The sequence below is a fragment of the Vicugna pacos genome, chromosome 23, assembly GCF_048564905.1.
Source record: "Vicugna pacos chromosome 23, VicPac4, whole genome shotgun sequence".
Taxonomy (NCBI): domain Eukaryota; kingdom Metazoa; phylum Chordata; class Mammalia; order Artiodactyla; family Camelidae; genus Vicugna; species Vicugna pacos.
The window spans coordinates 14478615-14735789 of record NC_133009.1 but is presented as its reverse complement, the minus strand read 5'-3'; the positions used below and the strand labels follow the sequence as shown (position 1 = coordinate 14735789).

Sequence of the window (257175 nt, the reverse complement as noted above, 5' to 3'; positions counted from 1 at the left end):
ATCTACTTATTTATTAAATATATAATTTAGGACATAGATTTTAGGTACTATTCTGTCATGCATTCTTCAGCCAGTGTCACTCTTAACAATTCTTTGAGGAAAGTATTCTTGTTTTTATTTAAAAGTTGACTGAGCCACATAGAAAGCTAAGTCATTTGAAATTGAATCTAGAACATACAGAATCTCACTCAAACTGCTGTTCTCTATTGATCATCTTCTAAAGAGGTGATTCTGAATATTTGTTAGCTGGAATTCCAGCGGAGAACATTGTAGCCAGAAAAAATCTTTGAAATGGATGTCCTCTCTCTCTCTCTCTCCACTCATGAAGCTCACTAGTATCGTGTGTATTTATGTACTCGTTTTAATTGGAAATAGACTCGTCTCAGCTATAATAGTTAAGTTAGAGGAAGTCATTATGTTGGGCCCTAATCCAACAAGACTATGTTCTTATAAAAAAGGAGATATTTGGACATAGAGACAGAGACACAGGGAGAACACCATGTAAAGAATGGAGTAAAGTAGGGAGTGGGGAACACTATTCCTAGTGACACAAAAAGGTTCCACAAAATTTGAAACTACAACTGATCTCTGGTTTCGTTATGTGGATGGAACAGCAGGCAAAGAAAGGAGTTACAATATAGTGAGGTCACTCAACTCTGATTATCATGAGAAGCCAGGCTTGCTGCTACATAACGGGGGCAGGAAAAAATATGTCTGGAATTCAGCATCTTCCCTGGGGTACCCTTATGTGTGTTTGTATCTGATAGTAGCAGTGAACAGGCAATTACAGCTACCGCAGCCCAACAAGACCAAGGCAGTCTAAGCCTGACCACTCAGATGAAGTTTGAGAATCCCCTACCAGGCAAACAAATGAGACCAGCCAATGCTGGCCAAGGATGAGGTAATTTAGAATGGGTGAGGAGAGAGTTGATGAATATCAGTCATGACCTTGGGTCCCACAGGCATCATTAGCTTCTTCCACATCTTCTCCTGCACAAAGTCCTTTCTAGAGATTGTGGCCACCACTTTGAAGCTATAATGACAAAGTGAACTTAAGAAGGGGACAAGTGGATCTGAGTAGGGTAAGATGTGGTCTACAGCAAGTAATTTCATGGCATCCTTTTGACCCACTCTGGTTTCAGCCACAGTTGTGGTAGCCAGTTCTCTGTGGGCTCTGACTCTTTCCACCTCAACAAGCCGTGGGTTGCTCCACTTCTCTGCTCCAGAGCTTTCTCTGAAGCTGAGGGGGGCTGCTTAGCCACCACATAACAGAGCTTGGAGATGTGGGGACAGTTATAGTACCCAGGAGCAATCCTTAATAAATGGGGTCAGGAATCAGCAGATAAATAGCCCAGGGTTCCATCTTTCCTGTGGGTGATTCCAAGAGATCCTGGGAGATTCAAACCAGTGGCTTCTACTACGACAACTGCAATATGGTGCCCTTCTCTTGGCTTCTCCACCTTCCCTGTCTCACTCTCCCTGCTCCCCACTTCACTTCCTGGAATCATCACCCAAATAGACTACTTCCATCCAAGTCTTTAACTCAGTCTCTGCTTTTGGGAGAACCCAAACTAAAGATAAATTGCCATATACGTATTATTTTTATCAAGTGAAAAATCCATCTTGGTCTCCCAAATGTTTTGAATCTTTTATTATGTAAATAGAACCTTATCTCGCTCATCTGTGAAATGAGAAGTGTAAGTGTAAGCATGATGGATTTACCAGGTGCTGATGGTTGTAGACCAGGGATTTCTGGTAGGTAAGGGTCATGCTTTCATGCTTGTTTTGTACATATCTAGACTTCTTTTGACCGTAGAATCATGAATTTAACACATTATTTGGGGCAAGAATTAATTTTCAAGGCCTAATATTAGGGGACTTTTGATCCTCATAGGAGAGGCCTGGGGGTAAATATTACATAGTCAACATATTATGATTTAAATAAAGTTAACAACAAAAAAAATATTTAATGTCTTCCTTTGTTTGAAGTAAATTGATTGCAAACCATATGGACACTATTTAGTATTATGTACTGAAGCACTAGAAAAAGGATCTTAAACTTTTAAAAAGCTTTTTCTATTCCCACCACTAGGTGATCCCCTATACCTTAGAAAGTCTAAAAATTACTGCTGTCCCACATGCCCTGGCTTAACTACATTCTTCTACCTCCCTCACTCCCTTCCCTGAGTGTACCTAATGTTCTTGTTTACTTTCTTTTTAAAATAACATTTGCTTGTTCAAAGTAGAGGAAAATAAAAGGAAAAAAACTAGCTCATAAGCCTACTGTTTATATAATCTTTCTTTTCATTTATTTATTTTTAATTGAAGTATAGTTGATTTACAATGCTGTGTTCGTTTCTGGTATACAGCATAGTGATTCAGTTCTATATATATGTATGTATATATAATTATTTTTAATGTTATTTTTCATTATAGGTTATTATAAGCTATTGGATATAGTTCCCTATATGCTATACAATAAGACCTTGTTGCTTATCTATTTTCTACATAGTAGTTTGTATCTGCCGATCCCCAAACTCCCAATTTATAGAATCTTTCTTATTAACAAAATAATAAAATAATAAAGTGTGCGCATGATAAGAAATTCCAAACATTCAAAAAAGATATTAAAAATAAATTCAGGAAAATAGAATGAACATTGGCCATACACTAGACTAAAATCTTCATCTTGTAGTTGAGGTCAGTGAGATCGAGATATTTCTAAAAATTCATACAACCAGCTACTGGCCAAAAAAAACCCACAAAATGCAAATTAAGAAAATAGTTTAAACAGATAAAACATCATCATTCTGGAATCAGTTACCTTATAGAAACTCAAAACACATTCTCATGACTCTTGCATAGTAGTTTTTATAAGTGAAGTGAAGTTATTTATATAGTTTAAATTTTTCCATAGCATTTTTAGGGGGAAAAGGGGCTCACCTAGTGCTTGTCTCTTCCAAAATAGTAAAATCAATGTTCATTATATTTTCTGTTTTTTAGTGGGAAATCTGATCCTCAAAGAAAGAAAAGGGCTGGTACAGGTCCAAGTTCCCCAAAAGGCAATGATACAGCCAAAAATAAATCTCTCAACTTGCTAGACAAGTTTGCTCAAGGAGATGACAGTGTTTATATCATGTGGCTGAATTTAAGTTCAATTTGTCTCTAGCTCCTTTTCAATAATAGTTTTGATCCAGGCATTAGATTAGTCACTGAGTAAAGTGCTTGATTCTCCCGGCCTCTCTGACTAGGGGGCTTGACACTTTGGAGTAAAAGGTGAAGGAATTCCCTGAATCAGGAATAAGACTTCAGTGTCCCTAAGAATACCACGGAAAACTTTTTTTCAATGAAAATTTTGAGGCTATCCCTTGTTCTGGTTTAATAGGTTTGGAATAGCGTACAGAAAACCATTTTATGAAGCACCCCTGTGGTCAACAGATAAATTGGATATACTTCCTAATTTACTTCTATTGTCCTGACATCCCTCCGGTTTAACATGGGTCCCAGAGCTGTTGTGGTGGTGATTTTTAACAAAACATTATTAAAAATAGTTGTATTAAAATAATCCAGATTGGGTTTGTACTTCCATGTTCTACCATAGCCTTCTCTGATGGTGTGTGAAATACGTGTGGTAAGCAGAGTTCAACATTTAACAAGTGGTTAAAGATGAACCATCAGTGATAACCCCTCTCACTTTTTCGAAGCTCGTCTTGACACAGGTAACTAACTCCTCCACTTTAAGGATAGCACACAGGATGCTGGCTGACACAGTGTGGTGGCATACAGGAGGCTTGAGGCCACTCACTTCTGGTCCTTGGTGATGCGGGAGAAGTGTTTGCCGCTGCCCCTGGTGGCCATCTGGTGTGTGAGTCAGTTGTGCCTTGGTCCAGAGTGAGGCCTGGGAGTGGCTGCCAGTCTGCCAGTGGGTGGGATCACTTTGAAATGTGGGAAATCAGACATTTGGTGCATGTGAAGTAAATGTGGGAAGTGAGGGTGAAGCATGCCTACCTTAGAGTTTATACCAAGAGATGTGAACAATCCTGCTGAAATGGTTTTGTCTTATACTAGATAGTATAAATTTACAGCTGTTTACAGCTGTCCCCAACTTTTCCAAAGTTCAGTTTATGTCACTTCTAGTACCTGTTGTCGCTAACTGAAACACATTCACAGAAAAGGGCAAAAAACAAAAATAGCACGTGTTGTTTGTTTTGCAGGAGCTCTTAACAGAGGCAGAGCAAACTAAGAGCGTTGAAAGTGGTGCCACCAAACTCCTTCCCCAGGAGCTACACTCAACATCTCAGCATCAAGCTACTGTAGCTTTGAACTGTGTCTGTGAGCATCTGTGCTTTATCTTGATTTATTTTGTGCATCCATTAGCAAGATGTGTCCTAAGGTAACTGCTTCTCTTTATACCATTTCAGCTTACGAAAAGTTTCATATTAACACTCTACTTTCCTAAACCTGGGGAAGCCTGTATTTACTTATTGTTGTAACAATTTTTAAAGATTTTGCAATAAACCCTCTTAGCAGCAATGAACTCAAAAAAAAAGCTAAACAAAACAAAAACACATGCTTAGTAAAAATTAGGTACAAATTTTTTTATTATTCACTAAAGTTGATGATAAATGTACAATGTGCACAAAATGTTTGCCAACATTTACCATCTACCCTGGGACCAGTAGTATTGGAAACTGGAAGACATAAATATGCTATAAAGACCCCAGAATTTACTTTAAATCTTATTTTAAGGTTTCTTTGGACAAGTATGAACCATAAAGCAATAGCTGTTAATGTGTTTGGTTTAATTAACAGAAGTACTCTGCAGACAGCTAAATGACTCATTTTTTTATGTATCATCAGTTGCATCAAATTAAAAAATTAATTCCAATAATTATTCAATTTTTTTCATGAAATTCATGGAATCAGAGTTAAAAGAAAGTTTGACCTTATTGTGAATACTATTGTAAATTCAGTTTAAACATTTAATTTTGAAGATAGAGTTATTCGTTTTATGAGGATCATCTGAGGACAAATTCTGCAGACAGCCTATCTCTTGTCAATAAATTTCTTGCTAAATAAGAAATATAGAGAGCAGAAATGTTCTATGTAGCTTTTAAGAGAATTGCAGTTATTAGAAACAAAATTTGGAAACAGGGAGATATTGAAATTTATCCTATAAAAGCAAGGAAAGAATTGAGTAAATTAAACAAGAGAGTTTAATCAATTTACAAGTTTTACCTTTTTGAAATTCTATCATTACACCTTGGAATATCCTGGCTTGTGGAATAATCTTTTGATAGAGTCCCTTGTTTTCATTTTATAAATGTACATCTATCCCAGAGAAAATGAAATGGCAAAACCTAACAATATTGAAGCATCTAAACTACACAGAATGTTTTAAAGAAGCATAAAGAGAGACAACTTACTGACAAGTTTTGTCTCATAAGTGTATTTGTAAAAACAAACAAACAAAAATCTACTGTGGATGGAGGCAAACATAAGGAACCTGTGAAAATACCTTGGCTGAAATATTTACACATTTCAAAATAAATAGGATGGAAATGAGAATCTTCTCCATTTAGCAAAATTTGTTCTGAGCTTACCATGAGTCTCACCCCAGAAGAATAATTTCTCACCTGAAAATATTGTGGGCTCCAGAGAAGAGTCCATTGGAAAAGATTGTGTCAATTTAATGGAAAAAAAAAGATTATATTGAAAAACAATATATTCTTTAGAAATATCTCAGTAACAGAGTATTAACAAATGATACAGCTAAGGAAATGGATAAAGTATATAAATATATACCAACAATAATTATTCTGCTTATATTATTTTTGATGTTCAGATAATCATATAAATGTTTCAAAATGTTTGCTTTATTAGACATGAGTATATATATATGTTTTTTAGAAATAATTTTTTTAATGATTTTTAGTGGAACTGTTTTATAGATTCAACAATATAAAAAAATTGTTGGTCAATAAATGAATATGTTAAAAATGACACGTTAAATAATTTTAGTCCCCCCTTTTATTGTTGAAATGTCTTAATTTGACAATTAAATTGTATGCTCACTCTGTTTTTAAATGGTTAAATCATTCCTGCCCTACATTGGTAAGAATGGTTCTAGAATATTTTTAAATGGATTTGGATGGAGTTTCTTTTGTCGTTATTTTAGGGTATAAGACATTGAAAAAAGATCAGAGGATGTAACATTTTAAAACTCTCCCTGATCCGAAGCAAAATATAATCCTACATATTGAGGTTGTAGGTTTCGCTTGTTGAATTTCAAAGAGCCATTGAATGACCCATGTGACCATTTAAATGCCCAGGAGTGAGTGGTTTCCTGGGACATGGGACTTTCAGTGCTAAAACTGTGATAGTCTCAGACAAGCCAAAATTGATTGTCTACCTACATCTGCTACAGGAATTCAGGCCCCAGTGTGTTTAGGAGGCCTGGCTGTCATGTGAGGAAACGAAATCATGAATACTGGGGGACCCTGAGACATGATTTCAGAAAAGGTACTCTCTACCTTTACTACATCTCAAAATAGACAGCAACTTTTATGGCTCCTTAGATTCCAGTCCTCACTTCCCAAACCAAAAAATCCTGAGACAGAGATCTCTGATGATTCACTTCCTTTTCCGTCTCCCCAGGGGAGCCTGGACTTCTTCGCTCTCTCAACCTTAAAACTACTCCTGCCTTTGAGAGTAGATGCAATATTTGAACAGCACCTGGAGAGTGCCTGAATTTATGGGAATCCAGTTCCCTGCGTAGCCACCAAAAAACTGACCATTGAGTCCTAATGCCTACTTCAATGCTGGGCACATAGTCAGTTTCAATGAATATACATAGAACATGTGAAGAATAGATCAGAGGGCCCCCAAATGTGGAAAGTCATGCAGTTGTACTCGCCCAGCTATGTGGTGAAAGAAACTCCGTGAGAGAGGAGGGGAGAAAAAAGCTGGGAATAACTGTTTTCCTTTTTGCCCCAAGCTCAGTGGATGAGTTGAAGTGCAAGTGAACCACGCATGAACTGAGGACAACTGTTTATTCCTGTCTCCTGCCTCTTGGAAATTAAAGGAGAAGCAGCTGAAGGAACGAACCTATCCTCTCTTGGCTGGTATCGGCTGGCCAGATACCTGAGAGATAAAAGGTACCAAATTACCCTTTGTATTTTCCCTTCCAGATTTTGCTTCTGGGATTCTAGAACCAGAAAATAGGAACATTAACTATTTAAAAAACAGGTAACCAACACTTCGGGGATTTGGGTGTGATTCTTTAATTACCAAGAGAAAAAGGTATTATTTCACAACAAAAAGTCAAAGATGACAATATGTATTCAGGGTGTATAAAGGTAACCTGCTGACCACAGCAACGAAGAGTGTTCTCCTTGCTTTCTAGAACTCTCCCCTGTCTGGTGACCAGGAGGCAGCACGGTTCAGGGCTGTGGGCATCAAACTGAAGGTTACCTCCCAGGACTACCACCTACCAGCTGTGAGACGTTGGGCAAATTACTCAACCTCGCTTCACCTTTATCCACTTAATAGGGTTGTTATGAGGATTAAGTGAGATCATCTGTGTAAAGCTCTTAGCGCCAGGCCACATGGTAAGTACTCAGAAGGTACCATTGGTACTCACTGTTCTGGGGAGGCTGTGTCATCTAATCACCTGTGATTTCTCCTCGAAGAACTTACGTGATTTTTGCACCTCACAGTAAGTTTTTAAGGTATATTAATCACAGGAAAGGCTATATACTGAGTTGGTGGTTGCCTAATTTGATGAGTCAGGCTGGTGTGGTTTTTTTTTTTTCACTTCTGTGTTGAAAATAGAAATATAGGTCAAATTTTTGCTTGAGGGGGGAAAAGCCTTTTTATTGGGTTACCTGTCTGAAATGAGAAAGTAAGACCTTTTTAGTGCCTGGCCACCGACACAGCCCCAAGGCTGATATTAATAGATTTCCTTTGGGAACCTTAAGCAGGAGTCTTAGGACAGAGACTCTTAAGCTAGGAAGCATAAATCAAAATTTAGTTTAGAGTCTTTTATCTCCAAGCTCACCCGAATTGAAACATTCAAAAACTCAGAACATCAGAATTCTTTGGTTGAATTGAGTTGAATTGAATAGACAATGTATGCTTGTGAACAGCTACGCCGGATCAGAGCTCATTACTTCCGTTGCCGCAGGGTGCAGTGTCAGAGAAGGCTACACAGCAGAGGATGCATTTGATGAGAATCTTGAGGATGCCTTGGGACCCCCAGGGTGGTCTTCTGACTAAGAGCTCATATGACGAATTGCTCTAATAGGTTTCTAGGTTGCTAATAATCATACGGCCCTAATCAGCAGTAAATGAGCACCTACTTAATCAACCCAAAGTCCTAAAGTAGAGTGATCTCACAAGAAAGGCGAACTGCCTATGTCCTTACCACTAACAGGCATAACTTTAAAAAAACTGGCAGATTTTCATTTTCCCAGTGTTCTCCTTGGTGCATGAAACTGGGTGCTGGCTTAATAACCCTCAGCTATAAAGTACTGTAACATGTTAGTTCATGCTGGGTGGCAACAGGTTTGTTTTTCATAATTATGTAATCTGAATTCTTTCTCCAAGAAAGGATTTGGAAACGAACCATCACATTGGATTGCCAGCGAGCATTTGGTCTAAATGCACATCTTATATGAACTGCAGCATACTCAGACACTTTCTCTCAAACTGCCCCCTACCTCTACACAAATCTGTAAACTGTAAATCAAGTGTGACCCATGAGAAATGTTGTCCAGTAGCTGGCTGAAGTTTACATAAAGCATTGAAATGCCTACTGAGGTCTTTTAGGGAGGATATTTGATCTCCCTCAGTCTTAAATAGCAACCTAATGAGCCAGGCGATCTGGGCACTCTGTACACTAGTACCCATATTAGATTGGCTTTAAAAACTAATATGGCGTTAAAGTATTGTGTAAAGGGTACATACTAGAGTAGGTTCAAAGACTTCAGGTGCTAGGTTGGTATTTATTGACTAGAATGCTACTTAGAAAAGCATTCACAGTGTTCTTAACTTCCAGGGCAAAGCTTAAAACCACAGCAAATAATTGCTTGGGGGTTTGCATTCCATAGTCCTGGGCTCAGAGGCGAGCTTCCTGTTCCCTCTTGGCTGGCAGACCTGACCCGAAGGCCAGATGCTGAATGGTTTGATTCTTATAGTTGGAGAATCTGCTCTGGCTCTCAGCCCTGAAGGTACTGGATGCCAGACCAGGTGTTTTGTTTTGTTTTGTTTTTTAAAGTTCGTCCTAGAGATTTGGATTTCACTTGAAGATAACAGAAGGAGAACGGACTGAGCTAGTAGGCATTTGGGCAAAGATCATATCTAATAAAGATCCGCATACCCATGTCGATCTCCAAGAGGAGTGTTTCAGGATAACTGAGAACCAAACTGGGAAAACTCTAATCATTCCCTGGGATTTTCTTGGTAGGTTTCAGGAATTAACAATGGCGGGGGAAGAAGAATACAAGATTCTTGGGCCAACATGTTTTTTTTCCTTCTGGGGGAAATGGCAGATTTTTCTTCAAGAGGTAATCCTGTACTTTCCTATGCAACTTGTCTTATGGTTATTATGAGCTGAAAGTCAAATGCTTAGATTTCTTCCACTGCTTTAACCGGCTAGTGCTATTAAATGGGCCCCAGTCAGAATGTATGGGAAACTCTGAGGGAGATATTGTTAACTCTGACAGTGTGTGCGTGCGCACATAACGAAGAGAAAGAGACAGAGACATATATAGGGAAACACATGTACAGAGAGAGAATCCCAGAACTTGTCCTTGTATGGAGTGGTTATTAGTCTGCTTTGAATTTTTAGTGGAAAATAAATTAAAAGTAGACTAGAGCACTAGTTATTCAAATATCATGCCCAAATTAATTGCTTAGAAAAAACCATTAACCTTTTTTTCTCTGACCCATTATTTCAGCAATTTTAAAGGTCTTATGGTCAAAGGACAGGATCTTGAAGGATTGGCAGTGGGGTGGAAGAGAGTTGAATTTTTAAAAAAATGTTTATTGAAGTGCAGTTGATTTACAATGTTACTTTCAGGCATACAGCCAGGACATTCAGTTATACACATACAAACATGTGCTTTTTCTTTTCAGATTCTTTTCCATTATACGTTATCACAAGAAATTGTGTATAGTTCCCCGTGCTATACAGTAGGTGGGGAGAGTTGAATTTTAACTCAGCAGAACTGGGGACTAATTTCCTCGGCAGTTCAAAAGCTCTTGGTGAAGGCTTTCTGCCAAGCAGAAGCAGCACCCAGTCACGCTGAGGCCTGTCCCTGACCCTCCTTCACAGAAGAGGAGGCTTGTGTCCTACTTCTCTTAGGCAGCCCCTCCCTTAGGTAGGACAAACAACCTTCCTCAACCCCTGCACCAACCACAGTGCTCATTCTGACCTTTGTGCCCCCTTTCAAACTCTGCTTGGAATTCTCTCTCCCCACCTCTTGAACCCAATCTTTCACCTCCTTCCAGGTCCAACTCCAGGTTCTCAAAACAGCCTGACCAATAAAGAACTTCAACCCAACGGCACTCTCTTTTCTCTAAGCCATCATCAGACTGCTACAGTTTTCACTATATCTGGTAGAATCTTTGAGCTAGCTGGTCAACTAGAGATAAAAGCCCTTCTCTTTTCTTTCCTGGCTTTGCTGTTCTTTATTTTCTTTAACTAAAATAGTTTTATGATCTCCCTGCCTGATTTTTATTATTGTTTACTCTGTCCACAGAGGTGGAACTTAACCGACTTTTCACTGCTGTTGCATCCCGGCATGATGTTAATTCAACTTAATCCACTGCCATTGACCCAAGCTCATATTTGGTTTTTGCAAAGGTTCTCTGATATTAGAATTTAAAGGCATTCCAAAAGAATGGTAGCTATTTCTCCAACAAGGACAGGAGGAACTGAGGGGAAAAAATGAATATATGGAAGGTTTACTGTGTTACTTACATTTCTCTGCTCTGGGAACCATATGCAGAGAGGTAACCTAGAGGGAATTTTCAGAAATATGGTCCAAAGATAATAGGGAGAACCCTTTCTCTATTACCAAAGATGTCTCAAAGACTTTTTCTAAGAAACAAAAAGTAGAATTTTTTTTTATTTAGGTCTCTGTAAGTTTTTAAATTCCCCTTAAAAATAATAGAGGCGGATGCAGGGAATAGAGCTTCCATCAGAGAGAAGTGATTCTTTCTCAAGAGCCTAGACTTCCCCACCTAGGGAAGCCTAAAGGAAATTGAGTGCAGTCAACCTGCAAGGGTGAGCAGAGATACTTGAAATGCACCGATAATTCAGAACCTCATTTCCACCTCATTGATTTCAACCTCTATTCCCTTCTATTGTTGCTTCTACAGAAAAGCAAGGCAGATTAAATTGAAGATAATATTCTGTCCCTGACTCCTGTCAGTTGGGTGGAAGATCATTATCAGGAGAAGGATGTGAAACCAGTGGCCCACGTGATCCACAACCCAGCTGGCCTCCTCTTCACCACTTAATTGTGCAGAGATGGCAGCTGAGGGTCACTTGTTTAATACTGATGCAATTTAATATGAAAATCACTTCTGGCCTTGATCTGTTTCAAATTTGTCAATACCCAAGATTCTGCCAAGTGTGAGAACCTTAGCACAATTGTGACTAAAGTAACTTGACTACAGTTAGTGAACGTCTCTGTTTTCACTCTCCCTCCCATCCTTTGGGAAGGGGGGAGTTTTGCATTGTTTTCAATAGGACATGCTTATTAATTATTGCCTATACTAGGAAGCAGCTGAGGCTCTGTCTCCCCCAAATACCTTCCTCTGTTGTTTTACAAGGTGTACTCATCCTAATATTATATAAGAAGATGTATTATTGTATATTCACAATTATAAGTCCTTATAAGGAAAAAAAAATTTTTCTTGCAAGGAAAATTTTAGGATTCACAAATGTTAGATAGCATATCTGGATGATAATCTGAGCATCATCAGACATTAATTTAATATCCTAGAATAATCAGGTTTAACTGCAAATGAGAATATTTAGAGTCATAGGAAGCCATTGTAGAGAGAGAGGAGGAAATTAAAGCAAAGATGTAAACAGGAGGGGCTAGATGGAAAAGGGTCAGGAAAGGTGGTTTCCTGTGAGAGCCAGCATGAGCCCTACTCAAAGCTGTGCAGTATACAAACTTCACTTTCCCCTTTCCCTTTCCTTACCAAGACTAGCTTGGAATTTCCAATACCAGGATAATTATTACTACTACTTTTTGAGTTTACATCTTGACAATGTTTGACACTTAAATGACCTCTACCTGGCAAAATTTTAGACTGGAAAAATATGGGTGAGAGGAAATTTGAGGAAGCAATTTCCTAGCCCAGAAATTCTATTGCCCACCAAGACTTCTTCCATCTAACCTTGAATAGGAAGGAGGAAAAAACCCTAGACCCTTATCAAGGTACCTGGTGTGAGGAAATAAGATGTACATGCCAACCACATAAAAAAAAAGATTAAAAAGAGTCCAATACTTCTAGCAGGGTGTGATGGTTAGCTTTATGTGTCAACTTGGCTAGGCTATATTATCCAGTTTTTTAATCAAATACTAATCTGGATGTTTCTCTAGAGGCATTTTGCAGATATGCTTAATATCTACAATAAGTTGACTTTATTTTTTTAGTTGACTTTAAATAAAGGACCTAATTCTACATAATGAGGTGGGCCTCATCCAATCAGTTGAAAGGCCTTACAAGTAAAACTGAGATTTCCCTGAGGAAGATAAGAAATTCTGCAGCATCAGCTCCTGCCTGCGAGTTTCCATCCTGCTGAGCTAACCTACAGATTTCACACTTGTAAAACCACCCACTCTCCCCATCCCCACCAGCCCCATCTACCTATCTATCTTACTGGTTCTGCTTCTCAGGAGAACTTTGATACAGAGTGTTATCAGGGAAGGCCCGAGGAAGTGATATTAAACTGACCCTCAATGAATAAGGAACCAACTATTTGAAAAGTAGAGGTTAATTATGTTCCTTTTGGAGGGAAGAGCATGCCCAAAGGCCCTGAGATAGGAAATAGCTTGGGATAAATAAAGATGTGAAAAAGAAATCAGGATGTCTTAGGCACAGTGAGCGAAAGAGAGATGGCCCAAGGTGAAGTTGGTCAAATCACACAGGACTTCTGGTAAAACACTTGAACTTATTTTTCAAAACACTGTAGAAGCCATGGAAGGTTTTTAACCTGGAGAAAGATGGCTGCTTTGTAGAGGAGAGAATGGAGGTTAGAAGGTTATTGTAGTGGTCCAGCTGGGAAATGACAATAGCCTGGCCTAGTGTATTTGCAGAGGAGGTGGGAAAACGGGGGTTAGCTCACGGTTAAATGATGGAATGATGAAGAAGATGGGAGGTGAGGGCATCACAGATGCTCCTGTGTTTCTGGTTTATACAGTTGGGCGGATGGTGGTGTTACTATATAAATAGGGTAGGGTGAGAGAGGAACACGATTAAAGAATGTGAATTAAGGGGGAGGGTATAGCTCAGTTGTAGAGTGCATGCTTAGCATGCATGGGGTCCTAGGTTCACTCCCCCGTACTTCCATTAAAATAAATAAATAAACCTAATTACCCTCCCTCAAAAATATGAATTAAGAATTTAGTTTTGATACTGGAGCTCAGAAGAAAGATTTCAGCATTAGATAGAAATTTGGGAGACATCTCTTACAGATGGCATTTGAAGCCATGTGAATGGACATGATTAATCAAAAAAAAAAAAAAAAGGAGCTTAATCAAGGGTGGAGAGTGCCCAGGACTGAACCCTGAGTAATTCCAACATTAGAGATAGGGTAGAGAAGGGTGGCTCGAGAGTAGGGGGTAGAGGCAGGTAAGAGTGTGCCAAGAGGCATTGTATTTCAAGAAAGAGGTCACAGTCAACCCAGTGAAACAATGCCAAGGAGGCAAGCCAAAGGAGAACAGAGAAATGAACACAGGGCTTGATACCGTGGCCTCGTACTGCGAGTTCTGGTGTCTGGTGTATCTGCTTATTTGCTACTGCTTTCTCATTTACCATTCACCATTTATCATGGTGACCACTCTCACGACTGATTGCAGGCAATTACTGGATCTCCTAGGTGTTGGTTTTCAGAATGGAATGTACATGGGGCCTACTTGTTTGTCTGTTTATTCCAAAGGAGAAGGAAGGAAAAGAGTTGGTACCTGGGGATGAAACAGGAAGAGAAGAGAGATGGGTAGAGAAAGGAAGGATGTTCTGCATCCCTCAACCAGACCTCAGAGATCACATCTGACCTATAGGAAGCACCTTATATAAAAGATGAATTGTTTTGAAGATTCAAATATCCCACGTTCTAGGTTAGAAGTCTTTCTCTCTTAATACTGTTTTTTGTTTGTTTGTTTGTTTTTAGTTTTCTTCTTCTTGATAATATTTGAAAGTTAATTTTATGTGTCGACTTGACTTGGCTAAGGGATGCCCAGATAGTTGGTGAAACATTATTTCTGAGTGTATCTGTGAGGGGGTTTCTAGAAGAGATTAGCATTTGAATTAGTAGACTGAGTAAAGAACAGCCCCCCTCCCCAACGTGGATGGGCATTTTCCAAACTGTTGAGGTCATGAATAGAACAAGAAGGCAGAGGAAGAGTGAAGTTGCTCCTTCCGCCTAAGTTAGGACATCCATTTTCTCCTGCCCTGGGACGTCAGCACTCCTAGTTCTCCAGCCTTCGGGCTTGACCTGGACTTAGCATCATCGGTTCCCCTATCCTTGGGCCCTTGGACTTGGACTGAACTACATTCCCAGCTTTCTTGGTTCTCCAGCTTGCAAAAGGCAAATCATGAGACTTTTTGGCCTCCATAATCATGTAAGTCAACTCCTAGGATAAATCTCTTCCCCTCTCTCTCTCTCTGTATATATATATGTATATACATATATATGTATTCTGTTGATTTTGTTTCTCTGGAAAACCCCAACTAAACACTCAGCCTGGCCTTAGAGATCACATCTGATTTATAGGAGGCACTTAACATAAAAGATAAATTGTTTTGAAGATTCAGGTATCCCAAATTCTGGGTTAGGAGACTTATTCTCTCTATCTTAATATTGGGTTTTTCCCCCTTCATTACATTTAGCACAATTTATAGTTATAAATGTATTAGCTGTAACAATTTGTTTAGCATTTACATCCACACTAGCTGTAACTTTCAAGAGGCAAAGAACCATCTGGTTCCATCTACTTGTATCTAGTGTCCATCACAAGGCCTGGCTCACGGTAAGAGTTCAAGACATAGTTGTTAAATTAATAAATGATGATAGTTTATGTAGGAATAGGAAATTGCAGCCATAAGTTTATAGGCATAAATAAATTAGTGAACCAAAAATCAGTAGTCTCCTATTCCTCCATATGCATTAATTTGCTACCTGTTTATTCTGTTCTCCTCCATTAATAGATAAGTGAGCAGCCACTGGAAATGTAAGACACTATTTGGAGAAACACAGAAAATTGAGAACATTTTATGAATTGATTTACTTTTCCACAGATTTTAGAAAAGACAGACTTTAGAAAAGATATTTTAGAATATCTCAGTACTTGTGGAGAAATCTGTACTGGTATTTGGGGATTAAAAGGTTATTTTTTATTGACACGTCCAGGAAGGGCCAGATGTGCAGTGGCCATAGTTCTAGAACTGCGGGAAGTCCGCTACTTGTGTGGTTCCCCGAGCACTGGCCCAAACCACGACTCTTCAGAATAGGAAGTCTGGGGACAAGACACATGAAGGAACTATGAACTTATGCCACCAATACAGTAGAAGATTTATCTTAGAGAAAGCAGAGAATCATACAATTTTAGAGTTAAAAGAGGCTTTAGGCCAGTTCTCCTTACTGTATAGTTTGGGTAACAAGGGCCCATAAGTGAATTGTAGAGTCACATGGACAGTTGTTACAACTTGTAATAATCTCATGTCTGACCTCATGTCCAAATACTACATTTTGTGTGTGTGTGTGTGATTTGTGTAAATATTTAATTCTGACGTATAATTAATGCCGGTGCACATAATATAAATGAGCCTATGGTTGGAGCCTTGGTTATTTATCTTGAATGAGAAACAATCCCCTAGTATATTTATTTCATAAGCTTGGAATTTTTATATGAAGTTTTCTCCAAGGTGAGGCACTGCTGAACCACTCTGATGAAATCTCAATTTTAGTATGAGTGAAAATGTCACTTTCTTCCCTTTCAAACTCTTTCTGAGATGCCAGTGAGCTCAGCATTGTGTCACAGAGTGAGGCTGTGTGCTCCGCCGGTCCAGCTGTGGCTATCAACACCTCGAGTGAGGGTCTCATACATGAATCATAACCTCATCCTGCCAGTTTTTTTTTTTTTATAACTGGACTAATTTCTGCACATTTTTGAGGAAATTGATAATTTTGTATGGTCATATATTAATGTTTACTTTCTTGGTTATAGGATTTGGTCAAGAAATGACTAGTCCTCCACAAATATAGGGCATTTTCTCAAATGTTTTTTCTAAAGTACTTGCGTTCTACACTAAAATTGGTACCAATGGCTTTGCTGGTTGCAAATCAGTAAAAAAAGGAGTATTCAGACACATATAAAACACACATAAAGATGTAACTCACTCTGCAGACCAGCTATCATTTGGACTAAAATTTTTTGTTTCTTATTTTAACATTGGTTTATTCTTTTGTATGATTTTCAAATATTAGGAATTCTGAACTTAGACTCCTTTTAGATCCTTCATGTACAGTTCTTAGAGCAAGATGTTATTTTAGCCAGAAACGGTGTTCTCATGTTCCTAAATCTTAATCCTGTTTTTATGATTTGGTAATGTCAGAAGCACTTTTCTATTTAAAAAATATTTTTTAAAGTTTTATGTCAAATATCATTTAATTTGATCCTTTTTTTAACATTTTTTATTGATTTATAATCATTTTACAATGTTGTGTCAAATTCCAGTGTTCAGCACAATTTTTCAGTCATTCATGGACATATACACACTCATTGTCACATTTTTTTCTCTGTGATTTAATCATAACATTTTGTGTATATTTCCCTGTGCTATACAGTGTAATCTTGTTTATCTATTCTACAATTTTGAAATCCCAGTCTATCCCTTCCCACCCTCTACCCCCCTGGTAACCACAAGTCTGTATTCTCTGTCCATGAGTCTTTAGATTCCACATATGAGCAATCTCATATGGTATTTTTCTTTCTCTTTCTGGCTTACTTCACTTAGAATGACATTCTCTAGGAGCATCCATGTTGCTGCAAATGGCGTTATGTTGTCGGTTTTTATGGCTGAGTAGTATTCCATTGTATAAATATACCACACCTTCTTTATTCAGTCACCTATTGATGGACATTTAGGCTGTTTCCATGTTTTGGCTATTGTAAATAGTGCTGCTGTGAACATTGGAGTGCAGGTGTCATCCTGAAGTAGATTTCCTTCTGGATACAAGCCCAGGAGTGGGATTCCTGGGTCATATGGTAAGTCTATTCCTAGTCTTTTGAGGAATCTCCACACTGTTTTCCATAGTGGCTGCACCAAACTGCATTCCCACCAGCAGTGTAGGAGGGTTCCCCTTTCTCCACAGCCTCTCCAGCATTTGTCATTTTTGGATTTTTGAATGACGGCCATTCTGACTGGTGTGAGGTGATACCTCATTGTAGTTTTGATTTGCATTTCTCTGATAATTAGTGATATTGAGCATTTTTTCATGTGCTTTTTGATCATTTGTATGTCTTCCTTGGAGAATTGCTTGTTTAGGTCTTCTGCCCATTTTGGATTGGGTTGTTTATTTTTTTCTTATTGAGTCGTATGAGCTGCTTATATATTTTGGAGATCAAGCCTTTGTCGGTTTCTAATTTGATCCTTTTTAAAATTGAAGAATACAGAAAAATGTGGTAATAATGTTCTTTCAAGAAAAGTAGCTATTGAGCATTTTCCCCAAATTCTATTACTTAAAAAAAAGTACCCTTCATCTTTATCTAAAAGCATGTATTCATTCATATTTCTGTATTAAGTATAGGAAGTTATCAAAAGATGACGGCAAAGACCTATTTTAGTCTAAATATGGAAGATATTTAAAAAGTTCCCCCAAAACATATCTTACTCAGCTGCAGATTATCAATGCTTTGCAAACAGTCAGGGCTTATTAAATGCTTTTGAATTAATGTTAATATCACCTGTGTACACAGAAAAGCATAATTAACATTAGTTAATGTTAATCTATATAGATTGTCTATAATAAATAGATTAAACTTTACACAGATACAATCTTATAAGTGTTTATAAGGAGTTTGCAGAAAAATTGGTTAGAAAAGATGCTCTCCTTAATTGGAAAAAATCTCACAAAGAGACTGCATTGATTTTAGAGAACATATGGGGCTGGCTCGGCAGATGGGCAGGAGTAGGTGGTTCCTGGCATGCAGACGGGCCCTCAAGTCCGTCTTACTGCTTCTTGTCAGAAGAGAGATGGTAAGAACGATGCACACACTAAGTGTTTCTCCCCTTGTTTTTAAATTAGGTTCATGTAGTAATGATATTTGTTCTTTATCTATATTTTTTAGTTGGATGAGCTTTCTTTTCTTTTCTTTACTGGACAGGTCTACTGTGATTAATTTATCAGCTATTTTAATGGAATAATTCTACCTGAAACACATAGTTTTAAAAACTGAACTGACAGGATTTACTGGTTATTTTGGTGCCCTACACAGAGGTTACCTAATGACTCAGTGCTCCTGGCTTCAAATCCATATCGTAGACCACGGGGTATGTGCATGTCTGTGCATTTGAAAAGTTATCTATAAATTTCATAAAATTTAAAAATCAGAATTGGAAGTGGAGTTCACTACTGAGTTTGGATTTAAAGGAGCCCCAGGTTGTATTTCTGTTTCCTTGTTTTTAGTGAAGACTCCTTCTATCCAACTCAAAACCAATTTTTCCTAAGTTTGGAATGTTTATACTGTGTTTTCTTCAAAGTGAGGTAATTTTGAACGTATTCTGACAAATTCAAGTCTCAAATTTAGCACAAATGAAAATGTCATTTTCTCCTCTATATTGTTAACAGTTTGGTAATTTTCAGACTTAAAAAAACATCTTGTATATGTCCCCCACAAAATGTAGGATGGCTGACAGCATTTTGTAATGGCTAATGCTTCACTTCAGCTTTTTCTTGTACTTAAAATATGTATCTATAAAGTAACACATAAAACCTTTGTCTGAATCGGTATAGAATTAAAATGATTACCTCCAGGGAATGTTAAAATGGAAATGGGAAGTGAAAACAGGCAACCTACCTTTTAATTTTGTACTTCGGTGTTGTTGGAAATGAGGACACACTGTCTTTGTATTATAGTTTTCTTTTTTAAACCTTCTATTATTATTAGGCTTTTAATTTTATTATTTCATACTTATACTAAATTAGCCAGAATAGTCTAATGAACTCCCATATATCCATCAGCCAGCTTCAGCAATCATAAACTCCTTGCCAATCTTGCCTTATCTGTACACCCATCCATTTCCCGCTTCCAATCTTATTTGGAAGCAAAACCCAGATGTAACATTTCAACTATAAATAAGTAAATAAATATATGTGTATGTATATATATATACCTATATATATATATACATACACATATATATATGTTTAAAAGAGGACTGTTTATTTTGTACATAAAAACAGTATCAGTTATCACATCTAAAATATTTTATAATTCCTTAATATCTAATCATTGTTCAAAGGGTCTCATAAGTGACACCGACAGCTTTTTTGGTTTTAGACTTTGTTTATTTGAATCAGGATACAAATAAGGTCACATGTTGTGATAGCTGAATATGTCTTCTAAGTCTCTTTTAATCTATAGATTACCCCTAATTCTTCCCCCATCATTGAAATGCATTTGTTTAAAAAAAAGTTTTCTTTTAGACTTTCCCACAGCCTACATTTTGCTGATTGCTCATTGGCTGATCTCTGAGGTCTGTTTGAGCATATTCCTCTAACTTGTATTTTTTCTAAGTAGGTAGCTGCATGTATTCTAGAGGCTTGATCAGGTTCAGATTATCTTTCTCAAAGCAAAACAGTGATTGTCTGATTATCTCGTTTTGTGATGTTAGCAATCACTGAAGCTCATGCCTAGATTCATTACTTTATTAGGGGTTGCAAAATGGTGATATTCTAATTGTATCATCCTTCTAATTTGTTATCTAGGATACTTCCATAACATAAACCCCTCCTCATCTACTACTTGATTACCAGTTGTATAATTTCTTAGGAAAGACAAGATGAATGATTTATTTCTATGCCTTCATTTATCATTTTTCAAAATAATAAGTTGGTTCCAATGGTGACTAATTAGACTTTTTTTCTTGTACCATTAGGAACTTACAGATTTCAATGTAGTTGAAATGTTATAACTAATTGCTGTTATTATTCTTTTTGGTGCAAAATTGGTCCATCTGTAGCCACTGAGAATCTCTTCAAGGTAATTTCTGATTCCTTTGGTTACGACCCTAGTGTTCTTTTAATACCTTTCTTGTACATTTCTTTCCTCAGACTTAGAGTTTGGCATTTCTCTAAGGAGCCCAGTTTCTGTTTAGTGGGAAATATTTGGAATGAAATAACTTTTTAGTTGGATGGATAATTTGACCCAATCACCTTTCAGCAAACCCTGAGCGTATTGTAGGCATTAAAATCACAAGGGTTGGAGTCAGAAAGATCAAGGGTTGAATGACCGAATGAGGGCATCCTGGGGGAAGAGAGAGCCGGGGAAGAGTAGGTGGAAATCAGATTAGAAAACCAGTGTCTGGATCATTTGGGTCTTCATCTGTCACTAAAAATTAAGTTTCTCTTTTACCATTGAAAAACCTTGTGTATTCTACGAAATCAAGGGTGCTGATCATGGCGGGAAGCCCAACATGTGCCTTCCTGCATTAGTAAATGCTAGCTTCTAAGATTTTATGTCAGAAGGTACCTCTGTCTCCTAGTTGTAGCAGAAGACACCTCGCAGTTGAGCTTCCTGGGCAGTCTGCTTTGCCCTGCTGGCCACAGAAAGAATCTTTCACTCCACAGTGGTCATTCCAAACCAGTCATCTAATTGTCCTCTTCTATGTCCTTGGGAATTACTCAGAAATGTTTGAAGTCACAGAGCCAGTCACACTCTGAGTCACCCCTCATTCTAGAGGAGGCAGCCAGGAAGCAGCCGGGTCTTAGGGGAGGTTTTGATTTATGCTGTTGGATTCTCTTACACAGCCCTGCCCATACTCAGGGGTAACCCTATCTCACCCCTGCAGGCTGGGTTGTCCGTGTTCTTTAGAAAGGCATCCCAACACGACCTGACCCTTCCCTCCCCCATCGAAGGTTGTTCCTTGTCGCTAATCACAGTAGAAGATTCCTTTCATGTCCCATACCTCTCAGAGGGGTGTTCTGGCTCTAGCGGCCGATGTTAGAAACAAATGTGTCCTTTTCTTGTTTTATTTTCCAGTCCTGTCTGAGTTTGCAGTCCACCTGGAAGTCTATGTAGTTTTTACCTCCATAAACCTGAGAGAACAATTTGCAGTATTATGTAGTGACAACTTCATCTGGGCATTTAAATTACATTAAAAAAAATAATAAGCCCAGGACCAAAGAGGTGAGGGGAAAGCAAACGAATGAATTGCCACCTCTTTGGGCTTATTTAATGGTGGCATCCAGGACACTGGAAGGAGAAGAGGCAGTGGCCCATAAGATTGGAACCCAGCTTTCTCAGGCTGGATATATTTTCAGAGGTTTAGTGCAGCTACGTATACTAGCAAACAGACACTGTCAGAAAGAGGACCATATCTGGGCTGGTCCCTTTATTCCAAACACCATTATTATGAGAAGGTAAAGATAGACCCCACCCCACCCCCACCCCCGGCTCCAAATCTTTTTCTTCTAAGGTTGATGGGAAAGGACTGAAAAATGTATACAAACAACGAAGAGGGGGAATCTATTGACTGTTTACTCAGAAATGTCCTGGTCACTAGACTTTTTATAATAGTGTGCCTAGCCATCACTTCCTTTATCTGCCATTAACAATGATTTTAAGATTCCACTCAGAATTTCCCTATCCCAGTTATTCTCAGCAACCTGACACCTTTTCCCACTATCAAGCCACAGTATGGCAACAGGCAGATATTTCGGAGAAGATTAATCAGGGACCATTACAGCTATCATTTACCTGCCCTCACGCAACTCCATGGAAGTGTTGATGGCTCCTTGGCCAGCCATGGTTTACGCTGTAGCTGGGTACCTTCCTAAGAGCTAGCCCAGGTAGGGATACAAACAGGATGAAGAACTAGTTAGCTCAGTCCATGGATTCATGAGAGATTCACAACTAACTTTTTTTTTAATAAACAAAACAAATACAAAAGGTCATTTTATTTGCATTCATCTGTAAGTTCACATCTATAATTTTATATCCTATTAAATGATATTTAGGATGAGATGTTTTGATGACACACATCAGAAATCTGAGGTTAGAGATGGCAGCTGCAAACATTGCAACTTCAGCACTTAATTCTGCCTCTTGCTTTGATGGCACAGAACCAATAAAATTCCTATTCACACTGAAAATAGTATCTTAAACACTGCTCATGATCTTCATGATTAATGTAGGGCAATACACACCTAAGAACCTAGTCTTAGAAATTAGGGTATTTCTGACCTTTTGAGATTGACATTATGAGCAGAAGTGACTCCACAGTCCAGAAACTATGACTTCATGCCAGTTGAAGGCAACCTCTTGTGCACTAGAAGGACCATGGACTCATGGACCCAAACTGCCACTTCTTGGACCTCACACAGCTAATAAGTGAGGGCATTAACTCATAGGAATCTCAGGAACTAATGAAATAAATATCAGTGAGGAATTAGAGTTCTTTGAAGGGATTTATTCCTTCATCATATAGCAGCAGCTTCCCTTCCCCTTTTGTACTGGGTGCATTTAGAAAAACATGGGAAAAGACGGATTTAAAATCAATGGAGACATGTGGCTATGTGTCTTCTCATTAGAAAAATTTAACATCAGCGAAGTAGAGCTGTCCCCTGGTAAACTACTGTGAAGGGGAGTTTTGGTGACACTCTACCCTGTTGAAGTTTTGTTTTCCTCTGTTTTTACCATACAAGTACAGCCGCCACCCTGCCCTATTCCTGACATGCAATGGTGCTCAGTAAACACTGCAGTAACATGCTGGTTCAGAAAGAAGATGAACTTTGGAATTAGAGAGCTCCATGTTTGACTCTTGGTTCTACCATTTACTGAGATACTTAGGTACTCATCTAAGCACAGGTATGTAACGCCCTGATGCCTCATTTTATTTCTCTGTTAAACAACAAAAACACAAACCTCAATGTACGAATCCACTTGGGCCGCCATAACAAAATACTACAGACTGTGTGGCTTAAACAACAGAAATGTATTTTCTCAGTTCTGGAACTGGAAGTCCAGATTAAGTGCTGTCGGGCTTGGTTTCTGCAGAGACCGCTCTCCTTGGCTTGCAAAGTTGCCTCCTTCTTGTTGTGTCCTCACAAGGCCCTTCCTCTGTGCACTCGTGGAGAGAAAGAGCTCTGGTGTCTCTTCCTCTTCTTATAAGGACACCAGTCCTGTTGGATTAGGGTCCCACCCTTATGACCTCATTTGACCCTAATTATCTCCATAAAGTCCTTATCTCCTACTATAGCCATATTGGGGGTTAGGACTTCAACATATGAATTTGGAGGGACACAATTCAGCCTATAACACTCAACACCATCACTTTGTGTGCATACAGGACCCAGCCTCGCTCCTAGAGCACAGCAAGTGTTCAGTGAATATCGGTCCCCTTGCCTTCCTCCCTGAGTCACTCACCTCCTTAGTGGGTCACTTTCTTCTCTACACATGAGAAGCCAGGTTTGGCCCTTGACATAGATGGTGTAGATGGTTACAGAGAGTGAACAGAGGGATTCTCAAGACTTTACTTCTGTAAAAAAAAAAAAAAAAGCCTCCTCTTATTGTTGTGGTTTCAGGTGCCTCCCTGGCCACTCTCTCCTTTCTGAGAACTATCTTCCCTACCTAAAGTGCTGAGCCCAGGCACGGCACCCTGTTCCTTCTCTAAAATCCTAGATTGACAACTCAAGCCATACTCTTTCTCTTGGGAATTTTGATTTGAGATTCAGTCCTTGCAGAAGGCAAGTCCAGTCTACAGAGGCAGAATGAAGTTGATGATAATATTAATAGGTAACATTTAGAGCTCAGTGAGTACCAGCTACCACTCTAAGGGCTTCTTACATATTGACTCACTTACCATATCCCTGTGAGATAGAAGCGGTCATCATTCCCCTTTTTACAGGGGAGGAAATTCAGGTGTGAGAGCTTTAGCACTTTGCCCAGGGTCATGTATATATTAAGCCTGGATACAAGCAAAAGTGGAGGAGAGCATCCCCAGCCACAGGGAGCAAAAGCAGGGCACCGTCCTGGTTCTCTAGTCCCACCTTCCTTTCACAGAGAAACCAGGACATGTTCCAGTATCCTATTGATGTATTCCTTTTGTGCTTGAACAATTTGAAGTGGGGTTTTGTTCTTTGTACATAGAAGGAACTTTACTAAGACAACTGGCCCTAAGTACCAGATCTGTTGCACCCAACATTAGAAGATGTTTTTGAGTTTAACAACCACATGAAAATGACTATGGAGAGTCCCTCTTTCCTTCCTTCTTTCTTTCTTTTAATTCAAGTATAGTTAATTTACAATGTGTCAATTTCTCGTGTACAGCGTATTTCAGTCATACATATACATACATATATTTATTTTAATATTCTTTTTCATTTTAGGTTATTACAAGATACTGAATACAGTTCCCTGTGCTATACAGAAAAAAACTGAGTTTATCTATTTTATATATACTAGTTATTTGCAAATCTTGAACTCCCAATTTATCCCTTTACATCCCCCTTTCTTTCTCCTTTCCTTTCCTTTGCTTCCCTTTTCTTTTCTTCTCTTTCTCTCTCCTTTCTTTCTTTCATGCTTTCTTTCTTTCTCTCCTCCCTCCTTCCCTCCCTCCTTCACTTCCCTTCGTTTCCCCTCCCTTCCCTTCCCCTCCTTCCCTTCCTTCCTTTCTCTCTTTTTTCCATGGCAAAGTTTAAAAGGTTTAAATCAAAATGAAGAAGCCCTCCAGAAGAAATTTTAGAGGTAGTAAAAGTCCTCTTTTCTGCGTAAAGGATAATGGATGGTTTTCAGCAGTAAAGAGTGGGTGAACTCTTCACTGGCAGCAAGCCCCACAGAGGACATGGTGATGACTGGATGTGTGTGTGCATATGCCAGTGTGGGAGATAAGTTGTGTGTTCCTGTCAAGCCTGGAAAAGCTGGAAGGCAAGGTGGGGGCTGAGGAAGGCGGGAAAGTCAGCAAACTGAGCCAGGTGAATGTGATTGGGAAGTCTGTCCCTTTAAAACACGATTCAAAGTGTGTTGGTGACCTAAGGTGAAATTAGTAGAGAATGATACTGAATACATTGAAATCAGCAAGATATTGAATAGTGCCCAGGTTTTATTTCTTTTAAATCTTGCTGAAAGTAGTGATAATGTGTGTGAATTACCCTTTCTAGAGTGTACCTGATTAATATATATTGCTGTCATGTGGAATTTTTAGAGTAAATTGTTGGCTGCGTCTTGTACATTTCCCTTGGAAAAGCTAGTGATCTGCCGAGAGTGACTCTGTCTGCCTGATGTACGTGACTCTAACTGATACCATTGCCCATGTGGTCACCTGCACTTGCCAGAGGAGTTGGCACGGTGTCCCAGAGGACAAATTTATCTTTCTCCTCCCAGCTTGAAAAAACGCAACCCAAAAATCTTTGGCATTCTTTCCAGAAGGAAGTAACAAGGCAATAATTCATTTGTGGTCTAGGTTGACAGGCAAGGATCTGGGGGCCATCTCTTTTTTGACTGGTTCAAGGGATTGTCCCTTTGGAAGGCAGGGAGCCTTTTCCTGAGAGATGGATAAAGGAAAGAGAAGTGAAGTGGAGAGGTAAAATGGTACCCAGCAGTCTTGGTGGCCAAAGCTGAGGGTGCATCCGGCATGACAGCTGAGACATTAGGAAAGATGATGAAAGGGAGACAGTACAGGGCATAGAAGGGTGTAGGAGACTGGAGAACAAGCCCAGACAGATATTTTGCCCTTTCATCTCATCCATGCCTCCATAAAAGCCTCCTATTATTTTATCAATATTTGAGAATAGTGTGACTTCCTGGCCTTGGTCAACTTGGAAGGCCACTTCTCTTCCCAAAACTGAACCATTTCAAAAATGCAGTAAGGAGGGAAGAGCTCCATCTTCTGTGTCAGAAATGATTCTTCCAAAGCAGATACCATGAAGTTATCCCTAAAACAAGGACTCATAATATCACGGTCACCACAAGGCACAACTCCAGGCACACCTTTCACACTGCAGACTATTTGAGCTTATGGGGTTTTGGGCACTGTGTGTGTGGCTGTACGTGACAGGTCCGTATAATCACATAGCTTTTAAGGAAGTCACTAGATAACAAGAAGTTCATATTCCAGTTAATTTCCTAATTTGTTTTTATTTATTTTGTCATCAGAAGCTCTGAATGTGTACCACCATTAAAACACTCTTACATTTCATTGTTCTAAAATGTTCTCTTTTCTTTCTCTGCTACCGAAGATTTTTTATCTGTGTTAATAATCTCCGCTTATTTTATGATTACTTTTGTTGTAAGTCAATGGTTCTGAATTGGTGGGGTCAGGCATAACAGAATTATTTGGGAAATGTTTTCAAAATATATTTCCCCAATATATCTATAGAAAAATGGACAAGCAAATTGTGACATGTACACACACACACAGACACATTCTGTACTTCTATTTATAGAAGTTTGAGAACTAGCGAAACGATGCTATGGTAGTTGAAGTTAGCCTAGAGAGGTGACACTAACTGAAAAGTCACATAAGGGAAATTTTTGTGGTGATGGACATTTTCCATATCCTAATTTCAGTGGTGGTCACATGGATGTATTCATATGAAAAAGTCATCAAGTAGTATATACACTTTATTAAGTGTGAATTATATATAAATAGAATACTGTCTAAAAATATTATATAAACATAAATATATACACCAAGCCAAGTCTCTCTACTCTAGACTCAGGGAATAAGACATGGGGAGCAGGGGTTACAGAGAGGATGTGTATTTTGAAAAAGCTCTACAATTCTCTTTCCCTCTGTTACTATTAAACTGCCAGGTATCCTCTTAGGAATGGAAATTAGCCTGAGGATAAAACAAACCACCCTTCTCACTCCCTCTCTCTATAACTTTAAATTTTGTAGAAGGCCCCTAGAGGGCTGCTAATTTTCCAGTTTTCTTTGGGGAAATTATTTCATTTTGCTTTTCGATAGTTTTGAAGGTATAAAGTTAATAAATTGATGGGAGGAACACACTGGAGGTGGGAGGGATCATGGAGGCCCCCTGTCTCCTGCAGCCCTCCATGAGGCTGTATTTGTAGTAGAAATTGGGCTTAGAACCAGTTGAAAGATTTGGGAGGATATTTAGTATTGACAATTCCCTAACATTACAAAGCTTTCAAGGAAAGGCATCGTGATGTGTTTGGGGCCTATTCCATCAACCAAGCTCCTCTTCACTCTGATGTATATTGAGGAGGCTCAAGTGTGATGCAGACCTAGGAAATGAGTTGTTTTTCTCTCTTTTGAAAGAAGCTTGTGACTAGCTTTTATACATTTATCCAGAGAATGAAAGGCCTTTTAGATGTTAAGCTAGACTTCCTATTTAAAACAACGGTCTTACTTATATTGCCTTTCTTTGATCTAAAGAAAATGTGGCTGGTGAGATACCCTTTATGGGCTTTTAAATTAATAATGTGTTTTTTTTTTAAAGAAGTAAAACTATTTAAAATAAAAATGAGTCCACAGGAGTAGTGCTAAATCTTAGCTGATGGTTGTTTTTATTTCTTATTTTTATTTTTTTGCCATTGAACACTGAGCAGCATTCTCAACATTCATTTCAATTGTGAAGCCAATGTGGAAACAGTCCTCTCCCCAAGACATCCCAGCTTTATTGCTTAGCTTCCTCCATAGGCCACAGACATGCCACCGTCTGCCTGGAGGAGCATCCGTTCACCCTGATTCAGACTGGGAAAGACCTCAGAGATAAACTCAGTCAACCATTCTGACCTTCATGTCACACTCCACTTAAAAAACAGACTCAGACCTAGAGGTGAAGTGGCTTGCTCAGGGTCACAGAGCTGGTCAGAGGCAGAACCAGAACCCTGTGCCTGCATATAGGTCCTTTCTCTTCTACACAGCTGTCTCAGCTTGCTCTGCTGAGTTTGGTATCACAGTGACTTTAATGCAACAATATACAAATGCCACTTCCTTTCTTCAAAGACCCCAGGAGGCCTTTCTTTCATCTCTCCTACCTTGAGAGCCTGCAGATATTTCCTTATCTTTAATCTTAATCCTGTTTTGGTTAAATTTTGAAGGGTTTATAAGTCAAACTTTAGGGTCCATTATCATATTTTACTTGCTGTGTGACCCTTGGTAAGACAGGTAATTGCTTCACACCTCACTTTTCTCATCAAGGAAATGGGGATAATAATACAAGAGCACATAAAGTGCTTCCACACTCCCTGGAGCTCAGTAAGGCTCATTTTCTATGGAAATCCAGAAAGTCCATATTGAAACTATCCAGCTATTTCCTTGAAAGTTGGAGAAACTGATCTTGATTCCCATCAGCCTTCCCCTTCCACCTCTTTAAGGTCTTCTCTGCTTCTTCATAGTTCTGGAGATTGGCAAATGCTCAGAGAAATCAGAGTTTGTACATACATGATGGGTACAAGAGGCTCTGTGTTGTGGTTTCCAGTTCTCTTCCCCAAGAGACTAGGAATGTTAGTATGAGTTCTGGGGCACCGAAGGAATTTGGAACAACACCCTCAGTGACAATGACTTCGAGGACCATATTCAACCTAAGGAAGGTTTAAAGGACTGGGCTTCAGTCCTGTAAAATGTCAGATCCTCTAAGACATGATTTTAGCAATGCAAAGGATCACAGAAAAACAGGCAAATCCTTTAATTTTACAGCTACAGAGGCCAAGGCTTTCAGGGACTGGGAGACTCCTCAGTGGGTCACTGGCAGGGCAGGTCCTAAAGCCCGGGATCCCTCGCCTGGCTCCGTGCCTTTTCCATCTTACCAGCTGCATGTCATTAATTCCACCTCCGAAAATGCTAAGGAAGTTCCCTCCCAGTGCCTACCCAGGCAGGGTGGGGCGATTCTGTGGCATGGAAAGAACCGGGAAAACGACCTATTCTAACTCCTATTGTACCTTAACTGCTTTTGCGTTGCCGGGAGGAGGTGGGAGGTGAGGGTTTGTTAAGACGCCAGGTCCGGTACCCAGATGTTTCGGATGTTCTGGAGAGAGAACTCTGAGATTGCCCGCTCGGTGAAGCCACCTTCCTTTCTCTTGGTCTGTCTTCCCCTGTGCAGTGGCTGCAAGGGACATCCTGCTTGGAGGGTTCCCACAAATAAGGCAGACTGTCCTTGCTCTAGGGCGGAGTGGGCAAGTTCCTGCCTCTGCCCCGCTTCCGCAGGTTCTGGATGTCTAGGTGGGATTTTTCCTGCTTCCCAATGTCGCCCCCGCCGGGAGCGGGGCTTAGTGGGGTCGCTGTGGTCATTCTGCCTTCCCGACTCCCACGTCTCTTACTCCGAGGAGTTTCATGCCGTCCTCCCTACACAACCCTCACCTTGGAAAACCATCTCCAAAGCCACCACCACATTAAAAGTGCGCGACTTCCCCTGGGCCTGCAGAAGGAGCTCCTGCAGCCCGGCATTCTTCGGATTCCAGCGCTGTGACGTCCCCAAGGACGCGGGCCTCGGGCTGGGGAGCTGGGGCTCCACTTTCCGCGCCGCCCCCCGCGCCCCCGCGCCCCCGCGCGCGCCCGCCCGGCCGCATTCCTCCCCGCCCCCGGCGCGCGCCCGCGCTCCCCCCGCGCCCGCCCCCAGCGCCGCGGAGCCCGGCCCGGGGGTGGGGGAACCGCGGCCGCCGGCGCCTGCTCCGTCCCCTCCCACTCGCACGGCCCCTTCCTCCCTCCTCTCCCGGCCGCTCGCATTTCCTGCCGCTCTGGCTCTCTCGGCCCCTGAAAGTTCGTCCCAACTTTTTTTTCCCCGGGCGGGCGCAGTCCGGGGGCAGGTTGCCGCGCTCCTCTCCACTCCGCTGCCTGCCCTCCCGGCTCTGGTCCTCGGGGAACGGCCGCCACTAAGTGGCCCCTGGCGGTCCTTCCTTTCCCACTTCGCCCATCTTCCACGGCCTCCTCGTCCCGGCCCCCCTCCGGCGGGACAGCCGCGAGCCGAGGTGGTTCTTTTCCCCTTCTCCGGGCGCCCCTGCGCCGACTCTCGAGCCGGGATCGCGGCGGAAACCTCCCTCCCCTTTCGCCTCCTCCGGCTCCTTCCCTCCGCCCCTCCTCCGCCAGCCCCTGGAATCAGTTCCTTGGGGAACTTGGGGCTCCGCCGACGCGGAGAACAGCTTTTCCGCGCGGGACTCCGGGGCACCGACGGGGCCATGTAATCAGGTAAGCCGCGCCTGGGCTGGGGAGTTGGGACGGAGGTCGGGGGCCGCCTGCGCGCTCCGGGCGCCTTGCCGTTGACTTGGGAAAACGCTGGCAACGCCAACTTGGGAACCGCGGCCCGGGACGCCTGGCAGGGCAGCGGGGGCGCGAGGTGGCCGGGCCGCAGGAGTTTTAAGTCGTGGTGGGAGCCGCCTGCTGTAAGGCGCACAGCCCATTTGAGGAGTCAAGGTGAGCGCTGTCTGGAGAGTTTGTGGTTAAACCCCCCAACTCTCGCCCCCTCCTCCCCATTCCCTTCTGCTTTTTGGGAACCGGAGAGGGCCTGGCGAGGGCAGGTGGAGATACGCAGACGGTGGGGGCAGGAGGATGAACGCCAAAGGCGTTGCTGTCTCCTGAGCTGGAGAGGGACGCCCCTCGCGACCCTTCAGTGCCCCCCAAGGGGCCAGGATTTTGAGAGGGAGAGGAGTTTCCATGCCCTCCCACTAGGCCCCAGCCTTGCCACCAAATTTCTGGGCTTGGCCGCTACTTGGGTGGTCGGGCCGGCTCATAGGGAAAACCTGTGGCCGCCTAATTTAAGAACAGGTCTCCACCCTAAACTCTGAAAGTTCTGAAGGTGTTGTGAATACACTGTCTCCCCTTGCTCCCGGCATGACCCCTAAATCTGGGGTTCGAGTACTTGTAAGGGGCTTTCCACGTCTTTCAGGGAGCAGTGAGGTAGCGCGGCCTCTACCTCCTTTTCCCTTCCACTTCCTCCAGTTCCCCTCTTTCCCACTCCAACCTCACCTACGATTTAAGGAGATTGTGGGCTTTCGTCTGTCCAGGGACTGGCTGTTGCAAGGCTCTTTGTGAAGGTGAGGAATCTCTAGACTGCCGGCTGCTGATAGGTTACAGGATTTCCACCAATGTGTTAATTTCTTAAAATGAGTTAGTTTACGCATTCATTCAACAAACCTAGTATTGCGTTTCTGCTCCCGGCTAGAAACAGGGGATACAAAGATGCTAAAACAAGATCTAACTGCAGCCTCCTGGAGGAAACCCACAGGCTGATGGGGAAGTACAGTATAGTCAGAGAGCCTAGGAAGGCTTGGTCCTGGAGGTGAGGGGGCGAAGTGTGCGCTGAGTTTAGAGAGTTGAGGCGATGTTCACCTGGAGGACTGATTAGGAGAATGCATTCCAGGTGGAGGAAACAGCTTGTGCAAAGTGAGAGTACAAAAAGGTCATACCTAGGAGCTGTCTGGGGGCTGGAGGGGAATTTATAACCACGCTGGTTCAGGGATATCTTTTTTTTTTTTTTAACATCAGAGATTAAACTGGAAGCACTTGTGAGAACCATGTACCTTCCAGAGGAGCACAAGTCTTTCTTTTTGGACACACCTCCATGCCTGTTTCTACAACAAGCAGTGGTTGTACGACCATCTAATTTTAATTGGCACTAATTGGCCTATGCCAGGTTTTATCATGGTATTGATTCTCTTGAAAAGCCACTTGACAGCAATAGGTGATAATGCTGCAGCGTTACGGAACCTTGTATGAAGTTACCTTCTCTTTTGGTGCTGGTGTTAAAGCTTGTGCCTTAGAAATAAGTGATCGCCTTAACCTGTGGGGGCCGAACAGCACGATGCTCTTTGACCTGATCTGAATGGGGGCCGTGGTGTGCAGAGTGAGTTCGTGTCCGTGTCACTGTGTTTGTCGTAGTATCCTACACTTTTAAAAGTCATCAGTGCCTCAGCCCAGTTGTAGGGATGACTTTTCCTTCCTCTGAAACTTTATGAAAAACTGGATGTGTTCTAGGAGGTTGTTGTAGCCGAATTGTCTAGGATCCTGCCTGGAAAAGTTCCTTATAGTGCTGGAGCCCTCTGTACATGGTTTGCCTTTCAAGGGGGCCTCTTCACTGGGCTGAAGTGGCATTGTAGTATTACTCATAGTGGCTGAGTCCTGGAGGAGGTGGCAGGAGTCCAGCTTTGGGTGACAGCAGGCCAGTACATCAGAGTGGGAAAAGCACACTGACTTCTTCCAGTTTCGGGTGTTTACCCAAGTCCCTCCACAAACACCTTATCTCAAAAACAGCCCCTCGACAAGGGTTCTTCTGAAGGTAGAGGACCTGCATGAGAGAAATGGCTGAAGAGAAGCTCCTTCTTGCTAATCCAAGGTGCCTGCCCAGCCTCCATCATTGACTGAAACACGTAGTTCTTATTAACACTTTAGTGTTTCAAATTTGTACATAGTGTGTGGCCCTGACAGTTGTAATAGAAAGAGCAGTTAGACTATTTTAATGTGGAAGAACCTCAAGAATTAAGGGGAGAATCACAAGTTTTAGAATTCTTACTTGTCCTGAATGGATGAGCCAGAAGTCAAGAACTATGAGATTTTTTTTTTTTCCCCTAGTGCCTTCTCTCCTTATTAAAGGTTTCTGTTTTTTTGCTCCAGGGAAGCAAACAGAAACCCTTTGGTTGTATATTGTCCCCCACCTGGGTACCTTATTGTTGTCCTTTTTCACCTCTGATCTTGCCTTCAAACTTCTTCAGTTAGTCACCAGAAATGCTGTGCATTTTTGGAACTCATTCTAAGCCTCAGAACAGCTCTACAAACTTTGTTAGAGATAAGGCTTCGGAAAGAGATAAGATGAAATCTTTAGCCCATTCGGTTATTGCTGCTTGTGCTGATTAAAAAAGAACGAGGTAAAACAAAACACATTTTGGTAGAGAAGAGGTTAAAGTTAACGTCTAAAATAAGATCTGTGATCTCCTCTTACTGATTTACCTTACCTTTCTCCTGTCTGAGTCCCCGGGAGGGCTTATTGAGTGGTCCAAGGGGTGTGTGTAGCAAATTGTGCAGCTTTTCCTGACTGTCGGTGCACTGGAGCTGGGTTGAGAGTTCGAAATATGGCTAGGTTTGTATTCCAGCTCTGCCGTGTTTTAGCTCCGTGATGTTGGATGAATTTCACAGCCCTTCCGAGTCTCCATTTTTCCATCTATAAGATGGGGCCAAGTAGTATTTAACTTGCCAGGATATTTATGGAGAATTCTGTGTAATGCCGTCTGTCCCTCTGCTAACAGTGCCTCCCTCACACAGTAGGTGTTGGGTCAAGGATGGCTATTTATATGTTCCAGGAGTTATATGTGGCCATGAATGTGCCCTTTGTGTGTGTCATTTTTTCCCCAGCAGCCTGAGTTTACATGCGTGCCAACATACACATAAAGCTTTGTCTTTGACTTTTTTTTTCCCCTTGGTCTATTGGCTCAAAGCAAATGTGTTGGCTGGCAGCTGCTGGCCCCTCATATAGAAAGAGGTTGAGAGTTGCAGGACCAGGTGGTAGTGTAGTTTGGGGAGGGAAAGCCATATAGACGAGGGGCAGAGAAAAGCCTCCTTTTCCCTGTGTATTTCTTAACTCTAACAAGGGTCCAGTGCTAATACAAGGATCGTTGTATTTCTAATGTTGAAATCCAATTAATTAAATATTAGAACAAATCTGCCTGCAAAAGCCAGCTGACCTGCACAAATGAGTGTCTCTGCAGACTTGGTTTCCCTCTTGGAAGCCCAGCTGGAGTCAACTGGAATACCTCTAGGGTTCTGTCAGCCTCAGGTCCCTTGAAGTTTAATGCTGCCTTTCATCCAAGAAGCCTAAGGTATTTGGCAAACATTAACTCATCTTCATATCAACCTCCCAGCAGGAGGGAATGTTAGAAGAAAAGAACCACTCCTAAAACGTCAGTAGGGCAGGTGTGTGCTGGCTGTTCTGGAAGCTGAGTGGATTGTTACAGCCAAGAATTGGGTAAATCCTCACGCAGGATTGCAAGCAGACCCCCTGGTCAGAGAGGACCCCTTTGAGGGGTTGAGGGAGAAAGTCTAGGAAAATACAGATCAAGCTGGGATTTTTGCAATGGGAGGGGAGAGGAAATCACATTGCTCAGGCCAGCCATTGCCTTTGCCGAGCATTGCATGCACGCTGATTGTGAAAATAAATAATCTCTGAATTATTTATAATTCTGAATGAAAGGATATGATGCAATGCTTATGGATAAGGATTTAGAGTATTTGAGGGTAAAAGGTAATAGTGACTAAGTACCTTTTTGTGGGATAGGGGTGGTTATGTGTCTAAGTTGGATTATAAATGGCGTATTGATATTGTTTTAATTTCCTTTCCCTTTTTCCTGTTGGTTCTATATTCCTGGCTTGGTTTCACTCTCCAGTCAAGCTTTTGTTGGATTTGCTTTATGGTCCTTGCTACTGGAAAAAACAGAATGTGACCATGGTATTGTGATCAGTCTTGAGTGTAAAATTTGATATGTGGGTGATTTAGCTTAGTTCCTTAAGGAACTCTATTAGGCCCAGCTCAAGGGTTCATCCTGAGCCTGGTCAGTTAGCTTGACCCAGAGGTCTGCTGCGTATCCAGAGATCCTGTAACCCTAGGCGGCCATCCCATAAATGCTTGATGGTGGTCAGCTGGGAGGTGTCTGGTGGGAAAATGAGAAAGGGTCCTCTGGTGGTGTGGCATCCTCTGAGAAGTGGAGTCTCCTTTTCACATTTGTGCTGTTCGAGGTTTTAGCACTGAACGGTGTCTCTGAATTAGGAAGCTTTTCACTGAGGGCCACTGACTTAATCTTCTCGGCTTATTGTTGAAAATTAGCAAAATTCCTGATGCTTGTCTGTGCAAAATACATCCTTTTCTAACATTTAGTTTCTCAAGTCTTTGGAAATCATTTCCCAGGAGTTCTTTCTTCCACACTCCATTCGCCTCAAGTAATAGGGGCATTAGCTAAGGTGGTAGATCTCAAACACTAGTGAGCCTCAGAATCACCTAGAAGTCTTGTTAAGACACAGATTGCTGCTATTCCCCACGCCCACCCCTGATTCTGTAGGTGTGGGGTGGGGCCTGAGACTTTGCCCTTCTTAGGAACTCCCAGGTGATGCTTATGCTCCTGGTCTTTGACCATCTGCATTTTGAGAACTGCTGAGCCAAGGGATCTTTTTGGTCCACCTACCTCTGTCAGTCTTAGTGTGCTAGCCATTTAAGTTTTTCACTACATTGATTTGAATGATTCTATTTCTGGTTGTTTCAGAGCTCTGGAGAGCCTGGGAGTCACTTAATGGCCACTTATCCCTAGCCAGGCCCGTACAGAGCAGAAATTAGATGTTTCCATTTTAGTGGATCTGCTTGGCCACCATCTCCAGTCCAGACCCCTCTGCTTGGTGCAAACGGTTTGATTTATCTGATACTTCTCTCCATCTGGTTATCTGATACACATGGCAAAGTCTACCTGTCTCAGATTGAACTCATTAATTGTCTTGCCATAAAATCTACTACCTCTGTATTTCCTGTTTTAGTGACACTGCCATCCATTGAGTTAGCTGCTGAAGCCAGGCACTCGGAGTTCCCTTCAACGTGTCCCTCTTTCTTAGTATCCCCCCCAACCCCTACCCTCAAACCCCAAAACAAATGCAATCAGTCCCTAGATCCTTTGAGTCTGTGTCTCTAAAATATCTTCAGTGTATTTCCTTCCTGCCATCTCCACGGCCTCTTGGGATAGTTCTAGAGCTTCAAAGGCTGTCTTTCATATATTCTTCATTTGCTCTTTCAAAGAGCTTTTTAAAACATTGATCTTTTGTACTATTTAAGTTCATGTTTTGCTTCTTATTACTTGCATGATAAAGCTTCTGTACCCTGACTGCCCACCTTTCCTTTCCCATCTGCTTCTCATCTGCTCTGGATGTTAGGGCCCGAAGACTTGGTGGTGTTTAATCCCTTCTCCTTTGTTACTTGCATTCCGACCCAGAGTGACCTCTCCCCCTTGCTGCCTGCTTAGCCCCTGTGCCTTCAGCTAAAGCGTTCCCGTCTCTGACCCTCCTCCCCGTGACCAGTTAGACATTCCTCTCTCTGGAGCTCCATAGTACTTTGCACTTAGCTGTATTGGTAGGTTTTGTTTCACTGTATTGTATGTTTACCTCCCTGTCTCCTCTAGTAAGTTGTAAGCGTCTCCTGGCAGGATTCCCGGTTTATTTGGTTCAGAATCAGAATCTCCACCCTGTATGGATATACGTTGGCTAGCAATAGCCACGGCTTACGTGTGTTGGTGATGACTCTGCCCCAGTGTTCTCAGCGCTTTAGATGGTTTTATTATATCTTTCAACAACCCTGTGATGTAGGCACTATTATTATTGCCACTTTGCTGAGAATGAAATAGAGTTGGTTTTTCAAAAAATTGTTTAATGAATCAATGAATGCACCAGATACTTACACAACATTATAAACCAACTAAACTTTAATAACAAGAACAACAACAAAAATTGTTCATTGCCTTTCTACTAAAAAAAATAAAAAGTCTCAGTGAATGAATGCATTTCTGAAATGCTGACCTAAGGGTCTAGAGCCCAACTTGTTGTGGAATTTATTATTCATTCTTTAACAGGAGGTGCGGTGCTCAGGGAAGATTATATCGTGTTAATGACTATGTGCGATTTAAAATGTTAAAGAGATATCAGTGCTATTTATTATACACACCTTATTTGTTCTTTTGAAGAGATGAATCACATCCCTAAGTGGTCTTTTGAAGTTACTGGTTCTTCATGTTGTTTTGCTTTACTTGGATCTTTTCAAAAACATAATTTTATTCCTCATTTTTCAACCGTAGGAAACCTTGCAGATCAAGGGAGTGTAAATATCACTGAAAGGTTAATAAGTAGGAACATTTGGGGGTTAAGGCATAACACAAGCTTGTTTCTGCAAGTTTGGATATACTATTGATTTGAATATGCTTCATTTTTCCTTTCTTGTGCCTTATATTAAAGAAGAAAAGGCAATATCAATCATTATTCAACCTCTGAGTTACTGGTTTTTAAAATGAGTGGCGGGGGTATAGCTCAGTGGTAGAGTGTGTGCTTAGCATGTATGATGTCCTGGGTTCAGTCCCCAGTACCTCCATTTAAAAAAATTAAACAAATAAATTTAAAAAGTTAAATGAGAAAGAGAGAAAGGGACCCTCCATGACCCCATGTCACAGCAGATACCAACCTGCCCTTAACCAAGATGGCCTTTTCTACACAGAGAACTATAATAAGCAGCAGTGACACCACTCTGTTGTCCCCCAGATCACAAGATGGGCTCCAGCCAGGATGTCGGTTCTCAAGGAAAAGGCATTAAGGCAGATTTCATGGTCATGAAAGTGAATTTGTTATGAATTGCATGTATACACTGTACATACCTCAGCTTGGTGTTTAAGGTTCTCTGCAAATATTCCCCAAATGGTCCTCTGATTTCTTCAAATTTATGTCCCACTGTTCTCCAGGAATCTGCCAAGTTGGAGCTGTTTCCTGGACAGGCCCAATAATCTGTCACCTATGGGGAAGCTGTTTCCTTGCCCAGGGGTCCCAATACTCAGTGTTACCCGTCAAAAGCGTCACTCAAGGCCCACCTGAAATACCACTTCTCAGGACAACCTTCTCTGATCTCACCCCGTGGCCAGGCCCCTGCCACTTTACTCCTGGCATTTACCTCTTTGTGACCTGGTTAACCTGCCTCATCCCAGCCACCCAGGAGCTGCCACCTGCCTCACTTCTCTCCGCATCCTTCCTTGTGCTCAGCATGGACTGTCCCAGACTATTGCTTCTCTTCTGCTGCTGGTCACCTGTCGCTGTTCATTGAGGTCTGCCTCCTGCTGGCCCCAGAAATGCCCTCCGAGGCCAAGGCTGGCCCTTCTCTCTCTGTTTTGACAGTCCTTTAGCAGAGACAGCTATCTCAACATCTCTTTGTCACCTGTCCCACTGCTGCCAGTGCGGAGACCAGTCCACCCCCTACGCGACAGAGCCTTGTTGTAAACATGTCTTATATTTTTACTCTCTTGCTTGAAATCCTTCTTGCCACTTTATATTGTTTAGTCATACATATGTCTGTCTTAAAAGTACAGTTGAACAGCTCATGGGTTAAGGGCACCAACCCTCCTTGCAGTTGAAAATTCTCGTATAACTTAGTTGTGGCTCCCCTCCCCTTCTTTGTGGCTCTGCATCCACAGATTCAACAAATCACAGATCATGTAGTACTGGAGTTATTTACTACGGAAAAAAATTGAGTGTAAGTGGACCCACGTGGTTCAAACCATGTTTTTCAAGGATCACTCATATAAATCAAATGCCGGAAAGAAAAACACCAAATACAGGGGATGAGATGGTGGTGGAGGTGAGGAGAGATGTAGTATTGTTTTATTTCCTAAGCTGGGTGGTAGGAACAGGTATGTTTACTATATTCTGTATGTCTAAAATATTTAATTTTAACAACACACAAAACTGCCCACTGTCAAATGCAGACGTCCTAGCAGAGCATTTTCCTTGAATTCCTTTTCACATCTGGTCACATCCTAATTTCGTCTGTTCTTTAATGTCTAGTATGAGTTTTACATCTTAGATGTTTTATCTGACATTACTTCTTTATCATTTGGAAGACTTCGTTGTCACCTGACCTGTCTTCCTTTGGTACTTGACTCATTTTTTACTAGTAATCATCGCATTGGATCATAGCTGTTTGTTCATCTGTCTCCCCAAAGTTCTGAGCTCTTCTGAGATACGTTTGGTGATTTCTTTATCTTTGGATTCTTGGTGCCTGTGCAGAGTAGATGTTCAATAAATGCTTTGAATTGTTGAGTACTAGAGGTAAGATTAATGTTTTTACTTGAAGTGATTTTTTTTTTAAACAGTGTGTCTGGAATAACTCAAAACAAATTGAAGGGAGAATATTTTGTGGGCTCAATATCTGACTTGTAGACTCTAAATTGAGTTGATTTACACATGGATTTCCTAATTCAAACCCCTGATTAGTTTTAGAAGCCATTTCTTCTGCTTTTCCCATTTACTCTAGGTGTTGGATAATGGTGTAGTGGTTTTGTTTGCTGCTTGTTCAGCCCTTTTCCCCCATTGCCATGGAGTGTGTTGTTGGTTTCTGTAGCAGTGTCTGAGTGTGTGTGTGAGTCTAGGTTTGGAAGTAGACCTGGGCTATGAAGTGGTACCGCTTGTTGTAAGGGTGACTTCTGCTGTCAGCACTACTTGCTGTGGGATGGAGAAGTGACATCCTTGTAGAACAGAGGCAGCAGAGTTTATATTTGTGGCAGACGTGTCCCACTACAGAGCTATAATAACCATAATGAAGGAGGATTATGCTGTATTAGGTTTATGAAGGGTGTACTGGTCTGTTACCAGGGTCAGTGGTGACAGCTCAAGCTGGCAATTAGGTTTCATTAAAGACTCCAGCAGGCAATTAGCATTTGTTTCTGCCAATGAAATCCTGTGATCTATTAAGCATATTCTTTTTCATTAGATGTTTTATAAAATGTGCTTTACACGACGAAGGTACTTTTTTTTTTTAATATATACAAGTCTCCAGATTAGCATCTGAAAAATGAGGCTGACTTTTAGACTCCTTTTAGACAGCCTGTGGATTGTACTAACATTATAGGTGGATTGTGCTGTTTTAAAATCTGTACATTAAAAAAAAAAGAGCTTATAAATTCTTTTACTCAAAGGCAAGGAATTTGTTATGGAATATTATATAATGATGTGATTTCAGGGGAAGAAAGTGTGACTGATGTGAAATGAATTAAAACTCCCAAATAATGAAATGACACCTACCAGTTTTAATTATATTCTTTAGAAAATTACTGTTTTACTTAAGAGGCATCTGAAAATAAACTCTGGGAAGGATGATTTGTGCTGTGCTTCTGCTGAGCAGCTGTTTGGTTGTTTTCAAAATGAGGCTTATTTTCCAAGTGCTAGGTTCAGTACAAGTGTGTCTTTCACGTCCCTTCAGCCTTATGCACGTGTTCAGGCATTTTAGCTTTGCCTGTGAATATGAAGTGATGTTTACACTTACTAAGTTGTTCCAAGAAATTTCTTTCCTCCTCCCATCCTCCCTACTCCAGTCCTTTTCCCTCTCTCCCTCCCTCCCTTTATAATAAATTGTTTTCATTTGGAGGATTCTGATAGGTTAATTACTGTATACATATCAGGGATGATAAAAGGGAGAATGCACAGTGCACAGCTCATCAGGCCAGAAGCTCAGTGCAGAGGTCTCCAAAGATGTTTATTTCTGTGGGATAATTAGGCTCTCTCCCTGGTGTTTGATTGTCTCAATTCACATTATTATTTTTCTCATTTGTAGACTGGTAAAATGGTAATAATGACTGGGCATAGCAGTTTGAAATCTGTGTATATGAGTGTATTAAAGACTCTAAGAAGTCTTGCAGGAAACTGTGTTGAGGTTGAATTTATTTTAGTAAGTACCTTTAAAAAAAAAAAGGTTGATTTTATGGAACACATATAGCCACAAGGGACATGAATATTATATAGAACACTTTCTAGAAAAAACTTGGTTTAGGAGATCCCTGAAATAGAGAAGTCTTGTTTGTTGTCTTTAAGAAACAACATCTAAGTTAGAGAGTGTAGTGACTTGGATTTTTAAGATGAGTCAACGTTTAAAGTCCTTGTTAGCAGACCAAACTAACTTTATATTTTTCACTAACTGAAAATTTTTTTGGCTGGGGGAGTACAGACCAACAGTAAATTTAAAATAAAATATCAGGAATTTAATCACAAAACCAACTTTCAGGAAAAGATTTAGGGACAGCAAATCGTCTAATTTTATGTATTTATAATACAGAGAAGAGTGATAATTCAGATTGAATTTGAGACACTACAGGAACCTTATCCTTCCAAGAAAGATCTAGAGAGATTCAGTAATTCATTTTATTGAGGCCCGAAGCTGTGATTAATGTATACCCTACTGAAAAATCTTAATTCTCCAAATTCTAGCAGTCAGCCCGTCTCCTCCCCCTTTACTTATCACATGGCCAAGCAGAAAGCATGCAGGCTAAGGAGGTATAAACCATTAAGGGCTTTAGAAATGTCACTGCAATTATTTTATTAACAGCTGCTACCGTTGCAGTTGTTTGTGTAACTGGACATTTAACAAAGGCATTGTGACCATCACATGACCGGTTTCTCTCTACCACCGCCTCCTTATTATCTCAAGCTAATTTACTCAGTATTTCCTTCATCGGTTTTCCCCACTCCCACTTGTGACCTTTTACAAAGCAGAGCTTTATGTATGGAAACTCCTTTTCCTCTACAACCTTTAAACTCATAACAATCTTATGAAAGAGAGGTTATTTTTATCCATCATTTATCCTTGAGAAATACAAGAGTTAAAGAGGTTATTTGCTAAAGTCTCGCAGCTTGGAAGTGGAAGAAGTGGGATTTGAACTCATTCCCTCTGGCACCGCAGCCCAAGTTCTTAACCACAACCTTAGGCCCAGGAGTCTGTGCGGGTCCGGAACATCTGTTCTTTCTCCCTCCTTCTTTCCTTTCATCCATCCATCCGTTTGTTTACTAAATGCATTTTGATGTTTTTGAAAGTGGGGATGTTTCTCTGTGGTCATAATCTTTAAAAGACTATAGCAAGTAATCAGGTAGCCACTGGGCAGTTGTGACCGTCTGGCATTTGAATGTGACCAGTTGGACTTGAGATGTGCTGTAAGTATCAAGTACACATCAGGCCTTGCACACTGACTACAAAAAAAGAAAGTAAACTGTCTCGTAGTTTTTGAAATTGATTACACGTTGAAATAACATTTTGGATACATGGAGTTGAATAAAATCTATTAGGAAAGTTAATTTCTTGTGTTCTGTTTGCTTTAAATGTGACCACTGGGAAATTTTAAATTACCTATGTTGCTTGCATCTGTGGTCCACATTGTATTCCCTTGGGGCAGGACAGTTATAGAGGGTTATCAAACTATTTCTGGGAGCCCTGGCCCCTGAGTGATGCCTGAGGACTGAGGGAAGAGTGGATAGAGACAGAAATTAGAAATAGTTTTTGGTGATGATGATAAGCAAGCTTGATGACTCCTTAGATGACCAGCAGAGAGAGACTAATATTAGCTGGCATTTGTTTACTACTTACCATGTGCAAGTACTTTGTCAAGCACTTTAAGTGGATTATCTTTTTGATCCTTATAACAACTCTGTGAAGTAAGCACTCTTGTTGGCTTATTTTATAGATGAGAAACCTAGGGCTTAAAAAGGCTAAGGCACAAGATCCTGCACTAGTAAATACTAGTTTACTGTGTAACACCATTGGCATGCAAATACAAGTACACAAATAATGGAGCTCAGTGTCGAATCTGGGCATGCATCCAGAACGTGTGCTTGTAACCACTCTGCATCACTGCCTCTGAAAGGCGAAAGAGAAAACTTTACCTAGAACTGGTCAGTGGTTCTTCTGTTCATTCAGTGCCTATGAAGAGTGCACACTTGTCCCCAGCACAGATAGAATCTTTGAATTAGGGAATATAGGACAACAATTGATGTTCTTAAAAATGATGTCAAGTTACCAAGAAATGATGAAATTAAGCTTAATATACCCCATTTACTAATCCAAGGTTGCCTTATCTAGAAAGATACTTACCAGAAATTGATTTTAGAAATTTGAAGCATACTTCCGGTTACTTTTTAACTGAGACATTGATGTATTTCATAGCAAGTACAGATTTTGTGAATAGAAGCATTAGGTCTGTCTCCTCAATATACTTATAATTTAAAAATATTGGTAAGGAATATTTTACAAGTCTATTTAAATTTTTTTCCTATTTTTCTGGTCCTTGTTCATATGTAGACGTGTTTTTGTAGTGTTATAAACTCCCTCACATATACATGAATACTTTTCAAATTTCTTATGCCTTAATAATTAATATTTTATGTCTACATATAATTGATATACTGTGAATCCCTTTATTTTTATTATGGACAATACATAAATTTTCATTCTTGCTATCCTGTAGAAGGTGATAGCTAGAATCTCTACATTAATAGTTCTTTTTTGTGTGTCATTGAATTTATTTCTGTGAGTGAGATTGCTTGTTATAATAAATATTTTTATGATTCTTGAATCATGCGAATTAGTGGAATTTCAGACAAAGTTCATAAAGATAAATTCAAAGGAAGTAAAACTTTATTTTCAGATGGGTGATTTTTTTTAGATCTTGTTTTCGCACAGTGATGACTAAGAAGTGGATTATCCCAGCAAGTATCTCTTGCTTTTGTCTGTTTTTTTTTTTTTAACAGTTCCCTTCCTTGTAGTCTGATAAAAAAAATTTGATGAACCCTAAATTCATACCTTCAAAAACTGGATAATATTTTGCACTAGATTCACTTTGAGCCTAAGTGTTCACTAATCCTTATCTCATTTAACGCAGGAAAAAACTGTATTGGTTAGAACTGTTTCTGTTATGACTGTGATCTGTATAGAATTATTGAAAATATATTGATACAAAGGTAGTGTTTAAAAAGGTATTAAAGATGTATATGAGTACATACTTCCTTGATAAATAATTGTAAACTGTTACATCATTCTAATTTTTGGTGCTTTTGGCTTCTCTTATTTTACATAGATGTCGTTGGTAAATGCCTCTTAGTTTTGCCTTCTACTTTTTCACGAGGTTTTTTCAAAAGCTTTTTTTTTTTCAAAAATATGTTTTTCTATATCAACTACTCTGTAACTCGCCGTATTTTTATGACCATTGTATTAGCTTTTGCACTGGTAACAAAAAAGGTTCCAGGATCTCAGTGGCTTATGACAACAAACATTTATTCCTTGTCTATGCGATGTGGGTGCTGCCGTGCACCGCTGCTCTTAGTGGCTTGACTGGCTTGGCACTACTGCACGTCTCTTCTCATTCGGGAAGGTTAAAGGACAGCCCCTCTCTGGGGCGTGTTGTTCCCATGGCTGAGGACAGGACTGTAGTGAGTGCAATCTCATTTAAAGCTGCAACATGAAGGTGGCAAATATACTGTCTGCTCACATCCCATTGGCCAAAGTGTATCACATGGCTGAGCCAAAAATCAATGAGTTGGGGACCTACACCCACCTCACAAGATTCCCAGGCAAGTCACAGGGACATGGATAGGATATATTACAGGAGGGGAGCAAAGAGAGTTGGGATCAATAATCTCATCTTCTGTACCATCATTGACTTAACTATTCCCTTGCAGTTTGGTATTTGAATTGTTTCCAGTTTTAACAGCTATCAATAGCATTGCTATAAAGATTGTTGAACAAATTGCATTTATTTGGAGAGTATTTTCATGGGATACAGTTTCCAAAGGAGGCTATCTGGGTCAAAGGGCATGACTTGCTTGTAGATCTTGTTACACATGGCCCGGAAGCTGTCTACAAAGGCTGTCAGTTTATAGTGCTATCATCAATATTTAGGTATACAACTTTCATCATTGCTTACAGTTTAATTTTTGAAATTACTAAGGATGGTATTTTAAAACAAAAACTTTTGGAACAAATTGTACTGTTATTTTTCAATTAAATTGAATAAAACAAGGGCCACATATCATTTCCTTCCCCGGTTCCTGAAAATCATTGTAAAAAATACTCATTTTTGCCTTTGCTTTGTTTTCTTGGTCCCATGTTTTTCTTAGTACATTTTTTCTTGAATACATCTTTATCCTTCCATTAAAACAAAACAGTGAAAAAAGTAAAAAGAAAACATATATTTGATCTGGGATTTTATAACTATTATCCAAATCAAATCATAGTAATTATTACCATGGAACTAGGTAAAAGGCTGAACCTATTCAAATTGCTAAATTTTGTTCCATATTTCGGAGCCTTAGGCAAGGGGGTTTACTGTTGTGTTTCCTGACATGAGATGGCTTTAATTCCATGATTTTCAGATTCCTCTATGGCCATATGGTTTATATAGCAGAAAATACCAAGTGAAACTTAAGAACCAGTCTTTCCTACAGTTTTCCCCCCTCAAACTGTAAACTAAAACTTTTTATTACCAATTGTATCCTGTCGCTTGGTTTACTTTACAAGTGTCATGTTGCCTGCTGCTGCACTTGTCTTTGGTTTCTGATGAGAAATACCGTAGTAGCTAGACTGCTATATCAATATCCTTGGTTATATTTCCTCATGTGAGGCTCTGAAACCTCACAGCAAAGGCAACAAGGCTGGCAGGGTAGATAAGAGAAACCCTCAAGCCACTCAGTCCAGAGTCCATAGGCAGAATAAGCAGGTAGGGGTGTGTGTGTGTGTGTCTGTGTGTTTTGGGATAGGGAGTGGTGCTGGGACTTGGGAATGATAGGCTGGATTTTGCAGCTACCATTTGGGTGCAAATGCCGCTCACCTCGTTTAGTGAAGGAATGTCAAAAATCCTCAGAACAGAAACCCATTCTCTGTGTTTTGAGATACAGCCTGGTAGGTAAAGTGTGTAAGAAATATTACAACTCAGTGGGAAGCAAGTTGATGCGTGAACCAGACATCAGTGTGTGAACCAGAGTTTATTTGAACAGTAGTAGGTGCTGATTGCAGGATGTTAAAAGTGTGAGTATTTAGAGAATTAATATTGTGAATAGTAAGACTCAGATTAATGTTAACAAAATATGAATTTGAATAAATCTTCCATGAAAATCTTTGGATTTGGGTTCCTGCATTGCAAATTTCTTTGGAAGGTGAAGACTCATTTTTTTTTAATGAAGTTTTGATTTTGTAATAAGTAAATCTTTGGGGAAAACTGGATTCTGAGGCTCAAAGTAAGTGAGAATGAGGAGGCTTTATGTTAATATAGAAGAAACTGTGTGATTATGGAACAGAAGCTCTTAAAAAATCAGTGCAGTAAAATAGACTGCTTGTTTACATTGAACAATTGCATATTTAGGTTGAATTTACAAGCTGAAGGTTACTACTGAACTCTTTCTCAAAGGTTGTCATGCTCACCATAAATGTTTTCTTAAGCTGCTAAGAGTTTTAAAGACAAAAGAAGTGCTAATCTTTGCGGTGCATTCCTCTTCATCCATGTCTGTGTTTTGGGAGACATGTGTAGACTGTATTACGTGTATATGTAGCTTTTAGGTCTGAAGTTGGTGGGCTCACCTGTGGTCCCACCTGTGCAGTGTTGTCCCAGATTACTTAGTGTTACCTGTCTGCTCCCCAGTACATTTTCCTTCCTCTTCCATTTTCTTTCTCTCCTAGCCTGTGTGTTGGCCTAAAAGTGGAATCCACTTATATCGTGCTATGGTCTAAATGTGTCACACCCAAGATTCCTACGTTGAAGCCATAACCCTCAAAGGTGATGCTGTTAGGAGGTGTGGACTTCGGGAGGTGCTTAGGTCACGAGAGTGGAGCCCTCAGGAATGGGCTTGGTGCCCTTAATAAAAGAGACTCTGGGCAGTTCCCTGGCCCCGTCTACCCCGGGAGGATACACTGAAAAATCCGGAGACTTGGAAGAGGGCGCTCACCTGACCGTGTTGACACCCTAATCTCAGACTTCCAGCCACCAGAACTGTGAGCAATAAACCTCTATTGTTTATAAACTACCCAGTCTGTGGTATTTGTTCTAGCACCCTGAACGGGCCAAGACATGTGGCTTAACCTGGTGGGTGATTGTCAGACAAAACTTTATAGTTGTTTACCTAAGACGACCTATGACTACTAGACAGTTTTAACATACCTACATCCATCTGACTCTGTCTTTCACCAACACTGACTACTCAGTGCTTTTTAGATTTCAGACAGATTTGGGGTTCTTATAACCCATTGTTTGTCATACAGTCATTAGCGCATGTTTGTTGATGTCCAGGAGTTGCTTGAGGTTGTTCATAAGGAGACAGAAACCGTGTTAATTTCCCTCATGTCTTCTTGCCGCAGATCCCCAAGGGAAGCACAGCAACACACCCTGTGATGCTGGTGTGCTCAGCTGTCAAATACACGTGCATTTTGGAGGGCGGGGGCGTGGCTACCTTGAGAGTGACCCATCTTCTCTTTGCTGCTTTGAGGACCTTGGTCTCACAAGCACACACTTTGCTTGTGATCAGGTATCCATGACATCTGGATTAGGACGTACCATCCTTGACATCTATCTTGTGGGTAACACCCTGAGGCCCATTTTTTAAAGCAACTATACTTCGGTTCTTAAATGTCTCAAAAATCTTCACACCCATTGTGCTATCACTGAAACGTAGCCACGGTGTTTTTTATAGTCTCTCTAAATTTCTGTTAACTGTATAACTGTACTCATGTCCCATATATAGAATAATATTCAAATAGATAATATATTGAAAGAATACTTTTTATTCAGTTTTGTTCCCCACTAATCTTTTTTGGTGTACTTTCCCTTGCTTCTGTACAGTCTTAATGTCTGTATAAATTTAATGAGTGTGTAATTAATTCATTGAATTTATATTTTAATTAGCAATTTCAGTTCATTGATTATTTGGGTTATTTCTAGGGTTTTTAGTTACTATAAATAAAGTGCCATTAACATCTTTTTACTTGTAATGGCTTTCTTCATTCAGATTATTCCTTTGGGTTGAATTCCCAGGAGAATAATTAATACATTGCAGAAGATAATGTTCATATTTTTATGTTTTTTGTTGGCAAAACCACCCTTCCAAGGATGGCCCAATTTACATGCTGGTAGATTTTATAATTTATAAGACACATATTTAGTCATTGTTTTGTTACATAGATTAATATTAAATATTTATTATTAGGGTATTAAATATTTACTATTAGGTTGGCTTGATGTGAAGGTCTTTTACTCCATCATTAGAATAATGGAGGTGCTCTGTAAATTTTGATTAATTGAGAAGAAGTGCTTATCCCTGGTCGCGTTTCCAGTATTGTAGTCGTTCATCTCTACATGTCCTTTATTGATTTTTAAACCTTGTTTACAGATTTTGTGGGTGTTTGTTGGGAGGGGAAGCAATGAAGAGAAAACATTTTTAAAACCATCAGTCAGCATTTGGCTCAAAGACTCCAGGTTCTGCTGAGCTATTTTCCACAGCTACTTTTTAGATTTTTCTACTTGATAGGTTGTGGTTGGTTAGGCATATTTCAGCATGCTTTTCTGTACTATTATGAAATCCAGTCCATTTTTAAACTACATGACTATTCAGAATCTTCGATGTGCCTGTTAGAAGGAAATATTGTTATACTAACAGGAGTTTCTCGTTAATGAAAGGGAATACTGAAAAAAGAAGAATTACAAGTGTAATTAGTGCTTAAGGGACACCCTGAAAAGCAACGGAAGTGTCAGTGCCTGTAATAGGCTGTGCTTGCTTCACAACAATTTAGTGATTTAAGTCTCTTTATTTAGACGTTTTGAGCACGAAACTGATTCACCCAGACATTGGTACTTTTGAGTTGAGAGTGAGCAGCGTCCCTTTGACAATTCGGCTTCTCTGTATAATTTCTGAGTTGGCATTGATCTCTCCTGTTTGAACTCGAAATCCTTAACAGACAAAGCAAAAGACCGGACCTGATATGTGGACAGAAGCCTTTATTAGAACGCAGACAGAAATCTCCAGATATCCTGAACTAAATAATACATAAAAAAACAAACAAAATCCCCTAGATTTTCAAGTGTCTTGCCAATCAGAATACCCCTTCTCTGCTATGTCTGGGCCAGCCAGTGCTGAATTAAGATCTTTGGGTACCTTTCACTGCTGTATTTTGTTCCTGGGAGCTGTGCTCGGAGAATTGCTTCTCTACTGAAGTTAGCTCTCTCTCAAATTATACATATATATATATATTTTGTTTGAGTGTCTGGGTACCTACTAAACTGAGTCCTTACTAAACAGATTCTAATGGTAGTCTTCTTATAGTGCATATTTTACTGGTGATTGAATTAAAATGATACTTTCCCATATATTACTATTTAACCTAGAAAACCAAATAGTGACTTCTTTGAATGATAGCTGGAGTTGCTGGTGGTATGTGTGCACTTTAATTCCAGCCTGATTTTTAATCACTTTGATCACTCAGATGTCTGAAAAAGCCACTCCTCTTTAAAAAGGCAGCACCGTTATGAAGTGACGCTAGCTTGTTACATGAGAGCCCCTTCGGCCATGTAAGATGAAACCGCTCTGGGTAGATGGGTAATGGGCCAAGTTCATTTTGAATTTTTGCAAACTCTCCAGCCGTCCCCCCTCATCACCCATGTGGACTAGTGGAAAGTGCACTCCTGTGGAATTTCAGAAACCCGAGTCCTACTTCTGCCACTAATTAGCTATTTTGGTTTTTGGCAGGTTACTTAGCCACTCATGACTCAGTTTCCTTGTCTTCATCATGAGTTAGTTGGTCTAGAACAACATGATTCCTCAGATTTCTAGCTTCACACTTTGAAAATTCAGTAGTTCTGGAAAACTTGTTTCAACTCTGGTTGAATTTGTGGTCAGAGCAAAGAAGGGAAGCCTCTGTGCTGTTACTCTTAGGAGAAACTATTAGCTGCCTGTTTTACTTCTGTCCAGGAAAAGATTCACGTAGCATAGTGAAATGCTAGATTAAACATCTTTTTGCAGTGATAGTTAATTTTATTTGAATGAATCTGTGGCATTTAGCTCTGATCCTTCCCATGAAAAATGGGGCTAATATGTATGCTATGTATGGACTTACTATTGTATTCATTTAAATTAATACTAATTTTGTTTAGATATATTTTCAGAGTTTCACCCTGGTCACTGAGGCCATTTTAAATAGCTTTTGCCTGTCAAAGCTTGAAAGTCACCGGGGTGAGAGGCTGAGTAGAATTTAGCAGAAGTGTCTTTGTATTATGGAAAAGGATTCCGAGTCTCTTCTCAGAGATATAGTGGCGGGTATTGTTATTACTGTGTAGGTCTTTAAAGTGTTTGTGGGTTGCTGTATGTTACATGTTTGCCTCCTTGGCATCTCCTGAGCTGTGATTTGTATCCTTTTGGGAATTGCAACATCATCTCCCAGGGTTTTAGGTTTCCTGATGCCCTCCAGGGCAGACTTCTTTATAGCATACACTTATTACATTGACTTGTTTTCAGAATTTCATCACTTATTTTGAAATACTTTGACACACTCAGGGTGTTTCAAATTCTTGGCTGGGAATCTCATCTAGAAACCAGTAGGTGATAGATAAGAGAGGAAAGAGAAGATTGGGAGTTGGGTCACTGATTTCCGGAGAGCTGTAGCTGATGTGTAGAAGTTGCTGGCTAGGGGGCGTAGTCTGAAAAAAATTAACTTCAAAGTATGTCTGATCTTTACTTTGATCCTTTTATGTTTTGATTCCTTTCATATTTTTAAAAGCACATCTTACGTTGCTTACTTTCCACTCTAAGTAATTGGATTTTAATGTAACCGAAGTCTTTTTTTTTTCATTTTACACATAGTTTTTTTTTTAAATCTCAACATGTATCACTTAATCAAATTCAAGGAAAATGACTGAGAAAGATAGTTTGTTTTTATTGATAAAAATTACCATTCTTTCACTTTTACTGCTTTGAAACAGGCATAACTGTTTCCACTTTTAGGCCTATTTTATCAAGGATTGATTTCCAAAAGTTTGATTGTAAATCAGTTAGCATGGAACCAGGAATTGATTTTCCTGCAAAGATGTTAAAATTGGTGCTTAGGTTCTCAGTGATCTAGGGGAAAGTGCATCACCTCTTATGTAGAACATTGCAGAATAAAACCCTTCTTTTAAAAACCAATTCAGTGCAAAAAAAGATTTCTAGCTCTTTGCTTAGTAACAAGAGCCAGGAGGCTCCTGGGCAGCCCCAACATGAGGAGGGGCTCCAGACTTTGTAGCATGGCCAGTGTTCCTGGGGCCAGTTCCCTGGGGAATACTGCTGGAGCCCTGGGGTTCTCTTCCCCTGGGCACCTTCACAGAAACTGCCCTCAGGGCTCCCACTTGTCAAATCCATGAAGCCAGTTAAAGTAATTACTCTGGGTTCATTCTTGGTTAGGAAAGACTACCCATGGGGATGTGCAGGGAAAATAGGAGAGGAGCGTGCAGCAGATGTGCTCCTTTGAGAGATTATATTGACCTTTGAATGCAAGGTCAAGGTCACTGCCTCTGTAAGGATGGGTTATGCCTGTCCTTGTGGATCCTGCACTGTGAAAATGTCAGGATCACTCAAGGATTAATAGTGTATTAGTCTCCTACATGCTTAGATGCCTCATAACTATGATTGAGTCAAATCAGAATAATTTTGATACTTAGCTCCTGCTCACCATTGCAATAAAAAAAATCTTGCATTGGTATTTCTCTGCTTCTTAATAGTTCTAGCAGTTACCTCTTTTTACCCTCTGCCTTACCTTACCAGCATTTTATTTTTTTATGTTCTTTCTATCTATCTGTCTATCTATTTTTGCTCTAATACTATTCTTTTTTTTAACTGACATATAGTTGGTTTACAATGTTGTGTTAATTTCTGATGTAAAGCATAGTGATTCAGTCATTCATATATATATTCCTTTTCATATTCGTTTTCATTATAGGCCATTACAAGGTATTATGGCAGGACCCTGTTGTTTTTCATCTATTTTATGTATAGTAGTTCATGTCTGCAAATCTCAAACTCCCAGTTTATCCCTTCAACCCGCCCCCCCATTTCCTCCTGGTAACCATAAATTTGTTTTCTACGTCTATGAGTCTGTTTTGTAAATAAGTTCATCTCTGTCATTTTTTTCAGATTCCACATGTAAGTGATATCATATGGTATTTTTATTTCTCTTTCTGGCTTACTTCATTTAATATGACAATCTCCAGGTATATCCATGTTGCTGCAAATGGCATTATTTTATTATTTCTTTATGGCTGAGTAGTATGCCACTGTGTATGCCACAGTGGCATACACATTTTCTTTATCCAGTCATCTGCTGATGGACATTGAGGTTGCTTCCATGTCTAGGCTCTTACCAGCATTTTAAATATAATTGATATCACTTGCAGTTTTATTAAGTATTAAACATGCCAAATCATTAAAAACACCATGACATTTATTTTCACACCTGATTATCTTTTGTTTCGAAGTAACATTTTTACAGCTTTCTTGCTATTTTTTCTTCTGGTGGTCTTAATTTTTACTTTTCATGTCCTTTATTTAGAATAGCCTGGAGTCTGCTCACTGCACTTCTAGGCAGCCTCCTCCTTTTAGCATCACTTGGTTTAGACTCAAGGAATGTTAGCTATTTTTTATGCTGGTTTAAGCCACAAGTAATTAGGAAAGTGAGTTTGTTTCAGAACCTGATATAAATATTCATTACATATGCATTCTTTGGTTACATTCTACTGGTCTGGGTGTTTGTACTTGCTTTACTTGCTAACTGTTGGCCCGTCATTTTGCAAGTTATCATTTTTGAAAGAAGGTACTCATTTAACCTAAAGCTTGCCTTAGTAGTGATTTTGTCATCACCACCACCGCCACCTCACACCCACCCCTGCCATTGGCCATTCCATATTCAATTAAAACTACTTTTGAATTTTTAAGTTGCTATAATAGTAATATGAAATCTCTCATACTTCTGGGAAAAAAAGATTTAAGAAGCTTATGATATATATTTTCTTGTAAATATAAATAAAGCAAACATCTCATAAAGCTTGATTTTAAGTGCCTTTGACAAAGAATTGGGGGAACACAACTGGGGGATCAGTGTTGCCCATACTTTTCCTAACTGCTTATTTTGCCTCTTTTAATAGATTTCTTTTTGACCTCTTTTTGCTCTCTCTTGTTTCTGTTTATTTATACTGTCATGAATTTAGTACTCGTATTTGTTTTTCTTACATGGCAAAGATCTGCTGCTTTAATTGTATTAGTTTTTTTCTTTTAAAGGTTCTTTTCTGTACCTGGGCTAAAGTAGGTGGCTAAGAAGGCCTTTTTGCTACTAACTAAGGGATTGTCAAATACTTTATGAAAACAGCATACATGCGTATGCATTTATACGAGAGGTCTTTTTATTTATGCTATTAACATACCGTGTGTGCCATGGACCTTGCCCTGATACATGCCTTTTCAACAAAACTTTTTTTAAAATTGTGTTTAGCTGCTTTTTTTTTTTAACCGCCCCTTACAAAGATAAATTTTTTTCTCTACTTAGGAAAACAAATGACTCTCTTTCCCTAAAATTCCTTCTGTAAAATGACATGTAGACCTGGCAGCTGTTGTGAATCTGTTTTCTTTTCCCCTTGTGTTACATAAAGCCAGGAAGGCATTTTAGCCCCTTTAAGGGGACACTAGCCTGGGGTAAATAGCCATTTAGTCCAGGTGGGTAGAAAAGAATGCATATGACATTCTTTTCATCAGCTCCATGTGTAACCTCCAAGCAGGAGGTCAGGCAGTAAAACATTTGAGTGAACTGCTGAAATGTTTTGTATTTATTTACAAGGCTCTTAATCACAAGACTGATCCCAATAAACTCAACAAGTCAAAGTGATGGAGGGGAGTATATGAGGCACGAAGAACAGTAAAAGTGGGGACTTGAAGGGGCCTTTAGATGGCATGTAGCCTGCTCTTCTGTTCCCACTGTGGAATGATGACCGTCAGAGTCTGGCGCAGTGGTCACGGGTGGGTTTGATGAAGACTATAATTATGCCCATTCTCTTCCCACCTGCTGCTGAACTACTTGCCATTTTGCTTTTGGGGTTCCAGGCACCCCAAAGTATTTGAATTCTGTTTTTTTCTTTAACCTTCTCTACCCCAAACTTGTCTTTCACTGGTCCTGTTCTGTGTTTTCTGTGATGCTGGAGTTGATGACTTGATTTCATTGCTTATTACAGTCTGCTTTATGGCAGAAACGTTCAAATATCTTCTAAGTTTTGTCATTTTTATTGTTACTGTATTTTTAAAAATTTGTTTAGATATAGCTTGTAGAAAATCAGAAAAAGGGAAGTGGATAGTGCCTGGAGAGAAGCACTTCCCAACATTTTCTACCAGGAGGTGAGTTGCATGGTATACAGATCTTCCCCCTTGTCTTTCCTCCAATCATTGCAGGTCCACCAAATGATGGGCAGGGGTTTCATTCATACCTGACAGCTCTGTTTTTTGTGTGTGTTTTTCATTTGTTTGTTTGTTTTTTTTTTAAACATTTGACAAATATTTATTATATATTTTTTGAAGTATAGTTGATTTATAAAACTTTGTGTTAATTTCTGGTTTTCAGCATAGGCTCTGCTTTTTTATGCTACAGATTTGATGGGGTAGGAGGATTAACTCTGTGAAGATTGATAATCCAGATTAATTTGAAGAAACTTTCATTTCATATGCTACTAGAAAAACAGTTAAAACAAGCAGTTATCTCCATCACCCGGGAGAAGTCTAGGTAGAATAGACTTAATGAGTAAATAAGAATAATTTAGCGTTAGTCTGTTAGACAGATAAGATTGTTTCGGTATCTGGAATAAGATTTTGTTATTACTTGGACATATCTTTTTTCAAACTGACTCTGGAAATTATTAATGAATATTAGGAAGTAACTTCAGTTTATTATGGACCAGCAAACATTGCTGAGAAATGGCTGTGTTGTGGGTGTGGAGCAGGGACTATGAAAATGAATGAGGTGCTCCTACCTGGGGTGGGGGTGGGGAAGGGGAAGAGATTCAGAAGCGGATAATTTTACTAGAATGGTGAGGGCTTGATACAGGAATGCAATTGATCCTGCTCTGGGAACATGTTTCCTGCTTGCTTCTTGAGGGTTTGTTTGTTTGTTTTAATTAAGGGCACTGATACATTTATCTAGGCAAGCAGCTTACAACCAACATTTCTGGAATATAAAACAAAACACAGGGCAGGCATTCTTACAATATTTTCGTCCAGTTACCGTTTATTTATTTTATTTTGTTATTTGAATGTAAAGACTATACATTTTGTAGTTTAGCTTTTAAATTTCACTTCTGTTTTGTTTCAGCTCAGTTGAATCAAACTTTACTTGAAATAGAATGCGTAGGTATTGTCTTCAGAGGTAAAGCAGACAACAGACAACTGTTTCCCTCTCTTGTTCTCTCCCACTTGGACCCGGCTGACCTGTCTGTGCAACGGGATTTGGGATGATTTCGTTGGTTTCTCTTTAGTCCTTGGCTCAAGAGAACCCGTAGGAATTCATTTTGAAGATTTATCCTCTCTGTGAATAAATACCTGATCACTATCTGCTGTGTTTCGTTCTTTGTGAAATGTATCACCTACCATCATGGGTGATGGAGAACAACAGTGTTCTAGATAAAAACAGCTTATATTTGGAATGGTTAGTGTCGCACACCATTCATTTCACTTAATGAACAAAGAAGTGAAATAAAATATTGTTGTTCTGGCAAATAATGTATCAAATTCTAAAGAAGAGTGTCCTGAATCTACCTGGGAAGTCTCTTATTGGTTCTGGTGAATAGAGATTACTGGCTTTGATATGCTGGAGTCATGTTTTCATTGGGCTGAAGTCTCTCTACCATTTTTACATCATTTGATGTGTCTGCATTTCCCCCCAAGACAATAATTTCATCCATGGGAAAAGAAGCCCACCATGGCTGAATTTCCAGTTACAAGTACCCTGGTCAGTCTTTTGACAGACATTTGTTGTTTACTGTGTGCTAGATGAAGTCAAGGTGGTAATTCAGGGTTTCTGAGACGATAACAAAGTATGATTCTGTCTTTAGAGGATTTTATTATAAGCTCTTTGAATTTTAAGTCCCTTCTTCAGAGGACTTTGTGACTTACGTATTTTAAGTCTCTTTTCCTTTTTACCTCTCCCTACTTTCAGGGTTTTTGTTTGTTTGTTTCTTCTTTCTGTTTTATCTCAGAAGAAATGTTTCACTCTACTGGTGTGTTCTTGCATCTTTTCATTTCTGGCTCCTGGTTAGTGCTAAGATTTTTGGTTAGGTGGTTGTGGGTGGTTGAGTGACATTTCTTTCTTGAGCTCTTTTTACTACATTATCCTTAAGAAGTTTGGTGAGTTGACCCAGCAGCAGTATCTCAAGTATCTTGAGATCCAGTATATGAACCAACTTTATCATTAACTGGTTTTAATCTTGATGGTTGGTGTTCCAATGAGATATACGTGAAGGGTTCTTCTCCGTTTAGGTTCCTTAAGTGCAGTAGTTCCTTTTCGTGCGATAGTGATTTCAGAAAGGGAGGAATACCATGCTTTTTGTAATGCATACATAAAAGTTGCTTTTGGGGAAAACTTTTACAGTGCACTTACCACCCTTTCACAGAAACAGAGGCAGCAGCGTCTGAGGCAGGAAGAAGAAGTACGCAGGGTTGATTATTGCTCTGTAAATGACATGAATAAAATATTGTAAAGGCTTAGAGGTGGGAATGATTGCATTTGCCTGGGCAGCATGAAACAACCCCAGCAGAAGAAGCAATAGCTGGGTCTGGAAGGATGAGTGGGACATATCTGCTGGGGAGATGAGGAAGAATATCACTGGAAGAGAGAGCTAACCAGAGTCAAGACAGTGGTGGGGAGCGGATGCCTTAAAGCACAGGGCATTCTCAGGAAGCTACGAGTCCAGTATGTTTGGTTCCTAGGGTGGGGTGGGGTGAGTAAGGGGAATTGCTTTCAAGCTGGGTTATGATGGTAACAAAAGAATGTGTGTGACTTTTCTCTTTGGAAAGATAAGAATTTTCCTGGATGGAATACTTTGTAACTGCCTGTCTCACTGAGTTGTTTTTTGTTGTTTTTTTTTTTTTTTTAGTATCCAAGTTAATCCTGTGTTTTCAAATACAAGCTGCCTTTCCATTTCCATTTGGTTCTGTCCCCAGAGAAAATAAATATTTACAGCCCTGGTAGCAATGAGGACTGCCTGGGTAAGCTTTTAGTAGTAGGTAACTTCAGACACACTTTCCCAAACCACATTTGTGTTTGTTTTGCTCTGGTGATAATCTGGCAAGAATGATGTCCAGCAGGAAAGTCAACATATCTTAATAAACCATCTGTTTTACAGGAATGTTCTGTTTCTGGCAAATGTAGTATCTGCCTGGCATACATTTTATAGTGATGACTCTTAAGCTTGCTTCAGTGGGGACAGCAGCGTATTTCACTGGTCACTGTCGTCCTTGCTAAGGATAGTCTGAAGTGCTGTGAGTTACTTTTCAATTTGTATATGTACCCCAGCCTCTTACGTGGTCAGCAGGAAGAACAAAAACAAAACAAAAAACATCACACACACGAGTTATTTCTGCTGCCTCAGCACTGTGTCTTCACCTGTCAGAAGTGGGCGGTGGGGAAGAGGGAAGAGACTGCGGAGGGAAATGATGTGTCCTTATTTTGTGACTGGACTTGTCAGCTCTGCATGTGCTGATGCAGGGAGACTTTTCTTGGGAATCCGGGGGTGGGGCGAGTCCAGCTCTTCTGGGGTGACGTGGAGGTATACTTCCTCCTTTTATGGTTTGGCAAGAGGGCTTCAGGAGAATTATACCCAGATACTAGGAGTTTCTTTGCCAAGTGGGATGCAGCCCTCTTTATCAGATGTAGGACAAGGCCTAAGTGAGAACATCAGCCCAACTGCAGTTTGACCAGAAAAGTGATATTTTGCCAAACGTTACTTTTCCAAGCGCAGTGATGTAGCAAGACGTTTCCTGAAGAGAGGGAAATAAAGAGGAAAAACCACCTATGGGATAAAACATACAAAGAGCATCCTGAAAGCAGTTTTAAAAAATTCAAATAGTGAGTGAGTTGTTCATAGTCTTTTAATCCCTGAGATGAGGCTTTTTCTGCTTATGGAGGGATCTTTCTGCAGAATCTTCGAGAGCTGACTGGTCAGAAGGCACTGAGGAGACGTCTTCCCCTGGGCCACGCTGCCATTTTGATAAGGCAGAAGACGTGCTGGGGAAGAGTTTCTTTTCTTGCTGTTAATTCTACTCGATCACTGCCGCGGATGGTGGAGGGAGACGGATGCTTGCTTATTGCTGGCTGGAGGAGAGGCGTTGCCAGGAGACTGAACAGTGTTAAGAGGGCTTCTGCTTAGTATGTGACTTACACCAGTGCCTCCAGTGCTTGCTTTGGTCCTCACGCAGAGCTTGGGATGCTGTTGTATGTGGATCTGGAGGACACACAGCACATCTCTTTCGGAGTCCTAAGTGTGTTATCTTGTGCGCATTACAGCAGTTGGTTTGAGCTGGGGTGATGGGGTGGTGAAGGTGGAGCTGATGATGGAGGAGCTGGCACCATTCACCCTTCAGTGTTTCATAGTAGTCCCAGCTCTGCCTGCCTAGGAGCTCATTAAAACTAGGCTTCTCTTTCTACACTGTTGGTGGGAATGTAAATTGGTGCAGCCACTATGGAGAATAGTATGGAGGCTTCTCCAAAAACTAAAAATAGAGCTACCATGTGATCTAGCAGTCTCACTCCTGGGCATATATCTGGACAAAACTCTAAATAAAAAAGATACATACACCCCAGTGTTTATAGCAGCACTATTTACAATAGCCAAGACATGGAAGCAACCTAAATGTCCGTTGACAGATGACTGGATAAAGAAGAACACATTTATAGTTGAATACTACTCAGCCATAAAAAAGAATGAAATAATGCCATTTGCAGCAACATGGATGGACCTAGAGATTATTATACTAAGGGACGTAAGAAAGATGAAGACAAATACCATATGTCACTTATATGTGGAATCTAAACAATGATACAAATGAATTTATTTACAAAACAGAGAAAGCAAATTTATAGTTACCAAAGGAAAAAGTAGAGGGAGGGATAAATTATGAATTTGGGATTAACAAATACACATAATGTATATAAAAATAGATAAACAACTGTATAGCACAAGGAACTATATTCAATATCTTGTAACCTATAATGGAAAAGAATCTGAAGAAGAAAAGATACATATACATGTATGTATAGCTGAATCACTTTGCTGTACACCTGAAACATTGTAAATCAACTATACTTTAGTAAAAAAAAAAAAAAACCACACACACACACACACACACACAGAAAAATTAGGTCCCTGCCGGGGACCCTGGGCTATGGGGGATCACACCCTCTCGGGGGAGAGCCTTGGAATCCGCCTACCAAATTCCCTGGGTGGCTTTTCACTTGGGAAATTGCTGGTTCATATCCCTATCCGCAGCTGCTCTAAACCCATTTTACAGTTTTGAAAACTCTTTCCCCCAGTGATCCAGCTGTGGGAGAGATGTGTGAGTGGGGTGTGAGCGGCGCAGACTGGTTCTTTTGCCCTGACGGGGCTCGTCTGTGCAGCACGTCCTACACTCATGGTCACTTTATGATCTCTTTGCAGAGAGCTTGGGAGTCTCTTTTAAGCACTAGGTTTATTGCCTTTTAAAATGTGATGTTTTATCCTGTTTAAGGGCAACTTGAGACTATTAATTTTGCTCCCTGGGGCTCTATGTTGAATATGCTGGCTGCTCTGGAATTTGTAGCCTGGGAGCGGCCAGATGGTAAAAGACCACCTGGGTTTCTTAAAATCGACTCCCCAAATTATCCTGGATTAAAAAAAAAGAACAAAACAGAAATGGTTGGGGTGGGGGTGGTGCAAGGAGGGAGCCTTTCGCAACTGGTTGGGTCCTGGAATTCCTTCCATATTTTCATTGTTTTTCTTGCTATTATGATGATGAGGGTAATTACCGACACACACAAATAATAAAAGCAGCACATATTTAATGAGGACTCATTCTGTGCCAAGCACTGTGCTAAAGCCTTTGCATACATTGTCTCATTTAAGTTTCGTGACAACCCTAGGAAATAAGTCCCATTTTTATCACTTCACTTTACACGTGAGGAAACTGAGGCAGAGAGTTTAGCTCCAGTCACATAGCGAGTCGTGGCAGATGTGACATTCAAACTTTGTGATATCTGGCTTGGAACCCTGGGCACAAAATACAGCGCAAATTAAAGATTCAAATGCCCATGAGACTAGGCAGGAAGAATTAGCCAACGGAGCATGCCTGTCATCACACAGGGAGGGGTGGGGACTACAGCCAAACCAGAGAGTGCGTCCCCTGTCAACGTGGGGGCCCTTCTGGCACCAGCCCCTTGTTGCTAGGCTGAGAGTCAGGCCATTGCTGTCAGTTTCTTTTTTTTTTTCCCCAAGGGTTAATGGAAATCTGTATTTTTGGGTGAGACATCTTGGTTTTTAAATAGGGGTGACAAATTCAGATTTTAAAATAAAACTCTCATTTCCATATTCTTTTTCACCATAAGTTACTGCAAGATATTGAATATAGTTCCTTGTGCTACACAGTACAAACTTGTTTATCTATTTTATATATAGTAGTTAGTATCTGCAAATCTCGAACTCCCAGTTTATCCCTTCCCATCCCCTTCCCTCTCTGGTAACCATAAGTTTGTTCTCTGTCTGTGAGTCTGTTTCTGTTTTGTGAGTAAGTTCATTTGTCTTTTTTTTTTTTTTTTAGATTCCACATATGAGCGATATCATATAGTATTTTTCTTCCTCTTTCTGGCTTACTTCACTTAGAATGACATTCTCCAGGTCCATTCATGTTGCTGTAAATGGCATTATTTTATCATTTTCTACGACTGAGTAGTACGCCATTGTATAAATATACCACAACTTCTTTATCCAGTCATCTGTCGATGGACATTTAGGTTGTTTCCATGTCTTGGCTATTGTACATAGTGCTGCTGTGAACATTGGGGTGCATGGATCTTTTTGAATTAAGATTCCCTCTGAATATATGTGCAGGAGTGGGATTGCTGGATCATATGGTAAGGCTATTTTTAGTCTTTTGAGGACTCTCCATACTGTTTTCCATAGTGGCTGCACCAAACTGCATTCCCACCAACAGTGTAGGAGGGTTCCTTTTTCTCCACATCCTCACCAGCATTTATTGAATATATGTATGTTCATGTATAACTGAAGTATTGTGCTGTACACCAGAAATTGACACAACATTGTAAATTGACTCTACTTCAATATAAAATAAAATAAAATAAAATAAAATAAAATAAAATAAAATAAAATAAAAAAACAAAACTCTGGATCAAATGAAACAACAGAATGTAAGCAGGGTCTTTAATCCATTTTGTTTCCTGCCATATTCACAGCATCCAGAACAGTGCCTGGCATCTGGCATCTAATAGGTTCTCAGTAAGTGCTCGTTGAACAGATGAATGAATGAACATTGGTGGACTGCGTATCAGTTTTCAACCTTTACTGTACTGCCTTTTCCAACTCCCTTTTAAGTTTTTCTGCTGCTTCCTATCCCAGACTGGATTTTTTTTAGTTAAATACGTAGATCAAATGTACTTCAAAGGTTAAAATCCCTTTAGTTTGAATTGGTGTTTGGACCAGCATTTGTGTGTGTGTGTGTGTGTATATGTGTGTATTTATATATATATATGTATTTTTTTTTAAATTGAAGTGTAGTCAGTTTATAATGTGTCAATTTCTGGTGGACCAGCATTCTTGGTGTTTATGGGATTTTTGGTTTTTTTGGGGGGGTGGTTAGGTTTGTTTTTAAAACTCTTTAAAAAAATTTGTGGTATAAAACAAAATTTACCATTTTAACCATTTCCCAGTTTACAGTTCAATAGTGTCAAGTATACTCACATTATGGTGCAAGAGATCTCTGGAACTTTTTCATCTTGCAAAACTGAAACTCTCTACTCACTAAACAGCTCTTCTTCCCCCAGCTCCTGGTAACCAGCTGTTTCTATGAATTTGACTCTGTTTCCATGAATTTGACTCTTTTAGATACCTCATATAAGTGGAATCATGTAGTTTTTGGCTTTTTGGTGACTGGCTTATTTCACTTAGCATAATGTCCTCCAGGTTCATCCCTGTTGTAGCCTTATCAGCATTTCCTTCCTTTTTAAGGCTGGATCCTATTTCATTGTATGTTTAGGCTATATTTTGTTTATCTATTCATCTGTTGATGAACACTTGGGTCGCTTATATCTCTTGGCTTTGTGAATAGGCTGCTATGAATATGGGTGTGCAAATATCTCTTTGAGCTTCTGCTTTCAATTCTGTGGGGTGTGTACCCAGAAGTGGGATTGCTGAATCATATGGTAGTTCTCTTTTTAATTTTGGGGGGAACCTCGGTACTGTTTTCCTTAAAAGCTGTACCATTTTACATTCCCATCATCAGTTTACAAGAGTTCCCAATTTCTCCCCATCCTTGCCAATCCTTATTTTCTGGGTTTTCTTTGATAGTGCTGTCCTAATGGGTAGGAGGTGGTGTCTCATTGTGGTTCTGTTTTTCATTTCTCCAATGACAAGTACTGTAGAGGGTCTTTTCATGTGTTTGTTGGCCACTGTTTTGCATTTGGCTATTTAGTAGCTCTAAATCTGTGAGCTTGCCTTGGTGTAGCATGGGAGAATTTTCTCAAGGTGATTGTGTGTTCGCTTCTGCACAGAGATGCAAAAGTTTATCCAACCAGCCTAACTCCAGGAGCCATTAAAGCATCAGAAGCTAAAGCTCGAAAACCCTGGTTTTCACTGCTTGGAAAACATACCATTCATTCTCGGAGTACCTACTGTGTCCTGGCCGAGGTTTAAAATCCAGAAGAAGCGCAAACAAATTGAGAGGATCTCTAGCTGTTTGCCTAAAGTTGAGTGGTCATTTTTCACTGGGACAGCACTCTTCTGTGGAATCTGATTAAACTTTTCAAGGTGATTTTGTGGAGGGTAACGGAGGTAGAGGAGGAAAAGGTGAAGTAACTCTGAGCTTTTTTTTTTTCCCCCCGGAAAGCTGAACCATCTCCTAGTGGCAGAGCTGAGTATGCTTAGAAAGGATGGATAAACTAAAGCAGTTGTATAAGAAAAGTAAATAAGTGATCTTTCCTCCTGCTGTGTTCCGTTGGTACTGAATGGAACAGAAAAAGTTGGTGTAATCAATGTGGTAATGTCCAAACCCCCCTAAATCCCAGAGAAGAGTAAATTTAACTCTGTGGCAGCTAATTTGTAGTTTCAGGGTTAAAAGGTGTTATGTAGACCTCTTGAGATTGTCACTCTAGAATCTAATATTCTCGGGTGAACCTCTCCTGACTCAGGATTAATTGAAAAAGGGACATATGCTGAGGTCTTGACTTGTGGGATGTTCTTTATTGGTAGAGCATTGATGTGGGATTAACCGTATCTGCAGCATTAGAAACAGGAGGCATTCCTGCCTCTTCACTGTCTGGTTTGCAGACGTGAGGGCTGGGGAGGATTGTCAGGGCTTTTGTTAGGCAGTAGGTTAATGGTTAACTCCTGCAACATGCCAGACATAACACCTAATCTTTGATGAGACCTACTGCTCAGAATGAATAATGGTTAACCATTCCTTACCTTTGACTCAGACCATATGCCTTGCATAGTTTGTTGCCTTAAATATGTGAGACTGTGAAGATTTTTTTTTTCTTTTGCAAATAAAATTGACATAGCACAGAAGTTTTATGACTCATTCTTTGCAAAGAAAGCAGGTGGTGCCCATGAATAGTTTGGTATTTTTTTGGGACTCGTCGAATGACTGCTACTGAATTTTCATTTAACTTGATCACAACTGTGTAGCTAGAGACCCACGGAAAACAGGCCTTTCCTCAGTGCAAAACGTGAAAAAAAAATAGTGCTCTTGTTAGCAGATGTGTCTGTTTAGGCTGCTCTGCTGCATGTGAGAGTGGGATGTTCTTATTTACCTAACCAGTCATCTGGCCTGAAAAAGATGAAAAAATAAAAACAGACAAAGGGAGTCCAGCAAAGTTTGAGGCCTCCTTCCCCTCGTAGGGGCTGCTTTGGGCTGGGTGCCTCCTAGTGACCCCATGGCTGTGTTCGAGGAGTCAGCCGCCTCCCTCCTGGTTGATGAACAGTGATCACCCAGTGAAATGCAGTCACCCCAAAAATACAACTTCAGATTTACTGTTTATTATGTCCAGCTGAAGCTTTTGACGCTCTTGCCTACTTAAGAACATTCTACAAACATTAGAAATAGCCTTTATTTAAAAAAAAAGGGGGACGGAGAGGGTATAGCTCAGTGGTAGAGCACATGCTTAGCGTGCACGAGGTCCTGGGTTCGATCTCCAGTACTGCCGTTAAAATAAATAAATAAATGAACCCCCCCCAAAGCATGGCTGAAAATTGTGGTTTTAGCTTGTTCTGAGAACCAGGGTCCGGTTTCCTTTCTTGGTGATCTTTCCGAGCAGTTGTTCTTAGTTTCCTTTCTTCATAGTAATCTGTCTATCATCTGAGCCAAGGACGCATGGCTGGCATGGCCAGTGTCTGTCTGGCTTGGATCTACCCCTGTGAGTTCATTGTGAGTCTGTTCTGCACTGACAGTGCAGTCCAGGTTGGAATATATTTTGCTTATTACAAACTCTTAAGTTAAAAAAAAATAAAGAGAGAGAACGAGAGAGAATAGGCTTGTTCCTTTGTACCTAAGGTCTTCGAGAAAGTTCTGAGAGCTGGCTGCATCTCCCATTCAGACTTTGGCTCCATGCATCTGGCTGGCAGCCCCACCTCTCCTCAGACACTACTTTTGCAGAGGAGCCAGCCGTCCCCTGACGGTCACAGTGCATGTTTTTCAGCCTCTTTCTGATTTGACCTTCCTTCGGAATTTGACATTGACCATGGCTGCCTCCCTGAAGCATTACCTTCTTGTGCCTACCCCCCCCCCCCGCCACGGTGTTCCTCCTCTCCTTGCCTTTTGCTGTACTTTGAGGGTTCTCCTCTGCTGGGCACCTGTTGAATGTGGGTGTGGTCTACCTCTGATCCTCTGCCCTCCTGATACTCTTTCCTGAGCTCATTGGCAGCTTAGACCCCTCTCTCTTCAGGGCAGCCACATTCCAGCTGTCCACTGGATTTTCCGTGTGATTGACTGCAAATATCTTAAACTCAGAATATCACACACAGCATTCATCGGCTTTCTCCTCAAACCTGTTCCTTTTCCTCTATTCCCAGCCTTGGGGATGGTGTCAGTTCCTATCAAGTTAAACACACCAGGGACTTGAGTCAGCCTGACCCCCTGATCCTTTCACCCTCTGTGCATAAACATCAGCCCTTTTCCTTACTCTAAGGTAGTTATTTTCTCCTCCACTGAGCCAATTTTGCTGTCCTTCAGAGTCAGTAAGTACCTTACCTCGTGCAGAAAGAGTTCTCAGAATTCTGGACCCTTTTCCTGGGGTGCAATAAGTCTTGTTTACCTGCTGGTCTCCTCTCGATGGAACTCAGCCTTGGCTGGGGCTGTGCCTCATTTGCCATAAATTGCCGGGCCCAGCAGTGCAGTACCTTGGAAATAAGGAATTCAGTGGAGGCATGTGAGGACTACTCCATGGCTGATGGGTGTGCTGCCCTTTAGGGTCAGAGATGGGGCTGGGACGTCAGTCTACGGACTTCCTGTTTCTGTGGTGCCTGTCATTTGGTTACTTTAAGTTGGATGTGACAGCTGTGGGAAGGTGATAGAAGGCAGGAGGCGGTTTTGGTTCAGTGGGAAGAACATAGACTTCCCAGACCGTTGCTGTAAGGATTAGGGAAGATGAATGCATCAGGAGCTCCCGATGAGGAGGTGGTTCTCCATCATGATGGGTTTGGGGCAGCTGCCCATTGCCAGGGCTCGAGGAGGTGCTCGGATGCAAAAGTGAGAGGAAGGCTCCCTGTCTGGCTAAATGATGTTGGACAAGGGTCACCTTCCTCAGGTATTTTTCTCCCTCCTCCAGTGCAGTGTGCGGGTCTTCTCAGAGGGAGGCAGGGGCAGTGCTTATGTTCCGTAATGTTAGTTAAAAGACTTTAGTCTTTTTTTTTTCATTAAAAAAAAGATTATTGAAGTATAGTTGATTTGCAGTATTTCAGGTGTATAGCAAAGTGATTCAGTTATACATATCCATAGATATGTGTTTTCTTTTCAGATTCTTTTCTGTTATATTTTAGTACAAGAATTGAATATAGTTCCCTGTACTATAGGTCCTTGTTGTTTTATCTATTTTATAAATAGTAATATGTGTCTATTAGTCCCCAACAACTAATTTATCTCTCCCTTCCCTTTCCCCTTTGGTAACCATAGTTTGTTTTCTATGTCCATGAGTCGTCTGTTTTTGGTTTATAAATAGAATTTGTGTCTTTTTTTTAAGATTCCACTTATAAGTAATATAATGTGATATTTCTCTTTCTCTATCTTACTTGCTTCACTTAGGATAATCTCCAGGTCTGTTCATGTTGCTGCAAATGGCATTATTTCCTTCTTTTTTATGGCTGAGTAGTATTCCACTGTATCAATATACCACAGATTCTTTATCCAGTCAATTGCTGATGGACATTTAGGTTGTTCCCATGTCTTAGCTATTGTAAATAATGCTGCTGTGAACATTGGGTTGCATGAAAATCAACACTTTTTTTTTTTTGGGTAAGGGGAGGTAATTAGGCTTATTGATTGATTGATTGATTGATTGATTGATTGAACTTTAGTGTTGAGTTGACTTTTCCTCATTTCCAGAGCTAGTAGGGAGGAACTGGGAAGTGGTGACATCATTGGAAGCATTCTAATCACCATTTCCTAGTTTTGCTGTTGGAATAAGTTACCTGAATTTCCCAGCTATTTTTCACATTTCCCAAGAATGAGAAAGCTCTGTTCAAAATGAGTAGAGTTCCAGAAACCAGCCTTTGCTCTAGGCCTGTCCTTCCTGGGGGAAGCTCAGAGACTCAACTGTGAACTAAGATTAACAAGTGAGAAGACATAAGGCAAACCTGATTGGGATAGGTGAAGTCAGGTATGTTTACTCTTGAGCAGATAGAAATATTTTATATGTAGATTAAAACCAAACGACTCGTAATTATTGCTGATGTTAGTCTGTGGTCTTCCTGCAGCTCAGTATGTCATATGATTTTTGCTGATTGCCCCACTGGTGTTTCCTAGACCGACATGTTAAGGTGCTACACTTTGAGAGGCAAGGATGAGCCCCAGGGCAGTTGGCAGAAATGTAACAACCCTGAACCGAAATTTGAAGTGAAAATGCAATGCTGGTTTTGATTTTTCTGCTTCTTAAACTCTATTTTTTAAAGTTTATCTTGTCTTGCAAATTTACACTTGCCTATTGGAGATAAGAGTGGAAGAGGGGCAGCTGATGATAAACTTATGACTGTGTTTAAATAAGGCTCAGTTCTTCTGATTACTGGGCTATGTCAATGATACCGTGTCTGTAGAAAACAGACTTATGGTTACCAGAGGGGGAGAGATAAATTAGGAGCTTGGGATTAACAGATAGACACTACTATATATAAAATAGATAAACAACAAGGCCCTACTATATAGCACAGGGAGCTACATTCAATTGTAATATCTTGTAATAACCTATAATGGAACAGAATCTGAAATCTTGTAATAACCTATAATGGAAAAGAATCTGAAAAATATCATTTTCTCTATATTTGTATAACTGAATCACTTAGCTGTACACCAGAAACTAACACAACGCCATGAACCAACTATACTTCAATGAAAAAAAAATGGCATGTCTAAAATGTCTTTTCCCATTCCAACCTCAATACTCAACGTATGTTTAGGTAAAATTACTTCTTATATGTGATTAAAGATTATTTTGAAGATGTAATGAATTAGTTCTTATGAAGTACTTAGAATAGTGTCATAGTAAACACTAAATAGTGTTTGCCATCTCATTTTTATATTGCTGTTTATTTTTAACAAAACTATATTTAAATTTTACTTTCACTTGTGTATTTCTCTATAAGCGAATACAATTATTTTTCACAGTTTGAACTTAAAACTTAGAATCCTTCCATTGATTAGATTTTGGTTATTTTTGGTTGGAATTTTCTTATGAGATATTTTGTTTACTTTTGTAGGGTTAGGTTGCTAATATAGATTATCAATAGTCTCGATTATATTAGTAGATTTTTTAAATTAAACATTTCAACAACTTATTTAATTTTTCTACTGTCTTGTTAAAAAAACTTTGAGGGAAATCTGGTTATATACTATGTAAGTGATTGATATAAGAATGATAGCACTGTTTCCTTTATATTTTCCACATAGATATTTTCTGTGATATTGTTATTTTTAACATTACTGGGCTATGTTTCATTATGGAACATTTTTTCACATAATCAAATAACTCTGCCTTTGTTTTTGATGAATTCTTCTAATTCCTAGACCTTCAGATGCTATATTTCCCTCAAAGCTTATATGAAAATGCCTGTTATTTTCCTTGGCTTTTCAATGATAAAAATGTTTAATTAAGATTACAGATATTTTTCAAGACCTATGATGTGTTGGGCGCTGTTTGCAAATATTTTTCTTATTTAAGCCTTGCCACTCTGTGAGTTATATTGTAGCCAGATGAGGCTTATCTTGTACCTGGGAAAACAGGCTTATAAAGTGCACATTATTTGCCTGGCTAGCCAGGAGCAGAACTAAATTTAACCCAGATCTCTATCTCTGAAGCCCAGACTCAGCCAATGCAATAAAAAAAAAATGGTAAAACAATTGCTCTTAGAATCGAGTATATGGCATGAAAAATAGGTTTAATTTTTCTCTGGCCTACACCTGGTAATCTCGATTCATTTCCTTAACATGTACTTGTTGGGGGAGGGGTGAGTATAGCTCAGTGGTAGAGCACGTACCCAGCATGCACAAGGTCCTGGGTTCTATCCCAGCACCCCCATTAAAAAAAAACTACAAAATAAACAAACCTGAGGGGAGGATGTACCTCAGTGTTAGAGCACATGCCAAGCATGTATGAGGTCCTGGGTTCCATCCCCAGTACTTCCAATTAAAAAAACAAACCTAATTACCTCCTCCCTCCCAAAAGATATTTATTAAGCTCCTAATATGTTCTAACCGTGGTGCTAGGTAGAAATTTAGCAGGAATAAACATGAATAAGTTTCCTTCTTAAAGAGTTTATAGCTATTTGTTCATAGAATTCTTACTATGTTTTCATCAACTAAGTTTTCTGTGTTTAACCAGCTCTCTCATGGCTTATGAGAGTGGAATATTATAGCCACACTGTCATCTTATGAAAATATGAAAAGAAAATTCACCCTTTTTGCCCAGTTCTGCCAGGTCAATCTCACTATTTGCCACAATATTCCTTCAACTTTGGCGTTGACTTAAAACTGCTCAGCCTACCCATTAGAATGCATTTTAATCTTTACTATATTTAGTTTTCAGCTACTCTTGAGCATGGTGAGCCCTTCACTGTTAGTGTTTCACATAGTTTCTCACAGTAATGAATAATTACCAAGTACCAGATGTCTTTTAATCTTGACTAATGCTCACAGCCGTCCTCCGGAATAGATCTGTGTTTTCTTCCTATTAATGATGCAGGGACCCAAGGCACCACGTGCCCCACAGATGGGGTAGTTCCTGGCCAGGGCAGGACTTGCTGGCTTCAGGTTTCTTTCACACTTTCTTACGAAGACCTTATTAGATATGCTGTAACAAATTATCCTTATTCCCTTCTGTGATAGCCAAGGTTCCTTAGAGACACTGAAATTTGACTAGACCCTTGGTGAATTGACTGCTAAACACTCATTTCTGTCTGCCCCTCGGTGGGGGTCTGACACCTTAGGGTGCTGTACTTCTCAAGAGAGTTGTTCAGTAAGTGCTTTATTCAGTGCCGGTTGTCTTCGAGCCATTTGTGTTAGGGACTGAAAAAGGGTTGTCACTGACTGAGTTCAGGGAGGAAGGTATCTCTGCGAGGGTGCACTGATTCCAAGAAGCCTCAGGTAGAGAGCGCTCAGGAGAGGTGGGAAGCCGTGTCGTATGGAAGAGCTTGGGAAGCTGGAGCGTTTGAACAAAATCTGAGCTGACTTGGGGATGTTGTCCAGGAGTTGCAGATTTGAATGGCAAGGGAGTGAGGTGGGTCTATGGCCCCTTCTAACTGGGAAGCTGGGACCCGACTACACCTTTTGTCCCAGGCTGCTAAAAGGCTGTTTTTCAGGTATCTTTCATAATGGCCACAAATATATCAGCAACATGGACACATGTGGGTATGTGGGAGAATATTCTGCAGAGGACTTTTATTCTTGAACACATCCTCATGGATGTCTTAGAATTAAATATGAAACCCAAATGCCATAACCTGGAATTGTGACTCATTGCTTACAGTGAGGAAATGTCACACAGGAGCTGCAGGCAGACACACTCACAGCTAGGACTCTTTGTCCTTTCCCTCCGGTGGCTGGTACAGATGTGTCCCCAGGAGCAAGAGTTCCTGTAGGAAAGGTAGTGGCTTTTGAAGTTGAGTTTCCTGTAATATGAAGTGTTCCCTGCATTAGAAGACATCAAACAAAACTGAGTATTATTTTCTTTTTAGGAGTTGTCTCTTAGGCACTTCTAGAGATTTTATACTTAAATTAGAAATCATGTAACGACTTTTCAGAGAGTTTGACATATGAACCACTGAAACAATTACAGTTAATGTGGACTTTGGCAGACTTTCTGAATTCACACAAATGGATCATTTTACTGTGTCAAATGTTGGCTTTGAAGTTTTCTTTTCAGAGCAGAGATAAAATGTACTAAATAAAAATGTAAAACATATCACTTGTTGTTTGGGCAAAAGATGAACATAATGCAGGATTGTAAAGATATCCTTGATCTCGACCCTTCCACTCTCAGATGCCCTTCTTAGGGGCCACCTGTTAATAGTTTTTACTGTACTCTTCCGGAGATAATTTGTATACATGCAAACGTGTATGTCCCTCCCCACCAGTGTTTCCAAAAACCTAGTACCTCACTCCTGTTCTGTTATCAGTACTGTCTCTTATCCTGGGAGCCATTCATTTCATCATATACAGGGCCTCCTCATTCATTTATCCGTTTTATGTACACACCATTATTTACCTTGTCCTCTGTGATGGGGTTTTTAGGTTGTTTCCAGATTTTGCAATTACAAAGAATGTTTTCACACATATCTGAAGTGTGATTTTTTTCACACACTTTTTAGAAGTGGAATTGCTGAGTCTCAGAGCGTTTATACACTTGTAGCTTTAATAGATTCTGCCAAATTGCTTGCCACAGAAATTGCACCACCAGCAATGAATGTATCAGGGTACTTTGTAGACGGTTGGCCTTGAAGTCTTTCTGTTGGAGTAGGAATTTGAGAAATTAAAAATACGCACAATTAAATATGTGTCCATATTTAAATGGTTTCAATATATAATTATTACGTAGCCATATGAATCTCTTTTGGGAAGGTAGATGTTTAAGTGACCATTTTCAAGCATTGAGAGCTATCAGATAGAGAAAAAATGAATTGTAAGGTAATTTGAGGGACTTTTGGGTCCATGTCCTCTCTCGCTTATGCTCCTCTGAATTCTGTAAGATTCGGCCCAGTGTTGCCTTCTAAAATTTTTCTAGGTTCTTGGTGACCTAGACAGTGTTTAGAGCCTGTACTTAATTAAGGCTTTTATTAAAATCTATTATCATGGTTGTGAGCCATATCGGGAGAATCAGAGCTAGAATAGAAGGAGCAAGGAGGACTTTGTGTCTAGTTCTTGGGACGGACTCCAAATACTATTATAGTTATTATATTGTTCTTGGGGCAGAAAGTAAATACTGTTTTTTCAAGGCTTTTAAAGCCTTCTCAAACACTTCTTCATCACATTTTAAGCATAACATTTAGTATTTTTCTGAAAATAAAAGCAATAACCATCATTGTAGAAAATGTAAGAAATACAGAAAATTTTATAATTTTATAAAGCAAAAAATAGAAAATCACCCAGAATCCTACCACCCATGAATAATCACTACAGCAGCTCTTTTTTCCATTCCTGTGTTGTGTGTGCATGGATACGTGCATGTGTGCGCGTGTGTTTTTTTAATTAAATTGGGAACAACGTGCTGATAACAGTTTTATATTCTCTTTTCACCCTTTCAACGGCTGACAGTTTTGCGGGGGGTGGGGTGGGTGGGTAACGTCCTCCCAGAACTGTTTCTGCGCACACGCATACACAACATGAAATGTGAAGAAAGTTTAAAAAAAAAATGAGAAATAAAATTAGGCTTTTGTCACTCAGAGATGTGTGGTAATAGCTCCCTGTTCTGTGCGTATGGACAGATCCTTGTTTTTTTAAATGTTTGCACCATGTTCCATACAAAATTTCAATGGTATCAAGTTTTCCCTATTGTAAATAATGCTAAGGCTAGCATCCTTTTACATAAATCCTTATAAGATAGATTCCTAGAAGTAGAATTACTGGGTTAAAGGTCATGCGCACTTAAGGTTTTATAGGTAATGCCACATTTCCCTTATAAAGGTCTTACCTGTGTCTTTTCCAGTTAAAAGTACCAGATCTGCATCAGCACTGGGAATGATCAGTCTTTAATTTTTTTTCAATTTGAGAGAGAAAAAAAAATGGCCTCTTACACATGTTTAATTCACATTTTCCTGGCAGTTAGTGAGTTTGAATGTTTTCGTACGCTCTCTGGCCCTGTGTGTTTCAGTTGTAAATTGTCTGTTTTTCTAGTTTCTTCTTGGTTAATAGGGTATCTTTGATACTGACTTTTTGTCTTACAGGTATATTCTCCAAGTTCCTGTCTTCTAACCTGCTTTATGTTGTCTTTAGCCATATAGGAATTTTAGAGTATGTAATAAAATCTGACATGGTTTCTGAGTTCGGGATCTTATTTAGGAAAGACTTCCATACCTTCATATTTATAATGTATTTTCTAATCAAAGTTCTGTAATTTTTCTTTTTTATGCTTAGATAGAGCTAGATTGATTGAATTATACTATTCCTTTTCCCCTGTAGTTTAATCATGAAAATTGGTATATTTTTATAATGAATTTTTGATTTACCAAAGCGATTCCATATAATAATAGACCAAGATAAACATGTACATTTCCATCATTCAGTTTTCAGATAAATTTTTCTTGAGAATCCTCAGATCTTTCTTCAGCTCCCATTTAGTTTTTCTTTTCAAATAGTGTTTTCTGGTCACTTTGGGGGTCTTGGGACCTGGGACTAGATGTGTGTGTTGTGTCATAGAGGATATACAGGTGTCAGCAAGTCAGTTCTGCTTATATCAGTAATGTTTCACTTGAAAATAAAGGTGTTGCTTAAAAAAAGAAACAGCCAGTGATTTGCAGATCCATTTGATGTTTTGGGAGCTGGGCAGGTAATAGGAACCCATTTTTCCCTGGGGGGTTCCAGTGGGCTGGTGTTGGTTGTGCCTATGGTGAGTGTGCGCTCGAGCTGGAGTTCCTTGCCTTGAGGACCTGGGCTGAGCTCCCCAGGTGGGGCTGGGCTGAGCTGAGCCTCACTCTGTGTCCAGCCCTATCCTGTTACAGTTATAAAGTATGTTCCACTGCTTGACCTTCTGCTCTAGAACACTTTGCACACTATTATTCCACATTTCCTCTTGAATACCTTTCTCATCTGTACACTGGGGTAGTTAAGCAGAAGCAATAAATACTTCAGAGCATAAATATTTTTGTTAAGAACTGAAGTACGTTGCTAAATCTGTGAGCCCAAAAGTGAAATGGAAAATTACTGAGCACATTCTAAGCTCAGGACCAAGAATGCCAGGAGACTTTTATTTTTATGTTTAGAAAAGAAACATGAAGTGTTGTTTATCTGTGGGTGTGAAAAAATACTAAAATAACATTTGATAACTATGTCATAAAGCTTTTTTCCTACCCTATCTTACAGTTGGATAACTTCAGTCTTGTTTAAATAAGTCTTCTCTGGAGTAGATGAATGGTACTCTCTTATTTGGATTCCTTTGAGTCACTGCTAACTTTTTGACTGTTTAATTCCTATTCCTCACCTTAATGTTATTTAATTGTTTTTTGGGCAATATCAGATAAATTTTAGTTCTTAGTGTCACCTTTCAGATCTTTTTATTTCTTGAGTGCCAATTTTTTAACCACCTTTCCTCCAGTTGTAATAGCTATATTAATAAGAAACTCATTAGGGTCTATTTGTGGTCCAAACACTCTTCTTTACATGCATTGTCTTCTTTAATCCTCCCAGTAACCCTGTGAAATGTAGTGACTGTTATTTTCATCTTACAGATGAGAAAACTGAGGCTCAGAGAGGTTAAATAGTTTGCCCAAGGTTTTACAATTAGTTAAAACTCAAACTTAGTATTCAAATTTAAGACTTTCTTTCTTCAAAACCCTGGCCCTTAACTATACTATTAATGCTTTTAGATTTTTTTCGCTTTGGTGAGTAACTGGCTGTGTCTCCGTCCTTTTCCGGGATGAGGCTAAAGAGAGAGAAAACATCTCACCACCAGTGCTGGTCCCAGTTCTCAGATAGTTGCTGCTTGATCCGAAGCAAGTTGTTAAGTAATCCCCAAGACCTGTTTAGTTTCATGAGTCGGACACGAGGAATTCCACGTCTTGCAGGCATCTCTTTCCTTAAGTTCACTGGTGGTGATGGTGACACATGGTCATTGCTGCTAATTATATTTCACTCCTTCTCTTCCTTGAATCTTGTCAAGGGACCCAGTCACCTGCCCTCACTCCCTCTCTTCCATCCAATAGTGTAGTAGTGACTCTTGGCCTTAGAAATGTCAGGGGAGGACACTCGTCCTTTAGTCACCCAAGTATTTTGTCAGCTTTGATTCTCTCTGCCTTGTTTGTGTTCAGGTAAGGGCTTCCTCTGTATGGCCAGTTTCCTAGCATCTTCTCTTTCTACTCCTTCAGAAAAAAGAGCAGCTCTAACTTCTAGAAGTTAGATAATGGAAAACACAACTGAGTATACTGTGTGTTGGTTAACTCAGCAGGTAAAGAAAATTATATCCAGGACTTGCTCCTATTTTGACCAGAGAGCATTCAGGCATGCTTGCATGGCAAGAATCTCCAGTCTCTGTTAACCCTGGGGGCTAAGAAGGGGAGGGGAGGGGAAGGAAGGGAAGGGCAGGAAGGAAATGGAAAAGCAGTATAGAGTACATGCTTAGCCTGCATGAAGTCGTGGGTTCAATCCCCAGTATTGCTATTAAAAAAAAAAAAAAGAACCTTCGGGGATGCTAGCCCATGCAGTAGGGCTGCCAAGATCACTGGCATATCATGTAAGTTAAGGAAGAGAGAAGAAAAGGAAAACACTAAAGATGGGAGAGAGGACACAGTTTATTTAGTTGTCTTCACGTGCCACTACTTTAGAAATTGTTCTTACCTTCTTTGATACGTGCCTATAAGAGTATGTTCTGTAAAAGCTCCTCTTGGTATAATCATCCTGCCAGTATTTCCGATTTGAGCAGCTTTTCATCATATATCTGTGGTGCTCTTGTACATAAAATGGATCTAACATGTGGGCCAGCACATCAACTTATGTCATCTTCCCTGATCTCACTGTGCCTCTGAGTAGATTAAAATTGTGTATAAAAGATAAATTTCTTGCTGAATGTTCTGGGTTTTTAGACTAAGATCTACAGTGGTAAATAAGCCTTTTGTTGGAGGGAGGAGGCATGTACAAGAACAAGGAAGCAGGGCAGGAAAAAGGTGGAAGTTGGCTCTGGCAGGCTACACAGATGAGGACCCCGTCTCATCCGGTGGTCTGTTTCCAAAACCAACTTTCCATGTTCCAAAGTTTTCATTGTAAGCCGAGAGGGGGATGCAGTAGTGCTTTCTCAGGGCTGGTGAATAAAAGCTGGAATACTCCAGCCCGAATGACCATCTGCAGCCACTGTAAAGCTCTCATACTGCAGTTTTATCCATGAACTAATATGACATCACAGCATCATGAGATAAATGAGGCTTGATTTTAGAATTTTCCCAGGCCATTCTTGGTCCTATGAAATTATTATAATGAAATCTAGAGAGTTTAAAAACCTATACAGAAAATGTAATTTTAAAAACAAATTGTACCCATGACACTGAATATGAGGTTAGACCATATTAAGCAAATTGTATTTCTTAAAGTAGCGTAAATATAACTATGAATTCTGATATCTTGAATGGTATTGTCACTTATAGATGCAAAATGGGGAACACTTTTATTGCCTAATTTATAGCCAAGGATGTTTTGACCAGTATGGTATGAAATGACTAAGATGTTAAACTTTGACCTAGTGAGCAGTGTGGTACCGTTAACTAATAGTGCTCTGTCAAAGGTAAATGTTACAGTAGCAACTGCCCTCTTCTGAGCTAGGGCATCAGTTCCCAGGGAAATGCTTGTCTGGGGAGAAAAGGTTAAGTTCCAGATTATCTGTGAAATCTTTTTTCCCCTAAAAGCTCTATTGAAAAACCTAAATGGTCTTTAAATGTTTAGCTCTGGAAGGGAACTGGATTGGTTGTGGAAGAGATCCCTCCCACCCACCGGATACATTGTAGGAGGAATAACTTTGTATCTGCTCAAGCTTGAGATTGGAGGGGAGAAAAACCTGGATACCAAGGGCGAAGTCCTTTACTGCTAGAGGGTTGGTTTCTGACCTGTACTTTACTACTAATAGCTGACATTTATTGAGCACATACTATGTGCCACTTACTGAGCTCAGCTACTAAATCTAAATCTTCAAACAGAACAGCCTTTTGAGCTATATGCTCCTGTTAGCCTTCATTTTATAAATAAGACTGAGACTTAGAAAAGTTAAGTTGGTCAGATTGGTAAGAAATCAAGTTAGGACTTGAGCTTGGGTATCTCTGACCCCAAAGAATGTCCTGGAATAAGCCCTTCGCTTTCGTTCTCTTTCCTTAATCATTTTTTCAAGCAGCCAGCACAGTTGATTTGATGCCTGCTATGCATAAGCGCTCTTTGAAGCTCTGGAGCTCCAAAATTGACTATGAAATGGCTCATGATCTTGAGCAGCTCATGACTGAATGGCAGGTTGGGGTAAGTATGGTAAGGGAGAGGGCCCATGCCTGGGGCGGGGAAAATCCAGAGAAGAATCATCAAACCTTAGAGAGGGGCAGTCTAGAAAGTTTCCTGGAAACATGTCACCAAACGAGTTCTGAAAGACGAGTAGAGGTTGACTGGGTGAAGACTGGAAAGCGGAACCGCTCAGAGGCAACAGCACTTAAGGGCTTGGAGGTTAGCAATGGCCTGGTAGGCTCCTTGCCGGTAGCTGATGCACTGAGTGAAAGGGCAGCTAAGGGGCTTAGGACACTAGGCAACCGTCTGGGCTTGGCGCTGCCACTTCCTAGCTTTGTCTCCTTGAACAAAGTCTCCATCTCTTCAGTCTTCAATTTTCTCACCTGTGAAATGGGAATAAATAACAGACCTGTCCCAAAGAGGTGTTATAGGCATTAAATAATGATGAACTGAGGCTGCTTAGTACAATGCTCGGCACACAGTAAATGCTCAGGCCACTGAAGCTGCAATCAGTCACCATCGTTATTATCACAGAGCCCTTCCTTCTCAGTATTTAGGAAGGCAAGGGCCAGATCTTAAAGGGCCTTCTTCGTAACACCATATTTAATCTTTGAGAGCAGCCTTTAAGCCACACCATGGACTAGAGAAAATTCAGATATCTTTGAATGCCATAGTGGGAGGGGAGAGTAAATTTCGTATTTTGAGAAGTGACAGCAAGTGTATTTGTATGAAATACATTTCAAAGTAGCAGAGAGATTGAGAGCCTGCTCTGATGTCAGTGCATGATAGGGGGAAATTTGTAAGGAGAAGGCGGCAATAATATTACTTAGTGTCAGTTTCGCAGAAGTCTTGAACACAGCTCTCAAAAGCCTTTCCAGAGAATGCTGTTGGCCCTCGTTGCTTCTTAAGAATTCATTGTATTCACTGGATCATGAGCTTCCTGAAGACAAGAAGCAGGTTGTACCCATCTTTGTACCTGTCCCCTTGCCTTTGCACCTGCAGTGTCTGCACTGTTGCTCAGTGGATCTGAGCTGAACGAGTGAAGGTCAGTGGTATTCCTTAGTGTTCTGGTATTTGACATCTAAAGAAGGGCAGATAATGTTAAGAAAAAAAAATAAGATTTATGCCAGTGTGTTATTTGGTGATTTTTATGTACTCAGCTCTGATGCTACCCTGCTTTAGTGATTTTGATCTCCGGCGTGCCCGAACAGACAGTTGTTTTAGAAATTAAGTTGTTTTATCGTAGGTGGGCTTCTTGAGGACAGTGCAGCGGTGTCTGTTTTAAATAGTTTTATCCCCTCTGTCTAGCATGGTGCCTGGCACATCATAGGTCCTTGCTAAATATTTGCAATAATGAGTTTCTTTTAAAAATGTGGGTTAGGCCATTGTCTTGAAATAGAATCTTAATAGAGACCACAAATTTGACCCTTATTTACTGCTCTTGGCTCGTAAGTCAGAGGATTGTCTGTGGTCGGTACAAAATTCAACTTTGGGTAGAAACGTTCTTCTGTTGAAAAGGTTGGCTTAAATGCCATTGCTGTATACAGAGCCTTCACTTTCTCCTCTGTGTCACCTATTAGCATCCTGTAGTAAAGGTAAAGTCTTTGGGCTGAATGGGTTCAGGGTCGTCAGGTGTGGACTTGGGTCCCAGCTCTGTTTCCTATCCATTTGCTCTTGTTACTAGGACCGGACTACTGGGATATGTTGTGGCAGAGCGGGAAAGCCATCCTATAATGCTGTCCCCTCACCTCCAAAGATCTCACCCCCAGCCTCCTCTTCCCAGGCGTGGCAGAGACACGCCTCCCCCCAAAGCCGCCTTCTCTTTCAGTCACTGTTGAGCACCTCACCTCCCAGCACAGCGCGTTCCTACCTTTTTCCTGCGTAATTGGCGGAGTGCGGGTTGATTTAGCTATTTTCTCTGTTGCTTTCATAACTGGATTTCGCAGCCCTGGATCCACCTTCCTTAATTCTAGTCTGGCTATTTTTTGAGACCTCTCAGTAAGTTGTTTCCTGCCTGCTTCTTACTTCACTTTCCTTTCCTTTCTCTAGTCCTATGTGAACCACCCTCAAATCTGTGACTTTAGGATGTGCCTTAGGAAATAAGCATCATTTACTTGAATTGGTTTTAATACTGGCTTAGGCTTAAGGGGAATGGGTGCAGTGCAATCTGTGTTCACTTCTGCACTTACCCATGAGAATATAAAAGCATATAGTTCTTTCTGGTATTATTAATTTTGTTTAGTTTCAGCTTTATTGGAGAATAACAGACATAAAATTGTAAGATATTTAAAATGAACGTCATGGTGATTGATATACGTATATAGTGAAAGGATCCCCCATCTAGTTAATTAACACATCCATCACCTCACATATTTCCCTTATGTTTATTATTCTGTTGGTAGAATGGAAAGATACTCTGGAGAGTTTGACCAAAGTGTGCAAATTAACATGAGCAGGTGGAAGCTTGCTGTCTCTGGGTGACAGGGGCTCAGCTTTTCCAGATTTCCTGAGAAGTACCAAAGCTAAAACTTGGGATATGCCAGTTTGTCACGTAAACGTCTCAGAACTTTCCCACCTTTTGGTTTATTTTTTCAGCCCAACAGTATCAAGACTGGCCTCTGTTCTTTAGTGAGAGGAGTATCAGGATCCAGGGAGGTTGATTCTGTTTTTGAATCAGAGGAGGAACAGTACTGGTAAATGCCAGGCATGTGTCTAGAGCACACGCCAGGCCGCATGGAGTAAAGGCACTGGCTTCTAGCCCTTCACTGCCTCTAATCTCCTTTTCTTGCTTTTCTTCCTGACCCTGGGTCATCTAGCAACTTTGTTCCTACTGTCCTAACTCTAGGAACTCCAAGAGTGCGTTTCTCTAAGATGGTAACTAATTGCATACAACAGTGTCAGGAGGTCTGTCAGGAGGTCATGAGCTCTGAGTTGTATTTCCATTGGTAGAGATGGACTTCACTGTATCCCTCCAGACTCTACAGAAAGGTCATAATAAAGGCTTACACTAAGATATTACAGAAGAGGGAGACCATGTGGCCTAATGGAGACTCTGTGAACTCCATTGCTAGCTCTTGTGTGGTCTTAGGTAAGTTACTTAAACGCTGTCAGTTTCAGTTTATTTATCTGTAAAATGGGTATGATGCCTACTCCAGGGTCAGTGATGTGAGTACTAGAAATAATATATGTACAGACTTTAGTGTGGAAGAAATGCTCTATAAATTATAACTATAATTTCTGGTAAAATTAGGAGTTTTGCTTTGACCATGAATACTTAGTGACCAGAACTCATTGATCTTCACTTGTTGACCCATAGTGATGCCAGCATCTGTGGATGTCTGTGCTCAAGGAATCACCACTTACACATAAAAGCTGGTTTTGTCTACAGCCCCGTGGTAATCCCTCTTCATGGGTTAGGCTCAGTGCAAAAGCCATCTGCGTTTAGATTAAGCTCTGTCATTTGAGTAGTGGAGGTCGGAAATTGCCGGTCTCAGGCAGCTGTATTTTAGATTTCTCTTAGGTCCACTTCTTCCAGCTCAATGTCCACCAGCCCTCCTCTGTTCACCTACTGTCCTCTGTTGAGGCCTTGTTCCTGGCAGTATTACAGACTTCCTGAAATTGAGCGGGATGCTCCTCTTTTGTGAAGGAATCCCAAAGACTGACTTCAGGGCATTCAAGGGAAGCTTTCTTTCCGATAGAGACATCCCTCTTTTCTTAGTCTGGGAGGCTTCGTGATGCCTTTTGTCCTGTGACAGCCCATTGACTCCTAGGAGAGACAGGAGGCTGACTAGTAAGTGCTCAGAATGAAAAATAATAAAACAGGAAGGATTCAATAATGTTAGCAAGGATGCTGCTGCTGGTCATGGTGGTGCTGGTGGTGGCGGTGGTGGCAGTGGTGGTGACGGTGGTGGTAGGTAAGGACTTGAGTTCATTTATACTCCATCTTCCTTGCCACCACCTTTCCGGTATGATTAGCAGCATGAATACTCTGGTAGTCTCAGCTCAGTGCTTTCTATTTAATATAAATATGTAAGTAACATTTATAGCTAAGCCAAGTGTAGGGTTGATACTGTGTTTTCTTTTTTTTAATAATTAAAATAAAATTTATTTTATTTTTATTTATTCATTTTATTTGGTTTATTTATTTTTTAAAATTTTGTTGGGGGGGGCAATTAGATTTATTTATTTATTTTTAATGGCAGTACTGGGGATTGAACCCAGGACCTCGTGCATGCTAGACATGCCCTCTACCACTGAGCTATACCTTCCCCCAGCGTTTTCTCTTTTGAACACCATTTTTTTTCCCTTGAATTGGTAAATACTTCACCTTTTCCTTTGCTTGGTTTTCTTTAAACACCTGACAAAGTCTTCCCACACACCTCTAACTGCTTTATGAAACTCCTCTTATACAACTTTCCACATGATCTAGGCTTGTCAGGTAATTTCACCCCTCTCCCTTCTCTCTTCCCTCCTGGAGACACCCCCCCCCCTTGGAGCCCTCTGACTTCCATTCCATCTGGACTGGGGGAAGTACCACTTCCTTATAAAGGCATTCAAACAGGTCCCCCTACTTTCAAATCTTTCCCTGCTCAAAACCTACACACCTCACAAGACCAAGCATCTGGTACCTGGTGCCTCTCACAGTTAGGCTAGCAGCAGGCCAATTTAACCTGCTCTCCTGGGTTTTTTCCTTTTTGCATTTTTTTGTTGTTGAGAGGTTGTGGTTTACAGAAATCCCCTAGTTTCCTAAAACTTGGAGCTTTTAGCAGGTGTGTCGTTCCCCTCCTTGAATGTAAGTGATTTTTCTATTGGAAAAAGAATCCAAACATCTTCATTTTGTCACTTAAACTCAGCAGTGTCCTAGCCTCTTGTTCCAAATTTCTAATTATTGACTGGATTGAAGACCGAGCCAGGAATTAAAACTAGGTATTCCAGACCCATTTTATACTTTTTTTCCCTTTGTCCTATTTCTCTGCATCATCTAATACAGATGAGAGCAGGGTTAGTTTAGTGTGTTTGTTTTGGTTTGTTTGTATCTTCCTCTAGTGAGAGATTTCTGTAAGTGAAGATGTGGGAAAATCCCACTGTGTGCTGTGCTTTCTTTTGACTAAGAAGCTCATCTCAGTGAGATAGGTTGTAAAGATAACTTGTCTCTTTTTAATTCTGCAATGAACTAAAAATCAAGGAGAATTTTGAGTTAATAGAGAAGAACAGAGATAATTAAAGGGCAATGAACTAGCACCTAAAAAGAGAAGGTAAGAAAAGTAGGATTATTTAAGTTGGAGAATCTGACGCAGTGAATGAGAGTGTTAAATATTTGAAGATACAGAGATGATGGTTCCCAGTTGCCTTTTTTAAGATGAAAGACTGTAAGAGGGAATAGATAAAATTAGAAGGAAAGATTTAAGTCTATTTTACAAAGACGAAATTTCAACACAGAGAAGATTGTTCCTGGAATGAGTTGCTGCAATATGGTCACCTTGGGTAATTTTTCTTTGATGTGGTTAGCCACCGTCATAAAAGTTCTAACTTAGTACATAAGTGACTAAATGCCTTTACATTTTTTCCAAATCAGTTCACGCTCCTTTGAGAGTGTCCAGGAACCGCAGTAGAATGGAATCTTCATGCTACACTGTTGCCTGTTTTAGTGGCTACATGAGGATCTTCATTTACCAGTCGTTCTCAAGTGCGGCAGTGCTCTTGAGAGCTAATGACTATGGCTCCGGTGTTTGATTAATTGGAACAGTTTCAAACTATCACGTGCTAGTAAGATCACTAGAATGTTTAAATTCTGATTCCTATCTTGTGCTGTATTTGTTCGCTCCTTGCATTGCTTCTGTCTCAAATATTGTGTTTATGTGAAATAAGGTTGATCTTGGAGATAACCTTCAGCTGAAACCTCGCCATACTGGAAGCTCTTCTTTTTTTTTTTTTTTTTAAACATTTTTTATTGATTTATAATCATTTTACAATGTTGTGTCAAGTTCCAGTGTTCACAATTTTTCAGTCATTCATGGACATATACACACTCATTGTCACATTTATTTCTCTGCTGGAGTGTCTTCTTGAGCCACGAGCCTTTGTCATTTTCCTTTCTACCTTTTATAGGTTATCTTGAACCCTGGAACCGTCTCCAGATGGTCAGTGTACATTTTCATCTACTCCTTGTTTCCCTCTTGCCCTTGCTCTGTCTGGATGAATCTCTTCCCGGCCGCCTGGCGTATCTTCTGCTCTTGGTTTTTACCCTGACCTAGCATTTTCTACAACTCGGGAGGCAGAGAGGGTGTCTTTACTTATTCTTTGGGATTTCCCACAATCAGTAGTCTGTGCTGAGTGAATAATAGTTTTTGAGGAAATGATATATAAATATAAGGAAGTACAGTCATTTGATGTTCAGGCCAAGTAATTTCCATAGTTACCACTTGATGGAGGGCAACGTATTCTGTTTCTCAAAAGCTGTCCTTAGAACTGCTGCCTCTGAAGTTGTAGTAGGTGGCAGAGGATGGCAGCTTTGGAGAAAAGGGATCCCATTTACTGCAGACTGGATACTGGGAGGCGTTCTGCTGCCCAGACCTCCAGTCACGTGGGGGCTTTGGGGCTTTGATGTCTCCCTTTTGGGTTGAAATTTTCCTTCACTGAAACTTTTCTGCCTTTTTGGGAGTCATGCTGAAGGGAACCCAGTAAAAGAAAAAGCTTTAACCTTAGTTCCCTTGACTCCAGGTTTGATTCCTTTCTGTTTTGTACTATGCAGCTTTTTACTAAAGTATTTAAGAAAACGCAGTATTTCAGTCATTTTACTGATAAAGAATTGGAAGTCATGGCCATCTGTCATGGCGCCTGCATTTGACAGTCCTTTGGGAATCAATTTAAGAATATGCAATGAGACTTCTAAAAAGTATAGATTTTTACTTGATAACACTTGTTCTTTAGAATCTACCCTCAAGAAAGGATCAGAGATCTAGGCAGATCTTTTTGAACAATGGCGAAAAATCAGAACCAACCTAACATTTCAGCAATGAAGAATGGTTACACAAACATTGATCTATATATCATAGAATATTATGCAACTGTTTAAACTTGTTTTAAAAATTTTTTCAATAATATGGGAAAACAATAAGTAGAAATCAGGAAGAATGAATGTCAATGTTGTACAACCCCAACTATGTAAACAAATTTAAAATATAGGTAATTAAAGAAATGGGATAAAATATACAAAAATGTTAAATTTATCTCTGGGTGATGACATTATAAGTGATTTTTCTTTTTCTTTTTAGTTTTCTGTAATTTCCAATTTTCTTATAATGAATTTGTAATCAAAGTATTGAAGATTATTAACATTTTTAAAGTAGAAAAAGAATGACATTTCTAACCCTAATAATTCAAAAGAATGAAACCTCACACAAGTTCCAGGATTTAAGCGGTTTTAATCACTTCCAAGTTTGAAAAGGAATGCTTGATCCCAAGTGATTTTTGTTTTTCTTTTGCTTTTAGTCAAGGTATGGTTCTATATGATGCTGAAAGCCATGTGGTGAATGAGAAAGCATTCTGAATACTGATAATTATGAAGGGGGCATATGTGGTATATACGCACCTTAGAGTATCATCTAACAGTGAAAGGCTGGGCTTTGGAGGGAGCCTCTGCCACCACTGGCCAGGTATATCGTCTCAGTTTTCTTACCTGTAAATTGGGATGTGATGATATGATACCTGCACAAGTCTTCAGCACAATTTTGGCAAATAGTAATCACTCAGATGATATTACAGATGAAATGATGAGTGATAGCTGATACAATACTACTTCTGAAGGAAGACGTCTTCCAAATTTCCTTGTATATAGTATACATTTCCTTATATGCAGTATAATAGTATTTAGGAAAGGCAGAGGCTAAATGATTTAAAGTAATTTTTTTGTCTAATACAATATTAATAACTCCAAAGACAGTAAAGACAAAGTAGATGTTCTCCTGCCCCTGTCTTCCCTCTGAGGATAGAAATATTCTGCACCTTTCTTCAAACTGATATAAGCATAAATGCACCCAAGATGACTGGCTTGGCTTTGTTTTTCCCTTACGTATTATTCTGCAACTTTTCCAACAAGCCAATAGTTAGAGAATTTTTAACAGGTATTGCCCTGAGTTCATGGGTTCAGATTTTACTAATTTTAGATAACTGCATAATACCCTAAATAAAGTGGCTATGCCAGAATTTATTTGGACATAACTCTACTGTGGGTTGTTCTTAGTCCCCCCCCCCTTCTCCACTTCATATGATGTTTGCTATAGCAGCTTTATGCATAATCCTTAAGATTCGTTGCTTTTAGTTCCAATTAGTTTCCCCACAGTGGCATGCTGAATCAGAGTATGTGTTACTTATACAGCAGAAGAATTTGGGCTTCCAAAAGTTGGTTCCTGCCCTCTTACAATCTAGTGGAAGAACAGATACGCATTTTCTCCCCGCAGGGATTTCTTGTCCCCCCCCCCATATACAAAGATTTCAGTAAACAGTATTTAATTCCAGGGAAGTTTGAAATCCTTCACATTTTGAAACAGAAGTATAAATCAAGAGAGCAGAGGGAGCCTCTGGAATGAGGTTTACTCTGTGTAGTCTTTGCTGCATTGATTAGACATGAATTTGTTAGAAATTGTGCATGTGTAAGTTGTTCAGTTTTTGAGAGCTAGGAGTCCCACTTGAGAACTGAAGCACTTGACATCTGCCCTCCTGGCCCTCACTGGGCTCACCCCCCGCAGGGCGTAGACACCCCACCACGCAGGGGAAGAGCCACCCCCCGTGTGCAGCAACTTGTCTCCCCAGCTCAGACTTGCTCCACACTGATGCAGGCAGCTGCCAAAATCTTCAGAGTTGAGGTCACTGATGGTAACAGGAATCGTAGTATGATAACAGATTGTTTTTACAGCAGTCAAGTTACTGTGTTAGAGGTACATAGATGCCTTTAAAGAAAAGGCAGTGACATTACCAAGAGTGATGTCACTGAGAACTACCTAGTACAACATGAGTTTTGCCAAGTACCCACTTAGGGTGTGCATGTGTGCGTGCGTGCGTGTGTCTACCAGGCAGGGGACAAAGAGAAGAAAAGGTGGTTATGGGGGGTTTGCCGCGCGCGTGTGCACGCGGTATATGTAGTTCTTTCCACACGAAGGGAGGTGTGTGTCGCATGATCTTCTGTTTAGAAGCTTTGTTTTCTCTCATTAGTAATCAACATCTGATTACATCAGTCAGGATTATGCAACGCTTTAACAGCTGACACTAGTTCAAGTTCATACCTGTTTTCATTCTTTCTATCCCCTGATTCAGCATCTTGGCTCTGGAGAGGTAGTTGCATTCTAACACTAGAACCCGCTTGACTGTATCCCTGCCCACAGGAGTGGTCACACATCTGAAACCCACTGGGCACCCTGTCACGGTTCCCAACCAGCCGACCTGTGGTTGCTTGTTCTGCATTCACAGTTTGCCTCCTTATGATGAAATGCCTTAACCTTAAGCATTCTGTAACTATCAGCTTGTTGGAAAGTGGCTTAACTCTCATGGGACATAGCAGGTAGTCTGTGTTTCGCTGGGCTTCCTGCAATATTCAGTGAAATAGCAACAGTACTGAGGGCAGCGAGAGCAAACACAGACGCAGTCCCGGCCACGTGCCAGGAGCTGGGCCAGCACTTTCTACGGAACCGACGCCTGTAATTCCTCACAACAACTCTTTTCACCGCCATGTTATAATTGCAGAAAGTGAGGCAGCTCGGAGCCACGGCGATACAGCTTATAAGTGGTTCACTAGTGGAAATGACCACACACTGGGGCGAGGCTTGCTGGTGGGGCTGGAGAAGCCAGGCAACCGGCTGGGCACTGGAGGCACAGACCCTGGGGAGAGAGTTGGGGATGCTTGGCTGCTCTGCTTCTGTTTGGAGAGGAAGCGGCACAGATGAGTCCTCCCACCCGAAAGCCCTGGACTTGTGAGGGAAGTCGGGGGAACTCAGGAAGGAAGGAAGCGGGGGAAAGGGAGGTGTGGAAACTTGGCTGAGGGGGAGTCACTTGCAACAGCCTCTCACGAAGAGCCCCTCTCCTTCAGCTTTGTCCCTTCAGGGTGCACATCCCAGAGGAGGGTGAAGCAAGTTGAAGGTGTGTTTACCTTCAGCCAGTTTCTTTTGTTTCGACAAGTGAGTCATATGACCAGGGTGGAAAACCTCTTGGGTTGCTCTTGCGATTGTTTCTGAAATTGGTTTTTGAAGAGGTTGTACGTGTCGTGCTAGGATTACCCCACCGCGCGGCAGAGACCGCGGGCCAGGACCCTAGGAGGTAAGAGGCACTGGGGCTGGGAGGTGCAGTGGCCCCGGACAGGACCCCGCTCCTGCTGCTGTGCCCCTGGGATGGGGGCTGAAAAGGGGTTAGCAGCCTCAGGGTCCACCTCCACCATATCTGAGTCAAGTCCATGGTGGGTGAGCAGGGACAGACTGCAGATGGCATCTCGCCATCTTCCTTATGGAATGTGGTAGCTTGCTTTTGTCATTGTTATTTTTATATCACCAGGTCAGTGTTTCCAACCCGCTTTCTGGGTGTTATTAAAAGGGTTCACTGAGTAAGAATATGGTGGTTCAGATAGTGTCATTAGTAACTATATGATCTTGGGTGGCAAGTTCTTAATCCCTGCAGCCTCAGTGCCCTAGTCTGTGTAATGGGGCACTAGGAGCAGCCCTCTCAGAGGGCTGCTGGAGATACTGCTCAGCATCGTCGCCTTTAAACGTGGAAGTGACCATTACTGCCTCCTTGGTGTTCTGGCACTTGCAGGAATCTCCCGTTCCGGTTCCTGGCTGTGATTATCTCTGACATTCCAGGACGCACATCACCATGGGTGTAGACACTGACAGCAGAAAGAACTGGAATTGAGAGTTGCAGAGTCTACGGTCTCTTAAAGAAGGGTGGAGTCTCTTAGTACAAAGCATTCCTGGTGTGAATAGACAGTGTAAGCTCATTTGAGAAGTAAGCCAGAGTCAGGTACTTTGATACAGCTGATTATGCAGGTGGGACGGAGGAGAGTCCCTTATCTTATGCCTGGTTGAGTGCTCTCTGCATTTTATCCAACTTATCACTTTACGTGTAAAAAGAACTTTTCCTGCCATCTTTTAAAAATGAAATGAAAAATTCTTACTGCCGATTTGATCTAGTTAAATGCAACTTTCATTTTGGAAGGGCAAGAGGGGTTTGGATGAAGAGGAAAATACCCTTTTTTTCTGTAAAACATTCTGTAAAGTGGGCACTGTTACCTGTTTTACCAGGTTACTTTACACAGTACCATTTAAGAAACACTTCTTCATTAAAAAAAAAACCTTTTTAATATGGAACATTTCAAGCACACACAAACCTGCAGTGCGACGTGGGCCTTGACATAACCGTCTCCCACCAGCAGCAGCTGTCAGCTCACGGCCGCCCTCCACCTCCACGCGGCTCCCCCACGCCGCTGCTTTTAAGCAAATCTCAGGCGACATATTAATTTTATTTATAAATATTCAAGGTGTGCTTTGAATGCCTTGAAAGTTTCACGAAAGTGAAAAATGGAAATGTTCACATTTTAAGGCCCTTCTCGTGGGCAGATCACGTCTCTCTAGAAACCTCAGGGCAGTGATCCTCGAAGCAGGGGGGTGGGGAAATGATTTTTTTAAACATTTACTTGGGGAAGGGGTTTCAACTGTTTGTTTTCCCAGACTTGCCTTCTGCAGGGCCCCTCCCCTGTAAAAAATAGCAGCCTTTGATGTTTCATAGAACTGGTTTGCTTCCGAGTGTTGAAGAAGGAGTGAAAGATAGGGAACCCCTTGCTGAGGGAAAAAAGTGATTCCAGGGGATGGAAGTGTTCCTTCTCAAGAACCGTTGTTGTTGTTCTTATTTTTAACCGCCATGAATGGGACTGCTTAAGAATATATGTATTTTTCTGCTTCTTCACCCGAGTACGCTGGGTGTTATTTCATCGTTCCCATCCACTCCTGGGCGTTCTTGACACAGCCTTCCGTGCTGTGGAGGGCTTACTTGCATGGCTGACCTGCCACCTCCCTCACTGCCATTTTATGCCCAGTCAAGGCGCTTTTCCTTATCTCTTTTAAATCTGCGAAGGGCTAAAAGCAAGCTATATAAAGGTATACATATAAAGTCACAGTAAATGAACTGTGAGGGTTCTTTTTATTTCTCGAGCAAAAGTGTATGTTGCTGGACGTAGGGCTTTGTGACATTTGATGACTCAAAAGATGTTTTGGCTCCATTCGCAAATTTTCAGCAACATTTTGCATAGATGTGGTTGCTATGTAGCTACCTGTGATGGGGTCCTGGAGCAAGAAGCTCTCTTCTTACTTTAAATACAGCTTAAGAAAGATTTGAAAGGTCAAGTACATGGTTGATGCACGGAAATGTTGGAAAATGTGTTTTTTTGGACACATCTCACTGCTGAAGTTTTGAAGAGTTAGCAGGAGAGAAATGGGAGAATTTTAAAAGGTGACCATTCTGCTTTTGTTGTTGTAGTTACTTGGTAATGAAAAGTTAGAGCTTTGGGTTTTAAACCTTGCACAGAATTTTTACTTGGCTAAAAATGATTTGCTAAATGGATGTACATCAAATTTAAAGTAGAAGATGATGGTATGATTTTTTTCACTGAACAGAATGGACCTCCTTTTCTGCTATTCTGTAAGAGGGAACTTTTCAATCCTCTTTTCTTTCCCATCCCCTCTCACCCCATCCTTTTTTTAAACTCTCCTTAGGAAAATGGCAGAGTACTTTTCAAAACCGAGCTGTGCCTTCTGCAGGTTTATACACAGGATGGGCGAGTCACATCAGTTTTTCCTTTCTCACACCCAGACCAGGGTTACATAGTTCTGTGAGGTGTGCTTGGGAGTTGTAATAATTTGGAATGCTGGAAAAATTCCAGGGACTGTTGGTAAATAAAGAATGCGGCTGAACAGCAGTTAGCTTCTGCTCGTGATTTCAGAACTTACCTTTAGGGGGAAAATAAAAAGGCAAGTGTATGTAATACAGCATGGGAAATCGAGAGAAAGTATGCCAATCATGTTGAAGATTTGGATTTTTAAAGTTCTGTCTTTTGTTTTTCTAAAGACTGTTCAGGTCATTCACGAAAGAAGATTAAGCTGTATTTCGTTGAGATTATGAAAGATCTCTCTGCTTTTTACTCATTGTATTTAAAGAAGTCAAACAACTTTTTCTATATTATGAGAAAGCTGTTTTTGCTTTGTGTTTTCAGCATGAAGGTTTTTCATTAAGATGTTTAGAAAAAAAAGTGCAAGGTACTGGAGATTAACAGCTGATGGTTAAGGATGGATACGTGCATATTAGAGATTTGAGGAACCTGATGGCCTCTTCAGGAGTGGCTTTAGAAGTGACTTTGAAGCTTCCTGTATGTTCTCTCTCACTGTTGCCTATTCAATAAAAGACCTTTAAAGTGTGGTATTTACAGAGCGAATATCCCAACAAATTGCTTTCGGCCGTCATGGGCACTCTGGAGCACTAGCTCGGCCGTAGTTCCACTGTAGGTTTTGTAAGGAACTTCCAGAGGATGTGGCATCTCTCTGGTCTTCAAGACCACGTGGTCCCCAGCATGAGGCACCTCAAGGGCTGGAGAAGGGAAACCTGAGTGGTGGGAATGTTCTTACAGAAATCTGGGTACCATTTTTTTTTCCCAAAAAGCATCAGTCCCCCAAAGTCAGTCCTGTCTGAGGCTCCAAATTCCTCACGTGTCTCTGAGGTCACCTGGAGGCCCCTACCCTACCTTGGTGTCAAAAACTCAACTATTTTCAGGATTCATTCTTTCATTCATCACAATGACAACTATTTATTTAGCTTTCTGCCATGTACAGAGCTCCACTTTAGGGTTATAGGAGATGACAGGGCTGAATCTGACACAGATCTTTCCCTTTAAGATTCTAACTGGGAGCCAGGATGCCTCTGGGGGTTTCTCCAGTGTGGGAGAGACCAGGATGCTCCAGCAGCTGTAGAGATACAGCCAAGTGCATGATAAGACCAAAGGCAGCTGAGGATTAATTTTCTACCAAAAAACCCCAAAACAAAAACAGTTGCTGACACCAGATACATGTTCTTGACTGAGATGAGGAGAAGGTGACAGTTTGCTAACCCACTGAGGATGGGCTTATAACAGGAAATTTCCTCTAATAATTGGTTCCTTTCTGCTCCAGATGTCAGAGATTGGGAGATGACAAGGTGGTGGTGCTGGGAGAATGCATGGTTCAGTTTTCCTCTTGGTCAAGTTTCCCTGTGGAATTGTCATTGCTTCATGTTAAATTCTACCTTCTTTGTTTTGCCTTTTTTCTTTTTGAAAGGCTTTGCCCACAGAAGGTGGTGAGGTACCCAAGTCCTTTTCACACCTGCTCTGCTGTCCTTTGAGCAAACCCAGCTGCTGCAGGGAGTTGGGGTGGGCAGAGGAAGGGAACACGCCTACCCTTACTAAGATCACCAGGGACGTGTTTCTCATTGACTCCTTACACACACCTGGGGTAGGGATTATCTTTGTAGATGAGGAAACTGAGGCTGGGAGGGGATAAGTAACTTGGCACCCACTGCAGGTCTCCCTGGGTGACTCTGGTTCCTGCACCAAGGTTTGCCCACGTTCTGTTCCCTAAAATTAAACTTTGGCTCTTAGAACCACACAGCTCAATTGTAATTGTCCCTCCTTCCGCCACGTGCATGTGCCTTTACCCCTACCACTGGCATCTCCTAGAGAAATTTTCTTACATAACCACAATTCCACTATTAAAAAAACCAAGAAAATTAAGGATAGTACATTAATATCATCTTATTTCTACTCTCTATTTCAGATTTCCCTAATGATCTCATATCTTTTATAATTTTTTTCCAACCTGGGTTTAATTAAGGTTCACACATTGCATTTGGTTTTTGTAACTCCTGACTTTTTCTTACTATAGAGCAACGCATCTCCAATCCCCCCTGTTCAATTTTTGTTTCATGACGTTGACTTTTAGAGAGACCAGGCCAGTTTTCTTACAGCCTTTTTGTCAATACCTTACCTGGCAAGTGTCTTGCAAAGTGAAGATTTTAAAAGTTCTTTAAAACTTGAAATAGGTATTTCCCAGGTGATATATTGCCAGACTGTCAGATGAAGCACCTGATATACCATTTTCTGTAGCTAATATATTTTAAATTAATCTTTATTTACAAAAATAAGGCAGTTGCAAAATGTTAAGAACATTCACAAATACAACTGGCCCTTTGTATCGATGGGTTTCACTTCCGCAGATTCAACCAACAACTTTGGATCGAAAATATTTTTGAAGAAACAAATTCCAGAAAGTTCTAAAAAGCAAAACTTGAAGTTGCCATGCTAGCAACTATTTACATAGCATTTACATTGTATTAGGTATTATAAGTAATCCAGAGATAATAAAGTATATGGGGTAGGTTCTTTGCAAACGCCACAGCATTTTATGTGAGGGAATTGAGCATCCTTGAATTATGTTATCTGCGGGGGTCCTGGAACCAATTCCCTGCATATACCGAGGGATGACTATATATAAAATATCAAGTAAGAGTTTTATTTCCTACCACCACTATGTAGCCCTGAGATTATAGTCATTTTGGTGAACTTACATTCTTTCCCATTTATTTGTGTGTTTTTGTTTATTTGTCATAAAAACTGTGATCATCCTTACACGTTGTCATGCAGTTTGCTTTTTCTCACTGTGTTGTGAATTGTGTCCTGTCGAGTATGCAGCAGGGATTGTTTTCAGTGGTGGCCGGGATAAATGTGCACCCAGCCAACCACATTCTTTCCTAGGTGTTCAAGGTGAGACACACCCAGATGTAAGTGCCCGGCCCAGGATGAGAAATGTGACTTGTGCCCACAGAGCAGATATTTTTTTTCTGTTTGAGGCTCCCTCAATATGGGAATTGAATCTCAGGGTCTTCTGCCCTGTGCTTCTGCAAGTTGAGGGAACGTGTGAGCAGTAAACTCTGGAGTGCTGTGCATTTGAACTCTGATACTCCTTTCTTTTCTGGGTGTGTCCCTCCATATTTTGTTTCTGCAGAGATCAGGAGATCACCAGGTTGGCCTGCCTTGGAGGTAAGCATGATACCCTGCCAACCTAAAGTGATTTGGAAATGTTAATCCATTTTACCAAGCCAGAGTCTCCAGCATATGTATTTCAAGCCATCATAAAACACGTACCTGTCATGCTGAGGAATGTGCCGAGGGCAGGCGTCAAAGACCGGCCGAGGGAGTCGAGGGAGTGAGTTTTGCTGTGTTGTAGGGTTGTGTCCTGACAACCTCCGTGAGACCTGGGGTACTGCCAGGGAGTGGCTTTTAAATATTGAAGCCATTTTATTTATTAATTCAGGAATTCAGGCAAGTAGGGATTCCTGTTTGCCCATCCAAGTGTCAGGGGGCTCGGAGGTGATTCTGTGGATGAAGGGTGTAGAGGCTGCCAGGCTTAGGAAATTGAGATAACAGAACAGTCATATGAGCAAGAGATGGTTTCTCTGCGCTTCATGAACAGAAAGTTGAACAGAGAGGCTATGTGGACATTTTGGGCTTCTTCGGAAGATAAGTTTAACGAGCCTCGCAGTGAAAGCATCGCTGGCACAGGGCGAATGGCAAAGCCGCTTTTGTTGCTGTTATTTTATTCTTGTGTTCTCCATGGCAGTAATGTCATCGCTGGCATTCGGTAGGACACCAGGGTATCAGCAAATTTCGTTATTAGTAAGTGAAATTATCTAATTTGGTGATGGCCTTTTGCATCAAGCGTTTTGTAAAGAAACAAAATGATAGTAGGATGTTTCCCCACATCTGTCTAAATATTTGGTGAAAAAAAGAATTGTGAGGCGGGGTGGGTATAGCTCAGTGGTAGAGCACATGCCCAGCATACACAAGGTCCTGGGTTCAATTCCCAGGACCTCCATTAAAAAGATAGATAAATAAATAAAAATCTAATTATCCCCCCCAATTTTTTTCATTAAAAAAAGTTGTGATTTTAAGTGCATTAAAGCACTCATGTATTAAATTTTTTAAGTAGAAAATTGTTGACTAGTTCATTAATTACTAATTTACAATTAATTACTAATTTATAATTAATAATTAAATGCATGTTTACTGCATTGTCCATTATCCATTCTAAGTAAATGAGGTAAATAAGAAAAAATTAATAAGGAAATAATTACAAATATTAAAAATAAAGGCAAATAACATTAATGAAAGTAAAGAGGCAGTATTGCAAAGAGGGAGGAACAAGATAAGGTTTTAATTTCAGGATGAGTGAGTTGCTTAAATCATGGAACCCCACTTTTTTCATCTGTAAAATAGAGATCATACCATCTACACTAGAGGGTTGTTAATGAGGTTGAAATGAGATAATATATTTAGAAGTTAAAAAATGTTGAAATTCCACTCATGCTTTCTTGAACAGACAGGATTGTACAGTGAAAAAAGCATGTGACTTGTAGTTGTGTAGACATCGGTTGGAATTCTGGCTTTCCCACGTGCATTGCTAGGTGAGTTCTTTAAATGTCTCTGAATCTCAGTTTCCTTAGCTGTAAAGTGGGCCTTATCATATCTCCCTTGTAAGATAAGATAAGGTCAAGTGCACGGGCTCAGCCAAGGTGCTTGGGAGCAACAGAGTTTGCTGTTTCTTAAATCTAGAAGTTCATCTATCAGGCGTGTGTGTGTGTGTGTGCGCGCGTGCACGCACACGGAGTCTGTCATACCTGTGGCTTCCCCTCCGGCTGATGACCTTGTTGCTGCTTTTCTGTTTGCAGCGACCCTCCGGAGTGCCACGCCGGGCATGGACGCCTTTTTCTGCACCTGGAGGATCAGGGGTGGTAGTGTCATCGCCCAGTCACGAAGCTGCTAAGGCCATCTCAGGGGCGTGGGCGCCAGGACAGGAAGGCAGCGTCCGAGGGCCACAGAGCCATGCCTTTCGGCCTGAAGCTCCGCCGGACACGGCGCTACAACGTCCTGAGCAAGAACTGCTTTGTCACCCGCATCCGCCTGTTGGACAGCAACGTTATTGAGTGCACGCTGTCCGTGGAGAGCACAGGGCAGGAGTGCCTGGAGGCGGTGGCCCAGAGGCTGGAATTGCGGGAGGTAAGCGAGCGTGCGTGGTGGGTGGATGGGCCAGAGCTCACCTGCGGGACCAGCCACCTTCTCTTGGCACTTGCCATGTCTTTTCAGCCTCCACTGGGTTTAGAAGCATCTTGTTATCCTTAGCGTGGCCTCGATCTTAACAGCTTCTGGTGGAAGCTGAGACCTACTCTGATGTTGAGGGAAACAGTTTCACCTCTAGAGCTTGCATGGTGGGTGGCGGCTGCCCTGTTCTTTTAGCCGAAGAGGAGGCTGTATTGAGACTCGCCTCGCTAATGTCGTTTTCTCTCTTCAGCACAACCGAGTGGGAGGCTAGGGCTTTGGCATTCCGGGCTCAGCAAGGAGAAAACTCCCACGCGTGGGGTGGAAGCAGCTGCTTCTATTTTATGTTTCTGTCTTTTCCTCTTCAAAGAGGGAAAAGAAAAAAAGAAGGAGAATTTAAAGCAAACATGGCTGGCAAGGCTTTTTTTGTGGGAGCTTGTGAAATGGGGATTTTATTCCTTTTAAGATTCCTCATGACCCTGGTTTTCTTTGGGCTTGAAGCAAACCCAGGGTTGACCATTAGGGCAGTCACGTTCTCTCTCCTTAGAAGAGACTCTTAGTGCAATGTGCCCTTTGTTACAAGCAAGCCCTGCTTTTTTTTTCAGTCCTCCAGACATTCAGAAGAAGGGGTTTTTGAAAGAAACCCACTCAAGCATTTGTGTCTTGAGAGCTGTGGGCCTTGTTGGCTGATAGTCAGGGAGGCATGGTTGACCAGTTGCCAGAGCTGAAATGCCTGCAGAGTCCTGGAGTTCAAGCCTTCCTGAGGGCAAGGAGGAGCTCTGTGTTGTCCTGGGCCCTGTGACACCATTGCCCAGTCCTCGGGGTGATGGAGAAGAGGGGCTGTGTCCCTGTTGGAAGTGATCATGTTTGGTCTCCTTCCCTCACCCCTTGTGGTCCACCCTATTTCCACCTGCGCTGAGGAAATGGGGTCAGGAAAGGGCTTCCTCTCCCCTTGGCGTCTTCCGCAGGCTTCCTCTTACCCTCTGGGGGACCATTTCACCTGAAAACTTCTGTCTCCTACTGGTTTTCGTGATTATACCTGGGTCTCCATGTTCAGGTCTTCCTTTGAAGTTAATTTTCCCCTGGAGGAGATCGTCCTGTTCAACAGATACATGTAGCTTGGTTGGTAGCTGACGCAGTAGAATAAGTGTGTGAAATGTCCTGACCTGACTGGTTGATAGTTGACTCTTTTTTTTTTTTTTTTGCTTATTCATAGCACTTTAGGATGCACATATTTAAACATACATGTGTATTGGCATAAAGGAAAACCCTTAATACTATAGTCAGTTGGGCAGGAGGCTGGTCTAAATTCTTAAAATTTTAATTATAGATCATTTGAAAATATATGCAGAGGTGTTACTTTTGAGTGCTCCCTGCCACTCACATGAGGATAACCAAGTGTTCTTTGCATGCATTGGAAGCAGTATAGTGTGTAGTTAAGTAGTGTTAAGTGCAGGGTTTGGAGTCTTGGACTTAGATTCAAGTTATGGTTCTGTCACTGATTAGGTAACCTTGGAGAGGTTATTGAACGTCTCTGGACATCAGTTTTCTCACCCATAAAATGGGAATAATGATATTCACCTTATTTACCTTATAGGGCTGTTGTAAATATTCAGAGACATAGTATGTCAAATATATAGTGCTATGTCTAATAATTTATAATTGTTCCAGTTTCAGAGTTTTAAAAAACATTTTTTCATTGAAGAAAATATGGAACAACTGCAATGTTCCAAACATGTTTTAGGACTCGGTGAAACTAAGGTAAATAACTTCTAATTTTGCCTTCAAGAGATGCACAGACTAGTAGGGGAATCCAGCAAGTAAAAACCAGCTAAGATGAGTGTGATCCACACTCAAATGCAATGCAGGGGCAGGCTTGAAAGGCAGGGGCTCTCTTTAGAGTTGTGCAGTGCCCAGCCTGCCCCACTGAACACTGCAGCCCTAGCCAGGGGAGAGGGAGCCTCAGTGAAAGATGAACAGAGACCACACTTTGAACAGGAACTTGAATGATACACAGGAATTCAGCAGGTGGAAAAGAAGACAGGTCATTCTGAGCATAGAGAACTGGATTTTTGAAGATCCAAGGGGGTCCAAGAATCAGGCACCATTGTGGGGGGCTGCGAACCGATCTCTGGGAATCCCCAGGTAGAGCAAGAGTGCAAGGTACAAGGTGAGGGGCGTCTGGAGATGTGTGTGACAATACTTAACTTTCATCAGACTATTGTTTCTCCCAGTGAGAGGGCAGAGATCAGCCCGGGATCATCCCAAACTGCTTTGTCACGAAGGATAAAGCCGCGAAGTCCAGATTCTGCTGTCAAGTGTGTGTGGCAGGGTGATTGATCTTCTAATGCTAAGGCGGGGTTTGCGTTTAATGCTGGCTTTATTTTGACATGCTCTTAAACAGGTGCATCCACATTAGAGCAAATCACCTTTTTTTTTTTTTTTTTTGGTTTTACGCTTTCATTCTGTGACAGATCACATGGAAGGTACGGCCTTTTGTGAAACAATCCTATAGAAACTTTTGAATTGAAGGATGAGATAGAGCAGTCTAACACTTTGTTCTTCGCCCACACACACCTTGAGGAGGAATGAGATCTCCACCCAAGAGCACAAGTGGGAGGGGTGACCGCAGGGTCTGCCTCACTCACTTGACTTTGTAAGTGGGTCATTTTTCCAGACAGGGCTGATGGTGCTTTAAAGGAGAAAGTAAAACTCCATCTGAAATAAAACAAAACATTTAGTCTTTTGTGAAGGCTTGGAAGACAGTATGGTGAGTCTTTTGCTTTGCCATTAGAAGTGTTCAGGTGGCAGAGTGGGGTGGGTATAGTGATAGCGCGCATGCTTAGCTTGCACGCGGCCCTGGGTTCAATCCCCAGTACCTCCATTAAAATACACATTTATTTATACATATATATGTAAATATGTGTGTAGAAAAAAATAAACAACATTATGTTGGTGGCCCATTCTTGTCCAAGAAGGCTGGCCAGGTAGTTGAGTCTCAGTAAATAGCTCAGGAATGAATGAAAAGAAAAAAAAAGTTTTTTCTAGTTTAAGTGTATCCTAAACCTGATCATAGCTTTATATTAGGAAAGGAAAATTAATTTTGATTTAGGTTCTAACCTACATTAATGACAGTTTCTGTTTTGTTAGCTAACTTAAAAATAGATTTTATTTTTTAAAGCAGTTTTAGGTTTACAGCAGACTTGAACGGAAAGCACAGGGGGTCCGCATACCTCCTGCCCCGCTGTCAGCACCCCCCCAAGAGTGTTACACTTGTTACAGTTGATGAACACTCACTGACACTCGTCATTCAAAGTGCACAGTTTACAGTAGGGCCCACCCTTGGTGTTGTACACTCTGTGGCTTTTGACAAATGTGTATTGACATGTATCCATATGGAAGACTTCTTGAGATTCAAATCTGGTTTTGAATGCACTGATGTACTACCACTTCAGAGAGTATCCAGAGCACCCAGGCCTGTCTCACACGGTCAGCAGACAGCCATCCCCTGGGGAAGCTGAATATGACAGGGTCCCTGCTCCTAGAAACCCTGGAGAATAGGAAAAACAAGAAACAAAGCAAAGGGAACAACCCGTGCTGAGGCACAGAAACGGGAAGGAACATGGAATTTTCAGAGAAGGGCAGAGTTCATTTTGCATTGGGGGCTGTGTGTGCGTGTGTCTGTGTGTGCTGGGGTTGTGGCGGAGAGGGGAGGAATGTGGATGGGTAGGCAGAGCCTGTATTTGAAGGGTCTGAAGTAGCTGGCTAAGGAGTTTTAACTAGCTTCTGTAGATTTGTTTCTAAAATGTATCACAAAAATAGTTAAAATAATCTCCACCTTTAAATGTACCACATATTGTGCTGAGCACTTTTCATGTATCAACTCATTTAATGTTTATAAGACTGTAAGGTGGCGACTCTTGCTGTCAGCGTTGTATGGACGGGGGAGCACAGTGCGTTCCCTGGGCTGGCTCAAACCCAGGTAGCTTGACTCCCCCATTCTAATTCCCGGGGATGTGTAATGGCAGACAGAGGGGCTGTGGTGAGATGCTTTGGGAAACACTCCCATAAGTTCTGCAGTTAAAAAAGAAATGTGTTGAACACTGGAATTTGACACAACATTGTAAAATGATTATAAATCAATAAAAAAAGTTAAAAAAAAAAGAAAAAAAAAGAAATGTGTTGAGTTCAGTGTTTCACAATTATTTTAGCCTTCAGGTGAATCCCCTTTGAATCGTTTGGGGAATAAAACACTGCCTTGAGATGGAAAGCCATCAAAGGATTTCAGGGTGAAGCAGGACATGATCACCTTGGGTTTTAGGAAAAGAACTAAATAGCTGAAGAAGGGTGGGGGTTGGGGTGACAGGAGGAACAGAGATGCTAATTAAGTATACATAACAATAACCTGAAGAGAGGGAAAAAATAATTGTTTTTAAAAAGTTCAGAGCATTTCTCACTGGGAACTCTGTTAAGGAAGAGACCCAGGAGATGCAGAAGGCTCAGAGAATTAGAACTCTGATATAGTTACAATATATTTGGATCAGTGAGTTTCACTCTTTTCCTTCTCCCCAAATGAAATCTTAAGTGGAACATCAATATATAAAATGTCACTGTTCTATTTGCTGAGAGGGGATGAGTATCTGGAGCCCCATCTTCCTGTGCCCTCCCCACCCACCCCCAACATGATTTGAAAAATCACTGACCTAGATTAAGAGACAAATTGTGCTCTACACTGGAATTTGACACAACATTGTAAAATGGCTATAACGCAATAAAAAAAAGTTTTTTAAAAAAGAGCCAAATAGCTAAAACAATGTAATTATGGCTAATTCTTATATTTAAAAAATAAGCACATGGAGAAACAGCCGAGTTTAGTTGCTAGGCGTGTGAGCTGCCCGAGTTCGAATGCTGGCTCTGCCACCGCTGAGCTGTGTAATCTTGGGCAGCCTCCTGTTTCTTCATCTGTGAGTGGAGATGCTGATAGCGGCGACCTCCAAGAGCTGCTGGGAGGATTGAACGAGTTCGTTTTTGCAGAGTTGCCCCAGTACCACAGTGCCGGTCGCAGAGGAACCACACTCATTGTAGCGTCTCCTCTGCAAGACAGCAGTCAGGCTATCTAGACCCGCGCCAGCCCTTCCGGAGACTAGGCTCTCATCCTTTCATAAGTCTGCTTGTTCCGTTTTCAGATGGCTTTCATCATTAGAAACTGGGATCTCACACTGAGCCAACATCTTTCAATTCCCTGAACAGTTGTTAATTGCAGCTTGTGCTCTGCAGTATGTTAGTCACTGGCTACCTGTGGCTGTTGAGCACTTGAAGTGTGGCTCGCTTGAACTGAGATATGCGGTAAGTGTGAAACACACATAGGATTTTGAAGACCTAGTGGGGAAAAAAACTTAATATCTCTCGTTAGTCATTTTTATATTAGTTGCATGTTGACAGCGTAATATTTTAAATATACCATTTTAAATAAAATTTATTAAAATCAGTTTTCCTCCTTTGTACTTGTTAAATGTAGCTACTAGAAAATTTTAAATTAAATGTGGCTCGTGTTATATTTCTGCTAAACACTGCTGTTCTAAGAAAAGCAAGAAGGCCATGTTAATAGTAATAAGGAATATAAAGAATTCCAATAAAATGTAAAAATATGCTAGCATTATTTCCTTTAGGGATAATCTTGACTCTACCTTTAAATTAAAAAATAATAAATGGAGGAGGGATGAATAATTTAACAAAGGTTCCTGAGAATACTCTTCATGGCTACACTCTATTCAAGATAGAGAACTGTTGTCTTCTAGGAAGCCCTGCACTCTTGGGAAGGCTGAATTTGGTAATTCTTGGGCCTCTCCTAAGGCTAGTCTAAGAGCCCTGGTTTTTAAAGGAGCCTAAAAAAATCCGTAACTGTTTCATAGAGTGGCTGATTATCCTCTAATTTGTCCCCCTTTTCTTTTACAAATTTATGTTTTCATCTTACTGAAAGCTGATTTATCTGAAGCTATCAGCTATGGTAGAAATATCTCCCATTTTACAATTTTCTTAATAGCTGGAGTTTATAAAGATACAGAATCTTAACCTATGTTTCCTACCATCAAAGAAAAGTTAATGTTATTTCTATGGCTTGATTTTGTGTTAATCTTTTGGGAACTGGAAATTGATCTGTGGTAATAGGAGTGCTCAACTAAATGGAACACTTCATCCCCCGGCCCTGTCAGATAATAGTGGAATTTACTGTATTTTATAGCCTGCTTAAGCACATCTCTTTGTATGTTTGTATTTGAAGAGGACTAAAATAATCAACATGATCAAGAAGCTATTGAAGAGTAGTCCGCCGCGGAGATTTCTGAATTTCATATTGGTTTTTGTCTTTGTAAAGATTATGCTATGAAATCTTACCAGCTTAATGTCAATTCTGTAAGGTAAATTGGCACCAGTGTCTTATTTCTAGATATGGAGATTGTGGGTGAAAAAATTTCCCCAGTCTTCATCTTTCTTGTATATTCCTAGTGAGCTGTACAGCCTCAGAAGAGTGATTTTTTTTCTTTGGGTCTCTGTTACTCTGCAGTTTTTTCTCCTGTACTTTTATGAAGAGATTGGCTAGGAAAATGAAGATGGAGCAGTTGTTAATTATAGACGTGTCAGTTATGGAAATCCCAGACCTACCCAGGGTAGAGGTTGATTGCACACAAGTTGTTTTTTGCAGTTATCCAACTGATGTGTGGCGGTTTATTTTCCAAACCCATTGGAATGTAATTGCAATGAAGTGCTGTTTCAGAGTATGCATGTAGTCATCTTCTGAAGTATTTTCCATGCCTCTGTGAAAGTTTTAATGCTTGTATATAATTCTTGTGTATTTTATGTGGAGGCATATCAACCTCTGTGTTTCTTAGTTTATAACTGAAGTATACTGGATGCTTCAGGGACCCTATTACAACCTAATGCAAGATTTAAACTTTTGCTTCTGGTTGATGAACTCTTCACAATGCTTGAAATAAGATCATGGACTTTAAGACACAAGACTGTGTCTGCAACCCTTACAAATAGCATTTAAGCATTTAGCATACAAACTGGGTGGGGCAAAAAAACCCTCAAAAAAAAAATCTTTCCCTATTAATAGCTAATGTGGAGAATAACACCATATTTACAGATATATGAACAAATGAATCAAAAATGTCCCAAATTGTTTTTAAAGGCCTTTACTCACTACACTCTTTTCATGATATGGAAAGAGGGATCTTACTTTGACACTGAAGTATACACACACCAACCTGCGTTTGAAGAAACCAGCGTAGTTTTGAGGGCATGCATATATTTATACCTCCTCTGTTAAAATGCAAAACTCCAAACCAGCCAGGAAACTACTCCTATGAAAACGACAATTTAGTGGCTCTTCCGACATTGGTTTTTTTTTTTTTCAGGAGTGCATTTTTAGCAGTTGATTCAGGGATGTGGTTCCTCTCCCTGGCAACCAGTTCTCCTGTCGTTTTTGTTTTTGTTTCCTTATCATTGCAGTGAACTCCTTGCAGAATTCATGGCACCAGAGAGCTGTTTTCTACAGAAAAGTAGAGAAATAGGATTTAGCGCACACACTAAGGCATCATGAGGATTAGATGGACCTGGCTTACATTTGGTGCCTCAGAGGTAAACCAAACAAGTGTCTCAGGCATTTACTTGGGCAATAAGATGGGATCCTTTTTATCATGGAGGAGGTGGCTTCTCTGTGGAATTGTCCCTCACATTTCCCTTGACCGTGTGGCAGCTTTTTAGCAGTGAGGCTCAGCTTTCAGAATCCAGCTGGAGTTGAAATTGGCAAGTCACTTATGAACAGGCCTGGTGTGGTCTCAGCTGGGCCTGGTGGGATTAATGGTCCCTTGGCCAGTACACAGGAAGTTGATTGGTGCACATGTTAGCTTAAGTGAGAGGTTAGGTTCTGACTGCATTTCCCATGAGGCGCTGTGTAGACGTGGCTGAATAAACGTGCTGCATCGTGAACTTGAATAGGGCAGGGTAAGAACTTTGAGATGGTCTTTCTCCTCTGTTGAGTACTCCAGAACAGGGCTATGGCTAGGGGAAGAACTGGGGTTAAGGCGAGGGGTGGTGGGCGATGGAGAAGGTTACTTGGGGCAGAGTTTCACAAAACTGTGTGGATCTCTTAAATGGACTTTCCTAGCAGATACAAACTACTATATATATATATATGTATAAACAACAAGAACCCACTGTTTTGCCCAGGGAACTATATTTAATAGCTTGCAATAACCTATAATGAAAAAGAATATGAAAAGGCATATATATATATATATATATATATATATACACACACACACATATAGAGAGAGAGATATGTGTGTGTAACTGAGTCATTGTGCTGTACACCAGAAATTAACGTAACATTGTAAATCAACTATACTTCAATTAAAAAAAGACTTTCCTTCTAATCCTGGGTCACTGAATTCAGCAGTTCCAAAAGTAGCTTATTCTGGCCATAGTAGGTAGAGACTGTATCTTCCAGGTTACCTGCCTTCCCCTGCACTGGAACCCCATTTTGTGAATAGCAAAATAATTATTTTATTGGTTAAGTGCACGGCGAGTCACCCAGAAATACACATGTCCTCTAGAAAAGGCTGTATTGCAGCAACAGAAAAGTCTTACGCTGTGAATTAGGTTTTGGCATTAGAAGTGGTTTACCTTGTTATTCGGAGTTCTGTACTTTTAATTATGGCTCAAGATTATTATTGTACCATAATTTCCCTTGTACTTCATCCTCCTCCTTTTCTATGTGTGCGCATGTGTGTGCATGTATCTGTGTACATGCATGTGCACGTGTGTATATGTGTGTTCTGAGGAATAGTCTTTCTCAGGGTGTTTTTGTGGGGTGCAGGGGTGGAGATCAGTCCTGATTTAATGATAGAATGGGTGGGACTGAGAAAAAGAAATTTAAAATACTGGTCTTCAAAGCATAGGAGCAGTAAAAATTAACTTTTTCTTTCTTTCTTTTTTTTTTTTTTTACAAAATTGTAGAATGTTTATGCAGTTATTATAGATCCTTTATACTGTGAATGTTACTGATTTGAGTGAATGTTATAATGTGAATGAAGTATAGACCATAAAATCATACCTCCAAATGCCAAGACTCCTTTTAGTGAAAGATAATAAATCATGGTTGGCCTGTCGAGTAGTCACGAAGTTTGCCCTCCCTTTCTCCACCCATGCTTATAAAAGGGCTCTTTTCTAACTAAAATAATTATTACATAGCCCATCACTGTTTACATATGTTACCTCATTTATTATATGCTAAACACACTCCTAGCCATCCAGAATACGACGGAATACCCTTGGACAGCACTGTGCTCCATAAAGGAGTTCAGTATAATGCAGAACTGCCTTGGACCCTTTTCAGACAGTTTATTAAGTTAAGTACCCAGGCTGCCTCATTTTAAGGTTAGCCTAAGCCTACATCATAGATCCCCTAGGAAAGGAGCAGAGTGCTGTTCCAGCGCCCCATAAACACCTATAATGAGACTCCAAAGAAAATCTTCGGGGAGGCATTGCCTGGTGATTTTATTTTTCTCATACCTTTTAGGTTTTTATGTTATTTATAGGCCTTCCAGCTCCTGCTTTTGCCTGCTTTTTCTCGTTTATTTCCAGATAACTTCTGTGTTCTGATTCTGTAGTTGATAGGGATGCTGGTAGTGCTGATGAAAAAGATTCTTGAGGCTTACCTGCTTTCATTTGGCGAGGACGACAGTAGTAGGAGCAGCAACAGAAAGCACTGCTCACAGTACTCAACGTGGGCCAGGCGCACGGTGAACAGGCGTTATTTCATTTACGCCCCTAACAGCCCGTGGGTGGTCGTTGTTATCATCGTCCCCATTTTACGGAGGAGGGAGCTCTGAGACTCTGGGAGGCTCAGTTACTTGTGCAAAGTTATTGGGACAGCGAGTGTAAAAGCTGGGAGATGAACTGACTTCACAGCCTGTTTTCCTGCTGGTCAGCCACATTTCGTTTCCTGTACGTCATCGGTCACATTGGAACAACTAATGGGCTCACTGGAGCTGGGAAACAAACAATGGGGTCAGAATTCACTCAAGCGAGTTGGCCTGTGTTGATAGAAATATAACCTTGGCCCTGTGTGTTGGCATTTTGTTGCTTGAGAAATGCATCGATGTCTGGTGTGGACTTGCCCTTTGGAACGTCATGGAGGAAATGCTCCTATCTGGAAGTCCAGCCACTGGAAGTGTCCTTCAGCCTATTTGGGTCTGCAGCTTTATGTCGGCAAGGACAGATCTGGTTTTCTAGTAAAGTCAGAGTCAGAACTTTATTACAGATTTCGGTGGGGTTGTGGCAGGGATTGATCTGTGATATCACTGAAGGGGCAGCCAGCTGGAGTGGGAACGTCGGCACAAAAATGCCTTTGGAAATTAAACAGTGTAACGAAATCATTCCTTTGAAGGCAGATTTCCAGGTGTGTGCTGTAAACCATCCTAGGCTGTAATTGAAGCAGAAAAGAATGTTTCAAAAGCAGTGATCTATTTTTTTGGTGACTGTTGTGCTAATCCTGAAATCCTAGGGTGAATTAATATAAAGACAGGATTGGATGCATAAAAGTACCTGTTTTAATCATTTAGCACGTTGTTCAAAACGAAATGGATTGAGGCTTCAAGTCGAAGGGTGAACACCTCACTTTCATCTATCAAATCCCCCCATAATCTGCCAAGAACAGCCACCAGGGGCTCCTGTGGCAGCTGTGATGAGGGGCTCCTTCCACTCTCCATGCTTAATGTGGGGGAGAGATTTGCTGCAGTACATACATGTATAATGAAGTGGTCAAGGCCTATATATATATTTTTAAATACTTCATTAAAGCTCAAAAAGAGTGTGAATCATTCTTCTGTTGAAATCTAGTACTGTATGAAAATATTCTACACTGTGGAAGCTTAATGTTGGCAGGAGGTTTCATCTTAGGTGCTGAGCGGTGAGTTACTTTACAGGAGGTGTGAGAACCCTACTTGCCTCTGCCAGCGTGCTCCATGTGAGATCACGAGGCATTCAGGAAGCCTGGGAAAGTCAGCCTGGAGCTCTCAGAATAAATCTGCACTGTCCCCACTCTGCACCCACCCGCCCTTACCTAACAGAGGCGCAGCAGTACTCACGTGTACACACAGCAGGGGGTAGGAACGCGCATCTGGACGCTCAGTGTACGTTACAGTACTGTGTGTCTGTGGCTTCTTTTAGTTTGCCCCAAAGTTACAAAGTAAAAGCTGGAACCTTGTGTGGGCTGGGAAGCCAAATTTGAGGGAAGGTGCTGGAGTCTTGTCTCCTGTGTGGTCTTTGAGATGCCTCTGCTGAGCATGAACTGATACTCTTTTATCCTTTTATCTAGACGCACTACTTTGGCCTTTGGTTTCTCAGCAAGAGCCAGCAAGCACGATGGGTGGAGCTGGAGAAACCGCTCAAGAAACATCTGGACAAATTCGCTAATGAGCCTCTGCTTTTCTTTGGAGTCATGTTCTATGTGCCAAATGTGTCATGGCTTCAGCAAGAGGCCACAAGGTAGGTGCATTTTTTTTTTTCCATGTCCCATAAAAGGATGTGGATTAACTGTGAGGCTTCAGAGGAAGTAGATGAGCTGGTTGATTTAGGGTGTGTGTGTGTAGGGGGGAAGTGGGGTAGTTGGGGATTATTTACCAGTTCCTTTGCAACTTTAGAATTTTTGTCTGAATCCATGTAGCTAACCCAGTGATCCTTTATACTGCTAATAAGGTAGCAGCGATCTGGAGGCGGGTCATATTTTGTGTCTAGCGGCATAGAAGTATTAGTTGGAGACTGTGGGTAAAATAAATATAAATTAATAAATTAATAAATTAATATAAATAAATATAAATTAATAAAAATTTAACCACTTAATACTGTCTGGTCCCCTCCTTCCCTCAAAATGCCTCCAAACAAAATGACCCATCAGACTTTGGATTTGTGGATTGAAAAGGTAACTGAAGATGGGAGTAGAGTTGAGGAAAGCACTGATCGGGTAAGAGTTTTGGGTTAGTAGGTTAAGGTTAAGTGTGAGGAGATTAATAATAATAAGTTAGAGATTGGCCCCACCCTGCAGCTCACTGCTGCTTTACCTGGAAGAAACCATCTGCCATCTTTGAAATGATTTTTCTCCCTCATTCGTAAAGTGAGAGATTTGCATAAGTTCTGAATGTTCTGATAGCCTGCGATTTTATGAATAAAACAAGTGCATTTTTGTTGGTGTTAGTTAAAATGTGCAGGTGGCGGGGGGATGGTTATCTCCTCATCAAATGGTTATTTCTGGTAATAAAGGAATTGCGTGAACCCTCTACTGTAAGCCGTTTCCTCAGATCATGGTGTTCAGAGTGCTTGGGAAGCAGTGCCAGTGACAGCCTGGGAAGAAGGAACAGTGTTCTACTTGATCATTGCATGTCATTTCTTAGATTTTAAATTTCTGATACAAGGGTGCAGTTGAAATTTTTATATACATTTTAAGTGGTAGTCTCCATCGTCATCAACTTTGTCTTTTTTTTTTTTCTTTTTAAGCCAAACTATTGTTAAATAGGGGTTGTTTCTCTAAACAGAGACCATGAGCTAGCTCACAGTCTGATCCAGAAAGCCCACATTAGTCTTTCAGGTGTTGTTCACTTGAGGCACTTGGTTCTATACCATAGTGCACTGCTTTCAAGTGATTTCATTTGTTGAAGTCCTTTCTGTACAGGAAATTATCTCCTCAAAATGGGACAATTTCCTCTGACTTTTGAATTCTCCCTGAGTACTTGGCACACTGCATTAGGTTGATAAGTACTTGCTGATTCATGGCTATCGGACCATTAAATGCGAGACAGTGAGTGACAGGGATGAAACATGGACTATAAATTAATGTATATTGGAAAAAGCTCAGTCTGTAAGGAAAAAGAAAATGAAATGTTGTTCCTCTAGACAGATTTACCCTGTAAGATGTATTGTGGAGGAAGAGCAGTGGAAATGGTGAGAGACTCCGAAATTATGCTTTCTGAAGTTAAAGGAAAAAGATGGTTTAAGCTGAGAAAAATGAAGACTTGTAAGAGTGTGGTAGCTGCCTTTGGATACTTGAAGACTCTTGTGGGGTGGAAATTTTGTGTAGACTCCAGAGCACAAAATTAGGGCCTGTAATAATGAACTTCAAGGAGTTGAAAGACTTTGGTTATTTGGCTCAACATAAGAACACAGTTTCTAATAATTAAAGCCATATAAAAGTGGAACAGACTTATAAAAGGATGAGAGCCCTGGTGTCAAGTGCTGTAGCACAGAGTGGAGAGCCAGGGTGTGTCTTGTAGAGGAGTCCGCCATATTGGGTAGGATGTTGGAATGATCAGTGGTTCTCAAACAGACAGGGGCCTGCTCTATCATAATTACCTGAAGCCTGTGTTATAATGGAACCCAGGGCTGTTCCAGAAGTCTGAATTGGGATGTCTCGGGTGGGGATCAGGAGGAAGTATTGTTTAAAATAAACACTATTCCTCAGGTAGTTATGATGGTCATTCAGACTTGGGAATCAATAAGTTAGTTAGCTTCTAAACCTCTTTACAGTTTTAGATCGTCCAGATAAATAAATTTAATGTTGCATTATTTAACTGTCAATATTTGCATTTATAAGCTGAAACAAAAACTGTTTAAATCTCAACAACTGACAAAGCATAAGAACTCTAAGTGGTGGTGGTTACTGAGGCTGGAGATTAGGCAGGACTTCTATACTTTTTCTTTAGTATTTCTTTCTGCTTAGTTAGGTTGGTTCGTTTAAGAAGTTTGAGAAGGAGGGAAAGACGTGTTTTTCAACACAAGATTTGGAAGCAAACGCTGTTACTGTCATTTGATCAGAAAAACTAATAGAAACTAATTCAAAACTTTGAAGGATATTTTTAGACTTAAACATTAGAACTAAACTGTAGATTTCAGGTATAATTTCTTTATGACAAAGGATGTTACAAGTTAGGAGCTGGGTTTGCAAGAAGAGTTATTTTGTTTGTTTATTTGTTTTTGGTTCCTCTTCTTCCCCCAACATTGCAGGAATTCTTGTTGTCCCAAGGGGCCCTAAAACTGCAACGTGCCAACGGGTGTCAGAACAAGTCAAAGACTTACGCTGGAGAGATGGAGAAATACGAGAGAAAAGCATTGTATGTAAGGAAAGGAACAATGGTAGAGGGAGAAAGAAAATTAAAAAGGAATACATATACTTGGAAAGGTTGGGGGGCACACAAAATGACCCAGGTATGATTCAGTGAGACCTGCTATTGATTTTAGCCACATAGACTAGGCTATAAAGGAGACCTGGTTTGGACTGAGTAACAGGGATTTCTGGATTTGATGCTTAAGTGCTGAGCATGTCTAGGTTTGATGTTAGAGACGAATTGATGAGCTGAGTTCAAGGTGAAGAATGCTGCTTAAAGCCACTAGGAGCCTTTGGGAATCTGAACCTTCTTGGGAGGTTTTAGAAGCATCTGAGGTTTTAGAAGCATCTGAATATTAAAACTGTCTTCCAGGCAGGGCAGCCAAGGAGAAGCAGTGGTGTGGGGGAGAGGAGGATTCCAGAGGAATGTTTCACAGAAGGCCCCAGCACTCATTAGGAGTGGGTTCATGACTAACTTCCCGGTCAGCCACTGTTACCTGAGTTACCGGGCACCTCAGGTGGAGATGGGCTTTGGCTTCTCTGAGAGCACCTGGAATCCACAGCCTCTGACACGAAACAGTTAGTCTTTGTGATGCCCCGCAGAGTCAGATATTTGCATAGATTAGAAATAGAAATCTGTCTTTCACTGTGGGCAACCCTTTGGAGGAGGCAACTATTCAACCATCTGTGCTTAAAAAATAAGCCTTTGTCTGGAGCCAACCAAACTTGTTTTCACCCAACACATGTTTGCAATGATTTGGCTACTTCAACTTGAAACTCAGACAGGTTCTATAGCATGAGTCAGGACCAGCCATTTCTTGAGTAAGGGCAGAGTTCAGAATTAGTACTCCGGTGTTGTTGCTGTTGTTTGGTGTGTGTGTGAACTCATCTAAAGACACAAAGAGGTGAAAGGAAGATATACTTAAAAGGTGTGGATTTCATTTCTTGCCTTCAGACAGTCCCACCCTTGAAAACATGCAGGTTCATAATTTGGAAAATACAATAAAAATTTAAGAGTGATGTTCATTGCAAACTGTTTAAGAAGGTGGTTGACTTGATTGTCAAGTCCAGATTTTGTAAATTAGAAAATACGAGAAGTTCAGGCTTTGACACTGATTTTGACATACTGTGCCTCACCTCATCTCCTGGATATTACTTTTGAAGAACCAATCTGCATAAGTGAGGGAAATCTGCCAAGATATTGTAGTTGAGTTGGGGAAGAAATAAACAGATTGGGACCTACCTTTAGGTTGCAATTGAGTGAGTAGACAAAAAATATCAGAAGGAGAATACACACAGAAGCACACATAAAGGAGGGAAAAAACCTCCTGATAGTTTTACAGAAGTATGAAAAAGCTGGTGAAAAGGACTCTCCAGTAGACAGATGGAGGGTGAGTCATGAAGCCATAGGAATTAAAGAGATTAGGAAGAGAGTTTGTTAACCCTGCTCCAAACTTCAAGATACATTACCTTGGGGCTTTCAAAATGTTAGTTCTCCCCCTTTGGTTAAAATGACTCAAGGGATGGGACCACCATCATTTTTTCCATTTAGCTTTGCTTCTCGTATTCCTTTTTGCCAGGTTTTCTGCTCGGCAAAGGGACTCCGGCTAGCAGTTTATCTTCCCCATTCTGTCCTCCTCCTGACTCAAAGGAAAGATTTTTGTAATGTGTTTTAATGATGTGCATAGCAACAGGCTCATTGTAAACACATGGTTTTCAGAGTTTTCTGGACACAGAAAGAAAAAAGATGGTTTGTGAGAGGTGGAGAAATTCTTAGTCAAACAGAAGGATATTTAATAATAGGCAGGGGAAAGCCAGAAAGCTGCTGGCCTGGATCACTGCTTTTAGTTTAGGTTTGGGGTTTTTCCAAGTCTTCCTCCAGTAAGGAAGTCCCTCTTGAGTTTTTTCAATACAAAAGAGAAAACTTTCAAAAGAAAAAAAGTAATTTTTGAAGATTGAATTTAATTGGCTTCAATTCAGTTCAATTAAGTTGCTGAGTGCATGCATGTGTGGCTTCTGAAAAATTCAATTCTGGGGCTTTTTTTTTTTTTTTTTTTTTTTTTTACTGTAACATGTTTGTCTTTGCGTTACTCCCTGTTGAATGGTATGTCTGCGTAGGGCAGAGGAGCTTCTCATTGTCCTAATGAGGTCAGATAACCTTTCCTACTCTTCCAGGACGTGGTTGTAACTGGCTTTCAAGGTAGGGCTCTCCGCCCTCCTAGTGGTGAGCATGGTATAGACGCCAAGCAGTGGAACCACGGCTGTGGCCAGCACAGCCGCTCTACTGGCCAGGGACGGTCTCAGCACACTGTCGCACACCTGCTGGAAGCTCCAGGGCTGCGGGATCTGTTCCAGGCTGCGTCTGTCTAGTGGGTGCTGCCTCTGTGTTTTCTGCGCTCCTCAGCCTCTGTGGGTCACTCTCCTCTTGGGATCACTGTTCTTCCGTACTTCTCCCAGCTCCTCTAAAGTACTGGACTGACTGTGAGGCTGTACTCTCATCTGCTAGGTGAACTGTCTAGCAGTTATTTCCAGAGGGATTAAAAAAAACCCCTTAATTTCTGTATGGGCTTGGATGGGGCATTCTACAACGTTCAATGCAGTTCCTGTCTGGGAAGAACGTATGGGACAAGGTGTCATTCCACTAACTGGGAATAAATGCCCAAGTTGCAGACTGCATTATTTAGCTACCATAAAGAGTATGAGTGTGTTTTTGTTGTGACAGTGAGTGACAAAGGAGTTACGTTGTGTCATTGTTAGACTATGGTGGAGGTGGCGCCCCCCCCCCTTTTCTTCCAGTTACATATTTTGGGCCTCTGGCTGATGGATGGCAAAGCCAGGTTAGGCGAAGCCTTACATCCCTGTGAAGGTCCAAACGGTGTTTTGATTTTTTTTTTTAAACTAGGATTCAGGAAGCAGTGCCAATGACCTTATAAAAGCTTCCTTCAGCTTACCTTTCTTGTAAATACCTATGGCATTTAGATAACCCACTGCCATCTGCCTTGAGTGCTACTGTAAACAAGTCAGTGTTCAACCAGTGTTTAAAATGTCTCTTTTAAAAGCTCTAATTATGGTAATGTTTCCATTTCCTTTTACAACACCATTTATTTTGTTCCTCCGGTTCTTTGAGTTCTTTTTATTATTTTGAAATGTCATTTTAATGGCTATTTAAAGTTTCTCCTCGGGCTGGGAAATAGGGACTTCCTTCAAGGCTGACTTAAGATTCAGCAGGAATCCCCCGTGGATAATATAATTTGCTGAGAATGGCACATCCCCCTCCTGGCCAGCTCCAGCGGGTGAAGGGGGGCTTGTTCTCCCTCTGTCGATGATGGAGCACGGAGTCGTGTCTGCCAGATAGTTTAGATATTTCAAGAGGCTGTTGATACCGGGATTTAATCGCAGACATTGCTCGGTGTGGCTAACGTCACGAATGATGAGATGAGAGAGGAGAGGGTTGTCCACAGCAAGCAGAGCAACCTTGAAGGCGAGAATTGCTTTCCCAGAGGAGATTAGTTGATGAAAGTGTTGGTGGCCATTTGCATTATTTCTCATTTCAGCCTTTATTTTAAGCACCTGTTCCACATTAGACACTCTGCTTGTCAGTGGGAGTATAAAAACTAACGGATCTCAGCCCTCCCTCTCCTTCCTGAAAAGAGCTGTGTCTCGGAGCAGCTTTTGATTTATTGGAGGTTTGAGTTTGTTTGCAAAGCTTGCATTGCTGACGTCATTTACTTCCTGGAGAAGGCCTTCTCACTTCGTGAATCCCAGAGAGCCTGGCAGGTGTCTTCCAGGACCAGGACCAGGACCAGGACTTGCTGGACGAGCCTGTGACCTGGGTAGTTAGTCGCCTAGGGCCCCGTGCGCAGAAAGGCCCCGAGTTTGGCTTAGTGCACTGCTGTTGCCCTTTTGAAATTCTAAGTTTTTGAATAATGAACCCTGCATTTTCAGTTTTCACTAGACTGCAAATTTTGTAGCCAGTCCTGCCCAGGACAGCCTCCTACTTCCATCCCTGTTCATTCATCTCTGCTCGTTTTGTTGTTACCTCGTGACTTATTCTTGTTATGGGTGGTTGTGAGGCTACTGTTATGGGTGTGATCAAAGAGAAAAAATAAATTAAAAAAAAAACTCACAGGGGAACAAAAATTTTCACTATCTACGCAAATATGAAAATAAAATCATGGTCCTGGTAACCCTTTCTCCTCCTGGACCTGACTTACTGGAAAATCCTGCAGAGTCTGCGGAGCTGTTATAAAATCAGTTGAATTTCCTTCAGGGAAGTTGATCGATTAGCTTATCTCAACCCTCAACTAGGATTTCTTCACGTGTTGCTGTGAAGATGATGACTCCGCCAAGTTTATGCTTTTCTTACTTAGTTAAATCAAAGCACACGTCAGTGCCAACCTCATTGTACAAGCGTTCCAAATGCGTGGAATTACTTTTTGTCTTTCTCTCTCCCCTCATGGGAAAAAGATGTAGTTTGCAAGAATGTGTAGGGAGATGGCTATTTAGGCAACCCACTGCCCTGAGAACAATGAGGTATATACACAAAGTTAACGCTTAAACACAATCTGGATGCTTCTTTGACATACCTTCCCTTTAGGGGAGAGAGAAAACAAATGATAAAATAAATCACTGACACTAGTGAGTACTGATATTTACTAAATAGGGCTCTTTAGTACTGTCACTTGACATTATTATTTTTCATTGTAGGTGTTCTATAATGAATAGCAAAATCAGAATTTCAAGTGGAAATAGGTCAGTGGTATCTTTCTTATTTAAAAAGGAGCCTTGTAATGTTCTTTGGTAATCTGACATCTGATTTTCACTCTTTTTTTAAATTATTTATTATAAAATAAACAATAAGTTTATACTGTATAGCACAGGGAACCATGTGATTTTCACTCTTTATAAAGCAAGATGTACTTATCTGTGTTTTAATTGTTAGTAAAGCAAAGTTTCCCCCAAACAGGTGAAGTAGTATACCTCAAAAAAAAAAAAAGGAAACTTTTGCTTTTAATGTGTTAAAATTATCTCATTTTTAATTGTATGGCTAATGCGTATTTACTAGTATTCGATGATCTATTCTGAGATTCTCAACAGCAAACAAAAATCATGTGTTTCTGTTCAGCTGTTTGGAAAATAGCTTAATTTTTTTCACCAAGGGTACTAATTTTGTTCTTTGTGTATCCCTTGATTTTCAAAGATACATTTGTCCATTTGTTTATTCACTCATTTGTTGCTTCCAAATGGTTCTTTATCAGAGTTCCATTGCAGAAGAGTGAGAGAGAGCCAACATCTGACTAAGGAAATAGTAAAGATTTATGATAGAGCATGGATTAAAATTTTAGAAAATTCTATTTCTTTCAAAAGCTGAGTAGAACACGATGATCCCACACAGCAGTGTTTACCTTCAGCGGAGGGGTGGAGGGAGGGGAAAAACAAACAGAAGCCACGGGACGAGGTGCTTTGTCTTGTCAAAGCACGCCAGCTATGCTTTAGGAATTTTTTTTAAAGACATCCCCTTAGAAAGTGTTCCTCGGATTTGCAGGGGTGTCATGCTAATGGGTGGGATTGGGAGTGGTGTGTTACTTTCAGTACTGAGGTTTTTTTTTAAAAAAAAACAAAAACCTTTGGGGGAAACGGAGGCACAAGGAGGAGATATTTTAGAATCCTTTGCTCTGCCTTTTTCCTGGGATCTCAGTGCTGGGACCTTAAGCTGGGGCAGAGTAGGGGGTGGAAGGGTGGAGGGAAGTGACAGATGTGCTGTATTTGCACATTAAAGAGGCCTGGCAGCGTCTTGAAAGCGAAGAACCTTTTTTGTGCTTTAGGGTATAGCAGCTTTCTAACCCAATACAAGACCTCCAGACCTCGGCAGCCTGCGAATACTGTAGTTCTGTGAGGTCTGTGGAAGAAGGTAGTTTGTGTTCCGTCACCTGACAGAATTTAATAATAATAACAGTGAGAGCGGCCGGCGTTCATGTACAAGGTGCTGCACTAAGTATCTTGAACGATTATCTTAAACAAGATTACACTGTATAGCACAGGGAAATATACACAAAACGTTACGGTAGCTCACAGAGAAAAAAATGTGACAATGAGTGTGTCTATGTCCATTTATGACTGAAAAATTGTGCTGAATGCTGGAATTTGACACAACATTGTAAAATGACTATAAATCAATAAAAAATGTTAAAAAAAAGATTATCTTTTTCAGTCCTCACTAGCACCCTATGAAGCACTTGTATTCTCTGGAAAAGGATTGTGGATTTTTTTCTAACAGAAGTTTTATTGCTCTTAAGTGGAGATACGTCATCCATCAAATTAGTTGAATCCTTTACATTACTTTGCCAGACAACTACTTCTCTCTACATGTTCCCCCCACTCTCTAGCTTTACCAGAGAAGCAGGGGGTTTAGTTCCTACTGAAGTGTCAGCAAAGAAATCCAGAGGGCTGAAGTACCTGTAAGGTCAGAGATGATAAACTGGTACCACACGAGCTGATTCTGGTCCACTGGTGGACTTTGTTTCACCTGGACCATTTTTTAAAGAATTGAGTTTTTTTCTCTCTCTCTCTCTCTCTCTATATATATTGGTTTCCAACTTCCTATATATATATATATATATATATATATATATATATATATATATATATATTGATTGAAGTATGGTCAGTTACAGTGTGTCAATTTTGGGTGTTCAGCATGTCCCAGTCACGCATATATTTTGATGCTTTACAGACAGACATATGCTGTCTAGTTTGCCCCAGTTCCCTGGCTCCCCACAGTGTTATAGTCAGTGACGTGGACTCCCTTCTGTGACCTGCTGGGACTGTAGGAATTTAGGTTGTGACCGCTGATACTTGTACTTTCTATATATCTTGAAGTGCTTCTCAGAGCTTGGATCAACCCATCCCTCCACGTTGGCCCAGTTGGATCTATGCCACTCAGAGTCCAACTATCTTAACACTTTAACCACCTACCAGAAACTGTAGAAGGTCCAGCTGGATGTGAGAGTATCATTTCCCTTCCGTCCTCATTTGAAAAGTTTGTTTCTATGTCACATCACTCCAGGGTGCTAGGCTGCATGTGCCTGTACTTTTTCTTGTGGAGACATGGTTCAAGTTTTTCATAGTTTCCCTCTTTTTGCTTTCAATATCTGCCTCATCTCGGATTACCCATAAAAAGTCCGTCCATCAGAAAGGTACCAAGTATCCTATAGGCCAAAAAAAGATCACCCAGATCTTAAGCCAACATAGCCTGTTTAAGAAAGCAATAGGTTGTCTATCAAGACAGATAAAGCTTTATCAGAATCATAGTTTTATATCCAAACGTGAGACAGATGAGAGGCTGCAGATGAGAGGCCAGTTGCTTCATAGTACAGATGAAGAAAGTGATTATTAAGGAGATAGAGGGACCTTGCCCTTAGTCACACAGCTGTTTAGTGACAGAAGCCTGACTCTTAAGCTGGGACTGGAATGGTTTTAGGTGAACCAAGAATGCAGACATGGGAGAGCCCAGGGCTAGGATTTGTTTAAACTTCCGAAAGCCTTTGCGCCTCCTTCCCCTCCTCCTCACTGGCCCTACAACTGCTAAGACACCCTGTGAAACTGGAAGAGATGTGCTTTGTCCAAGGGAAGGAAGTAGTTTAGACAGAAGAAACAAAGGGTAAGGGAAAACAGGCACTTCTTTGAATGGAGTTCTTTAAATAGCAAGCATTATGTAGAGATTGGAACTAACATGGGTTTTATTTAACAGTTTTATCAGTGATCTGCCGCCCTAGGCACAGAGTGAAAGTGCCAAGCTTTCAGATGACACTAAGCCCTTTAGAAGAGTGGAAAATTGAGACATTGGAAATAAACAGTAGAAAGGTGTCAGCTGGTGTCAAGTTCCCAGGTGTGACTGCAAAAGAATGATAGTACGGCTTTCTGGTGTAATTGGTGGGAGGGGAGGAGGAGTCATCATAGCAGGGACATGTTGCAACATGTTTCAGTTTGCAGCTGCCCAACTCTTAAGGTTGACCTGTCAGTCTTGTGCCTGCAGCTGGCAAGAGAGAGTAGATGTTTTGCCAGCATAAAAATGTTTCTTGCCAGCCTAAAAAGGTGTTACCATTACTCAGGGCACAGCCCAGCACATTTTAACTGTTACGCTAACATGCAAGTCAGACCCATGACACTTTACTATAAAATCAGAGAGATGAAGCAGTGTTGGGAACAAATATTTTTGACCAGGACAATACAAGGTCGTCAGAAGACATTAACATGATAACTAAAGAGAGAAACCCATAGATCTAAGGAAAACTCAAAAAGGTTGATAATTTGGATCCTTGAAATAAATGACCAATTGTGAAAAGATGGATACTGGTGGGAAACTATGAATGCAAACTATGTAGCTGCTTGACTGTGCTGTATTTATATTTTGAATGATGAATGTAATCATCAGAGAGCTGGTATGTGGTCTAATCTTCAAGGAAAATAATAGCTGGGAATAAAATATAGTTCAGAAACCAAACTCTGCTATAGTAGGAGCACAGATTTGCAGTCAGAAGATGTAGTTTGCAGGTATTTGTTTCTTGATCAGGCTCTGTCCACTCCCCCATGCCCAGATTCTGTGTTGATAGTCAGTCAGGAGATGACACCAGTGTAGCTGTTGTGAGGATTAATTTAGAAAGCACTCATTACTGTGTTCAGCACAAAGTGGGTATTCAATCATGTTTGTTTTTTAAGTAAAAAAGATGTACTGTAAGGTAATGAGAAATTGCTGCATCCCTCAGGAAGCTGTGTAGATAGCTGTCGGTCACCTGGTAGAAGGATCAGTCCTGGCCCGTGCTAACTGGAAACATATAGGGAAGAGCATTCTGGGAAATGTAGTTCATTCTAGCCAAGTTGTGACTTTCCAGTGCCACCAAAGGGCTTAGTACCTAGTTGATGATTAGCAGAGCCCAAATCGCTGTAAACCCTGTTTAGTAGAAGCTCTGTTGAATACTGATTTGGTGCTGACTCATGAGTGCTAGAAATCAAAATTACCCTCAACAGACAAAGGATCTGATGTCCCTGAAGTTAACATCAAATTTGTCCCTTATTTTCCCAGGCACTTCTCAAAGGTAGAATTGCAAAATCTAATTTAAGCAAAAACATGTGTTTCCTAAGTAGTTTCCCCACCCTCGCCCCAGTCCCATACAAGGGAGCGGATCCTGCCCAGAGGACCTAGGCTGAGGTTATCAGGTGGGTGTGAGGAAACAAGACAAGGCAGATCTGGCCTTGCAGCTCCACGGATGGTCAGAGCAGCTGTTCAGGGGCTTGAAGGCAGGTTGGCTATGGCAGGAGGGGTAATCTCTCAGTACTCGTAACTTGAAGAGGGGGTGTAGTTTGAAGAAGGTAAACAGTTTCCAATTAAAGATTATTTAAGGAGATGATAGACTCTTGGTAAGTGATGATTATTCATAAAAACAAACCCCAAAACTCAGGTCACTTGAGTCTTTAAATGTTATCTTTAGCCTGTATGCCTCAGGGTTGCCTGTGGCATTCTTCAAAAATGCATATTCTCTTACCCAACTCCTGAGTCAGAGTCTTTGAATTAGTGCCACAGGTGAGTCTTTCACTTATTTGGTTAAATGGAAGGCAACTCTATCTTGATGTTCTTTCAACTGTAGCTGGTGTTTTATGTTAGTAAATAGATGTCAGTTACTGTCAGGATGGATTTGAGGAGTTGGGAGGAATTGATGAGTTGCAAAGTTTGTTTTAGGCTGAGAAACCTAGAGGCTACGCGGTGTGGTCTTATTTGTAGAATAACTAAGCATCTTGAGCGGGATGCTGGCATGAACACAATGGGGAACCCAAGGTTCTGCAGCAATTTTGGTCAGTTTTTATTAACCCATATTTTAGAGTTTAACATTTTAGCCTTTTAATTAGTTAAACTTTGATAATGCATAATAGATTATACATAATATAATGTGTGATATATCCCTAAATAAGGATATACTTATTGTTTAAAAGTTTAGCGTTATGTGCACCCTTAACAAAAGTAGTAATAACAACTGACCTGAATTGTACTGTTCTAGGACCCTAAAACATTATATGAAACCTTTTCCACAACTTCCCCAAACTTTGAAATTGCAAATTCAATTTTAATCAAAAAAGAACATTTCAAAACTGAGAATACTGTGTATGGATTTCAGTAATTCTCTTGCCCTTCTGATTTAGTAGATTAATTTGTACTAAATTTAGGTAAATGTAAAATGAAACAATATGTAAATTGAGAAACAATAATAAAATCATTTCAGCCAAATAAAACTCCAAAGTTGTAAAAACATAACATTTTTTATGATGATTTTTAAAAAAATGTTATGTTTTAGATTTTGGTACATTGAGTCCTTGATTCCAGCTACCAACCAGAAGCACAATGTATTTAAGTGAAAAAGAAATTTTAAGATAGAAAAGCTTAGGTCTAGATAGCAGTTATCTTAATTTACTAAACAATCTTCCATGACCACCTCCTTACTACACATTGAGAGATTTTGTGTTGCGTACACAGCCCCCTCGTGATTTTTGATGTGTTCCCCTTTGTTGCAAGTACTGTAAATGTTATCCTGCGAGCTAATATTCTGACAGTCTTTCATTTGAAAATTCCACTCTTTTTTTTTTTAAGTGGCTTGGGAGTGTTTTATCCACAGGAAGTTGGAAAATACCAGGTAAAGGAAAGTTGTATTCTCTATACCTGGTTCATTTTCAAAAGGGCATTGCAAATTATATAACATCATATACTAAAGGAGGCATTTTTCCTTTTTGAGTTAATATGATTATTTGCTAATTTGTTACATTGTATAATTATATCTACAGTATGATTGGAAATCCATTTAGAGCTTTGAACATCTGCAGGAGAATGTTGAATTGAATTATAGAGATTCTTATTCATTGCTCTGTGATACTTGCATTTTACCTGAAAACATACATGTATACACACACACCAAGACTAAAACATTCTACCTCCCTTTACCCTTGACCCAGTGAATAAGTAATCAGATTAGAAAGTATTAAAATAAATGAGAGAGACTCAATTTAGCTTTTGATCACTGGGAATGAAATACTGTGTGTGTGTGTGTGTGTGTATTTAATTGTCTAGAGTGATGTTTGCTAATATTGTGAGGAAGCTCATTTGGCCATTGTACAGATTCTCCTCTTACGGTTTTCATTTAAGAAACACAGAATTTTGTCATGATAGAGGGCGGTACAAATCATCAGATCTGACTCCTCTTTAAAGAAACCAGCCCGATCAGATCCAGAGCAGAGGAGCCCGGGCAGGCTTCCCATGCCCACATCCTCACTTAACTCATTCCAGCCCCTGCTTCATTCCTCCCATCCTCCACCCGGGGCCAGGGACTGGGTGTCTGCTGTCTGCTGCAAAAAGATTTGCTCTTTCACCATTTTTCTTGATTCTCAGTGCTTTCCCTAGGCTGACTCCAGTTTCCAGTAATTTTCAAATATCTTTAATATCATCTTCTCATAGATTCCTTGCCTTCTACTTTCAACCACATTTTTCCCCCTGTCTTAAAAATTAATCCCCAGATATTCATTTCACACCTCATATTTCCTAGTTACCATTTAGTGTGTCTCTTACCTTGGATGCCTGGTGTTTCTGCTCATATTCTATTTATTTAATTGCTGCTTTCAGCATATTTTATGTTTATCCATTTCTTCTTGAGCCATTGAGAAATTATATCCATCATTGGTTTGTCTCACAGTGATCCTCTGGAGGTAACCAAGGGACACCCCACCTCAGAACAAGGGGCCTTTTTCACTCCTACTCGCTTTACTCCTGGTCAGCACTAGACATGGCGAGTCCACTCCTGAAATTCTCTCCTTCCTGTGTTCCTGGTGCCATTCTGTTACCTAATCCTCAATTTGCCAGAACTTAGCCCTTTTCAGTTTTTCTTTCTCCTTATATATGACCTGCAGTAGAGCTTCATCATCTTTGGCCTTTCGAGGTAACTTTTGCCAGATGTGCCTTAATTTTGTATCATGTACCCTCATCTTATTCTTGATTTCCTGCTGCCAGAGGACAGTCTTTAATACATTCATTCATATATTGGGGATCTACTGTGTGCATGGCACTGAAAGTGCATGCCAAACACACTGTTTTTCTTAAGGAGCCTAATTCCATGGGAGCCCCTCTGCTTGTGTATTAGGTCTTGCTTCAGGCTCCTTGGGGTGATGATGACAGTGCCATGTGTTGGTCAATCCCTACCCAGGGGACTTGGCACACTCTCCCTCAACCAGTTCCTGTAGGAACCAGAAAGGTAGCCTGTGATGAACTGGTATCCTCCTGCTACCTCTCTTGACCTTAAATCCTTCCCTAAAGTACCCAATTTTTCTGTAAGTAGCTCCACAGTTCTTTCCCAGTCATAAATTAGAGTCATCCAGGGCTCTCTTTCCTTATATCATTGTTATCCCAGGCCCTGACAGTCCCTCTAACCTCTGGTAGACACTTCCACTTGGAGTCACGTCATCACCTTTGCTACCGGTAGCCATTTTTTAGGTAAACTTTTTGCAAAAGTGTGGCACATACAGACAAGTGCAGAAATCAAAGTGAACGCGCCTGTGCAACCAGTCCCTAGATCAAGAATCAGAACATCACCAGCACCTCAAATCCTTCCTTATGTTCCCTCTCCATCTGTATTCCCCAAGAGTAATCATCATCCTGACTTATGCCAACATCGATTAGTTTTTTTAACCTTTTACGTGAAATGATATAGTATGTTCTCTTTGGTGTCTTATTTCTTTAATCAACATTTTCTGAGAGTCATCCATGTAACAATAGATGTATAGATGGAGATCGGTCCTTTTCATTGCTGTATAATATTCCAAAGCATGAATAGACTATACTTTACACATTCTTCTGTAAAGACATGTGGATTATTACTAGTTTGGAGCTATTATGAACTGGGCTGTTCCCGTCTCTAGTACGTCTGTTATGGACATTCTGGTACATGGCTTTGATAAATGTACTCATTTCTGCTGAAGACTCATATATTAGTTTTATGTAATTATTAATTCCCCCCAATTTTTATTATCATAAGGAAAATAAAAAGCAAATTTTAAGGCTGAATAATCTTAGCTACTTGATCTTGGTTTCCCTTTGCTCCCTATATTGAATCCATTATTCACTAAGCAAAAGTGTACTGAGTGCCCACTGTGACTGAGGCCCTTAGGGCACATCAGTAAACATAAAAGCAGATCATTATGGTTATTGATCTTTCTTAATATTAACAATAATGACTATTAACATTTATTAAATATTTACTGTGTGCCAAGGCCCGACTCTAAGCTCCTTATATGTATTAAGTCACTTAGTCCTTACAACAACTTTTAATGTTAGTACTGTTATTTTTTAACTTTATGGAATAGGCAGCTAAGGCACGAAGAGGTTGAGTAACTTGCCTGGATGTGGAAAAGTGACAGAGCTGTGACGCAACCCTACACAGAGTGGCTCCAGAACCCACGTTCACCACTGTCCCCTCCCCCTTCCCACTTAAAGCAGGGCAGAGGGGGTGGGGATGGGTTTATGTTGTCTTACCCTTGGCCCAAGATCCAGTGAAGTGACGAGCACAGGCTTTTGAGTTGGACAGACTTGGATTTGAACTCGAGCTCTGCCACTTGCTCTCTGGATGCCCTCGGGTGAGTTATTTATCCTTCCTAAGATTTAGTGTTTTCACAGACAGCTCTCTTGAGGATTAAACTGGTTAGTAAATGGAAAAGCATGCTTTATAGTGCCTGACACCGTTATCATGATTAGTACTCGGCCTCCTAACTTGGATCTCTCTTGCTCATCTGTGTGGTGCATACCACATACATACCAACTCTGAGCAGCTTTCTTAAGGGTGGTTGTTTCCATCATTTTCCTTTTATCAGAAAGGCTCAAGGGCTTACCATTGCCTCTAAGACAGAGACAAACCTACAAAGGCATTTGAAGCATTGCAAGGCTGCATCTTCCTTATTCCATCTACTTCCTTCCGTTCACCTTCCACCCTTGTCTGACTGGTCTGTTCAGTGTTTCTTGACATCCTGGGCTTCTTAATTCTTCCTCTGTTCTTGGCCAGTACTGGAAATATCTCCCCATTCCTTTTTCCTTAGTGCTTTGGAAGCCTCCTCTGCCTTCTAGACTCATCTCTGGGCATTCATTTGCTGGAGAAGCCCTTTATGATCTGGACTCCCCATCTTTCACCCATCTTTCCCTACCTTTTGCCCTCTTGCTCACTCTTTGCCACGCTGGCTGCCTCTGGAACACACCACCATGCACTGTCCTGCAAGCCTTTGTTTTTGCTGTTTACCCGCTAAGAACTAGAGCATCCTTCCATCTCCAAGTGTCCACATGGCTAACTCCTCATTTCTTTCCAATCTCTGCTCAAAGTTCATCTTATCCAAGAACTTTCTTGACCACCTCCGCTTTGTTTCTCTGTCTGCCTCTTACTGCTTTTATCTCAGACAACTTATTTATTTACTTAGTTATTGCTTGTCGTCCCCATGAGAATGTGACCTACATGAATGAGGGCAGGGACAGGGATTTTTGAGCCACTGCCTGTATCCCAAGTGCTGAGGACCACTCCTGGCTCTTAGGAGGTGCTCATTATGTTTTATTGAATGAATGAATAAATAATTGAATATGTTTACTTGTACATTTCTAATGTTTTACCAGCAAAAATTGGATCTAAGTTGGCTTAACTTTTGAATAAAAGTTCTGAGGTTAAGAAATCACTGTAGTAATAGGAATTTTACGGCTTTTATTTGATTACTATCCAGTGGATTTTGTGCTGGTTTTATGAACATGTTAACAAAATATAGGAGGCCATGTATTTTCTGCAGTCATAAATTTTTAGGGGAAGCCCGCTGGGCCTTTTGTTTGAGGCAGAGTTTGAGTACCGACTTAGTACTTTTCGGTAAGAATCCTGTCCTCTGAACATGGCGTCAGGCCCCGTATAGCCACCGACTCTCCAGAACTCACACCTTTCTTGCTTTTGGGTACCTGGATTTTTGGTTCCCAAAGAAACATTTGGTATGTTTTTATTCTGGTTTCGAATGAGATCACTTTAAATTCTTCAGCATGGAGTGAAAAAGAAAAATGTGTTTCTAGCAGCCTTCTGCATGAAATGGAAGAAATGAGGGATGAGAAATTTTCTTTGATGTGGGAATTACAGTTCTCTGCTTGACAAGCCCCCTTCCCTGCCCCGACACCTAAACAAAGGGCTCCTTTCCACCTGCGTGTGGTTATTAGTTCATTGTCACTTTGGGTCATCATTTTCTTTTCTAGGCAATTAAAGTTCCTACCCGAAAGTTTACTGAGTATTGGGAGTTGTGTAGAGAGCGGGGCAGTTAGTCAGCTGAAATTCTCAAAGAACAAAGGAAATCTAAAATTATTTTAAAATTGCATCCAACTAATGGAGTGTCTAGTCCTTTCATCCTAGACCCCCAGAAGGGGTCTGAAAGGAAGAATTGTAGAGAGACATTTTCAGGCTGGAAAATATCAAAGACAGTTTTGGCAGAAAGCACAGCATAGGAAGATGCTAGATTCTTGGGTGGTGAGATGTTTGCTGGTTTGGTATTTTATCTTTGGCACTTTGTACGACATTTGATATTCTCAGCTGCTTTTGAAGATTATGCAAAAGAAAAGTACTATTCATTTCCAGCAGTCAAAATTCAGTCAGTGGTCAGTGGGTGCACGTTGTAATATGTTTACAACCTTCTGCAGTTTTATTGTTTCCTTCCAGTTTTTCCTTTGAGATTTATACTCCAGACTTATAGAAACTACAGACCCTGCCAGTTTACAGTGTTGTAATGAAAGAGCATTTAACTGTAAGATCAGAAGTCTTGGCAGTCACCTTGTCTCTCTGAGTCTCTACTTCCTCAGGGGTAAATGGGAAATCGTAGTGACTGTCTTAAAGGGTTGTTGTGAGTGTGAAGTGACATGAAGTATTACACATGAAAACCCTTGGAAAACAACTCTGCAAGTGTAAAACACTGTTATTGTTAAGGCTTATTTAAATCTTCTGATGTCTTAGCATCTAGAGGAATTGACTAAAATTTCGCTTGTGGAGAATTCAAGTCTTCCATAGTTTTTTGATAGACATGTAGTGTGTTTTTATTATTTCTTTCTAGGTGCCCTAGGAAGAGTGTAAAATTTCTTTCAGCTAGTCTGTAATTAACCAGCTTTTAAGTAAGGCCATGTCTCATATGGCTTTCATGGTGTCTTGCTCTCATGTAAATGAAAGCAAAGAGCTACTGTGTGCTAGATATTGCAGTGAAAGACGAAGATGTAAAAAATAAGCTTATAAGGTAGCCAAGGAGGCAGAAATAAATCCATGTAATTAAACAAATTGCCTAATCAATACTACGTTAACGTTACCCAATGCCATGGGAACACAGGATGAAATGAATTATTCCATTTTGGTGGCTGGGGAAAGGCTTTATATTATGCAGTACCTGGAATATGGGTGATGTGGGGTTTTGTTTTGCTACTGAGGCTAATATTCTTTTATATTAGCCAAATAGTTAAGTGGCTGACTTCCAAAAAAGCATTCTGTTCTACCCACTGGGCTTCTCTGAGTCAGTAAATGATCATACCTTTTTTTTTTTCTTTTGTGCAGTTACTAAGCCTAGGATCATCTGCTGGGTCTCTGAATTATTGAACAAAGAGGTGGTGCTTACTACTTGCTAGAGATGGATAAGCCAGTCATTGTTAGACATATATAAAACCTGTGACACGGAAGTGCTGTGACTAGGTGGAAGTTGGACATGGGTCTCACTGGCCAGATAGAACATGGGGATGGGTGGGCAGTTGTCTTACGACAGGTCCACACAATGGAAATTTAGGTCACCCATCAGGATCTCAAGGTGTCTCCTGTATTTCTGACCTCTGAACAGAAATAACAGCCGTTTTGCTACTTCTGATGAACATCCCATTCAGCTTATGTGTTTTTTTTTCCCTCTCTGTCAGTGTTTTTAAATGTACTTTTAATATGGGTCCCTCTGTTAGTGCTCAGACATTTTAAACTGTGAATATGAGAAGATGTGCATTAGGTGACTCAGAGAGCATGAGGTCAGTGGACACCTGCAGAGTTGAAGCACTAAAGCCGGAAGCCTGGTGATGAAAAAGGCTTAAAACTTAATTGGTCAGTAAGTAAAAACAGCAGCCGGAGTGTAAAATTAGACTTGGCTAGCTCTTAATTACAGACAAAACCTAGGTGGGGTCATGGTTTCCATGACAGAGATGCCGGTAGGAGGGATGTGCTGATCCCACAGATACTGAGGTCAGAGCCCAGAGACAGGACTGGTGGAAGATTGCTGAAGGCGGGAAGGATTCTCAGCCCATCACTGTGGGCAGAAAAAAATCACAATGATAGGTTATTTCCTCCCAGCGCTTATCTTATACAGGAGGTCCCCCAGCTGGAGGGTGTTCCCTTGGCTTGGCTTGTCACTTGCCTTGGTCAGTATAGAATCGTAGGTTGTTTCCTGAGTCCAGTGGGTTTGTGAGGGTTGGGTCGTCCTCTCTGTGCTCTTCTACTCTGATGGTAGGACACTGGGTTGAAGAAGATAGAATCCTAGTACCCAGTGGTCTCCCCATTCAGCTCTATCCATACTGAGTTTCCTGGTCACCAGTCATGATCAGAGACCCTGTGTATATGACTTAATGTAGGCTGGGAAATTCTGTTTTTATCATGGTCTCTAGGAATATATAATTCATTACTTCCAGTCCATCATTCATTCATCAAACATTTATGAAGCCCATAGTTGGTATTTCCTACTCATATCTGGGACATTACCTCATTGACAGAAGAACTACCTTCTTTTTTTTTAATTAAAAATTTTTTTTGGTGGGGGAGGGTAATTAGGTTTATTTATTTATTATTATTAGAGGAGGTACTGGGGATTGAACCTGGGACCTTGTGCATGCTAAGTGTGCTCTCTACCACTCGAGCTATACCTCCCTCAGAACTGGCTTCTTTTGGCAGTTGTTGAATGTGGGAATGTGGGAACTACCTTTAATTAGGGATTATATCCCTGATAATCTTATCTATCCTCCCTCCTGCAACCCCTGATCTTTTTACTGTCTGCATAGTTTTGCCTTTTTTGACAGTGTCATATGGTGGGGATCATACAGTATGTACCCTTTTCAGACAAGCTTCTTCATTGAATCATAGACATTTAAGGTTCCTCTGTGTCTTCTCATGACTTGATAGCCCATCCACGGAGATGGTCCTCCTGCCTTCTGTTCATTGATTTTTATGTATTTTCTCCTTCAGACCAGACATACTGCTCACAACAGTACTACTCTTCCATTTGCTAGCTCACCCAAATTTTAAGGATATTATGCAAATTTTCTAGCCACAAACCTGGCTCTTTACCAGGAAGACAGATCTTTGGGCAGTTGACTCACTCAGCTTCCAGATGGAATTTAAGCTTGCTTTTCCCACGGTGGAGTTGTAGGTAATGTCATGAACCCCTGGTTTTCAGCGCAGGCAACTGTAGTTAGAGCTGATGAGTCAAGCCATGTTTATTCCTAGTGTGAGAGGGATACGGTGCAGTGGCTGTGTAGAGGAGTCTTTTGTAAATATTCTCCCCCAGTCTGTGGCTTGTCTTATACTTCTCTTGATTGTGCCTTTCACAGAGCAGAGGTTTTTTTAAACTTCACAAAGTCCAGTTTATCAAAATATTTCTGTCATGAATTTGTGTCTTTATGGTTGTATCTAAAAAATCATCACCATACCCAAGGGCCTCTAGATTTTCTCCAATGTTATTTTCTAGGATTTTTATGGTTTTGCATTTTGCATTTAGGTCTCTCATTCATTTCGAGTTATTTTTGTGAAAGATGTAAGGTGTGTGTCTAGATTCTTTTTTTTTTTTTTTGCATGTGGGTTACATTTCTGAAACTTTTAAATGCCTCTTTCATGCCATGGAAATAACATCAAATAATCTTACTATGAGGTGACTGGTCTTGATTCCTCTCTCTGTCTCTATTTCTCTGTTAATATTTCATCAACTCAGAAACATTTATTGAGCGTCCATTTATTGAGCGTCCAGTTGGCTCTGGGTACTAGATGGTCAGTGGTCTGTCTCAGTCCCCAGTCTGTGAGAAGGTTATGGTGCGGTGGGAGAGGTCCTGATGACAGTGCAGGGGAGACCTGGGTGAAGTGCTTTCAGGGCTGGGAGAGGTGTTCATTAACTAGTTGAGACGATTTGGAAAGCTTTAGAAAAGGAGATACGTTTCAACTGAACTTTGAAGGATGAGTGGATGGAGGAGGATGGGTGAGGGCATTAAGACAGAAGAAACAGTAAGGGGGCGAGAAAGAAGCAGTGTATTGAGAAGCACAGTAAACTTACTACCGCTCAAGGATATGGTATGTGGTGAGACTTGAAATTAGAAAGAAAGCAGTTTTGAGTGGATGATGAAGAACCTGGTGCCGTATTGGGAGTTGAACTTTTTCCCGATTAGGGTTATTGGATATTTTGTTTTGTTTTGTTTTGTTGAGATAACAGTCACGTAATATAACATCCACTATTTTAACCATTTTAAAGTATACATTCAATGATTTTTACTGTATATGCAAAGTTGTACAACCATTACCACTATCTGATTTCTGAACATTAGCAACCACCCCCCTTCCCCTTGACTCCCAGCCTCTGGCAACCACTGATCTACTCTCTGTCTCTATGGATTTGCCTATTCTTGCACATTTCCTATGAATGGAATCATACAGCATGTGGATTTTTTGTGTGTGTCTTGAGTTATTTCGCTTAGCACGCTATTTTCAGAGTTCATCCGTGTGGTAGCAGTGTATCAATACCTTGTTCCTTTTTATGACTAAATAATATTCCATTGTAAGGGTAGACCACATTTTGTTTATCCATCGATAAGTTGATGGGCGTTTGGATTGTTTCCTCATTTTTGGTTGTTATGAATGATGTTGCTATTCATGTACAAGTTTCTGTGTGAACATAGGTACTCAGTTCTCTTGGGTACGTACCTAGGAGTGGAATTGCCAGGTCAGATGGTAATTCCTTATTTAACTTTTGAGGAACTGCCGAACTATTTTCCAAGTCATTGGAGATTTTAAAGCCAGAGCAGAACAGACTCAGGTTCTGTTTTAACATCATGTACTTGAGGACAGTATTTTCTTTTGAGGCTGGGTATTTCTACTGCTGTTGACATGTTTTCCTTGTTCAGGACATCACAGTCCATAGCAGTGAAACCTATCTGGCTCTTCAAAATCCCACTGGCCTGATTGCTGCTGAGGAATCTGTACCCAGTAGCACAGAATGGGACAGAAAGAAGTGATGTCAGGGTATTCGCTCTCTTTCTAGGGTGTATTGTAGAGAAAGAGTTTTTCTGTTTTGAAGAGAACCCCTGATTAAATTATAGGCTATTATTAGGGAGTTTATTGTACATATAAACTGTACTTGGATTCCCTGTAATTTGTTATAATTAATGCAAGAGTTCAAGAGCAGAAAGCCAGGATCAGGTTGTGGCCTGCTTTTCTCTTTTGCAACACCTGGCTATTATTGGTCTCTTTTCACTAGTAGTTAAGGCCTGTGTGTGTTTGTGTGCATTTAAACAAACAGCATCCTTTTTAGGAAAGAATTGCAATCCTTTGACTCACTGAAACTTAAGGAGTCTCGGTAAGAAGTTAGGTGTCTCTGACAAAATAGGATATTGATCGATGAATGTTGAAAACCTCTGGAATTGAACTTCTGCCAAGACGGTTTTATCTGTATGTCTGAGTGTGTGCACGTGTATGTATTTTCATGCGTGCATGTGGGTTGGCTTGTGGTATGAAAAGGCTAGAAGAAAATCTTTCCCTTTTAAGGTTATCTTTGTTGAGCTATGGTTTTAGCCTTTTCTTTTTTTTTTTTTTTTCCCTCCCTCCCTGTTGGTTTATTTCAGTTTCTCATCGTTGCGGGAGTGTTGGCTTTGTCGGCCACTTGACTGTGCCGTTTTAATTGACCGTCAACTTGAACATTCATTAAATAGAAAAGATTTTAGATAGTGCATGGGTCAGGTGCCAAACACATGATTATACCTGAATAATCACAAACTGAAATCTTCTCAGGGGCTTTGAGAATAGAGGAACAGAAAGAGGGTGGCCTTCAGGTTGTCTGGTTGCGTGCCCACGTACATACTATTTATCTTGTCCTGCAGACGGAGAACAGGGTGGGCCACCCTGTCCATTATCTGGATTTACAGCTGTGAACACATTTTGGAATGGCTGGAATGTGCTGTTTCTCTCCTGCTGGTATCTCTGTCAATCTAAGAGTTAAAATTATGCTCTTTGCCATCCTGTACCCAGAATTCTGTGACAGCTTGTTCTCAATTCCCTCCTTGTCATCTTTAAGAAACTTGTACATTTATTTATTATTTGCCCAATATAATGCCAACCGGAAGGCAGTGCTAGTGTTTTGGTTACTGAACTGCCCTGGGAGAATTGGGCTTCCAGTACATTCCAGCAAGATTCTTCCGATATTGCTGCTTGTAAGGGCGAGTGTTCTAGTGAGGGAAGGACATTTTAAGTCTTACCTTTTTCTTAATAACAATGACAAAACAATCTTTCTCTCTCTGGTCCTCCCTCCCTAGTAGTTTTATGGAAAAGCTTCATGGACTGAGGAGTTTAAGGATGGTACTGATATGCTCCCCCTAAATTGTCACATCCCTAGTGACCATACACATGGGAGGAGATAAGTTGATTTGACTGCCCTTGAGCTGTAGGGGAGGGAAAGGCAGACGGGCGCTGTCTGACAGTAGCAGTGCCTCGGCAGGTTCCTAGTTACAGCGCACCAAGTGCTTCCACTGACCGGTTTCTGACTATGAAAGAGCATTTTCTTTCTGATCAGGTCTCCTTGGGCAGTGGGGGTAAAAGAGATCCATGTAGGGGTGGGATGTGCCAATCATACAATGTCAAGCGTTATGAAGTCTGCAACAGAGTGAAGTCTGGGTGACTTTTTAGTGATCCATAATAGAGAAGTATCTTTACTTAGTGCAAAGCAATAAAGACTGTGTGTGACATTGAGGATGAACTGCTATTTACTTTAAAAAAATTTGCATTTGGAAACACATATACTTAAGGTCCCAGTTTGCACCTTTCTGGGAGACCCTTACCTCTTGATTTTACTTTTATCTCTCTGTGCATCTTATAAAGCTGTCAATGAGTAGTTAGAATGCATAGCTCTGTCTTCTGCCCCTTCCTTCTACCTCCCGGGGAGGAAAGTGAAATATCCCAGACACTGCTGCTGGGAGCAAGAGCAGATCTGCATAATCCACGGGCCAAGCTATGAAACAAGCCGTGTAATAGAAAAGCTTCTCTGTCAATGTTTGTCTCATACGCTGTGGCCCAGACCGCGTAACGGCAAGGGGAACCTGCTTGGTTATTGAAGCTCTTCCTTAGAAGCATTGCAGAAAAGTCAGCCGGTAGCGGTGTTTGTGTTTTCATTTCTACTTTTAGGCGTCAGCGAAATTGATGACTTGCCTTCAGTGGCTGGGAATCCGTCCCTCTCTCATCGCCTGTGGGGTTGCCATGCAGAAAAAGAGCTCCAAGCTCTGGTCTGTCTGGTCCTGCCTTTAGGGAGCAGAGTGACCCTGGGCAAGTCATTCTTGTCCCTCAACAGAATATCCTCGAAAAATGAAAGAGCTGGACTTGGGTTTTTGAAATCCTTCCTTTACTAACCACCGAGGCTAAGGCATACTGCAGCAGTGTGTGACCTCCAGAACTCTGTGGCTTTCAAAAATAAAGGCTGGGTTCTTGCCCACCTTACATGTCCATTGTGTTCACTGCCTTCTTTCTCTGGGGCTCAGAATAACCAAGCAGCAATGCCCACCCGGACACTGCAGGTCTCAGGGCAGAGGAAAATGGAGCCGGGAACCAGATGTGGACTCAGGCGGCTTCTGCTTGGGAGTGGCATGTGTCACTTCCACCCCTGTTTCATTGACCCCACAGCTAGTCGCAGAGTTAATGAGGTAGGTGGATATGACCCTCTGGGAGGGGAGGCCCCAGGGAGAGTGGCAACATTCAGAACAGGAGCAGTGACTTACCACCCTCCTGTCTCCACCATCCTGTGATTTAGGCCGAGGATGTTGAGTCCTTGGGTAGCAGCATGATCAAAATTACATGTTAAACATGGGAATACTACTCAGCCATAAAAAGGAATGAAATGATATCATTTGCAGCAACATGGATGGACCTAGAGATTATCATACTAAGTGAAGTAAGCCAGGAAGAGAAAGATTAATATTGTGTGACAGCACTTGTATGTGGAAACTAAGAAAATGGCACAAAAGAACTTATTTATGAAACAGAGACTCATAGGCATAAAAACAAACTTATGGCTATGGAGGGGGAAAGAGGGAGGGATAAATTGGGGTTTGGAATTGGCAGATACAAACTGCTATGCACAGACTAGATAACCAGCAAGGTCCTACTGTATAGCACAGGGAACTCTATTCAGTGGCTTGTAGTGATCTGTAATGAAAAAGAATATATATATAACTGAATCACTGTTCTGTACACCAGAAACTAATACAGTATCGTAAATCAAAAAATAAAAATTTTTTTAAATAAAAAAAAATCACATGTTAAAGCCTTTAGACTTTCATGGTTATTCCGTCTTTGAGGCATTTCCGCTGAGCTGGACTTGGAATGAATATTTTACTTGTGAGAGGGGTGGGAGGAATATTTTAAAAGCAGCACGTCCTGGGCCTCGGAGTTCTCTCGCCTTATTTGTGGTTCTGTGGTAACGCAGTCCATACTTTTCAGAACACCACATGGTATTTCTCCATCTGAGAAGTATTAACAGACCTGCAAGTGAACACAGAATTGTATCAGTGCTTAGATAAATTCCTCATATATGAATTAAAATCTGAGATGAAAGATTGTAGCAGTACATCTGTAAACGTTGAGGAAAATGTTAGGGTGGGTAATTCTGAAAGAATCCTTTGATACCACTGTCAGAAGTGCTGAATGCTTTATTGGTTTGACTCGGTGTGGCATTTTTTAAAACTTTCTTTTCAAAAATCTTAGGAGGAGGAAGAGATATGGAAAAGTCACTTATTTTCTTGAGGTTGGATAGAAATATTCCAGCTAGGTGAGCCCTCTAGAGACGAGTTCACGGTGTCTGTCAGTTTCCGGTGGTGATGTTTAAGAGCACTGGCTATCAGGAAGCCTTTTCTGCTTCCAGACAAACCTGCATTTAGCCCACAAATTCATCGTCTCTGAAGATTAAAAACATAACAAAAAACTTTGAAAATAGAAATTTTAGGGGGAGAGTACAGCTCAGTGGTAGAGCACATGCTTAACGTGCATGAACTGTTGGGTTCAATCCCCAGTACCTCCATTAAAAAAAATAGTAAATTAAATAAAATAAAGTTAAAAAAAAAAAGAGGGAAATTTTACTCTTATTCAACAAGCATAATTAGGCTCACCAATTCTTAGAGGGAGGGCAAAATCTTAACCTAAAACCATTCGTTGGACTCAGCAGTCAGATGGACTGTTTCCAAGTCTTTGAATATATAAAAAAAAAATATTTAAAAGTTTTCCTTGTGAGCTTGGGTTTTCAAAGAGGATCCCTTTGGAAAGTTGGCAAATACATACTTTCCTGGCACAAGGATTAGTTTTTGTTGTGTTTTTTTTCTTTTCCCCTCCACCCAGTGCTATGACAGGGTGGAGTATACTTCCATGAAATTGCATGTTTCCAAAATAGGATCCACTCTTATATTTTGCTGCTGTTAGAATTGAATCTCTAATCAAAAACCAAACATTCTGGAAATAGAATTTCAGCTCAGATTCTCTATTTGGTCCTCACATAGGATAGGATAGCATCATTATATTTTATAAAACTGCCTTTTGAACGGAAATGTAGCAAACAAAACAAGTTTCCAAAGTAGTCCAAATTTCATTCCCGTTTCTGTGATCTCATGTAGTGGGATCCACCATCTCGTGTGGTGGTAGCACCATGTCATTAACACTGTTCTGATTCTCTCGTAGTCTGGATGGCTTCCAGGAAAGAGTGCTGCATTCTTCAGCTCCTTCCGTATCCCAGTGCAAGCCTACATTTAACCTGAATGACCAGGCATCACCCTGGTGTTCCTTGCTGGTGGATTGGGATCCACTGTTGCCCAGCATGGGACAGATCTGTAGTAGCACTTGCTCACACATTTTATAGACGTGACAGTTGTGAATGAAAGTTGGGATCAGCAGAGTAAGAAAAGTACAGCTATTGCTTTGCTGGATCCTGTGGATTTTATTTTCCAAGGCCTCAGCTGGTCATTTCCACCTCCAAGGTGACATGTAAAAAGGCTCTAGCTGTGGCTGATAATGCTAGGATAATACCTTGTAAAATGCTTTACTCATTGGTTTTTAGACATTGGACCTTTAACATTGCCCTGGAGAGAGAAACATGATAGCAGTGGCCCAGGAGGCGATGAGCATCCCTGCAGGGCACAGACTATCTTAGCCAGACTTCTCCGGGATGTCCTCAGCATCTAGTCGACTTATACATACAGGAAGTGCTTAATTATGTGGGTTTTTTTTTTAGACAAAGTAATTAAAAAGTTTTTAATCTAACTAAAAATTTTTCTGTATTAAAAAAAATTTTTTTTTTAAATGAAGGTACTGGGGATGGAACCCAGGACCTCATGCATGCTAAGTAAGCATACACTTTACCGCTGAACCATTACCCCCAACCCCCCCATAAGTATGTGTTAATATCCACATGTCTCCTGGGCTAGTAGAGCAGAAAATAAGTCGAAACCACTTGAGATAGGAAGGAGTGAATATATGTAGAAGATTTTCAAACGTTGTATGAATAGGAGGAGTAGGTGAACTTTACCATCCTTTCCTACCTTGGAGTTGGGTCCCATTGTACCTTTCTTCAGTAAACATTAACATTCCTTCCTATCCTGAGATTCTGTTTCTGAGTTCTTTGGTTGTTTTGTTTATTTGTTTTTAATTATCCCTTAACTTTTCTGAAGAAAGACGCAGCGGGGTCCTCTGGCAGTAAGATGACGTTAACACTTTTCCTCATCCCTCTTTTCTTCTTAGTCCCTCAATTTTGAAAGTATGGTGCTCAGATTCTAGGTGACTCCTCTTCAAAGACCTACCTGCTTTCACAGTGAACTCTTGGCACTTAAAAGATCTTTTGATGACTGAGGACCCCCTTGCTTGCTTGGGTTTCCACAGGAAGGGGGTCTCCTGTCTAAGACCTGGCTAAATTATAAACATAAAAGATCTTCCATGAAAGTCTCCCAGGCAATTCCTAAAGTCTCTTGGAGAGAAAGCTGCCTCACGCTAACGAGGGGACCTCTGACTGTTTCTGGGAGAACTGGTGCAGACGCACAAGAGGGAAACCAAGAACCAGGCTGGAAACAAGGAACGAGCTTGGCAGAGGGGACCGAGGAATAGCCTCGAGGGAAGGGTGGAGAACGCAACAGGAAACTCGTGCTGTAGCTTCCTGTGAGAAGAAAGCTTCTGAAATCTGTATTTCCCCTCATTCAGGTTCTACTGAGCCTTCTCCCAGGAGACGAACTAATAGTGTCCATCATTCGATTATGCCTTTAGACCTAAATCCGTTATTTCAGTAAGGCTATAAAACCCTGAACCGCGCTTGTGGGCTGTACACTCCTTAAAGCAAAGGTGCTCATGTCAAGCATTTTTGTTGGAGCTCTTGGTTTGCTGAATGAAACCAAGGAACTTGAGAACCTTGAAACTTGAGATCCTTGGCACTTGCTATGTGCAGACTGGCTGTCTCTTTCCCCTTGGAATGGGAGACATGCAGGCAAACAGCAGGCACTTGGACAGTGAGAATAAATGCATGGGACCACCCTTCTATGATGGTAACTCACCTTGGGTGAGACCTTTGGAAACATGCCCGAGCTTCGGGATGTGACCTTAGTGAACAGCGGGAAAAAGGAGACTGGAAGGTAACATGTGGCATAGTTTCACTGCAGCAATTCAGATTTCTTTAGTTGTCAATACTTTGATTCACTCTCATGCTGTTTCTTTTCATTCATGTATGATTATTGCTTCAACATGTTTTCATTTACTCTAATTCTCTCCTATGAAGAATGAAGAAGCAGGTCATGTCTTCCCTTTTACCCTCCATCATATATTATTGCCAGAAACTCCCTCAGCAAAGAAAACGCGCACACACACACACACACAGGCGGTGCCTTCAGTTGCACAAGATTTTTTAAAGTGCCCGACCTAGTATTTCCTCCCTATTGTTTGTGCACATTCAGAAACAGCCGAACTGCTACTTCATTACCAGCAAAAGACTTTGAAGGTTCTCGTGTAACCTCTGTTCCTGTTTGTTGGGATTTACAATCCAGATGCCTCCAGCCAGCTAAGGCTGTACTGCCTAGGTGAGGGCAGAGCAGTGAGTGGACACAAAGGTTTTCGACACAGTGTCTGGGACTTGCCTCTGAAAATCAGTGACGACACTTGCTATATACACTAACTGATTTAATCAACTGTTGTTGCCGGGAAGTGAGAGTGTGGATTCAGTGGTGGACCTTGTAAAATGATTGTGAATATTCTAGGTGAAAGAACGGCAGTAGAAAAAATAGGTTGCTTCTCTATCGTATATCATGTTGGACTGAAAAACAGTCTTTAAATAACTCCAGGTGTTGGTCCTTCTGGTTTGAGTGTAGGTTTTCCTCCCGGAGACTAACACAGCTGTCTTCACCCTGTCCCGTAGACCCAAGGCTAGAGAAGTAGACTCTTTTGTAGAGCCTCATCCCTCCACTCAGATAGGCATCCGACGGACGTGTGACGACGTCCATGACGTCAAGGTCAAGACGACAATAATTAGCCCTCAGGGATGATTGCCTCTTCCCAAGAGAGCTGGGCTTTGGGTCACTCCTGAGTTCCTTTGATTGACATGCCGAAGGTTTGGAAAAGTAGAGAGTTATGGTTACCAGGAACAAAAAGCTTGTTAGTATTTGCCAAGAATTGACGCTAGAAAAGTCTGACTGTTGTAGAGGTGGCTGTGTTTTAGAGTTTGGTCAAAGGAAGTGGAGTCCTGGGAAGTAAAGATTTGGGGTAGGGAGATTTCTAAGCACTGAGGTAATTCCAAGTATGATTTTACTGGCAAGGAAACAATGCAGTGTATTAGCGTCTGAGAACAGTGGTCTGGTCTGAGGCTGATGTTGTATATGGGCACTGTCTGTCTGTCTGCACTTTGCTGCTTGGAGAACGTACTTCGGGCTGGAAGGCTCAGTATTACATTTGATTAGATTTTTATGAGTCACAGATGGGGAGGGTGAGGCTGGCTCTGAAGAGCTTTGTCCGTCCATTAGCAGAGTTCCAAAAGATTTGGCCTGTTTGCCTTCTGCCCTACCAAACCTTTGGGTTTAAAAAATGGTGTGTTTCCACAATTTTTCAGGAATGCGCACCACTGAATGTGGCTTTGGCAGCTGTGTTGTTGCGGGTGGCCAGGTGTGGGAGAGCATTTTCACTCCTGGTCTCTTGTTGTGAAGAGCTGGTCCTTATCAGTAGTTGATCCTGCCGGCCCACAATGAACTGATGTGATGAGAACGCTCGCGACCTCAGAGTGACTGGGACTTGGCACCTGCCACATCAAACAAAGATAAACACAGGCAGAGGTCACTTTCCGTCTTTTATAGAGCCGACCTTTATCGACATCACCTGTGTGTCCTGCTGTGTACACAAGCTTTCACATCCAGAGACATCGATGCGTGGGAACGTATTCCAAGTATGTGTTTTTAAGGTTATTTGTTTCTCTGTTTCCATGAACAGATATCAGTATTACCTGCAAGTCAAAAAAGACGTGCTTGAAGGGCGGTTGCGGTGTACGCTGGAACAGGTGATCCGGCTGGCTGGCTTAGCTGTGCAAGGTAAGAGAGAGTGGGGACCAGTGTGTGACACTCCGTCTTCTGCTGGGTGATGGCATTGCTGGACTCTCAGAGGGAAAAGTTACAGTCATCTTCAATGACCCCTTAGGAACCCTTGCTTTTCATTTCAAGGTATCTTACATTAAAAATGCAGAGGTAGGGATTTTTGGTGGCAGGATGGTGGATTTCACAAAGCTGTTTGCAAATTGTTTACGCTTGTATAATTTTAGTTTTATTTAAAGAAAGAGCAGCTTTCATCCTGCCTCTAGTTAAAGCTACATTGCGGGGTTTGTGGGACATTTTCTTAGAATTTTTCCACTGCCCAGCGTGGTCACATTTTGGCCTTGACTTTGACATAAGTTTCAAGTATGATAGCTCAGAACATTATAGTGTAATTTATTCTGACACACTCAACGAGAGAAACTTAAAATGCACAAATATAATATGAAATAACACATGTGTATTGGAGTAAATTTATCTTTCAACTTGCCCTACTTAGATTGATCAGCTATTTTTCACCTTCTCTAAAATGTTCTATGTATTTATTAACATATTACATAATTCTTTACATATATTTGTACATTACTCTTTACTGAATGGTAGCTCAATTGACTTTGGTCATATTAAAAACATGAAGATAAAAGTAAAATTTTTAAAGAGAAACATGTTTCCCTTTCCATCATGATTTTCTTTAAAATCAGTTAACGTGCAAATGTAACACGCCTGCCAGCCGCCGAGTCCTCGCTGTGTGGGATGTTGTTGTAGAAGCTGTGCTGAACTTCCCACCCCAGACTCTGCACTGAAGTTAAACCTTCTGGGTTCTAAAGTGTCTAAAGAGGCAGCCTCCTATTCATCTCTTTCATTCCCCGGGGTATTAGCAGGTTAGTGATTTTTGTTAGACGTACAATTCCTAGTAGTTAGCTTCTCCTGTGACCCCGTGGACTCGAAGTACACCGGGTATCTGTGCACTTAAAGACTGGAAGGGGCGGGAGCAGGGCCCAGACGGTGTGCCAGAACTATCTGTAGTTACAACTGAAGAGTCACTCGATGCCTTTACTGGGGAGAAGACAGAGAAGATCCAACACGTCCCTCATCTTCAAATTGGGTGTTTCTTCTCTCAGATGCTTCCTTTTCACTTTATTTACTCTCTTTTTTCCCTCTCACTCTTCAATCATTGGGCTTATTACAGGCATCCTGGAAATTGGAGGACCCTGGTGATAGCTTTCAGGCTGAAGGAAGTTGGTAAACTTAACCCTGGACTCTCTTTTCCTTGGGTCCTGAAGCTTGCTGTTCAGCCTGATGAAACCTCCTCTCGCTGTAATGTTTGTAAAATAATTTTTCTGAGAACCCTTACTGGGCAGCTAGACACATCAGTAGAGCTCTAAGTCATGACGAAATATGAACACAGATGACGAAACTTGAAAATAGACAGAACTCGCCATCTTTTGTGGTATTCCCGGATGCCTCACCGTGTAATTCGTTTCATGCTGAATTTGTGGGCGTACCTTTGCCTTCTTGGTAACATCTTGTCCCCTCGCCTTCTGTGCAGATCCCCTTACTCTACATCTCTTGTTACCTCAAAATACCTGAATCCATTTCTGCCTGATGTGAAGCATTTTACGTGAAAGTAACATTTCATGCTCTTTTGATTTTTTTTTTTTTTGAGAGCGAGCAGGATTAGAAGCAAGACATTTATAGATTTCTATTAGAGGCTCCCTATATTCATTTTGCTTGTGCTCAGACATTCCATGGTGAGATGAAGACAGGGCAAAACAGAATTTGGGGCATCTTGTAACATGTGGAGTTGTTTAGGAGGTGTAAAAATCTACAGGATTGCTTGCCAAGGGTGATTTATAGTGGGAATTTCCAGCTGCAAATATATGAAAAGATGCTGATAGGTTTGGCTCTTCAGTTGTCAAAATTAACCTTGAGTTAAAGTCCCCTTGGCAGATACTCTTAAGATACGTATTGGTGCATATTGAACAAAAAGATAAACATAGACTTGTTTTCAATTTTTTAAATAGCTTAGGAGTCACTTTCAAATTTCCCCATTCTTTCTAGAAAGTTGTGCAGCAGTGCACACGTGCTCATATTTACATTATTGCTGTGTAAAAGTGGTAATGATGTCGAACACATCTTGGCACTGTTTTTATTTAATAATAGTGCAGAAATAGGATGAAATGGGAAGAAGAAATGTGGTCATAAGTTTATCATAATTTATTCCCTCTTTATTGTCATGTAATAAATACCACTTCGTTTCCTTTCAGCTGATTTTGGAGACTATAATCAGTTTGATTCTCAGGATTTCCTCAGAGAATATGTGCTATTTCCTATGGTAAGTGTAATTTCCTTTTCCTTAATTAATTTCCTACCTTCTTTGTATGTTTAATTTTTTCTGTTGAAAATCTCAGAGGAATCGACACACACATTCCCTGGGGAAGAATGTCTCTGCGTTTATCAAGTAGAGACAAGTTTTGTAAAACACTGAGAAACTTCCCAGCTCCTCAAGACACTTCCCTGCCCCCACCCCCCACACTGCCATCTAGTGTCACTGCCACCGCCAGGTGCTGTGGTGAGAGCTCTTCCTTTCTGAGTACACCCAGCCTGTTTCATCCCCGAGCCTCTGGACTTGGGCTTCCTTCCTCTGCCTAGAATGCTCGGCCCCAGGTCTTCCTGTGACTTGTCATTCAGGTCTTGATTCAGATATCACCTCCTCAGAGAAACCTTCCTTTTCCTTGACCAACTATGTGATACATGCAAACCATCCAGTGCTTCCTGCTAAATCACCTTCTATGTGTGTATTTCAGAGCTCTTTCAGTATCTGAATGTGTTTTGTTCTTTCTTTCTTTTTCATCATCAGCTAGAATGTCAGCTCTATGGTCCTTAAGGAGGGACCCTCTCTGTCTTGTCCACTGTCCTCTTGCACAGAGTCTGTGCTCGGAAAAGTTTCTCGAATATGTCAGTGAAGTAAAATGTCCACTCCTGGGTTAAATTGGGGATGAAGCTTGGATTTTATCCCTGGGGAATTTTTGTTTGTTTTTTAGTAGCTTTGGAGTAAAAGAGAAGAGTTTTCGTGAGGAAGGTTAAAACGTTTGAAAAGCCATTTTAGGGAAGAGCTATACCCACTCCAGCATTCTGTTTGACCTTAGAAATCACGATCATTCACCACTTACTTTTCCTGTGCTCGAAGCACTGACCTGGGGGGCTCACCCGTGAGGGATGAAGTTATATGAGAAACGGTGCTTGTTCTCAGGGAGAATGGCTGAGTCAATAGGAAGTTTGCAAAATCCGAATGCAAAGCCAAGTGCAATAAAATACGGTTGGGATTTTATGTGGGGAGAGGTTACATGTGTTTGGGGGTTGAGGGAAGGCTGAAAGACTGATGGCGTGTGAGCTGCCTCTTAAAGGATGGGCAGCATTGCAGTAGGCCGAGAGGGAGGAAGCCAGGGAAGCCCTAGACAGAGAGAGGGGGTGCAGAGCCCAGGCGGCCTGGGTGACTGGGCGGGGGTCGGCTGGCCACTCCAGCGGCCACTCAGCGGTGCAGAGGGGAGCGGTGACGGATAAGCCTGAAACACCTGAGGAGTTAGAAAGCATGGGCTCCGTCCTGGGGTTTAGTGACCCCACACTCGGAGAACTGCTAGATTAGAGCAGTGAGACCATTTGTGCTAGGACGTCAGGTGGGAACCTGTTGTAGCGTTCTCAACAGGAGGTAGGAGTTAGGTGTTGGCAGTGAAGAGAAAAACAAAAAAGCAATGCAAGAGATATTTTGGAATTAGAATGGGCAGAACTTGGCATCTAACCTGCTGTGGCATATGGGAAGGAGAGTGTCTGGTGACAAAGGTTTTAAGTTTTGATAGACCAGAAATAAGTAAGGCTGAAGATATTATTTCTGTCCCTACATGAGATGAGTCTAAGTTGGTCCAAAACTTAAAAAAAAATTTTTATATAATTTTAAATGTTGCTTTCCATTTACAGTTATTACAAAATATTGGCTATATTCTCCATGTTGTACATACATCCTTGAGCCAATGTCACACCCAGTAGTTTGTACCTCCCCTTCTCCCGCCCTTATTTTGCCCCTCCCCATCCTCTCCACTAGTAACCACTAGTTTGTTCTCTGTTATCTGTGAGTCTGCTGCTTTTTTGTTATATTCACTGGTTTGTTGTATTTTTCAGATTCCACGTATAAGTGATATCATATAGGATTTGTCTTTCTCTGTCTGACTTATTTCATTTAGCATAATGCCCTCCAAGTCCATCCACGTTGCTGCAAATGGCAAAATTTCAGCTTTTCTGTGCCTGAGTAGTAGTCCATTGTGTCTGTCTGTCTGTCTGTCTGTCTATCTATCTATCTATCTATCTATCTATCTATCTATCATATCTTCTTTATCCATTCATCTGTTGATGGACACTTAAGTTGCTTCTGTATCTTGGCAATTGAAAATAATGCTGCTATGAACATTGGGGTGCATGTATCTTTTCAAATTAGTGTTATTGGGTTTTTTTGGATACATACCCAGGAGTGCAATTGCTGGGTCATATGGTAGTTCTATTTTTAGTTTTTTGAGAAACTTCCATACTGTTTTCCACGGTGGCTGCAGCAATTTACTTTCCCACCAACAGTGTAGGAGGGTTGCCTTTGCTCTAAATTGGTCTAAAACTTAACCTTAATGCTGTAGGTTTCAAGATTTCTAACTTTTTATGAATAGCTCAGTCCTTCTTCCCACCAAGATAACAGCAGTATTACCTGCTGGGCCTACTGTTTTTATGCCTTATTTAATTCAACTGATTAAATCAACCTCCATTCAAAGAAATTAGCATATTAGCAGAGAAGTTCCTCATAGGACTTAGTATCAGTACCTCTAACATCTCAGAAGCTCGCCTCAGAAGTCAGGGTGTTTCCTGGTGTGCTGTTGGGAAGACAGTGACGCTCATACCTTAGAATTTTAGAGAATGTGCACGTTTGTGTCAAATGGACACAGTGAATTGGGTTGATAATTTTCCATAATTTCTTGCTTTTACATTTCTCTCATTGAAAGTCTTTATCACATAGCCTTTAGGAAGAGACTGGGAGAACTTTCAAAGGTGATTTCCAGCATGATATGTGTGAGTTTGTAGTGGTAAAATGCTTGGACACATTAAAGTTCTGTGAAGCAGGAAAAGAGTTATTTTGTGTATGATACCTTTTCCAGAGTAAGACCGTGTTTCCACGGGGCTCTAAGCAATCAGGTATTGTAACAGCAGAGCCCTTGTTAAATCTCACCGTGGATGGGCCATATTGGTGCTATTGTTCTTGGATCCTGAACTTCCCTCTTTGGGATAGTAGCTACTAGTGACGGGTGGCTATTAGCATTCAAATTTAAGTTAATTAAAGTTAAATAAAATTAAAAACTTTGTCCCTCAATTGTACGAGCTACATTTCAAAAACACTCAGTAGCCACATGTGGCCAGTGGCTCCTGTACTGGAAAGTTTGGATATAAAACTTTTCCATCATTCCAGAAATTCCTGTTGGGCAGTGCTGCGGGTGAGGTGGCAGAAGTGGATGTCAGAGTGTATATCTGAATTGTGAATATTCCTAGGTTTTGGTGTCAGTCATATATCCTTTCCTCCCCTCCACCCTGACCCCTGTTGTATCCTGAATACACTGTGGCCAGTGGCCTGTGCTCAGGAGGTTTAGAGGAGAACAGAGGTCAAGTGTTCTGTGCCCATATCCTGGCTGTGCCACTTACTGGCCGTATGAACTTGGGCACATTATTTACCCAGAGCCTCCATCGTCTCATCTAAAAATGAAGGTAACAAGCCCAACCTGACTGTGAGGATGAAAGGAGAGAACGCACGTGAAGTACTCAATTTGGCACAGGGTAAATTCTCAGTAAGTGTTTACTGTCATTGTCATCCTCCTCATCATATTATTATCATCTTCAGCATTATTATTCTGTCTCTGTTAGGCAAGGACAAGGATGCTGAAGAGTGTGTTTTCCAGGCAACGGTACTGTGTGCATTTTGAAATGTGAGCAGACAGAGGACCGGCAGGGGGTACGAACGATCATTAAGCAGCTTTGCATAACTCAAACCTCTAATGATGTGAAACTGACATTGCATATTGAGCTCAGTTCAGTCAACATTTATTGACCACCTACTTACTGTATGTTGAGAGTTTATAAGCTGGCATTGTACAAAGCTCTGTGATGGGCCCTGGAGGCAATGTGGAGGTGAACCCCTGACCTCAGGTGCCTATAATCTGCCAGAGAGAGGGAGACAAGAACAAAGGGTAAGAGTATACAAACAACTATGTGAGAAAGGCAGTGGGCAGGCTGTGGTCAGGACCGTGAGGGAGACGCACACAGGGCAGAAGAGGTAGGCCCAGAGCGGGAAAGGCTTCCATCCTGCTCGGGGAATATGGGAGCCCTGTCTAGGGAGTGGTAGGTGAGACGGGCGCTGATGGATGGGGTGACGTTGCACTTGGTGTGATGGGCCTGGGTGGTCCTCCCAGGAAGGGTGGGCACTAGTGTGCGTGGAGGTGTGAATGCTGTCTGTGTTAGGAAGAGTCAGCCTGAGGTCTTGAAACCTTGAGAGAGGAGGTCTGAGGGGACGGCTGGGTCACACCGAAGAATGGTCTGAACGCCAGGCCCAGGTGTTGACCTAATTGAGTCGGCAGTGGGGAGCCATGGCGGGTTGTAAACTTTCTGCTTGGTTCCACTAGAGTTTTCAAAGAGAAGAATGCATTCCTTTGGTGGGGGAGGGAAGATGGGATGAATGGCTGTGTTTGATCTTCTAAAGTCACCGAGTTTGTCAGATGGCATTTCTGCAGCAGAGCAGAGAACAAAGTTAAGTACACAGGGCGCCCCGCAGGTGTGCGGCGGTGCACAGGCTCACACGCTGCCATTTTTCATCACACCGGCCTCTCTCGCCCGCCTGGGTGGCAGGGCCACATCCCCGGGAGGCCCCAGACACAGATGGAGGCAGTGGGATTGAGTAAGGAGCAGAGGGGTCCCTTTGGACCCTTTCTTTTTTTAAAAGCAGGAGGCAGTGGCTTAATGGAGCACTTTTTGATCTTCACTTAAGTTTCTTTATTCTATTGTCACATGCCTTTCATTAGCTTTTCAAAATTAGTATCGAGTTATTCCTCCTACTCAATACCACGTGCACACACGTAGCTGGATTCCTAAGCCACATGGTGTCTGTGATTCCACAGCATAAAACTGAAATTGTCCAGCTTATTTCCTCTCACGGACTTGGGTTGTTTCAGTGGATGGCTAAACAGGAAACAGCAAATTAATCAGTTAACACGTGAAAAATAAGAGCTGCCAGTAATTCCCTCCGTCTTCTCCTAGGTTTCTCAGGACCATCTGCAGAGCTGTAGGATTTCCAATATATCGTTAAGCTCTCATTTTCCAGCTTTGGGAAATACTGATCCCCCCCCCCCACACACAGTTTCATGATTGAGATGGGATGTTTCTTGCAGTTTTGAGGTCTACCTCTTTGGGTGTAGTGTTTCATGAAAAGCTATTAAATTAGAGGTAATTTTTGTATAGAGGGTATTTTAGAATCAAGGGAATGAAGCATTTTGGAGGTTTGCTGTGAAAAGATCAGCCCCTCCCCCCACCCTCAGTGTCTGCAGTGTGCCTCGGAGGGCCCCACTGGGACACACGGCTCAGAGCCCCTTCTGACGTCAGAGCACATCTGAGGGAAACAGAGCACATCTGTGTCCTCCTTGGTGCTCACCAGCTTGGGGGCGGTAGGAGGTGGGGAAGGGCGGAGGTAGCTGGGCCCATGACTTGAGCATCCCCAGGCCACCACGTGGGATGGGACAAGCTTTAGAATCCCTGTGCCAGTCAAGGTCTCAGGAACTGACTGGCCTCTCTGTCTTGAATTTATTCTTCCAGACTCCGTATCACGTTCCCGGTAAATGTTTAACAAGCCCTGTAAATACTCCCACCGTCCTTGAAGGGGGAGTTGGGAAGCAGTGTGTGCAGTGGGCTCTAAGCCCGTGGGAGCCAGCACAGCGCTGGTCCAGGTGGTGGAGACATCAGCTGGTCAGCCACCCGGCTGTTACCTTCCAGAGCGCCCCTGAGGTGGTTTAGCTGTCAGAACCTCTTTTGCTCCAAAGGTCTCATCAAGTAACCTGTGATGAGCCTGTTCTGCCTTCAAGAGGCTCTGAATTAATTTGCTGGGATTGTGCCGGTGGAGAAAAAGGCCAGACCCCGTCCCTTCCTAGGCTCAGCTTTTGAAGGGGCGATGCCCAGGAACTCATTTTCCTACCTATTCTCATTGTTAAAAACATGTAAGCACTTACAACGCACTTGTAATAAAAGTGAGTCTCAGAGGCAGCAGATAGGGAAGAAGAAGGTCAATGAAAAAAGAACTATTCCTGGGCCCTCCGGAGTTAAGGTGGCAGCCCCTAGACATGCCTTGAAATAGCCTAAGTCATGGTGGGAGCCACGTTACAAAAGTAAAAGTGGAGCTTGGTCCTAAAAATCCCAACCGTTAATTCGAGGGAGTAAAGGGAGATTCAGGAAGCGAGGCTAATCAGAAATATCTCCTGGGAAAAAGCTTTTAAGATTTGCAAGCAGAATGGCAAGTGCCTCCCACTGTTTTCCGTTTTGATAGGATCTGGCCCTGGAAGAAGCCGTTCTGGAGGAGCTGACGCAGAAGGTGGCCCAGGAGCACAAAGCCCACAGGTAAGGCACGCTGGGCCAGGGGCGCCGCCCAGCACAAGGCCACTGCCCTGCACGCCCCCTCCCACAGCCCCTGCACAGTCACTTTCTTTCAGCAGGTAATTCAGCTTGTCCTGAGAGGTGCATGTAGATTTGAAAACTGTCCTACCTGCCCCTACTCCCTTTTCTTTTTTTCTCTCTCTCCCTTTTTTTTTTCTTTCTCTCTCCCTTTCTTTTTCCCCCCTTTTCTTCTTCAACACCAGTCAGCTCACACAGATGAGCAGTTGTTGGCCAGAGGAATTCCTCTCTCTGTAACTGACTGTCCTAAAACTCTGCTGTCGGACCCAGGAAGCCTGGCGCTGCTTGTGCTGAGAGCTGGAGAGCTGCTCTGGGTGGAAAAGTCAAGATTAGAGGGAAAGACTGAGACTGAAGGCAGCACTGAAAGTGTGAACAGGGCTGCTTGGAGCTCTTAGGGACCCACAGCAAACAAACATCCTTCCCTTCCGACCTCAGACGACCTGTGCAGTGGTCCTAGGCTCTCTTAGCTTGGCTACTTGGCTCCCAAAATTTCATTCTCATAAACTTTTTTTCTTTTTCTTTTCTTTCTTTTTTTCCCCCCTTGTTTCCTTCTTTTTTAACAGTGGAGATTTTTTTCCCAGGTGGGAGAAAAATAACTTTTTTTTTTAAAGCAGACAGCATTATTCACCAGGATGTCTGGGATAATTATTTAGTGTTATAGGGCTTTGGCTCTTAATTAAATACTTCATCCCACTCTTATTATTCCCAGTTGAGTACAAGGCTACTGGGAAATACGTTAATGAATTACGTAGTAATGCACCATGCCCGCACAGTTGGGTGATGATGGCTTTTCCCAGAACTGAAACCACAGTTCTGGAATTTGCCACCAGGAGGGTAAGATCTTCCACTGACTTTGTCACCCTTAACCATTTCCTCCTTTGATGCTCTTTTAATTTTAGTGGAATCCTGCCAGCAGAAGCTGAGCTTATGTACATCAACGAAGTGGAACGTTTGGATGGATTTGGACAGGAAATCTTCCCTGTGAAGGTAGCATACCCTGGCCTTGTTTTAGCCGGCTCAGAACAGCACAGGCACTTGGAGGATCAGCGCTGACCAATAGCAGAGAGCCAGAAGGCTTGGCTTTCTTGTTGTATGTGGCATTAGTTAGCAAGTCCAATTTACTTTAGGTAAAAGCGAGCACTTTCTCATAACTGAGAGATTCTGAAGCTTTCCATGGTCTTCAGCAGAATATCTCATTTGTAAGACAGCCTTCTGAGTGAGCATCAAACACCAGTCCGTCTGGTGCCACAAAGGTATCAAGGTCACATCCAGCCTCGCAACTGGACCAGTAGCAAACGTCACATGTGCCTTAAGTCAGACCCTCCGCAGCAGTTTTCTGCCCCATGCTGCTTCTCTTTCCTCCTCTTTGGGCTGATACGGTGATGATTGTCTGGAGGTAGAAGGAAACATTTCCTGTGTGCAATCATACTTGATCTCCAACTCTGCAGAGCCTCTGTTGTGGGTTTCCAGCCCCTTTGGTGTTTTCTGGAAACTATTACAGCCTGTCCCGTCCTTTGCCACAGATCCACCTCCTGAAGTGGGTGTGGCAGGGGGTCGTGGTGCGTGGTCATTTATAGAGCTGAGTCCATCATCCAAACTCATTTTCCTCTCTCTGCCGACCCACTTTACAAAAGATGGAGTTTTATCAGAAACCTAAAGCAACTGGCACATTTCAGCAATTTGGGAGACGCCTGTAATTTCAGCATAAACATTTCACTCCAAACTGGCTCTGCTGGCTGTTTTGTAAGTGTTCTGTTCCCCCTCTGTTGCCCGTTTGCAATTTGCCTTAATGAGAACTGCCCATGTGTATCAAGTAGAATCGAGCAGGGTGGCCGCAGCTTGCGAAAAAGGCTAAATGGCTCTTTTTTAGATTTGTTTAATTTTCTTTTGCTTCTCTAATGGTTGCCCTTCGTAGGGCTGTAATCCATTTTCCTTGCAATAATGCCTTACGAAGCCATCTGCATCCCACTTAGGTTTCAGCAGCCCATACATAGTCATGATATCTGGGGCCGTTGAAAAATCAGAGTAAACTTTTCTCCACTTCTAGAAAGCTGGCTTCTCGGGCCCTGGAAGTTGGAGGTTTGGTTGTGGCTGGCATGGGCTTGTGTCGTTTTTAGTAATTCTGAACTGTGAAACAAGGGCAGATGAGATGGTGTTGAAATCCACTGTGCTTGGTTCTGGTGGACTTTCTAGGATGTCCTTTAGTGGGAAAGAACAGGGTGGGTACTGGCGCTCGCTCTGAGTGGGCAGACGGGCCTGGCTGACTCACTGCCTCCCCCTCCACATATCTGTTCATGACTAAGGTGACCACCTACAGACTACGTGATTCCTGGCGACTGACCCAAGGCTGAAGGGTGGGGCAGCAGTACCAGTGGGGACGGTGACGGGGTCAGCTCAGAGTTAGGTGAAAAAGCAGCCAGGAAAGTACGCAGGGACAGGCTGCACGTGGTGATGAGGTCCTTTCGTTTGAGTACAGGTCCTTATTGACCAAGGAAGGTTAAAAAAGTGTGCTGTGGCTGTGTCTCAGTGAGGGACATTTACATTTAGTGTGGGTCCTTCCATGAGTGGGTCCTCAGAAATTTTCAAGACTGGGGGGGGGTGGGTCGGGTACCAATCCGTTTTCTGGCATGTGTGTCCCCACCACCCCCAGACACAGGGGCCGCCCCAGCCTCAGTTGCTCCTGTATTGTCCAAACACATGGCCGTGGAGGGTGGGTGGCGCACTTCTGGAATGGGTCAGAGTCTGGAGTCTTAGTCTTTGGCTGAGTTGGACACTGAACCCTTAAGTTTTGGGGCTTTTTTTATTTAAAGGTGGTTTTTTTTTTCAGTTAATTATATTTTATTTTTTTTTTGCTGAGGAGGGTAATTAGGTTTGCTTGCTTGTTTATTTATTTTTAATGGAGGCACTGGGGATTGAACCCAAGACCTCGTGCATGCTAAGCATGCACACTCTCCCACTGAGCTACACCCTCTCCCACCGAGCCCTTAAGTTTTGAGCAATGCAGCACCCTGGGCATCCATCCTGCGTTTTTCTTTCTTCCGTTGTCCCACCATGGTGGGCCATTCCTCCCGGGCCCCCATCCCCGGCAAGACTTCTATACTCATCTCCTGGCCATGTGCCCAGGGAATTCTTTCCACAGAATTGTCCTTTCTCTTCCCATCTCTACTTCACCTATTTTCTTTTCCCACATAGACTTTTTTTCTATAATATAACTTAACCTTTAACTTCTCGCAGTTACCAAGGCCCTTTATCCCTCCCTATGTCTTTCTCTCTGAACTCTCTCTCTCTGCTTTTGTGTTGTCCTATCCTCTCTCTCCCTCCCACCCTGTTAGGAGATGCCTCCTTTAATGGAAGCTTTGGGAGGTGGATTTAGGAGAGGTCACTGAGAAGGGACGCTGTCCATCTTTGTGTCTTAAAAGGGGTTGAGTGTTCTGAGGAAGGCAGAGGTCTGTCTTTTCTGTCTTAGGCCCAGTTGGGCATGGATCTCCTCTCACTCCACTAAGAGGATGTTCCCCAAGTGAAAGCAAAGGACCAAGTGACAGCTGACTCACTGGATGCTGAGCCTGGCTCCCACTCTGCTCTTAAGAACTCTGGCAACCAGGTTGTGCTCTCCCAGGCAGGAGGTTGGAAGCCCCTGACTGGACCAAGAGACTGGACCAAAGACAGTACATCTGGGTTCACCCACACAGGGCCCAGCAGATTGCCCGACAGTGAAGTCTAGGCTCCCCGTGCCCTTCCTGTGCTCACAAAGGCCCTCACTAGTGTTGAGCATCCCACTCGGGAACGTGACTAGACAGCTGAGCAGCAGCACCTCCCGACGATGCCCTACTCGGGGCAACAGGGGTCAACGCCACGAGAAGGAAGCAGCCGAGAGATGCAGAGCTTCTAGGGCGAAGGCGCCCTGGCCCAAAAGCACATCCTGAGTCTCAGGGATTAAAAACAGTAACAATAAAATAAAAATATCTTACCTCCTTGAAGGAGTAGATCACTTTTAAAAGGGAACACTCAGAAAATAAAGAACTCTCAGAAATTTTAAAATATGATATCAGAAGTGGAGAACTTGATAGGTTAGAAGACTAAATTAAGAAAATCTCACCCGAAAACAAAGTAACGGAGCATGGGAGGCAGGAGGTAAAATTTGGGGGCCAACCCAGGATGTTCAGTTCAACACCTCAGTAATGGGAGTTGTAAAAGGAGTGGACAGGGGAAACAGAAGGTAGTGATTTGAGAAAATATCCCAGAACTGAGGAACATGAGGTCCTAAACTGAAAGGTCGAGCATAGTGGCTGCAAATAGACACACTGGGGCTTTAAGTAATAGAAGTGGGTCCCTTTGAGGAGAGGAAACGGTGGGGTCTGCAGCTGGCTGCTTTTAAACAAGATCTAAAGAATATTCAGTTCTTCAGACTATGTGCATATGGAATTGCACACATACAATGTGCGTATGTGATCAAAGTACGTGGGTGTATAATTTTGACTTAAAAAACAAAAACTAAGGTTAAAAAGGATACTAATAGATGTTCATGAAAGAGAAAGTCTTAACTGCCAACAAGTCTGAGAAAACCCTAAAATTCTTCCTTAAGCAGGAAGTGTGTGTGTGACAAACTGAGATAAAAGAGGAAAATGTACCTTTGTGGTATTTTAGGATGTGCAGTGGGGTGTTTCCCTTCAGGTCCTGCTTGTCTTATTGCCCTGGCGCCGTCTGTGATTCATTCCACGTATGGGCGAGAAACGGGGTGTGGTCCCCATGGGGAGGCTGCCAGACTGCTGGGCGTTTGTTTCATCACAGCCGTTTTGTTGATCTTACGCAGGACAATCATGGAAACAGTGTGCACCTGGGCATCTTCTTTATGGGGATTTTCGTGAGAAACAGAATTGGAAGACAAGCAGTGATCTACAGGTATTCTGACTTGTGTCTTTCTCCTTTTTCCCCTTGAGGCACCCTAGAAAACCCCACTGAGGGTGAAAGTTACCCAAATGAGTTCAGAGCCAGACCATGGATCAGAGTTGAGCTTTTCTCACCTCAGAGAAGATCAGCGCTCCGCAGGATTTAAGTGGTGATGGAGAAAGTCATCTCACTTTTCCTGGGGGTTTATTTGGGGATGGGGGATGGGGGAAGCTCTTTCTTTCCACCTGACTCCCAGAAATGCATAGTTGAACCCCGCTGAGCCAGAAGAGTGGAACAAAACTCTGTGAGTCTGGCTGGAGAGGGGCTCCCGCAGATTATGCCTGAATTACCCATGATGGGTCATTAAATCCAAACTGAGTTCTTTCCATTGACTTGCACCCTCTGCCTCACCATGTGTGCTAGAAAAGTACAAACGAATTTTTGTAGTACCAGAAGAGGATTATTTGTGAAGGTATGTTTTGAAAAAGCAATCGATTGGTGATTATAAAGTAAAGACCTTTGGGACGTTTTATTATCTTGACTCTTCAACCCTCTTTTCCATTTAACGTGAGGAGGAGCAGGATAGGGGAGTGGCAGCGTCCTCTGCGCGACGTGTCCATGAGCCTGTTTTGTATTGGTGCCCTCGGCTCCCATCATTGCGTCAACAGTCTGAAAAATCGCATGCTTGCTTTCATTTATGAGGACAGTATGGCCTCTTATTTACTGGGAAAACAGCTTTTCTGTGATGGGCAGAGCAGCATGTCCAGGGCAGGTGGTCCAGGGCAGCTCTTAGAGGCAAAGCACAGTCCACCTCCTGGAAGTGAATCCTTGGCCAACCACGTGCTCTCTGGATCAGCAGTTACTGCAGGTTATTTTGAGAAAGTTTTCCCAGTCAATCTGCCCCACTGGCTTTCATTTTCCTTAGTCCCACTCTGCCATTATTATTTTCCATATATTTTCTCTGCCTTATTGAATTGAAACAGGAGTAGAGAGAGAGAGATCTTTGGGGCTGCAGAATAAACTTTTTAATTTTTGGACATATTTAGTCAACTCCATACACCTATTACAAACTGAGTAAAATGTATAAATATGTGCAGAGTTGTGACTATACATTTTTATGCCCATTTAAAGCCATCCAGGCATTTTGTCTCACACAGGGCTCCGTAGCTAAATCAGTGCTTCCGTTTCACCCTTAGCCTGGAGAACTTAAATAGAAGAAAGTAGCAATTTGAAAGTTTGCTGATCATAAGCCCTTCACAGGTTTTGTTCAGTTTCCTTAGGGACTGCTTCCAGACTGCTTCCTTAGCACTTACCTTGAAACCCTTACAAGATGGGAATTGACATCTACTATAGTGTCGTGTTGATTGTGTCACTAGGTGAAGTCCAATGGTGCAGTGAGGAGTGGATCCAGAATTTTGGCAGTTGATTTGAAGGAATGGAGCTAGAGGAGCGCAAGTATCTTTAGAGACTCTCACTGAGGAGCATGTAGCTAGGAGTCCAGGCAGATGAGACCTGATGGAATTGTAAGCCGGCAGACAGCTGTGCAGGGCAGCTGTAGAGTACGGCCCCAGCAGACGTATGTAAGCACAGGTGGTACTGGTGCAATGGAAAGGTGGCCAGAGGAAAAGCTGGAAGGGACCGAACTCGTTCATCCCCGATGAGCAGAGCAAATGGGACTAAATCTTGTCCTCCTTTGTTCCCAAATTGCCTCATCTCCAAAGTAGGAACAAAAATAGCTGCCTTGTCTGCCTTAGACAGTTGATAAAAAGAGCTGCACTCTATACAGATGGGAAGCAATATTATTATTTTTAACTATTTCAGCAAACATTTGTTTTGTGCTGTGCGCGGAGTACTCGGTGCTTGAAATACAGAGCTAAAGCAAACAGACTCTACCTGGGGCGTGGGGCTATGGTCGAGTTTGGTTAGTTAGGGATCTGGTCACAGAAGTAAACAATCGTAACGCAACATGGTGACCGATAGAGGACTACACCAGGTTCTTTCCTGGTGTGTGGGTCACTGGGATGAGGAAAAGCTTCTGGGAGAAGGCAACTCGTTGTGAGTCTTAAAGGAACCACGCAGGAAGAGGTGGAAGTGTAAAGAGCAAAAGCAAGATGCAGTGAAAAGGCAGTGGGCAGGGAATTACAGGTTGAGGAACAGAGTGAAGGGTGGGTAGTAGTATGAGAGTTAGAAATTAGCTCCAAGTAGAAAGGGAGGCAGGCGCTTACCTTCCCTTGTCTGATGGTTCCTTCTGTGTATCTCATTTTAGATAAGATCTTAAAGAAAGAGAAGGAAATTTGTGTGTTTCTTTCTTTTTTTTTTTTAATTGAAGGATAATTGATTTACAATGTTGTATTAGTTTCTGGTGTACAGCATAGTGATTTAGTTTTATATATTTATTTTTTTTTCATTTTCTTTTTCATGGTGGTTTATTACAAGAGATTGAATATAGTTCTATGTGCTATATGGTGGAACTTGTTTGTGTGCACTAGATCACAAAAATGTAGGCGTATTACCCACTCACCAGGCATTTTTTTTCTAAGTGGCATAGTCCCATCTGTAGTGTACACTGCAACACCGAATCTCTGTGGATGCTTCAACCAAGACTCCTGGAAACATACGACTTTTAATGCTCCTCCATCTCTGAGAGTGGAGATCAAGGGGAATGCTTTGTTGGTTTGGAAATGGGGAAAGCAAGGCAGCGGAAGATTTTTGCACATTTTCCTCATAAAGGAAAGTACACCGTATCAACCACAGTATCTAGTGTAGTTTACATAGGATTTCTTTTTTAGCTGAAGTGTTGTTGATTTACAGTGTTGTGTTAATTTCTGGCATACAGCACAGTTATTCAGTTATACATACATATATATATATATATATATATATATATATATATATATATATATATATATACTTTTTCATATTCTTTACCATTATGGGTTATTACAAGATACTGAATATAGTTCCCTGTGCTATACAGCAGGACCTTGTTGTTTATCTACTTTATACATAGTAGTTTGTATCTGGAAGTCCCAAACTCCTAACGTATTCCCCCCTCCCTCCTTATAACCGTAAGTTTGTCTTTTATGTCTGTGAGTCTTTCTGTTTTGTAAAAAGTTCATTTGTCTCATTGTTTTAGATTTCACATATAAGTGATATCGTGTGGTATCTGTCTTTAGCTTTTTTATTTCACTTAGTATGAGTATCTCTCGGTCCATCCATGTTGCATGTTGCTGCAAATGACATTATTTCATTCCTTTTTATGGCTGAATATGTATTCCATTGTGTATATATACCACAGCTTCTTTGTCCAGTTAGCTGTGGGTGGACATTTAGGTTGCTTCCATGTCTTGGCTGTTGTAACATGGGATTTTTACCTGTTAAAATTGATGCCTGTTGCATTTTCTTTATTTTTCTGCTTTGAGAGAAGAAACACTTAGCTTTTAAAAATATAGTTAAGTGATAATTTGTAAAATGAGATTTGGCAAAAGCAGATGCCCCTCCTATGCTGTCATAAATGCATAGACTGTCTTTGGGCAGATGCACTTAGATTTCTTTTGCCTAGGTGGAGTGACATGGGGAACATCAGTCACAACAAGTCGACTATTCTGGTGGAGCTCATCAACAAAGAAGAGACTGCCCTCTTTCACACGGTAAACAAGGTGGACATACAGGGGCGGGATCTGGCCAGCAGCTTGCTGTTTGACTTCTCAACTCATAATGTCCTTTCCTCGCTCTCCATGTCATGAGAGAATAAATATTCTGTTGAACCTATAACTTTCCCGTCCTTGCTCAGTGCTGTCATCACTCATTTCCGGAGGGTGGTGGTGACTTCATGTTCACAATACCAGGTTTCCAGGCTGAGTTTTGACTCTAGAGTTTCGGTTCCTCTGCTGGCCTTGGTGGTGGTGGACCACATTATCTGGCATGCCCTCCACTAGTAACCCCTGATTATCTTGCATGGTGTTTTCTTTTGCTGGCTGGTCTGGGTTTTCTCCCCCATCGGAGCCCAAGCCTAAGCCTCAGTAAACTGGGTGATTGCCCTTCTGTTGAGTGCCTCCCTGAGAGCCAAGGCGGTTTATGCATCTCCCTGCCTCCCATTTAACGGTGCTAGGTGTTCATGCCATGCTCTGCCTCGATTCACTAATTGATTTTTAAAGTGCTTGGTTTGGCATTGGGTAGAGACGTGCCAGATCATCGGTATTAACCCCAGTGCCTTGGGCGTACAGGGTTCTCTAGCAGACGGTGTTGTCTGCCACCCTTGGGTGGGCTTCATGGGTGTGGCTGCTGCTGATTTCAACACGCCCGTTTGTGGCTTAGAGTATCATTTTGTGCTTGCTATGAAAGGAGGAAGGGATGTGTCCCTGCTCGGAGGAATGCTAGTGAGATGCATGCACAATCAAACAAATATTTATGTTTTCCTGTCTCTTCTCCAAGGATGATATTGAAAATGCCAAGTATATATCTCGATTGTTTGCTACACGGCACAAGTTTTACAAACAAAACAAAATCTGCACTGAGTAAGTAAACATTTCATCCACCCTCTCACTGGGTAGCTTGGTCAGCTTAAATTCTTGCTTTCGGGATGTTGTAGATTGCTTTTTCCACGCACTCTCTTCCCTCATTCCTTGCAGAAGCTCTAAAGCAGGGAGTACAGCCAGGCAGGAGGGAATGAGCTTTAATGATGAAGACTGTCTAGTGTAGTCCATATGCCTAGAGAGAAAATAATTTGCAGATTGGCTGGGAATGCTCGACCTCCTGGACAGGTTGGCCCACATCAGTGCCTTTCAGCCTCAGCTGTGAGTTTGGAGGAGCCGAGCGGTTCCCAATTTGCCGGGGTGCCCCTTGTGTGTCAGATGTGGAGACTGTTCAGAGGCGTGTAGCTGAGTGACGAGCCAACTTGAAAGAGAAGACGCTGCTGTCATCCTCAGCCCTGGGTCGCTCACACAGCGGGCTAACCCTGCGTGCGCCTCTGGGTCACGTCACCTGCCTGTAAATGAGAGGCCAGGGTAATTAGAGGAAGACTTGGAAGACACTAATAGATGTCACAAGCCCACGTGTGTTTTTTGAATTTAATTTGGAAATAAAGAGGATACAGGGAGTCTGATGAGGGAACTTAGTGGTGACCTGACCTCAGAGATGGCGTGCGGGGCTCACGCTGTCAGTGCCTTTCCTTTGGTTGCCATCAAAAGACGTCCCTCCGCAGAGCAGTACGTCTGCAGTTGGGGCGCCCAAGGTGCTTCATTTTGTTTCAAAGCACCTCAGGGATGTAAATGCAAGAGAAGAAGAGCTTTCCCACTTTCCAGTGGACACATCCAAGAGCGAGAAAATGCCACCCTGGAGCAGTTCCTGCGGAAGAAGGCGCTGCCTCAGAACTAACAGAGGCAGATTTTTTTCTCTCTGCAATGGAGGCTCTTTCAAACCAGTCGTTACAACTGGCCACTGTCGGAGTCTGAAAGTATATTTGATGGTACAGTTGGCCCTCAGTATCTGTGGGTCTCACATCCAAAGATTCAACCAACTGTGGATCAAAAATACTTTTTAAAAAATTCTAGAAAATTCCAAAGAGTAAAAATTGAATTTGCTCTGCACTGACAGGTATTTACATTGTATTAGGGATCATAAGTACTCTAGAGATGATCTAAAGTATGTGGGAGGATTTGCGTGGGTTTTATGCAAATACCAAGCTATTTTATAGATGAGAATTGAGCATCCCTGGATATTGGTCCAAGGTGGATCCTGGAACCAGTCCTCCTTGGAGACCGAGGGATGGCTATACTCAGCCTGCCAGCAAACTCTGCAAATGTGATTCAAGGGAGCACTGATTAGGGAGCAGCAATTTAAGCAGCCGTATCCATGTGACGGGCGTATGCGTGCATACATGCACGCATACGTGCACACCATTCTTACAGACAGATTCCCTGTAGGTGTGATGTCTTTGCAGTTCTCTGCCGTTGCCTTTGATTTGCTGGAATGTCTTTGACATTAACAAGAATTCTGTAGTTGACTTCTCCAGGGTGAATTTAAAAAGGAAACTGTTTTGAGAAGTGAATTTCACTGTCGTCTTCTGGTTTTACCATTCGTTAGCGAGTGGTTTTACTATACAATTTTCTGAGTGTTTATATTTTTTTTGTGGCCTTTTCTTCTAATATGAGTGAGCATCACATATTAGACAGAAAACTAAGAAAACTCTGTTTTCCCTTCTGCTTCTGTTATAACTGTTCCTTCTCCTAACCAAGTATGGGAGCTTCCTAACCTCTTATTTGATAAAAACTGGGATTCTCTGAAGAGCATACCCCCTTCCCCTATGTAGACAATAAATTCTGTATACAGTTTCAGAGTGTCAGCACAGACTGAACGAAGGCCTGGGGTAGCCCTCTGGAGTTTTATGAAATTAGCAGCATCTGAAGACGATCCTTCTCCAGAGATCTCCACTTTCTGAGCTCTGAAAGACTGTCATTGACTTTTATTTCCCTTATAATTTGTCTTTAGAATTAAGCTTCATTCTTCTGGTACTCCTTTGTAAAACTTATCATGAAAGTATGTTCTGTTCCAAACATTTTGAAAATTAAAAAGGATCAAAAAGGAAATGGAAACTATTCTAAGCTTGATCACCCAGAAATAAGAAATGTCTCTCTTTTGATATAATTCTTAACCCATTTTGTCTACTTTCCTCTCTTCTCCCTCTTTTGTCTGTCTTGTCTTCTTGTACATGGTACATAATAGTAACCATCCTCATTTTTTCAACTTTTCACGTAGACAATCAAATTCTCCACCCCCTATCAGACGCCAGCCCACCTGGAGCCGGTCCTCCCTGGTATGTATGAAATCTTCAGTTATCAAATCACTTGACTGAGGAGCAAGTGTCCTTTTGTTGTTAATACGGGGGTGGGGTGGTTTCTAGGGCATCGTGACTAGGCGAGATCTGGAGAGAGCACATAAGGGTGACCGTCTGCCACACAGGTGTGATGCACACCCATTCTGTCCCTCTTGTGCTCACCCGTGTCCATCTCTTCTCTAAGTGTGGCTCAGAGTTCACCCCCTCAAGCCTTATTCCAGGCTGATGAGACCACGTCCTTTCAGCATGCAACCTACTATGTGTGTGTGTTTTTTTTTCCACTTACTTTATCACTATTCCTTATTTTGCATATAGACAAGACTTCAGTTTTAATCTCTACTAATTCTTTTTTACCCACTGCCGTAGATAGAGCTGAATAAATTAGTCAGAAAATGACTACTTTAAATGAGAAAACACTGAATGAGTCAAGTTGATGGTCTCAGGTAGAGTATTCAGTGGGGAAGATTAATTGCACTTTTTTAATTTTAAGGCCAACAGAATATGCATCGATCCACTTTCCTACCTACCATTAGCTTTTTTTAAAAAAAAAAACAACGTTCTCCTCATCACGTGATAAGAAAACAGAGCTTTAATTTCAATGCATGTGTTTTTTCCTGGACTGTTTTATTTTGAGAATTACTTAAGGATAATATCGTAGCAAGATGTGGGACAGTTGGTTTCCTTTAAAGTAACTACTTGTTTTAAGTTTTAATTCTTTTATTTTAGGTTATGATTTCATTTTTACACAAAAATAAATATGTGACCTTTAAATGTCTCTAGGTGCACAATTCCTTTGAGTTTATAGATGAATAAAATTGAATTTTCCTTCATACACAATGTATACTCTATAAGACGTCTTTAACTCTTTTTTTAAAAGGAAATTTTTGAATTGTTTTTTTCGTGGAAAATGCATTGACGTGAATTCTTAGAATTATAGAGTTTGGTCATCATATGCAATAATCCCTGAGAACCCATGTGAATATTATTAATCGCAGTGTTAATACGTAATATCTCACAGGCGGCCCTTGCGTTGGAGATGTACAGGGTTGCTTTGGGCTTCTCCCCTGAAGCACCAGTCGATTTGTTCGCAGTACTGGTTTCCTTATTCTTCTCCTTTGTCGGCATTACTTTCCTTTTCTCTTCTTTAGAGCCCACACGTCTTCGCTGGTGAGTTAATTTTTCACTTGTGTCCACGAAACACCAGGGGAGGCACAGCGTCTCAGGGCTGTCCTGTGATTTGATCCCATCCTAATTATCTAGAGAAGAGGCAGAGACTTCCTATTTTATTTGGATGAAAACAATCTACAGGAAGCCAGATTCCTGACTTCTCCCTTCCCTCTGCCCTTCAGGATTAAATCATTTCACCAAGAGTTCTTGGGATGAGTGAGAGGAAAGCCAGATAACATTATCTCTTTCTGGGTTCCTCGCTGATAACCAGGGCTGCTGGTTGCTGTTTTTCTCTTGCCCTTCTGGCTCCTATATTGTGGCATCTAATTTGGTTTTGCATTAGCAGGTCTGGAAAGAAAAGAAATAATAGATTAGAATATATATAAAGAGACGGGATAAATAATGTAATCCTGGAGTGGTGTTTGGAGGATTAGCTATCGTTTCTCGCTTGCACACTCGTGCTAGTTCATAAACAGTCACTTACGTATAGGATTTTTTTTTATGAGAGTAAAAGAAGGCAGAGATGAGTCAACTTTGCCTTGCTGTGTATTTCTAGTCCCTTATATGAATCCTTCCCCACTTTTTTTTTTAAAGCCTGAAAACTGGCTGTCCAATCATGGAAAAATTGAGTTGAGTTAGGTATTACCAAGAAGAGGAAAAGTATTTCAAAATTGCTACTCAAAAACGAGCCAGAGAGAGATCTGGGGATATTTGGCGAGCTGATATAGTACCATTTCTTTCTGAACTACTTAGATTAATTTCAATTCTTTTATTTCTTCTCCCAGACTTCTTTTTAATGTTTGGATTTCTTACCTTCATGACCTTATTTATTTTCCCTTTTGATGCTTAAACATTATTTGTAGCAAAGGAAATAGTGGATGAGTTATTCACCCAGTTTCAGACTCTGCCTAGTGCTTTCTGTTGTGAGACACTGAGAAAGTGTGACCCCTGCTGGCTTTGGAGTTTTCTTGGCTTGTTGTGGATCACACTTAAGATTTTGATGTGAATTTGCAAGTGCACCCAGCTGAACACTCCCCATCCCTATTTGAGGTTGATGTAGCACCAGAAGGGAGCCAATTTTGAATAGAATTGCACAGGGTTCTTCTCCCCTACTCTGATTACGTATTCTGAGTTATTCCTTTAAAAGGGAATAACTTCTGGGAGCTTTGCAAGTGTGTTAGAAGATAGATTATAAATAGGTACGTTCACGTTGACTGTGGCCTCTGTCTCACCTTGAACCAGCCTCCTGCTTGCCCCCTTCCTGTTTCTCCAGTTTTAAGCTTAGTGATGAGAAGAGGGTGTAGATGCTTAGAAGAGGGTTGTGTGGAGGGTGGAGGGCAGAGCCGCCACCGCGGGTGCCTCCTTGCAGGCGGGGTGAGCCATGGGGACTGTCGGGTGCTTGGGCTGGTTCTCGGCAGAGTGACGGCCGCTTGTGCCAAGGCCTCCCACCTGTGCTGTGTTCTCTCCTTCAGCCCCGGCAACAGCCGTACATCCTGCCTCCCATGCACGTCCAGTGTGGCGAGCACTACTCGGAAACACACACTTCACAAGGTAACTCTGGCTTACCCTTGTCCCTTCTTAAGATGTGAAGTTGAGTCCCGGTGATCTGTACCTTTTTTTTGTCCGAGATGACAGTGATACTTACATTTTCCTTCGTCATTGTCTGAATGGCAGCAACCAGCAGCTTCAGATTGTGAAAGGCATAGAATGTCATTCACCCCCGAGAGGAAATTTCCCCAGAATTGGCCACAAAGGGAGTGGGGGGAAGGTGGCAGGCGGGTTCCTTTCTCCTCCTTCCCGTAAGAGGGCTCAGAGAGGAGAAAGGGACAGCCGAGCCCCACGGAATACTCTCCACGCTCATTGCCGGTGTCAGAAAGCTTGTGACAGTCAGGTTTTCGTGCTGACAGAGAACATAGGCCTCCAGAATAACTGAAAGAAACACACACATAATCTCAACCCCTCATTTTCACTCTTCTCGTCGCCCCCACTGGCCCCTTTCTCAGTGCACTTGTTAAACTGTTTTATTCCTCTTTTTCTCTCTAAATACTCCCATGCAAAATGGGTGGGGGGAAAACCGATTTCAATAATAATAATTATAACAATTTGGGTTTATAGATCAATTCCTTTCCTTAAGCACTTTTTCTAAGCACTTGCACTGTGTTGTCTCATTTAATCCTCAGAATAAACCTATGAGATGGGTACTACTATTATTTCCATTTTACAGGTATCGAAACTGGGATACAGAAGGGGTATTGGAGGAGCTTGGATATAAAAATTGGTATCTTGACTCTCAAGCCACTGCTCTGAATTGTTACACTAACTGCATCTCAGAAAGGGAATGGGATTAAATGTTGGATGTTGACAACCTGTTAAATGGATAATTAGTTTCTGTGTTATCATATGCTAGCTGTTTTGAATCTTTCTGCACTGTCAAAAGTGTGAGCGTGGAAACTAAGATAATCAAGACAATGTAATTTAATAAAGCACTGCTTCTTATAAGCAGACTAGCAAAGTTACCCTGGCTCAATGGGAAGGTACCAAACCCATCAGAGGGGGATAAATGCAGTGTGTTCCCCTAGTTTTCCTTGCTTATCTCATCTCATCTGGTCCATGTCCCCACCCCTCCTCTTCAGGCAGCCAAATATTTTCAGTCACCCTTTCTGTTTGTTACCTTTTCAGCCTTTGTTTTCCTTTAACTTTGCTCATACTTAAATCTATAGTGTAAAAATGAATATACTTTGCCGACAGAAATGTGTATTGGCAAGAGGTTACCTCCTTAGGGATGTGTGTGTTATGGGGGGTGTTGGTGTGTGTTAAGAGAACACTGGGTACCTGGAATGGGCCTGACTTTAGAAATCTGCTTTCTCTCTCTCTCTCAGTACCTCTTTAAACTGTTAATTTTCATGTGAAGTTGACCTCAATGATGAAACCAGTTCTAGAGGAGAGTTTCAGGCAGTGGCTAAAAAAAACTCCCAAGTCTTATTTCCCTTCCACTGGTTGCTGATAAGAATGAAGCAGCTGTGCATGCTGCATCCTGCATCCTGGCGGTGCTGTTTGTCTTGGGTCTTGATGGATGCTCAGCAGTCCCTGGGATGCAGGGACCTTTTCCATTGCAGTCAGGAAGGTCAGCTCCAAGTACTCAGTAACTTCAAATCTACTGCCCCATTGAAGTTGTTGACTTCCTGGCCCAAATACCCAATTCTGTCGCAGAGCCCTGAACCAGAGGACAGGTCTCCCAGTGGGAGGGCCATTGTCGGTGGCTGATTTAAAAGCTCACGGCAAAATCGAGAACTTACCCGAGTGATAATGGTTCCAAATACACATAGCTTGCTTTGCTTAGATTCACTCTTTGTTTTTAGTGTGCTTTAAAATGTTCCTTCTGTATGTTGATGTCTCCCAATTATCAGTTTTTCCATGAAATACGTGGGTTGAGACCATGGGATTTCCCTCTTTATGACTTTGATGAGTTAAAAATTACCCCCTTGAGGATGAACTTGATTGAAGCAGGGTGGTGTGGAGGTTCACGTGCCTTTGTCTGACTTCTTGTAGACAGCATCTTCCATGGGAATGAAGAAGCCTTGTATTGCAACTCACACAACAGCCTGGACTTAAATTATCTAAATGGCACCGTCACCAACGGCAGCGTGTGTAGCGTCCACAGCATCAACTCCCTCAGCTGCTCCCAAAGCTTCATCCAGGCTTCTCCCGTGTCCTCCAACCTCAGTATCCCCGGGAGTGACATCATGCGGGCCGACTACATCCCTAGCCACCGGCACAGCGCCATCATTGTGCCATCTTACCGGCCCACCCCCGATTATGAGACAGTCATGCGGCAGATGAAGAGGGGGGTCATGCACACGGACAGCCAGAGCCAGTCCCTGCGAAACCTCAACATCATCAACACCCACGCCTACAACCAGCCAGAGGATCTGGTGTACAGCCAGCCCGAGATGCGGGAGAGGCACCCCTACACTGTCCCTTATGGGCCCCATGGGGGCTACACTAACAAACTTGTTGGTCCATCGGACCAGATGAACCCAAAGAATACCACGGTGCCGTGCAAGCCGGGGGCGAGTGCCATCTCACACACGGTGAGCACCCCGGAGCTGGCCAACATGCAGCTCCAGGGCGCCCATAACTACAACACAGCCCACATGCTCAAAAACTATCTCTTCCGGCCGCCGCCCCCCTACCCACGGCCCCGCCCCGCCACCAGCACCCCAGACCTCGCCAGCCACCGCCACAAGTACGTCAGTGGCAGCAGCCCCGACCTGGTGACCCGCAAAGTGCAGCTGTCAGTGAAGACCTTCCAGGAGGACAGCTCCCCGGTGGTGCATCAGTCTCTCCAGGAGGTGAGCGAGCCCCTCACGGCCACCAAGCACCATGGCACGGTGCACAAGCGCCACAGCCTGGAGGTGATGAGCAGCATGGTGCGGGGCATGGAAGCCATGACGCTGAAGTCGCTCAACATCCCCATGGCCCGCCGCAACACTCTCCGCGAGCCGGGGCCGCCCGAGCAGGTGCCGGGGAGCCACGAGGTCCCGCAGCTTCCCCAGTATCACCACAAGAAGACCTTCTCGGACGCCACGATGCTGATCCACAGCAGTGAGAGCGAGGAGGAGGAGGAGGAGGCTCCAGAAGCCGTGCCTCAGATCCCCGTGCTCCGGGAGAAGATGGAGTACAGCGCCCAGCTACAAGCCGCCTTAGCCCGGATCCCAAACAAGCCCCCGCCCGAGTACCCGGGACCTAGGAAGAGCGTGAGCAACGGGGCGCTGAGGCACGACCAGGTGTGCCTGCCTCCTGCCGTCGCCAGGGCCAGGGTCCTGAGGCACGGGCCGGCCAAGGCCATCAGTGTCTCCCGGGCTGACCAGCTGGCCGTCAACGGGTCCTCCCTTGGTCCATCCATCTCAGAGCCTGACCTGACGAGTGTGAAGGAGCGGGTCAAGAAAGAGCCTGTGAAGGAGAGACCTGTGTCTGAAATGTTTTCCCTGGAGGACAGCATTATAGAGAGAGAGATGATGATCCGGGTAAGTGGCTTCCTCTCCCAGGGCGTCTTTTGAGGGACAGTTAAGCACGCTGGTTTACTCGCCACCTCCAGACCCTCTGTTCCTTTTCCGTGATTCAAGCCTACATCCTCTAGGCACCGAAGAAGGCGTAAGACTTCTTCAGGGAACATGGTAGGGATTTAAAAAGGACTTGGCTTTTAAACAGGTAGTGTTTCATTTCATAAAACTTTGCTCTCTGCACCTCCGAATAAGCCTTCCCTTCTCACTCGTGGCTTCTCATAGGCACGCTTGGGCGAAGTGCTGGTATGGAGGTAGGACCTTGCAGGTTGTGGTGCTGAGGTCGGTGTCTGGACCGGCGTTCAGGGTCAGACTTCTGATTGTATGAGCTGCTAAGAGCTCGCCTTTCTCCATCGCTTTGTATTTCAGTTTTTTCAGGGGAAGCATCTTTCCCTCCCTATTAGGTATTAAAAGAGCAACATCCCTTCAGAGCACAGCCTTCCGTGTAGATCTAGTTGTCAGGAAGGTGCACAGTATTGACTGGACTGCGACTGACCAGCTTCATTTTCAGATCTGCTTTCAATAGGTGTTTAACACAAATTCAACAGGCAACTCAGAAGCTTACTGCTGAGCTTCAATTCACCACTGAGCTTCTTCTATCAAGAATTCATACACATGGATGTGAATATACGCATATGTATTTATACACACACACACTCTTAGAGCATTTGAAGATGCCCAAAATATTAGACATGATAGCCCTTCTTCAGTGTATGTCATCTGGAAAGACGGTTGTGGTCTCACAGCAAGAGGGTGCAGGTGACAGATACACACACAGAACAACAAAGTGAATTAGCTCTTACTAATGAGAAAACTGTTAGATTGTAGTTGCTACTTTAAAAAATATTTTACAGCACCATTGCTGCTTGTCCTGGAAATGTTCACTCCCTTAAAAAAATAATCATCTCACTGACTTCTCCTCTGCCTGCACCACGTCTGTACCATAAGGAAGCCAGGGCTCATTTTAGGAACTCCAGAGCAGTTGTAACTTAAAATTTGCTTTGATAGAGGTCACTAGACTCTTCATGTATAAGTCTCCCCAGTTCTTCAGTGGGAACCAACCTGTAAAAATAGTGAAGGGCCAAAGTTTTAAGGAAGCCAAGTTCCTGGGTTTAGGAACCTAATCCATCGCAATGTTACTACTTTAGACAAACCTTAGGAACCACTCTCGGCCTCACAGTTTTGGCCGTCAGTGGAGTATCACTAAGAATTCAATCTAGGCATAACTTTTTCCACTTTTGCAAACCTAGAGGGAAATGGCGAAAGATGTGCTTGTGCCTTTGGCAAATAAAACCGTTTGGCTGGAGGATGGAATGAAATGCGGAGGTGGGCGCCTTAGGGGAGAGCCTGCCGAGTTGGGGGAAAATAGCCATAAGTAGAAAGGGATTTTCAGCAGTTTTTGGCTTCGGGCCCTTTTAACACAAGTCAGCATCAAGAACCCATCGGTCTAGGCATTCAGCTTTGCTATCTCCCTTGCTAACTGGATATTTATTTATTGCCGCCTACGTGGTCCCCTGGCCTCACTGTGGTCATATTCATCCTCTTCTCTTGTTACCCACATTAAACAAAAGCCTGTAGCCAGACTCAAGGCACTGGTTCCCTACATAGAGCTCCATGCGTTATCACAAAGGAGCCAGGACCTTTTCCACTGTTTGTCCCAGGTGCCCTCCCGTCCCATCCATTTGGTAATAGTGAATAGCTGATTTTACCCCTTAACTTGCAGTTCAGGAACAGCAGTACCCCACCCTGATGTCATTTTCCCACCAATCCTACACACTCAAAACTGAAAGACTGCCACTTGGCTGGTGTCCCGACCTCAGAGTATGACTCAGATGTTCTTCCATGAGCCCGTGGTCCCAGTGTGCCAGGCAGGATGGTGACCATGCCATGGCACTGAAGCTTGCAATGTGTCTCTATCCATTTTTTTTCTTTTTATGAAAAAACTTACCCCAGTGCCATTCCCACATCTCAGACACCTTTCTGCCCTCCCCTCCACAGGTAGCCTTTGCCTGGTTTGTTAGGAGCGGATAGGAGAAGGCTGTCTCGGGGCCTCTTGAGGATAAGAAAGCAATGAGAACATGTAACCAAGTGGGAACTGGAGGGGGGCAGCTGTGGGGAGAATCTGCCCTGGTTCTGGAGCCACTGGTCTGCATGTTGGATGATTCAGGCCTGTGGTCTTGATGGTCCCTCCTCCTGGCTCCTGGAAGACATTCATTTCACTGTTGCAATTCCCTAACCCAAACTTGGGTGCAGGAAAGAGAAAAGGCCAAATCAGATCTTTGTGTGTTTTTTGTTTCTTGAGGAGTGGGGGGATGGATGGGCGGAGCTAGGTTGGTTGGTTGGTTGGTTGGTTGGTTGACTGAGTTTTACAGAGGTGCTGGGGATTGAACCCAGGACCTCATGCATGCTAAGCATGCACTGTACCAGTGAGCTATACCCTTCCCCCCAATCAGATCTTTGAATCAATTATTTTTTAATCTCTGGTAGGAGAGATTAAATTTAATCTTTAAGCTGATAGGACAAGTGAGGAGGAGCTAAGAGAAACAGTTTATCATTGGGGTTTCTGTTTTCACTAGGGAAATAGTTACCCTTTCCTGAGAAGGGCGAGTTAGTTCCTCTTTGCTTCGGGCCCCGCAGGAGGGTCACCTTACGGTGCAGGTGGGAAGGAAGCAGGACTGTTGGGAGGAACTCAAGACTTTTTTTTAAAATTATTTTCTGAAAACTCTGCAGAGGACAGAAACAGATTCTCAACTAAAGGAGAGAGCATGGGTAGAGGAACTCTCCCTCCTAACAGCAATCTAATACACAGGCAAACAAGCAAGCAAATGAAACCCCCCATATTTAAATCTAAAACTACCAAGTTCTGCCTGGGGTTGACAAACCAGGGCCATTCTTCTTCTTGTGCATGGAGGTACTGGGGATCGAACCCAGGACCTCATCATGCATGCTTGCATGTGCTCTACCACTGAGCTGTACCCCAGCCCCCAGGGCCATTCTTGCGTATGACACCTTTTAGCTGAAAGTTGATCATTATTTTTCTCACTTTCGCACAGTTAATCCTCCTCTGAGATACTCCTTTTGTTTGTCTGAGGGGTTGGCCCTGTCACAGGACGAAGCATCTTACTGACAGCATCGCTCACAAAGGCCAGGGCTCCATTCTGACCGCAGGTGGCACTGAGTGCGTGACGGCAGGCAGGGAGGGGTACAGTGCCGTCCCCTGCACCCACAACTAGAGTAATCCACTCTGCCGTCTACCAGCACCACGCCTCCACCAAGACACTTCTCTGGGGAGTACATTTTTATATGACAGACTAAGAAAAAAAAACCCAAAAACTAAAGGTTTAAAAAGAAACCAGAGGTAAGATGACTCCTTCATCTGCAGCAACCAGAGGAGCCTGCAAGCTGGTTTCACTTCCATCTGGATCAAAATCTTACAAACTCTGTAAAACCCACCTGTTTGCATGCTTTATGAAGTCCGTTCTTCTAAGACCAAAGTGTTTGGGGGAAGTGCTCTTACTGGCCTGCCTGAAGTGGAGACTGCTCCCATCTCCATCAGTTTAGAGGGCAAGAGGGGGAATAGACCAAACCACCAGGGCCCCGACGGATCGGTGTCAGAGTGTGCAGGTGAGGACAGAGAGCAATCAGAATGCCACCAACAGGGGTCAGGCGTTAACATCCAAACCTTCCCCTCATGGTCTGCTCGGCCCCCAGACCCGTATTCCCCCACAGCTTGGGCACACCCAGTGATGCCCCACCAGACTCCCTGGGAGCTGTGGTGTCCGTGCCTTTGGGTCTTCTGGATGAATCATAAAGGGTGACTTACTCCTGGTGGGGCTTCTCAGGTGGCCCCGGGCTTGGGTATCAGTGAGTTTGCTAAAGCACATCACCTCATTCTGGGGCTGATGTCCCAGGGGCCAAAGATTCCACACAGGATTGACACCCCAGTCTTAGCCCCTCTCAATGGAAACTTAGGAAGGTTTTCCTCCATTTATGTGTGTATCTAACCTCTAAAGAATGCAGCAAACAGTTTTAATAAGGTTTTTACCATTTAATCTGCATAAAAGGTCTATCATTGTGATTGGTATGATTATTCATGAAACTCTGTCTTTTCCTTGTTCTGTCTTCTTTCGAGCCCTTACCTTCCCAAAGTTTCTTGCTGGGACACTGTTTCTTTGGGTGCCCTGTGGCAGCGTGTATGTGTATAGCGTCTTTGCTTCTGTTTGTTTGTTTGTTCATTTGTTCCTCCATTTTTAAATAAAAGCTCAGGAGTCCCGGAGAAGCCGGCTTTCTCAGGCACAGTGGGAATAATGGGAAAGCTGTGTTTGAATTTGCCCTGCTAATGGTGATTGTCTGCATTCCTTGGCTGGGGAGTTACAGATTTGGGGAGATTAAAACACATTCCAACATTCTCCTGGTATTACAAACAACGAGAACATGCCTTTTCTTGCCACAAGAATCTAGAGAAGCAGAAGATGGCAGGCCTGGAGGCGCAGAAGAGGCCACTGATGTTGGCAGCATTGAATGGACTCTCGGTTGCTCGGGGCCCGGGGCGCGAAGAGAGTCGCGTTGATGCCACCCGAGTTCCCGTGGACGAGAGGGTAAGCACTGGGCTTGTCAAACATGTGACTCCTTCTCTGTGGTCTTAGGATTCCAACGCTCCCTCCTCGCCCAGACATGCCAGCATGAAGGTTTGTTTGATGAATTCATTCTGCAGTTTGAAGATTAGCAAGACCTGGTCTGTGTTGTATGAAATCAGTCCTTTCCAAAATCTCATGTTTCTTTGTCAGGTTGGTGCAGGGATGCCCACCTACTGACCCCAGCCCCTAACAGGCTGTGTGGCCTTGGTCAAGTCACTCAGTGTCTCTGGGCCTGTTTTGTCTTTTTCCTTTCTTTTTTTTTTTCCTGTTTTTTTTTTCCCCATAAAATGAAAAAGTTAAGCAATTGCTATAGCTTTTAATTTCTATGATTTTTGTGAACAACTACCCTTTATTAGGGAGTGATTATTTTATTTATAGAATTCCTTTAATATGCTGACCCCTTGTTTGGCTATAAAATATGGCTGATTTTTATAATTGTTAGGGTAATGCATGGTGAGAACTTCGGTTTTGAAAAGCAAAGAGAGGTTGCATGGTTGTGTTTTAGAGATGAAGAAAGGTGTTCCTTTAGTTTCTGAAATTACTGTAACATTAAACGGCTATGTAAATCAATTTAAGGGCCAATAAGATTAGGGTTTTAGTTTCTGTCAGTATATACGAAGTATTAGAATGCTCTTAGAGCGAGAAGGGTCTTTAGAGGGATCATTTAATCCCATTAATACCATGTTAGCATAATTAGTAGTTTGGCCATGGGAAAAGTAAAAGGGGAGGTGTCTAAGCCTCAGAACTGGAGAACTGTGGACCAGTATCGTCTTAAAATTTGGCTTAGTGAAAACAGCTATGTAAGTGGAGAAAAGGATGTTTGGATAATTAACAATCTCCTTATCACCCTAACTTTAAACCGAGGTGTTAATAACAAAAGTACTGATTTTGAATTTCAACCCCTTGCCTGGTCTTACAGATCTGTTCTGCTTAGGGTCTGAGTGAGGAGGAAATTTTATTGGACGAGAGAAACGAGCCACATGGTGAAATAATGACCAAATAATCAAGCATTAATTGTACATCTTTGAAACTACTTATGAACACTCTCCTCGCAACTGTTTTAAGAAACCTCGTGGTTTTATTGGCGTGTTGGGATAAGACAGTTCAGAGAACTGAAGATCCATTTCTGTTGCAGTTCAGAACCCTGAAAAAGAAGCTCGAAGAAGGAATGGTGTTCACAGAATACGAGCAAATTCCAAAGAAAAAGGCAAATGGCATTTTCAGCACAGCGGCTCTGCCAGAAAATGCTGAGCGCAGCCGAATCCGCGAGGTTGTCCCCTATGAGGAGAACCGTGTAGAGCTAATACCGACCAAAGAAAATAACACCGGCTACATTAACGCCTCCCACATCAAGGTGAGAATGGGGGGTGTGTCGGGAAGGTTGCTTGAAGATTGCTGGGTTGACGGTAAAAAATTCAGGGAGGGAAAAACATATGGGCTGCCACTGTGCATCTTGGCTTGTCCCCAAACCCCAAGGGAGTATTTTTGAACTCCTGTGCTTTTCTTAGTCAATGGGAAGGCTGTGCCCATCCCTGCAGAGAAGGAAGCCCAGCGGCCCCAGGGGAAAACCTCAGGTCAGCTATTTCCGAAGCTTGCTCATTACAGAGGATTTAACTTTTTCTCTGTCAGTTGTAGCTCTCCCTCAGACTCACAGGAAAGGCTGAGGATTGTCCCTTTCAGTTTGTAACTCGCAGATGATGGAGACGTTGGAAGTCACAGACATGGCATTTCTGTTACTGGAGTTCTTTTAATGTTCGAGACCAACAGAAATTTATCGTTTCTCCCTCGTAATCCTAATGGTTATTCATTTTATATATGCATAAGTCCCAAATTTGCATGCTGTTTAGAAGAGTGGGCTAATTTAGACAAACCATTAAGGTGTAGTTGATTATGAATCTTGCACGATTTGCCATATTATTCAAGGTATTAGGGTCATTAAATCTTTGTTACTATTTCAAGTACTCCAAACCTTCATTAGCTCAGTATTTCATAGACTAGGACATTAGGGCTGTACACCAGAAACTGACACATTGTAACTGACTATACTTCAATTAAAAAAAATTAGCCTAGCTGTACTTCAGTTAGAATTTAGAATTATGGATACATGTGCGCATGCAGTTAAGTGTTTCCTAAATAGCCTGCCTTCCTCGGGGTCCCTAATAAAAGAACGTATTTGTTTAGAGTGTCACCGTTGCTCTGACCCCTGAAGTAGGGAATTTACTCCTGTACTAGTGTGAAAGCAGCTGTTACAGGATGCTTTTCACAGTACAGCATTCACATTAGTAGTCTGTTATGATCAGTAATCTTAGAAACCTGTCCCTGGTCTTGTCCAGGGTTACTTCCTTTCTTGGATTTTTCAGCTGTAGCTGAATTACAGGAAGGTTCCTTTGAGCCTCCTAAGTGTAGCCAGATATCTGGCCCAAGTGTCAGCTGTAACAGTTTTGATACAGAATATGCAAAGTGTACCATAGTTGGGTGTAGTAATTTTGTTCACAGAGCATAGATAACCATATCTATATTTTTTAAATGTCAGAAAGTCCAGTCAAAAGAAATATGATGGTGCAACTATCAGAGATCATAATGCACATTTTACTCTTATTTTTGAGAGTGAGAACTAACACAATAAAAACTGAGCCCCAGGAAAACTCTGAAGGAAACTGATGGTGGTGAGTTTCCTGGGCTTAATTTAGATTAGGAAACAATGACCAAAATAATGTACTCAACAAAGATACAGATCACACAGCTGCTTCTTGCTAGAGTGTCTGCAAAAATCTTCCATAACTGTAATATACTATCTTCTTTTGGCCAAATCACCTCCTCCATTTTCCATCTGCTCTCTGGAAAAAGCTGTCACTCTGTGCCCACTGGGTGCTGTTAACAGAAGCATTCCCTTCCTCCGTATACTCCGAGGGCCACATTTCGTCTTGTGGATCCAGGTTAGACATGAGTGCATTTAACAGACCCAAAGAGCTTGCAAGAACTTGTCCTTGTATTTTCGGAGTAGAGTTGTATGTCTGGCCAATGTTTTCTCCCTGGGTTCCGAGCAGCCGTTAACACAGAACAGAGATTTATCTGCTCCAGAGGTGAAATCACATCTGTGAAAGCTACCTCAGTAGCATTGTTTGTTGTGTTTTTAGTGCAGTTTTTAATACCCCCCCTGTCAATACTTGGAATATGCTGAAAGGCCCCAGGCAGCAGCATTCTCTGGAAGTATTTATGGTTCCTATATGTTGGGTGCCAGAGAGGCTAATGTTTAAAATCACAATTCCACAGATAAGCCAAACTCCCCGCCAGCCAGCAAATATATGAATGTTATCTCCCACCAGTACTTGGAAAATGGGTTTTGCCTGCCAGCTTTGACCTAAACATGTCTTGTGTAACAAGACAATAACTGACATTGTTTCTGTTTGAATCAAGTTGGTATATAGTTTCATAAAATAAATGAGGGAAAACGTTTCAAACAATGATCACTTCATTGCTCCTAGAACTATCCAGAGATCTGCACCGGGGAGCATATAAGGGGGCCTGACTTTGCAATACCGAGACCCAGGCCTGGAGGGAAGCCCAGGAGGAACCCCTCCAAAGCCACCATCTCATCCTGACAGCATGACCTTCCACCCTTGGGGCACCGCTTCTTATGTATCAGTCTCTGCTGCTGCCATTTACAGCTGCAGAATTATCCTCCCAAGATCACCCTGGGCTGCATGGGGTAATCATTTCGTTCTCCAAAATCATCTCATGACTCCAAAGTTCCACTGGATGCTGTGGTACGCGGGGAAGGTCACGATGAAACACCACCTACTGGTGGCTGATGTGCATCCACAGCGCCTCTGCCGTGCGTGGCGCTGCAGCGTGGCAGGCACAACAGAGGTTTACGACACACGGCTTATCAGGACGGTGGTGGAAAGACATTGCTCCTGAGGGGGTGTTATTCCGCGGCAGACTTTTCTATTATTTAAACGGACTCCATGGAGTACTGTTTCTCAAACTGTGGATCACAATATGGCAGTGGGGTGTGGAATCAATGTAGCAGTCAGGACCAGTCTTTTTGTTTTTCATGAAGGGAAGCCTGCTTTTTTGTTGTTGCTGTTGGTTGGTTGGTTGTTAACGGAGGTACTGGGGATTGAACCCATGTAATGCTAAGCACGTGCTCTACCACTAAGCTATACCCTCCCATGCCCCCAGGGCCAGTTTTGTTTTGTTTTGAATGGAACAGACTTGAAAAGAGGAAAGAATGGCATTTATCAGTACATTGCACATTGGAAGCATAACTTATTTCTGTAACAAATTGTTAGGTTATACACTCGTACATTCATGTAATATTGTGTGTGTGGATATATATATGTGTGGATATATAATGTATATATATGTTTTTAATATGCATTGGTTTGTTCCTAATTACTGTGGGTTGCAGATCAGAAATGATCAGGTGCATTTTAAGAAGCCTGAATGGCAAAAAGTGTTTTCCTGTGAGAATGTGTCACTAGCCATCCATGGTCTCGGGGTGTTGTGAGGTAGCACTAGCACATTTGGCCTAAAAAATATCATCCAAGTTTGTCAGGTGGATCCAAAGACCCATGGTCTGCAAGTAACTCTGTCCCAGCTTTGGGGTATATTCAACGATGCTTTCCTTGATTTCTAGGTGGTGGTTGGCGGGGCAGAATGGCACTACATAGCCACTCAGGGGCCCCTGCCGCACACATGCCATGACTTCTGGCAGATGGTGTGGGAGCAGGGAGCGAACGTGATCGCCATGGTCACTGCGGAGGAGGTAAGAGGAATGGAATGGCCATCCTGCCCTCTGTTCTCGGGGGAGGCGGGGCCAGAAGATGGGCTTTGTGTCCGCGACTTTGCTGCCCCACCCTCCTTCCTGCAGCGTCGCATCTCCGCAAGTCCTTTTCTCTTGGACAAGCATCTCTTATCTCTCCTTGCTTCCACATAGGTTTGTTTTGTTTTCCAAAGATAACTTATAGTTGTGTCCCCTTTTCATCAGCTGTTAACTCTTTTCCTTGGGTTACCATGAACTAAAATCAAACAAACACACAGACAAACAAGAACCAAACTTCAGTTCGGCCAGCTCACTTTTGTGTGCCAAACCCAGCAGTGGTCTCTCCACTGGAGTCTGAGAACTCTGGGCCGCTCCGGGTAAATCGGCGCATATTCCCAGCCCCGGGCATGGCCAGCTCACGTGCAGTCATGCTTATCAGCTGAAAAGAGACCGGAAGCTATTTTTCCTGGACAGATCTTTGGGGAGAAGAAAAAAAACTTTTTCTTCCTTTGCCAAGTCAAACATAGTTTTGCTCTTGTAACTAGAGATGTCTACGTGGTGTTACAGAAATGGGCATATGCCCCCAGTCCTAGATGGAGCGGTTTGCTTGGAGCTTGCTGTCTTGGGGGGAAGAAATTTTGTTTCTTCTCTTGTCACAGTCTCCTTTCTCTTTTTTTAACCACTTCCTTTTGTTCCTTTGATTAAAGTTTAACTTATGTTTTGAAGTCATTTAAGGGACAGGCTTCATCTGTTTGTTTGTTTACATAACTATGGTGTTGCATACCCCTTTCCTAACAATTTTAAAAGGGTGGGAAACAAAACTGAAAAAAAAAGTTATATTCCCTTTATTGACTGTTCTGAGCAGCTGCTTTTGAGAACAGCCCGTTAGAAGGTAGTGGTGGATGTCTCTTTAAAGCCAGTTGTACGTTTCTAGGCTGACCTGTTTGACCTTTCCACAAAGAGTAAATGCTCCTCAAAATCTCTAGACGAGTTTTATCACCTTATGGAATTGCATCTTTGGAAAGTATTCATTCAGCTTAATGCAGTGTACCATCATATGTGCTGACCTTAGAGGCATAGTGCTAACCACACCAGGCATGATCTTTGTCCCCAGGGGGCTTACATCCTAGTGGGATTTTTGTAAAGAGTGAACAAATCAAGTAAGTTCAGATAGTGGTTAAGTGCTGTGGGAAAAAATGAAACCAGGTAATGGGATGGAGAGTGACTGGGGAGCTACTTTAGACTTGGTGCAGCATCTCCTCTCTGGTAGACGCTGTGCGATGCTCCTGAGTCAGTGACTTAGAAGCCATTCGCATTTTCCTCTGTCCTCAGATTTTAAGATTAAGAGGATAAGAGCTTCCCCTGACTCATTTCCTATTTCACCTCTGTGTGTGTGATTCAGGAAGGCGGACGAACCAAGAGCCACCGATACTGGCCCAAGCTGGGTTCCAAGCACAGCTCAGCCACCTATGGCAAGTTCAAGGTCACCACAAAGTTCCGAACAGATTCCGGTTGCTATGCAACCACAGGCTTGAAGGTCAAGCACCTTTTGTCCGGGCAGGAAAGGACGGTGTGGCATTTGCAATATACTGACTGGCCAGATCACGGCTGTCCAGAGGATGTCCAAGGATTTCTGTGTAAGTTTCTTCTTCCCGTTCAGGGTTTTACCAACAGTATCGGTGGTCTTATCAGGTGGTGAAATGGAAAGAGAGGATACTTTCTCTTAAGTGATAAAATTATTAATTATAACACTGACGTATGTAATTCTTCATATAGTATGTGTAGAACAGAGGAGACTAATACATGTCCTTTATCGTAGTCTCTTTACCTTTTATGCAAATAAGCTACAACTCTGGTAAATGAATTGGTTCTACCTTCATTTAAACCTTTAGCTACTCAATAAATAATTATTCTGATAAATGCTACTTATCTGAACCTTGAAAACATGCTAAATAAAATAAACCAGAAACAAAAGGACAAATATGATAGGATTCTACTTACATGAGTTACCCAGATTAGGCAACTTCATAGAGATAAAAAGTATCACAGAGGGCGCCAGGGGCTAGGAGGAAAGGGAATAGGAAGTTATTATTTGATGGATACAAAGTTTCTGTTTGGGACCATGAAAAAGTTCTCGAGGCGGATAGTGGTGATTGCACAACACTATGAATATACTTAATGTCGCTGTGTACTTAATGTACACTTAACGTAACATGCATTTAAAATAATTAGAATGGTCAGTCTTACGTTATGTGTATTTTACCACAATAAAAAAAATTAGCAAAAAAGTTAAAATTAAAAAAAAACTTTAAAAATTTCTCATGGAGGTTCATATCTCAGAAGCCCTGTATCCCCTACAGCAGTAAGTCCCAATCAGTAGCTTCTCATACCTATGATTAAAGACACTAAGAATCACTGAAATCAACTTGTAGTATTTGAAACTACATTTTTGGATTCACTAATTTTTTTCTCAAGATACGGTTATCTTACATAAAAATTCACCCAGATTGTACTTAGTACTTTACTTGAACAAAGGCCAAAAACTGGGTGTGTGCCCACCATGTACCAGGCACCGAGTCAGGCTCTTAAAATGCAGGCAGAGATGAAACAGTCGTCATTTCAAAGGCATCTGAGGTCTCATGAGGAAGGCAGGTCCAGCAGATCTGATGCTGTCATCTACCTTCCACTGCAGCGCTCCCTTCCTTTTCACAGACTTGCCTAAATGACCAGCACTTGTGGGAAACCCCATTCCTTCCTTGCACAGCTACGAAGGAGGCCCAAGGGTTCCCTGCAGATTTATGATACCTGCTGTGTTGCTGACTCTCCAGCAGGGGTGGGGCAGAACACCTATGACCACCATGCAGGGAGGATGTTGGAGAAAGTCAAAACCTTGATTTTATTTTTATATTCATTTAGAATAGGAGGGATGGGGGGAGGACAGAGAGAATAGGTTTTCAGATACATGAAAGTACCATTTTGCAAGTTCCAACGGAAAGATTTTTGATGCGGACTTATTCATCAATGTGGGTATTCCATTTCCCATTAAAGTGATGATGGTACTTGGAAGAGTTGGACACCGAAAGTAAAAAAGATGATTGGAATCAGATCTAGAATGGGTTAGTGGTTTGCCTGAGGTCAGTTACCTGTAGCTCAAAATATGAATTAAGGAGCACCGTGACCTCTGCAGAACCTTCTTTCCTTGTAACAGTGTTCTTTTTATTCCTTTCTGGCAATCTTTTGCTAATTGCTTTATTACAAGCAAGACTCAGAAAATGGAAACAATGAAAGTAGATCCATTTGATGATTGGCTAACAGCTCTGATAAAAGACTGCATTATAAGATGGTTAAAATTATAATCAAATCTTTAAAATCAAAACCAGTTTGAGGAAGGCCACTCTGAGTTACTGAAAAATATTGAGCATATTTTTAAACAGTATACATTTATTACGTTTCCAGAAAACTCAGGACAAGTGTGCTGAGCAGGGTCTTAAGGTTGTTGGCTCTTGACATTTTAAAGAATTTTAAAAGATTTTTGCCTGTGTTTAAATTAGATTACCTGGAGACAGAGGACCTGGGTCAAACTGTCTTCCAGCCTCCACAAGTCTTCACTAAGTTACAGCTTAAGGAACTTGACTGATATGATTGCTGGAGAAAGCATACATTTAAATCCAATTTCTCTGTGTCTTAGGAAATTCCATTTGATGGTGGCATCTGCTTTATTGATCAGTGTTCCTTTTACTTTGTTAAATTTAGCACCAAAAACCCTTGTCTCTTATATGTGAACATTGCCTGTTGTCAGAGAATGTCACTTAATATCTTTTCCCCTTTGGGAAGAAATTGTGAAGGGAATTCCCTGCTCAGTATTTAGCTCGTGTTGGTACCAACAGCAATCACTTTATCTTCAATAGTCATCTCACACTGTTCACCTCTTTTGTTTTGTTCTACCTCATTTTACATTATTGGTGGTGGTAGTAAGTATTTATTTGTATGAACTGCTTCAGATTACTAAGTAAATAAGGTTTTAAATGAAAATAGGGGTTCTTATTCATTGTGTGTAAACAGGTGCTTTTCAGGGACTGGAGTGGTTCGAATGCAGTCTTTTCTCTACAGCAGTTTGAGCTTTGCTTCTCATTCTGCTTCATGCTGCTGCATTGGGATGAGATTTTCTGAGTATCAAGAACCTTCAAATCTGCTTCTCCCCTGAACCAGCTACTATAAAATCTCAAGTATTAATTGACTTTTTCTGTTTCTTGGGCTATTTGAGGATTATATTTATATACGTTTCCTTTTTTTCACAATCACAGGGGGGAAAGTCTTTGAAGTGTATAGTGAGCTATTTTTCATTTGTGCCCAATTGGAGTAGTGAACGGTCAGGTCTAGGCAGATATTGGAAGGGATGGGGGAGGGGGGACGACCCTTCCAGCCCACACACGTATTGCCTCCAAGAAGTAGGGGTGAGGGGGCTACCTTGAGCTCCTCACATAAGCAGGCGGGATCCGAGCTGAAAGCCAGGCCCCCAAAGCCTATTTTAAAATCGAACAGTGAAGTCAAGCCTCAGTTGACATTCACTCATTCACTGCGGGGCAGGAAGAAAGGGCAGGTGGATGCTCTTCCCCCCAGAAATTGGCTCTGACAGGCGGGCGTTTCAAGGGGACCTAGCTGCTGTTCCGATCCCAGTCTGTTAATAGTAGGAATTGCTGTAAGTAATGTCGAGAATCATCTGCTTGGGGGACTCTGGGATTTGCAGAGGGGAAAACAGAATTGAATTTTTAAAAAAGAACTATTTAATTTAAAGAACAAATTCTCCCATGGACTAATTGACTCCCAGCTGGTCCTTTCTGGATCCAGGACTATACAGTGGGTACCAGCCAAATAATTAGTGTCTTGTAAGGACTGTAAATTATTGTCACGTATAAAAAAAAAAATTCACTGTCAGTTTTTTTTTTTCCCCTCTCACTTATATGCAAAGCCATGTAGGACTTCGGTGACAAGATTTGTATTCTGTCTTGCAGCCTACTTGGAGGAGATCCAGTCGGTCCGTCGCCATACCAACAGCATGCTGGAAGGCACCCACAGCCGGCACCCTCCCATCGTGGTCCACTGCAGTGCCGGGGTGGGGAGGACCGGCGTGGTCATCCTCTCCGAGCTGATGATCTACTGCCTGGAGCATAACGAAGTGAGTCATTCTGGGCTTCTGAATACTCCACCTTGGGGGCCAGTCTACACCGTGGCCAAACCTTCACCTGTGTCCACTTCCAGGGCTTAATTTCCTCTCTCCTGACAAGGGTTTTCCAGACCCATGATTCCTAGTTGGACTCTGATATTTACAGTCTTCTTATCTTTAGCCTTTCACTGCTCTGGGTGGAGACCCAGATAACAGAGAAGCAGTATTGAAAAATGCGTGAAAGGAAACGTTTAGAAAATCTGATCTTAGCCGGCACCGACGTCCAGAAGTCTGCAGTGTTTTGTGGACAGTCTGGTTTTATTGTGGGTAGTTTCCCACAGTGGGTTATTTGGTTGTGTATAGTTTATATGCGTCTTGCATTTCTGGGATGTGTTTGGACCTAACTCCTATGGGAAAGCGTGTCTACTTTAAAAATGTTTTCATTCTTCAAAGGGAGGTTTCGTTGAGAGGGGGCTGTCGGCTCTTGTCTCGACTGGCAGTGGTGTGGTGGAGCCAGGCAGGGTGGATAATCTCTGGGCACATACGAGGCCCGCCGTTCCCGGGGCAGGACGCCCAGCTTCGCCCCTGTAGACACGGGCTACAGCGAGTTTGCACCCCCACGGGCCTGGTGTTCCCTTCCTGCTGTGGGTCAGGGGGTTACACTCCAGGGCCTTTGAGTCTGTGGCGATGAGACAAACAGCAAGCAGAGGCTAACAAAGAATTCTTCTGCCTTCTATTCCCATGGGCCTTAGGGGTTCCAAACGGTGTTCACTTTTTGTTTTTTTTCCTTAGTTGGGTTCTTCAGCTAAGCACAACTAACAGCACGTGTCCAGCTCCCCTGCTTTATAGATGAGGGTACAGTTAGTGACTTGTCCAGTGCCAGGCGGCCGAGGTCTGCAGTGAGGTCTTCTACCTTCTGGCCCTGAAGTATTTCCTCTCTTCATCCTGCCTCCACACACCGAGCGTCATTTGGTTTGTGTTCTGTTTCCGAATGGTCCAGCCTGGAGAACCAAAGGAAATTTCTGAAGTGGCTCGAGAGTTTTTGTTTGTTTGTTTGTTTGTTTTTTCCATAGTTTTAAAATCAGGGAAATAGTATAATGTACGTTCTGTGAAGGAATTCACATAGCAATGTACGTATTTACTCAGCAGCATCAGTGGTTTGAAAATCAGATTAAACATTGTATTGAAATTTTAGGGGAAGAATGAATGCCAAGTTGAAAAATGTTCAAAGGATTTTTAGGTTCCTTGCCTACAGAGTTAATTGTGGAGACTTTCGGCCTGTACCTGTCCCAGTGTTGGCGCCGCTGCCGAGCAGGAGAGGGGTTACATCAGATGTGGCCTGTGGTTCACACAAACCAACCACTGTCCTGTCCGGGAGCAAAATGCCCAACGTGGTATCAGCTGAGACTACATAACAGAAATCGCATCATCTATGAGTTTTTATCCTTTTGTCCCACGTGAGGTTTCTTGTTTGCTTCCCTGTCACTATGAGAAGTCTCTAGAAGTTTCTAGTAGAGTGAATAGCTTGCCACTGGGTCCCAGAGTCCACTCAGTGCTGGGAGGATGGACTGAGATGAAGTGGAAGCAGGGGACACATGGCTCAAGTGTATCCAAGCTCCCCTGGCGGCACCAGTGCGTCCCAGGGGAGGAAGAAGGGCCCCGTTACCCCCTCCCCACTTTCCTCCCCCTTGTACCACTTTGCACCCCAAAACCCCCGTCTTCTCTGCATTCCCCGTGCACTTCCTCTGCTCCCCCTTCCTCCTCTTCAACTTGAGAAGCTATTCTGTCTGTCTCATCTGACATGAAGGACTCTCTGTTCTGAGCTCTTTGGAGACCCATCCAAGGCTGAGCTTCCGTAGTGTGATGACATGAAGGCTCATTGATCACTAGATGCTCTTGGGCCGGGAGAACCCAACACCACCTGTCAGAGCCAGCCTGGTGCGGAGCGAGGGGTTTGGCCGTCAGGGCCTCACACAGACCTGGTGGAGGGCTTGGGGTGGGGCGTGGGGATAAAGTTCTCCATGGTGTGTCCAGACATAGCAGATGTCCTCGATGCTCAGTTGCATGCCAGAACATTCTCTATGGGAACGAGGTCAGTTCAAAAAGGACTCCTGTCCCCACTGATACTCGGAGATAGCAAGATGATTTGTGCTTCCACTCCCTCCCCCAGCACAAACACAGCCGACCTCATCTGTCCCGTCTCCCGTGACTGCTGCTGGAAGATGGTTAGAGAGAAAAAAGTTCTCTACTTGTTGGGCTTTCGGCCTGGCTAGTCAAATCCAAACCCTTATTTTAACAGAAGAGTGGAACCATGTTTGTTTGTTTTTTAAACCAAAGATTTTGCTAAAATATGATATTGGGTGTCCCATTTTCCTCTTGTTTCAACTTTCCTGTCTTCTTTCCATGGCTTCTGGATTTAGGATACGTTATGTTTTAGTCTGTAATCCACAGAGTGTTAATTTGGTCAGTGAAATGCCTTTTCTTTTTCCTGGAGCAAAGATGCTTACCGTGAAGGAGGAGCTGGAGGGGCCTCTCCCGGCTGCCCTCAGAAACTTCTTTGTGGCCTGTCGCTTTGGGTCACTGACTGTTAGCTGTGACATTTTAACGCCTGTGTATTTTTTTCAGAGAGCACGATTTCATGGCTTGTGATACTCCCTCGGCCGCCTGTGCCAGATCAGCTAAATTACAAGAGGTCAGGTCCTCACTAGCCAAGGAGCAAGAAGTCTTGCTCTCGCCGCTTGGCTGAGGTAGTTATCCCCCCATCACAGAGCAGAGGGGAGAAGACGTCTTCTAAGCAGGACTGAGCAAGTGCCAGCTGCCTCCTTGTTCCTTGGGCTAGGGACACTGGGCAGCAGAGCCCGTGGGGGTGAATCTTCAAGGCACCTGGGCCTCTTTCATTGAGGACTAGGGCAACCTCCTTTGTCTTGTCTCCAGTCTGCCCATGGCAGCTGACGTGCTGTCCTTGGGGCTGAGTCTCACAGGCTGTTGAGAGGGTGGTGACCGTGATGGTGGTGGTGGTGGAGGGGGGTGGCAGAGATGGTGGTGATGATGACAAGAATGAAAATATTATAACAGCTACAGCTAACCCGTGTTTAGTGTTTACCATGTGCAGCACAGCTCCGGTAGCCGGCACAGTGACCTAATGAGGGAGGTCCCGGTAACACCTTTATCCACTGAAGAGAAACTGAGGCACAGGTAGATGAGCTCTTAGCTGTCGTGTGCCTCTCTTGTCAAAGCCTTTGATGGGTATGAGGTAGGAACAGCCTCATGCTATCCTTGTATCTTCAGTGCGTGACACCGAGTGATGCTCACCTTATCTGTTAACCGAGCTCACCATCAGGTGCTCTGTGTTGCGTATCGTGGGATCTCGGCCACTCGGAAGCACACTTAGGCAAAGAGCCACTAGTGAACATCAGAAGCGTATGGTCTGGGCTCTGTATTTTGACTAACAGGTTGAGGATTCACATGCCTTTTTCTTTTTTTTATGACCAAGGACTTGTCCCTTTTAAATCTGTGGTATGTGTTTTGGAGAAGATCAGCTAAAGAGGATGGCACGTGTGGTACTGGAGCTATGTCGAGTTTGGAACTAGCCGAAACGACTTTTGAGAGTTAAACAAGAAAAGGCAGAGAGCTGAGTTTTTATTATTTTACTTCCGACGCTTGCTCAGTTCTTGACGACTTCATGGGTCTGGCCTTCTGCCTGGGGTAGGGGCTCCTGGAGTAGGAGGGGGGTTCTGAGGCCATGACGGTACCGTTGACTCCGTGGTACTCCTGCCCCGGCTGGTCCAGGAGGGTGGAGGTCACCTGAGTGAGGGGACACCAGGGCGCCCTCTGTTCTGCTTAAACACCAATGATCTATCATAGTAATTCCATTCTACTGGAGATTCTCAAAGAATCTACACATAGGCAACCTCATTTAAAACTCAAGGTATTTTTAAAGGTTTTCACCCCAGATGTGGCCAGAGATTGTGCTCTGATGTTTTAAATGTTTCCATGTAAACTATCTCCTTTCTGTGCATGATCCTGCGAGGTATCAGGATGAGCAGGAGTGTTCTCATCTCATTAATATCAATGAAATAGTGAGTAGTCTTTACAAAGCTCACTGTGTGCCAGACACTGTGCTGAATACTTGACATGCATTTCTTCATTTGATCCTGTGAGGTGGGTACTGCTTATCACATCGTCTTCTCGTTGAGGAATGTCATTAACTTGGCCAGGGCCACATGGCCATCAGAGGCCATCATTATCCATCCTTATTTTACAGATGAAACCAAGACCCAGAGATGGCTTCAGTCCTACCCTTGGTAATACTGAGAGTACCCACTGGGTTTAGCTCCAGCCTCTAGGTTTCCTCTAACAGACTGGTCTGGATTTAAAATGTCATGCCAGTGGTACATGACAACCAGCTTCTCTGGTCGCCAGGATGGTCTTTGATTGGGATAACCTAGAGCAGGCTGTCCTTGGTTTTCCCCTGCACCTGCACGGGGCTAGTGAGTGAATGGTTCCCAGATGGAGGAGTGAGGAAGGAGCAAAGGGGAGCGCCCGTCTCAGGACCTTCTTCTGTTCTCTTGCAGAAGGTGGAAGTACCCATGATGCTGAGGCTCCTCAGGGAGCAGAGGATGTTCATGATCCAAACCATCGCACAGTACAAGTTTGTCTACCAGGTCCTCATCCAGTTCCTCCAAAACTCCAGACTCATTTAACCCCCCGAGTCGGCACCTGGAAGAGGGACCCAGCTCCACCTTGCTTGCTTCTCGGTTGGGAAGCACCTCCAGACAACATCCGCTCCCGCCGCAGGGCGCGGATGGCCGGAGCAGGCAGGCCTGGGCTCCCTGAGGACGGGAGTCGGGATCATTCACAGACGTCATGTGTTATTTTATATGAGATAATTTATTTTCCCCCCTTTGGAATAACTTGTGAATCCTCGTAATGCAGTTTTCACAGTAATAACAGTACTTGTCATTTGAACCACATTTCGACTGATCTGCATTGTAACGTCAGCGGTGGGGTTGCCTGGTGGATCGTTTGGGAGACTGAGACATAAAGGAACACATCTCTAGTGAAGCTGCAGCTGGATTTGTAACCAGTCCTGAAATTCATCAGCCTAACTGCTCACATCCAAATCAAAGACGGCAAGAAAATTTCATCCTAGAGTGGGAAGATAAGGTCTAAGACCCTTTCCCGAAGCCAAAGAACACCACTTTGCTCTTACATCTGGGGGCTCCTGAGGCCTGACAGACAGTTCCCTCCCTCCCTTTCTGCCCTCACCCTCTGTAGTCTCGTTTTCCCTCCTAGGCTTGAGGTAAGGACTGGAACGGCTGGAGGAAACGCTCCCTTCCCGATGCACTAGGTGCCATCGCTCAGGCTGAACGAGGGCTCCGTATGGTGTCTTTCCCACCCACCCCTGCTCTGGGCTCCGGAACCCGCGTCCCTGCTGGACGTCGCACCCGTGCTGTCTGCTCAGTGGGCTCTAGTCTGGTGGCCTCTGAGGCCCTGGGCCAGGCCATCTGTGCAGCTAGCCTCTTGTCTGATGGACCAGACCAGAGCGGGAAGACAAAGGAGACAGGCAGGCCCTTGATAGCGTTTCTTATTTAAGTATGATGTGTGTGTGGACGAGGGTCTGAAGATCAGGGTGCAGGCTGCTTTCTGTCTTCCCATCAGTCACTGAGTCACTGGAAAGGCTGCAGAGGAGGCAGCTGGGAAAGCTGCTGTGTGGGGGCTGTTTGGCGCTCAGGTGGCAGGTGTGACTCCCACTGCAGGTGGCAGGTGTGGCTCCCACTGTGTCGTTAGCGTCTCCAGCGCTGGGCCCGCGGGCACAGAACCAAGCCCGCTCGGGACCCTGTGGTCCAAACTTGGCCCACCTGATGAGAGCTGGTGGGTGTGTTTTTCACGAAGGCCTCCGCTGCTTTCCTTTCCCCCACACCGCCCACTCTCGGGTCTGCCGTGGTGTGAACACTGCCAGTTTGAAGCTCACCTCTTAGTTTGTCTCTTCCTGTGTCTTCATTGTTCACTGTCCTCCTGAATCTCGTGGGTTAGTACACAATGAATCATGTTCCACATAGTTTTCCTCTTGCTGAATTTTGGAAAAAATTTTCTCTCTCCTGTGTAGTTTTTCTTGATGCGGCTTTTAAATTATGGTTTCTTTCTCAGAATTGACCTTTGCCGCGATGCCTTCCTCCACTGCTGCCTTTTGTTTTTCTCTCCCGGGCTGCAAATGCAGAGAAAGACTGGCATCCAATCAACCAGAAAGAGTGTGCCTTGGGACTTTGGTCGCCCCATACCAACAGACACAGGTATGAAAGCAGGTTCCTGATTAACTACTTTGGAATATGAATGATCTCGGGTTCACATCTGGCCAGGTGTTACGGCGGCGGTTCTCTGTATTCAGAGTATCTGGCGATGCAGGGCCCCCTTCCCTCTACTCCAAGGTCTCGAGAGTCCGTCAAGGAGTAGAAAGAATGTCAGCTGAGCTCCGTAGATTCCAGAAGTTTTGGTGTATGATCTGAAAAAGAAACCATTGGTATGATGTGTATTTTCAGTGGATCAGAGCTCATCACCCTCATGAGGAGATGCTTACAACTTGGATCAACAAGCAAAGAGGTATCTGTTTCCCTTCCGTCGAGACTTTCCATCCTTGGGACATTCTGCTGTTAGGGATGTTTGAACATTTGGTCTGCAGTTATGGGTTTATTGTTTGATGAACAACATGAGTGTTTCTCTTTCGTCTCTTAGGCCCCAGCATGGGCTCTGTTACCGTGTCTCGTGTGGGCGGTGTGCAGATCTGCTGTCTCTCCGAGCTCATCCCTCACTGTGCTTTCAGTTCATCCGCTGTTGTTGCTTTGTGCTATGGGAATATTCACGAATGCACAAAATGCAGAGAAGAAGTGGGTTCAGTATCTAATTTCCTAGCCAAAGTTTATATTGAAACTCAAAGGAAAACATTTAAAAGTTATTCCACACATTTCGTTTTCAAAAACAAATGCTTTTGGTCCTTTGGCCCATTTTGTCTCCCTTTTCACATCTCCAGTAAATGCCAACATATCTCCTGTTAAATTGGCAGCAGCCATTTAAAGTCTTTTCAGCGGCATCTGCATAATAATTGCCTAGAGATGCTTTATATCTGGGAAGCGAGCCAAGGAATAAACCTTGAAGCAAAGTGTATTAAATTAGTTATCTAGTTAGAGCTTTTGGAATGAGTTCCTGATGATGCATCAAGTCTGAAGCTGGAGCTGTTGGGGTCTGTTACTGCAGTTTAGATTTGAAGGGAGAAAATCAAAAAGGAGAGCGGGGAAAAAAAAAAAAACATCTCATAACAGAGCCATTCAACACTTTCAGGCTTCTGGTTGTGCAGTTTCCCAGTTGAAATGTTTTGTTTGTTTCTTCCGCTCTCATTTGGATATAGGGACCCAGTGTTCCTCCTTGTTTACTGTGGTCGCTGGACCAGGGGGGCCGAGTTTGATGTCTTCATCCTTGAGCCGAGCCTGCTGGCAAAGCCCACTGTGTGTCCTGCAGTGCTTTACTGGATTCCCTGAGCTCTGAGGGGACATCGCCTTTCCCGCCTTTTGCCTTTCAGTAGCATTTACATTTATACCCACTTCTTTCCCTGGATAGGAAGCCAAGAGGGGTTTGGCTACATTAGGGAGGGTTGTCAGATAGTGATTCCTTTACAGGAGAGGGGATGAGTTCCTCTCCCCAGTTGGAGGGAAGAGAACATCTCCACGTGGAGTGGTTTGAGTAATAAACTTCCAAGAGCTCTAAGGTGAGAGAATTTTACTTCTACAACTTTTGTGGTCCTGCATGGAGAAGAGGAACTGTTTTGACTTTAACTGAGTAGTCGTCGTTTGCCTCTGTGTCCCTCGGCCATCTCTGGCCCCTTCCTCCATCAGTCTGGATAGAGGAGGGTCTGCTGTGGGCTCTGCCGGGAGAGGTCGTGCAGGACCTGCCCCTGGCTTGCCTAGTGTGCACTTAACCTTGCTCCTGCCTACACTTAGCATCCGCGGTTCAGTGATAAAGCACCAGCGGGTAGCGTGAGTCAGCATTACCCAGCTGCCTACTTTCCTTATCTTTTCCAGCTAATATAGGTTGACCCATATGAAACTAATATTTGGACCATATTTCATTTATAAGGGCAGAAAATTCACATCGCTGAACCTAATTAAGTTCAGTTTGTTTCTTCCCCCTGATTAGTGTGGATCCCAATGCATCATATGTCATTTCTGCAAACAAGCGCTAATGAACATGAAAGCGTGTGCAGCGGGCGCCCGGGCTCTTTCTGTGACCCTGCTGCCTGGCTGCAGCGACCCTTGCCTTACCAGGTCAGTGGGCTGTCTCCCGGAGCTCGGAGTCACTCTTGGCAGAGATGTTAGTACACTCTGGATTCTCGGAGGCAGGGCTGGCCATCAGGCACACCACTATGGGGCTCTCAGCTGACGTCCTTTCCTGATGGATGCTCTGTGTTAGCTGACCTCAGCCCAGTGGTTATGGAACATGACGTGTGGGCCCAAAGGCCTGGAGTCACAAAGCAGCCTGTGCTTTGGAACCTCCCTCCCCGACTTTCATTCGTGTGTGTGATGGAGAAAGCAGGTACAGTTACTGATTTTCTTTTGGGGGAGATAGGTCGATCACTTGAGGTCGGCGTGGGACAAGTGCAGGGACCTTCTAAGGTGTACGCCTGGGAGCTTAGACTCAAGAGCTGGGGTTTGGGTCGGAACCATCTTAGTGTTAATTTACCCTTCATTCTTCCTCCATGGAAATAATTGTCAGGATCCCAGAGTAAGAAATTTCCAAAAGTACCGAGTAGTCACTGTGGGGCTAAAAGGTGGCTTTTTGTGGGACGTTAGTGTCCTCGTGTTTCTCCAGATTCCTCTGCTGCTGTCTTTTAGTTCCTTGCCTGTGGATTCTATCAGCCGTTTGTCACGCTCTTATTTAGTGATTTCTCTTCATGAGCCAAGTTAACAACTCATCTAGCACTGTTTCCAAACGGAGAGGTTTGGGGTTTTCATGGAGATGGCACACATTTTCCATTGGTCTTCAGCTTTATGGGTGACAAATCAGTTGGCCCCGTAGAGTTGAAATAATCCTAGTTGGCCCTAGAAGGTAGAAATCGTTAAGATGTTAAATTATGTTTGACCCAGGAGCAAGGAAGCAGAATGGTTCTTGACTTTGCCTCAGTTTCTAAGACATCTGGGGGCTAAAGAGCTTACTGATGCAGCTGTAGCAACACGCCTGGGAGAAGTGTGCAGGCGCATCCAGATTCTGTGTTGCTCCCCAAATTCACTGTTCTTCACGGGGTCCTGAGAAACTCACTGGCCTGCTGGCCCAACACTGGACCTTTCTCCTGCCCGCTCTCGGCTTTTGCGTTTCCCTTGGAAACTCAGATAAGTGAGTGTTTTTATCCAGCCGACTGCCTTACTTATCTTTTCCTACTTAATACAGCTGCATCTTCTTTCTCAAGGCCAAACTAAAAAGTTTTCTATGAAAATGTCCCTGAGCCTAGCACTGAATATCCGGCATCGATTGATTTCACAGGACTGCGCAATTTATTGTTGTTTGGTATAATGGAAAAAAAAAAGAGGATGTGCACCTGTGGCTACGGCTCAGAGCTTGGTCAGCCTTCCCATTTAAAAAATACATTCAAGGACGTTTTAAGGCAGGAGGGCAATAGCTGACATGTAGCATCTATACAGAAAGTCACCGTTCCTCCTGCCACGCTCTGGGCCAGCAAGATCATTCTTTCCCCAAAATGCCATCAGCTTGCTTGGAGAAGAGCTATAAGTAGGAAGAGGAAGGTTTTTAGATCAGCCCTGAAGTTGCTGTCAAAAAGTTCATTGATTCACAATTTTCTGAACTCTTTCTGCTCTTTCCCTTTCTGTAAGGCTGGGGGGGATGGAGACCACGAGGTGGCCCTCCTAGGGAAGACTGGGCTGCTGTGGGGAGCTCTGTTTTGCCCTTGCTCATCGTTTTAAAACTGCGTCCTCATACTTGCGGGGAGATCTCGGTCATTATCCTGGACTCTGATGCCTGCCAAGCTTCGCTGCTCAGGAAAACCATCTCCCCTCGCCAGCTGGTGGCCCATCCTTTCCTTGCAGCCTTATTAGCAGAAGGTTTTGCTCCTCCCCGTGGCTCCGGAGTTTGCAATCACAGCTCCTGCGCATCTGGACCGTGTCTCTCCTGGGTCCCCGGGGGCTGCAGAGTGTATCCCGTGTCCTAGCACGTTGTGTTTATAATCAGGGCACGAACTGGGAAGATGCCAGCATGGTGACTGCAGTCCCTTGTCTCACTCGGAGGCACTGCTGGGACTACTTTGTGATGTCACCCTCCTTTCCAAGAGCACCTCATTTACTTAGGGCTGTGCCAGCCTTTCCTTTTTGTTTTGCTTTATGGGGTCAGCTCTGGACAGCCCACCTTTTCTTCACCCTTTTAGTGCAACCCCTTACAAACCAGATGAATCTAATCGCAGGGAATCACTCTCTTAAATCTCTCCAAATGATGTAATTAGGAAATCGCATTTTAATTTTGAAAACCTTCTATATATTCAAAAAATAAAATCTGGGCATTTATATAGTTAAAAGGAATAAAATTCTGGCCAATGGACATAACCAGGAAGAAAAGAGCTGGGTGCAACCAGGAAGCTGGCCTGACCCACCCTTGTCTCCCCCTCAGTGATAGACATCACTTGGCACTAAAAGGAATCAAAGAAAAGCTGGATTGGGCCGTCAGTCCTGCACGCCAGTGATGGCGGCAGTGCTTCAGACTTACGTCAAGGCGAGCTTCCGTGGGGCCACAGTGGCTGCACTTGGCATAATGACACGTGGAGTCAGGTTAATTTATTCCGAGCTTCTTCCTGCCGACCCTGTTGCCTTCATCCTCCCCTCTAGTCTGGCCAATCTGGAGAAATGGCTGAAGCCCCAGGCTCCCCAGGGAGATTCAGATTCCCTTGTGGTCCTTTCTCTGCTGCCTCGGGAGGGGCAGGCTGTGCGGTCCATCCAATCTGCGACGTATCCTATTCTTTCTCCCCAACCTGCTCCTCCAGGGAAACACCGACCCCGCCTCCCCTGACTGCGGATTCGAGGACAAAGCTGAGGACACTGGGCTGGGGCTCTTTTTGTGCCTCGGGGTGGAGCTGTTTTGCTAAAATCTCAGGAATCCTGCTTTTAGCTGGGCTGGGCTGGCTCTCAGAGCAGACCTGCCGGGCGCTCTCAGCCCTTCTCAGGGCCCCCCCCCGCCCCGCCCTGCAGTGTTAGCTAATACATAACCTTCAGCTTAGACCTGAAAGCTGTAATTTGGAGCCATTTTCTTTTTTTGACATGAACACTGTAAAGTGTTACTGCAGTTTCCTTTGACCTTTCTTGCCGGTCTGGAATCTTAAAAATCTGTGAACCTTACCGTTTCAAAAGTAGAGTTACTCTTCATCAGAGATGATTTCCTCTATGTGTCCTTTGTTCCTTCGGTAGCCTGCCAGCTTGCCTGCGGATGCATACACGGAAAAAGAAAAAGGGTTACGTATGCAGATGACTATTCAATGTATAACCTTATGCAACTTGTGTTACTTCCAGTAACAGGCTAATCGATTTTGTTTCACCGGGCAGTTGTCATGCTACTTGAGTATTTTGATGCTTTCCGTGGTCTGTGCTTTACAAAATGTTGTGAACTGTGGTATCATTCAAACCAACTGACAATTGAGAGGTTTCATTTCGGATGTACAGACAAGTCCTTAACTGAGAAACCAGTTTGTTCTTAAGGTTCTTGGGTCAGCCCCTAGAAGCTTCTGACGTCCGACATGGCTGGACCAGCCCAACCTGGCTGGCAGTCACGCACTGACCTGGACACTTAACCGCTGTCATAGTGTTGCTATGAGAAATGCATTCCAGACTGGGACTTGCGATCCTGAGACCACCTCCTTCCTCCCAGGGTGGCCCCTTGCTACCCTGCAAGAAGGAAGTCCAGTCTCTTTACTACAGACTAGTTGTAAGGGGAGAGAGGGAGCGAGACATTTATAGGACATTCCCCAAGCTGGGGAGTGATTTATTCATATTCATGTCACTGTTATTTTCGTATAAACTCCCTCTCAATTTAATAATATTAAAAGCCTTAAGTAAAACTATGCATGCTGTTCTATGTGCTTTTCCATATCAGTAAATAAGCTTATGCTTGCCAGTTTTATACACAATTATGAGGTGTATGAAACTGACTTTTGACAGTATTTTTGCACTGTTCTGTTTTTATAAAGTCTTTAGATATTGGCCCTAGTTATATGTCTGTGTTCTCACCGCCCTTGTCATTGCTGTAAAATGTTTCCTACGTGCCTTTACAAATGTGAGATCTTTATGCTAACCTTTTTGTAAAAGATATCTATTGACTTCCAAACGCAATAAACTTTTTTTTTTTTCAGAGAAAATCACTGAATCGTTTCTGTAGTATGTATGTTTGCATTTTTTGAAAGCATCTTCCCTCTTACTTTTAGGACTGTTTTCATAGGCAAACGTGCCTGAGAAAAATCTGCTTTTTCACATCTTTAAAGCCCAATTCTTTCTACTCACTTTTCCTTCCTGTACAGCTTGATTACACTGAAGAATTCCAAAGTCGTCATGGTTAGAAAAACCCTGAAAGGGGTGATGGCGAGGCAAATGGAGTGAAGAGGAGAGACATGGAGCTTTTTCACAGCTGCAGTGACATGCCACGTCCCTTCCCCCAGCTGTCATTTATTCAGACCCCAAACTGTTGACCCAGAAAAGACAGGAACCGGGTGGCTCTTGAAGACCCCAATTCTCATTTCTATCTTTCAACTTTACTAACAGCACAACTCATGTCTAGGTTTAAAGGGGGCTACCCTGCCTTGTATTTTCAGGCAATCCACTGCCATGGACACACACAGTGAACCCCTGGTGAGGAAGGTGGACCCTTCCTTCATGTCTCTTTGATGAGTAACGGAACAACAGAACCACTCCAGCAAGTAACCCACTTTCAACTCTACCACTCACTATCCAGAGAGTCATTCGCCTACCAGGGGTCCCAGCCTGCTTCGCAGCAGGAAGACGAGAACACTGTAAGCCACGTGGGTGAGGGGACGGCAAGCAGATTTCACTGAACACATACATCATTCTGTGTGCAAGCTGACTGTGGCAACAAAACAATTAAGAGTTTTGGAAAGAAAAGCTACATCATGTTTGGAAAAAAAGACGATAGGAGATCCCAGCAAGACGGCGGGGTAAAAAGACCCTGAGCCACCTCCTCCCACGAGCACACCAAATCCCAACAGCTGCAGGCCCACCACTGAGGAGGACGACCAGAACCTACCAGAGAAGCTCTTCTACAACTAACGACTTAAGGAAGCACGAGGACACAGGCAGGAGGGGCAGACTCGAGACAGAATCGAGTCCCATATCCCTCCCCCCAGGGGGGGCCACACCCTGGAGAATAGTTACAGCGGTTTTCCCAGAGGAGTGGGGGTCTGAGCCCCACGCTGGGCTCTCCAGCCAGCCTGGGGGCCCTGCACCGGGAAGACAAGCCCCCAGAGCATCTGGCTTTGAAAGCCAGTGGGGCTTAATTTGGGGAGCCCGACAGGATTGGGTGGAAATAAGAGACTTCATTCTTGAAGGGCGCACACAAAATCTCCCACGCATCGGGGCCCAGGGCAAGAGCAGCCATTTGACAGGAGCCTGGGCCAACCTGCCTGCTGGTCCTGGGGAATCTCCCAGAGAGGTAAGGGTACCTGCAGCTCACCCTGGGGACACAGACGCTGGCGGCAGCTATACTGGGGAGTGTTCCTCCATGCAGCCCCTGGGGTGAGTGCCATCGTGGGGGCCTCCTTCTAGAGCCAGAAGCCCTGGCCCTAGCACTGGTGAGGCCTGTTGAGCCTGTAGGTGCCAGTGTTGGGACGCCTGAGGGCAGACAACTAACTGGGAAGGGACACAGCTCCACCCACCAGCAGACAGGCTGCCTACAGACTTCCTGAGCCTGCAGCCAGCCTCCAGACACACGTTTAAATAGGGGCCCTGCCCACCAGAGGACCAGGACCCAGCTCTCCCCACCAGTGGGCAAGCACTGGCCCTGCCCCCCAGGAAGCCTCCACTAGCCTCTAGGCCAGCCTCACCCCCCAGGGGGCAGACAGAAGACCACCACAATCCTGCAGCCTGTGGACCCAGGCCAGACTCTACCGAGGGGCCAGCTGGGGCCCAGCCCTGATCACTAGCAGACCAGTACAAGCTTCGGGACACCCCAGACCCCATACCCAACTGTGTCTGGAACCAGTCTCTCCTGACACCAGCTCTGGGATCCCTCGGCCCTGCAGCCAAACTCCAGGACCCAGCTCTGCCTGCTGGTATTCCGGCACTAACTCCAGGGCCCAGCTTCACCCACCAACGGGCAGACAATTGCCCTGAAGTCTTCTGAACATTGACTCCGTCCACCAGTGAGCCAGCCTGGGCTCCCCGGGGTCCTGCAGCCAGCCGCCTCGTGACCAGGCCCCGCTAGCCAGCAGCATCCACACAAGGTGGGGGCTGGCAACCACCTGGGCTAGGGGCCAACCAAGCCTACGAGACCTCTCACAGAGTCAGCTAGCCACAAGGGAAGGACTCACACGACCTTCTTAGGGGGAACCCCTAGAGCATACGGCTTGGGTGAAGAGAGAGGAGCATGCTGCTGGGACACACAGGACGTCTCCTACAGAAGGCCACTCCTCCAAGGTCAAGAAACTAACCTACCACGTACATAATGCAAACAGCAACTCAGGCAAACTGAGGCAGCAGAGGAACATGCTCCAGACAGAGGAACATGTTCCAGACTAAGGAACAAGATAAAACCCCAGAAAAACTAAGTGAAGTGGAGACAGGCAATCTACCCAAGAAAGAATGCAGAGTAATGAATTCAAGAACTCGGGGGAAGAATGAATGCACAGAGCGAGAAGTTAGAAGTTTTTAACAAAGAGAAAATATACAGAACCAGAGATGAGGAATATAATAAATGAGAAATACACTAAAAGAAATCAGTAGTAGAGTAAATGATACAGAAGAATTGATCAGCAAGCTAAAGACAGAGTAGTGGAAATCACTACCCCGGAACAGAAAAATGAATGAAAAGAAATGAGGACAGAAAGAGAGACCTCTGGCACAACATTAAGCATACTAATTTTCACATGATATGGGCCCCAGAAGGAGAAGAAAGGGCCTGAGAACGTATCTGAAGACAGAATAGCTGAAAACTTCCCCAACCTGGGAAAGGAAACGGTCACTCAAGTCCAGGAAGCATACAGAGTCCTATGTAGGATTAACTCAAAAAGGAACACATCACACCAAAAAGCATCGTTATTAAAATGACAAAAATTAGAGAATATTCAGCAAATGAAAAGAAGAAACATACAATGGAACTCCCATAAGGCTATCAACTGACTTTTCAGCAGAAACTCTGCGGGCCAGAAGGGAGTGGCAAGATATGTTTAAAGTGATAAAAGAAAAAACATACAACCAAGAATACTCTACCCAGCAAGGCTCTCCTTCAGATTTGATGGAGAAATCAAAAAACTTATAGACAAGCAAAAGCTAAAAGAGTTCAGCACTACCAAAACAGCTTTATAAGAAATGGTTAAAGGCAGGGGAGGATATAGCTCAGTGGTAGAGTGCGTGCTTAGCATGCACGAGGTCCTGGGTTTAATCCCCAGTACCTCCATTTAAAAAAATAAGTAAATAAATAAACCTAATTACCTCCCCCCTTCAAAAAATAAATACAATAAAAATTAAATAAATAAATAAAAAAAGAAATGTTAAAGGAAAGGCCACAACTAGAAACAAAATTACGAAGTGAAAAAGCTTACTGGTAAAGCCAAACATACAGTAAAGGTAGGGAATCATCCACATGCAAAGCTAGCAGGGAGGTTAAAAGACAAAAGTAGTAAAATCATCTAGATCCACAGTAAGCAGTTAAGGGACACACAAAACAATCAGACGTAAAATATGATACCAAAACCAGTAATCATGAGGGGAGGAGAGTACAAATGCAGGGTTTTAAGCATGCATTTCAAATTAAGAGATTAGTAACCCCAAACAATCATGTGTGTATTTAGTCCATTATATAAAAACCTCATGGTAACCACAAACCAAAAATCTGTAATAGATATACACACAAGAAAGAAAAAGGAATCCAAACATAACACTAAAAATAGTCATCAAATCACAAGAGAAAAGGACAAAAGGGGGGAAAAAAAAACCCCAATTAACAAAATGGCAGTAAGAACATACATGTCAATAATTACGTTAAATATAAATGGACTAAATGCTCTAACCAAAAGACACGGAGTGACTGAATGGATAGAAAAACAAGACCTATATATATATGCTGCCTACAAGAGACTCACTTCTGATCTAGAGACATACACAGACTGAAGGCAAGGAGGTGGAAAAAGATATTCCACACATATGGAAATCAAAAGAAAGCCAGAGTAGCAATACTTATATCAGACAAAATAGACTTTAAAATGAAGGCTGTTACAAGAGACAAGAAGGATACTACCTAATGAACCAGAGACCAATCCAAGAAGATATAACAACTGTAAATATACATGTACCCGAAATAGGAGCATCCAAATATATAAGGCCAAATATTAACAAACATAAAAGGAGCAATCAGCAGTAATACAAAAATAGAAGGGGACTTTAACACCCCACTTACATCAATGGACAGATCACCCAGACAGGAAAGTAATAAGGAAACAAAGGCTTTAATGACACAATAGACCAGACGGAATTAACTAGTATATACACCACTCCATCCAAAAGCAGCAGAATACACATCCTTTCAGTGCACATGAAACATTCTCCAGAATCGATCACACGCTTGGCCACAAAACAAGCCTCTGTAAACTTAAGAAAACTGAAATCTTATCAAGCATCTTTTCTGACCACGGCACTGAGACTAGAAATCAACTACAGGAGAAAAACGACAAAAAACCCAAACACACGAAGGCTAAACAATATGCTGCTGAACAGCCAATGGATCACAGAAGAAATCAAAGAGGAAATAAAAAAAATCTAGAAAAATGAAAATGAAACATGACAATGCAAATCCTATGGGACGCAGCAAGAGCAGTTCTAAGGGAAAGTTTATAGTGATACAAGCTTACCTCAGAAAGCAAGAAAAATCTCAAATAAGCAACTTAACCTTACACCTAAAGCAACTAGAAAAAGAACAAAATCGGAAGTTAGAGGGAAATAAATCATAAAGATCAGAGCAGAAATACATGACAGACAAAAAAAAATCAATGAAACTAAAAGCTGGTTCTTTGAAAAAGTAAACAAAATCGATAAATCTTTAGCCAGACTCATAAAGAAATAAAGGGAGAGGGCCCAAATCATTAAAATCAGAAATGGAAAAGGAGAAATTACAACCAATACCACAGAAATTCAAAGGATCATAAGAGACTACTGTGAATAACTAGATGCCAGTAAGATGGACAACCTAGAAGAAATGGGTAAATTCTTCGAAAAATACAATCTCCCAAGACTGAACCTGGAAGAAATAGAAAATATGAACAGACCAATTACCAGCAATGAAATTGAAACAGTAATTTTAAAACTCCTGACAAACAGAAGCCCAGGACCAGATGGCTTCACAGGTGAATTCTACCAAACATTTAGAGAAGAGTTAACAACTATCCTTTTCAAACTATTCCAAAAAATAGTCTGCAGAGGAAGGAACACTTCCAAACTCATTCAATGAGGCCAACATCACCCTGATACCAAAGCCAGGAAAAGATACCACGAAGAAGAGAAACGCAGGCCAGTATCAATGATGAACTTAGATGCAAAAATTCTCAACAAAATACCAGCAAAACGGACCCCAACAATAAGTTAAAACGCTCATACATCATGGTCAAGTGAGATTCATCCCAGGGATGCAAGGATTTTTCATCGTCTGTAAATCAATCAACATGATACACATTAACAAACTGAAGAATAAAAACCATACGATCATCTCAACAGATGCAGAAAAAGCATTTGATAAAACCCAATGTCTACTTATGATAAAAACTCTCTAGAAAGTGGGCATAGAGGGAACATACCTCAAGATAATAAAGGCCATGAATGGCAAAGCCATAGCTAACAATGTACTCAACAGAAAAAGCTGAAAGCCTTTCCTCTAAGACTAGGAACAAGACAAGGCTGCCCACTCTCACCAGTTTTCTTCAACAGTTTTGGAAGTCCTAGACTCAGCAATCAGGAAAAAAGAAATAAAAGGAATCTAAATTGGAAAGGAAGAAATAAAACTGCCACTGTTTGCTGATGACATGATATTATACATAGAAAACCCTAAAGATGCCACCAGAAAACTACTGAATTCATCGGTGACCGCTAGCAAAGTTGCAGGATACCAAATTAACATACCAAAATCTGCTGCATTTCTATACATTAACAATGAACTAACTATTGAAAGAGAAATTAAGGAAACAATCTCATTTGCCATCGCATCAAAAGAATAAAGTAACTAGGAATAAACCTACCTAAGAAGGCAAAAGATCTGTACTCAGAAAACTGTAAATCACTGATGAAAGAAACTGAAGATGACACAAACAGATGGAAAGATACGGCACGTTCTGGGATTGGAAGAATCAGTATTTTTTAAATAACCACACTACCCAAAGGCAATCCACAGGTTCAGTGCAGTCCCTATCAAAATATCAATGGCATTTTTCACAGAACTAGAAAAAATAATTTTAAAATTTGTAGGGAAACACAAAAGACCCCAGACAGCCAAAACAATTGTGAGAATGAAGAGCAGAGCTCGAGGAATCACACTCCCTGAATTCAGACTATGCTCTTAATGCTACAGTAATCAAAGCAGTATGTATTGGCACACAGACAGACACACAGATCCGTGGAACAGGACAGAGAGCCCAGAAGAAAACCCACACACTTACTGTCAATTAGTCCACAACAAAGGAGGCAAGAGTATACAGCGGAGAAAAGACAGTCCCTTCCATAAGTGGTGCTGGGAAAACTGGACAGCTACATGTAGAAGACTGAAATTAGAACCACCTCTAACACCATATACAAAAATTAACTCAAAATGGATTAAAGACCTAAATGTTAGACGGGATACTACAAAACTCCTAGAAGAAAATATACACAGTACACTCTTTGATATAAATCACAGCAATTTTTTTTTTCAGATCTATCTCCTAAAGCAAAGGAAATAAAAGCAAAAATAAACAAATGGGACCTAATTAAACTTGAAAGCTTTTGCAAAGCAAAGCAAACCATCAACAAAATAAAAAGGCAACCCACTGAATGGGAGAAAATATGTGCAAATGATATGACCGATAAGGGATTCATATCCAACATATATAAACAACTTATACAGATCAAAAACTAACAACTCACCAGACTGAAAAATGGTCAGAAGAACTAAATAGACATTCCTCCCAGAGAGGAAATGCAGATGGCCAACGGGCACGTGAAAAGGCGCTCAACGTTACTAATCATCAGGGGAATGCAAATCAAAACCACAGTGAGTTACCACCTCCCACCTGTCAGAATGGCTATCATCAAAAAGAACATAAATAACAAATGCTGGGGAGGATGTGGAGAAAAGGAACCCTCAAACACTGCTGGTGGGAATGTAAACTGGTGCAGCCACTACAGAAAACAGTATGGAGGTTTCTTTAAAAACTAAAGACAGAACTACCATATGGCCGTGCAATTCCACCCCGAGGTATAAATCCAAAGAAGACAGAAAACACTAATTTGGAAAGCTACATGCACCCCAACGTTCACAGCAGCATTATTTGTAACAGCCAAGACACTGAAGCAACCTAACTGCCCATCAACAGATGAACGGATAAAGAAGAGATGGTGTATGTATGTATGTGTGTGTATATATATATATATATATGTGTGTATATATATATATATATATATAATGGATTACTATTCAACCATAAAAAAGAATGAAATTTTGCCATATGCATCAATACGGGTGGACTTGGAGGGCATTATACTAAGTGAAGTAAGTCATATAGAGAAAGACAAATACAGTATATCATTTATATGTGAAATAAAAAAAAAGAATACAACAAACTAGTGAATGTAACAAAAAGAAGCCAACTCACAGATACAGAAAACAAACCATTGGTTACCAGTGGGGAGAAGGATAGGGGAGTAGGGGGCACAAACTATTAGGTATAAAATAAACTACAAGGATATATTGTACAACATGGCGAATATAGCCAATATCTTATAATAACTATAAAAGGAGTATAACCATTAAAAATCAAAAATCACTATATCATACATCTTTAACTTAAATAACATTGTAATAGCTACCACACTTCAATTAAAAAAAAAGGCAACAGACAAAATAGCAATGAAAATGGAGAAAAGTCAAGTAGGACGGCAGGAGACTAGGTACATACACTAATTTCTCATTCATGGACTGAGTAAAAAGGCTCAGTTTATTCTCTTCAGTTGGTTGACAGAAAAAGTAGTTTTATCATATAGTTTAGAGATTAAACTGGTCACAAGTAGATAAGATGTTTCCAAATTGACTATTAGCAGGAAGCAAATGTCAAAACAAAGGAAAAAAAAAAAGGAAAGAGGAAAACCTAAAAGAGCAAAAGATAAATATAAGAAAAACACATATGCAATAAAATAACAAAAACGAGATCAAATGCATCTATTTGTGTGATTTTACTTTGCATTTTCTTCAACAACAAATGGGGAAAACATGTCAGATTTAACAGTGAAGAAACATAAAAGAAGAAAAGAGCTCCTCCCTAATAGCTGCAGAAAACATAAAATCTAGGAATCAAGAATGTGCAGCACAAACATAACTAAATCCCTTCTGAGGCAAAACGTAGACAAACTGATATACTCACCACATTTCTGGACAGGAAGACTCCTGACGAGCTCAGTTCTCTGAGTATCACTGTGGTTGCAGTAAATACTCCAGCAAGACTTCGGCTGGGGAAGTAGGGAAAGGCCGCGAGAGGACTTGGCCAAATGATTCTAAAGTGCTTTGGAGGGTTAAACATGGCAGAATGGTCAGAAAAACTCAAGAGAACACAAAAGGATTAGCCCCAGTAGATACTAAAAGTTCTGCAGTGCAACAATAATGAGAAGTATTCAAATAATTAAAATAATTAAAAGTATTAGCAGATACAAACTACTATATAAAATAAAGTTCCATATATATATAGTCCCATATATAGATACACACACAAACATATATCTGAGTCACTATGCTGTACACCAGAAACTAACACAACATTGTAAATTAACTATACTTCAATTTAACCAAAAAAAGTATTCTACTGGCATAGAAGTAGACAGATCAATGGAATGCCAACAGTGCAGAAATAAACCTAAGTCTTAAGGGAACGATAATGGTACCATTTCAAATCAGCAGAGAAAAATCAATCAATGGATGAAGCTGGCCTACGTGGCTAGCAATTTTGAAAATTAAAAGACTTTAGAGTACAATTAGATGTCTTATTAAACAATTTATTAAATAAAACAATTCCAGACAGACCAGATGAATTTCTTTCATGTAAAAGTGAAAAAAAAACCAAACTGCCTTAGTACAGCAAGTGTCATGAAAAATAAAGTTAATGGACAACCAAGGGAAAATGTTTTCAATACATGACAAACAGCTAATATCCCAATATACACTGAGCTCTTAGAAATTATTATGAAAGATAAACAGCAAAATAGGCAACGGCTGTGAATATCAGCTCGTAGAAGAAACACAGTCATTCCTAAGTATAAGAAAAAGTGCCCAACCTCATTAATAAATGCATATAAACAAAACAGTTCCCACCTCAGATTAGCAAAAAAAAAATTTTTTTTTAACAATACAGTGATGTAGAGAAAAACAAATAACGCAAATACCATTAGATCCTACTGGTACCTGACGCAGTTTTCTAAAAAGGAAACATGGCTGTATTTACTCAGTTTCCACTATTTGATCCTGAAATTCCAACTTCTAGGAACCCGTCTCCAAAAACGCCACCCCACATCAGCAAAGTTATGTCCAAGACTGTTCACTGCGGCATCGTTTAGGATAGCAGCAAAGTGGAAAAACCACATGTCCGTCAACGGGAGAATGGCTGAGTACGTAAATTATGACACACACATCCGATGCGACATTCTGCCTCTAAAAAGAATGAAGCAAATCTGTAAATGCTGAAATGAAAAGGGGTCCCTACTGTTAAGTCAGAGAAGCAGACTGCAAAATGTCAGTCCTACTCTGCCTTCACTTTTCTCAATCTATTTACACAGGTAGGATACACAGGTGTAGAAGACACTGGGAACACCTGGGCACACTTGTGCAGGGGTTACCTCTGGGGGGGGCAGGCCTTGTGAGGAAGAGGGAACAGTTCACCTTTTTTCATACAGGTATGTATGATTTAAATTTATTGAGAATTAGTTATAAATTTTATAAAAATTTATAAAGTTATAAATTTTATAAAGAGATGAAAGAAAGCTGCAGTGGTACCTCCATCAGGTTTTAATTATTACCTGATGGGGAACTTCCTCTCTCTGGACCACAAGAAACTCCTAGGAGGAACATTCCTGTAAAGTGGCGGTGCTCAGGGCCGCTCCCCTCTCTGCAGCAGGCGCTGAGAACCCACTGCAGGCTGCCGTGGTCCAGGCTGCAGGGAAGCTGGATTCCCGCCGGCCGCGAGGGGAGGGATCAGGGTCTGCTCGACAACATGGAGTTGGTAAGGAAAAGAGGTTTTCCCTGCTGAAGCTTAGCCTGGAGTGTCTCCAAACAAGGAGAGTCCTGCGCAGAACGATCATTATGCACAGAAGGGATACCAGACACTAGACAGAAGACTCGAAACAGACGCATCCTCCTGCCAGGGAGGGGCACCCCGCTCCCGCAGCTGCTCTCCACCACAGACACCTTCCTTCCGCCCTTGCACCTTCTGGCTCTTGTCCTTTGAGGGCACCATATCCGGAACGCAGCTGCAGGCTAGAGAGGCCTTCCACGCCAAGACCAGGCTCCACCAGCACCTTGACATCCTCCCCACCGACAGAGGAAAACACCAACTTGAGAGACTACTGTCTTTTTTTGTTTATTATTAGCTTTCATCATCCAGGTTTGCTCAGAACATCACAGGAGGCATGAAGGGAAAAATAACTGCATTTTTTCAACGCAATCTGTCCAAAGTATATTATAATATATGAAACCGTAACATTAGCTCCTAGGGAAGGAAAAAGCATTCAAAAATTAAGTTTGCTATTAAGGTTCAAGATTAAGACCAACAACATCCAAGTAAACCACGTGTAAGGTTTAAGTGCAAAGCGCGTTTTCATTCCAATGAGTTTACAGAAATGCTGGAGTGAGGTGTATGATTTGAAATAGTCAAATCCTTGAAGGTTTGTGCGCTAGTACTGGTACAAAAAGGAAAATGTCGGCATAGTTTCAGTGGCTTTCAATTTCTTGTTTGATCTCGGAAATGTACGGATGATCTTTGCCGTGGGCTACTTCCATGATGGCGATGGCCTGGGAGAGACAGACAAAGTGGGGGTGAGAGCCGGAGCCAGCCCCCCACCCACCGGTGAATTCTGGATGAACTTCTTAGCTTGAAGGCAAGGATGTAAACTGGCTTTCAGAGCCTGTATTCTCCAGAGTCTGGCTTTTTTATTTTATTTTTTAAAGGACAAGATTATTTCATATCCAACTAGTCACTCAGTCTCTACTGCTGAGTAAAGCATTCTTCAGTAGCTGAAGAAATAACAAAGAAACTAACTTAGGGGCAAGCCTTTTTGATTCTAGTTTACATTGCTAATGTGTAAGTCATTACTAACGTCAGGATGTAACTAAAGCATTTTTCTCTTTCGAAAAGTATATCCTTACCTCTTAATACATATTCTTTAAAAGCTCAAAAATAGGCACACATTTCCTATTTTCCTTAAAAATAAGCACAAGGAATCCAGAATGAACGGATTACTACGGTTCTTTTAAGTGGAAGAGTTTCCAGTGGCTCCATTATTTTCTAGCTGTGTGACCCTGGGCAGTTTACTTAACTACTCTGTGCCTCGTTTTTCCACATCTGTAAAATAGGAGTAATACATACCTCTCAGAGTTGTTAATACACATGAAGTGTTTAAAACAGTGCCTGGCATACAGAAGTCTGTATCTGATGTAATCCAAAATCATTTATTTTGCTCTTTTGTATTCAACTACATTATTCACAGAAAAACTTAAATTAGTCCCTCTCCCCCCAAAATGGGGAATTTTTGATGGCCTGTGACTGGGACATCCTATACCATGCTCTTCCTCGATCTCAAACCAATAGGAGTGCAAGCGGTCAAGAACCACTTGTTTCAAATGTCTCCCCCACCCCTCTGCACTCATGCCACAATGCGTGTTCCTTCCTCAGATCGACTCTACCCTTCATGACCTGTGTTTATACCTTACCAGCACTTTGCAATTGTGTCCTAAACCAATTAAATTTCCGTCAACCTCACTAAGGCAATAAATGTAATCTTAGAAGACAAATTCCATGGTTTAAACACAGAAAATTTTAGTCTTAACTCCCACTTCTAGGCTGGCTGGGCCCTGGCCCTTCCACCTGGGATGTGGGACCCCATTCCATCTTCCCATACCGACTATTAGGAAGCTCTGGGGAATCTGGAGGCCTGGGCATCCAGGCCGAGACCACGGCCCCAACTTTTACAAACCTTCTCCTACAGAAGTAAAGACGCTGTCCCAAAGATTGTATTTTATCAGCTTTTGGCTCCTATAAAAAGGCAACAACTGTCCTAAAGATCCTATTTTATCAACTGCTGACTCCCATACAAAGAACCATGAGATCCCACACTCAGGATGGTGACGGTGCTGCTGGCAGGCAAGGGTCAGGGCTGGGCCCCTCGCCCACTGGGCCACAGCATGGCTGGCAAACACTGCGGGAGGCCGTGCGGTCCAGGATCCCGGTTCACCCTGCGTGTCAGTCCTGGCTGAGCAGGTGGAGCTGAAGCTTTCAACTTGGAAAGGCCCTGGTTTGAATGAGAGAGTCTACCATGGACCCTGGGAAAGTTACTTAACCTGTTTGAACCTCAAGTTATTCACCAAGAAAGTCTATCTCATTTTTGTGAGAAATAAAAGAAAAAGCCCCCAGGAAGGCCCTGGCATCTAACTGTACTCCGTGGACGCTGTCAATGATCAACTCCATTTTAGAAACTGCAAATGCACAGTTCTCATACTGAGGGCCTCTTCAGCTCCCACTGCCTCGATTTCACCACAATCGGGCACCATGAACGTGTAAATCCTGAAGGGCAGACATTTGGAGAATTCCCATCCGTGGCCTCAGGGGACAACGGCAGTACCCCCTTCCCCACGGCCGCGAGCCCCCTCAGTGAGCACAGCCCTTCTCCCCACAGGAGGATCAGGATGCAAACTTGACCAAGTCTCCATTACTCACTCCTCTGTGGCCCAGCAAACCCACCCCTTCCCACTCCCACGACCCGAAGGCAGCCAAGGGCAGCCCCACCCCCCCACAGCGTCAGGCACCATGTCCACCCGCAGGAAGGGCATGTCAGGAGGCCATGCAGGCACTGGGCAACCTAGCCTCGCACCACGTACGCACCTTCTTCAGGGCTTTCTCTCCAGCAGCTCTGTTCTCCAGGCCCAGGTACAGTCTTCCCAGCTTCAGCCACATGGAGGCCACATTGAGGGAGTACAGAGGGTAATGCTTACTGGAAGCAGAGAACACACAACAGGCCGCCTTGTCAAAGGCTGCAGGGAGCCCACAGGCCAGGCGCAGGGAGCCTGCGGCCGCCAAGCCAATGACCACACCCTTGACAGCAGCCGGCGTCTCTCTGCAGGCCCCGGCCAGCACTGGGTGCAGAGTGTGGACGGTGCAACCCTGTCCAATCATTGTGGATTCACCTCATTTCATACTTTGTGTGTGTCTGGAAAACCACACACACACAAAAAAACGTAGAAACTATTGGGGAAATCCTACAGAAAAACATGTATAAGCACACCATTCAATTCCAGCCCCAGATTTTTCTGTTCTGGGTGCACCCATCACAGGGCATCAGAAAAACGTCTTTTAAAGTAAATTCCCTTTTTATGAGGACATTAGGCCTATCCCCTCATATTAAAAAGTCAGTATACTTAAAGATACACATACCAATTATGTCCCCAGACCTCACGATCTCAGCTGGCTTAGCACAATGCTAAGCTCTCTGAAGTCAGGGTCACAAGTCCCACTTCTGGGTATTCTTTGTCTAGCGTCTGGCAGAGGGCTTGAATACAGTGGGTATCCTCTCCCTGGTTTTAACTCAAGGCTGACATGGGGCCCACCTAGAAAAGAGCCAGCTCCCTAGGAGCAGAGACCAAGAGGCAGCTGGGGAGTGTGTGGTGTGTGTGTGTGTGTGTGTGTGTGCGTGTGTGTCTCTCCCCCTCCCTTCTCTCTCTCTCTCTCTCTCTCTCTCTCTCTCTCTCTCGTGTTTATTTATAGGCTGGTCTGCTCCACCTGCTCTATCCTCGAAGTCCATCCAAAAGAGACACATTCTGAGAGGTGGGTATAGCTCAATGGTAGACTGCATGCCTAGCATGTACAAGGCCCTGGACTGAATTCCCAGTACCTCCACTGAAAAAAGACAGAGAAAGAAAATGCGGAGAGGGAGGGAGGGAGGTATAGCTGAGGGGTAGAATGCATGCTTAATATGCATGAGGGTCCTGGGTTCAATCCCCAGTACCTACATTGAAAAAAAAAGTTAAATAAAATACAAAGCAAAAGAGACACATTCTAGCTGTATTACTGGGCAGGGAGCAGCATGCTGCCGGGAGGATCCTGGGGCCAGCAGCCCAGAGAAGTCCAGTATCAGGCCTCCCTAAGCTAAGGGAGGGGCCCGCCTAGCAAGCCCTGCGGGAAGAACCACCACAAAGCCAAGATTCATTCTCATTCCTTCTCTCTCTCGCCCTACAGATCACAGAGGACTTCCCCACCCATCCCCCATCTCAGAAAGAAGGATAGGCTTCGAGATTATCCCCTCTTTTTCCAGATTTTAGGAGCCGGTTTCCCCGTGGGCTCCCCCTGCTGGCTGACCAGGGCACTGTGGGTTAAGTGAAGGGCCGACTGGGCAGTGGAAATTCAAGCTGGACAGAATCTTAATAGTCCCCAGCTTAGAACGTGAAGGATCACTGAGTGAGGGCTTCTCAAAAGCCCCGGGCTGCTTCTGCACACAGAGATTTCAGGTCCAGTGCCCAGAGGCTGACCCACTTGGTCCTGTAAATGCACAATGTAGTAGGTCTACCAAGACCCCAGGGACCTGACTGAGGCCAGCCTGGCCCTGAAGTGGCTAGTCAGAGCCCCCTTCTGTCACCCACTTTAAGGTTTACTAACCCTCTCAACAGGAGACGTCCCCATGGCCAATATTTATTATGACTACGAGTTAAAATCCAACTGGCTTTACACAGATCTAGAGGACGATGTTAGCCACAGCCAACCCACCAGTCCCAGAGGCTCCTCATTTGCAAACTGAGGCTGCACTTTGAAAAAAAGCAAAAGAAGGGGACGGAAAAGCAGGGTTTCTAAGACCACCACTAACCAATTAATAAGTGCTATTTAACTTGGAAGGCGTGGAAGGGAAAAAACAACTGGCGGGGGGGCTTTTTAATATTGGTCTGAATAACCTACTATGGACAGAGGGCCCTGGGTGGGTCCTGGGAGGGATTCTGCCCCAGCACCCCTGCGTCACCTCAACCTGCCTCCCCAGTGTCTCTTCCGGATGGAGGAACAGGCTGGGCCCAGCTGAAGCACCCTGCGCCCACACTTCCCAATGTGGGTGCAGAAAAGAGGAGGTTGCTCCTGGCACACTCCAACATGGGACGGGCAGGAGACAGAACAGCCAAGGGACACATTCCCAGTCACCATCCCTGCTAAGAAGATGAGATGTCACCTTATCCTGAGGGTTGCAATCACCTGTAGGGCTGGATGATTTTCTGTCCGTACCGCAGGGCTCCCTCCCAGTCCTGCATGTACAGGCAGACGCCCATGGCCTGGTACATCATGTGCAGCATGTACACGTTACTGTCCTCGAACATGCAGCTCATCTTCTCCTGGCTGAGCTCGCAGATCTCCAGCAGCTCACTAGGGGGTGCTCTGGAGTCAAGGAAGCGACAGGTCTGGGCGGTGGGCTGGGAGGCTTCCCAAAGCCCAGGGGCAAGGACTTACTCTTCCGACTACCCCACCCCTACCCTCGCCTTCTGAAAAAGGCAACTACAGAAAACCCAGCAAACGTGAAAGGAGTCACATTTTTCCTGAAGAAAACAACACGGAAAAAACCGGAGACCTCGGATATTACACACAACTAAAGAATTTTAGCCACAGGGAACAGAACCTCCCTTCAGCTGTAAACGTTGATTAGAATCACAAATCTTTAATCTTCTTGTTAAATTTAAATCCTCACTCAAGCTGATCGCTTCAGCTGAAGCATTTTTAAGGAAGAAGTCCCCACCATGGGAAAGTTCCTTTTTTATGCTCAGAAAAGGAAAAAAAAATATGCCTTCCTCCAATTTCCTTTCATGGGTTTTATTTCTCCCTTCAGTATAAATCTAATGCCTTTTCAACACTCCTCAAAAATGTTATAATGCAGCAATTAAGAATATGGATTGTGGTGGCAGACCTGGGGCAAAATTCTGGATCTGCCCTGGTGAACCTTGTGCCATGGGCAAATTACCTACTGTCCCTGAACCTGTCTCCATTTGCTACCCAAGGTGGCAACAGTTCCTTCTCCTGAGAGTCCTTGTGAGGATCAGGCAAGATAACGGAAGTTAAAAAAAACCCTGGTGTGGTGCCCAAAGGAAGATATCCAATCAGTGAGGGTCTTCAAGGAACTGTTCTCACAGTGTGAGACAGTAAGTTTTCTACCACCATGAGCTCCTGACCAAACGAGTCAAACCAGGAGAAATAAAAGATAAGGTCACATCATGAAACTCTGCTGTACTTGACTCCAAGTCATGGATGGCCAGCAAGTCTTAACACATTCCCTAGGAAACACTCTTCAATATTCAGAAATCTTAAAGCCATCCTCCTGCTCCCTCGGCCTGACTCCCCAGCGCCCCCTGCAGGGGATGCACGGTCGTGAAGGATATATTTGTAGTGCTTGGCCCTTCGGAACTCCTCGATGACATTTCGTGCGTATCTGACCATGTCACGGATGGCTTCTGCCTTCGGGGGGTCACTGAGCTTCCGGATTTCCACCTTGGCCTTATCCTGAGGGAAATGTCACAGGTTACTCCCCCAAGGAAACCATGCTGATGGGGAAACCTCTCACACAGCGCGCTTTCCCGTGCAGAGAGAGGCCGCAGCATGCCCGTTCCCAAGTAGCAAAAGAAGGAAAGGACATCAGGCGGTGGATCTGAGAGAAGTTCAACACTCATTACCTGTGTACATAAACAAACAAGAACAGTAATTTTCTAGACATTCCTTATCTAGGCAGGACACCTAGAATGTGCTTGCAATGGGCAGATACGTGGGTTCACACATCCAGGAAATCAAGAGACTGTGAGGCCAGCTGGGGTCCTTCAAGGTCCAGCGACCCCCATTCCCGGGCTCTCAGCTGTCTGCCTGCAATCCCTCAACAGACAGAGTTTGCCCTAACAAAGTAACTGCCCTACGCAACGCCTAATCTCACAGCAGCTCAGGCTGTTTCAGCCCACCTTATCACTCATAAACCCCACTGCCCCTCACAGACCCTACACTTCTTACCTCACCTACAACCAACCAGAGACTTGTGCACAAGCTGACCAGGCACCTTGTGGCCCTACCTGGTAAAAGACCCCCACACCTGGCCCCCGGGGCTCACACAGGCCCCTCTCATCCGTGTGACCGCTGTTGTCTACAGCAGCGTCACCTGATAAGCTCCTTCTCTATTCTCACCCTGTGCCTTCGGTAAATTCTTTTAACGCCCGTGACAGCGGCCCGCCCGCCTGTGTCCCCCGACAGAGACTCGGAGGGTGGCACTGACAAAATAATTTGGGTGGCACCAGAGGGAATTCTGTGGATTCTGGGGAACAGGCTGGAAAGCCTGAAAATGTTTCTCGTGTGCTTCCCCTTCCCTCTGTTCTGAGCAGCCATTTCTCATCAAGAAACAGCCATCTGGCAAATCCTTCTCTTATCTGTACCATGCGATGGAAACGTTTTCATCAGCTCTGAGGATGGGGCTTGAACAGGGATTCAATCTACCTGGGTTCCCCTGGGCTGTGTTAGGCAGGCTTAAAGGCTCAAAAATACAACAGGAGGAGACACCCCCAGTCAGACCGGCTGGCTGGCTGGGCGGAGCCAGCGCTTGTGCTGGGCGGGGAGCTCACCTTGTCTTTGGTGGTGCACTCCCGGCACTCACAGGTGAAGAAGTAAGAATCTCTCAGCCGGTCATTCCTGTCTTCCGTCGGGTACAGCAGGTCAATGTAGCTGGTAAAAACCTAAGGAGGGGGGTCAAGAAGTTGAAACTATGGTTTGCTAGAGGCCAGCTCGTGCCTTCTCCTCCCTGGGGCTCCACAAACACTCCCAGCGGTGACCCCGCAGGGACAAGTGCTGAGGAGGGCCACTGCTCAGGATACACTCTTAACCTTAACACCCTGAATTCCCCACACTGAGCACCTCCTCGTGTTGTCCACCTCCTCATGTGGAGAAAGGGCTTCTCTACCCACCTTCTATGGAATCAAGGAGTCCCTACAATGGTAAATTGGAAAGTTGAAAGCATCCCTGCCTCCTTCCCCGCCAGCTCCTCCAAGGAGAGCCGCTGAGGCTCTGGCCCAGCAGGAGATGCCCGTGTCTCCTGCACAGAAGGCAAAGGCCCTGCTGGGCAGAGTCTCCTCATCCTTGGGTTTGGCCCCACACTGTCTCTTCCTGGTCTTTGTTTAGCCTCTTTTATCTCACAACCTGGGGCGGCCCACATGCACTGCCTGGAGGCTGGAGGGGGAGCACGAACACACACGGTGTGTGATGTGTCTCCCTTTATCCTTCCATCCATCCTGGGGACGGAGCAGGAGGCTGGGTTCAGCGGGCAAGGACCAGTCTGCACGGGGAGGACGCAGACCTCTGCCGCCTTGGCCAGCTGGGCCAGAGAGCCTGGAACAGTCGCACCTTTGGGCTCACTGAGCTCTCCCGTCCTTGCTTGTTCCTAGCGGGGTCTCTAACTGAGACTTGGAGCATATGGAGGAGGCCGGCATTTAACTGTCCATTATCTACTCACTGGGACGGCACTCGCTGCTCATCCCACACCATCAGGCAAGTGTCTGGCTGAACAGATGGATGTCCCAGAGTCGTCACCGTGCCAATAGCCTAGGGCACTGGCAGGTGGGCAGAGGCGACCCGCACGGGCAAGGTGCTTGCAGGCGCCCCGAGCCCTTCCCAGCCCAAAGGGCAGTAATGGAGACCTCGTGGCTCTTCTGACACCCTGGGGAGAGCGGCTTCTTCCTCTCTGAAGGGCAGGTCACCCCCAAAACAGTGACTTCCCCAAAGGAGGAGACTGCATGTCAGATCTGTGAGAGCAGGAGGGCTGGACAACAGGAACAAGCCCCGCCCTGCCTCAGTGGCCAGGGCCCGCCTCATCTCTGAAATGACTGATGGACGTGGAGCGCAGTGGACAGAAGGGCCCAGAAGGTGGCGACAAAGGCCGATCGGTGTGACTGCTCGTGGCCGAGACAGAGCTGGTCCAGGTGACAAACTGCTCCAGGCAGCCCCAGAGCGTGGGGCCTGGAAACCTAGGTTCTGAGTGACTGCAATCTGCTGTTTTAACAAAAGAGGCATCAGGTGACCTCCACAAGACATTCAGAAATCAAGACCCCCAGGCCCCAGAACAGGCCCTGGCAGGGGTGAATCTCACAAAGGGGGGCAAGTCTGATCTGCACACTGGGCTTGGCGTCCCAGGTCAGCTACGGATTAGTTAACAATGTCCAGAGAAACCGAGGCCTTTATCATTTCACACACTAACCGTTGTATTAAAATTTTTTTAAAAAATATTTAGATACCCAGGCATGCAATGTAAAATAGCATTAAAGATGATTAAACTGAAATGCATATGAAGTGAGTGATTACATTCCCTAAAAATTCACGTGTCTTGCAAGGGATGTCAGAATTTACTTTAAGAACGTATAGCAGACGTCTGGCCAGGCCAGGCCAGCTTTCGAACGAGGGGAGACGCCGTATATGGGGGGTCATGGAACCACAGCCCCGGAAAATGAGGAGGAGACAGAACAGCTCTCCACACGTGAGTCAGGGAGGGAAGCTAACGGCCACCCTGGGCCACAGGCACCTGCCCCTGCCCCGTCAGCGTGTACACCCGGCCACCTGAATTCCATCCCTCAAAGCGAACTCTGCCAAGCGTGGCTGTGGAACTGATATGGCGTGAAACGCTGATGTGTCGTTTGCAGTTTTAACTTATTAGCTCCCTCTGGGTTGCTTTTTCTCTTTTAGGTAACAGTGCTTTTGACCTCTTGGGAGGAGAAAAACAGGCCAAAATTCACTAGTCAAAAATAAGCCCAAACTCCATTACTTGGTAAGAGGAATACACAGACTCTTAAGTTTTCATTGTGGTCATTCCAGCAGGCTCCTTTCTCTATAAATCTCTGTGAGGAACTTCACTCAAATTTCTTCTTCCTGGTTTTTTTCTTCCTGGCCACAGATGGACACGGCGAATGCCAAGTGGAAGCTGGAAGTGTGGACTCCACACCCCAGGTCAAGAATCTGACCCTGAACCCGGGAGGGCCTTAGACGGTACCCACTGCCACGGCCGCCCCCGGCCACGCACTCACCTCCTCTCCCGGGTGGATTTCCTGGACGGCTCTGACTTCTGCCAGGGTCCCCTTGTAGGTCACAATGACATTCGGGCAACAACTATGATTCATCAGGGCCACACTGTCAATCAGAAGAGAAAACCCAATTTCATCAGGAAGGCAGCCAGGCTGTTCAGGTAACCCCTTGGCTACTTAACTTGCTAAGTTACAGAAACTGGATCTTTGCAGAATGTTTAAAAAAGAAAAATCGAATAGTTGACCATCAGTCTAAGAGGCTGTTCTGCATGCATTCATAACGATACCATCTTACATTTTAACAATACTGAAAAGTGGAATCTGCAATTCAAAGTGGGATCTCAAAGCCAAAAGTAAAAAAACACCCCACCACACAACAATAAAAACAGCAGCAACAGCAAATTCCTTCCTGTTAGACGCATGTGTCAAAACTCAGCGCCTCCGGTGAACCTCGGCCACTGGACACTGTCCGAGACAAACGGGCTTCACTGCCAAGCAGCTTTTTATAACAGGACGATTTCTAACATGTTTTCTTCAGATGTTGAGAAATCGCCCCTGTGGTTGATGCCGGCTTCCTGATCCCCAGAGAAACCTGGAGGGGCCTGTCTGAGCCTCTGCACCTCAATTTCCTCATCTGGAAAATTGGGACATCGCCGCCCCTGCTGCTCGCGGCCTGCTTTACAGGGACGGCAAGGACAGAGGGTCGCCAACGTGAGGGCTTTGAGCTTTCGGATTATAGCAGGGTCAAAGTTCTGAGAGCAGAAATTTCTAAACTACCAGGGAAAAGTGCTTGATCTCTGAAAATGCTGCCTTTGAAATCACAATGATACGATTCCAGCCAAAGGGATTTCTCCCCCTAATTAAAACTGTCTGGAAACTGGGGCTCAGATGGGCACTCACATCCGTGGGTATCATGGCTCCGGGGGCCGGTGTCACTTGCCTGAACCCTTAACAACCAAAACCCCTCTCCTGTTTGCTCCACGAATACAAAAGAGCAAGAGGGCTGGAAAGCCTGATTTGGAGGCACTGCCCTGGCTTCATGGAGCGCAGGGAGAGCAGGTGCTGGAGGCCTGGGGGGACTGTGTGGCTGGCCCGGAACCGGGGAACACGCAGCCGCTTCCCTGACTTGTTTGTGGGGAGGGTCACTCCCACCCCTGCATCCCGACCCACCCGGCTTCCCTGCAAGTCATGCACAGGGAACCGGGCCCTAGGAAATCCGATGAACAAATGCTCTGGAAGTTGTCATTAATGGAAAAGCAGATTTCTAGAACCATCTTTCAGAAATTAAGTAACCCATTTCCAGACAGACTCCTCGCTATCTTTCTGATGAAGGTGGGGGGACTGCACGAAGGCAGAAGACCTACAACTCCGGTTCTTGGTACCTTGGCTCTCTTGGCAACCACTGGACAGGCTGAAACCTCAAATGCCACCACTCTGAGCCTTGCTTTCGGTCTTCCAGCTACTGAGAGCAGAGACATTATAGAGCTCATTCCAAGCCTGAAGGTGTCAATACAAGCCTTCTAAAGAGTGTCCAATAGCCTTTCTCTGTCCTTTTCCCAAGGGCAAAAGTCCAAAAGAGCTTCTCTTTCCTCACCACAGGATTTCAAACTGCAGATGACACCATTCTGACCACAGGGATAGTAATACTATGGGAACAAACTTCTTTTTCTGGTTCAAGAAAGCCTATGACAGCTGCATGACAGGAGATATGGACCAGAACAGATTTTCCTCTGCCTTTCGGACCCATACGATGCACAGAGCTGGGCGGCAACGGACAGACACATAGGGCTCATATGCCACCCATCCATCCACGGCAAACACACGGGTGTTACAGTTTCCTGCAACCGCTTCAACCTCGAGGCAGAGGCTCCTACATATTAAGCCAACATCCCTTTAGACGAAAATAATCTGCGACATGGACGAATTCAGATGGGGGATACAGGAAGGGCTCCTTGGCTCCCTCTGTGAAGCAAGAGCTTGATGTCTGGGACCGACGGATTTGGAGACTAACTCTTCCATCTGAGACAACGCAAAGCCATTCTCGACAACCACATTAAAGTCACAGCTATAACGATCTCCATTTATCAACCGGCTAGCCTTTCATGAGTTATCTGAGTCTTCCTAAGATAAACAAAAATCCTATTATTCTTTGCAATTCTTCCCTAGTTCACTACTTTAGCATATTTTCCCTCCAAACTGTGCTATATACTGGTATTTTTCAAAAAGGAAAGATGGAGAAGAAGCTCAGACAGTCTCTACATAAGTCAACAGCCAATTCTTGGTTGGCAATTAATGTTTTACTTTGAGTGTAAGAAACCCAAAGATTTCCAGATACGCAAAAAGCAAATTTCTCAGCAGGGCCTGGGCTGTTCTTTCCATGCATACTCTAAAATATTCTTTAATAACAGCTGTCTACCAGCAAGACTTAACAAGCAACTGTTCTCTTAACTGCTACCTTCAGATCCTTAAATGCAGGGGAAATATTTTGAAATCTGGCAGAATTAAAAAGCGGACTTAATTCACTTGGAGTTTCATGTCTGCCACATGCAGTTAGGGAGGTTATTTAAAAATCAAAAAAAAATTCAAATTAGTGTTAAATAAGTGAAAAGAAAAGAAGCCAAACTTAGCCTACTCAGGAAATATTGCTGATCCCAAATGAGAAAGTTCTTCATCTTCAATTGTGAAGCCATTACAGTTAACCTGCAGGGAGAAAAGGGGAGAGGGAAAAAAAAAATTGAGCCACAGTGTCTCTCTGGAGAGAAGTCATTTCTTTAATTTTGACCTTTAACAAATTAACTAGGAAGATGTTCCGGTCTAGTTATGTGAATGAATGCCTTTCTTTTGGCCAAGGTAGCCTATGTTCAAACACAATCTGAACACATGTAAACGTATATAAGCAGAACTGTCAGGGCTGGAGCACCCTTGGGCTAGCCCACCTGCCCACGGCGGCCCAGACCTCTAAGGCTCCAAGGACCAAAGTCTGCAGACCCACATGGGAGTCAGGACACCTGCACCCTAATCCCACTTCCACCTCAGATCTGGGGTGTGATCTTGTGCCCATCCCTGTGTCCCTCTGCCCTCGGTCTTATTCTATTAAGAAAGAAGTCCCTTAATCCAGTGAATATCTCATAAGGTGAGGTGGCAAATCTGAAAGCCTTTACACAGCTAATCTAACTGCAGGCCATCCCCTTGAGAGGCGGGGGTGGGGGGTGGGCAAGGCCCTGAAGCTAAGGGACTGAGAACTCCCTCCCACTCATGCCTCAGCCACATCAACCACTGGCCACTTGCTCATCTTTGAAGAGACGTATCACATGGAAAAACACCGAGGGTAGCTCTCACCATTCTGGAAGTCTAACTTAGAGCGGCAGGCTGAAAATGAGAACTACACACCCCCAATTTTAGGTTGTTTCAAAAATTCATTCTCTCCACAGGCTCTCACCGAAGAGCCCTCATATCCTGGGCACTGTGCACAGAAGGAGGAAGAGGCCAATGTTTGTAACCCCAGGAACATCCAGTCTATTGCGAGACAATACAGTGGGCGTCTAGCATTTATATCTAAAACTTCGCAGCTGGGAGGAGACTCTGTCTCTTTGGGTTTCAGATGATGGAACTGAGGTTGGAGCGGAGCAGTCACCCGTCCAAAGCCAGCGGCACAGGCTGGGAGCTCTGTTACTTCTTCCACAGCTAGCAGGCGAAAGATAACTTGTATTTACTTCACCTCTCTTGCTTCCTGCCCTCAGGCTGTCTGCAAAGCGTGCATGCTGAATGATTTCACCCCATTTCACCTCGTGGACTGCAACCCGGCTCTTCCACACCGAGCACACCGCACTCAGGCATTTCCGGCCAATGGATGGGCTTCTTAAAACGAGCACCCACTGAGCACTTACTCTGGGCTAGGTGCTGCATGTTTGCCCCTCGTAAATCTGCAATACTTCTCTGGCATGATCCATTTTACAGATGTGGAGGCTGAGGCTCAGGGAGGTCAATGATGAAGTAATTCGTCCAAGGCCATGTAAGTAGCAAGTGGCAGAAGAGGAGTCAGAATTCAAACTACATTGACAGCAAAGCCGTCCGAAACATGTTTCTTGACACTATGCTGTGTCTCTCCTAAACCTGTTCTGATCCCTGACTGTTAATGTGACAATTTTACTTAAAATTAAAGGGTCAATGTCAAAGACTTGGAAATCCTGGTACACAAAGAAGTCAAGGCCCTCATAGGTTTGACTTGCAGCTTTTACAAGTCCACATCTTTACATTTCACAAGTATTTACAGTTTTCAACATAAAAAGAGGTAGCTGTGGGTTACTAGCACAATATCCAGCCTTGGAAATCCTGAGAGGTTCGACATTTTTATGCAGGAGGCTTCGCATACTGTTTTTTGTGCTAGCTTGAGGTATTCTAACCTATTCTGTCATCAAGACATTAAACAACTATCATTAACCAAGGACCATCAACCAAGATTAGGTTAAGAGTAAATCAGGACTGTCATCCATTCAACAAAATGAACTGGCACATGAACTACACGTCCTGCACCTTACTGGGTACTGAATGATCTACAGCCAGCCTCAGATCAGATACTAACGCGCCTCGGCAGTGCCTGGTACCCTCAAGACAGCAAGTGTTTGCAAAATGAAAGAAGTTAGCCATTTTCAAAACTGATCTAGAGACGGACAGCTGCTGACTGGCTTTGAGGGATGGAGGTGGGAGACTTGCTTGGTCATCTCTCCCTCTGTGTGGTCCTCCACTGCGCCCACCCGTGACTCCAAATCCCTTCAAGCTTGAGAGTTCCGCGACCACTGGCTGCTCTATTCCCGCTGCCCATCCCCTCTAACTGTGGAGGAGAGAGCGTGCTTCTTCATAGCAAAGAAAGGTCCCGTAAGCACGAGTGGCATCACTGTTCCTTTCTGGAAGGTGGTGATGGTGTGGTTTCAGCCCAATTGCATAGCAATTTGCCCGCCAGCTTTCCCTCCTTTCTGAAACATCCCTAGAGAAGAAAAGTGAACTTGCGTGTTAGGAGAGGTACAGGGGCCGCAGTCCTTTTTTTCCCAAGTCAAATCAGGCGTAAGTGCCTTCCTGAAGCTATTCTCATAATTAGCATTTAGACTAGATGCAGGCTGCACACCAAAACACATTTCCCATCCATGCATATGTTCCCAGTGATTAAAATGCACCTCCGTGCTGTCGAAGGAGGGCAGTCACCTTCTGCCGCCAGCTGCTGCTGGGCCCCATGTTAACCCTCAACACCCGCCCGTGAACCAGAGGGAGGAGAGGGCTCAGAGGCTGGAGCAGCCGATGTGCTGCTGGGGCTGGGCGGCAGGGCCGGGGGGCGGCCCGGGGCCAGAACAGCACCTTTCACTCTTGCCGCAGAGTTCTCCTTGAGGGTACTGAACGTCCCTTTTCAAATTTATATATAAAAAAGATATATATGTGTGCATGTATGTGCATCTGTGTGCACACACACAATCTCAGAATGGATATTATGATTTGATAAATATGAAGTCTTTAAGAAATCAATTACCTGTAGTTGTGTGTGTGTGTGTGTGTGTGTGTGTGAATATACATATGCATGTGTGTGTACGTATTTATCTCCTGGATTTTCTGGGTCAGTCCAAATTTCAGAGACTCTGAGTCATTTTCACCACAAATACACTTCTGCTTGTGATATCAAGTGCCTTGATTTGGGGTTATGAAAATATGGGCCCATATTTACCATGTCAGCACTGAGAGGTCCTATCAGCGTGCACTGCTGTGTTGGAAAAAGTTACTTCTTCCACAGCTAGCAGGCGAAAGATAACTTGTATTTACTTCACCTCTCTTGCTTCCTCACGTAACCACCACTCATCTCATCCAGAAAAGAAGTCCTGCAACCAGTTTCTTTTGAAAAATGGAAGAGAAGTCAATTGAACTTTTTACCGTCACCCAAATTCACTGTGTCAGGACACTTAGGGAAGTACGTTGTAACCCCAGGACACTATAATGGGAATCAGTTTTCTTTTTCATTACTCTTGCTTTAACACTCATAACTTGAACCCATTTTTTTCTTTTACCAACAGAAGCATTCTTTTTTCTGATTATGGCAGTCGCACAGTAGAAATATGTCCATATGAACATAAAGTCCACCAAGGAATTCATCCAACTGCTGAGAGTGGTTCTCACTGTGGGTTGAAGTAGGTAGGAGGACGGATGAAGACTCACTTCTTTCTTGATTATGTGCAATTTTTTTGTTTGTTTGTTTGTTTTAGGGGGGAGGTAATTATTTATTTTTTAGAGGAGGTACTGGGGATTGAACTTAGGACCTCATGCATGCTAAGCATGTGCTCTACCACTTGAGCTACACCTTCCCCCTGATTATGTGCAATTTTTAAAGTGGGAGAACCATGGGTGCTTTTTATCTTTTCTTCTTATCAGTATTTTTTTAAACAATTTTTAAAAGTTTTGTTCATTGTTTTTGCAGGGGGAGGTGACCTTGTGCGTGCTAAGCATGAGCTCTACCACTTGAACTATACCCTCTCCCCTTGTTTCAGCATTTGCTTAAGTCATACATGCTCATTGCAGAAAACCCGGAAAAATCATTCAACATATGAAGCAAAAGTTTTCCACAACTCAGGAGATAACCAATAGTGAACTTCCACTGAAACAGTTTTTACATGTATAAATGTTCATATCACACACATTTTCCCCTTTTACATTTAATGTGATGTCATCAACGTTTTCCACATCTTTAGACATTCTTTGAAATATAACTCATACAAGCTATATTACCTTCCATCGTAAGACTATGCCAGAATTTATATACCAAACTCCTACTGCTGACCATTTATAGTATGTATTTCCTTTTCTTTTTCTTTTCTTTTTTCTTTTTTTTGGGGGGGGTAAAAAGAACCCTACAATAAACAATTTGCATGTCAGTCTCCATCCATAATCTCTGATTACTCCCTTAGGGTAGGTTCGTACAAATAGAATTACTGGGTAAAAGGGTACACAGGTGATGCTTATTCTGTTCTAAGACAACAACGTGGAAGTATCCACCCAAGGCCTTTTATCCATCTAGACACTGAAGGTTCTGGCAGGGAAGGTAGCTACTTGGTTGCACGGAGCAGTATTCCAGTATTTCTCTCTATGGGAAGGTCACCTTCAACTGTATGTTCAGCTTGTAGGGGAAAACACAAGGGTATGTTAGCGACAGGAATCTGATCTACGAAGTCACTCCAGGAAGAGTGATGCTCATGGTAACAGGAAGCCGGACGTAGCCAGACTGCCTTCAGCTGAAGGGTGCCGGCCGCACCGTCTTCTCCTGTCCCAGCCATGCCCACCCTGCTGTCAGTCTTTCCAAACGGCTGGCTGCCGATTCCTTATCACTTTTAAGTTTGCCTCCCTAATTTTTAATTTTTTCTAACTTTGGTAAACTGAGGCCTCTCTAAATAGGACTTCTTAGCAACCATCAGGAAAGACCTCGAGCACCGAGACTCTATGGGGACTGTCCTTCCAAGGGCCATCAGGGAGGGCCTCCCTCCTGGGGACATCTGCACTTGCCTCTGCTTTATCAACACAGTCTTGCCAGGAATCACAACAACAAAAAAACCCTACTACTGTCAGAAGGGATGGTTTCAGACATTTAATGTAGGAACCTCAAATGGTCTTTTCTATTCAAAGAGCTTCCAGTATGCCATGTCCTGGGGCACTGGCAACTCCTCATTCTCACAAACTCTTTCTGCAGCAAGCGGCAGAGGTAGGATGAATTTCCTATGCTCCAGTCATCAGTGAGGGCTGGCAGAGAGAGGACCTTGATCTGCTCAAGGTCACCCAGCAAGGTTATGTAAAACAGGGCCCAACAGGTCAAGAACCATGTCCCATTTATCTCCACTGAGTATGCTCTGGGGAGAGGGACTCAGGCAGGGAAAGGCTGGATGACACGTTACCTGATGCCCGAGGCCGGCATTCTCACCTGTGCAAAGAGTACAACCAGGCTATCATTGTCAGGGAATTCCAGGTGCTTGGAGTAAAAGTGATGGAGAGCAGCAATGTCACTCTGAATCAAATCCTTCTTCTCGTTGTCTAATTTATCCAGATCTGTGGGTAAACAAACCATTATTCACCAGGTAGGAAATTCTGGATTACTAGCTGTATCCTTTTTGGACTGTAAATGGTGTGGAGTGCAAGAAAAAAGTACGTGGAGCCCCCAGGAAATACTCTTCCTCCTCATCTGGTCTAACTGATAAACCCTAGAGCAAGAAAAGCACGCCGTGTCTTCCTTCTCTTCCTCTGACAACTGGAAGTCACTCAGGACATGGAATTTCAACTGACCATTAGCAGCGAGGTCAGGGATGAGTGGCAATGGCTGACAAACAGCCTCGGTCGAGTCCAGGGCTCCCCGATTGGCCCTGGAATCTCTGTCATGATCAAGAAGGTGGACAGTCCCTGATTTAATATCTTTCACTAAGGACATCAGCTGTTTGCAGCGCTGCAATTCAGCAAAGATCCAAAAATATTCAGCATGCCAGGAGAGCCAGCAGGAGACGGCTCGGGATGTAATAACTCATCCCACGAGTGCCGGCTTCCCCTTAATTATTTCCTAGCAATTCTGTCAACTCAGGGGAAAAAAAAAACGTTATACGCCATTTTTCAAAACAGCACACAAGTCAAAGTAAAAACTGATAATTAGAAAATCCCCCACCACGGCTAAGAACACAGCTGCCTCTTCCTTCCTTCAGTCTGGTCTAATCCACATAAAAGGTGTGGCTGAGATGACCCGTCACTCAGTCCCAGAAAGACTTACGTGATTCGAACTCCTTCACGGCTAACAGTTTCTCTGAAGGTGTTCTCTCTGGGTGGATTTTCTAGTCATTGGGAAAGAAATCACATAGACACAGATTTAAACGACTTGTGCACAAAAGCAGTGCTTTCACTTTTACATCAACGCGAAGCAAAAGGCAACAATTCTCAATGAAGTGAAGACAGCAAGCCAAGGAGTTGCCATGTGGGCTGAGAGCGTCTGCCCAACATCCAAACTCGAGAGGGTCTTTTGAAAAGCTTTTTAAAGCATCTCCCGCGTCCCTATCACCCTTGGTAACGCCATGCACACAGTAGGCTCAAAAATGCCTGTTACGGGAAAGAACAGTGGCTAGAAAACAACTTTTTAGGGCCCTGACTTAAAAGCACCAAGTCTCCAGATGAACCATCCCATTTATTATTTCTCCTTCTAAAAAGGAACAAAATCAAACCCCCCATCCATTTTACACTTTCTTTAAGCATAGGCTAAAAGGATCTCAATTTCCGTGTTTCAAAAAGAACACTTTCGGTTGTACCCGTGAGCCCCGATTCACTTTAAACATGTGGCCGGCTTTGTTCTAGACACCCCGAGAGGGGCTGACAATAGTAAACCCGCTAGGCTTTGAGAACATGAATAAACTCGGTGTTGACAAGAGTTCAAACGCAGAGCTCAAGAGCTGGCCCAGGGCCGTGTCTTTGTGATCAGCTATTCAGTCTGGGGATACAGGTGGTCTAGCCAGTGCTCTCACCTGCCTAGTTATCACGTTCCGCTTCCCCTTGGTAGTTGGGTAGCCTGTCTCCCCCAACGCTTTGCAAGCGCCTAGAATACAAATGGTCTGTTTTTTTAATCATCAAGGCCTACAGAGATGAAAAGATGGCCAGGCAACTTTCCATTTAATAGACTATTAGTAGTAGGAGTAATTTTAATAAAAGTTGAATGAAACGGGTGTAAAGTCATCAGAGCCTTCCGACTACCCTCCTGGTGCCAAACCGTTTCCACACTTCCTTTTCTGGAGCAGAAGTCTTCCATTCACAGGATCCATTTCTATAAGATGCGTAAGTCATTTCTGCCTGGGAAGACTTTTCAGAGAAGTACACCGGCTTCTTCTGAGTTCTTAACCACAACACTTTCAATAACGTGAGGCAGTGGGGAGGGGGAGAACCAGCAGACTGGTCACCCCAATCCTCCCAAGATGCTTGCAGATGGAATCTGATGGCTCACCCCCCCACCTCCTCCCACCCTCTCCTTTCCGCCAAGATCTCGACATATACTTAAACATGACTGTTAGTGAAGACCCAAAAGTTAACCTCCTGCAGGGAGAACACTCCTGATTTTCCGGTCTCCCTCTCCAGGCACGCCTTGGCTGCCTCTGCTTATTACCCTGAGCTGGTGGAGTGGCATTTCAGCCAGCACCTGACCCAGGCCGAACAGAACAGAACAATGACCTCAGAGGTTGGAAATGTTCTCCTGTTTACCAGCCCGAGGCTCCTAACTGGGTCTGAGGATAGATATGAGCTAATCGTTGTGATCACATTCGGTTTAGATTAAAAAAACAAAGTTTTAAAGGGGGAGGGTGGGAGATGGTATAAAGAAGAGGCAGCAGCGGGAACTTCAGCTCTGAAAGATTTGCAGCGCAGAGGCACCTCCGGGGACACACCCCTTCTAAGCCCCCGGGGGCCCCCTTCACTGTGTCACAAGGACAAGTCCTGTGGCGTTCCCGCCCCCACCCCCCACCCCTCTTTAGTTCAGTCCTGCGGAGCTCAGGCATCTCATCGTCACCCAATCAGTAAGGACTGGACAAACAAGGGGAGAGGACGGCCAGCTCTGACTTCATCTTTGGAGGAAACTGTAATGGCTATCATCTGTTCCCGCCCCGCCCCTCTCCACCTGCCCCGATTTCCACTCCGCTCCTCCTCTCTCTCCCTGCACAGGCCAGTCTGGTGATGCACCCCATTCCTTGCCTGCCCAGGCAGGGCAGATAAGGGGACAGGGAGGGGCAGACACTGCCGAGGACGGGGGGAGGGGGAGTGCCCTGTGTCAGGAGGAAAGAGGGAAACATCGCAGCGTTTCAAGGCCAGGCTGGTTCCCTCTTACGCTCCAATTACTGTCAACCACGTGGCCATGCCTTGAAAGGCCGTATTTTTCTACACAGACCCATCTCATAAGAAGCTCAGAATTTAGGTAAGTAATATCCCAGCTGCACGGTGCACACAAACCAGCTGACGCCTGGGGTGCTGCTCTCGCCTGGGTCCACACAGGCATGACGGGAAATGGGGTCCCAGGACGCTGAGCAAGAAATGACCGCCACAGGTCAGGTACTCATCTTTCTGACCTTTAAGGAAAAAAATACAATGAAACACACTTGAACATGATCCCAATTCCTCACCTGTTTGGCCAGAATCCTTGCAGTGAGCCTTACAGTCTCTGAGGGATTCCAGTTTTCCCCAAAAACAACCATGGGAGAACATTCCAGCTTGTGCATGGGCCAATCTTCTTTCTGGGAAAGTTAGAAAAAAATTATTACACATGCACACGTGCACACACACACGCGCGCGCACACACACACACACAGCGTGCAATAAAGTTCGAGAAGAGAGGATGCAGTAAAGTCCTCCTAGTTAAGGTCAAGAGAAATACGTTTCCTTTTGGAAAACACGACAATGCTCACAAAACTCAGAGATGAGAACATCCCTTAAGATGGATGTGGCTGTATAACCTTGCCTTGGGCCTGGCCAAGGTCATGGGCATGAGGAAACCTGCGCTGTGCTGTTTCATGAAGCGCCGCGTACCTTTCTGCAGCCCCTCAGGATTCCTAACAGCACACACAGCTTTCCAGTACCTGGGGCCACTGTCAAGTCACTGGGGTGAGTGACGTGGGTATTAGCCACTGATCTGGCTCCGCTCCCCATGGCTCTGTCCTGGCTCTGCCCTCACATTAGGGCAAATAACTGAGACGTAGTGTCCACAGCACCTCGTCCCCTTTTATAGGTGATGCAAGAAAAACACAAATGAGGGCTTTGTCTAAGAGTCTGGCCAGGACAACTCTTGGGAATATTAAGGAATACAGGCTTCCTACAGATTCAGTGGATAAAACAGGAAAACTGCGTTCTTTTCCACCAATTGTGACACTTTTAGCCTCAGGTTGAGGTGTGAAGGGTACAAGCTCACGGCTGGAAGGGTGGGGATGCCGTCTTCGGGACGGGAAGGCCAAGGGAGGAGGCGCTCTGAGGGCGGGGGCAAAAACACGATGCCGGTGCGGGGGCACGTGAGTGAGCATGAGATGACTGGGCCCTGGCTGGACGTCAGGGCGATGTGATGGGGCGGAGAGGCTGCTGGGAGTGGACTCAGCGGGAGTCTGCAGACACTTTTTGTCACGATGGAATTGAGGGCCATCTTGTTTTCCCCTTGGCTCTTCTGACCTCAGAAAACGGCAAGTCTGTTCTTTCAGATGCTTAGGCCAGAGCCCCGGGGTCACTCTCGCTGCCCTCTTCCTCACGTTCATGTGCACCTCACCGCCGAGTCCGTCCCGTCTGCCTTCAGGACACGTCTAACATCTGACCACCGCCTGCCGCCCCCGCCTTCCCACTCAGCTGCAGACTCGACACCCCTCACTGTGACTACTCCCCTCGCTTCCCACCTGGACGCCTGCTTCTGCCCCGGCCCCCACGGACTGTGCTCTGGAGAGCAGCTGGAGTCGTCGATTCTGCCAAACAAAACTCAGATTCTGCCAGTTCTCAGATCAGAACCTTCTACTGGCTTCTCATCTCAGAGCGAAAGGCAAAGTCTTTTATAGATGACCTACGAGGCCACACAAGGTAAGGGCCCCTCCACTCCTGAGCTCATCACCCACCACTGTCGCCCCCTCAGCTCACTCTACGCAGGCCACAGAGTCTTCCTGCTGCTCCTGGGACAGACCACGCTTGCTCCTGCCTCGAGACCTTTGGCACCTGCTGCATGTCCTGGCTCCACGCCTCTTCCCCTAGATCTCCACCTAGCTCCCTCCCTCCCTCCACATCTCTGCTCAAATGTCCCCTTTTCAAGATACCTGCCATGAACATCCTACCAAAACCAGCACTCTCCATCACCCTCCCTTTCCTTGCTTTATGTCTTCTTAGTACTTCTCACCACCTGACATAATTACACATTGATTGGTTTTTTGGTGTAATGTCTCTCCCCCACCCACCTAAAATAAAGGAAGTTATTAGTCTGTTTTGTTTACACCTATTACCCCAGAGCCTAGAACAGTGCCTGACATTTACTAGGCACTCTACAAAGTTGCTGACTGAAGATGTCTCCCTCCCCCCGCCCCAATTCCAAGAAGGAAGGACATGACATCACTTAATGATTTAACACAGTCCGAGGCTCAGACCCTTGGCTCAAGTTCTGTGCCAAGATGTTCTGCAGAGTTAAATAACACCGTGCCGAATATAACTAAGAGCAGGGAGAGAAAGAAACGACAAGATATGCACAAGGGAGAAGAGGATCTGTTTTTAGCCAAAGCCTGAATTGAGAGCACGGTGATGAGGCAACGACTTAGGAACAGGTGGGTCCAGCTCCCGACAGACAAACTCGCTCCCTCCCCACATGCAAAGCAAAAAGGGAAGGACAAAGAGGGCTTCCGGCCATGGGATACCCAAGGGGAAGTGAGGGCCACCAGCTGTGGACAGATGGGTAATTGACAGCTATGAACACATGTCCATTATCAGCCCAGGAAAGCTAAGACCACGCCTTTGCAGGACCATGACGATGCTAGTTTTCTGAACTGAAGGTGGTGTGTTAGGTGTTTAACAATGAGCTCCTGGGAGAGAGAAGTTTAATATTAACATTTCTTAATATGATTTATGCATTATCAATAGAATAATTTATTAATAGAATACTGAATTAATATGAGTATAAGTAACACACAATGTTGAATTACTTGATGTTAATGTCCTCAAAGAGCAGGGAACCTAACTACAGGGAGTGCTCTGGGAGGAGGGCAGAGCGCTGCCAAGTAAGAGGACGCTGGTCTGGGGCTGGGGAAACCTGCATTCTTACCCTCTGCTCTGCAGTCAAGCAGCTATGTGACACCAGGCAGGCTTCTTAATCCCTCTGCATCTGTATCCTTGGCTGTCAATAACATGATCCCTGAGTTACTTAGCAGGTCCAGAGTTCTGAGTCTATCATTTTATGCCTGCCAACAGTGATAATCAGACATAAAGCTTGCAGACTAGCAACAAATGTAGGACCTTCAAATGGGATAACCAGGCATTCACGCAACCACAAAAGGTCGTTGTGAGGATTCAATAAACAAGCTAACCCACGAGAAGCACTCAGACCAGTGCCTGGCACACAGGGAGCTCTCAACAAAAGCTGGTTAATTGTTCACTGACTGGTTCCTTCATTCATTCCAAAAGCCCTCGACCGACCTTAGAGGCAGGGATGGGAGGTAGAGTCTCTCACTTCAAGTAGTTTATGACTTACATCAGAACACCAGGTAGAAGTAAGAGCACCTAGAATGTAACACAGGCCCACACAGAGCAGTTAAATCAGAGAGCTGGATAAATTAAAGGAAGCACAGAATCATGTTAAGTTTCATCAGGGGAAATTTACCAGATAAATAAGAAGTCTTCACTTTGTCGGCAGGGGGAAATGACAGAGATGTACCATAACGGCACTACTACTCAGCTTTAATTCTTATATAAAAAAAAAAGGCAGGAGGAGAATAGCACCTGGTAGAAAATGTCAGGTTCTGAACATATCTTAACATACCTTCTTCTGGACCACGAGCTCACCTCTCTTCGAGACTACAAGAAAACCACAACTGACTGCTAAACAACCATCGGACACAAAGACTGGAACCTAGCAAGAAAGCCCTTCTTCACCTGGAACCATAAAGAGGGAACCGAGGGGGACGGTGGGAAGGGTGTGCTCATGATACAATCAGGCACATACACCCCTCGGTGGGCGACCCATAAGCTGAAGAATAATTAAGTCACAGAGGCCCTCCCATGGAAGTGAGGGCTCTGAGCCCCACATCAGGCTCCCCAGCCCAAGGTTCTGGCATTGGGAGGAGAAGGAGACCCCAGGACACCTGGTTTTGAAGGCCAGTGGGGCTTGGCTCCAGGAGCCCCCCAGGACTGGGGGAAACAGACTTCATTCTCTCGGGAAGTGTACACAGAATTTCGCACATGCCAGGTCCAACAGCAGAGGCAGTGATTTCACAGGAACCTGGACAAACCTGCCTGCTGGTTTTGGAGGGTCTCCTGAGGAGGGAGGGAATGGCTGTGGCTCACCCTGGGCACATAAAAATTGTTGGCAGACATTCCAGGAGTGTTCATCTACAGGAGGTTTCCTGGAGGCTGACATCTAGATTGGATCATTAGCACCAAGACCCAGCTCCACCCAGCAGCCTGTAGGCTTAAGTGCTGGGAAGCCTCAGGCCAAACAGCATACTGGGTGGGAACACAGTCCCACCCATCAGCAGACTTCCTGAGCCATAAACGCCTCTAAACACAGCCCCACCCACCAGGCCAAGCTTCACGCAGCAGTGGGCAGGCACTGACTCCTCCTGGCAGGAAACCTGCATAAGCCTCTAAGTCCAGCCTCATCCACCAGGGGGCAGATACCAGAAATAAGAAATCAACAACCCCAAAGCTTGTGGAAGGAATCCACAAACAGAGGCCAGACTCTACACTGGGACCAGCTGGACCCTGGCCCTTGGGTGACAAGAGAGGAGGGTACTGCTGGGACACCTAGGACGTCTCCCACAGAAGGCTGCCCTCCGAGGTCGAGAAAGTAACTAACCTACCTAAAAATACACACAGAAAGACAGACAGTATGAGGAGGCAGAGGAATATCTCCCAGGCCAAGGCACAAGATGAAATCCCAGAAGTAGTAAGTGATGAGGAGATAGGCAATTCATCTGAGAAAGAGTTTAGAGTAAGGAGCACAGATGCACAGAGTGAAGTTTTCAGCAGATTTGGCAAATATAGAGAACACCCAAACGGAGTTGAAGAGTAAAATTACTGAAATGAATAACACACTGGAAGGAACCAAGAATAGACCAAATGAGGCAGAAGAATGGATCAGTGAGCAAGAAGACAGATTAGTGGAAATCACTACTGCAGAACGAAGAAAAAAGAATGAAAAGAAATGAGAATATTTTAAGAGAACTCTGGGACAACATGAAGCACACTAATATTCACATTATAGGGGTCCCAGAAAGCGAGAAGAGAGAAAAAGAGAGAAAATTTTTGAAGAGATAATAACCAAAAACTTCCCCAACTTGCTAAAGGAAACAGTCACGCAAGTCCAGGAAGTGCAGAAGAGTTCCACACAGGATCATTCCAAAGAGGAACACACCAAAGCACAGAGTAACAAATTGACAAAAATTAAGGATAAGGAGAAAATTTTAAAATCAGCAAGAGAAAAGCAACAAGTAACATACAAGGGAACTCCCATAAAGTTATCAGCTAATTTTTCAGCAGAAACTTGACAGGCCAGAAGGGAGTGGCATGATATATTTAAAGTGATGAAAGAACTTCTCTATTCATCAAACCACACACACAAAAAAGAACAAAAAGAAGAAAGAAAGAAAAACAAGACCTACAAAAGACTGCTTTGGCAATTTGGGGTTTTTATGGTTCCATATAAATTCTGGAATTGTTTGTTCTAGTTCTGTGAAAAATGTCGTGGGTGTTCTGATGCAGGTTGCACTGGATCTGTGAATTGCTTTGGGTAGTACAGCCATTTTGATAGTGTTGATTCTTTCGATCCAAGAGCACAAGATATCTTTCCATTTCTTTGTATCATCTTCAATTTCATTCAGAAGTGTTTTACAGTTTTCAGAGTATAGGTAACCTCCTTGGTTAAGTTTATTTCTAGGTATTTTGTTGTTTTTGACACAATGGAAATGTTTATGCCAGCTATAAAATTCTGGTTTTCAAAGTAAAAAAAGAAAGCGAATGAAGGGCTGCAAACATCAAAATATCCTTTCTATGAGTGAGTTGTATTCTACTACATATATATACTACATCTTCTTTATCGATTCATCTATTGATGTGCATTTGGGATGATTCCATGTCTTGGCAATTGTAAATGGTGCTGCTGCTAATAGCGGAATGTATATATCTTTCTGAATTAATGTTTTTTTTTCTCAGGTAAATGCCCAGGAATGGAACTGCTGGGCCATATCGTGGTTCTGTTTTGGGGTTTTTGAGAAACCTCCATGTTGTTTTCCATAGTGACTGCACCAATTAACACTCCCACCAACAGTGTAGAAGGGTTCCCTTTTCTCCACATCCTTGCGAACATTTGTTATTTGTGCTCTTTTTGATGATGGCCATTCTGCAGGTATGAGATGGTGTCTAACTGTGATTTTGATTTTCATTTCCCTGATATTAGTGATGTTGAGCATCTTTCATGGTCCTGTTGGCCATCTGCATTTCCTCTTTTGGAAAAATGTCTATTCAGTTCTCCTGCTCATATTTTAAATGGGTTGGTTGTTTGCTTTTTAATTGAACTACAGTTGATTTAAAATGTTAAAAAGAAAAAAAAATTACACTTTCTCCTACCACAGAGATGATCCACATATCTTAGAGAACCTGACAGAGGCAATCTGCCCTAATTTCACCCATAAGAAATTATAAACACTCAGAATGGACAAAGTTGAAACAAAAATTAAGTTAAACTGATGGACAGGAATAAGTGTTATTAATAGTGTTTTTCTGTTTTGTTTTGTTTTTTATTGGCAGTTTCATTGTACACAGAATGGTTTTGCAACACTTTATGCTTTTAAAAATATTTTTGCCCATTTTCTAAAACTTTTTCTACTAGTTTTCTTCAAAATTCAAGCTGTTACTCCTTCACTGATTACAATCTTTATAAAATTTTATGTAGACTCCAATGGGTCCCATTGTCCAGAAAAGTAATATACAGATAACTGCACAGGAAGGAATTGGAAAGACACTTGCCAATGTGGTACCAGTGATTTTCTCTGCAAGGATAAAATTATGAATTATGGATACTCTTTCTGTTCTTCTTTGTCTGTACTTTCTGATTTTTCTATAATGAGCACAGATTATCTGTGCAATAAATGTAAACAATTAAATCTTATATACAAGGAAGATAGGCAATTTTTTCATACCCTTTTTAAACTTCTAGTTCATTTTCAGCCAACATAATAACTGCTCTGCATGACTTTACTTTCTGTGTCTGGATGAAAACGCTTAAAAAGAGGCATAAAGATTTGCAAAATTGTCTCATCGTGCACCCTCATTTCCAACACTGGGAGAAAAGAATGATTGTTATGTCACCCAGTGTTCTACTGAGCAAATGATACACTGTCTCCCTGCTTAAGGAGACTGGATTTTTATTGTCAAGCCCCTTTTCCAACCCTTGTATTTGGTCTTTCTCTTGTTCTAATAGAGCTTTCAATCTGGACAATGTTTACATGTACACATGCATATGTGATTTCCAGAAATGTGGGGCAGCATGCATATGTGATTTCTTAAAATGTGGAATGGTAAGAAAGCATCACAGGATTCCTGCTCTCCACTACCATTCTCTGCGAGAGGGAGAGAGTGAAAAGAAACTTAGTGAGCGTCACACATGAAGGAGACAGACCCTACCAGGACCCCGTTACAAGCACATCTGCTTTGTTTGCTAGTCCCATAAAAGAGTGATGGGCTTCTTTCAATCATTCTTACACATTTTTTCCTACTGGTGATGTTAAACATTTAGAAAAAAAGGAGTGGCTCAGTTGAAGATGCTTCCTGTGTCTGGGTTAAGAGAGCAAAGTGAATTTAACCAGGGTGAAACCTACGACTCTGGCCCCATTCACCAGTCACCCGTACAACGACAGGGTCCTGGGACCATTTCTTGGACATTTTCTACACTTCAGTTACTTTATAATCGATGATAAAAGTCAAGAATGTACTCACATCTTTGTTTTTAATCTCCATCAGGACATGCACCTTCCTACTTCCAAAAGCAGAGTCAATCCTATCTCCACTGACAACACACAAATCATTCTTGTTGATCTGTCTGTGTTAAGAAATAATACCCTAGAGTCGAGCAGCTTTTCATGTTCCTGTTGGCCACCTGCATTTCCTCTTTTGGAAAAATGCTCCATTCTTCTGCCCATATTTTGAATGGGTTGTTTGTTTATTTGCTTTTTAACTGAAGTATAATTGATTTTAAATGTTGTATTAGTTTCTGGTGTACAGCGTGGATGGACCTAGAGGGCATTATGCTAAGTGAAGTAAGTCAGAGAAAGACAGATACTCTAAGATATCACTTACATGTGGAGGCTAAGAAAAATATAACAGACTAGTGAATATAACAGAAAAGAAACAGACTCACAGATGCGGAGAAGGAACTAGTGGTTATCAGTGAGGAGAGGGAAGGGGGAGGGACGAGGTGGAGGTGGAGGATTAAGAGGTACAAACCATCAGGTATAAAATAAGCTACAAGGATGTACTGTACGGCGTGGGGAATACAGCCAGTATTGTATAATACCTATAAATGGAGTATAACCTTTAAAAATTTGTGAATCACTTATATTGTATACCTGTAACATATAATATTATACATCAACTATACTTCAGTTTAAAAAATACGATATTGTAAAATAAAGTTAAAAATTAAACAAAAAAAAAAAGAAGAAAAAAATAATACCCTAAAAAGTTCTACTCCACAATGATTCCTCTATGTCACAACAACTTTCTAAAACTGTTCTCTTCAACATGTCACAGTACAATGTGATGAAGAAGTCTACCTGAGTGAATAATACACTGAGCTTTCCAGGCATGTTTATAAAAATAAATATAGTTCATTAAACACACACAGGTTACAAACCAAGCCTAACTAAAAAGGAATTGCTATTTCTTTCATATTTCTCCCATTATCCTTTTATGCATCATCAATTACAATCTTTCCTCTGGCGGGATCACGCTGAGTCAAGTGAACGAAGACTACGGGACAAGACAGAGCCCAACTGTATAATATAAAGCATGATCCTAACGCACTGCAATCAGAGAGGAGGGCTGGGGAGAATAAACAGAGGAGTAGCATCCTCTAAGATGTCCCGGGGGGACACCCTCAGGGAGGAATGGGTGCCTCTCGCTCCTGGAGAGGTGTCTGGGAAGACACCACCACTGGAAGGGATCTTTCCTTTCCCATCCATGAAAGGCCACTTCTCCGTCTGTAACACAGGCCCAGAGCGTCTCTTCTCCAAGAAGGTCCTCAGGACCCCTGAGCACAGTGTTGGAAAGCAGAGAGAGCCTTCCCGCGGCAGTCTGCACCGGCTGGTCCTGGTTCTGCCTCTGTGTGACCTTGGGCGGGCCACCCAACCACGGCGGACACGGCTCTCTTATCTACCAATAACCTCCTTTCCAACCCCACCTTCTGTTGTGTGGTACTGACCCCCCTGGGGACCCGGGGTGGGTGGGGTCTGCCAGTGAAGAAGGCCCAGTAAATGACTAGCAGCTGAGGGCCATGCTTTCTTGGATGGAGAATCACTCAATTACCTTCCTCATCGCTGCTCTTGTTTCGTGCCACCTGTTTTACCCTGTAGCTGAGCCTCCACTTTGATCCCATCCAAGCATCCCCTTGGGTAGATCCCTGAATACATCTTTATCTGGAGCAAATGCCCCAGATTCCTCCCTAATGATTTGATGTAGGAAGCCCTCACACAGCCATTTATTTCTAGGCACTGACTTTTATTAAACCTGTGACCATTCTATCTCACTGTAATACAGTGCTCAGCCCCTACTTAGTTCTTCAGCATCAAAGGATGCAAAACCTCCATGGCTAGTAGCCTCTTCCTTCAACAGGAGATAGATGAAATGAAAATGACCCTTACAGGTCAAATCCAGCCTCGCCTGGCTTCTAGAACTGTAGCTTCAGGAACTGTGTTATCACTTGTCATCTAGGAGAGTTCTTTGCTCACAACATACTCAGCAGAGCCAAGGAAAACTGAATCACACAAGTACTCTCCAGAACTCGAGTGTCCTGGACCAGGCTCAGGGAAGACTGCACATCATGAGGCTGGACACAGCAAGCCGTCTTGGCCCGGACCTTTAACATGACTTAGAATCCCAGTACTGAATCCCACATCTGGGGTTCCTTGCTATGAGCAACCTCATTATGATTTGACCTGTACAATCTGTCTATAGCAGGAAAATGTACAGACTGCCAAGCTGTTTGTTGTAAAGTAATAAGGAGGCATTCTGGTTCATGCAGGTTGATGTACTTGGTTACTGTAAACCTCCCAAGGCAGGGCACCCATCGCTGGGAGTCTGCAAATCTGGGAGACTAAGTCCTAGACTCAGGGGAACCGCAATGGCCACCTTGAGACCCCAACCTGGACAAGATTCATCAAAATAATGCCACCAGGTGAGGCCTAAGGGAAGCCAGCTCAGCAGCAGGCTCAGGAGACCCAGTGGTAGCTCAGCCTCTCAGAGTCTCACGTTTTATATTAATGCAGCGTTTACAGTTCATCAGAGAATTTAAGGCTCATTTTGCAACAAGTATGACTCACACAATACACACCATCAGTGACCTCAAGTTCTTAGACTCCAACCATTCTCTCAGGTGGAAAAACAAGCCCCTTAAATCTAAAGTATATGCTATATATGTTATTCTTTGCATAAAGCAAAGCTTCAGTCCAGCCTGAATTACTGTAATATTATTTTTATAAGCCCTCACACCTGTACACAGCATCACAATTTATGTAGAACTTTCAGATTTATCATATCATTTGGTCCTTATAATTCATCAAGATAGGGACCGCTGTCCTTGTTTACATGAAAAAAAAAAAAAACCCAGACTCTGAGATGTCCTTCCAATTGCCAAGTTCACAGAGCTAGTCCGTTGCAGAGCTGGCCTCGTGTCCTCCTAGTGGTCTGTGTTATCATAGTCTGAACTGTAAGTGATTTACTAGCTTGCTTCTTTAAAGAACAGAATGTAATGAGTTACTTTTTCTAAGAAGTGTTTCACTTAAATATAGAAACAGCTAACTTATCAGGCCTGGAACCAAATCATGTCATTCCCAGGGCTCGCTGATCGCTCCAACACCGCAGCAACCAACCACAGAATTCTCTGTCCATAACGGGAAGAAGCCAAGTATGAATTCTCTGCTTCCAAAGAAGCCACACTTCCTGGAAAACTCAACGACAAGCCCATTGATATCCCCACCGCCCCACAGGCTGGCAGCCTCTGGAAGCCTGCCGTGGACACACAGGAGGTGGACTGTGCACACAGCCTTCAGAGCCAAGGCAACGTTCCCAAGCCAACGGCTCATCCTGGGCTCTATCCTGGCCAGGGGCCGCTGTGACGGTCAGATGAGACCTCGGGCCTCAGCGACCGCTCGCTCTCCCACTGCTAAAAAACGTTCTTGGGGACTTTCAGAGACCAGCTACAGGAGGAGAAGAGAAAGAAAGAAAAATGACATCGTGGGTAATCAGAGGTAGACCAGGGAGCCGAGCGAGGGGAATGACAGCAAGTCTAGAAAGAACAGCAGCAAAGATGAGGGGCAGATATGGAGAAAATCCCCCCTCTTATTTGAAGATGCTTAAAGGCATCAGCACATCGCAAGGAGTCTGAGCGGGTTTCCATTAGAAAAACAGATTGGGGAAGGCACACAGAGGCCGAAGATCATTCTCTCCCCAAATTCAAACTGCTGGCAAGTAGAATGCATTTATGTAAGTTACCTATGAACCTCTGTGTGATGATACTGCATCAAGAGATAAGTCGGGGAAACACCACTCCTTGTCCCTTAAAGAGTCTACCAAGGGCTCCTCCAAACTCCTCCTCGAGCTCCCCATCCCCATGTTACAAGACTCCCCTGAGACTCAGCCATCAAACCTGATGGCCCGTGGTCCACATGCAACCAGCCTCCTGAACCTGCTCAGCCCTGGCTGCTGCCGAGGCCTGATGCCCGGGTCTCCAGGTCCCAGCTCAGAGCAACCCCCTCTCGGCTGTACAAGGCTGTGCAGGGGCTCACCCAAGTTGAGCTGGAATCAGGGTGGGTGATACGTGGCCTGCTAGTGGGGTATATAAAAATACATACCAGTGGCAGTAAAACTTTAAAAATTTTAAAGACAGCATTTTAACATTTTTCATTTGTCATCTTTGCACATTCCACCTGTTGTTGGAGGCCTTGGGGGCAGACTGTCAACCTTGGTAACACATCTGCCTGTATCCAACACTGCTCTCCTTGCATCTTTTCCAATTCTCCTGGGAAAGTGACCCCAAAACATCACTGCCCATCACTGGCTGCCCGTTAGTCGTGGGCCAGCACATTGGGGTATCCAGCTAAACCCGACGCCACAAGGAAGCTTTCCAGCCCTGGGTGCAAGAGGGTGCTGGAGAGGCTGTGACAAGAAAGAAAAGGACGTTGGGGTCCCCATCTCCAGAGGAAACAAAGCCCTCCCTGCCATTTGGCCCCGCACCTACCTGACACTCCACATTGCAGTAAAATGCCTGCTTGCATCTTCCACATTTGGACAATCCTTCTTTCCTTAAAAAACAGAAAGGGTACTGTAGTGGCGAGAGACAGAGACGTGACGCCGCACAGTTGATCATGCAAGAACAGCCATCTGGTCGGAAAGCAGAGCCAAGAGTCACCTTACCTTGCTCCCCTACTGATCCGTGGCACTTTCCCAAAGGAGAGACGGATCAGACCCAGTCCTTGAGTAGCAGTGAGTTAGTCAGAGTATACACGCTGACATTTACCGACCCCAAGAGCGTGAAGGGCACTTTCCAAAGAGACAAATGACCTGCTCTTTGACTCACGAGCCTGGCCCGAGAAGCCTGTTAACTTCGCCTGCACTGCCAGTCAGTAGTCTGGGGCAAGTCAAAGGCTCTTACGCCCTGATTTTCTCACCTGCTAAAAACGGACAGAAATAATGCCTTCTTGGAACTTTGAGACTGAAAAGACGGAGGACTGGGGTCCACGACACGGGTGAAAACACAATGTGAGTGACAACTTTTAGTGTTTAGAGGTGCGAGTAACGCAAAAGAGAGGATGGGGCATGTCAGAAATGCAAATGCTATCGGAAAGCAAAGTGTAAAAATGCTGCCGCCCAGCAAGGGGGACATCCTCTTGAATAAAATATTCCTGGGTCTGGTGAGTACACACGTCCACCTTGTCTGTGTACAACTGAGCAATTCTTCTGCCTCTTCCTGATTAGGTCGACCCTTCCTGTTCACTGCCATGTTACTCATCTTCGTGCTTCCCAGAGAGGCCAGGGAGAGGGCCCTTTCCCGACTGTTTGGTGCTGGGGTGTTCACTGCGGTAGACAAGCCAGTTTTTTCAAAACCTGTGAAGCCACTGAATGAAACCACATACGACAGAACTCAACATTTTTTTGAGATGGGAAACCAGCACAGCGCACTCTCCGGAAAGCCTGCTGTCCAGTTCCCACCCACCGCGCGGAAGCCAGCTTTCTGACTTCTAGAAATGCTGATACCACCGAGGGCATGCTCACGGCTGCCCGGGTGCCCCCCGCACTGCCGCAGGGCTCCATCATCCCCACCCCTTCTGCAGTGTGCCTGGGGAGCTGCTATTTTCTGACACATATAATCACGCTGCAGAGTCCTCCTCTGCGCCTTGTCAGACAGTGCTAGTCACCACACTACTCCCACGGAATCGGGAAAGTGTTCCAAAAATGCTACCGTTGGAACTAAACAGACTGCCTTGCAGTTTTCATGACAGCACTTGGATTCCAAGAAGCAGACTGAAGAATGTGTGGGAGAAAAACGCATCTCGCGGTTGAGGTATAAATAAATATTCCAAGTTTGCACATCTCAGTAGTTCAGAAAGGAACCCACTGATTTGGCTGAGTGTATTCTCTGGCCTGAAATACCCTCTGAGGATGCATCTGGGCAAGATGTATAGTCCTGGATCTCTTGCATTTTATACCAAGGGGGAAAAGACAGACACGATGCGCTCAAAAACCACTGTGAAGTGACCAGAGAGCAAGTGCTAAGTGACGGGGACCTGAAGAAATGCCAAGGCGGTGGAAAGAACAGATGGGCAAAGCCAAGGAGGGAGCCTTGAAAATTCCTTCCAAAAAGAGGTGCCTTTGGAAATGCAATTGGACAATGGATGGGGAGGTGTTACCCCATTACAAAAAAAAGTCCATCTGAAGCAGTCATTTGCTAATGTTTGGTTTTGCAGGGGTTCGAAGTCACAAAACCTCTCTGAAAATCTGACTGAAGCTATTAATTCTCCCCAATAACCTACCTTCTCCCTGACCCCTGAAAAACCATGAAAAATTTTGTGAAATCTCAAGGGCTCACTAGCCACCTAAAGTCGGTTTCAGAACCAGAGTTAGGATCCCCTGACATAAAAGATTAGGAAGTTATCACAAAAACGCCTTTATTAGCTCTACACTATACAAAAAAGCAAAGATTATGTACAGAGATCTTTCTGGTCAGCTGCCAGCAGTAAAGCTAATATGAAACCAAGGTCTGTTTTCAGCTTCTAGGCAACATCTCAGGGAGAAAAAAAAGCAGCTGGCTTCTTGTGAGCTTGGGAAGAATTCTAGTGGGATTTCATCAAAATAATAAATCTCCCAAAGGCCAGACTTCATTCAGCCCAGCCAGTCACCGAATCCAGAGCCACAAACAATGAAGACCAGGAAGAAAAATCTAACTTGTCAGGACTGGTGACAGTTATGGAATCCCTACGACCCATCCCAGTGGCTCTCAAGACGTGATCTGCGGACTGCTGGGGTCCCGGAGACCCTTCCAGGGAGCCAGCAAGGTCAAAACTATTTTCAGAACACTGCTACAGTCTTTACTGTCCGACACCTGCGCTCCAGCAGGTGCGTAAGATGCCTGGAGGGTAAAACAGGCGGTGCCTGGGTACAAATCGAAGCCGTTGCACCAAACTGTCCAAGGGATCACTACATTCCTCACTTCCATGCACTCACAGCAAGGGGTAGGGGGGAAGGCAGCTCCGCTCAAGAATGTTCCAAACAAAGCAGTAACAAACATTCATTTCATGAACTCTCAGCTCTTCGGTATGTATCTTTTTGACATCCTAGGATGACGTGGGAAGAACGCAGAACCATCTCTGCTCCTACTGAAGGACGATGGCCGTCTCAGGGAAAAGCACTTAGCCACCCCTGTGGCTGTAAGCCGAACGAGCCACTGTTTTCCTGGAATAGCACTTTTACTTGAAAGAACAACTTTAGACAAGCTGGTTATTCAGACTTGAAAATTCAGCAGATATGTTATGAAAATGAATGAAGCGAGCCCATCACGTTAAGGAAGATCTTTGGCAGTATTTGTTGCTAATGATAAAATTTGGGCTTTTGAGCAAAAATTGGAATTTTGGAATGCATATATCTGCTGTCCTGAGCTTGACAGTCTCCCATCTGATGACAGGGGCGGTGGCAGTAACAACTGTGGTTTTTTTGAGGTGGTTTGATGAAATACATAAAGTTTTAGGAGGTCTATATGATTTAGTGAACCAGTGTTTTCCAAATGACCAGTGTATGATGTTTTAAAAATTATGAATGGCTAATAGAGTCATTCAAAGTTCAAGGCAGACTAAGGGATTTTAACGTAACAGATACATAAAGTTCACAGATATGGCTTCAGATCGCATATTACAACTAACTTTTAAGGCAGAAATAATTTATTGAGTTCTAGTGTTGAAGAATATCCACAATTAACTGAAAAGGCTATTAAAATCCTCCTCCCTTTCCCATTATATATCTGAAGCCAGATTTTTTCCACACACTTCAGCCAAAACTACATTAATATCCCAGACTGAACTCAGAAGCATATTTGAGAATCCTTTTGTCTTCTGGAAATCCAGACATCTAAGAAATTTGCAAAACTGTAAAACACCACTATTCTCCCTAACTCTTTTGTTTTGGAAAACAGTCCTCATTTAAAAAAAAAAGTTACATGTTAAGGAATGGTTGTTTTCATTTTAAAATACTTTATAACATTCTTTTTTTTAATTTTAAATATGATTAATTTTGATAAATACCATAAACCATGTGAACAAAAGCTCTTTGGAGTTCTCAACTGTTAAGGGTAGAAAGGGGTCCTAAGACCAAAAAATTTGAAAATTGATCTCTCTTGATAATTTCATCAGCTCTATGAAGACATTATTATTCTTATTTCTCAAATGACAATATTGAGGATCCTAGAGGCGAACTATCTAACCCAGCGCGGTCCTTCAGCAAGTAGGTAGCAGAATCAGAATTCACCCCTCAAGGTACCTATGCTGTCTTCGTCACGCAAAACTGTCCTTCCTGGAGTACTGTCCCAATTATCCAGGAGAATATACTAGATGAAACAAAAATAATCTATGTGTCTGGATAAGATCACAGGCCTTCTTCACCCTGGTCTGCATGACGTCCCACCTCCAATGGTGTCCCGGGACTGCTACTCAGCCTCAAAGATGCAATGGGGAGGACCCAGGATCATTTCTGAAAACGAGATTTGGGGAGGTAGCACCCCCACAGAAAGGGTCTCTCGATCAACTATGACAGAGGAATCAATGTCACTTGAAGGAGACAGGGATAAAGTAAGGGCTGATTTTGTATTCAGTCTGTGCAAAGAAGGTCCCTCCATCTCATTCAGTGTGGTAAACGCAGGTGTTCCTCAGACGGACATGGGGCCAGTCTACGTGGGACTGCGTCCTCTGGGAACTGGGTGGTACAACACCCAGGCTCCCGCAGACACCAGACGAGCTTGGCGGGGTTGGGAGGCAGGCTGTACTGTGTATGTGCTTACCGAGTCATCTACCAGCAGACGTGAATAAGGGTCTCCTAAGTCGCATCGCCTTCAGGGGAGAAAAGGAGAGACGCTAAGCCAGTTACTGACAGTGACGGCATAAGAACCGACTCTGATCTACTTGGTGACAGCAATTCTCGATGATGTGTGGTAGGGATGGCATGGGGAGCTCCGTTAAAGTGATCCGGACACGAGCTTCACTTCTCCCCACAGCTTTTCACAGGGAGAGATGTAAACATTCCATAAGTCTAACAGTGGAAACCCAAACCAAAATTTGCTGAGGTGGTCCCTGCCTTGTGTGTGTACGTGCCTGAGAGAGAGGAGGGGAGAGTCTGCGCGGGTCTGACGACCACTGACTGCGACACGTAGCCAGCGAGAGACATACTACGGAGGATCCAGTTCCACTGTTGGAACAGACAGGGCATTCAGGATAAACTCTGTTCCTGCAGAAGACACAGCTGTGCATCTTTCACTGGCAATGTAACCTGATCTGAATCATCCAGGAGGTTTAGGGAAAGGCTGAAAAAACCAGGAAAAGAAAACTGCCCTCCAAAAAAGATGAATCAAGGTCATCTGGAGGAATGAAGTCAAATAACTGAAAAGTAAGGGAACAAAAGGGAAGTTAACGGTACATCACTGATAACCTCTCAGTGTGGTTCTCCACATCGGCTGCATGTGCTCGTCCGGGCCTGGGGTTGGGCTCAGCAAGTCTCATTGGGTTGGTCTGCGTTGGGATTTTTAGGAAACTACCTGGGAGATCTAATGTGCTTCCAGAATGAGAAGCCACCGGCCTAGGCCTAGGGGGAGAGTGTTTGAGAGCAGGACTTGCTGAAGAGCACAGAAGCCTTCCTCTCTGCAGTGAGGGTTGTTTACAGAGCAACTCTTCCTAAGAACGAACGGCCAGCACAGGATGGAGTAGGCTGGTTAGCCACCTTGATGATGGATGTTAACAAAAAAATAAAGTGGCAGACACGGTATGTTCTAACTGCAATAAAAAAATTACTCTAGAAGTCAGGTACGGATTTTTAAAAGGCAAGCCTCAGCTTTCTTTCTGCCTCCTCCTGATTCCCACTTCACCATGTAAGATGAATATGATGAGTTACTTTTCTTGCCTCCTTATCTCAAACCTTTTTTTTTTCCCTGATGCTTGAGGTGCTCTGTGATCTTGGGCAAATTATTAATCCTTTCCGAACCTATTTCCTCCACTGTACAGTACAGTTTCTACCTCATAGGTTTGTTACGGAAATTAAATGAGAAGATATAAGTGCAGCGTATTGCTACTACACTTTTAATTAGCCTTCATCCTTTTTTTTTGTAAGTGATGTCAAGTCCTGAAATATCTTCAGTATAATCTCACTCAGGCTCGTATTTAGAGGATTTATGTTTCTAAAGCCTTTGTTTTACCGGCAAATATCTACCCTGCTGTGAATGGACGGGCTCTTTGAACTTAAGAAATGGTTCCATCCACAAAGGGAGGAAAGACATGTTACAGGAAAAAGCAAGTATCTGATTATTAGTGACGGGAACAGAACTAGAAGACACACTCCTGTCATTTTCTACTGGAGGAGACACACGCAGTGATTAATTTTCTTGCTTTTAAAATTCGGAAGCCGTGAAGATCAACAAGTTAGGGCTGTAATTAACAACTCCCGCTAGTTAATACGTTGCCGCAGGTGCTGTTGGTCGAGATAAAAAGGATTTGATCCTGTAAGCTCCCTCCTTTCTGCTCCTGAAATGAATGCTTCGTGGGTTTTCCCCATGAAAGAGAGTGATACTGGCGTGGAGGGGGTTTGCAATAACAATTACTTTTAACTAACGGTGACAGAAGGAGTGACAAGTCTGCTCCGCTGAACAGAGGCAGCCCCGGCCAAATGAAAAAGAGAAAAGGAAAAAAGCCCCAGCGGCGCAATATAACTTCACCGTGGTCTGAAATAAGACAATCAGAAACAAAGTTGGCCTCCCACCCAGACAGAGTGGTTACACTGGCAAATTTTTGTTTGAGAGAAAGACTGGAGGAATTGTGGCCGAACCCTATTATAACCCTGGTCAGGGGACAAGGACAATACGGAGGGTATGGGTTTTTGTGTCACAGTGAAAGATGCTCCACATAGCACTTTAATCCACAATGTAACCGTGAAACGGGACCACGTGCTGCGCGAGCTTCTTCCCAGAGCAGGGCTGAACCTTCCCCTTGGCACGGGCTTTGTTCTGAGGCTTGTTAAAAGTTAGAGCCCGGGGACTCCAGGGGTGGCAGGAAATATTTAGGGCAGTAAGGTAGCAACTAATAGGTTTTCCCAAATATTGGAACAGGAGCCGTGATTTGCAAGGAGAAAGCTGGGCTTGGCAGTCCGGACACTGAATGGCTGGCCTGGGGAAACGGAGTGATGGAGGTCAATGGGTACAAAGTTTCAGTTGTAAGAACAAGGTCTGAGGATCTAAGGTACAGCGTGGGGACTATAGTTAATAATAGTGTGTTGCAGGCTTAAAAGTTGCTGAGAGTGGAGCTGACACATTCTCCTCACACAAAAGAAAGTTACTGCTGTGAAGTGATGGGTGCGTTCATTACCTCAATCTCAGTAATCATTCCACAGCGTCTATGTATATTAGATCACCACGTTGTACACTTAAAATACAGCTATATTTGTCAATTACTCCTCAACACAGCTAAAAAAATACTGTAAACATGACTGTATGTGTCACTGAGTCATAAAAAGTCAAGCTCAGTGATGAAAAAAACAATGCTGATGATCAAAGAGCTGAAAACTAACGAGATGGCTCCTGAGCTGTTCACACCTGTTCTTTCAGCTAAACTGATCCTATGACTGACAGGCTCCCCTGCCCGTGCACTCTTTCCTTAGAATAACTTAATCCTTTTTTACCCTAGAGGTCCTGACCCTCAAGAAAGTGGGCAGACCCTCCTAAATTCCTCCATAACAAGAGGAAGTTCTTATTAAGATGAAGAGAATGTAATACCCTGTGAAACACCCTGATTGTTAATCATCTTTTCTGTTCCGTCCAGTTTTTCTATAAAACCTCAAGACCCCAACCCCAAGATGGGCTCACAGTCTTTAAGGCACTAGCTGCTGCGACGACCTTTGCAGGCAAAGCAACAAAACTGCTCTTTTCTTTGCTCCCCAAACTCTGAGTTTGAATTCGCTTTTCAGGGTGCAGAGGCCAATTTCTCGGTAACAGCAGTGATTTGGGACTTGTTTTACTGCAGGCTCTGGTCGAGATGAAATTTACTCCTGCCTTAGAAAAAACTTCATGAGGTTTATGGATGGAGGAGAGAAGTAAACAGCCTACAGGACAGCGAACATTAAATTACTTTTTTTAGCCACGGGACAACAACTACAACCAAACCTCACCCCGCAGACCCTGGGAAATCCCTGGCAGTCGAAGCCTGCGGAGGAGCAGATGCATGCGCTTTCAAACTGAACATTTTCCCCCGAAACAATTTTACATCTTAACTGTGGTCAGAATGACACCCTTGCAATTTATCTCTGACTTCTCTGAAGCCTACTGATTGGGAAGTCCAAAGGAAAGAAACAAGGGGCACGTTTTTAACTCCGTTCTCTCATAAAGAACTGAGAAAAAGTAACACCACCATTACTTCCAACGTACAATAGACGACAGATGTTACCGCCGGTGCTTTGTAATGAACACCAATCGTATTAGAGTCCCCGGTGACTGCTGTTGCCCCAGCTTCCACAGCACCCAGGTGATTAAACAGCAAGGAAAAGGACGGAATCAAAGTCATATAAATTCAATGATCTGAAAACTCAGAATGTTCCTAATACTCCTCACGTCAACATTCAGGCAACAAACCACGTAAAGACATCTTTATAACCTAATGGCATGAGTTCTAGAATATAGTCAGGCCTCTGCAGCCAAACATGAGTATTATTAACTCCTTGCCCAAGAAACATGTGACCTGTTCTAAATCTTAGAAGAAAATGCACCTTAATTGGTTACAGAAGAATTTTAAGAGATGACACTCTCTCATCCTCTTGGTTTTATTTTCCTGTAGACAAATAATCAAAAATCAAAGTGCCAACTTACTTTTTTAGGTGAGTTATCCCAACTTCGGACTTGATAACTCAAACTTATCAGATATCACTTGAACAGATTCTTCCAATATTTATTGATTTCGTTCCTATTTCTAAACAAAGAACGGTTTTTATACTATAAAACCTTGAACTTGAGGGAGGAAAGAAGTATGTTAATCTACCTTAGCCAAGTCTTATCTATTCAAAAAGGATTATTTTCTCTGTGCAAAGTTCTGCGCTAGGCTCGGGGAATATATTTTTTTGTAAAACAAAACAAACCCAAAAACAAGCTATCTGGGGAAATAAGCCCTTCATATGGGCAATAAACACAAATCTCAGGCAAAATGATTCAGCATCCAAATGGCCAGATGACGCTGAATTGAGAGCAAGAAGGTACTCCTCAGACTGAGCTCTTTGAAGACACGGAAGTTAGGGACACTTTTAGAGGATACAGTCTTACCTCTGAATCCCCAGGACTGGTAGGATGCTCAATAAATGTAAATAATAAACTCTTGTAAAATAAAGAAGTAGCTAAATAAAACAAAGAGATCTGTGGGCTGAACTACTTAAGAGGAAGCTGCATAAAAAGAGATGCAATTTGAGCTGGATGTCTCTGGAGGATGAATAGACTTAGGGGAAAAGGCCTTCTCTGGGAAGGAGGCAGAGGGTACAGAAGGAGCTCACAGGTGGACACAGGGAAGGATGAAGAGTGACAAGCACCTTTGTGGGGGGCTGGAAAGACCACTCAGGTTGTGTTTAGGGTTTAAGTAGCAAGGGTAACACCCAACGGGGTGGGAAGGGGACTGAACATGGAGAATCTGAGCAGTCAAGATCCTGTCCTGACGAAAACAGGGGTTGATGAGTAGCGTTATTTATAGAAACAGGTGACAAGGCCTGTCCAAAGAGTCGCTGGTAAAACAAGTTGCAGGAGTGAGACTATTCATTTAATAAGTATTCACAAGGTAATGGAGTGCTGGGTCTCAGGCTACGGGCTGGAGCTATGGAGTCGAGCAAGGCCTGGTTCCTGCACTCAAGGAGCACGTATGACAAGGGAATTATGCACGAGGTGCTGTGGGTGCAAAGACACTCACATATGCGTGCATGCGTGTGTGCATGTACTGGGACTGCTGGAGTGAAGCTAACATCGCAGGGAAAGCAACCCAAACACCACTCCTGCTGCCCAGCCCTGACCTGCAGTGGGGCCCCACTGGGGCCATTCTCCTACCAGCCACAGAAAGGTGGGGGCAGGCCATTTTCCCCCCTTCTCTGCACGTGGGAAATGTTTAGTAGCTAGGTGTCTTGGAAGGCCTGAACATGTGCCGAAATCAATTAAATACTGAGTGAAATAAGCAGATTTTCAAAATCTCTACTCTTTGTGAGGCTGAAAGCTTTTTAATTTTTTTTTAAAAAAGTGATATTTAGAAATATTTACTCGTGCATGAACAGACTAAATTTTATTAACTTTCAAAAAATGTCTACCCAAAGTGCTGCTTTTTTTCTTTTTAACAGACTTTATGCTCTTAGAGCAGTTTCAGGTTCACAGCAGAAGCGAGCAGAAAATGCAGAGTTCACACACAGCCCTCCCCACCCACACACATATACTCCCCTTCCCTCAACATCCCTCGTAAACGTGGCGTATTTGGTACAATCGAACCAACATGGCAAAGTGCTGCTGTTTTAACACAACGTAGGGATGTCACCATGTCCTTGACCTAAGTATTATCCGATCAAAGTTCTTCCTGAGTTTAGTGTTAAGTCATGGACGAGGGTGTGTGACTAAATTTCTCAATCAACATAGTTTTATGTCACACGTGGATTATCAGTGTTTCAAAGAAATAAAAGAAAAAGAAAATGCTCAACCCAAAACCTTACTGCCTTCAACAAAAAAATCTGCTGAAATGACAAAGTTCAAGGTACTGCGGTGTCAACTAAAAACTGTCGCTTGCCATCTGCCTCTGCAAGGTTGAAGTCACAAGCCACTGCAGTCGTTGACCTTCAACACACCCTGAAAGGTGTTCAGGGTGGAGATGGGGAACGAGGCACTCTGTGCTCTGGGAAAAACTGGCCTTCAGGTAGTTGCGTATTTTCAGAGGATTTTCCCAGCCCAGCTTCTTGTACCTTTTGATTATCTAGAAAAGCACTAAGATCACTAATAGAGACTTCTGCCCCTCGTGACTAGCAACAACCTTCTAGCGAAACGTGTGCTTGATTGCACGTGTACCCCTTCACCGAAATCACACGTACACTGACCTCCCCCTACCCCCGCCTCTTCGGAGCAGTTCCTCAGAGTATCTGAGATGCTGTTTCCCAGGCTACAGGCCTCATCTTGCCGCTAATAAAACTTAACGTGCAGCTCTCTCGTTGTGCTTTTTTTCACCCCAGCCAACAGTGGGTAAAACAAAGATGAATAAAACCTACTAGAATATAAGCCCCGTGGAGGGTGGGATTTTTGTCCCTTTTCTGCACAGCGGTTTCCCTAGGAATTCAGAACCTGGCGAGTGCTCCAGCAATATAAGTATCTGCTGAATACATTAAAAACAGAATCCCTGCTCTCAGGGAGGCTCGCATCTGCTCATAACTAAATACCTCTTAACTGCTGAGGTTTGAAGAACATGTGAGGCTTTCGCTGTGAATAGCAATTGTCACTTGGCTACCGACTTATGTAACTGACAGGTAAGAGATTTCTCAGGTGGCACATGGGTAAGGGTTTCCTGTACAAACATCACCAGGTGAGAAAAATCAACAAAATACGAGGCCAGGACCCACCTGCCCTGACGAGTCTTTCCTGGTGCTCACAGACTGAAAAGATCCTGTCTGAGATCTTTTCATTTCGTCGCAGATGGCGACATAGCTCTCTTCAAGTGCCAGGACACAAAATCCTTGAGATTTTTCATTTGGCTTGGATAAAAAACCATGTCTTGTTGGTCAGCCAGATTTCCTCTCCACCTCCCTCCCCTAGGCTGCGACCATGACTCCCAGCCCTGGTGTGAAATTCACTTCTCGGGGAGTCGGCCTTATTTTTTCTCTCCTCCGTGGTGACTCCAGATCCCCTGGGCACTGACCCGCCGTGTGCATCACGGCACACTTGCTGATACACACTGGCGTCTCACTGATCACAGCAAGCATTCAGCCTGCCTTCCAGGGACTATCCACTTGCCAAAGATAAGCACTTGCCGATTTTCAGAGCTACTCCTCCTTTAAAAAGCTAACCCAATCCATTTTAGTAATATACATGCAATATTTTCACTCGGTCATCTGAAACCTTCCACTTTGTCACCAGATTTTACATTAATAAATTGGCACGAGGACTTCCAGACTATCTTTACATTTCTGATTGAAGAAAAATCTGAGACACACAGCTGGATGCTCAGCAAATGCATGGACTAGAAAGATAAGTTGTTTCCTGAACCGTCAAGACTTTGGGGTATTATTTTTCTGCTGCATTGCATATCTCTGTCCTTCAGAGAAGTCTTGAAGAGATCTGATTTCCTTCTGTTCTATTGTGTTGGTGTGAACGCCTTTGCAATTGAAAAGGAGGCCTCCGAGGGTGGTAGGAACAGAGTCAGCAGAAGTTATACAGAGTGAGGTGTGTGGCTTTGTGACTGGTTAGAGCGCCCGTGCTAATGAGGCCAAGGTCACGGGTTCAGCCCCTGAAAAGGCAGTTACTTCAGTCAATTCCCTGCTGGAGGACTGCACCCCTAAACTACCAGAGATGTGCTAGAAGTCCAGAGATGTGAGGGTCGGGGATGCCAGTGGGAAAGCGATGGTGATGGAAAGAGGCTGAGAATGCAAATCAAATCCCTTGAGAGGGGACGGAGACCTCTGGTCCCAGAACTAGCCGCTCTCCGGGGGAAGAAGAATGCTCCAGAAGCCACCTAGCCACTAGGCTGACCAGTTTCTTTTCAATCAAATTGTCCTTGCACAGATCAGATAAAAGTATGCCTTGAAAGGAAAAACATGATTACTTCACTCTACATCAGACATCCAAAAAACAGGGTGTGTGTGTGTGCACGGTGCAATGACTTTAGCTACTGATGGCTCCAGTTATATCAGGGATATTTATAATTAATCACTGCCTCCTTGGGAAACAAATAAAGTGGCATAAAATTATAATTATTTGTGTTTTCTTTATATTGACAAGAATAAGAAAGGGGATGTCAATCTCTGGCCAAAGAAGTAAGTCTCAAACACCAAAATCAAGAAGAAACTTTCTCTGCAATTCTCTATCTCAAGCTCCATCACAGACAACTTCTCTGTCCCGGGTTCTCACCCATTCTGAGTTCTCCTGAAGACCAGCTGCTGCTGAACTACAGCCGTGAGCCCTCAACCTTCCTGAAGAAATTTAAGACATTTCTAAGCAGTTTTTAAAGAATCTTCGAACAGATAGTGTACGATCTGCTTGTCCTACAGGAATACTATCCAGGGGCCCCCTAAATTGTATTTGTAAACCACCCCTATTTAACTTTGTACAGAGTTCTGAAGAATGGGCATGTCTGAGAAAAAAAAAAAAAGGTGTGTGTGTGTGTGAGGGGTCATACTCTCATGCTGCCCTACCAGAGGGAACAGAAACGAACTCTTTAAATGTAGCTGTAAAGACCAAGGTGGAAAATGCATCTTAGTCCAAACATATTTAAAAATATTTCGAACGCACAAAGGACCCAAGCCTTGTATTCTTTTTACATTTCACCATGTTATATAAACATCTCTGAACCCATAGCAACGTAAGATATAGATCCCAGACAGCTGAATCAATTCATTTGTTGAGCTTTCAGAAACAATGCATTAATCTGTTAAATTATCTATTGGGGGAGGGGATAGTAAAAGAAAACAGGTGATAAAAATCAGTCTCTCGAGGAGGACTCAGAGAATTAACCCCTGTGTCCAGGTGTGAACCACACCAGTGATTCAGGTCAAAAGGGGCAGGGAAGGAAAACTACGCTCAGAAAAGACGTGGTTCCCTCCATGAAGGGCACAGAGGCTGGCCCTTAGAAGGCACTCAATAAATACTTGACCCCAAAAATGCGAAACTCAACAAAATGACTAGACCTGTCCAATACTCAGTTTCTTCCTACCTAAAATGGGCTGAGGTCCTCTCTACACAAGCCAAAAATCAAGATCAAAAAATAAGAATGTATCTGGAAACGCTCTGTGAGCTGCAGAGAGCACCATGACTTAAAGGAATGTCATTTTATATGGGCCCTTCAAATTTTTTTTGATTGCGAGGATTTTGTGCAATTGCTCCTGGGAGGGAAAGCTGTTAGATGATGGTTTTCACTCCCCAGGGTTTGAATTTCACTTCAGGATATCCTGCTGCTTTTCTGCCTCTTTCATCTCAAATCCGTGCAGCTTGGTCACTGAGCCCCAATCAGCTCTAAAAGAAATTATGCTTCCCAGATATGAAAAATGTGTGCATTCAGGCACTTGGCACATCGGAAGTCTTACAGAATTGCTCGATGCCACAGAGGAAAGAATCACACTAAAACCAAAGGGCAGAGGAGCCACGGTATCTTTGCTAGGTGGAAAATTCTGTTTTCCTCCATTTCTCTTTTCAAACATTTGTTTAATCCCAGGGTAAAAGAATGTTAAAGTTATCTAAACACTTCGAAGCTAGAAAAGGCGCTTTAAAAAAAAAAAGCTTTACCTGTGTAGGTTCACCAACATCATTTCTATCAGGTTTTGAAACATACTGAAAACTGATTCCAGACACCCATAATGCTGGGGTCCCCAAGATTGAAAACTGCTGCTTTTAACTCTGGGTCAACATGCTCATCTGAATGATGACTCCACTGGCCGACAAGCTCCATTATTTCCTTCCCAGTCCTCCCCCACCACCATAAAAAAGGTCCCTGAAATCAGAATATTTTACCACACTTTTTAACATTTAGCCAACGGAGCTCTTCAAAAACAAGTATGTACCAGTGAGACACCAGGCCAAATCTGACAGCTCCCTAAGAGTTAGGGCGGTGCTGAGCACTTGACCTTCACTATCTCAGGACGAGCTCAGCAAGGAGGTGTTAATGTGCACACTTTACAGATAAACGAACCTGGGAGTTCGGAGAGGTTAATAATTTGGCTCGAGACAAACCATCGGGAAAGGAGGAAGCCAGAATTCAAACCAAGTCATTCTGGCACCAAAGTCCCTCCTCTGCAGTCCCTAAAAAAATGAAAAGGTTGAAGTATTGGAATGTTGAAAGTGGCGACACAGTATCTCATTATCAAATATACGGATGGCTGAACTTCATGTTCTTTAATGTAATTTTTTAAAGGAAGTCTATTGTGTGTATATTTTCATCTTCCTACTCATTTCCTCAAAAATCCATGTAAAAAGATGGAGAGAATCCTTTATTAAAGCTTGTGTCCAATTTTCCACTCAGAAAGCAAGATAATTTGAGTTCTCTGAAGCCATTTCTCTCCTTAGAGCCTCTCCACTTCTCAGAGAATATTCTTGGAATACGCAGAGTCACAGCAGCCCTGCTGACATCACCCTCTTCCGAGAGCAGCCCTGGCAGCCAGGCCAGGCCAGAGCTGTTTCAGAGAACCTTACGCCCAGCATCAAGAGTCAGGGCTCTTAAACTGATTAAGATCAACTCAAGATTACCTCCGACTGGTAACACACTAGGAAAGTGACGAATACTGCTACAGAAAAAGTCTGGAGGACATTACATCTTCATAACTGCTGAAACAGAACATCTCAATCACAGTGTTCTGCTCATGCAAACATTGTAATATTTAAATCAACCACACCGAGTGAGCCAGACAGAATATAAATTCCCTGAAACCAAGTTCCAACAGCCCTCTTCCAAGGAGGTCAAGTGAGCCTTCCTACTTTGCCCCCATACCCTGAACAAACTAACAAAAAAGACAACATTCCTGCTCTTAAGTGACCCATGAGCCAAGAGAATAAAAGATCAAGAAGGTTACATCTGCCCACCTGAGGAACTGCACACAGAATGAATATTCAGATGGAACACAGGGTTACAGACTTTGCCCTTTCTGAGACAATACCAAGTGTTGAGATATGTCAAATACCAAGTGAGATACAATTTAAAAAAAAAAAGTGCCACAAAAAGTTGGCCAATGGCCAAGGGAGGGCTGTGTGTGTGCTGTGTGTACATGAAATACATCTGAGAGGTCTCAAAGACAGCTCCCAACTAGAAGACATTTATATTCTTAGGAGCTGCCTTCTAGCAGTGAGGCAAGATATATATCTCCCCAAGTGTCACCCACCGAACTGAGAAAATGTGACACAAATATAAAACTCCCAGAAACAAATCTTTGTCTGAATTGCTCTGGCAGTATGCATCCCACGCTGCTGTGATCTAAGACTTCCCGTTATTTTTCAAATTACAGAATACACTTATTCCTGAAAAAAATCACTTATTTTCCTTCAAAATAAGGCAAACCTTGATACAATGTGACAGGGAAAATCTCTAGTGGCTCATTTATCTTTAAGCAGTATTATTTAAACTTCTGTCACAAGAAACAATAAGGAGTAGTTTTCTTTTTATGAGGGGGAGGGGAAGTTGTGGGTTTTGCTGTATGCTGCAGCATTTGAGAACTCTGCTCCTACCCGCTGAGGAAACCATGAGAACCTACATGTGTTCCTCTAGTATAGTCAGACACATTAATCTCCCCTTGGTCATATACAAACAGTTGACAGAGGAGATGGTGCTAAATCTGTGAAAATGATCTAACCACTACTTCTAAACTAATTGGTCTTAACAGAAATCATAGAGTACAAAGGTATTTCTAATTTCACAGGTATCATAGTGTTATTATTTCTTGTGTATTATTTTAGTTGATTTCCAATGAGTCCTTGGGGAGAGAGAAGAAACTGTAGTGTAGATACATATATATGCACAACAGAGGCACTTTGCTGTATTACCTGAAACTAACAACATTGTAAGTCAACTCTACTTCAATAAAAAACAAACAAACAAAAGAAGTTCACCTAAGCCAAACAGGGAAAAGTAGAGGGAGGTCCCATCCCAATATAGGGGCAGCCCTGGTGAGGGGTCTAAGGCAACAGTTAGTGACACTAATCAATGTCATTTAGAAACAGCGCAAACAAAGGCAAACTTCGCCACTAAGGCAGGGCGCTGTGTGAAGTTGCATATGATGGTATATTCTTGTTCTATGCTAATGTCGGGAAGGCGGAGGCAGTAGTAATGCGGTTAGGAGGATCATAGCGAAAGAGAAACATCTCTCAGCTCTGCTTCTCCACTCCGAATCCAGATGGATTTGATCTTTAATTCACTGGAGAAGTGGGCTGATAACTGTCACCTGAGTACCTACTATGTGCCTGGTACCGCAGTCTTCTCGCACGCAAGGAACGCCGGAAATCACCAGGATCCCTGATGGAGGGAGGTCCCTTCAGTGCTGGGTGACCTTGCTTTGCTCCCGCCACTCCAGACACCCACACTGCTTCAGACTCTGAGCCACAGCAAGGCTCAGAAGATCAAGGGACCAGACACAGCAGCCTTTTTAACTTTGGGAAAACCCAATGCTCACTTCACTCAAACGTCGCAAAGTGGTGCCATGACCCTTTAGCTCTTGGCTCACCAATTCAAAGAGCCACATCACATACAGCCCTTAAGCTGCCCACGGCATGATTCTGTGTCTAGTTTCTTTCCAGGTCCCCCCAAGCGGAAGGCAGCTCTGGCAGGGAGTCTGGGCAAGATTACTACAGTATTTAGCTTTTGTCTCTTCTCTTGCTCTGTCTTATCATGGAATAAGACGAATACATCTCGGAGATTGAGTCCTTCAGCGTATATTGGGCTTGAAACTCATACTCAAAAGGTACCTGCAGTACCTCAGGTGGGCTTAATCTAGCCCAGGTATCTCCATTTCAATGATGAAGAAACTGAGGTTCAAAGAAAGTAAAGCAGAGTCCTGGAAAGCCGTGTACAACTTAACTCCAATGCCATACTTCCTGCCTCAGTAATTTCACTGAGCACTTAACAAGGCAAGAAATGGGCATAACTTAAGGCACCAGATTTCATTTTCTAACTACAGGTATGAATATATATTCACAGTCACACTTTCTCTCTGGGCATTAGTTTCCTCGCCTGTAAAATGGAAAGAGGGTTGTATCGATGATTTCAAATGTGCCTCTCAGGTCTGAAGCTGTCATAAAGCTTGAAGATTTAATTACGCTTTGGTGTATGCAATACAAATGCATATATACGAACACAGACATCTATACATGATATGCTACAAATTAAATACCAGTTGCAACCATACGTTTTGCCTCATCCCCCAGCAACCATATTCTTCCAATTCCAAATCAGGGCTAGATACGTCCCACCTGGGCAGCCCCTCAGACTCCCTCTGGCTTCTCTCCAAATACCAAGTGCAGACAGTAAGAAGAAAGTGGAGGAGCCACGTAATTTACATGAAATATTAGGTGTCATTACGTTCCCTGGAGGAAACACGGCAAGTCTGCGGCAGAGGCAGGCTGTGGGGCACAGAACACACCGCAGGAAGCACAAGTTAAAGGTGACCGGCTCTGGCTGCGAGAACCTGGGGCCCCGCTGGCAACGCACCTCGTGGGCAGCGCCCGTGCTGGGAGCCAGCCTGGCTCCGAGCCCGCGTTTGAGGGCAGAACCCCGCCCTCACTGGTTTGCACATCGCACATCCTGCCGGGGCAACTCGGAAAACGTGCGGCGATGGGCGTGCAGCGGGAACTTGGCTCGTCTTTCCTAACGCACGTGGCATAGCCAGGCCTGGGGTTCAAAGGCGCCGCCTGCCCCATCACCCCACCCCACCCCCAGCCCCGGGCGCTAGGACCCCGCGCGCCGCGCGCACTTCCTCCCGCCGCGGTCCGCCCGCCCGCCCGCCCCCGCGGCGCCCCCGGCTCCCGCCCGCCGCCCTACCTGGCGAAGCAGAACTCGCAGTGGTTGCCCCGCTCGTTGACCGTGAGCACGTAGGCGTAGGCCGGGCAGGAGAAGAGCAAGTCCCCCACCTGGAAGGGCTGCAGGGCCCGCAGCCCCCGGCCCTTGCCCGGGCTGCAGAAGCGCTCCAGAGCGCCGTCGCCCTCGGCCCTCATGCTGGCGGCGGGGCTGGCGCAGAGCGGGCCGGGCTGGCGGAGCCCGGAGCGCCGGCTCCCCGCGAGCTGTTATTGGAGAAGCGTCACCCACAGCCGCGGGGGGCGGGGTGGGGAGCCGCCCGGCGGACGCGGAGGCGGCGGCGGCCACCGCTCCCCGGAAGGGACGGCGGCCCCGCCTGGCCCTCGCGCGCCCCCGGGAGGCGGGGTAAGACCCGGCGGCCCCGCCCCGCGCGCGGGACCCTGCGCGGCTGCCCCGCACGCGCCCGGGGCCGCTTCCGGTGTGGCCGCCGCCGGGAGCTGCAGCCCAGGCGGCTCCTGGAAGGAGGGCGGGAGGCGTCTGCGCCTCCGCGGGCGTCTCCACGGAGAGCGCGGGACGCTGCCCGCTTTCCGGTGGGCGGGATGGGGTTGCCCAGGGGCCAGGTATCCGACGCCTACCCCAGGCCGGGCGGTAGGATGGCCCGCCCGCCCGCCCTTGGTTAATCGAGCAGGGGGCCAAGATGTTTCTCAGCCTTGTCTTCCTATGCCCTTGTCAAGGAGTCTTCCGGGAACACCGAAGCGAAACTGCTGTAGAAAAGTTTGATGTGCTGCCGGTTAAAGGGTGCGTCCGCAGGGTTAAAGGTTTTTAACCCCTGGGAGGCTTTAAACCTTCTAGGGAGTGTTTCAAGTATTCGTTGCGAACCTACTCTCCCCCCTGCTCCTTCAGTGGAAGTTAATTACGTGGACGGAAAAGGAAATGCTCGCTGAGAGCCTCTGCATACAGGGAACAACGGTGCGAAGGAGGCTGCGGAGGCGGCGGGAGGTAACCTTGCCGTCCAGGATATTAAGACTTGTTGGAGTCAACGCTGTGCTGTAGCCAGAACACACGGCTAGAATTTACGGTGGTTCTAATCGGTTTGACCACTCTCTGTCATCTTAGAAAAGTCAATTAGGTTATGAGTCACATGGACGATTTAAACATGTAAAGCTCATAGAACAGTGCTTAGCACGTAAGTCCTATACACTTACATGCAACTAGAGTTTTTCATATGAGAAAGGATAATCTGATCCACATAGGATTGTGTAAAGGCTGAAATTGATGTGCACGCATTAAGGGCTGAAAGTGTGGAGAGAGAACTGAGCGGAAAACACTAATACTTAAAACTCAAGTTTGATCTCAAAATATGTTGCATGTGTTAAGCTCAGGACTCGTTCAGCAAGGGTAATGTGAATGTGATTTGGAGTATGTCATGAGATTAGTAGAATTTTTGACACTTCAATAAAATTCCTAAAATGAATAAGCCTCTCTAGCCTTCCAGTAAAGAAAAATACATCGTGGATACTCTCATTTTAAGAAGCATTCACTAGCTCCCACTATGGCCAGTCACTGGGATAGAGAGATGGACAAACTGTAGGCCTGGGCCTTTGCATTTGCACATTCACAATGCAATAATAATTACCATTAGTTACTGAATATTATGGGCCAGGCATTGTGCTAAGCTCCATAAACACATTATCCCATTTAATCTGTAATTCCAACTGCCCAATGAGTTAGGAGTTACGGCTCCCATTTCCAAAACTAGGAAACTAAGATTCAGAAAGAATCATATCCAGGGCTACACCACTGAATTGCAGAATTTGGTTTCAGCCTCCCATCAGTCTGAATTTGAGGCCTATGCTCTTTATCCAAACATCCTTCTGCAAATATAGATAGCTCTCTGAGATAAGTGTTATTATGGTGGTTTGTACAAAGTGTTCTGTGGGAACACAGGCGGTAAGTGAGAAACAGCCTGGGGAATGAGAATTTGGTCAAGGCAGGTGACACGTTCCAGTAACATTTAAGTGGAGCCTAAAAGATGAAAGGGACTTTGCAAGTGCAGGAAGGGGAAATAGTTTTCTGGGCTGCGAGAATTACATGAAAGAAAGAGCAGTGTGTAGTTGCAGCTGTGTAAGGAGTTCTGAGCGGAGCATGAGTCCTCAGGGTGCGGGCAGGAGGTGAGGAAGGAGCAGTGGAAGGGCATCGTCTCAAGAGGTGAGTTTTGTCCCAGAGGTGGTGTGGGAGTTGCTGGAGGTGTGTAAACAAAGGGGAGCCACGATCATTCCCCTGTTTTAGACAGTTCTGCTGGCAGCTTTGCAGATAGACTGGAAGGGGAGAGGACTAGGCATAGGACCACCAGTGAAGGGAGCACAATTTGCAGTCTTTTAAATAAGAGTTGAGGAAAGCTGGAATCAGGGCAGTGGCATTAGGGAAAAAGGTTAAGATGTCAAGGGCAGTTCTAATTTCTTGCTTGGCATACAGCTTCTCCACATGTGGAGATATACGGCAGGCGGGTAACAGGGCTGGCTTTCTAGCTTTAGGCTGGTCAATCTTGTAGGCTTAAGACAGAAACCATAAATATCCTAGAATTTGGGGAATTGAAGAGGCATTTTCTTGCTAATGAGGGAAGTGAGGACCTATGAAGCTAAATAACTTCCCGACTAAGCCAGTGACAGAGCTAGTGTGAGAGTCCATGACATAAGTCATTCAACTTTTAAATACTTATTCCATGCTCACTATGTTCCAACAACAGTGATAAAGGCTGGTGATATAACAGTAACACACACACCAAAAAGAAAGAAAGAGAAAAAAGAAACCTGACTTATCCCGTCCTCACAGAGCCTTGTACAGTCTGGCAGAGGAAGCTGACATTAATCAGATAATCACGTAAATAAACACAAACTGTCAACAGTCTCAAGTGCTAGGGCAGTGCTTAGTGCTTAAGGGATATGACCTGGTCTGGCAATGCTTTTCAGAGAGTCATGCCTGAACGAAGATCCAAAGGATCAGTAGAACTTAAGAGAAAGGGGAGGCGGGGACGGTATAGCTTAGTAGTAGAGTGCATGCTTAGCATGCACGAGGTCCTGGATCCAATCCCTAAAACCGCCATTAACAATAAATAAATAAATAAACTTAATTACTCCCACCCCCAATTTTTAAAGTGGGGGACAAGCATTCTAAGCAGAGAGAACAGCATGTGCAAAGTTTCACTGATAAGAAGAAGTATGACCTGTATGCAAGGGTGACTAGAGCAGGGCTAGAGGGAAAGTGTTGTTCTAGGTTATTTTAGGAGGCAAGTAGCTCTCGTTGAATAACCTATAGGAACTACTCTGACCGAAAAAGCCTCCGGCAGATGCCAGACTATGTTAAATGAGCTTTAAGCCTGTCACAATGCCTAGATTGATTCTGACCATCCTGTCTTATTACAGATGGATATTACATGTTAATGAAAGAATTTTCTCAAACCTCAAAAGTTTCTGAATAAAC

At 43.1% G+C, this 257175-nt stretch overlaps 2 protein-coding genes across 4 annotated transcripts; one reads left to right on the top strand and one right to left on the bottom strand.

Annotated features, from left to right (window-relative positions):
• The first annotated feature begins 30027 nt into the window (after nt 1-30027).
• Nucleotides 30028-185292, top strand: PTPN14 (protein tyrosine phosphatase non-receptor type 14). Of its 2 annotated transcripts, none has more exons than XM_006198771.4 (19): nt 30028-30615; nt 94870-95197; nt 106617-106786; nt 138176-138273; nt 140538-140605; nt 146882-146952; nt 147906-147993; nt 151817-151905; nt 155456-155543; nt 156328-156410; nt 158650-158707; nt 161368-161446; nt 163445-164922; nt 169413-169556; nt 170731-170949; nt 174238-174366; nt 175766-176000; nt 179376-179539; nt 184102-185292. In XM_006198771.4, exons 2-19 carry the CDS (start codon nt 95024-95026, stop codon nt 184228-184230), a joined length of 3564 nt encoding a protein of 1187 aa, XP_006198833.1. In that variant the 5' UTR covers nt 30028-30615; nt 94870-95023; the 3' UTR covers nt 184231-185292. The 2 variants fall into 2 exon arrangements, with proteins under 2 accessions (XP_006198833.1, XP_015090252.1); XM_015234766.3 differs by lacking the exon at nt 30028-30615 and adding an exon at nt 87248-87390.
• Nucleotides 185293-202576: 17284 nt separating this feature from the next.
• SMYD2 (SET and MYND domain containing 2) lies at nt 202577-254055 on the bottom strand. 2 transcript variants are annotated; one of them, XM_072948531.1, is made up of 12 exons: nt 253723-254055; nt 235497-235560; nt 223444-223554; nt 221064-221124; nt 220233-220357; nt 214920-214987; nt 212291-212393; nt 209846-209956; nt 208628-208748; nt 207456-207630; nt 205110-205218; nt 202577-203023 (listed from the first exon to the last, which is right to left on the bottom strand). In XM_072948531.1, the coding sequence occupies exons 1-12, from the start codon at nt 253893-253895 to the stop codon at nt 202943-202945; spliced, it is 1302 nt and encodes a 433-aa protein (XP_072804632.1). In that variant the 5' UTR covers nt 253896-254055; the 3' UTR covers nt 202577-202942. The 2 variants fall into 2 exon arrangements, with proteins under 2 accessions (XP_072804632.1, XP_072804633.1); XM_072948532.1 differs by lacking the exon at nt 253723-254055 and adding an exon at nt 239802-239814 and having other exon boundaries at nt 235497-235639.
• Nucleotides 254056-257175: the final 3120 nt, after the last annotated feature.

Excerpts from the sequence above, each read along its gene's own strand:
- PTPN14 (XM_006198771.4), top strand. The coding sequence starts at position 95,024 with ATGCCTTTCGGCCTGAAGCTCCGCCGGACACGGCGCTACAACGTCCTG. Across the intron at positions 170,950-174,237 it reads TTAACGCCTCCCACATCAAG|GTGGTGGTTGGCGGGGCAGA; the intron begins GTGAGAATGGGG and ends CTTGATTTCTAG. Across the intron at positions 174,367-175,765 it reads CCATGGTCACTGCGGAGGAG|GAAGGCGGACGAACCAAGAG; the intron begins GTAAGAGGAATG and ends TGTGTGATTCAG.
- SMYD2 (XM_072948531.1), bottom strand. The coding sequence starts at position 253,895 with ATGAGGGCCGAGGGCGACGGCGCTCTGGAGCGCTTCTGCAGCCCGGGC. Across the intron at positions 235,561-253,722 it reads TGCGAGTTCTGCTTCGCCAG|GAAAGAAGGATTGTCCAAAT; the intron begins GTAGGGCGGCGG and ends CTGTTTTTTAAG. Across the intron at positions 203,024-205,109 it reads GAGAGAAAGCCCTGAAGAAG|GCCATCGCCATCATGGAAGT; the intron begins GTGCGTACGTGG and ends TGTCTCTCCCAG.